The sequence below is a fragment of the Lissotriton helveticus genome, chromosome 2_2 (assembly GCF_964261635.1).
Source record: "Lissotriton helveticus chromosome 2_2, aLisHel1.1, whole genome shotgun sequence".
Taxonomy (NCBI): domain Eukaryota; kingdom Metazoa; phylum Chordata; class Amphibia; order Caudata; family Salamandridae; genus Lissotriton; species Lissotriton helveticus.
Window position 1 is genome coordinate 514,909,802 of NC_136060.1, and position 288,358 is coordinate 515,198,159.

Here is a 288,358-nt window from a genome sequence, read left to right on the forward strand (position 1 = left end):
TGTTTTGTTAGGCTATGCTATGTTGTGTTTTGTTATGCTATGCTATGTTGTATTTTGTTATGTATGCTATGTTTTGTTGTGTGTTGTTATGCTATGCTATGCTATGTTTTGTTGTATTTTGCTGTTTTGTTATGCTATGCTTTGTTTTAAGTTATGTTATGCTATGTAATGCTATGCTATGTTTTGTTGTGTTTTGTTATGCTATGCTATGTTGTGTTTTGCTATGCTATGTTTTGTTTTGTTATGCTATGTTTTGTTTTGCTATCCTATGCTTTGTTTTGCTGTGCTTTTGCTATCCTATGCTTTTGTTTGTTATGCTATGCTATGCTGTGTTTTGTTATGCTATGCTATGTTTTGTTATGCTATGCTGGTGAGGGTATGTGAGGGTGTGTGTGTGGGTGAGTGAGGGTGTGGGGGTGAGGGTGTGTGAGGGATTTTGAGGGTGATGGTGTGTGAGGGTGAGAGGGGGTGTGAGGGTGAGGGTGTGAGAGTGAGTGAGGGTGTGTGAGGGTGAGAGGGGGTGTGAGGGTGAGAGGGGGTGTGAGGGTGAGGGAGGTGAGGGTGTGTGAGAGTAAGGGGGTGTGAGGGTGAGGGGGGGTGAGGGTGAGTGAGGGTTAGAGGGTGAGGGGGTGTGAGGGTGAGTGAGGGGGTGTGAGGGTGAGTGAGGGTGTGTGAGGGTGAATGAGGGTGTGTGAGGGTATGTGAGGGTGAGAGTGGGTGAGGGGGTGTGTGGGTGAGGGGGTGTGAGGGTGAGGGGGTGTAAGGGTGAGAGGGTGTGAGGGTGAGAGGGTGTGAGGGTGAGGGGTTTGAGGGTGAGGGGTGTGAGGGTGAGGGGTGTGAGGGTGAGGGGTGTGAGGGTGAGGGGTGTGAGGGTGAGGGGTCTGAGGGGGTGTGAGGGTGAGGCGGTGTGAGGGTGAGGGGGTGTGAGGGTTAGAGGGTGAGTGATGGTGAGGGTGTGTGAAGGTGAGGGGGTGTGAGGGTGAGGGGGTGTGTGAGGGTGGGTGAGGGTGTGTGAGGGTGTGCGAGTGAGGGGGTGTGAGGGTGAGGAGGTGTGTGAGGGGTCGGGGGATGAGGGCGAGTGAGGGGGGTGAGGGCGTGAGTGTGAGTGAGGGTGAGTATCTCCAATGAATGTCCTGCTTCGCCTTCTTTGAAAATGTTCAGTGCTGCAAATAGAGCATGCCGCCCTAATTATCACAGCATGAGGCCCCAAAGAGATAATAATCACAGCATGCAGAGAGGCGCCCCACGCTGCTGGAGCACTCAACTGCACATTAAGTATAGTTAAGTGCTCCAGCAGCCTGGGGCGCCTGTTGACATGCTGTAAGTGGGGTCTCATGCTGTGATAATTGTTACTTGCGGTGCACAAGCTGTTCCACTGTGAAGCTCGTTCACAGACCTGAATCGGCTCGTGCCCATACTACAATCTGCTTGTGCACAGGTCTGTCTCCAGGTTTGTCTCCCTTGGAGGCAAACACGGTGACTATAGGTCTCGTTGGCGGCAGCGCTTCGCGCTGCAACGCCAGCGAGACCTAAAAAATGACTCAATATCTCCCTTCAAGTATCAAGAGTGGGGTAAAAAGGTGGCACTATATGCGGACGATCTAATGATCTTCACAGACAACTTCCAAAAGTCCGCCGCAGCAATAGACGAGACTATTGTAGAATTTGGGAAAGTATCTGGGTATGCAACCAACGAAGCTAAAACTGAATCCATGAGTTGGAACGTCTACCAAAATATCCCGTTTGCTAAAGACAAAATAAAATACCTGGGCGTAATACTGGTAAAGGAATTAGAAAAAGTTCCCCAGCTAAATCTCAATAGGGTTGTTGCTGAGACCAAAAAACTGCTCAAAGTATGGGACGGATTACCACTAAGCTTCCTGGGGAGATCAAACATGATTAAAATGTCCATACTCCCTAAATTTACGTATCTCTTCAATGTCATCCCACTGGAATTTAAAAGAGATTATCTAAAAAAGATCCAGGGAGAAATTGTGGGCTTTATATGGGCATCTAAAGGATCCAGGATTGCCTGGAATAAAATAAGGAGGAAAAAAGAACAAGGTGGAATAGCCAGCCCAGATCTTGTTGAATACTGCAGGGCTTTCCAATTTAAAAACGTGAGACCCTTATTAAAAAAATACGAGTTCTATCCTGATTTCCTTCAAACACTAACAAATAAAACTGACTGTTTTCTATTCAAATTCGGACACCCAAAATTCTTTAAAAAAGTAAAATTGAAGATCCTAATTGGCGCAGCAAAACTATGGTACCAAGTCAGAAGTTCTTTAAACATCCCTTACTACAGTTCTTTGGCTCCCATATGGGATTCCCCGGGCACACCAGAATGCCTAAAGGACTCTCTGGCACTGCCTCTAAAAACAGCCGGAATCAATGAATGGGGTCAGCTGATGACAGAGAACTCAATAAGACCATGGGAATACATAGTAGAAATCACCAATTCATCGGTGTCAAAATTCAAATATTACCAACTTACAAGCTGGGCAAGCTCATTAAAAGAAAAAAAAACGGGAAGAATAGATCTAGAAAAAGAAATGATGAAAACCACCCCAATAAAGAAGGAAATATCAAAATGGTACTGGGCTCAAATTACTGCAGGAGAAGAACATTTTGTACTCCCAGAATCACTTTGGAGAAAAGACGTAACAGAGCTGGACCTTCAAAACTTATGGCAGAAATCACTAGAAAAATGCTGGTCAACCATCAAACCAGCCCGCCTGAAGAGAAATCATCTATTCACAATACACAGGGCATACTGGACTCCTAAAAGACTATCAAAATTCAAAGGAACCAACGTAAAATCTTGCCCAAAATGTGGGCTAGAAAAAGCGGATGACCTGCATATGTTCCAAACTTGTTCTTCACTTGATTCCTTCTGGCAGGAAGTTGGTAAGACGGTAAGCCGGGTACTGGGAAAACATCTAGAAGTAAGTACAACTCTTATTATTTTTGGGATTGACACTAAGGTAGATATAAGTATAGAGAAGTTAACAAAAAAACTGGAAAATCTGTTGTTTGTCCTAATACTATTTGCAAGAAGGGAAATATGCTTAAATTGGGTTAAACCAGTACCACCCACACATAGTGATTGGCTAAATTTCATAACAAAAACACACAAAATGGATAGGAAAGGAAAGCCCACATAAAAAATATAACTTTTGGGAAATCTGGGAAACTCACCACACACTAGTTACACAAGGTAGTGTAGGAACTTGACCTATTTAAATAAATCCAATGATTAAAGCCGTGACAGTAAATTCAGACGGGAATCATTCTCGTCGAGTGGTCAGGATGACCAGCTCTCCCCTCGGATACAAAGAATTACTGATTGAAGGAAACAGGAGAGTTAAGAAATGACTCCACCCCAATAAAGGGAAACTCTCAGTTGTCAGGAACAGTAACGCTAAGAGAGTGCAGGTATAATATTGGATGTCATGTCTTCCCACTAGACTCCTTACACTCCTTATACATATCACGCGCAAAATGAGGATTAAAAAAAAAAAAGAGAGAAGTAACTATATTAACCCTAGAAACCGTTTCCAACTGCAATGCCTTTGTCGAAATCGTAGATTTTTCTATACTTAATGCTAAGTTCATCACTTCTGTAAGTGATGGGTTTTTACAACTCAGCAACCTTTCTTTGATCTTGAGCTAAGCACACTTAAATACAAATTGGTCCCTAATGTCACCTGCCAAAGGACCAAACCCACAAGTGGTTGCCAGCACTCTTAAAGCCGATATTTATTCCTTCACCTTTTCCTCCTCCATTTGCTTATGCTTGTAAAAGTTATGCCACTCCAGCATAATGTTAGGGTATCCGAATCCTCGCCATGAAATACAGTGAGTGAAAGAGACCACTCCGGGTTTACGTTTTAGAAATATCTTTATTCTTCTCCGGCTTCACCCATGACATGGAATGACTTTCAGGTCAGAAGGTCGAACCGCAACTGCCCTTCCAATAGAACCTTCCCACCAGTGCTTGCTCCACATGGGTGAATACCTTCAAAGCATTACAACAAAAGAACATTCAAAGACATACCCATACTACAGCCACCCCAATATACCACCTGATTCCGACCCAATCTCCCCACTCCAATCCAATCTACCCCACTTCAATCTAACCCACTTCAATCTACCCCGCTCCAATCTACCCCACTTCAATCTATCCCACTCCAATCTACCCCACTTCAATCTAACCCAGTGCTAACATAATATTCATTTCATAAAGGGTGAGTGCTTCCCTCTCCCTCTATTATTATTATTATTTTTAAATGGTGCGTACCAAAGGTTTGCTCGGTGCTTCACTTCTCCATCTAGCTCATTTTTTTCAAACACAAATTGTGCCTCAAAACCGAAATACTGGTTTATATTAATGCATTAAACTGTAGTTCTGAATATTTGTGAGGAGAAACAAAACACTGTACACGATTAGTTGTTCTGACCTAAAGAGAGGCCCAGTGCCACAGCAGGAAGATTTTCAGTTCAGGAACATTGTCTTTTCTTTACTTTTAGGTACTTGGAGCCATTCTGCATCGACAATACCTACTACCAATGGACAACAATATAAACACCAGATATGCCTTTCCTTTTCTGTATTTCGTCTGACAGCCTTAGTGTGGCATATGTCACCTTACAAATAACACAAAATTAATTAATTACTACACATCATTTCGAGACTGAAGTCCAACAGCCCCGATTCACCTAGTAGGGACTTTTTTCCAAACAGTTTAGTTTTTTCTCAAATTGTAGTTTCTTCAAACTCTCTCAGTTGCTAAATCTTAGTAACAATGTTTAACATCTTAATTACATTTCAGTAGGTATTCCTTAGGGATCGGGATGTATCTGGGGGTAAGGAAGCATTCCCTTATTTGTTTCGGTTCAGACATCTGACTGCGACAATATTGCAAGTGTGCTTGATACAGCTGCCCAAACCGTAATCCTATATTCGTCTCATATATGACTCTCAAGATCATCAGAAACTTAACTCCATCACTTCGGTCTGCCTGCGCCTACCGACGGGTGATTTACTTTGTTGCGTGTGGAGATGTTATGACTGGGCTGCTCTGATCAGGAAACTTTACTGACTTAAACTGTGCTTCACTTGGAGTTGAATATTTGTGCTACAGCAGGTGTTAATTCTCAAGAGACTAGTTAATAGACTGTGAATGCATGATGTTCAGTTGGACTTTTTTTTTTTTAATTTCTGCCATCTTTTGTATTTGGTAACTGCTGCACCCTCATTTCCAGCCCTTCATTCACAGCTGATCCAATACGGCTTGCCTTTAGCCTTGTGTTTAACAGATGACTCATGTAACCCTCATTTCCAGCCCTTCATTCACAGCTGATCCAATACGGCTTGCCTTTAGCCTTGTGTTTAACAGATGACTCATGTACCTTAACATGTCTGGCCAGGTTGACTGGGGTACACTAGCACATATTGTTTCACCCTTTGGGCCAATCTCTGGGAGTCAGATGTGTTCTCCCCCCCTGTTTTCATATGCTCTTTCAGGTGCTTTTGTAAGTGCATTTGATAGCAAAATCTCTTCCCACATTCAGTACATGTATACAGGCTTTTATAAGAAATCTCCTGATGGTTGTTTAGAGAACATAATCGGCTGTACGTCTTGCCACAGTTAGAACATGAGAAGCAGTTCTTCTTTGCATGCTTTTGCTGGTGTTTGCGTAATTGTGAAGCCCTAGTGAAGGATGCTTCACATTCACTGCACTGGTGTGGCTTGTTTCTGACATGTATCAGCTGGTGGATGGCGAGACAACTTGCTTTGGAGTAACTCTTCTTACATTCAGTGCATGTGTATGGTTTCTTCAAGGGGTGCATTTTATGATGCAGAATGAAGGAAGAGACATCACTGAAAGTCTCCCCACAATCCCTACACAGAAATACGTTCTCTCCTGCATGCGTTCCCTGATGGGCAGTCAGTTGTGAGTAGCCGCTGAACCCCTTCTTACAGATATTGCATGTATAAAGTGTCTCTAATACGTGCTTTCGAAGATGACTGTTCAAAAGCTTCTGCGTCCTAAATTCCTTCCCACATTCATGGCATTTATGCCACTTCTCACTTGAATGTATTTCACAGTGGGTCAAGAAGAACTTTTTATCTGTGTAACACTTTCCACATTCATCACAATGAAGTGTCTTATTTGGTTTGAATTTCTGCACAGATGACACAATATCAGAATTTATCCCAGGCTTAGAACTTGAAGATCTCCTAGTGTGAACTTCTTGGTGTTTGGTCAGCTCAAATTCCTTACTAAAACTATCCCCATGTTTAGCACATACATGTTCTTTCATATTTATGTGCCCGTTCCGCAGTTCACCAGATGACAACTGCCCAGTTAGGTACGGTTCAGCTTCAAGATCTGTGCCCTGTTTCTTTCCTGTGTGCATCGCCTTCTGTTGGTGATAAACTGACTCGTGCATGAAACTCATCTTGCACTGCACACATGCACAAAGACCCCCTTCCTCGCATGCTTTGGAATGTATTGCGTTGGTATAACATCCACTTAAACTATTCTCACAGTCCCTTGTGTTACACGGTGTCAACATGTCTATGGTCTCCTTCAGGACACTTACACAGTCTTTGTGTCCCTGAAGCGGCTTCATCTTCAAGCTTTTCTGCAGTCTGCTCAGGCTGGTTGCCCTCCACTCATAACACGGCTCATCAATCTTTGTGGCTTTCACTGACAACGGCTCACGTATATCCACTCCTACAGAACTATTTCTTCGATTACTGCCTGATCTGCCAACTGAGGTTTTGTTCTCTGCCAGATTTAAAGAAAAGGCAAACAAGTGATAAAGTGGGTGCAAAATAAGACTTTTTTGATTACAAATGGAATCACACAATATGTTATCTACAGAAGTTTGAAATACATCCTTCATTCTGATGTAATGTTGTTATTTACATATCTCCCAAGACACCAGTTGAGAAACTCTAAATAATTTCTATTGTAGCAGTTCTGTACATTGAACACTTCAATACCTGACAGGCAGGAAAGAAGTTAGACAAGAAACATACAACATGACAGCTGATAATGGAGCCAACCAACAAGCCTTATCTAGACTCCATCGTTATGCCTGCATTGTCAGTAGCCTGTGTCCTCTCTTTCAAAAACAGGTCTTATCCAATTTGGAAAGTGTTGTAGTCCAACATGAAAAAAAACACACAAAGATTTTGGATGGGAAAGCCTCAACCACATTATTATGGCCTGCTTCCTTATTAGCTAGTCCATCCCACCATGATAAGATATTACCATCATACTGGTATCCACATTAGGGTGAGTGAGATCAAAATAAATGATGTGGGATTCAAACTGAACCTAAAACTTCCTCTTCATTTACCCAAAGGAGTTCCTGTTATTTTAAGCATACTCAGGGCAGGGCTAAAATTCCGTATGATGTGAGGGCTGTTTTTTCTATTTTGCTTTGTATACATTAGAAACTAAGCTTATGCTAACATAAGCTGTGTTTACACTGTCCTACATTGTGAATTAATGTCATAATATATCATATGATAACTAGTGCTGATACTTCTTGTTCTAAATAATTGCAAGCTTTACACTGATTGATGGAGAGCATTCTCAGACGTTTTCGCATAATGTACCAACTACCATGCTTGAATAAACTGTGACGATGACTGAGCTCAATGTTATAGAACAATGAATCTTTGAATGTATTGTGTAGTAAAATATTGCTTCTTGCTTGTTCCTCATTGGTGCATATCCTGAGAAACATGTACTTGTATAGTAATATTTTGAAACCATGTTCCAAAGTTCTATGATAAGAACTGGCTTTCCTCTGTACCCCGGGAACCCTATTTCCTACTCTTTTATGGCAAATCTATGCCGGATTTCATACAGAACTTTACAAAGTTCTTTGTACTTATGAATTATATGCTTTGATACTAACATTATTGATGGCTGGTAACTGGTAATTTTTTTTTGTACATGATTAATTAAAACCTTTACTAAACAATTAAAACATTGCTAAAAACTACAAAAAATTCTCAGTTTTAATCATTATTGTAATTAAGAGTTCGAATGCTTCCGGGGGTCATCACAGGATCATTCAGTCTGACTTTTGTTGATCCGCATTCGGCGTGCTCTTATGTCTTTCTGCTACTAATTCAAAGAACTTTGTGACCCAACAGTTCAATTTTGGTTTTGTTGGGTTGAAACACAATTTGACCGCTTACCTGCATGTTCGAACGCCATGTAGTTTAAAAGATGGACGTAATGAATTGTAGCTCATAATTTAGGGCAGATGCAAATTACATGAATGACATCTTCGGGGGGCGTGGCTTGGCAGCCGATGGAGAAAGACGGGTGAGCGCTGAGCTCCGCGTCGGCCTCCCCTAGTAATCCTGGCGATACTACTCCTGGCGGCTTTGAAGCCCTAATTCTGCCCGCATCTCCTCCCGCTCACCTGGGGGCCTGATCGGAGGCGGTGGGCTCGGACCCGCGGCTACGTGGAACCCGCGCCGCACCGGTGACCTGTTGAGCGGCGCCGGCCATTTTGCGGCCTGGACGACCGGCCGCATCCCCGGCCTCGGGTGGACAGGAGGCCGGCCCGCGGTGGTGGCTGGCTGGCCGCCGGCGGCCACGAGGACCGGAGCTCCGAAGTGCCGGGCTCACCGCGGCGGCGGACCCCGGGCTGCCCTGCCGCAGCATATGTGAGGGAGCACGGCGGGGGCGCCTGGAGGCGAAGAGACCAGCCACTGCCATCGGCCCTGAAGGCCTGCTGAGCACCTACGGCGGAGCGCGAGACTGGGGTAAGGCCTGACCCTGCACGACCCACCAGAGTGGGGGCGGACCGACGCTGGCCCCTGACCGCTCGCCATAGAGGGACCCCGCTGAGAGCTAACAGCGGAACGCGGGACTGGGGTGGGGCCTGACCCTGCACAGATTGCCACAGCGGAAACAGACCGGCGCTAGCCCCTGGCCGCTTGCCATTGAGGGACCCTGCTGGCACCGGAGGGCCTGGCGACCCAACGCTGGGGACACTCGGGAAGGCCGGATCTCTTGGGGCCCTACCAGAGGCGGCAGCAGTGGGAGGCTGAGGCCCGGCTTGGGACCCTACGGACGTGACGGGCCCCGCTCTCCGGGACTGGCCCTTGTCCAGTGAGTTACTCCCCGACCCACCACGTGGTTGGGACCTTGGACGGCTGCCCCCGGCGCCATCTTGGGGCTGACTGCATTCGACATCGCTTCTGGACTCGGAGGAGCGGCGCACCAGGGGGGGTTCCTTGTGACCAGGGATCTGCAAGGCGGAGAGTGGTGACCTGGTGCCTCTAGGGAGGCGCTGGCTTTGGGGATCAGCGGTACCGGCGGGGGTGCGGTGTGAGGAGTGACCCTGGGACTTGTGGCCTAGAGAGTTGAAATTGGAGGTGGACGCCATCCCTGCCGTTACAGAGACTAGTCGGGACTACCATCATGGGGAAACGCCTACAGCCCCCCCCGGCTGCTGCCGGAGGAGCGACGAACGCCCAGGGCCCCTCACTGCCCGCTAATCCGGCGGCAGAACTGCCACAAAGCCAGCTGGAGCAGATCCTGAAGGCCATCGCCGACACCAGGGAGGCCCTGCATCACGACATTGGACAGGTGTCCACGAGCCTGGGCCTGTTGCGTGCGGACCATGGCAAGTTGGCCGACCGGGTCAAGCAGACCGAGATCCGGATAGACGCACTGGAGCCCGCGACGAAAGCGGCGGACACCCTGATGGGGGAGCTGCAGCAAAGGGTGCGACTACTAGAGCAAAGGGCGGAGGATGCTGAAGGGCGCAACCGCCGCAACAACATTCGCGTGGTGGGCCTGCCGGAGAAGATTGAGGGGACAGACATGCTAGGCTATCTGGAGGCCTGGCTGCGAGACAGGGTTGTACCGGAGGGTCTGTCGCCGTTCTACACTCTGGAGCGGGCTCATCTTGTGCCGGCTCGCCTCCCGGCCGAGGGTCGGCCGCCCCGCCCGGTGGTGGCGCGATTGCTGCACTACAGAGATTGGGACCTCATTCTACAAAAGGCACGAGCCCTGGGGCCTTATAAGGTGGGCAATGCCCAGGTCTCCATATATCCGGACTACTCCTTGGAAGTCCAGAGACAGAGGTCAACTTTCCTGGCGGTCAAGAAAGCTCTTCGGGAAGAGGGCATCCGCTACTCTCTTCTATTCCCAGCCCGCCTGCGGATCATGATGGATGGCAGATCTTCCTTCTACGACTCCCCCGACGACGTTTGGGACTGGCTAGAGTTATACAAAACCGGCGAGGAGGCGCATCACGCCCCTGGGGAACAACGGAGGGTGCCGCCTAGGCGGGGCAGGAGACCCAAGAAACGACCACCGAACATTCCAACACCTTCGATGTCACAAACTGTGCTGGAGCGCAGAGATGCCCTCCGGGCAGTCTCCACTATCTCGCAAACGAAGGATGCTGCATCGGCTGTGGAATCGGGATCCCGAGGAGACACTGACGGGGGGACCTCGGAGGAATCGGGGGCTGGAGGCCCCATACTGCCCCACGTCACGCCTGGGACTGCTGATGGTTTGCTGGACGAATGATGTTAATGCTCCCCTACAGTGGTATTGTATGACCTGAAGCGTTCCTGATCTAGGGTGGTATTGGGAGCTGTGCCACCCGGATGGGTCTGAAGCTGGTACTGGGCGGCTTATTCCTATAGTGGTTGATGCCTTACTCGGGGAGGAGATGCGGGGCACATGGGGCACATTGGGGAGAACTGACTGGGAGGAATGTGCTGTTCGCGGTATATTGGAAGAGGTGACAGGCCACCCCCTACTATCTCACACCTACTGTGGGACTCTGGTAGTTGCCAGAGACTGTTCTCTTTGGGAGTTAATCATTTGGATGGGTTTCTACTGTTTGGGACCTATTCTGGGGAGGGGTGGGACATGGGGCTGTTGGGGGATGTCGGGGTTTTGGTTGTTAGGGGTAGCCAGTGTGCATGCGATACTTGCTTTCATGGGGACTGTAATCTTTTTCCGAAATGGGGACCCTCCCTGAATTGAAGTGTGTGACCTGGAATGTGAGGGGTCTGAATTCCATGCTGAAACGTCATAAAGTTCATGCCTACCTTGTCCGCAGGGGAGTTCAGATTGCCTTTTTGCAAGAAACTCACATTGATCGTACTGAGGGGCGGGCTCTGCAGCGTAGATGGCGGGGACACATGTTTTACACTACCTACTCTGCCTTTGCAAGGGGGGCACTGATCTGGGTACGAGCGGGGATTCCCTTCCAGCCCTTGATAACGGTGGTTGACCCTGAGGGGAGGTTCGTAGCTGTACAGGGCCGCCTAGACGGGAGGGACGTGACGCTCTGCAGTGTCTACGCCCCGAATGTGGACCAGCCTGCCTTCTTTACACGGTTGTCTGGGAAACTGGCAACTGTCCTGGCTGGTACGGTCCTGCTTGGGGGGGATTTTAACACTGTACTGGACGTAGAACTAGATAGATCTCACCCACCACTGGCGCAGGCGTCAGCTCACAGACTAGCGAAGAGTAGGAGAGAGTGGCAAAGTGGCTGGGGCCTGGTTGATGCATGGCGGACCCAACACCCCACTGAAAGGGACTTCTCCTTTTACTCCCCCCCCCCCGCACGATCTGCATGTTCGCCTAGACAGCATTCTGTGTTCGTTGGACGCTCAGAGTCTGGTCCGCCACAGCGAATACTTGGCCAGGACGGTATCCGACCATAACCCTTGCTTGGTCACGGTTCAATGGATGAGGCGACGCCAAGCTATCCCGACGTGGCGATTGAACCCACTCACACTGGAAGATGGCTGATGTGCGCAATGGGGTGGAAGGTTACTTCGACGCTAATGCGGGTACGGCTTCCAGCAGGGCGCTCGAATGGGACGCCTTTAAGGCGGTGATTAGGGGCGTCTGTATCTCGGCCACCGCGCGAGTCCGCAAGACCCTCTTACAGGAGGTAGAACGCAGCGAGGACCGCTTGCGCGAAGAGGAGCGGCTCAGCCACACGAACCCTGAAGCGCACGGAGCGGTTTCGGCGGCGCGGGAGGTAGTGGCGACGACAATGGAAAAGCTGCGCTGCTTCGACTATAAGGAATTTATGGTCCGGGCTCATGCCGAGCGCGACAAGGTAGGCGCTCTACTGGCATGGTTGGCCAACCCTGAGACCCGTGGCTCCCCGATAGTGACGCTAGCTACCCCAGAGGGGAACATGGTTTATACGCAATCGGACATTAACGACCAGTTCCTCCAGTATTATACGCACCTTTATAGGAGCAGGATGCCGGATCTCCCGATGGAGCTGGAGGAGTTCCTGTTGGCGGCGCAGCTGCCCAAACTCGACCCGGAGCATGCGAACCACCTGGGCGGGGACATCTCCGAGGGAGAGATCAGAGTGGCCATCCAACACATGGCCCGCCGCAAGACTCCTGGTACAGATGGGCTGCCAATCGAATTTTATGCGGCCTACGCAGATGTACTGGTTCCACGCTTACAGGCGGTTTACCGAGAGGCCTGGGACTCGGGGTGCCTGCCGGCATCTACTCGCGAAGCGTTGGTGATACCCTTACTGAAACGGGGGGAGAAGCGAGCGGCCGTTCAGCGTACCGCCCGCTCTCCATGCTCACCACGGATTACAAGATCCTGAGCAAGGTCCTCGCGACGCGACTGTTGACCCACATGCGCACCCTGGTACATGGCGACCAGGCGGGTTTTATCCCGCAGCGCACCACTGCCACCTGTGTGCGCCGGTTGCTCCGAATCATGGGGGGAGAGGCCGCCACTCACCCGGGGGCAGCAGTCCTCTCGATTGACATCGAGAAGGCTTTCGATAGTGTTGAATGGCCGTACCTGCTCCGAGTACTGGAGGCCTTTGGATTGGGGAGCGCTTCGTGAAGTGGACTGCCTTGCTCTATGCCGCGGCCACGGCCCGGGTCAAAACAGGGGCCACCATTTCAGCCCCTTACGCGGTAGGTCGGGGGACCCGGCAGGGGTGCTCCCTGTCCCCCCTGTTATTTGCACTCGCTATAGAACCACTGGCTGCGCATGCCCGCCTGGGTCGGGCGTATGCAGGTCTTCCGCTGAGAGCCGACACCCACTACATATCCCTCTATGCGGACGACTGCCTACTGTTTCTGGCGGACGCGAGCGATTCCCTGCATGGAGCCAAGCGACTACTATCGGACTTTGGTCATCTTTCGGGACTGAGAGTCAACTGGGAGAAGTCGTGCCTCTTCCCGCTGACTCCGGGGGTTGATGACACCCAGCCTGAGGGAATATTGCGGTGGGAACACCATTGCCTCCCCTATTTGGGTACTCACATCTACCACTCACCATTGGCCCTCTTAGACGGCAACATCAACAGAGCAATTCGGAGTTTGCAGGGCTGCATGGGTTTCTGGCGGACACTACCGCTCTCGGTCGCGGGACGTGTCGCGTTATTGAAAATGGTGGCCCTTCCCCGACTGTTATATTTGTTTCGCACTCTGCCGATCTGGATTCCGGCGTCGGTTTTCAACAGACTCCGCTCCCTAACATCAGAGTTCATCTGGGGTTCGGGTAGAAGACGAGTAGCGCTGGCCACGATGATGCGCCCGAGAGCGGACAGGGGTCTCGCGGCACCGGATTTTGAGTGGTACTACTTGGCAGCACAGCTGCAGTGGCTCACCCAGGCGGTGGCTTTGGAGTTCCGAGGCCCAGAGGGAGTAGCGGGCAGACTATTCCCGAGACACATCATCTCCTTTATAATCATGGGCCAGAAACTGGACCTTGCCCAGCTCACACTTGAGGAACGCACGATTCGCAGCTGTTGGCTTTGGTGCCACAGGCGAGCTGGTGCCGCTCCCCCCTATGCACCTGAAATCCCGTTAGGGATGTGCACGGCCTTTCCGCACGGTGGCGACTGGTCGGCACTGGCGATCTGGGAGGAGCTTGGCTTGCAGATGATCGGCGACCTCTACAAGGATGGATCACTTGTGGAAAAGTAAATTTTGCCATGTTCTGTGTCCCTACGTGTCATCCATCATATGTTATGTGTGCATGATTAAATATGCATATGCATTCCCCATGTTCGATTAATGACGCAATTATAGTTGTGTCCACCTCTAGTATGCCAGTTTCCAGTTCTCGTGAATACTACGAATATCAGGCCTATGTAAAGCCACGTTGCCACGTTTCTCAGTGTGCACGTTATTCCATTATAAAGTCCCCGTTTCCAGGCCTCAAAAAGGGCCTGGACACCAGATTCAGCTCCTGTCTCCTAAAGCCTCGCTGAGGAGCGATACAGCCCCCACCTGTATCCTCGACCCTTCACTTACTTCCTGCCTTGCAGTGCCCGGTTCAGCCTGGCTCTGCCTCTGAGTCTGCCAAAAGTATGTTATGATTCCAGTTATCAGTTCAGTCCTCCTTCTCTGCATTCCTAAGCTACTGAACGGCATCAATAGTTTCCGTCATTGTCTAGCCTTCACGTCTCCACGTTAGAGAAATACTGCATTTAATGGTCATTTAATATTCTTCATCACGCACTACATGTAGAATAATGCATGGTCCAGTCTTAGAATCAAGTCAGCCTTTCCCCTCCTAACTTCTAGTTTATATCAACATGTTCTCTAAACATCAGATACTAGATACTGTTTAGGTACATGTCGCCCTGACTCTCCAGACTTCAGTCTCTGCTCCTAGCACAGAGTTCATAGCCCCCAGTTTCTCCTAGTGATACGTCATTGCTAGTTTGCGCGCACCATCAGGTTAGAGGTCCCGGCTCCTTAGGTAGCCCCCTCCATGGTTTCCGCCCCATTCATGACATATTCTGTTACGTTTGCATAACATGTCCCTGTATACGCCCTGTTACACCTCTTTTCACCCTTATCTTTCGCGACTGCTACGCGTCACACCCTTTGCTCCACCCACTGCTCCGCCTATCATATGTACTGTAATGCAACTGTTTTACTATATATGCTTGTGTATTGTTATTAAATGCTAACGCGCTCATCCCAGATCCAGCCCCAGCAGCTGCTGGGCCCTGCCATCCTATTCCTATGCAGGTTGTCCTGTTCCTGTCCTTTATGCTGTAATAAACCTGCAAACTCCTACTACCTCGAATCTTGACTCTTATTTATTGAGCTATCTGTTATTCATTTATACATTCAAAAATAGGGTATTATTTATTTATTTACCACATAATGGCGCCCGAACAGGGACTTGCCCTTTCCCCACGCGTCGGTGAAGCCACGCCGACCCCCTGACCCTCTGCAGTCGTGACGGAACTCTTCTGCGCACCGGCAGATATTTCTGCTTCAAGTATCCCTCAGGCCCACGGAGGAGACGGAGGAGGCGGTCCAGCATCCAAACGAGACGGTGGAGGAACGCGGCGAGTCCCGACCAGAGCCCAAGCCGAGAGTCCAAGGTCCGAGGTATCCGGAGGCCCACCCGTAACTGAAGTCCGAAGTTCGTCGTCCGTCGTCGTAGCAGTCCAGTCCAGTCCGAGGCCTTCCGTTCTTGCTGCCCGGTGAGTACCGTTACTGGGGTAGTATCTAGACAGGGTCAATCTAATTGACTCTGGTCTGTGGGTTGGTGGTACACAGACCCACAAAACGAAGTGTCCACTTCGGTGGATGCGGGTCCTGACGTGTCTCTTTATGAGACCGGTAAGTTTCGTACTGTTTCAGCAGTGCATCTAGTTCCTGTTCTAGTCAGTTCTGTTCTCGAGAAAATTCATGTATTCTGTGTTCCGTATTCCAGGTAGTATTCTGTCCGAACTGTTATTTTTAAATGTTCTTCATGTATTTTAATGTCGTGGTATGAATGGGGAATAAGTATCGTGTTTATTGTGTATTGTATTGTGTCTAGATTATAGTTCAGTCATGCCGCTCTTTTCGAAATTACGTCAGTTAAAAACCAGAAAGGGTCTGCTGGAAGCAGCAGTTCCAGTTCCGCCTAGGGACAGTCCAGGTCATTTCATGTATCAGAAGCATGGCATAAGCGCCATATTGTATCTAGATTTATGGGTAGAGTATACCAAACAGTTAGAAGAAAAGTATAGATGGCCCGTATCGGGTACATGGGATGCCGAATGCATCATGCGAGTAGAAGAAGCATTATGGAAAAAGAAAGCCAGACAGTCACAGAAAGATGCCATCGAGTTATGGCGCAAAGAAGCTCATAAAAGAACTGAAAAGGAAATCAGAAAGTCAGAATTAAGTAGAGAATCCTTAGAACGAGCACAAGAAAAAGAACTAATCGAGATAGGTGAACAAGTCAAAGCCGAACAGTCAGACAGACAGAGGCATGCCCTTATTAGGGGTATGTATCCTCTCTTTGCCGAGGGCTTGCCAAAAGCGACCCCAGAGGCATCCAGTAATTTCCCGCCACCATTAGTTCCGACCAAGCTACGTCACAAACAGACCGCAGCTGATATTTTTATTTCGTCCTATTTGGACGACACAGTCCCAGAATATGCAAATCCTGTTCGCGCTCCGCCAGTCCCTGTAAATCAGGCACTTCCCGCTCCTCCAGACACCGGAGTACCTGTTACGGTACCCCCGGTCCAGCCCGCCATACAAGTCCAGCCTACATTTCCATTTCCCACTCTGCCAGGACGAAGAGCCTCAGTAGACGACTCTAGTTTAGGGGCCGCAGGGGGAGGTACTACTCAAACCCCGCCGCCACACAAGCGTTTAACGACAGCCGAATTACATGCACAAGCGTCACAGCGTACGCCCAGACATCAGACTGTAGCAGAAATAAGAAAATCCCTTGCCGAATGCGGCTATGATCCAGTCCCAGGCGAGGATAATATGGTTTTATATTCATTCCGCGTAAGAAAGGTGACCGAGTATCTAGTCACCTTACCGAATATGAAAGAAGATCTAGACAGAATATATCGTTTCATCCGTACAGGGGATGATCCAGAAAGTATTAGCGAGGCCATGTCTCAAAGGAAAGCCGAGATCCAGCTCATGATATTAAAGTTTCTGATCAATTGTCTAATAAGAGAACAAGATTACCCGTCTAAAGATCCGGCCGAAATGAAAATCCTGACAAGGTGGAGTGATAATATAGCCGAGGGTAAGCACAAGACCGTCGGTGCTATGGAGAGTATGTACAAGAAAATCCGTAGAGAAATAATAAAATTACACGAACAGCGTAAAGCAGCACAAGTAAGCGAGAAAGAAAGTAACTCTGATACTGAAGAGGTAGAGGACGAGAATCCCGCCAGAATAGCGTATGTAGGAAAACCTAGATTTCCAGATCGCCATTTACGCCTAGAACACAAGTCTATTTTTCATTCTCCAGCACCAGAACAAGGTTCACTAGAACAAGTGTTTCAAGCTACCGATCACATTCTGAAATCACGAATCGGTTACAGTGAGTTAAGTACCATGCATGAACAAGAACTAGCCCGATCAGCAGTCCGATGGATTACTGATTCTATCACTTTTCCAGACGAAATAGTGGCACAGATGTTTCTGAAAATGCCCCCAGCCGAACAACGACTGGTGGGTATGTATATGATTCAGCACCTCTTTACATTGTATGAGGGTCAGCACTCTGATCCAGGCCCGTTACATGATATCCTGAACGAGTTACTCCAGTATAGATGGAGAGGTCTAGGTACCGATTTAATTAGTGTCGCTCTAGAACAGCGCCACAAATATAGAACGTTTCTGAACCCGCATTTTGTTCCTGCCTCACCCCCAGAAGGTAAACCATTTTACATGGAGAGACAGAATCCGTTACGAGAAGTCCACCCAGTCAGAGGAACGGGTGGCGAACTAGAACGAGTGTTTGTTTACACTCCGATTACAAAGATGGAACTCCTCGAGATGAAGAAATTAATTCCCTGTCATGACAAAGATCCAGCAGGGTTCCATAGAGAATTAAAAGACATGCTCCGTATGGGAGAATACACGTATCCAGATATAATTAAAATGTTAAAGGTTCTGCTGCCCGCAGGGGTGTATGAAAAGCTCAAGGAAAAAGAATGGGAGGTGGGGGAGAAAAAGATCGATTGGGAAGTTCTAGAAGCTGAAGATAAGGCACGAGTACCAGGTACCGGTCTTGGAGATAAATGTAAAGAATTACCGGAATTATTAATACAAGTTTTACCCAGATTATTGACAACTAGAAAAGAAGACTGGGATGCAATCTCAGCCTGTAAACAGAAACAAGACGAAGATATTAGTGATTTTTATTCTAGATTTGAAAAATGTTTTAGCATCAACAGTGGCCTCAAGACAAGTAGTGAGTCATACCCTCACCTTTTTGTTACTAAATTAGTCGAGAATTCAAGCCCACAAATTAAAAATCGAGTTTTGAAAGTCGAAAGTACTTGGCAAGCTAATACCCCGTCCCAGATGTTGCAGATGCTTCAATACCACCAGAATAGAATCAGAGAAGAACAAGAACACGAAAGAAAACGTATGAAAGACACGAAAATGAAAGTACTAGTTGCACAATCTGTTCCTCAAGACAGTCAGAAGAGGGGTCCGAATCAAGCCAGTCACCCTGCAGCTCCCGTTAAAGGGAACTGCAATTATTGTAAACAGCCAGGTCATTTTATAAATGAGTGTGCAGTTCTGAAACATAACATAGCTACTGGTAAGACTAAAGAAAGACCACGTCCGCCTAGACAAGAACAAGTTTCACAGATTCCTCAGCCACAGAATGCACAACAGACAGTTACCGCACCGCAGCCTATTGCTGCAACACAGCATGTTACACAGCAGATGTACCAGTATGCACAGTCTGAGTATCCAGAGTACCAACAGTATTCATGAAACAGCCTAGAGAGGGAGGTAGGCTTGCCTCTCATCGAGATACCTGTAGATCAAGAAGGTCCCTATGTTCACAGTCAAGTATTAGGGAAAGACAGAAAGTTTTTGATTGATACAGGGGCAAGTAGGACCACAATTAGTCACGCCGAAGTTCCAGGGGCTCCGCTCTCAGGCTCAAGAAATGTTTCCCTTGGATTTTCAGGAAAACCTATCGTAAATGAGATTTCAAAACCAGTTACTCTAGAAGTAGGTCCATTGTCCCGCACTACTGATCTGTTACTTACTAAGTCATGTCCAGAAAATCTATTAGGTTTTAAAACACTGAAAGAGTTAGGTGCAGTTATATGCTGTTCCCCAGAGGGAATACGATTGTTCCTACGTGACTTTAAGGGTCACTATGTATTACGAGATTTTGATTCAAGACTGTCTAATGTTCCGCAGCACTTATGGGCGCAAGGTCCAACTGATGTAGGTTACATGCAAATCACACCCTATCGTGTGACTCTCAAGCCAGGCGTAGTGTTACCACGAATCAGACAGTACAGATTGCCACCTGAGGCTGTAGCAGCCTTATCCAAAATTATTGACGAGCTTATTGCTCAAGGAGTGGTTGTAGAAACTGACTCCAATGTATGTAATTCTCCGATCATTCCAGTCATGAAACGTACTGATCCAAATGCACCCCCAGTATATCGATTAGTGATTGACCTACGAGAGCTTAATAAATGTATTATTCCGCAGTACCCAGTTGTCCCAGACATCTCTTCCCTATTGACAGCCATTGATTCCGAAGCCACGTTCTTTACTGTAATCGACCTCAAGAACGCATTTTTCAGTGTCCCTATTCATCCAGACAGCCAGTTCCTTTTCGGATTTTGTTTAAATGGAAGGAGCTATATGTTCACACGCGCTCCTCAAGGTTTCACAGAAAGTCCTAGTATTTATAGTCAAGCACTTAAAAGACAACTAGACAACATTCACATGCCAACTGACACTGCCCTGCTCCAGTATGTCGATGATCTACTGATCACAGCCCGTTCTGAACGTGCTTGCGAGCGAGCATCACTGACAGTTCTGTATTTCTTAGCCGAGATGGGGCACAAGGTGTCCCCTTCTAAGCTTCAATTCTGTGTCCAGCAAGTGGTCTACTTAGGACACTTACTGTCCAAGAGGGGTAGGCAGTTGACACCAGACCGTATCCAGTTAATAGCGAGTCTTCCTCAGCCCAAGACCCAGAAGGAGGTACGTGCTTTTATTGGCCTTACTTCTTATTGCAGACAATAGATTCCTCAGTATGCATTTCTAGCCAAGCCATTGATACAGTTAACGACACAGGAGGCAGCCGTATCGACTGTCCTCCCTTGGACATCTGAACATACACTTAGTTTCAATGAGTTAAAGAAAGCCCTATGCCAAGCTCCAGTTTTAGCTACACCGAACTACAGTAAGCCTTTTACACTTTTCGTCACTGAACGGGAAGGTACAGCATTATCTGTTCTCACACAAGATCAAGCAGGACAATACAAGCCCTGTGCTTATTTTTCGAGCACATTAGATCCTGTAGCCCAGGCTCTGCCTGCGTGCCTCAAGTCAGTTGCAGCCACAGCACTAGCTATCAGACAAAGTGATTCCATAGTCTTAGGACACTCCTTGACAGTACAAGTTCCACATTCCGTGGAAGTTCTTTTGAACCGAACACAAACTCAGCACTTGACAATTGCACGTTTAACAGGTTATGAATTGACATTGTTCCAGCCACACATAGAAATCAGACGCTGCAACATCCTGAACCCTGCTACACTGTTACCATCAGTTACTTCGAATTCTGCCACACATGACTGTGTGGAAGTAGTTAACATTACGACAAAGCCAAGACAAGATCTGACAGATATTCCGTTACCAGACCCCGACCTGACCCTTTATGTGGATGGTTCATGTATGAGAACAAGTACAGGAGAACTAGTCGCCGCGTATGCAGTGACTACCGACACTGAAGTTATTGAAACACACCGCATTGACACCCTGTCCGCTCAAGCAGCAGAGCTAGTTGCTCTGACACAAGCCTGCATACACGCCAAGAACTTGAAAGTTAATGTTTACACAGATTCACGTTACGCATTTGGAGTTGTACACGACTTCGGAGTGCTCTGGCAGGAGAGAGGTTTCATGACTTCTCATGGAACCAAGATTCAGCATGGTCTCCTTATTCAAGCTCTGTTAGATGCCATACACTTACCGACATCTATCGCTATCATGAAATGCAAAGCACATACGAAAGTTACTGACACCATTTCTCAAGGTAACGATCTAGCAGATCGCACAGCCAAGCTTACAGCACAGACTCCAGACATTCCAGTTAACATGACACACACTCCAGATCCGACTACATGCATGACAGTTAAGGACCCTACACAAGATGTCATAGATATCCAGTTACATGCTACTCCTGAAGAAATCAAGAAATGGTCCGAACAAGGAGGGGTCCAGACAGATCAAGGATGGTTAACGAAGGGTAGAGCCACATGGTTTCTCCCCGACTCTATGGTTCAAGTCATTATTAATACCGCACATAGTCCAGCACATTTAGGAGAAAAAGCTATGTTAGACAGTATCCAGAACATTTGGTTCAACAAGCATTTACGAGCTGCAGCCAAGCAGAAAGTCCGTACCTGTATGATATGTTGTCAGTTTAATCCAGGTAAAAGTGTCCCGGTGGAACAAGGTGGATTCCAGCCCCCTGACCACCCTTTTGAAGTCCTCCAGATGGATTATATTCAGATGGAGCGATGTCGAGGTTTCAAGTATGTCCTTGTAGTTGTATGCGCTTTGTCCAGGTGGACAGAAGCATATCCAGTCCCAGATTACACAGCCGCGACCACTGCCAAGCAGTTGGTTCGTGAGTTTTTCCCTCGTTATGGACTCCCTAGAGTCGTATATTCTGATAACGGTCAGCCATTCTCATCTGAACTCATGAAGCATGTTTCCCTGTTGCTAGGGTACCAGTGGAAGTTTCATTGTGTACGCCATCCTGAAGCAGCCGGTCTTGTAGAGAGACATAACCAGACTCTGAAAATCCGAATTGCAAAAGTGTGTAAAGAGAAAGGTGTGGACTGGCTAGTAGCTCTGCCAGTCGCTTTATTTTATATGCGCATGGTCGCACATTCCAGATCAGGTCTGTCCCCGTATGAGGTCGTATTCGGCCGCCCCCCTAACATGTGGGGTACTCCTAGACCCCGAAGTATTACCGATGTTTCAAGTAATATGCTGACAGATTACCTAGCTTCCTTGATGTCTGCCCTCAACTCATGTCGTTCACAGGTTGCCGCCGCATTTCCAGACAATACCGAGGTGGCACCGCATGAAATCGTTCCAGGATCCATGGTATTGGTGAGGAATTTCGACAGATCAAGTCCGCTGGAGCCTCGTTGGAAAGAGCCCCGACAGGTCCTCCTCACCACCCGTACAGCCGTGAAGTTGGAAGGTCGCAAAGGCTGGGTGCACCTTTCTCATGTAAAACAATTTAATGGACTGAAACCCGTCTTAAAGAACATTTCCCAGGATTTGAAGGATTGCCAAAATATTGTTCTCAAGGACTGTTCCGCAAAAGACATTGCTACAAACCCTCCCCTGTTAGAGAAAACTCCGCAACAGGAGTATAAACTCAAACTCCGGTCTAGTAAAATAAGTCAGTCAGTTTGATTGTCTAAGTCCTCCCCTAGGTGAAACGGTTAGACTGTTTCTGACATGTATAAAATAGACCCCCATAGTGAGAGAGTTAGTCAAAACTCAATCCGATGTATCATTTTTCTATGTTTCATATTGTTTCTCAGCATTATGATTTCCTGCACCAGTTATGCATTTTTCTTGTATTTCCCAGTTCTTCATGTAAATAAGTCTGCTAATGCTACAGTAGAGCACACGTTTAGTGATCTGCCTCCTCATGAACTCTCTTACCGCCTCGCTATGCGAAATAACTCATTCATCCGCATGTTACATTACTCACACCAGACCAGCAATGCCACTAATTGTTGGGTGTGTGGTCGACTCCCCCCTTTCCAGATGCCGAAGGGAGTTCTGCCACTTTTTCCTTATCCATTTTCACATAATGGTTCGTGTGGAGCATGGTCCACGTTAACGTCATCCTCAACAGATATGTCTTTTCTTAACAGTACATGTTTCCCAGACAAGCAAGGTCTCCCCCACAGAACAGGTTTAGATCTAGAAAATGAAGTGTATAATTTAGGTAATTATTCTTCGAATTTCATGGTCTTGAATGTTCAGTCTGATACTACTCCAGACTTACCTGCTATTTCAGTACTGCCAGTCAAAGGTGAATTATGTGTCCGAAATTATGGTTCCGTACATGTAGGACATAGTGATTGTACTACTATTGTCAAGTATAGTGACAGTGGGAAATCTATCTTCAAAGCTTCACGTCATTCTTATTTTATTTGTGGTCAAACTGCATATGTTCGTCTGCCCCTCGATTGGGAGGGAACCTGTTACATTGCCTTCCTACTGCCACCAGTTTTCCTAGCCCCACCTGATTATCATAGAAACACACATCTAGTACACATTAGACATAGAAGGGAGTCCCCAATTGTCGATTATACTGAAACTGCTCTAGAACAGTATACAGATTTCAATAGAGGTTTCTTCTTCTTTATAGGACCTATCCAGAATAGTAAGCTAATCCGTAGGTTAACCAGAACCCTCGAAGCTGTAGTAAATGAGACTGCCTCTGCTCTAGGTAACTTAACTGAAGAGCAATCTGCTATGAGATTTGTCGTTTTACAGAATCGTCTCGTCCTTGACGTCATACTGGCCGATAGGGGCGGGGCCTGTAGAGTCATCGGATCTAGTTGCTGCATTTTCATTCCAAATAACGCACCGTCTGTTTATTCAGCTATAACCAGACTCCATAAAATTGCCCATCTGATACACCAAGATCCAGGCACCTGGACATGGTCCGGTTGGTTCTAGAATATAATTTCCGCATGGGGATGGAAAATATTGTCCTTCCTAGGTATTGCAGTAGCGATCATATTCAGCTGCTGTCTCTGTATACAATGTGGCCCTGCGATTTGCGGTATTTGTGCTACCTCTTGTATTCCTAGTCCCAAGCCCCGTTCTAAATTCCGTTCCAGGATAATTCGAGACGAGCAAATGATACTGTATGAAATGATAGATGGTATCATGAATATTGATGTTTCCTGATGGAAACGTAGTGACAAGGAGGGAATGTGGAAAAGTAAATTTTGCCATGTTCTGTGTCCCTACGTGTCATCCATCATATGTTATGTGTGCATGATTAAATATGCATATGCATTCCCCATGTTCGATTAATGACGCAATTATAGTTGTGTCCACCTCTAGTATGCCAGTTTCCAGTTCTCGTGAATACTACGAATATCAGGCCTATTGTAACGGGGTGGGTGCGCCTACCATACATGACTGGTGGGACCCTCGCAATGCTGACCATCCACCGACTCCTTCCTTTCAGCCAGGTCAGCGGAACGAAGGACGGTGCTATCCGGAAGAAGATAACATCAGCGGCTCCTTTAACTGGGCGTATGCTGAGAGTAAGGAGGACCTGCCCCCGAGTGACGTAGGGGCAACGGGATTGGAGAAAAGCCGGGAAGTCTTGTACGTCGGGTGTGCAAGCACCCCGGAGGAGGAGGAGAGAAAGGCGGAAGTGAGCGGAACGGAGTACGGAGGCGGCGAGGAGAAGAGTGAGGAGAAGAGCGTGAAGAAGCCCAGCCCAGACGACCAACCCGGAAGGAACGAAGAGAAGCCAGGAGGCCAACGACCCTGCGGACCGCCGTGCCACGCTCCCGAGGGAGGAGTGTGGCTGTCACAGGTACGGCGGCGTTGGGCGGCTTGGTTGGGGAGGAGAAGAGAGAACGTGTAGATTGTGTACAGCCCCAGTTCGTACCTACCCTGTGTTGTGTTCCTTCCCCTTCCACGCATCCCTACCCCCCCTTCTTCTACCTACTTTTCCCTCCCCTTCACGAGCACCGAGAGCACTGGAGAGTGAAGCGGCACTGTACACTGGGTTTCCCTCACATCCCCCGGACCCCCCTGGTGAGACCTCATTGAGGACTGAACCCTAACGGCTCCCTTTTCTGTTGGTTCCCTTACATGCACCGGAGCCTGAAGCCACAGAGGGCCATCCATCTTCCAAAGCCACGGCAGAACCGCCTTAACCCCTTCCACGACCAAGGAAAGGAGAAAACAGACCTCCGCCACGGACCCCAGCGCGTTTGCCCGTGAAAGACTGACTCTGAGGAACAAAAAGACCTTAATGTCTAAACCTGTCAGGGTGTTAAAAATAAAGCCATCGTTAACCCCTCAACTTGGTGTCACGGTCGTCCCTAATCCCACGCCTACACTGGTGTCAGAAGTAGGATCTACCTCCACAGAACCGACCATGGCAATGGAGCAAGTAATCCAGACCCTCATAGACGGGCAACAAAAACTGGAGTGGGCAATAGGTCAGCAAATCAACACGGCGGATGCCGACAGAGAGTTGTTCAGAACGTCCATGACACAACAGATGGACAATCTCCATAAAGTAGTACAGACCCCAAGCGCAGCAGTACCCCGACTAGGAGGACATCACCCCTCGGGAGTGGCCCTGCAGAAATATATGACTGGGGAAGATCCGGACGCATTTCTGCTGAACTTTGAGCGGGCGGCGAGGGCATGTGGGTGGCCTGAGGAGAAATGGCCGTTCTTCCTGGCTCCCTTGTTGACAGGAGAAGCCCAGGCCGCCTATCAAGTGGCCAACCATTCCGGTACGACCTCATATGTCGACATCAAAGCAGTGATTTTGGACCATCTAGGCATGGATGCGGAGGCATACAGGCTCCGTTTCCGTAAAGAGAAAGGAATCACCGGTGAGAACCCCAAAACCATGTACCTGAGGGTGAAAATGGCAGCAGAGAAATGGCTGAGACCCGACATCCATACCAAGGAAGACATAATGACCAGTGTTATCCTTGAACAGTTCATGGAAGTACTGCCATATGGCACCCAAAGATGGCTCAGACAGCATCCGGGATTAACGGCCGCACAAGCCATTGAGATGGCCTCCAATTACAATAGGGCAGCTCCCAGGTCTTTTACATGGGATATGGACAAGAGCGGCAAGTCGAACCCGAGTACTGCCAAGCCGGAGAAAAAGAAACCAGTCCCCGAACCTCCTAAACCCCGACAATATCGACAGGAAGGACCTTCCCCCGTGAGAGGGCCCCAATGTTATGAGTGCGGAGAGTGGGGACACATAGCCCGAATGTGCTCCCATCGAAGAAGCACCGAGGAACCGATGGAGGTCGGCTACATACCTAAAGCCGTGATGTACTCGGCCGAAATGGGTCCTTCGTTCTACATACAGGTACGGATAAATCACAAACAAGTAAAGGCCCTCCTAGATTCAGGGTGCCGACAATCGGTAATACAGGGGAAACTGTTACGTCCTGACCAGATAGGCCGGAAGGACACCGTGCATATTAGATGCGTACACGGTGACGTAAAGTCGTACCCTCTAGCCCACATAACCATACACCCGATAGGTAGAGAGCCCTGTTTGGTGAAGGTGGGGGTGGTGGAGTCCTTGCCCGAAGAACTCATATTGGGGGTGGATAACCCTGATTTTTTGTCCCTTTTCAAACGGGAACTTGTAGATCACCCGACCGAAGCATACCTGTCGGTCGAACCATGGGTTTTAGATAGGGGTTTTAAGTTTGCGCAATCTAACGACCCTACCCTACTGAATGCGTGGGAAGCGGCTCATGTCGCGCAAAGCACCCCTACCCAGGGGTTCCCTAGGTTCAGGATAGTGAACGACTTACTGTACCGAGAAGGGAAAGCGGGCGATCCATCCCAGCTGGTCGTACCAAAAGAGTTCAGGGAACAGATCCTGTTTTACGCCCACGCTCACCTTACGGCCGGACACAGTGGGGCAGAAAAAACAACCCAGAACATAGTACGCTTATTCTTCTGGCCCGGGATATACAAAGAGGCGGAGACATACTGTAAGCAGTGTGAAGTCTGTCAGAAAAAGAACCTGACACGACCCCCAGCGGTACCCCTACAACCTCTGCCGATCATCGGCAACCCATGGGATAGAGTAGGGATGGATCTCATTGGTCCCTTACCCCGGACCACCAGAGGGCATACATACGCTCTAGTGGTGGTGGACTACAATACACGGTTCCCTGAGGCCTTTGCTCTCAGTGCACCGACCACAAAGAACGTAGCGGAAAAACTAGTAGAGCTGTTTTCCAGGGTGGGGTTTCCACGTGAGATCCTAACGGACCAAGGCACCCCGTTTGTTTCTAGGATGATGGGGGAGGTGTGCAAGTTGCTGGACCTCCACCACATCAGAACATCCGCCTACCATCCACAAACGGACGGCCTCGTGGAGAGGTACAACAGGACACTAAAAACCACTCTAAAAAAATTGTTGAGCGCTGAAAACAAGGATTGGGATAGGATGTTGCCCCTAGCCCTGTACGTAGTGAGAGCCCAAGTACAGAGCAGTCTAGGGTTTTCACCTTTTGAGCTCCTCTATGGACGGCAACCAAGATCCCTCCTTGAAATCACAAGGGAAGCCTGGGAGAGGGAGGAGGCGGCCGAACAAAGGAGTCTTCTGGAGTATACTCAACAACTGAGGTCCAGACTGGGAAAGCTCAGAGACTTAGCGTATTCAAACCTGGAAAAAAACCAACGAGGCCAGAAGCTGTATTATGACAAGGGCAAGAAGTGGAGAACCCTAGTAGTAGGGGACTGGGCCCTTGTACTCCTTCCTTCTTCGACACAAAAGTTTAAAAGTGAATGGAAGGGTCCATACAAAGTTCTAGACACCTATGGGAAAACAACCTACCAGTTACAAATGTCTCCCTCTCGAAGACAAACATTCCACATAAACCATCTCAAACGGTGGCTAGGACCACCTCCTAGAACCGCACATTTGGTGTTACCCTCCAACGTCCCAACCACCACTTTGGGAGATCTCCCGGTAAACACCGAGCTGAAGGAAGCAGAAAGAAAAGAACTGTTCCACACATTGAGCCCTTTTTCTGCTATATTCTCGGACACCCCGGGATGTACACATTTAGCAGAGCACCGGATTAAAACCAAGGAAGGACAGGTAGTGAAACAAAGGGCGTACCGCATACCGGCGGCAAAAAGGGCAGATGTGAGGAGGGAGGTACAGGACATGCTACGCCTGGGGGTAATACGACCTTCCAGGAGCAACTGGGCGTCTCCCATTGTCATGGTCCCGAAACCTGACGGGTCCACCCGTTTTTGTATGGACTTCCGTGCTTTGAATGCTATCTCGTCCTTCGATGCGTTCCCCATACCACGGGTGGACGAATTGATCGAACGGATAGGGGAGGCTCGTTTCATCACTACCCTTGACCTTACCAAGGGTTATTGGCAGGTCCCATTGAGGGAGGAGGACAGGCATAAAACCGCCTTCGCAACAGAGGATGGACTCTTTGAATTTAATGTACTCCCTTTTGGACTGCACGGTGCCCCTGCCACCTTTCAAAGGCTTATGAACAAGGTGTTAGCTCCCCATGTCCGATATAGTTCCGTATATCTGGATGATATAGTCATTTTTAGTACCACATGGGAGGAACACCTAGGACACCTGGCCAATGTGTTGAAGGCTCTACAGGAAGCGGGGTTGCACGTGAACGCACGAAAATCAAGAGCTGCTTTCCCCAAGGTGAAATACCTTGGTTTCATGCTTGGGGAAGGAGTGATAGCCCCACAAGAGGAGAAAATTAAAGCCATCACCCAGACCCCCTTTCCGTCTACAAAAAGGGAACTACGAGCGTTTCTAGGCCTAATTGGGTATTATCGACGCTTCGTTAAGGACTTTGCTGCCCTGTCCAGTCCCCTGACTGACCTACTCCAGAAAAACGTCAGGAACACCCTACCGATGCCTCCCACCGAAATAGCCCAAACCGCCTTTCAGGCGCTAAAGACAGCTATGACTACCAGTCCGGTCCTCATACCCCCGAATTTCGAAAAAACATTTTCCCTGGCTACTGATGCATCCGATTGCGGTATTGGTGCTGTGTTGTCCCAGGAAGGTGAGGATGGTGTGGAACACCCCATACTGTTTGTGAGTCGGAAACTACACCCAAGGGAACGTAAATATCCCACGGTGGAAAAAGAGTGCCTGGCCATCCGCTGGGCAGTCGACAAACTGCGTTACTACTTGGAAGGCAAGGCCTTCGTTCTCTTCTCAGACCATGCCCCACTGCAATGGATGCAGAAGAACAGGTCACAGAATGCAAGGATCCTAAGGTGGTTTCTGTTTCTACAACCATTCTCTTTCACAGTGATACACAGGAAAGGAAGGGACAATGGGAACGCAGACTTCCTTTCCAGGATGCCGATTCCCCCCAAACGGGAGAATCCAGGGGGGGAGGAGTGTAACGGGGTGGGTGCGCCTACCATACATGACTGGTGGGACCCTCGCAATGCTGACCATCCACCGACTCCTTCCTTTCAGCCAGGTCAGCGGAACGAAGGACGGTGCTATCCGGAAGAAGATAACATCAGCGGCTCCTTTAACTGGGCGTATGCTGAGAGTAAGGAGGACCTGCCCCCGAGTGACGTAGGGGCAACGGGATTGGAGAAAAGCCGGGAAGTCTTGTACGTCGGGTGTGCAAGCACCCCGGAGGAGGAGGAGAGAAAGGCGGAAGTGAGCGGAACGGAGTACGGAGGCGGCGAGGAGAAGAGTGAGGAGAAGAGCGTGAAGAAGCCCAGCCCAGACGACCAACCCGGAAGGAACGAAGAGAAGCCAGGAGGCCAACGACCCTGCGGACCGCCGTGCCACGCTCCCGAGGGAGGAGTGTGGCTGTCACAGGTACGGCGGCGTTGGGCGGCTTGGTTGGGGAGGAGAAGAGAGAACGTGTAGATTGTGTACAGCCCCAGTTCGTACCTACCCTGTGTTGTGTTCCTTCCCCTTCCACGCATCCCTACCCCCCCTTCTTCTACCTACTTTTCCCTCCCCTTCACGAGCACCGAGAGCACTGGAGAGTGAAGCGGCACTGTACACTGGGTTTCCCTCACATCCCCCGGACCCCCCTGGTGAGACCTCATTGAGGACTGAACCCTAACGGCTCCCTTTTCTGTTGGTTCCCTTACATGCACCGGAGCCTGAAGCCACAGAGGGCCATCCATCTTCCAAAGCCACGGCAGAACCGCCTTAACCCCTTCCACGACCAAGGAAAGGAGAAAACAGACCTCCGCCACGGACCCCAGCGCGTTTGCCCGTGAAAGACTGACTCTGAGGAACAAAAAGACCTTAATGTCTAAACCTGTCAGGGTGTTAAAAATAAAGCCATCGTTAACCCCTCAACTTGGTGTCACGGTCGTCCCTAATCCCACGCCTACACCTATGTAAAGCCACGTTGCCACGTTTCTCAGTGTGCACGTTATTCCATTATAAAGTCCCCGTTTCCAGGCCTCAAAAAGGGCCTGGACACCAGATTCAGCTCCTGTCTCCTAAAGCCTCGCTGAGGAGCGATACAGCCCCCACCTGTATCCTCGACCCTTCACTTACTTCCTGCCTTGCAGTGCCCGGTTCAGCCTGGCTCTGCCTCTGAGTCTGCCAAAAGTATGTTATGATTCCAGTTATCAGTTCAGTCCTCCTTCTCTGCATTCCTAAGCTACTGAACGGCATCAATAGTTTCCGTCATTGTCTAGCCTTCACGTCTCCACGTTAGAGAAATACTGCATTTAATGGTCATTTAATATTCTTCATCACGCACTACATGTAGAATAATGCATGGTCCAGTCTTAGAATCAAGTCAGCCTTTCCCCTCCTAACTTCTAGTTTATATCAACATGTTCTCTAAACATCAGATACTAGATACTGTTTAGGTACATGTCGCCCTGACTCTCCAGACTTCAGTCTCTGCTCCTAGCACAGAGTTCATAGCCCCCAGTTTCTCCTAGTGATACGTCATTGCTAGTTTGCGCGCACCATCAGGTTAGAGGTCCCGGCTCCTTAGGTAGCCCCCTCCATGGTTTCCGCCCCATTCATGACATATTCTGTTACGTTTGCATAACATGTCCCTGTATACGCCCTGTTACACCTCTTTTCACCCTTATCTTTCGCGACTGCTACGCGTCACACCCTTTGCTCCACCCACTGCTCCGCCTATCATATGTACTGTAATGCAACTGTTTTACTATATATGCTTGTGTATTGTTATTAAATGCTAACGCGCTCATCCCAGATCCAGCCCCAGCAGCTGCTGGGCCCTGCCATCCTATTCCTATGCAGGTTGTCCTGTTCCTGTCCTTTATGCTGTAATAAACCTGCAAACTCCTACTACCTCGAATCTTGACTCTTATTTATTGAGCTATCTGTTATTCATTTATACATTCAAAAATAGGGTATTATTTATTTATTTACCACACACTGCTCACGCTTCAAGAGCTGCGGGACGCTTATGACCTGCCGAGGGGGGGCTACCTACTGCACGCTTCGTTAGTGGCTGGTATTCGCCGCCACTGGAAGAGTGGGCTCACCGAACCGCCAACCTCGGAATGCTGCCAATATGTGGTGATGGCCGCTGGCACCTATAAGGTCGTCACATGCCTCTACTGACGGCTGTCGACTGCTGCCCTGAGACCCCTGGATGAGCTGCGAACCAAGTGGGAGGGGGACATTGGTCGACCTATTCCTGAGACGACATGGCCGCAGCTGCTGCGCCGAGCGTGGAAGGGCACTAGGAACGCCAGGTTTCAACTGGTCCAGTTTTTTACCCTGCACCGGGCGTACCTAACGCCAATTAAAATCTCGCAATATTTCGAGGGGGCATCCTCGCTATGTCCCAGGTGTAGGACAGCGGACGCGGACTTCGCTCACATGTTTTGGACCTGTAACACGCTGGCGGGATACTGGGAGGCGGTGATGTCCTGCCTGAATGCTGTCACGGACCGGCAGATCGATCCCGACATGGGCACCTGCCTATTGTTATGGTTCCCCCACACCCCACGCACTCGAGTCACCAGTAAATTCTACGACTTGGGTTTGATATTGGCCAAACGGGAAATCACCATGCACTGGAAATCTAACCAAGGTCCCAGCTACTTGCGGTGGAAGACTACTCTGGAGCGCTGGGCGAAGGCCGGGAGTACCTTGCGGCTGCGACAGGCCAGAAGCCTAGATAACGACAAGGCATTAGAGGTGGCTAGGGCGTGGGAAGCGCTAGTTGTGGCGCTCCAGCAGCCAGAGGGTGACATGAGCGAGGACGAGGGAGGGACGCCGGGATAAGGACACTGAGTTAAGGGATCCACCATGGTACTCACACTAGGTACACTAATGATAGCAGATCTGAGGGCGCGGGCACCACACCGACAGATGATACTCGCCCTTTACCGAGATTTCTACCAGGGAAGGGACCGTGTTAATATGCATGGAGGAGTATGACACACTGGCTAGGGGGGAGGGATACGGGGTGGGACAATCTGGTTGGGGGAATGTTCTATATAAATGGTGTCGTGTTGGAACTGTACTGATATATTGCCTTTTCGGCTACTGCCTTGATTATTTATCCTTGTATTGTACTTCCTGAACTCGACTGCCAATAAAAACTATTTTTACAAAAAAAAAATACATGAATGACATCTTCTTTGATAGCTTTGCACAAGCGACACTGTTGTGGGCAGTTTTTTCTTTCCCAAGGCGGCAAGTGAGGGGTAGCTGGAATTACCCCAAAGCGTAATTTTAAAAACTTTTTTTGTTTTAAAATTCATTCCAATGTTAAGGTACGCTTGAGGTTGCAGTGTTCCATAATCACCGAGTGTGATCCAGCCATGCGCTCTTTAGAGGAGATGATTTGTGATGATTTTTTCACGACTTTTTCGAAACGAAATGAGATCAGAAGGGGTGCCCCAGAGGTCGGACAGTCCCAAGGCTTGGAGTGAATCAAATAAGTAATCTCTGGCTGAGGATTTTCGGTGTCGGAGCAACTCTTCCCATAGATTTGAATTTAAAGGGCCGGCCTCAGCGCTACAAATCTTGTGGCAGCCAATAACATATGCGCTCCGTCTTTCCAGTGTTTGTTTTAAAAGGCAAAACTGTAGTCGAATTTGCGCTGGAAAAACATATCATGGCAGATTTGGCTATCACTATATCCAATAGTGTAGCGTCTTTACCTTTAAGAGGTTCACTTCCATATGTAAGGGTCGGCTGTAGCTTTGCTCGCAGAACCTGGAGCAAGAGGTTAAGCGTTAAATCGGGAAGTTTAACCTTTAAGGAAACATTATTGATGGCATATTTCCTCTATTTTGTTTGCTAATTCCTAAACCTTACACTCTCTAAATTGTGTCTGTCATGCTTTGAGAAAGCTACAGGCTTGACTAATGGAATTGAACTTAAATGTGTTAGAGATGGGTCCAGTTGGGGAGCACCAAAGTCCATATCGGGATTACACCGCTCCCAGTCCTATCCTTTGGCGGGGTTTGCCATAACTATTAAAGACTGGTTTGAGCACCGACAGATGAGAAATAATGTCTCATTCATCCTTTTCTAAAGCAAAAGCTGTGTTGCACACATGAATACAAACAACACACAACAGGAGTGCAGAAAAAAGTGAACATACTCTCATGATGTAGTCACCTACCCTACATTTACAGGGTTCCTAACCCAACTGTCTCATTGGAGGGGAATATCTTCTGTCGGCACACACTTTGAAATTGGGAAAAGGCTGCCTCCGTTTCGTTATCGATTGACCGTGATAATGTGGTTATAGAGTGGTGAGCGTCAATGAATGTGGGGCGCAGTGAGTGTGCATTGCAATGAGAGTGTCGTACTCAACGAGGTCAATGAACAGAAGGCCGATAGCCCCTGCATCACTTATTACAAAGACGCAGAATATGAACATGCTACATGACTGGCAGCATTTGGCTCAAGAGACATAAGATAAGACTACGGGACATTGCTAATCGATAGCTGGAACGATTTATGTGAGTAAATAAAGGTATTTGTGTACAGACCTTGTGCCTTGATGCCACAAGGCGGAACAAAAAGGGGTGGTGATGGACGGAGCATCTGAACCAATCAAACACTCACACCACAGTCAAAAGATCTGGGTCTGACCCTGTGCCTCATGGGAACAGTCCAGACCGAACTGCCACGCCATGCCTTCCCTGGACCGGAAACAAGCTTCCTAGGACCGGTTTCTGGCATTGCAGCCGTCTTCAGCCAGGCTTGCTTGAATCCTGTGGCAAAATGAGCACGGGACTCACGTCTGAGCATACCCTGCCACACTATGGCGGTCAAAAGCGGTACAAAAGGGGGTGGTGATGGACGGAGCATCTGAACCAATCAAACACCACAAGGGGCTTGAGCGGTTTGTTAAATGTGAGCTCCTATGTTTAAGTTGTGACTTTTAACTCACTCTGGGCCTGCTCATTTACCTTTGATCAGTGGAAAGGACTGAGGCAACAGTATGGTCTGGTGCAGAGTGGGTGTCGCAGGGATCAGGTTGTTGGGTCTGCGCATAGCTTCCTTTGGGCATGTGGACACCTGTCTTTTCTATGCTCCAGAGATTATGCTCTGACCATGCATGAAGCCACGCATTGCTACTGAGCTGGTTGGGCAAGTCTACGTACACCCGTCCGTGATCGAATAGGACAGCGTCCAGTGATTAATCTGGTTTTCTTAGGTACTCATGTGAAACCTTGCCTGCCTGCAATAACCCAGCACTGTCTCTAGATGACACAAGCTGATGACCACGTGCTTTAATATTGCTAACTCAGGTTTAGCCCTTCAAATCGGCCAAGCTGTGCCATTACGTTTACTCATTCAAACATGTACCATCCACACAAACACACACAGTTGATAAGAAACTTTATTGAATGGAACAGCAAGAATTAGGCATTTCTTTCTGTTATCAGAGGGTTGACCTAATGATGGTTCTAAGCCAGACCTGATCACTGCTACCCCGGAGTAATACAAAGACTTCTATCCAAACTGCCAGTCCAAAAAAGCTATCCGCCATGTGGCACCCATTTTTAAGAATCATTTATAGGTCACTCAATGGGAAGTCCCATATAGACCTGGCACACTACTGTTTTGTATAGGATTACGTGATTTTATTACATTAGTTATCCTCACTTATCAAACGCCTAATGATACGGGTAATTTGAATGACGAGATATTATATTTGATTAGCACCACTCTCTCCACCTGAGCTTGGCTTTTAGCAGTGGGAGATTTACATTTAAGGTTGACTGGCCTAATTATGGCCCACAGGGATTCAAACTTCACTGAGTTACTGACCTCCTTTAATCTTTTCAAACAAATTAAGGTTCCCACTAATGAGAAAGGTCACTCTCTGGATTACCTTTGGACCTTGGATTTTCCAATCCAGGATGTTAACATAACTCCCTGGCATTAGTATGACCAATCACTTATCAAGTGGTCAGTTCTTCGTAAGGTTACAACAGAAATTTTATTCAGACAAGATAACATCTTCTACCAACATTCATAAAACAGTTTTCCAGTTAGTAAAAGACCTCTCGGACACCAACCACCTTCAACTAAATATTACTCAAATTCATTTTATTGTAAATTAATTTAGGTCATTAAAATTTTACATAACATGATTGTGGCGAATAGCTACAATAGAAAATAAAAATAAAATAAATGGCACTATAAAATAGGATTTTTGCATAAGCGACATCTATCATGCTTCTTCGATGTCCCACTTCCCCATTTGCGTGATGGCTATATCTATACATTTTACCAACTGGAAAATGAGATATTAGTCAACGCCCATGAAGCATGCTGACATTGTTTTCCTGGTCCATCACATATTCATATGTTTAAGTGTAAGTCGCGGCCCAGATTTACAAATGTTAATTAGACTAGAGCGGCTACATATTAAGTGCATTAGGGATTCAGTTTTGTGCCCTCAAAGCCTTACAGAGTGTTCAGCATCACAGCACCAACTTTCCCTACGTTTGGCTGCTGAGAGCAACTGAAAGCAGAGTTGGAGAAGTTTTGTTTGTGTGCTTGTCTTCCAGTGAGTCCGAATCTGATATGGTGATCCCTAGAATTTGTACAGAGACCACAATAGGTTTTGATCACTTTACTTATGAATTAGTTCCGATTGTCCCAAAATGATTTTAATTTGTTTGCACTTTTAATTTTGTTTTAACATTTAGAAATACAGCATTACTTATCCCTTCTTCTTGTATGTTAAACTTTGTTAGAAATTTCTGTAGGTTTTGTATCAATTATATTTTCTTGCTTAAGTACAGGGTTATTCTCTGCCCAGAGAGTTGGTCTAACGGTGTCTTACTTCTTCAAAAAGAATTGTGTGATCAGCTTAATATTTACTTTTTCAACAAAATTACAATTTCAAGAGAGGGGATTGATACATTTAATTTTCCTTCCATAGACACAATGTTTTCATCTCAGGCCGTTTCTCTCAAGATTTCCCCTGCTTTTTTTCAATAAGGACTACATGAATTCTTTTGAAGCAACCATTTGCGGTCTTGAAACAACTCAGGCAAGCAATAGGAAGTCTGCTAATGCCCTGACTCAATGCATTTTTGGATAATGACATTGACCTGTTGGCGTTAAAAGATGCCAGAGCTACTACTCTCCTCAAGAAGCCAGGGGCGACACACTCCATTCTGGAAAACATTCAGACAATATCCCGGTTTCCTTTCGCTGCCAAGAAATTGGAAGGCTATGTTGCCAAACAATTGTACAACTACCTGTGAGACAAGCAGCACATAGTCGATGCTCTATTGGCTACCTCTGAGATAGCCCATATGGATCATTCAGAAATCTCAGAATAGGCATTCAAGGAGGCTTCAATTAAATCTTCCTACAAGAACTTTGAGATTTTCAATAATTATTTAGCTCTCCCTAGATTTCACATGACTAAGTTGGAAAGACGTTGCTACTCTAACCATGATAAACTTTTAATATTGCTCTCCTTACAAGCTTATGACTGAAAACACCTCTACTTAAATGTTGCATTTAGCTGAAAACTTGGTGCTTTAAAAGGTATTTATAGACCTTTAGGAAGGGATTGCCTGTACTGATTACCCTTGTAAAGCTCAGAGACCCCTGGTGGTAGGCAGCTCTAGAAATTCACAATATAACAAACACAACAGCGTTGCCTCAAGGCGCCACCGCCATGAGGAAGAAGATTCCTGAGCCCATGGCTCTCTCTTATGGGTCAAACAATAGTCCGCTGCCGACCACAACACGATGTAATCTAGATTGGGAAAGATCATGATTTAGATCCTCCTTGCATAAATTCCTCTTCACTTTATCAAATGTTTCTTTCTGACATAGAAGTTGAAGCAGGAAGGGAGTCGGGTAGCACTGGAGGCTACACCTGTCTGGGCAGCAACTGGTTTATGAAATCATCTCTGTGGCAGTTTTTTCATTCCCCCCCCCCATTCCCTGGTGATGTCCTTTGGCATCCACGTCTCTTGAGAAGTGCAGCTGATCACTCAAATGTTTGTAGGTGCCATATGGTAGGTGCCATCATTTTCCTCAATATTGTAAAGACAGGAGTAAAAATTAATCGAAAACACGGACTTCGTATGGATCACTCAAAGGTTGCCTTAGGATGGGCCGATGTGGCTGCTAACCTGCTAAATACTGCTTTCTGCTTGAAGGCAGGTTGGGGTGGAGTTTGAGACAGGTACGAATATGGACAAAACATTCCTCTTGTACAAAGGAAGGGTACTGGTGCCAACCTCCCCCAACCAGTGGCTGTTTGACCCTGCCGTAATATTCTTAAAATGATTGAGAGCAATAACAATGAACGTATTACAAATTGCACACTATTTACTGAATTTCACTTCAAGAAGTAAAAAAGGATTAGAGGCAGCCTACAGACGTACATACTTTGGGGGTGTGGGGCTGGATGAGATGGAGAAAGGCAGAGGGACGGAGGAGGGGAGGAGGCCCAGCCAAGGAGAGTGCCTTGAAGGGGAGCAGGATATACATTTTATATAAGGGGCAAGTTGTAAATTGAGGTTTTTTCTTTTCTTCTTTTTGTTAACTCATTCTAATATGCACCCGTTGTCATCCTTTAAACGAATTGCTGAATTCCAGGCAGAAAGTGTTGTTAACGAAGATGTTAAGTCCTTGCTATATGCTTTTCATAATATACAAACCAGCTTTTAAACTGATTGTTATAGCAAACCAAGGCAAGCACTTTAACTATCATTCATTTATAAATGAAGAACTCAGTGTGTTAAATATGGCTTCATAAAATTTTCTAATTATGTTTTTCAAATATGTATTGAAGGGCAGATTTTAAATTAAAAGCTGGACTCTCAGAAGGCTGTGCAACACTTAAAACAGAGCACTTGTAATAGCTTTGTACTCATGTACACAATAGTCTTTAGACTAAAAGGTCACATAAGAACATTTGTTGTTATAAGATATAAGATTTACATTAGCTGACAAAGTGAAGAGGTAGCTCTTCATTTGAATGCCACGCACTTGTATAAGGTTTGCGGTAATGTTCACAATATTTGGTTAATACAACAACGAGCAGAAATAAGGGCACTAGAGTAAAGAGATGTGTGTCTATGCAAATAGCCAAGTAATCCCTCCTGACATTAGCTAACTGTACCTAATACATTAAGCACAATAAATGAGACTTGGACAAAGTTATGTTGCATTAAATATACAAATGCATACTGTAGTGCTCACGGCACCGCTGGTGGAACATTTCCTGTCACTGGGACATTCTGAAAGGGACTACACTTGGCAGGTGATAGACACCTGGTACCCAGCACAAGGGGCGGCAACCAGCAATCCATACTCAATCGCTTACAATGCAAATGGATTTACAACTGCAAGACAACTGAAAAGGGACTAAGCACTCTTGATGAGTGGAACACCTACGTTTAATACCATTGTCATTTGTGCACTCCTGAACTTTTTCAAAATGCCCCATGCTCATGATCATTCTGTCGAGCCTCGCAATGGCTGCATTTACAATTGTTACAATTTATGGTAAATCCTGTACATGCCTGACAGTTGTTGCAATACGTGTTCTCCATGAAAAGACTGCACCTAGCCTGCAGGGGTTATCTAGGCTATGCATTCATGACCTATCCATATGATACAATGCATGTCACCTGTATAAGGACTACACATAGCCTGCAAGGGGTCTCTAGGCTATGCATTGACGACTTACCCACTAGTCCATGCGAGCTCTAACAGTATACCCCCACAGAATAGTTGTTGACTCCACTTTGAGCCCGTAGTGGAACTATGTAAAATAGCACTAAAGTATGCTATTTATTAGGAGCACCTACGTGTTAAAATGACTTCCTTTAATTATGTGCTCTACCATCAGCTCTACCATCAGCACTAATATTAAAAATTATTTGCCAGCACCGATGGTGTTAATAAATGTGCTCCACATAGCCAGCAGATAATGGCTTAACTCTGCCCATGAGAATTACTAGCAACATACAATATAATATAAATATTAGCACCTACACCACAGATATAGGCTCTCCACAAGGCACGCTCTGGCATCATTAACACCATTTGTATGCACACACAACTAGCACTGTTAGCAATACACCAGAGAGTTAGAGTCCCCTTAGCCCCCCAGCACCACCCCTTGACGTGCCTGGACCCAGGCGCGTGCGCGCATGGCAACACACTATCGAGGATAGTGACGCGGTTAGACCCATAGCACATGCGCGTAGACTGACCTGGCCCTGGAAGAAGATATCTTAGCGGCCAGCCAATCCACTTTTCCAACGCAGTGACAGCGTCTGGAGAGTACACCGCTAGGGCCAGGAAGGTCATTGCTGCAGCGGATTACGAGGATTAATTTAAATTAATTAATTAATTTAATTTAATTAATTTAAAACATTTATAGAGCGCGACTGTCACCTGGCAGGTATCCTGGCGCTGATAGCTACTCCTGGGGTTAATGACGGGAGGGGGGGGGAAGGGATTATGGCTGACTTGTTTAGAGGGGTGAAGGAAAGAGCCATGTTTTGATTCGTTTCCTGAAGGGGAGGAGATGAGGGATTTGACGAATGTCGACAGGCATACTGTTCCACAGCTTGGCTGCAGCTACTCTGAACGATCTTCCCCCCATCCTGGCCTTCTTATATCTGGGCACTCTCGCCAGGCAGGCAGTTGTGGACCTGAGTGTTCTGGTGGGGGTATACCAAGAGAACAGACGTTGAAGAGGTCTGGGTCCTGCACCATGTAATGCCTTAAAGACCAGGCAGAGGGCCTTGAAGGCAATGCGTTGCTTCAAGGGCAACCAGTGCAGCTCGGCCAGTGCAGCCGTGGCCGAGGATCTCCTGGTCCAGCCGAGAGCCAGTTTGGCTGCTGCTGACTGAACTCGTTGGAGTCTGTCCAGTAGAGTCGCAGGAGATTCAAGCAGCAGGCCATTACAGTAGTCAAGGCGACTAAGAATAGTACACCTGACTACTAATGCTCTGGCGGAAGAAGGTAGCAAAGGCAAGACCTTGCGCAGTGAGCGCATAAGGCCAGAGCAGGTAGCGACTGTTCTTGAGACCTGCGTTTCCATGCTCAGTTGGTGATTTAGCATGACGCCCAGGTTGCGGACACTGGTGACAGGTGGCGGGTTGTTAGAGTTTTCCGGGGGCCAGAACTCAGCGGGCAAAGGGCGGGGTATACGACTCGCAGGACAGAACAATACCTCGGTTTTCGAGGCATTGAACTGGAGGGAGTTCTGGTGCAACCAGCTCGCAGTGTCTCTTAGACAGTCATGGAAGGCTTGCAAGGGGATGGAATCTTCGCCTTCCCAAGAGAAGAGGAGCTGGGTGTCGTCCGCATAGTTTACTGTGGTCATGTTATGTGATTTAATTAACATGACCAATGGTTTCAAGTAGACATTAAAAAGAATCGGGCTGATAGAGGAGCCCTGGGGAACACCGTGCGGGACAGGGGAAAAGACCGATTGGAAAGGGGGAAGGGATACAGCCTGTTTTCTTTCGCTGAGGTAGGAGTGAAACCAAATCAGGGCTGAGCCATCGATCCCTGCCTCTCTCAACCGCTGGAGCAGAATCCCATGATTAACAGTATCGAATGCGGCAGACAGGTCTAATAAAATCAGGGCCACAGCTTGGCCCCTGTCTGCGCGCATTCGAAGCTCCTCCATGGCAGTGAGCACAGCAGTTTCAGTGCCGTGGGCTGGGCGAAAACCAAATTGGAATTCGTCCAGAATGTGGTGCTGCTCGAGGTGGGTTGAGAGGCATTTACTAACCCAACGTTCAAGCACCTTCACCGGGAAGGGCAGGAGTGATATGGGGCGGAAATTGGACAAACATTCTGGGTTTAGCGTGGGTTTCTTTAGTAGCGGGGTGATAAGCGCTTGCTTCCAAGGGCGGGGGACGAAGCCGCAGCTAAGGGATTGATTACAGATCATCCGGAGAGTGTGAAATAGTTCGTGCCCACATGCTTTCCAGATTTTCGGCGGTAGCGGATCAAGGGGGGATCCCGAGGTGATGCCCTGTGCAACACTTTCAAACTCTGTTTGAGAAATGAGAGGGAAAGCCAGTAGCCTATTCGCAGGAGGGCAGGCTGACCTCAGAGGGTCGAGATTGGTGGGGCTAACTTCGGGAAGGGAGAGATGAGTGTGTAATGAGGGCACTGCCAGATTGTTGATGATAGTCTCAATTTTGTCGGTAAAAAACTGAGCAAGGCTATCACAAAGGGACTGAGATGGAGGAATGGGGTTTTTGACGCAGTCAGGATGTAAGATATTGTCCAGGATCTGGAATATACTTTTTGGACTGTTGGCCGCATTGGCTATAGTGGCGCAGTAGTAATTCGCTTTACTCTCTGCGATGGCGGATTTGTAGTCACGGAGTGACTTTTTCCAGAGGATTTTATTGTTGTTGCAATAGCCATGTCTCCACTTTCTCTCAGCCTGTTTGCAGGCTGATTTGAGGGTTTTCAGAGAATCATTGTACCAGGGGGCAGGTGCTCTACCTTTAGGTTTACAGAGTTTAAGAGGGGCAACAGAGTCCGCGATGGAGGTAATTCTCAAGCTAAGGGATCTATAATTGTCTTCCACCGAGCTGGTGGGGGGAAAAACTGTCCTCCACCTTGAAGACTTTGGTGGAAATGCTGAGTTTTTCTAAAGCTTTCCAGTTCCGATAAGAGAATTGTGGTGGCGAGTGATTTTTAGGCTTACTTATTGTGGCATTATTGATATAAAGTTTGATGAGCGAGTGGTCTGTCCAGCTCATAGGTAGAATGTCACCTACTTGAGTTAGGCCCGGGCTTGAAAAAATAAGATCGAGCCGGTTACCTGCAGAGTGAGTGGGATCCTTTATCAGTTGGTGAAGTCCCACACTATCACAGGACCGCAGAAGGTTGTCTAAGCCTGTGTCTAGGCTGCCGTTTGGCCAGAGGTTAAAATCTCCTAGGAGTATAAGTTTATTATGAGAGGTAGCCATGTTAGTGGTAGTCGTGAGGAGTGCTTGCTGTTGCGAGAGAGAAAAAGCCCCAGGTGGGCGGTAGCAGATAATCACTGTAAAGGTGACTCCTTGGTGGCAGTTTATAGTTAGACCAAAGAGCTCGATTCCGGGTACAGGGTCAATTTCTAAGGTGTTCATTTGCCACGAGGCTCGAAAGATGACGCCAACTCCGCCACCGCGGCCTTTGGGTCTGGGGAGATGAAGAATATTAAAGTTTAGCGGACAAGCAGCTGCTAGGTCAGTTTCGCAGTTTGCATGTGTCCAAGTCTCAGTTAGAAAAAGTACATCCAGATGATGTGAATCTATGAGAAGATTGATTTCAGTGGCATGCTTCGGTAAGGAGCGGACATTCAAGAGGCCTCCTACGATTAGGTCCTTGTGGGTGAAGTCGGTTAATGGAGAAGCAGTCTCTTCAAAGGTGAGCTTACCTTCGTGCGCACACCTTTGAAGATTAAGCAGTGCATCCCGAGTATAGCAGGGAGAGTGTGGGCTGTATAGGGCAGGGTTTGTGGCGCTAGGCGCGTCCTCGTCGCGGACGAGCGCAGACGAGCTTGCCTTGGGCGCGACTTCGGCGCGCAATCGGCGTGCCCGCTGCGCTCGTCCGCTGCGCTTCCGGTATTGGCACATGATTTATGGTGGTCGCTAATGACGTAGGAGGGGGTGTGGCCAGCAAGAGATGGGCGTGGCTATCGTTCTCCCTCGGCGGTCAATGGCGCCAAGAACGAGTGGTTTTTGTTTTCCCAACAGCTAGTCTTCAGCTGCAGTGGGAATGAGGAGAATGTGCAAAACGGCAGGTATTCTTAAAATCAATACACAATTACAAGTTTTAAAAATAGCAATAAGAACCTCCCGGCTTTTCGTCTCAGGAGTTAGCAGTGCAATGGAGCGACGCGAGTGTCAGCGCGCCCTATTTATCACAACAGAGGGGGCGTGGCCAGCAAGAGATGGGCGTGGCTATCGTTCTCCCTCGGCGGTCAATGGCGCCAAGAACGAGTGGTTTTTGTTTTCCCAACAGCTAGTCTTCAGCTGCAGTGGGAATGAGGAGAATGTGCAAAACGGCAGGTATTCTTAAAATCAATACACAATTACAAGTTTTAAAAATAGCAATAAAAACCTCCCGGATCAAGTGCCCGCCCCTTAGAATCGGCCCCTTGCACTTAAATATGCATTATTGTAGATTGAGATCATCCGGGTCTTTTTCTAAAATACCGCCGGTTCTCTCCACAGATCACAACCCAAGGCATATTTCCACAATTGAAACAGTAATTCTTTTAGTGCCTCATATGTAATTTCATCACACGGTTTAGCTTCCGCATGGCAATACAACCCCCAGCTGCAACAATAGCGGTACCTTCAGCACGGTTTTAAACAATTGAAAATTCAGTAACCTTCCAAACAGTCGATAATGCTTTATGCTTGCCCGTAAGAATAGACTGGAAACGATTGACTACGGTCTAAATTAATGTATACTCGCTTCAGCTCATAAATAAGTAAGCATGGTGGTAATCTCCCAATATCCCCACAAGTATGGACACTTATGCCCTGTTTGCTTGCTTTTAGGACCTGATTTAGACGACTGACCCCGTCTGCAATCCCAATTTATCCCTTCAACTCTGACGAAGTAAGAATGTCCCAATTGTTTGTATAATCATATATTCTCCTAACCAGAACCAAGTGTGGGCCTTGATTTTTTACTCTTTCCTACAGCAAGCGCACACAAGCACCTGGAACGCATGAATTAAAATTGTGAAGCATCCCCTTTGTCAAGAAACTACAAATTAAGAGACTGAATTATACCCTTAATTACAATTGTAACCTTTTCAGCTATAGCTAAGCGGGCTTGATCATCACTTTCCCCTTGCACATCACAGATCCTTCCAACCTCGAGTGAAGCAATCACCACCCCTGAAACCAACGGAGAGAACTACGGACAATACCCCTGCTTTTCTAAAAATAGTAAGTGGAATTGCGCAACGCGGCGCTTAGTGGTACATTATAAATGATAGATGCCCCGCATACTGCAACTGCTTTTCACTTGGGACTAATTAGTATTTAGCATTTAAGAGTCCAAACACAGTATGCATGTCAACTGTTATTACCCTGACACTGGGAGCACAGAAGCACTGTTTTAACCAAGCATCCAGTAGGTCGCAGTGCTAATCTAAGCTTACCTTTACTCTAGTTTCAGACTGCTAATCCTGTCCTGATGATCTCGACTCAAAGATCGAAACGTCGTCGACCCCCCAATCAAAATCCCCTCATTGTATATATTTCGTGTGGATTTCTTTTTGTTGTCCATGTGATATTTTGTGTATTTGTACTCTCACTCAGTCACGTTACACACCTTGTCACTTATGTGAGCACCTGAATGTATCCTTATAATTTGATTCTGTTAATTGTAATTAAAACTACACAAGCTGCCCTACTTACTCTGTTCCCTATTGATTTAGTTTCTAGACAAAATAACACCTTGCTTCTCCTTGGACCTAATTAGGCCACTCCTGAAACATTGTCTTTCTTACATGTACTATAACCCCTGGTTCGCTTAATGGGGTACCCTTGTTTTCCATAACTACTGTATGTGATCAGCATGTTTGATTAGCCAATTAGTAATATGCATTAATTATTATTTAATATATGTTTATTTTGGATCATTGACATAACATCGACACTCAAAATAACAAACTACAAAATTAGCGAGACAAATATCGATAACAAATATCGATAATCTATACTTATTTAAAAAATACACAAATAGCGACAAAATTATCGACAAACATCAATATCACTAATAGCGATCAAAAAAATATCGGAACAACTAAAATCAAAAACATTAAACATTAAAAAGTACACAAATATCGATAAGAATATAGATCACACTAATACCGTCCCCCAAAAATATTGACACCTTAAAAATATTTTTCATAACACAATATATCACATAAATAATATAAACAATATCACAAACACAAACAAATATTAAATAAATAAATGTAACATTAAATACATTATAATTCAATACAATAACTAACATATTTAAACTCACCAAATGTATTATACTTACAAACACTATATATAAAATAAATATTTTTTAATATACATGCAATGCAAAATAAAAAACGAATAATTTACTATTACACTTTTAAATAAAGTAAGAAGAAAAAAAAGTTCAAATGAACGTTAATTAGCATTTCCTATATAAGGGAAAAACTGCCAAATTAATTGAAAATCTTAGTAACAAGCAATGAAAAATAAATAAAACTAAAATAACCCAATAACATTGAAAGCACAATTAAACAAACACTAAATAAACGAAAGAAAATGTAACATTTTATGCTCCAAAAACAAAACCAAGAATAAGGGAAATCTCTGCCTGATTGCTTCTGCAACACTGGACTTCATCATTGAAAGCTCTGAATACAACTTCAAAAAATAAGTAAAATATCTATTAATGGGGCCTATTCCAATCTGGGTAGAAAGGGCACCGAACGCAATCCGGCCGGAAAAAGTTCGAGCCGTATGCATTTTTTCCACCCGACTCGTACACCTGTACGCGCGAGCAATGCGATATTCACCAACCGAATAGTTTCCGGTTCCGAACCGCTCCGTACGACTCGTCCGTAAGCTGACCGTGCCGTGCAATGGATGCGAACTACGACCGAGCCAGTACAAAGCACGCGTCGGACAGCCGGTGCGAGCAGAAGTTTCTGGCTCGCAAAATGTCTGGGACGTTGCCTTTGGGGGTCCGCGTCGGACCCCCTGTCACCTGCAACCTTATGACTCGGACACCCAACACAGCCATGTATGGTGCGGATGGTACAGACGTGTACCCACTGTTGGGGGCACCCTTGTGCGAGACGTACCCATTCAATCAATGGGAGTCCATGTACGCGTCGTACGACCGGCTCCCATCGACTTCTATGGGAGTCCGACCGAACAGAGTCCAGCAGCATGCGGCCGCATTGTACTCGCTCGATCGGACTGCAGGACTCCGGCTCGGTCGGAAAACACTCCGGATCCGGCTCGGTTGGAGAGCTTTCCGACCAAGATTGGAATCGGCCCCTTAATATTACAACTGCATAAAAGAATTGTAAAGTACTTTTTATAATAACTAAATAATTAATGTATATTTATTTTTAATTATATCTCCTCTACCGAAACTTCAACACATACTCAACTACCTTCAAACATCATCCAAAAACCACCTTGCCAAAATAAATAAGTATAAATCTCACTTAAACTATTAAAACAAGTAAAATTCCCAACCCAAATCTCCAAATAACTATACAAACCCCAAAATGAAATAAACACATTTATTAAAATGTATATTTTTCTACTACAGGAAATCAAAAGAAACACTAAAGGCAAGCACCAACAGAAACACCTCTGTGTCAAAATAAGTTCAACATATTTAAACATGTAAGTATAATGTTGTATATAAAAACCTGTATCAAAATTTAAAATTACAATAAATGTAATATTTTTATATACATTTCTCATAGCATTTGAAACATCAGAATCACCGAAGATGCCAAATTTGTAACTTCCCAGAAAGGAAAAATGTTATATGGGATATGTCTACACCCAGGAGAAGCAGACAGGCAACAAAATTAATTGGAAATGCAACAAATATTATTCAAATGCATGTTACGGGAGAGTTACACCAAAAGAAACTACTGCGTTACATGTTAAGGAACATAACCACCCCATAACATAGCTGAAATAGAAGTGAAAGACACTTTAGACACTCTGAAAGAAGCTAGCATTAGCTCTCAAAATCCTACTACAGAAATATTAAAAGATGTACTCCCCAGAGTTCCCGAACATGTAACTGGCCAATTACCCTCTGTCTCAACATTGAAAAGGCTAATAGCTACAACAAAAAAGCAACTGCTACCACCCCACCTACCCCCAAAACTTTCAGTGAAATACAAATACCACCTGAACCCACTTTAAGTCATAATAAAGAGAAATTTCTACTTCATGACAATAAATCTAACGACAAAAGAATTAATTTATATGCAACTCCCACAAACTTAGTTAAACTTCAGAATTGTGAGAAATGGATGATGGACGGAACATTTAAAATACGCCCCAAACCATTTTACCAATTATATACAATCCATGGACTGTATCACAATACCAACATCCCCATTATAAATGCCTTGTTATCAAACACACTGGCCACTACTTATGTAGAACTTTCAACAAAAGTAAAGCAAGAAATTAATAATTACTATCCTCAAAAAAATATCATAGACTTTGAATAATCAATGATACAAGCCATCCTGAAGAACTACCATCACACAGCAATACAAAGTTGCTATTACCACTTTAATCAATGCAGTTGGCGACACCTTCAAAAATCTACGCTCCGTGTAGAATATGCAACAAAGAGCAATTTTGCATATGAAATTAAAAAACGAATTGCACTAGCATACGTCCCAATAACTGATGAAGCAGCACACCATAATCTCTTAATAGAAATCCCCTACTATCAATCAAATTAATTCGACTATTTCAAGGACACCTGGGTGAGAAGGCTTTACATATCTGGGGACAGGAGACAGCCCAAATTTCAAATTCCATGGTAGAATGTATATAAGAGAAGCAAAAACTAATAACACTGTGGAAGGATGGCATAACGCTTTTCAAGCCACAACAGGAAGAACCCCACCAACCCTACATAAGTCACTACAATCATTCCAAAAAGAACAAACCTACCAAGAACTAAAACTTGAACAGTCTAACACAGCTAGGTCCAAAACTAACAAAACAGGCTAAATCAATTTTCGAGCACCTACAACACAAAGTAAGACCCTATCCAAACACTAAAAGGCTAGAATATCTCAAAACAAAAGCTAAATCCCTACTTTAGAACATTACTAAAAAAACATAGGAAAATCGTAATTGTGAACTAAATTCTTAAATAAATATTCATTTGCAAAAATGTAAAATATAAATATTATGTCAATTCATTTTAACTTATTTTTAAAAATTGACATAATAAATATTTTATATATTTACAAACGTCAATACAAATGACTTTCCCCTCCCACTGTAAATAATTTAAAATTACTTTCGGGGTGATTACGATGGCGAAAGGCCCGCCCCCGCCAGCTGTGCAGTGGCGGGCCCTCCACCATCGCACAGCAATTTCCCCCCGCCAAATTAGGATGGCAGGGGGTAAATCGGACTGTGACTGTGGCGGGCGCTAAGACCGCCCGCCACAGGCAATCGTTCCGATTGCCTGGCGGAGAGGTCTGCATTTGTAAAATAGTTGCGTCCCCCAAATTACAATGCTGGTTGCAGCCAGCCTTTCTGTGGTGGTTAAACCATCATTGAAAGGCTGGTGGGGATTGGTTTCAGGGGCCCGTTGCGGGCACCCCTTGTGTAGGGGGAGGTGGTAGTACACTGGGGTACACATGGTACCCCCTACATTTGCCTGCACTACTTGGCAGGCACTGCGTGGTGCCTGCCACATAGTGCAGGCAAATGCACCACATGCATTTTTCCCATTATGGCGGGTGCTACAGCCAGCAGCACCCGTGCAATGGTAAAGATGCAAGATGCAACCGCCGCGGTGGCAGTCGCATCGTGATTTTACGTGCGGACCGCCATCATACATGCTGGCGGTCCCAGGCATCACCACAATGGCGGGCGGACTTCTGCCATCGTAATGACCCCCTTACTTTTTTGTTGCTGAAGAATTGAATCAAACTGCCATAATAAATCAAAATATGTAAAAATCCTAAAACTTACTTAAAATCCCCCCCAAAAATGGAAAATACAACTGTAAAAAATATAATGCGGCGACAACATATCCGTGAACTCCAATCCATTAAAATTGCGAAAAATGTAATTAAAAAAAGAAACGCTCCAGGAATACCCGAAAAAAAGGAAATGTTAAATAATTATTAGTTTACTTGAAACTAATACAGTTCCTTAAAAAAAAAAAATGCTACTCCCAACAGCAACTTTCAAAAAACAAAAACCTGTAATAAAATCAAACAGCACAATCCCACCCTCACGAATACTCAATAAAATCATTAACACACACACACTAATAACACCATACTCTAAACATATTTATACATATAATACATACCCTAACTATCAAAAACGTACCGCATTTCGCAAATGCAAAACTACTAACTAAACCGCACCAAAAACAAAATACAAACTATACATGCACTATACACTACCTAACTACCTTCACCCTACACCTAAATTAAGCCTAAAAGTAATGAAACTTATCTTAAGCGATGCAACGCAGCTTCAAACTGCGAGCCACTCCCCTTAGAAATGACCTAAAACAACACAGATAGCCATTTTTTAAACTAAGTTGTATTTTGTAGGCTAACTAAATGAAATAATAAAAATACTGTTTTACATTAAAGTCAATGTACATTAGAAATGCAATACAAAAAATGTTTAAAAAATAATTATTACTACTGTTTAAAAATGTTAGAGGATAATACTAAATATTAGAAAATAAATATGTATTATTATACATTAAAATAAAATATGTTAACTTCCCAATGTGATTTAAAAAAGCATAATGCTTGCTAAAAATGTGAAAAAATGTGTAAATGTTAAAAAATATTTTTCTTATTCAAAATGTTCTTACCTTAATTGTATTTACAACTTAATTATACAAACTATATTTATTAAATATGCAAAAAATATTTTAATGATACAATGAGAAAATTGAAACAAATGTATGTTATTAAAAATGTACACTGTATGTAGTTATGTAATGCATATTTACAATGTAAATAAATATTCTATAACTATTACCAATTAACTATGTCATAAACATGTATAAAAACCAGTGGACAATTACATCTTTCATTTTTAAAAAATGTGAATTTTTACCAAGTTCTACATTATAATAAAATTAACATTGTTTCACGCTGACTATACTTGAAAATGATATGTTCATGTTTGAATATGTACTAAATATGCAATGTAAGCAAAAATAATAATATTTCTCTTGATGACTATATATGAAAAAATGTTTACTAAAACAAAATACATATTTATTTGTCTGACTCTTCAAATGAAAATAAAAACTTTAATAAAATATAAATGTTTTGTTGTATTTAATTCCTATAATGTGTTCTGTATTTACAATAAAATAATTATCTTAAATTATACATCACACATATATGTTTTTAATACATATACATAACATACTATTACCACTTAAACATAGATTTGTATCATTAACCTTACTACAAAATAAAAAACTAATATTTCTACTATTCCCACTCTACACTTTATCAACTATGGGAAACTGCAGGACACTAAACATATATAATTTACTATTCCCACTCCAAATTGTATTAACTCAGGGAAGGCGCTGGGCACTAAACATATATAATTTACTATTCCCAATCCAAACTTGAAAAAAGTCAAGGAAGGCGTTGGTTAGTAAACATATATAATGTACTATTCCCAATCCAAACTAGAAAAAGTGAAGGCAGGTGCTCGACACTAAACATATATAATTTACTATTCCCACTTCAAACTGTATTAACTCAGGGAAGGCGCTGGACACCAAACATGTATAATTTCCAATTCCCACTCTAAACTAGAAAGTCAGGGAAGGTGCTGGACACTAAGCATGCATATTTTACTATTCCCACTCCAAACTACATTAACTCAGGGAAGGTGATGGACACTAAACATTTATAATGTACTATTCACACTCCAAACTTGAAAAAGTGAGGGAAGGTGCTGGACACTAAACATATATAATTTACTATTCCTACCCCAAACTATATTAACTCGGGAAAGGTTCTGGATACTAAACTTATTTTATTTACTATTCCCACTCCAAACTAGAAGAAGTCAGGGAATATGCTGGATAATGAATATATATAATTTACTATTCCCACTCCATACTGTATTAACTCAGGAAAGGTGCAGGACACTAAACAAATATAATTTACTATTCCCACTCCAAACTACATTAACTCAGGGAAGGTGCTAGACAGTAAACATATAATTTTCTATTCCCACCCTAAACTATATTAACTCAAGAAAAGTATACAAAAATATAATTTTTAAATGTAATATTGCCAAACAAATTATATAAAAACATATAAAATAATACACATTATACACATTTACATATTCCCATTTATTTTGTTTTGTAAATGTATTTTCAAAATTTTAAAATGTCCGTTTTTTATTTAAACTAATTTTTTTACACGTTCCACAAAATCACAATTTTCTTTTTTTTCCCAAAAATATTTTTTCAAATATATTAATTGATTTTAAAACTTTAAACTTATTTTAAAAATACCCCCATCAGCTACAACACCAACATCCCACTCCTAAAATCCCAAATTTATATTTTGTATTCAAATTTTTTCAGAGCAACACTCCCCACCCTTATCCCCTATCACCACAACATCCAACTCCTAAAAAAAATATATATTTTTAATATATTTGAATGAATTAAAAAAAAAAAATGTATATACTCCCCACCCTTATTCCCTATAAACCCAACATCCCGCTTCTAAAATACAATTTTAAATTTCATGAATATGAATTATAAATATTTTAGATTTAAAAATATTTTTTTAAAAACACTCTCAACCCTTTTCCCATATAAACCTAACATCCCGCTCCTAAAACCCAATTTTAAATTTCATTTATATCAATAAAAAGATTTAAAATGTAAAAAAAAATGTTCAAACACATCCCACCCTTATCCCCTAATAACCCAACATCCTGCTTCTAAAACATTTTTTATATAAAACATTTACAATTAAAAATGATTAATACATTTAAAATGATATACTATATTAAACAATTCAACATTTACAAAATGGATATTTAATAAGAATATTTGTAAAGATCGATATTTAACAATATTTTATATAACACAACAAATCGATATTCTTGAGGATATTTAAAACTCGATATTATGTCTACTTACCGTTTATTTCTAGATGCATGGCCTGACGTTTCGCGTAGAGCCGTCCAACACTGAGAAGTATAACAAGATCAGCCAAACCTCGTTGTAGGATAGGATAGGATATGTGCTTGTAAAGCGCTCAAAAACCGTGGCGTCTTGGCGCTGGTGTATATGGAAGTGGTACAGCGTACGTTACAAGAGCTAGATTAAGCCAAACAGCCAGGTTTTCAGATCTTTCCTAAAAGATTGACGATTTGACTGAAATCTCATGGCTGTTGGCATTTTATTCCACAACTTTGCTGCACAGTTTGAGAAAGTTCTTCCACCCCATCTCACTCTGGTGTGGTGTGGCTCACTGGTTAGAGGCGGCAGACCCGTAAGCAGAGAACGGCCCAGGCCCAGGGTTCAATTCCCGACGCGGCAGGGTCGTGGACCAGGGTCAAAACGGACTCAATAATTCTCGCCTCGGTGCCTACTCTAACCAGGGAACACACGCGGCAAATCTGGGCATTAAGCTTGCCTCATCTCTACAACGGCCCCCCACAGACGCCGGGGATGCTTGGTTTCACCTTGGAGATACCCAGAAAGGGACCATCTCACAGGGAAAACCAGGACGGGTTCCCCCAGCGGTCTTCAGCGCCAGGATACTCCTTGGAGTCGCAGTGCGCTTTACAAGTACACCCACATTTACATTTACACATTTACTCTCCTAATCCTGTCAATCTTGAGAAGGCCCAAAATACTGGATTTTACGGCGCAAGCGGGGGTATAGGGCATGAACTTTTTTGGATGTCCTTGGCTCCTCCCCCTTAGAATGCTTTATGAACCAGGCATAGAGCCTTTAATTCCACAAGTTGCTGTAATTCCAGCGGAGGTTGATTGACCTCTAGGTATTCAGAAGCAGCCTCACAGCCGCATTCTGCAATGACTGCAGCTTGCTCATCTGGGTTTTGTCAATCCCCAACAGCAAAGCATTGCAATAATCAAGTTTAGATAGTAAGAGAGCCACCACTACTGTCTTTTGTAATTCCTGCGCAATAAAAGGGAAAATCTTTTGCAGAGTTTTTATTAGAAAGAAGCAGGAAGAGGTAAGACTATTTACTTGAGCGGAGAAGTTTAGCTGGCTATCAAAGATGACCCGAGGTTTCTAACATTGGGCACAGGTGTGGGGCATTCTCCGGCTCTCACTGGCCACCAGGAGTCATTCCACAGGGATCGCCCCCGACCAAACTCAATAACCTCCGTCTTGTCTGTATTGATTTTCAGGAAGCTATGGTTCATCCAGGTCATGATCTCAGGAAGGCACGCATGAAACCTGACAGCTGTGTCTTCAGGCTGTTTGGCTATCGAAATAATAAGCTGAGAATCATCCGCATAGAATACCAGGGCAAAACCATGCTTCCTGATAAGCCTGGCCAAGGGAGTGACATAGATGTTAAACATCGTTGGTGATAAGGCTGATCCCTGTGGAACCCCACAGGGAAGATGGAAGCTGTCTGACTGCATGCCCTCCCAGTACAAGCTCTGCTCCCTCCCCTCCAAAAACTATGAGAGGAGGGTCAAAGCTGAGCCCTCAATCCCTACTTCCTGCAGCCGCTTCAGTGTCAAAAGCTGCTGACAGATCTAATAGTACGAGGACTGCTCTGCCTCCTCTATCCACTATTCTGCGGATCTCCTCGGTTGCTACAATCAGAGCAGATTCTGTAGAGTGGTATGATCGAAAGCTATGCGGAGTAGAGTACAGGAGGTTGTTGTGGTCCAGGTACTGTCAGTACCTGATTCACCGACTTCTCCAATATTTTAGCTGCTATGGGTATCCCAGCTATCAGGCGATCGTTTTTGGGCTCTGAGGGATCTAGGGTGGGGGGTTTTCAGGATTGGCCTAATCATAGCTTTCTTCCAACAGACTGAGTAGCTGCCTGATTCCAGCACTTGATTAATTAAAGGAGTCAGTTCATCTCCAATTCTCCTTGCGGCCAAATGCATAATTGCAGGGGGACAACGGTCTTTGGGTGAGCCAGATTTTATAGAAACAAGAAGTTTACATATCTCCTCGCGTGTGATTGCTGGGAAGCTTACTAATCTGCAAAGCACCCGCAGACCGCAAGAAGAGGCGGTAGGGCTCTCTCTCTGGTGCGGCAGCAGCGGGTCTCCGTTGACCCGAGATCGAGAGCGAGGCCGCTAGACTGCTAGGCAGAGGCAGCAGCGGGTGACCAGAGAGCACGGCGGCAAGACTGCCGGGACGCGGCAGCAGCAGACCCCGGGTGGCCCCTCCGCGACGATACAAGTAAGCCTCCATTCTACTATGAAGTGAAACGCTACGTGTCCCCACCCCTCAGGAGCTGCACACATCAGAGCATAATAACGCCGATAGCGCACAGCATCATGGCAACGCAGCCCTCATGCAACAAAGGGGGTCCTGATGAAACCAGCAGCAGAACAATCTGATTATGCCTGAAACTACCTCAGTGGCAACTTTGGGGTAAGGTAATGATACCTTTCTGTCACTTGACTTTATTTTGATCTGCATTCACACGTAGATCTACTCTCTTTTTAAGATGGCAGTGGCTCTGTGTTGTTTCGCTTTTAAAATGGCCGAGGCCATAAATAACAAAGACAAGGGCCTCCCCCATCCACTGGTCACTCCTAACCTTGTTTAATAGCCTCGCCTCTATATACAACTCGCTACAACTAAAATAGGACTATTTTACCACAACAATCCCTTCGGACAGTGAAACAAGACTACTTTGGATAGCCCACTGTTCCCCTTTAGCTTTATGGACAGCGAAATAGGACTACATGGACTCTACCACACCTAATGGACAAAGGACTACATAGCTAGTTAGCAAGACCTCACCCAATGAGTCGGCCATCTTAGACTGTCTCTTCCATAGAGGCATAACCCACACTCTCCGCGGATACAGACCTCTCCCACATATCACCTTAGGTCAGAACTTCTTTACATTCGTCCCTCTATATATTCCACTCTATTCTATCTCATAGCCCCGTGTATTTTCCTTCTTCTCTTTCCCCCACATCCTACGCTGAACCCGGCACCCCGGTGCAACCACCAGGAATACTGAGACCCAACCCCCCCCCGTTAGCCCTTCAGTCCATGATTACTTAGCCACCTCCTCATTTGCCGTCCTCACCCTTCCTTACCCTCCCACCCCCAAGCACTCCTCGCCACATTAGAACCCCCACGATTCTCATACACTCCTTGCGCCCCATGCCTTTTCACCTACTTTGCAACCACGAGGATACTTGAGATCCTACCCCCTGTCTCCACCTAAGTCCATGATTACTTAGCCACCTCCTTACTTGCTGTCGTCACCCTTCCATACCCTCCCTCCCCCTAGCACTCCTCGCCACATACCACTTACCTTTATGAGGCTCATACCCACCTTGCGCCCCATCCCAGTTCTCCCACTGGGCTGAACATAACATGGAGCTTACAGGCACACACACCTACAACATCATTTACAACCCCCCCCAACGTCTCAAAAAAAAAAAAATCAGCCAACCGATTCAAGCACATTTTTATAAAATATCACCCTGAAACTCTCTTCGCTGACCCCTATTTCTCACCAAACAGGATGACAACCACTGGTATCATTTTCCACACGAGACGTAGTGCTCAATGGAGGAAAGCATTCCTAGATGCACTATTGATCTCTTCCACGAGGAAAACCGCGCATGTTCTTGTTATTTGTATTTCCCCCTCTCATCTCTTCCAAGCGACTGCAGCCATCACCATCTACAATAACGGAACTATCCTCATTCAAGCCACTGACCGTAATTTAAATCTCTTGGTCAACATCTTCCCCATCATTAAACAAGCATTTACAATGCAATGGTCTCGTCTTTGTTAAAGTTAGAGCTATTGGCATTGCAAATGGCATTTTTTTCATTTTTTGTTTTTTTAAAACAAATAAATGGTAAATGTAAATTGACCATTGTCATTTACAATGGCAATAGGTGAGCATTAGAGAGTAGTAGAGAGTATTAGCAGACACAGAGCTCCACGCACACACAGAGAGCCCAACACACACACACAGAGCCCAACACACACACACAGAGCCCAACACACACACACAGAGCCCAACACACACACAGAGCCCAACACACAAAGCCCAACACACACACACAGAGCCCAACACATACACAGACAGAGCCCCACACACACACAGAGCCACACACACACACAGAGCCACACACACACACACAGAGAGCCACACACAGACACACACAGAGAGCCACACACACACACAGAGCCCCCCCACACACACAGAGCCCCCCCCACACACACACAGAGCCCCATACACACAGAGCCCCCCCACACACACACAGAGCTCCCCCCACACACACAGACCCACACACACACACAGAGCCAAACACACACACAGAGCCAAACACACACACAGAGCCCCACACACACGCAGAGCCCCCCAACACACACACACGCAGAGCCCCCCAACACACACACACACAGAGCCCCACACACAGAGCCCCACATACACACACACACACACATCCACACACACACACACACACACAGAGCCCCACATACACACACACACAGAGCCCCCACACACACACACAGAGCCACATCCATACACACAGAGCCCCCCCACGCACAGAGCCATAAGTTGGCAGGGTATGCTCAGATGCGAGTCCCTTGCTCACTTTGCCACTGGATTCAAGCAAGCCTGGCTGAAGACGGCTGTAATGCCAGAAACCGGTCCTAGGAAGCTTGTTTCCGGTCCAGGGAAGGCATGGCTTGGTAGTTCAGGCTGGACTGTTCCCATGAGGCACAGGGTCAGACTGATTTGCATATGACCATGTCTGAACTGGGGTGGCAGAGTGGGCTAAAGAACGGTGATGGATTAAACCCAGATCTGTTGACTCGGTGTGAGTGTTTGATTGGTTCAGTTGCTCCGTCCATCACCCCCCCCCTTTTTGTACCGCTTTGTTCGCCATAAGTTGGCAGGGTATGCTCAGACGTGAGTCCCTTGCTCACTTTGCCACTGGATTCAAGGAAGCCTGGCTGAAGACGGCTGTAATGCCAGAAACCGGTCCTAGGAAGCTAGTTTCCGGTCCAGGGAAGGCATGGCTTGGCAGTTCGGGCTGGACTGTTCCCATGAGGCACAGGGTCAGACTGATTTGCATATGGCCATGTCTGAACTGGGGTGGCAGAGTGAGCTAAAGAATGGTGATGGATTAAACCCAGATCTGTTGACTGGGTGTAAGTGTTTGATTGGTTCAGATGCTCCGTCTATCACCACCCCCTTTTGTACCGCAAAGAAGGGGTTGAGGCATAACAAAAACAGACAAGGGCAATCTTGTGGCCTAACGGCTAGAGCGGTCGACTGGGATGCTCAACATCCTGGGATAATGGGCACATCACTTAACATCCTGAGACTATGGGCAAATCACTTAATCTCCCCGTGCTAATAGAAAAAATGAATGTGACCGTCTGTAATGCAAGTGGTGCTCATGTAAAGCGCTCAGATCCCTTCCCGTCAAATTTGCGCAACTGAAAACAACATTCACCCCTTTAAGCATAATTTAACAATGTTTCTGTATTAGGGCAGCAATCTCACCTTTCACACCAGTAATGGAAGAGACGAATTCAAAGCAAAAAATAACAAGCATTTACAATGCAATAGGTCTCCCAGCTTTAAAGTTTGAGCTATTGGCATTGTATATTACAATGTGTTACATTAACTTGTTATCAAACTCTGAATTGTTGTATAAAGATGATTTGCAAACTGTCAAATGTTGCTGAATAGTAAGCAACGTTGTGAATAATATTGTTTTCTAGTCATCCTTGGGTACCAGAGTACTTCACTTGAGGCAGCTCACTACTCTGCACTCACTACTCTGCACTCACTACTCTGCACTCACTACTCTGCACTCACTACTCTGCACTCACTGCTCACTACTCTGCACTCACTACTCACTACTCTGCACTCACTACTCTGCACTCACTACTCACTACTCTGCACTCACTACTCACTACTCTGCACTCACTACTCTGCACTCACTGCTCACTACTCTGCACTCACTACTCACTACTCTGCACTCACTACTCTGCACTCACTACTCACTACTCTGCACTCACTGCTCACTACTCTGCACTCACTACTCACTACTCTGCACTCACTACTTTGCACTCACTACTCACTACTCACTACTCTGCACTCACTACTCACTACTCTGCACTCACTACTCGGCACTCACTACTCACTACTCTCCATTCACTACTCTGCATTCACTACTCTGCGCTCTCTGTAAGCTCACTGAAAAGTTTAGTTGTGCTATTGAATGGTCAAAGATCCTCTGTTCAATGGTACTCATTTTATCGACCTTAGAAGGATGAAAAGCCATGTAAACTCATGTGGAATCAAACAAGTGAACATGTGAGTATAGGAGAGCAAACACAGATCCTTGGAGTAGGCACATTAGCTCCTTTGGCCACCAGTGTAATACATAACTGTTACTATACCACATGACCCAGTAAGATAACGGTGTTCGGACAGTGTAGTGACACACACAGTAGTGTGTTTTACTGCTACTGCCTGTCTTCAGAGCAGCCTGTGACCGAAAAGGGGGCTCTCTGTAAGCTCACTGAAAGTTTAGTTGTGCTATGTGCTATTGAATGGTCAAAGATCCTCTGTTCAATGGTACTCATTTTATCGACCTTAGAAGGATGAAAAGCCATGTAAACTCATGTGGAATCAAACAAGTGAACATGTGAGTATAGGAGAGCAAACACAGATCCTTGGAGTAGGCACATTAGCTCCTTTGGCCACCAGTGTAATACATAACTGTTACCATACCACATGTCCCAGTAAGATAACGGTGTTCGGACAGTGTAGTGACACACACAGTGGTGTGTTTTACTGCTACTGCCTGTCTTCAGAGCAGCCTGTGACTGAAAAGGGGGCTCTCTGTAAGCTCACTGAAAAGTTTAGTTGTGCTATTGAATGGTCAAAGATCCTTTGTTCAATGGTACTCATTTTATCGACCTTAGAAGGATGAAAAGCCATGTAAACTCATGTGGAATCAAACAAGTGAACATGTGAGTATAGGAGAGCAAACACAGATCCTTGGAGTAGGCACATTAGCTCCTTTGGCCACCAGTGTAATACATAACTGTTACCATACCACATGACCCAGTAAGATAACGGTGTTCGGACAGTGTACTGACACACACAGTAGTGTGTTTTACTGCTACTGCCTGTCTTCAGAGCAGCCTGTGACCGAAAAGGGGGCTCTCTGTAAGCTCACTGAAAGTTTAGTTGTGCTATTGAATGGTCAAAGATCCTCTGTTCAATGGTACTCATTTTATCGACCTTAGAAGGATGAAAAGCCATGTAAACTCATGTGGAATCAAACAAGTGAACATGTGAGTATAGGAGAGCAAACACAGATCCTTGGAGTAGGCACATTAGCTCCTTTGGCCACCAGTGTAATACATAACTGTTACCATACCACATGTCCCAGTAAGATAACGGTGTTCAAACAGTGTAGTGACACACACAGTGGTGTGTTTTACTGCTACTGCCTGTCTTCAGAGCAGCCTGTGACCGAAAAGGGGGCTCTCTGTAAGCTCACTGACTCCTAGCAGTCACTGCAAACCATCCTGAGTGCTCGGTGGCAGCTATATAAGGTATATAAATATTCCATTGCCACCAGTTGACCCCGTGATACTCCGGTCCTAATGGAAGCAGCCCCTTTGAAAGTCAGCAGTATAGTATTATATTGATATAGCTCTCCCTGCCAGTGTACCTCCCTGAACCCGCGGCGCGCGCCGGTATATAGGAGTGCAGCTGACCTGCTGTGGCTGCTATTAATAAATACAATTGATGCTTCATCGTTCTGAGCTGCCTGTGCCCTCTGCCTTTAGTGAGCTGTGCAGCCGCTGCCTGGCTGCTTCTGCTCTGTTTTCAGCCTTGGCTGGCAGCGATGGGGTTAACGCTGCTCAAGCAGGAGTAGTGTTCGCCGCTGGATCTGGAAAGCGCATGCGTGCAATCACACGCATGCGCGCTAAACGGCCAGAAGTGGGATCACAGACCGGCAGAGACGGGCAGCGGGCAACGAGAGGAGAAACCGGCGGAATCCAAGGACTGCACGGAAGAGAACAGGACCGGACAACTTAGTTGTAGGAGGTAGGAGGGGGTATCGGTGCACGTGTGTGTGTGTATGCTCGTGTGTGTATGTATGTGTGCGACGGCGGGGGGGCCTCGGCGCACTCGTGTGTGTGTATGCATGGGAGAGTGTGTGTCTCTGTATGTATGTATGTATGTATGTGCGTGCGTGCGTGCATGGGTGCTCGTGTGTGTGTCTGTGTCTGTGTGAATGCGCATGCGTGTAGGAGCTTCCCAGGAGACAGCAGCTGGCCACAGCGCTCGTTCGCGTGCGCGTGGCCAGCTCTAATCGCCTCCTCGGAGAGAAAATGCGCGCGCCAGGTGCTGTCTCCTGGGAAGCAGAGTCAGCGACAAAAGATCTCCTGGCGGACACAGCGCTGACGCGCTGTTAAACGCCAGGAGACCTAAAAAGTATGACTGTGCAAAAAAGTAGGATAAATTGCAAGTGTACGTGTCAGAGTAAAAACAGCCGTACTGAGGAAGCATTGCTTAATGAACGAGCTGCCTGGCTAATATGGATTGCCTAAGGCAAGACAGAATTTTGAATGGTGATGCATTACGCGCAGCAACCAATTTCCTGAGGAAAAAGGTAAGTAAAGAAAATGATGGATTATGTCGTAGAACAATGAGGATGCCAAGGGGATTTATTTACCTACAAAGGAAAGCTGAATATGCTGGCTAAAAACAAACCCATTGTGTCGATAAAATGGAGGAAGAATCTCGAACATGTATTTGTTGCAGAAAACTTATACGGCCAACCAACGCTCTCTTTGTCTAGTCACCTGTGGCATATCTAGAAGGCTCCTCTAGCCCAGAACAGATAGTGCTCCACTTAACTTAGAAAGCACAATAAATCAGTACCCTAGCCAGTGATGGACTGAAACCGCGTTGAACACTGTGTGTGTTCTACATGTACAATCAGTGAGGCCGAACGAGAGGTGCTGCCGGGAGTACTACATGTACAGTCAGGCAGAACGAGAAGTGCTGCCGGGAGTACTACATATACAGTTACTGAGGCCGAACGAGAGGTGCTGCTGGGAGTACTACATGTACAGTCAGGCAGAACGAGAAGTGCTGCTGGGAGTACTACATATACAGTTACTGAGGCCGAACGAGACGTGCTGCCGGGAGAACCACATGTACAGTCAGTGAGGCCGAATGAGAGGTGCTGCCGGGAGTACTACATGTACAGTCAGGCAGAACGAGAAGTGCTGCCGGGAGTACTAATAAGTATGCATAACAGCAGTAAAGCTGTTTTAATAGTAAAAACAAACATTTCCTCTACTAAAATAATGAAAAGAAGTTAAAATAAATGAAACATATGCTTAAAAATCCACTGAATAAAAAAAAAAAATGATTCCTGAATCATTAGTTGCTCTGAACGAGTTCGAGACCCGCCCTGAAGCCCACGATGGCACATGGACTACACAAACATCAAAGAACCGCAGTCTGTAGTAAAGTACTTGCACAGACATGCACATTCATTCATCTCGCGCACACGCAGTAATTTCGGAAATCAACAAAATACACCGAAAGATGTCAATTACTACTTTTAGCGAGTCGACCAGAGCTGCGTCATCGTTTTCCATTCCGATCAAACGCGAATTATTGCTCCACGGCGGCCTAAAACAAATATACTGGAAAAAGCCTCCAGCTGCTTTTGTCATCATTGTGTGGCTTCTGCGCCTTTGGAGTAACAAGAAAAAACAAGCAGAGAACAAATGCAAGAAAAAACAAGCAGAGAACAAAGGCAAGAAAAAACAAGCAGAGAACAGAGGCAAGAAAAAACACGATCACAAGCAGGGAACAGAGGCAAGAAAAAACTATCACAAGCAGAGAACAGAGGCAAGAAAAAACACGCAGAGAACAGAGGCAAGAAAAAACACGCAGAGAACAGAGGCAAGAAAAACACGCAGAGAACAGAGGCAAGAAAAAACACGCAGAGAACAGAGGCAAGAAAAAACACGGTCACAAGCAGGGAAAAGAGGCAAGAAAAAACGATCACAAGCAGAGAACAGAGGCAAGATTATAGACCATTTTTGATAGAGGCAAACACGTACCAATGTAGGGACCCGCCTACTGGACCCAACTACACACACACACACACGTGCACCGAGCACGCACCTTGGAGATCTGCTCCAGGGCAAACGCCGCGTCGCAGTAGCTCGGCCGCTGCAGGTACTCAAGGGGCGGCCGGACGGCAGTGGCTCCTCTCCGGCGGCTGCCCCGGTTCCTCAGGCGGCTGCTCAGCCCCAGAGGCGGCCCCGCTGCTCTCCCGCTCGAGAAGCACCACCATAGTAGGAACGCGGGACTGCTCTTCAGAGCATTGGCGGCGTGCAGGCGGCTCGGGCTGGGCTGGCGGTGGCTGGCACTGCTGGTCCTCATGCTGCTCTCGGCAGAGGAAGGGGGGGAGGGGCCGACGGAAGGCGGGCGCATGCAGCGGGGGAGCCTTCTCTACTCTCGGCCAAGGAAGGGGAGAGGAGGAGCCGGCGGAAGGCGGGCGCATGCAGCTCACAGAGGAACCCGCGCAAATTAAATTTTTAAATAAAACATAAATAATTAAAGGAGCGGGGTGGCGCCCGTAGAGTGTGGAGAGGGGACTGGCGGCGGGATTAAAGGGCGCGTGCTCACTGGAACGGAGGTGTCTGAGGGGGCTGTTGAGGGAGCAGCCTTACCTCCCTACGCCGCTTCTTTTAATACTCTAAACAAGCATCGGGAAGATGGGCAGCAGGAGTCTTCGATCTTCTGCCCGTTCACCTCTGCACAGACCTCGGCATGGGAGACAGGAAGTGCGGGAGCGCTCGGTCCGCTGCTCCTCTAAGCATTGGGTGAAAATCATATCCTGGCGGGCTTCCAGGCCATGTACAATAAATAAATAAAGCGTCAATAAGAGCCCCTTAACGAGACACCTCAGGCGGCAGTTTTGCCAAATTCAGAAAAACAACAGACAAACAAGCAAAATGGTGGCAGCAGCTGCGGATAAGCCCCGTCCTTTTCAGACTGGGGGGCGTGTTTTTTGTTGAGTGACTCAAGACGTCACGGAAAGGACAGCAAAAAACACGCCCCTCAATCAGCAATGGACGGGGCTTAAAGTTACAGACAAAGCTCTTCTCCAATGGCTGGCCGCCGTTTAGGAAGCCAGCCAATGGAGAAGAGCTAGCTCATTTACCTCCCTACTAGAAAACATAAAATCTCTGCAGCAAGACTGCGCAAGCGCAGCCTACGCTAGCAGAGACCTAAAAACTAGTGTCTAAACCCCAAGCCACTACCCAATCTACTCCCATCGCCAGTACACAAGATGTCACATCTCCCATACCGTCCGACAACCTCGCTCCTCTACCACCCCATTCACGACTTACACCTGACTCATACCATACATCCACCCAGACTACCCCTCCCACCAACACACCTCACATCACCTAACCTAACCCACACATTCTACCTCCCAGCACGCGTGAGACCGCATACGCTCCCCCATTAGACACTGAACCCCATCAGTATAAGAGCATAGCTCCCCTTCCACCTAACATCCTCCCCCCTATAACCATCTCTCCCATTACTTCATCCTTGCCTCATAATGCTACGTATTACATTTACTCCCCCATCACAGCCACCCCCTCCCAGGTCAGTTGTTTGCACACAATAGGACACCCCACTACCATTCTGAAGACCCGCTGCCCACAGAACACACCCCGCTTCCAATTACCCTTCCACATCAACACTACAGACAGCCACCCCCACATCTCCGCTATCGACATCCACAACCCATCCATCCACACCCGCAACATTACCTCCAACACTACTTACTTCTGCACCTGATCACATCCCCAACCAGACCACCCCGCAAACATCCACATGCATAACACAACCATCTTCACCTACACCTCATTCATCCACTTTCACAACATTGCCGCCAACACTACACACACCTGCACCTGATCACACACCCAACACTAACACTTTGCAGTCATTCACTTGCATGACACAGTCCCCAACCTCACGCATAACCGCACCAGACCCAAGACTGGAGGAGTTTATGACCACACTTCACCAAATCATAAAGGAACTCCAATCTGTTAAGGAGGTGATGTCGAGACAATCATGGCGCTCTACTCCCTCAAGAACATCTACATCTAGCGAGCGCCCTAATCAACCCACTCTCATCTCGAAACTTACTCTTCCCAGATGGGAAACAGTCCCCTCCTGTAATATCTTAACACGCCCATTGCAAAGAATCAATCCGTTCTCTGAGAGCGATCTTACCTCTCTACTACACTCTTATGAAACCACTCTTACCAACCCCTTAACTCCCATTCAGATGTCCATACCTACTATCCCCCTAACCCATTCAGGTCCTCTACACACAACAATAGAGGAATTATCGACAACAACCTAAGAAGAGTCCCTCTCATTCAGGATCCTACTTCTTCCCTCATCACACTCCATCTTAAATGCACACTCCTAAACTGTAGATCTGCTCTAGACATGCAGCGGATATAGCTGAACTCATCATCTCACAGGAGCTGGATCTGATCATTTTAACCGAAACCTGGCTAACGGAGTCCTCCACTCCATTCATCGACATTCTAGTGCCCCGTCACTACGACATCATTAGATTAGATAGAATCGATAAGATAGGGGGCGGTATCGCCTGTATACATCATAGCAACATCACTGTAAACAGAGCCATATCCCCCGTTTTCCCCTCTTGCGAATATATTTGCCTTGACATTAGCAGCAACGGCAAACCAGTATGCTCGCTACACATCATCTATCATCCTCCTGGAGACAACCTCATCTTCACCGAACACCTCATGGATATGGTTTCAAAATGGATATGGTTTCAACGAACTCCGGGCGGCAAAATACCCAAACATTCCTGGGCGACTTCAATCTCCACTGGAACGACCACAACAACGCAGTGGTCAATAGTCTCAAACTCTTCCTTGATGATTTAGCCCTCACCCAAATCTGCAACAGCCCTACACAAAAAAAGGCTCAATCCTGGATTTAATAATCTCCAAAATTGACGTCATTCAGTTGGAGTCGATCCAACCCTATGACTGGTCAGACCATTATATTATCACCTTTTTTTAGCAACGAAACATTGAAGTTTAAATCAGTTCAATCCACAAAACCAAACATTTGGAAAAGAGACTTGAAAAAACTCAACCCCAACACATTACCCTCTTCCAGCTACAGCCTTCTTCTGCCCCCTGTAGAATCTTCCGACGTCCATGATCTCACCAACCACTACCTCAATTCTATGACTTTGATCATTAACGAGATAGCCCCCCTTCAACTAAAGAGAGTTTCCACTAAAGACTCTAAGCCCTGGTACAACGGTCTACTTTATGAGGACAGATGGTCTCTCAGATCTCATGAACGCATTTGGAGAGCAGCCCCATCTTCTAACCACCTCAAGTTACTGAGGAAAAAGAGAAATGCTTATTATAGAAAGATCAAGCGCAAGTAAGCTGACTTTTTCAGCCACCAACTAGACCAAGCAAGACATTTTCAAAAACATTTTGAAATAATCAGAACCCAATCTAAGGACGCTCCTCAACGGCTACAAGACATAGCCCGCCCACAACCAAACTGTGAAGATTTCTCTGCCTTCTTTACTCAGAAGACTGACAACATCAAGAAGGATCTCCTAAATGACCTATTACTACACTCTGGTCCTCTCACAAACCCCTCCCCTCCACTCCCAACTGCACCACACCAAATCCCCTCAAAGTTTGACTTAAAAAACAACGCAGCCTGGTCATCCTTTGCTACTTACACTGAGGAAGCCTTAGGCAAGATTCTTAATGCCCTGAAGCCGGCCAATCACCTCAACGACCCTCTCCCGGCAAATGAGGTTAAAGACTTAACCCCATGGCTGCTGCCTCTCTGGACCAAAATCATTAACAGTTCCCTCCAACAAGGCTGCATCCCGGACTCCCTCAAAGTTGGACAGGTATCGCCCATCCTAAAGAAACCCACAGCCGACCCTACTGACTTAAGCAACTATTGTCCTATCTCCAATATTCCTACCTTTGCCAAACTACTCGAAAAATGTGTTCACCAACAATTGACTAAACATATTGATCACTTTGACCTTCTTAACAAACACCAATCAGGCTTCAGAGCAGGTCACAGCACTGAATCAGCCATGACACACATTATTGACGATGCGCTGCAAATCCTCGATCAGAACGGATCATGCCTTCTCATCCTGCTAGACCTATCCTCAGCCTTTGATACGGTCAAACACGACAATCTGATAGATCTTCTGAAACAGTACCAGTTACACTGGGGGTACCGCAAGAGTCCTCACTATCTCTGACATTGTTTAACCTGTTCCTGAAACCTCTCACCGAATTGCTACATGCGTCTAACGGGCAATATCACATGTACGCCGAAGACACACAACTCTACCTTAAGATTCACACCCTAGAATACATTAACGTGCTTAACACAATGCTCAGGAACACCCAGACTTGGCTGACAGACAACCATCTCAAATTGAACGCTCTAAAGTCCAAATTTCTCCTTATAGTTCCACCCGCCAAAATCCCCATTACGCAAGACTTGATCAAACAGATTACTGCACTCAACGTTCAACCAAACATTGTAGACTCAGCTAAATCCTTAGGAATAAGTCTTGACAGCAACCTCACTATGCAGAAACACATTAGCAATGCAACAAAGGGAGCAAACTTCCAGATAAACACACTGAGGAAGCTGAAACCCTTTCTACCAGTCAAGCTGGCAGTACAAGAGCTAGTTATCCCTCGAGTGGAATACGGAAGTGTCGCTCTGTGTTGCCTTCCAAAAGCTACAACAGCTCCCCTAAGAGCCTCAATAAATGCTGCAGCGAGACTCATCACTGGTTTGAAAAGAAGTTCCCATATTTCCACAGACTTAAAAGCTCTAAATTGGCTACCTCTTGAAGCCAGAATTCACCTAAAAATAGCGTGCATGACGCATAGGACTATACATCACAAGACACCCAGCTACCTCGCACAGAAGTTGACAATCTCTGGTGGGACAAGATCCTCAAGAAGTGCAGAAATCCTGCTTTTAAAACCTCAAAGATTCAACAGGAAGAAAACATATAAATGAACCTTTTCTGGGATGGCTCCCAGGATATAGAATACACTTCCCCCAGAAACCAGACTGAATGCTTCTACCGCATCTTTCAAAAAGGAAGTAAAAGCGATTCTCATGGCAAAATTCATCTGATCATAAACTATAGAAACTCCGAGATCAATCGCACCCTTACTAGAAATCCTTATTACGACATGGGTCCATCCAGACACTCTAGTCACTTTATCTGACTGCGACCTGATACAATTGCCATGTTTTTGTTTTTGTACCCTAATGCTTCCCTTTGCACGAGTTTTTATGTATATGTGACTTACCTACATTTATCCGTTTGTATAATTATCCAGATTTAATGTAAAGCGCTCTGATATCCGCAAGGATCTTTTTCGCGCTCTACAAGACCTTCAAAAATAAAAAAATAAAAAATAGTGTATTTTGTTCCAGCGTCATCCAGTGGTTGATCTGGCTTATCTGGGCCCGTTCGGGTATTCAAGAGGTTGTCATAAATTACTTGGACCTTGTTCTGAAAATATGTGGCCAATTTATTGCACATACCTTGGTATGGTTGCAACATATTTGCTTGCTGAGATTTAGACAGCAGTGTGACCGTTTTAAAATGTTCCTTAGTGGAATTACCAGCTTCCTCGATCTTGGTTGTATAGCATAGTCTTTTTGCAGGAATGATTGCGTCCTTATACTGTTGGAGGGCAAGATTGTAGATTGTTTTCTTGTCTTTACTATATTCTTGTCTCTAAAGACGCGCCGCTCGCCTGCAATTAACTTTTAAACCCTTCAGCTCAGAGCTGAACCAAGATGACGTAGGCTTTAGTCTCTTAACCGTCACCAATAGTTTGTATAAGACTCCAGATGCGTCATTAGTGCCTGTTAGAAAGCGGCCCTAGGTCCAGGTGGGCGATAAATCACAAGTCCCTAAAAATTAAAGAGGTTCTTTCATTTTATGGTAAAATACAGCGCCTCCGCCGGTAGGTCCGAGATCGCTTCCACTGGCAACTTTAAATGGTCCCGGTATATTATCGCTATCCTCTTACCTTCCTCCCTGTCTTGTGAGGTGACTGCATAGCCCTTCGGTAACACTATATTCCAGTCTGGACCCGAGGCATTACCTGTCCAGGTCTCTGTCAGGAAGCCTCTATCAGGTGTTGTATTTTGGATCAAGTCTTCAATCTGATATTTATGTTTCCCTACGGACCGCACATTCAACAGAACGCATTGTATATGCTGTTCCTGAGCTAGTTTAGGGACCCTATGTAGGTCTTGCCCAGGGAGTTATTAAAGGTGTCTCCCGCATCCGGCATTCAGGCGTCCCCCCCCTCCTCCCAGCTTGGTCAAGACTGTTAACAGTACCTTGACTCGGCCAATAGGAGCATTTTGGGCAAGCAAGCTCACCTGTGTTCTTGTCTTGCAGAAACATGTTATGCAGTCTGCATGAGCCTGAGTCTAGATCCAACAACTGCTGTCTGCTATATGATTCAGATTTAAAACGGCCAGGGGTTCTGGCGCTGGTCGCGCTCCGGGCGCAGACGGGCATGACTTTGGCGAGGCACGCCTGCTTCGCGGGCACACGCGTGTCCCCTAAATAGTGTCTGAAGAGCAACAACTAGCGCATCAACCCTGGTGCAGTGCGGACCCGTCTAACATCCGGGTACCGCCAGAGGCGAGCGGGAAGAATAGAAAATACAAAACGCAGAGTGGGAGTAGCAAGGTAATTGTTTAAAACCAATTTATCCCAAAGATTTCAAAATGGTCCTAAAAGTTAGACGAAGTATTTAACAAAGCAACTGTGTGTGCAAAAATGTCTAGCAGCAAATACAAGCAATAAAAGGAAACTCAGCAACCACAAACACTTACACTGTGCGCGGTCGCCCCAGTGTGCCTTAAATAGTGTCTGAAGAGCAACAACTAGCACGTCAACCCTGGTGCAGTGCGGACCAGTCTAACATCCGGGTACCGCCAGGGTCGAGCGGGAAGTGCAGCAAATAAAAAACACGGAGTGGGAGTAGCAAGGCAATTCTTTAAAACTTATTTATCCCAAAGATTTAAAAATTGTGATAAAGTTAGACGAAGTATTTAACAAAGCAACTGTGTGTGCAAAAACGCAAAAATGTCTAGCAGCAAATTCAAGCAATAAAAGGAAACTCAGCAACCACAAACACTTACACCGTGTGCAGTGTAGGGAGTCTACCAGTCTTGGTTAACCGGACGTATCATGGAGGTATCCACCACTGAGGTATGGACAGGCTCCACCTTGTTGTAGAGTCTACCATTCTTGGCTGGCTGGCGTATCACGTAGAAGCAACCAACATGGAGGTGTAGGCAGCATCCATCTTGTTGTAGAGTTTCTCCCAGTCTTGGCTGGCCTGACATATCACGGAGGCAACCAATACGGAGGAGTGGGCAGGCTCCACCTTGTTGTAGAGACTACTAGTCTTGGCTGGCCTGACGTATTGTGTAGAGGCATCCAACACTGAGGAGTACACAACATGCACCTTGTTGAACGAGTGTACCAGTCTTGGCTGTTGTGATGTATCATGTAGAGACATCCAACACTGAGGTGCGGACAGGATACATCTTGTTGTAGAGTCTCCCAGCCATGGCAGACCCAATGTATTGTGTAGAGGCGTCAAACACTGAGGTGTGGATAGGATTCACCTTGTTATAGAGTCTACCAGTCTTGGCTGGCCTGATGTTAGTCTTAGGCGCTGGTGGTATTCCTTCAGGGCGTCCCGGTAGCTGTTTAGGTCTTCTGTGATGTTATGGTTTCCCCAGGTTTTCTCGAGTCATCTGCAGGAGTGGCTGGCTACTTTGAGTTCAGTGGTGAACCATGAGGCTTTCAGAGGTCGTTGTTTGCCGGGGTGGCGGAGGGGTGCGAGCTTGTCGGCACAGCTGGAGATCCAGCGGTAAAATTCCTTGGCTGCGGAGTTGGCGTCGGTAATGGCGCAGGGTGGGTCTAGGAGGAGGGTGGTGTTCAGGTGCTCCTCTGATCTTGCTCCCGTTCCTACGAGGCGGGTGGGGGGGGTCTGGATCCGGTGGAAGTGTTGAAGGTGAAGTGTATGTAGTGGTGGTCCATCCAGGGGGGCTGTGAGGTGTGGCTGAACTGGATGTTTGTCCCTCCTGCGCGGATGGTTTCGAGGGTGTGTCCTACTCTGTGCGTGGGGGTGGTGACGAGCTGCTTCAGTCCGAGATTGAAGAGAGTGATTGAGTCGGGTCACTGCGGTTTTCAAGGTGCCTGCGGATGCAGGGGAGTGACTCCTTCACCCCAAGGGAGATAACTTCAGTTGTCCTCAATGCTCGACAGGTCCTGCACGGAGCCTGTATGGTGCAATTTGCAAGTGGTATGGCAAGCAGATATGATTATCTCCCATGTATGTGCCAAATAGCCGGGGTCTGCACACGACTCCTACATACTGTGCAACAGCATCATCCCACAACTGATGGAAAATCTGCATCTGGAGTATGTGTGGCTTGTTGGTGAGTGAGCTGTATCACATAGTGTGCTGTATGAGTGACATGCTGTTCTCCTCAACTTTTTGTATTACAAACTTGGTCTGAGTTGCTCACAACTAGGTGACTCTGCGCATCCCAACCGGCCTTGGTTGCTGAGCCCACTGATGAATCCAACGACCCCAGGGGAAGTCCGCTTCAATGATACCCAAGGGAGGACACGTCGTGTAGTGGAGCATGCTTTTCGAATTCTGAAGGCTAGATTTTGATGTCTGGACAAGAGTGGTGGTGCACTACTCTACTCTCCCCAAAAGGTGTCAGATCATAGTTGCATGCTGCATGCTCCACAACCTGGCCTTGTACAAAGAGATCCCCCTGCTCCTGGACGATGATGAGCAGCAGATGCCCCCCGCTGCAAATCCACACATAACCAGTGATGAGGATAGTGGAGAAGAGGAAGGTGTTGACATGCATCAACAGCTCATCGGCAACTACTTCCCTCGAATGTAAGCTACCGTTGAACAACTATGACATTGTATGTTGGCTTTGATGTTATTGGCGAAGCATAGATGAGGTGTTTGGATGCTGGCTGTTGTTGGCTCACTGCTAATGGCTGATGTGTGTGGCACAGTGTATTGGTTTCCACTTACCATATGTGTATGGTGTTGGTATTGTTATGTGTGATGAATCATGTACGGTGTTGACTAGTGTTGTGTTGTTGCTGTAATGGCATCACCTGACAACTCAAGGTCATCCTCTTGTGTCTTTCTAGGTTCCTTCGCTCTATCAATGTTTTGTCACAATCAGAGCTTGTGGTACATTGCAATCAGAGTTGACTGTGTACATACTGTGATAAACATGCAACTGACACAAAGGAATAGGTGTGTAAATAGTGTTTATTTTCGATTCGATTGTCAACAGATTATCCTGAGCACCAGCAAGAGTACGTAAAACTTCTAAGTCCGAATCTTCTGGTATTTGGTTAGGTTTATTTCCTACGAAACTTCTTGAGAAGACACAGCCTCTCATCTCAGAAGGCACAGAATATGCTTCATATAGCCACAGCCAACAAGTGTTTCGTCAGAGTTGATGGGTATACATCACTGACTTCATCAGGGGTATAAGTCACATAAACATGAGTCTACACTCTTCCTCAAATACTTCAAGTACTCCGTCACCTCAACACCCTAGTGGGTACATTCCTCAGACAGATACCCACTGTGGGGTTCATCTGCCACACCTCATACAGTGAAAGAGAAAAATGAAATGTGGTGTAGTATAGAACAGAAAAACAACAAAAACATCTAAACTGGAGGGTTTTAGAAAAAATGGCCACTCGTATGTATAGCAAGAAGACAACATGCATAATAGCACAGTTGTGAAGTATATGTTTAACACGAGTACAAGTAAAACCCAGTGTGGAGTATAACTATCCAGTGCCATAATTGATATCTGGGCTCACCTCTTATGAAATTTCAAAAGGTCCGAGCATCTGTAAATTACGCTCAACATAATAAAGACAAAATGCATGTATATAATGACATCATGTCCCGTGGTCCCATGCTCCCATTATTCACACTAACATAACCTGACCGTTTGCATAAATAGAATTGGTCTCACCTCATTTAATATCAGTCTTCATGTCCTAATAAAGAATATCCATATGAATGTCCATTCGCCTGTGGTGGATAACATATATATATATATACACACGTTACAGAAGTGTGACAAATCTGGCATCACCAGACCGTTCCTCTCTCGCTATTGTCCATTCATAAATTAAAAGTACCACACAAAAGCAGACAACCTTATCAATTTCCTCTAATATTCTTAAAAATCTCCTGTAAGTTAATCCATTAAACATGGGACCATAAAAAACAAATGGTAATAAATATGAGACCATTCGCTACGTGTTGCGTCATTACCATCAACTGACAGTCGACATCTCTTCTTACAGACCTGCCTATACGCTGCTTCTCACCCAGTTTACCGAAACAATATAGATTTGTACACCCAAACATCGGAGGGACATATGGACACCCCCAACAACACTACTACAACACATTTCATTTCCCCCTCTTTCACGGTTTGAGGCGTGGCAGATGAACCCCACAGTGGGTATCTGTCTGAGGAATTTACACACCAGGGTGTTGAGGCGATGGAGTACTTAAGGTATTTGAGGAAGAGCGTAGACTCATGATGTTTATTTGACTTATAGCCCTGATTAAGTCTCTGATATATACCCATCAACTCTGACGAAACACGTGTTGGCTGTGGCTATATGAAGAATATTCGGTGGCTTCTGAAGACGAGAGGCTGTGGCTTCTGAGGAAATACAAGAAGATGCAGACTTATAATTTTTACGTACTCTTGCTTGAGCTCAGGATAATCTGTTGAATATATAGGATAGCATTTTTCCAGCTCTTTCTGGTGGGCAATAGTGGCAGCCCTCTTCCTTGGAGCACAAAAGTAATGATGTGGTGTATTTGATGGTGGGAGAATATTAGAAAGTTTGCGCAAGAGGCCCTGCCATGTTCTTGTTTAATTCTATTAGATTGTGTTACAAGTAAAGTGGATATAAGGTAATTTGTGCATAGTGAGTGTGTGAGCTGTCAGTGATGGTAAAGGAGACAGAGTAGTCCCCACATTAATGGAATTACACAGTCCAACAAACTCCTGCCATCAACATGGCAATGTGGGATTGGATAAATAACAAAGTCAATGTTCAATGCAGAGCCCAAAATACTAGCAAAACTACTAGCAAACAGACTGGTACAAGTAATAAGCGGGTTGGTACATCCTGACCAGTCGGGCTTTATGCCAAACCGAAACACTGTACTAAACTTACGTAGAGTGCACGGAGTGATGGGGAGAATAGCCACAATCCAGGAGGCAGCAATAATAGTTTCATTGGATGTCGTCATGGCATTTTACACCATCGAATGGCTGTAACTCTTCGCAGTTCTAACAAAAATGGGGTTTGGCCCTGGTTTTTTCCAATGGGTCAGACTCCTCTACTCGGAACCCCTGGCTCAAGTAGTAGTTAATAACAAAAAATCTGTAACGTTTGCGCTCAGCTGTGGGACCCGCCAGGGCTGCCCACTGCCCCCCTCCTCTTTGCCCTCGCCCTGGAACCGCTGGGGGCATGGATTCGAAGGGATACGAGGACTGAGATGGTCGGCAACATGGGAGGTTCGTCTCTCCTTGTATGCAGATAACATTCTCCTGTTCTTGGCCTCCCCAAAAGCATCACTTGGAAGGGTGCTAGATATCTTTGCAACCTTTGGCAGATATTCTGGGTACTCAATAAATTGGAGTAAGTCCCTCTTATATGTCATCAGCGGAGTTCCGCCGCCCCCACCCAGGGACTGCCCTATACAAATAACTGCAGTGGGCTTTAAATATCTAGTTATTTTTATCACATCAAACCACAAACTCCAATTTGAACGCAACCTACTCCCACCCTTACCAAGACTGAAGCGAGATATAATAAGCTGGAGAGCGCGTCCACTCTCACTGTTGGGCAGAGCAGCGCTTTTCAAAATGATGTCACTATCCTATTTCCTCTACGCGCTGCAAAACTCCCCAGATCTAGTTCCTGCACGATATTTCAACGAGATAGAGGGCCTGCAGAGAGACCTACTCTGGAATGAGAGACCCCATATAGCATTGACTAAACTTGCCCTAAATTGGTATGATGGAGGGATTAGTCTTCCAGATCTAAAAAAAATAGTATTGCACTGCCCACCTAGCCGCCATCACCCATGGCACTTACCGTTGCGCTGATAACCCAGGATATGCTATGGATAGGTGGCTATTGCAGAGAGAGAACACAGGGCATTATACTCCAGAGCCCAGTGGCTCCCCCTGACAGGGCAGACTAAGCACTCAGTTCAAATACGGCACGCAGCGAACAGAAGCCCAGGGTGGCAGCAGAAACTTACATTGGCGATTCCCCTGTGGGATTCCGAAATACTGGGCAACCTGAGGATCTCGAAAGGGTTAGACAAATGAGATCTAATTGAAATCTCAAAAATAGGGGACCTATGGGTGAAAGGCGATATGATAACGTTCGCCTCACTGCAACAAGAATAGGAGGTATTCAACTCAGAGTACTTTAGCTACCTGCAAGTTCGTCACAAACTACAGACACGCCTGCAAAGAGGTTCCTCCCCCACCAGAATCCTCGCCCCCCCCCCCCCCCCCACCCCCCCCGAGGACAGGCTGCTGGACGGCTACCTACCAAAGAAAGCTATATCCCTGACCTATAAAAAATTATCCAATAATACCCTTGCCCCCGTCCAGCAAACAAGAGAAAAATGGGAGCGAGACGGCCTAGAACTAGATGACGAGGAGTGGCAGGAGGCAGTAGCCTCCCCAAGGGAAGCAGCAATCTTTGCCAGATTGCGACTCGTCCAACTCAAAATACTGCACAGATTATACATCACGGGGCCTGGTCTGGTCCAAATGGGTACGACGGAGACGGGAGAGTCTAGAAGGCAATGAGGCCTAGAGGGCACATTCATGCATATTTTATGGGAATGTGAATGCGTTCAGCACTACTGGCGCAAATTACATGATATTCTGAGTGAAGTGCTTACACTTGCTATTCACCCTGAAGCTAAAAGGTGCCTTCTGCCTACGGATCTGAACAGCAAAGACAAGATATGGGTCACCCTAGGCCTAATGGTAGCAAAGAGAAACATTGCGCAATTGTGGAGGGCTGCACAATCACCCAGAACAGGCATGGACTGGTGTATGTTCAGGGAAAAAACTGTATGAAAAAGAGGTCTTCCATTTGGAATTATGGAATGCTTACGAGGAAATATCTGTAACCCCTCAAACATCCTCCTAATTTATGATCCACCCTCACCATAAATGTTGTATCCAAACATGAACTACTATTCTGCAAATATTAAAACTGTGATTATTAAGGTGATTTTGACTTAATTCCTCTCAAATGAAGACTGAATGGTCAATTCGTTATGTTTAATAAAAAGAACTGTTAAAAAACACAAAGTCAATGTTCAGTGCAACACCGGTGACATCAATGCTGGCTCAGCGACTTGGCTTTGATTGGTGGTTTGCCACGTGATCCTCCCATGTTTCTCGGACGGCCCCTCCTGCGTTTGGCAGGGGGGGCCTCTGCTGCAGGCTCAGAGGTGTCTGAGGAGTCATTGTCTTGCAACTCACCCCTCTCTGTGGCCACAGCTGAAGTGGTGGGTGTTTCAGAAGGCTGGCCACTGGAGTGGGGTTGAGCAGTCATTTGGGCAGCATGTACTTCCCTCAGAACACCCACAAGCTGGCCCATGAGACACACAAGTTGGCCCATTTGTGTGCCCATGGACCGCTGCAGCAGGCGGAGCTCACGCAGTTCTTCTACAACCTGGCCCATCTGTCCCTGGTTCTGTTGACATGCAGCAAGGACTCTTTCGATGGTGGCCTGGGCTTCTGTCTCAGTATCCTCATGTAATTGTCCCCCCGTTGCCCTCCCACCTGCCCTGCTGACATGGACCTGTGGCATTGGCTGTTGACACACCCACACACTATCTCCGGCATCATCAGCTTGTGTGGTGGTGTTGGTAACCACCGAGCCAGGGACAGTGTTGCAGGCAGCAGTGTTGATGGTGGCGGTGGCTACAGCACAGGTCGTTGTAGCAGGGGTTAGCGTAGTGGTTGTCGCTGGTGTGTTGATAGTTGTGGTGGTGGTGGCGGCGGTGGTGGGGACAATGAGGGCCGGAGACGAGGTGCGCCCTGACAGTCCTAAGGGGCCAGGTTGTTGCTCCTCATCCAAGAAACATAGAGAATCAGCATTAGAGAGTTCACGTTCCGGGGGCGGAGACTGGCTCTGTTGGTTGGTGTTGTTTTCAACAGCTGTTGCTTGGGGATCTTCTGTTGAACAGAGGTTACAATGTCAGTTAAGTGCACTCCACAACCTTGGTGTCACACTTTTGGATGTTACATTTGATACGTCAAACATTTTACATTGCAATCACTTGGTATTGGTAAAAGATAATCAGCATCATGACATGTTGAGGTACATACATTATTGTTATTAGTGTGACATGTAAATAACAACCACGTGACATGTACAGATAGTGTGTTTACAAAGACGTCATCATCTAACAACTTGGTGCACATCAACTATTGTTTATGCGTGGATTTAGTTGACTTTTCAGAGAATCTGTTTCAGCTACGCCAAAACTTAATTTGATTATTTATATGTTATTTCAAATCATGTGGTTTTGTTTGTTTGACAGATTGACCGTGCATATGTGGTGTTCATATGAGCAAACATTGCATTCTGTGCTGTGCATGCTTGGGCCCTGAATTTATTTCACATGTGACTTGCTGGGTCAAAGTGTAATTTCTGTGACAGTTACATGTGCTTAGCTGTCTGCACACTGGATAAAACATTTGGATCTATACAGAGTTGGCTGACATGTGAGGGATGTGATAGTCATATGGCTCCATGCATTTTGAGAAGGATGACAGGGTGCATGCACTGTCTGTCTATCTGTCAGGAAGCACGGCAGAGGGAAATGGCTGCCACCTGGTTCTGGGTGAGGGGAGTGTTCCATCCTGCTCAGTTGTGGGACAAGGGTGCCTGATGGGAGTTGCAGTGCTGGCTGCCTGTACACACACACACACAGCCCTCCACGTTGAGATGGCTACCTACCTGTAAGGTTGAGGAGAGCGATGAAATGGCTGCCACATGGTTCTGAGAGGGGGAGTGTTCCATCCTGCTCAGCTGTGGGACAAGGGTGCCTGGTGGGAGTTGTAGTGCTGGCTGCCTGTACACACACACAGCCCTCCATGCTGAAAAGGCTACCTCCCTGTGAAGTTGAGCAGAGGAAGGGGATAGGTTACACATGGCTCTGTGGTGGTGGGGGGCGGGGTGTTCCATCCTGCTCAGCTGTGGGACAAGTGTGCCTGGTGGGGGTTGTAGTGCTGGCTACCTGTACACACACACACACACGCACACCCCTCCCTGTTGAGACAGCTACCTCTCCCTGTGAAGTTGAGCAGAGAAAGGGAATAGGTTACACATGGCTCTTGGGTGGGGGGGGGGGGAGGGAGTGTTCCTTCCTGCTCAGGGGTGATGCAAGAGAGCATGAGAAGGCTACCTACCTGTAAGGTTGAGGAGAGCAATGAAATGGCTGCCGCATGGTGCTGGGTGGGGGGGGGGGGGAAAGAGTGTCCATCCTGCTCAGCTGTGGGACAAAGGTGCCTGGTGGGAGTTGCAGTGTTGGCTAGCTATCCACAAACGCCCCTCCCTGTTGAGATGGCTACCTACCTGTAAGTTTGCGGAGAGCAATGAAATGGCTGCCACATGGTTCTGAGAGGGGGAGTGTTCCATCCTTGTCAGGAGTGATGCAAGAAAGCACGAGAAGGCTACCTACCTGTAAGGTTGAAGAGAGCAATGAAATGGCTGCCACATGGTTCGGGGAGGTGGGGGTGGGTGGGGGGAGAGTTCCATCCTGCTTAGCTGTGGGACAAGGGTGCCTGGCGGGAGTTGTAGTGCTGACTGCCTGTACACACACACCCCTCCATGCTGAGAAGGCTACCTCCCTGCGAAGTTGAGCAGAGGAAGGGAATAGGTTACACATGGCTCTTGGGAGGGGGGGGGGGCGGGGTGGTGTTCCATCCTGCTCGGCTGTGGGACAAGGGTGCCTGGTGGGGGTTGTAGTGCTGGCTACCTGTACACATACCCCCCTGGAAATATTGCTAGCTACCTTTGAGGTGAATCAGAGGAAGGAAATGTTAGATATGTGAGACATGTTTTGGGAAGAGTGTGGTGTACGTAAGTGCATTAAGGTCTCGGAAAGTTAGCTTTATAGTTATGCATGACAATACATGGCAGTGTGATGGGATACATTTGTTACTACTTACCAGCCTCCACTCCCCCGGGTATTCCTGTGAGACTCTTGATGCAGAATGGCAAGCACCTTCTCCTCCCATTCAGTGAATGTTAGTGGTGGAATGGGAGGGCCACCGCCAGTCCTCTGAGCCACCTCATGGTTCCTGTTGGCATGGTATTTCACCCTGGTCTTGAGGTCATGCCACCTCTTCTTGATGTCACGCAGTGTGCGCAGGGTGGTCCCTACTGCATTGACTTTGTTGACTATCCTTTCCCACATTTGATTTTTTCTGACTAGTGTTGTCTGTTGGACCATGCTTCCAAACAAATGTAGTTCTACTCTGATTATTTCGTCTACCATCACTGACAACTCACTGTCTGTGAATTTGGGCATTTTTATCTGTGACAAGGTATGCGATGTGCAAATGGGTGACAAGTGCAGGTGAGAAGTTGGTGGTGGAGATGTGCGAGGTGGTTGTTGGAAGTGTTTGTGTGGGTAGTTGTGATGTGTGATGATTTGCCTCTCCTTTCTGCTGTGTTGTTTTGCCCTTCACTGATGGAGTTGTGCAAAGGATGCGGGTCAGGGAAGGGGTTGGGTTTATACTCAGCTATGTGGGTGTGACCAAATGGGTGATTCATGTCCGGTGTGTTCTCTATGTTGACCTGGGATTTGTATCTTTTTAAATGCAATGGGGGTGTGTCAAATGTTTTTGAAGGCAGCAGGAAAAAAATCAGCCACACTTGGAGGCATTTTGGTGTGGTTGCATTCGACTGCCATTCTTCTTTCCGCACGACAGCAGCGGTCTGAACGCAATAATCGTTTCGCCAGCTCAGCCATTCATCTTTTGGGTGCCCGCAGCGGTCAGAAGACGTATCGTTCCGCTTGCTCTGCCATCTTATCATAATTTCACTTGCGGCCATTCTGCTTGTGGTTCGGCGTTTTTGGTGTTTTCCGCAGCAATTTTTTCTGTCGAGGTCGGCTTTTGTGATTTTCAGGATGGTGCAGTCGGATTTTTGTGGAATATGACCGCCGCGGTTGGATTTTTCAATCATTGCATCGTAATGTGACCGCTGTTTTTGCAGTGGAACATGCAGGCATTTTTTTTCTGCAACCACGGCGGTCGGAGGGCTTTTCCGTCCGCCATCATAATGACCCCCATAGTTTATCAACTATACCAACCTATTTGTTCATCAAACATGGTCTACGAACAGCATCCTCTATCCGGCCCCCATTATCTCCAGGTGTACTTAACATTAGACTGGTCTAATAAGAATCTATTAATAATTCAGTTTAGCAGCGCTGACCATTACTAACAGCAATTTCTGGAAACTTGCTACATTACTATATATTACATTATATGTATATCTTTTTCAAGATGGAGGCAAACGACAATTCATCACATACATAGTCCTTTGAGTATGCCAACCGATTCGGTCATCATCTGTTGCCTATGAAAAGCATCCTCTACCTGCCTGCGCTACCCGGGTACGGAGGACGGAGTCAGCACAAGACGCAGACAGGACCACACAAAGGTATTTCTCCATTATAGTGGCAGTGGCACGCTTTGCACCCCACGCTTAAACTGCCTACTACTCTCTTCTTTGCTCCCCACAAACAGAGAGAGTCCAGCCACCCGTCCCCCGATGGAGCACGATCATTTCCTAACTGAGGTACTGGTTTCTATCGTGATTCTATATACGTCTGCTTACATCATTAGGCTTAACGCGCGCAAGATTACAGTTGTAACTTTTACCAGCACTAAGCGCAAACATTTTACCATAATAGATAATGAGCAATTACTGCATTGCCAGCAGAAACCATACGTTTATTCAGTTTCCCTTCTCTTAGTAGTACTTAGAGACCTTATAGTCCAACACTTGTCCTCACATGCGCAACATAACTGCTGTAACTTCTACCAGCACTTTGCACATTAGATGCATATTTTGCTTTATAAGATGAGCATAACTATCAGGTTGCCCACAGTCACAGTACATTTGTCCGGTTAAACTTCTTAGTAGCACTTGGCGACCTTATAGCTGAAAAGAATTGCAATTTAAAAAAGCACACCGATTTGCCCCATTTAGATCATAGCGACTAAGTGCCTGTTTAGTTACATGGTATTTTTCCTTTTCCTAGTTACAGATACCAATGACTTCTATAACTCACAAGTGAGCGAACAAGCTCATCCATGCAGAAGGGTAAGTGTACTACTCACTCCTACACGACACTGCACAGTGGCGTGTCTACTTGGTCCTGAAGAAGGTCCGCCGACCCGATTGGGCACGAAGGGGCTGAAACATGTCAACCAGCTACAACCTTCACCAGGTGCTATAGATTAGTAACACTTCTACTTTGCACCGCTCTTTGCTTTTAGTCTTACCCCATCCTTAAGAAAATAAAATCCATATTGACAGATGGGGGTAATTTTAACTGCACTCTAATCACACCCTCACTTTCTCAAATCACAACTGTTGTAAGAAACCAGTTGGTCATCCAGCATAAAAGACCCAATGATGATGATTTTCACATAACCTACCAGGCGGAGAACCAAGATATACCGCACCGATGGTTAATTCGTGAATGAGGGTTTTAAGACCACGAGACCCCAGACCCTGGTAACACACAGGACATGTGATTTATTCCTCACTGATTTCGAATATACTGGATGGAAGCCAAATGAATCCCAGCTTCTCTCTCCCCCCCTCTTGATCCAAAGAAGTGTATTAATACTGTGGTATTGATTTTAATACCTGGGTATAAATGGCAGTATCATATTCAAATTTAGTTATGCAATGAAACGTAAAACTTTTGTTTTTTTTTTAACAAAGTAACACCCTCCAGTGGGGACGGGAGAGCGAGTGTAATAGTACACAGGTATTAATTTTAATACCCGAGAATTAAAGTTTTTTTAAACGAATACAATTAAAATAAGGGTTAAAAGAAAAATGTAAAGAGTTTAAAAAATAATCTTTTTTTACATTAGAACATAGTGTAACACTAAAAAATAATTTTTAGAATAAGAATTTTGACTAAAAAAACATGTTAGCAAATCAAACATTTTTATTAAAAATAAAAACAGATATTTTAAAAAAAAACAAAGTACAAAATTTATTAAACATACATTTAGATTTCTTTACATAACAGATCATATTTTTTTAAACCTTTCCCATTTATTTCAAATGGAAGAAATTGTCCTTTTTCTATTTTTACAAGTTTGTGCATCTGTTTAGACAGTTGGTGGATCATCGCGGTCAAGATCGGAAGCAAGGAAGATCTTCGTCCAGGTAAGCACAATTTAAGTTATTAATCCAAGTATATAGGTGTCCATCTCTAATGTAAAGAAGGGGGGTAGGAGGTAGTTAGAGGATGTGTTGTAATTTTGTAAATGAATATGTTTTTTAGCTACAAATTCATTCCAGGTTGGGTTCATGTGCCCTCGTCGCGATAGTTGCCTTTTTTCAAAAACAGGTTTAAAATTGTAGACAATAAAAATGTAATTCTATAATTTTAAACCACTTTCAAATGAAAGTGATTTTCAACTTATTTTGCAACGCGTTTTAAAAAGGATTAGCTTCCTTTCTTTTAAAAATTGGCAACGCTTGATAAAGACCATGTGGCTGTTCTGGAGTAAGGCCAATTTAGTTGCCTCTTTTTTTAAGGGCTTTTTTTGACAAGACTGCTTCACTTTGAATTTCAGGATTTATTTTTGGGGATTTAAGACAATGGTGTCACTTTTTTGGGGGAATACTCCAGTTTGCCAACGAAGGAGGAACCAAATTTGAAACATGAGAAGATGACTGGCAAAGAAATAAACTGCAGGATCTCCTGTTTGGATTTCTTTTTTAGATTGTGAATAATGTTTTAGGATGGAGGAATTTTTTTAAAGTGCTTTTTTGGGGGGGAGGTGTTCATATGGAACTAATGTGGATTTTTTTTTACTGACATGGGAATTTGCTCAGATGGATACTCATGGTAACAAATGGATTTAAAAATTCACCACGAGTTGAAAAAAAAAAAAAAGGACTACTTTAGGTAGGAACCCCAACATTCCTTTAATTTAGAAGAAAAAGAAATTGCAAAAATTCCAAACCATTTGGTTTGTTGTTTAAAAACCGGCAAGTAATGTGGTTAGTTAGTATTAGAAATGTAATATGTAAGCAATACTGTCAAGGTAGTCTGAAGCCCCCATCAATGAAAATTCTTGAATTTTATCCAATAGTCTTTCAGACATTTCGTTACTTTTTTTAGACACACGTGGATTTAGGCTACCCGACAGTGATTGCGCAAGCCTCAATTCCTGGCAACCTTGTTCCTTCTTCAAAATTTCCAGAACATTATAGAAATTTGGGTGAGGTTTACCTATTAATTTGTTGAAGGAATTGTGCCATCCCTCAATGGAATTGTTAGTTTTCACACCACCTTCCAAGCAAGTCGCGTAGCAGTTCCACCATTCAATGGGAAACCTTGGCTTCCTCCTGCAACCAGACCTGCATAGTCGGCCAATCCACGTATCTTCAAAGTAATTTAGTAATTGAGCCAATTTCGCTTCATTTTGGGTAAAAAAATCTGATTCTGTAATTGAAGTGTAGAAATCATCTACACTGCCAGGTGGTACGAAACATAATGCAGTTAATTTTCTTAACTCAAATTGTAGTTTGCTGCTTGATAAATACTCCTCAACCAAGGACGATTTTTGTACTTTTTGCCAAAATGCATGAGAAAAGTGAAAAAAACATCCTTGAATTTGGGCATCAGGGTATAAATTAGTGACTGTGTTAATCATTGTCAATTCAAAATCTATAATTACTTTTGCAGGACTTTTATTCAAAATTTTGGTTTTGATCACTGTTAAAAATTCCGTGTATGTTGAGGAATTTTTGTCAGGAAGTAAAGCATACACCAGAGGAATAGTTGTGTTATTCTTGATGGCATGAATAGTATAAATTTGGGTGAATGGATGGGGTGTTGATTTAAAAGTTCCATCCATCATCCAAATTGGACTATTCTCCAGGGTTGCTAGGTTATGGGTAGTGCTAAAAATTAAAATTCTTTTTTGAGGGTTTTTATTGTCATGTAGGAGAAAAGGTTCATTGGAGAAAGTTACAGTTAGGTGAGGGGGGATGTTAATGTCTTCATAGGTTTGGGGGGTTACAGAGTGGGGATTGTTTGCCAGTTTTTGCCTCTGAACCATCCTCCTGAGGTTGAGGACAGAGGGCATGCTGCCAGCAACATGTATGGGAATATTTTGTGTAACCTCTCTTAATATTGCACCACAGGGTTCATCGGAGGTGTGTGCAAGACGCTTAATTTGTTGAACATTTTCTCTTACTTCTATTTCCATTGCTGAGGCAGAGTGGTTATGCTCTGTTGTCCTAATAACGGTATCTTCCAGTGTAACCGCTCTGCCAGTGCAATGGGAAGAAAAATATTGCACACACCTCCAATGACGCCTGGGTTCAGTCATTCTATCCTTACAGTAGAGATAGCCATCATATTTGAGAAGCTGGTTCCCTTTACGGGATGGAACATAATTTGCTTGTCGTGGCGACGCCATTGTAGGTAAATCTGTGGGAAAAAGAAAAATTGTTTAGGTATATGCGTTTTAAAATTTTGCAAAATGCTAATTTGTGTTTTTACTGCAAAGAAAAAGATGTATTTGTTATTTGATGTATGCTATGGAGAAAGGAAACCATTAAAAACCTGTTGGAGGAAAATATTTTGAGTTCTTTATTATAATAATTCTTATTTGTAAAGCACAAACATATCATCTCCTTTATGGTTTCGAGGTGCTGGGGGCCGTCGGGGAGATTAAGTGAGCGATTGCCCAAAGTCACATGATGCTGAGCTGCCGCCAGCAAAGGGGATCGAACCGCGAGTCTCATCCTCCGGAGTCAGCCACCCTGGCTGCTGTGACACAATTTTCGCCCCTGTAGTTTGGTTTTGTTATTTTTACAGTATGGGTTAAGGTTTTGAATAATAATGTTTTAGTTACCTGAGGTTGATGTGGTATTTGCTTATTGGGCGAATGTAGAAAAGGATTGTTGTCCTAGAATATTCTGCCGCAGGTGAAGAATTTGACACTTCTGGATTTGTTATATTTCTGCGTTGTAGAAAGCTGGCTCTGTATATACTATACCAAAGTAAGGTACAGTGTGCACAGTGTCCAGGGGATCCCCAGCGGCTTTACAGAGGTTACAGCAGATAATGCCTTTCGTGGTACTGTGGATCAGCAGTCAGGCTTATTAGACGGCTGTGTTAAGCATTTGTTGTACACTCAGGCAAGAAATGATTAAACACACTCAAAGACTAAATCCAACACCAATTGTTTTGCATAAAAAGTTATTACTTAGTTATTTTATTCTAGAACCAAGAGGAACTCAGTTGCATGGAGGTAACAGTTTTTAATAATAGCAGTACATTTCAAATATGTAGGAAGGTGGCTACCTGACTATGGTTACCCCAGATTTTTTTGCCTGTGTTTAGCTGGTTTTTTGACTTAGTTGACCTGGTTCCCTGCTAATCAGGGCCCCAGGCCATCTGCTCTCTCTGTAAAATGGACTCCATGTACCCTAGGTACATACCAATTGGAAATGGACTCCTTGTCAGCCCCTGTAGAATGCACTATAGGTGCACAGGGCATAGGAGCCACTAAGGCCTACCAGGGGCTGCAGCATATCTTTTGCCACCCCTGGCTGGTTCTTAAATTGACACAACTGGCTGATCACTCAGCTGGGGTAAGGTGGTGTACACACCCCTTGCTTAGATATAGTATACCTATGTCTAAACCTATATCTGGACACATGTAAACCTGTGAGCCACTCCTATAGTCAGGCCTCATCAATCCTGGAGGCTGAGTGCGTGGTTTTATGTGAGATGGAGCTCTAGCATGAGCTGAGCCTGTCTGCAGCCGTCGGGAACAAATCCCTAAGCTGTTTCAGGATAAGGCCATACCATATACTATTAAGTGCCTTATAATCCTCGCGGTTATTTAGCAACTTTGGTTTGGCTTTATCAAAACATGTCGTGTAAGGTGTCATACGCTTTGGAATACCATCCCCTCGCCAGTTCTGGCGACGGGGATGGCATTCCACCCCTCTAGAGGGGTAAGACATGTTACTTTGCTTTAATGCGGTTAATTTCTCCAAAGACCTTAAGATCCACAAAATGGATGCCTCTGCCACAGACAAATGTCTGGACCCCTGGAGCTGACCGAAACTCAGTCAAGGGGGTCCTGGACAAAGGGTTTCCTGTCACAGGAGGGTGTCACCGCCCTCCAGACAGGAGATAGTGTATTGTAGCAGGGAGGTTTGAAAGAAACCAGACACTGCCTGGGGCGCACAAGGCTGCCCCTTGCATAATCCGGCCAAACCGGTTCTGGGGCACTCCAGCCCTCGTGCCAGGGCGGCCTGGATCAAAGGAAGGGGGTGTATCCACCCACTTCCTGGGTCCCACCCATAGGAGGGGACCTAGCAGGCAATCACGCCCACCAGATTCGAATAAGAGTGGGAGCAGTGCCAATGCACATCAGATTTCCTGGAAGAAACATTTGAAACGATATTCTGGACCCTTCGCCCTCCATCTCAACGTGGAAGCCCGAAGAATCTCCCTTGTGGTCAAGGAGTGACCACCCTGCAGCAGCAGGCACCATCCAGCCCTCGACGTCTACTTAGTTGCAGTTCCCGCCGGAACTCGAGCGACTGAGATCGACGAGATCAAGCCTGCCCAGCTTCTAACAGCCCGATCCACAGTCCCTGCAAAGCTGAGACCCGTGGAGGCGACCGGAAGCGTGGGGCACGCCATCTTGAAGTGACCACGAGACGCTGACCGTGCAGCCCACGAGTGACCCTCGAAGCTGTACACCGGGGTTTGAGAAGCCCCCACCCTGAGCTACTCCTGAGCCGAAGTTCAGCCCTCCACACTCGACGAGTGCTGCGTGGGGCCCTTTGGCACGATTTGGCTCAACGCGTTGGCCCGGTCACTTGCCCGCTGGCTTGTGGTCCCTGTGCCGACGAACTACCTAAGAAGACTTGTGATTCTGGTTGCTCCAGATCCACACCAGCTCCCCTGAAAAGGAGCCCCGACTCTGACCTTCCTGGTCCGAGTGAGAAGCAATCTTCCGATCCTGCGTGGATTGCTCTTACCAAGGCTTGTTTGCTCCAAACTTGAAGCCGACTGCACCGACGGTGAGAGCCTGCGTGGGACAGATCGTGACCTGCTCCTGGACGTCGCAGATGCCCCAGAGCCCACGTGACAGCGGAGAGAAGCTCCTCGACGACCACCTGATTGCGCCCGACATTGCCTGGTTCCGTCCTGGTTCCACCCTGGTCACTGCTGAGTGACCCAGACTCTGTCCCCTCTGCTTTCAGGTACTCTACAACTTGAGTCCACCCTTGGACTCCACCGGACACTTCATCTTTAACCCGCCTGCAGCCCTTTCAGCTCCAAGCACCAAGAGCCTGCGTGTCAAAACCCGACGCCACTTCGACCCTGTGCACCCACTTCCTGTGGGTGAGGTAACTTTGCTCCGCCGGTGTTCCCACACTGGTGCACACCTCTAGGGTCTGTGAGTTAAGTTTTGTTCCTCTAGGTTCAGCGGAAGTGTCCTTAAACTTTAACTCTTTGACTTTTACGCACCATTGGCTAACATTGGTGCATGCGTGCGCTTTCCGCACATCTCCCGAATCCCGAGGGCCATTCCCGACTTCAGCATTGCTTGTCCTGACTGCTCCCAGCGATTCCCTAGGCCCTAGGCCTAACCACTGCTCGAGTGGCATCTCTTATACCACTTGTTTAGTATATGGTTTGAGTGGCCACCCGCCCTCATCCATAATTGTGCAACTTGTATGTTTAAACAGTGCTTTTTGATTTAACGCTTGTGCCCCTTTATTCATAAAGAATACTGGGGATTGTTTTTAGTAATAAATACATATATTTTTATAATATATACTTGTGTGGTGTCCTTTCATTTGATATTACAGGATTGTATGTGGTAAAACAGCTCGCTTAACACGACCTCTTAAGTTAAGCCTTTAGGCTGCTTAGTCCATGCTACCCCTAGGATAGCTTGTCTAATAAGGTTGACTTACAACCAGACACCATAAGGGATTGTTTGGTCAGGTAGTAGGTGGTTCCAGAATTGGAAACATCCCCTACCAGGCCAACTTCTCACAAAATACAGTAGGTATTGTGTTGTACAAGGCACAGAAATACTTTACAGGAGTATTAAAAAAATAAACTGGTAATGTCAATCAAACAGTAGCAACCTTAGCAAATGTAATAGACATTCAGTTCAATAGGCAGAAATGCAATCCTATTTAAGGAACACAGTGAGTGCTTGACTTACACATTCAGTCTTCATGGGTTTAGACCAATACTGAGCAAGGGTCAGATCAAGGTAAGTACTGCACCAAGAGCAGCGCTGGGGCAGCCATGCTCAGAGGTCACTGGGCCTAATGTTAGTCAATGGAGACCGGAGACACCCACCAGAGGTTCTGTTTGCAGGTAATTTCCCACGTTTCAAGGAACAGACTCTGGGGGTTAAAATAAGTACCAAACATACATCACCAGCGGCACAGGGTTGGCTGGGTGCAGGGTACTAATCAGCGTTGCAAGTGAATAGGGAATCTAGGTTGCGCAAAGAGGCTGCAGGCTCAGACCAGGAGGCTGGAAGAAGGTGGCCAACAGCTGGGCAGGTAAGTTGAGGTGTCAATGGCTGCCCGAGCACTGTCGGCAGGATGCACGGGTGCCTTTTGGTGTCGAATTCTCTTTACAGGAGCTGGCCGCGGTCAGGGGGACCCTTCGTGAAGAGGCTGCAGGAATCTTCGAAGAGTCCAGGAGAGGTCACCCTCCAATAGAGTCGAGGTCGGGATTGCTTGGGGGACTTCCTTGAACAGGTGAGCAACTCAGACTCGGATTGTGGGCATCGAGGGCGGAGTGGGGAGTAGACGTGGATCTGGAGTCCTCGCAGTTGGTTTCTTCTGGACAGGGCAGCTGTCCTCTGGAGATCTGTCTTTGTTGAAGAGTGGCAGTCTCCCTCGAGTTTCTGGAAGTCGCTGGCCACAGGACAGACGTCATCTTCGCAGGTTCTTTAAGCTGGAGACAGGCCGGTAGGGCTGGGGAAAAGTCAGTAGTGGTCTTCAGGCTTTTCTCCATGGCATCTTCTTTGTCCTTCGTATGTTTTAGGAATCTGAGAATCAAGGTTCAGCAGTGGCCCTAAATATTGAATTTAGGGGTGCTACAAGTACTGGCAGGTAGTAGCCAATGGGCTACTTGCCTTTAGGGTGACCGCATCCTTTGTATGCCCCCTCCTTTTGGGGAGCGGGCATACCCCTAATCCGATGGCTAGAATCCTCACACCCAATATGGAGGATTATCAAAGGAGGGGTGTCACTTCCGCTCAGGGCACCTTAGTGGTGTCCCTGGCAAAAAGGGGACACACCGCTCCTGCTAATTTTCCCGCCTACCCTGCAGCCACAGGTGGGGCTTTGTCTGGGCAGCGGGCATCCCCACTACCTGGAGAGGCCCTGGCTAACATAACAAAGGGCAGGAAGCCTTTGAGCCTCGCTGCTCTTGAATGCTGTTAATGCTTGGGGGTAGGTATGAAGTACCTACACCCACAGCAGGCTTTGTTTCTGACCGACGAAAGCACCAGGCTCCCACCTCAGGGGATCATAAACATGTCTGCGCATGACCGGTTGGTGCAGACTAGTCAGCTACACACAAGGGAGTTGGGTGTTTTTCAGGGGGCATCTCTAAGATGCCCTCTAAGTGCATGTTGTAATAAATCCCACACTGGCATCAGCGTAGGTTTATTGTGCTGAGAAGTCAGATACCAAACTTCTTAGCATTCAGTTATGCCATCATGGAGCTGTGGAGTTCGTAATGACAAACTCCCATCCCATTTACTCAATATGGCTTCACTACACCTACAATGTCTGAGAATGGACACAGACAGTAGGGGCGTATTGCTCATGCAACTATACTCTCACCTGTGGTACAGTGCACCTCGATTTAAGGCTGAAAGGCCTACAAGAGGGGTGGCTTACCTATGCCATAGACAGGGTTTTCTAGGCATTGCATAAAGGGATGTGTGCCATGTCTACTCTTCAGTTTTAGCTTCACCAAACCACGCTGTCTGCAATGGCAGGGTATATGTATTAGGTGAGGGGTCTTTGAGGGTGGCACAACACATACTGCAGCCCTAAGAGACCCTCTCTGGTCACAAGGCCCTTGGTACCACGGGTACCTTCTACAAAGGACTTGTATGTGGTCAGAGGTGTGCCAATTGTGGAAACAATGGTACACTTAAGGGAAAAGAACACAGGTACTGGGGCCTGGTTAGCAGGGACTCAGAACACAGTCAAAGTTGCATCAGATACCAGGCAAAAAGTGGTGGGGTACTGCAACAGAACCCCATTTTCCTACATGCGCGACGAGAGAAATGGAATGATACGCTGGTGTCTAGAGATACGATTTAGAAAGACGGCATTACCTGAAAAGTATGAACTTTGTGTGAAAAGCTGAACTACCAATATGTGGTAATGGCCCTGTTGCATTCAAGCAGTGCGTTTCTACCCACTTTTGGCGAAACTGTAGAGTACCACGTCAGTGTCGGGTGGTGGTGGGGGTGGGTGGGAGACTCTGAATGGGCTAGCAGGACTGCCACTAGGCTGTGAGCTGTAGTAGAGGCTACTTTGGTCGGGGGAAGGCCTGGGGGCTCGAAGGTGTGCTGCCGGGCAGCCTGACTGGGATTGTGACGCTGTGGGCTGAGTGCCGTTGTGCCAGATTACGGGCCTTGGCAGGACCTAAGCGGGGCAGAACCGGGCTGACAGGCAAGCAGATCTCTCATCCGTAGATTGGGGACCACAAATCAGCGGGGAACATCGATCCCAGTATATTTAGCCCCAAGCACGGCAACTTATCAGTACTAAAGGACCCAGCGGTCACAGAAACAACGTAGGTGGTTTGAACTCCACTGCCACTCAAGCCGAAGGCCATCAATGTAACCCTCCTGAACACTGACAATGCAGCAAAATGGGGAAAAATGACCCCAAGCAAGCTGCCATTTGAAAACAATAGGGTCACTTGCCTGATGGAGACAGGAACTGACCCAGAACCTGACTGGCTCCAGGGAGAGTGGGGGATGTCAGGAGAACGATCTCCGCGCGATACTGCTGGAGGTCAGCCTTAAAAACCTTGACTCCAAACTAGACACCCTGACCTCCAGATTGGATCAGGAGAAAAAAACAGGTGGACACTCATGAAACTAGACTAGATCAACCCGAACACTGTGCATCTGATGCACACAACTATCAGGTGGAATCCAAGGAACAGCTCCAAATGGAAAAGATTCTAAACTTAATCGTAGCCAAAAATGAGGATTTGGAAGCTCGCACAAGATGGAATAACCTCAGGTTACAGTCATCCCAGAAACCACAGCTATCTCCAAAATGGAACTGTGTGGAGACTGCTGCATGACTTGTTTGGTCCATAACATTCACCTGTTATTTAATGTGGAGTAAGCACACCGCTCTCTGGGCCCCAGACCGCCAGTTGGTACCACACCGAGGCGCATCATAGCACGCTTGCTAAACTATTGTGACCAAGACACACTCTTGTAACTTGCAAGGGAGCGCGGAGTCATAAGTCATCAAGGCAACACCATATCGTTCTATCCGGACTTTACACCTCTGTTACAAGCAGCCCACCAAGATTTCATACCGGTAAAGCGCATTCTCTACCAGGCGAAGATCCCCTACACCTTGTTTGAAAATATCTTTTGATGGACAATCTCATTTCTTTACAGATGCAAAATAGGCTCTTAAATTTGCAAAACATGTCGAAGGGTAAAAACAACCCCATAAGTCACCAACGCACACCTGAGCTGAACCTGGACTGAGTGATAATGACTGAAGATATCCCCCGCATTTAATCAATATCCCACAGGTTCATCTGCTGAAACCTTGGTACCCTCGTTGTATTACACTGTTACTATCATAATAGGATATTAGCACAAGACCTATAACGAATGATATGCAACTCCCTACGCTCAGTATTGTCTCTACTCATTCATTGATCGACCACCCCGCCTCCCAGGCATGGTAGAATGCTGGTGTTACAAGACCCGCCAGGGAAAACTCCCAAGTGCACTAGAGATTAAAGTTAAATGTTGATTGGCGGGGTGGCAGGAGGGGAAGGAATACAAATATAGTTGGGTGGGTCGGTGTGGGGGAAGGGACAATTATTATTGTTTGTTGGGGGGGCACACACAGGCATCAAAGACAGATTGCAGATGTCGACACACACACACACACACACACGGTTGCACATCCAGGAATGTTCACACAGCACGGAACCCCAAACTTGACCCAATCCATGACCCGTTCGCACTACAAAAACCCAAATACCATTGATCACCCTCCTAACTTGGAACATCAAAGGGTTTAACGATTAAAGGAAACTACGACACACACAGTCATACCTACTCTGACATAAAATTGATATCTGTTTCATACAAGAAACACACCTCAAAAATACATATAGTCCTAAACAACATAACAGTCGTTAGAGGGGTGGGGGGGGTGGAGGGAGGAGATGTGTCCTCATCCATGTACTCCAATCATGCCAGAGGCGTGGCCATATTAATGTGCTGTGAGCTTGTCCGAATGAGGTCGCACACTGCTCGTACCATCAGCGTGTGACCCCGAAGCATGATGGTCGATGTAGTCGGTATCAGCGGGTGCGCTTCTACCCGAGTGTTGAGTCTTGAGGGTGTTCACTGGTGTGCTTGCCATCCCTGAACACGTGTTGAGCGTTCATTAACGCTCATCAGCAGGGATTAGGCGTGTGCACGGGGTTGCTGCTTGGGCTGCCGAAAATATTCATAGGTCCAGATACCTCTTAAGGCGCGCAGGTGCGTTATCTCGAGGTCGTCACCTCCACCGGCTCAAGGGAGCCTGTATAAATAGTATGTCCGAATGAGGTCGCACACTGCTCGTCCCATCAGCGTGTGACCCCGAAGCATGACGGTCGATGTAGTCGGTATCAGCGGGTGCGCTTCTACTCGAGTGTTGAGTCACCTCCACCGGCTCAAGGGAGCCTGTATAAATAGTATGTGGCAAGCACACCAGTGAACTCTCAAGACTCAACACTCGGGTAGAAGCGCACCCGCTGATACCGACTACATCGACCATCATGCTCCGGGGTCACACGCTGATGGGACGAGCAGTGTGCGACCTCATTCGGACATACTATTTATACAGGCTCCCTTGAGCCGGTGGAGGTGACTACCTCGAGATAACGCACCTGCGCGCCTTAAGAGGTATCTGGACCTACGAATATTTTCGGCAGCCCACGCAGCAACCCCGTGCACACGCCTAATCCCTGCTGATGAGCGTTAATGAACGCGAAACACGTGTCCAGGGATGGCAAGCACACCAGTGAACACCCTCAAGATTCAACACTCGGGTAGAAGCGCACCCGCTGATACGGACTACATCGACCATCATGCTCGGGGGCACACGCTGATGGGACGAGCAGTGTGCGACCTCATTCGGACATGCTGTGAGCTTAGCTGGACCACATCTCAATCTATCATTGACCCTGAAGACAGAAATGTCATTGCAGGTAGAACACTGGGAATGACTCGCATTGTCCTGGTGACAACAGATCTCGCCACCGACGGGACCGGACGCCATCTGAACACGGATCGTGGCTCAACCGCTCACTAAACCACCCCCACCTCTGACACGGACCTTCGGTGCAGAGACAGATTTACTTGACCACGGATTCTGCTATGCATTTTTATCCTTAAGGGTACCTATTTCATTCTACATCCTGACACAGACCAGAACCTTGCGGATCTCATTGCCTTGGCAAGATTGTGCATCCTAACACGGACCTGAATTTTTGCGGATACCATTATTTTACCTTGGCGAGATTACAATACCTTTCAATCACCCTGAAGAAGCCCATGTTTGGGAAAAACGCATTGGCTGTGAACTTATGAAAACCCAGTATTTCTGCAATAAAGACACACCAAGGCTACAAACAGCGACATGGACTCATTCTTTCGAAACAGAGACCTTGTAACTTACTGTCTATACATGTTGCCTCTCATACACTCTGTATGAATGGCAACAGATGGACCCAACATCAATGACCCGGATTTCCTTCACACTGTCTGGTCGAAAATTACACTCCTAGGTTATTACACGATAATCTGGGAAGGAGACTTCAATGCTATTTTAGATGATAAACTTTACCGCTCGGGATCCGCAGGTAGCTTACACCACAAAACAAATAAGAAATTGATAATCCATCACTCAGGAACAGGGACTGGTAGATATTTGGTTAACTTGGCACCCAGGGATAAAAGAGGGCAACTGCATATCGATGCACCACAACGCCTGGTCCAGACTGGAATTCTGGTTGGTGTCCAGAGATGCAGCGGCCTGATCAATGAGATAAGACATTTGCCACAGATACTAGCAGACCATGCCCTAGTCATCCTTAAATAATCCATACCCCAGACTGCCCCCACGTCTTTAGCTGGCGACTACCACAAAACAAGATGCTAGATAGGGTTTTTAGGGAAGAGGTCCATAACGAGACAGTGCAGCATTTCTTGCTTAACGAGGGTCCAGTTATCTTCCCTCGCTGTACTCTGGGATGCCTTTAAGGTTGTGATCAGAGGGGCAAGCATAGCAAAAAAAGCCAGGGTGCTGAGGTCGATTAGGCAGACCCTGACAACTGGAACATCATATCCAGAACACTGAAGAGGCTTATTACCACACTGGCAGTACCCTGGCCACTCTCTGGAGGAAAATCACTAAATACGGGAGAAGGCACAAAGGGAGACCCTTTTTTTAAGGTAAATTTGCCAGAGCCAGATGCTATGGTAAATGAGATCGACCTGGCAGAACTTTGGCCACAATACTTAGACACCCACCCTCTTCTTCACACATCACTGAACTCCTGGACACAGACTCCCGTCCGGTAAAAGAGCCACACGCTATTCTAGATCTCCTTGCAGACTTTTATGCTACATTATACACCTCCACAACTGACAACTCGTCTCCTGGCCATCACCAATTCCTGGACTCAATGAAGCTATTCTGGCTGATTAAGGCCCACCGCACTTACCTGGATAACCGTTTAACCACTGAAGACATCATTCAGGTAATACACAGCTTACCAGCGTAGAAAGCCCCAGGACTGGGCGGTCGGTCAGCCTCCTTTTACAAAACATATGCAGCTCTGCTGGCTCCTCACCTTCTCGTAACCTACCAAGAATCACTGGACACCAGGCTTTACCACCATTCAATAATAAGAACACTACTAAAACTGGGCAAACCAGCAAACATCAGACTCCTATCGCCCGCTATCTCTCAATAACTTGATAATAAAATCTTGGCAAGTTACTTGCTAATAGATTACAGCCCCTTCTCCCACTCATTGCCAGACCTGATCAATCTGGGTTCATTCCAGGCTGCTCCACAGCACACAATATACGCACCTTCTATGAATCACTATATCACTTAGACCCTCAAGAGCAGGCCCTTGCCGCCTTCCTTGACGCCACAAAGGAGTCAGACTCCCTAGAGTGGCCCTACTTACTCACTTCCCCAGCCAGAATGGGCTTAAACACTACATACATCTAATTAGTACAGTTACTTTGCACGAATCCCACTGCAAGACTGAAAACAAACTGCTTACTTCCTGAGCCATTCCAAGTATCCGGGGCACGTGTCAGCAATGTCCCCTGTTCCCCCACCTCCTTTTTGTGGTAGCAATGGAGCCCCTGGCGGCTAGACTACGCCAACATCACACAACTAGAGTTCTAGGATTCACTACCAGAGGATGAATTGTCTCACTATACGTGGACGATATCACCGTTCACATAGACAGGCCCGAGGAGAATCTGAACCATGTGTTGAGAGATCACCCAGTTTAGGGGACTGTCTGGCATAAACATTAACTGGTCCATATCGGTTATACTTCCCCTTACGGACGCCACCCCCCCTCTTTACACTGGAGGCCATTCCCTACCCTGGGCAACAGACCCAATCAAATACCTGGGAACCCGATGAAATACGTGGGAGTCTGGCGAAGTCGCGACACACTCTGGAGCATGAACTACAGCCGCGCAGTGGACTGGCTGGAGGGGAAGATATTGGTTTGGTCCAGGCTGCTCCAGTCACTAGCGGGCAGGATCGCCATGGCAAAAACGGCAGTCCTGCCTAAATTCTTAGATTTGTAAACCTACCCTTGTTGCTCACTTTCACATTCTTCAAACTGCTTCGCTCCCTGATGGTTTCATTGGCATGGGTGGGCAAACCACGTATATTGTGGGAACTACTGACACTACCACTCAAACAAGGCGGTTTGGGTGCACCGGACCTTGCATTGTATGCCTACTGTGCACAAGCCCAGTTTCTACATCATAGGTTACACCAGACTCCATTTCACCCTCACATCGCGGTGGAAAAAGAAAGAGCTGCACCCACCCCACTAGAGGTCGCTGTTTACCACACTTACAAATGTCCCAGAGGAGAAGTAAACACAGTGAAAGTCTGAAATGGGCATGGGCGGGACTGAGCAGATGAGCCAGTCTCTCGATACTCTATGCCCACTCAGTTCCACTTGCATATATATTCCTCAGCTTCCTCCCTTGCACGATAGCGGGGCCATTGAAAGGGCAAGACGACTTGGCTTTAACACTATTGGATCTCTCTACCCAGACAGCTCTTTTATCAACCCACATGGGGAACCCCGCCCCGTTATAGCAAACCTGCTCTTAAACTATCAAATCCGTGCAACTTGTCATAAGTTGCATGCTACCTTACCGACTGCTCCCCCTGTTCTGTCAAACCTTGAACACTTGCTAACAGAACCCTCTCCCAAAACAATTATCACGCAACTATATAACGTAACTCACCGAACATCTCTGGTGACAATGGCCAGGGCTCAAGCCATCTGGTGTGCCGTCCTAGACCCCGCCCCTTGCAGATGAGCAATGGACCTTTTGCTGCACCCAGCTTGAGCACCTATCTCCAAACTACAAAGATTAATTAATTTTAAATTCCTCCACCGCATCTGTCGAACCCCACTACAAATGTTCAAAATTGGCCAAAGACCAACAACCACAGACCACATTCCTACTCTTAGCATAGCTATGTTTCAACTTTGCCAAATACTGGGTCAGGGTGTACGAGATACTCCACGAGATCACGGCGACTGACTTGGAACGCACCCCACTAGTGGCTTTACTGGGCTATGTTAAAAATGTACCATCTACATCACGTTGCATACTTGCCATGATGCTCATAATGGCCAAATGCAGAATTGCCATGCATTGGGCCCAAAAAATAGCTCCCTCAATAGACACTTGGATTCAAGATATCACGCACTGCCAGGAACAGTCTTCTGGGAATTAATGCCCCTAGCACCCAGACCCATAGATATCTGGGCTCCCTTCATTTACTGGGTGACAGTAAGAAACAGACACCTGTCCAGCCCGACGTACCCCTAAACTAGTCGACATTTGCACAGGAATCGCTCCCACTTTATTAAAGGAACAGGCAATGGCCTCAATATAGATAGCCCAAATTAGAAACACATCAGGTAATGGGTAGAGCAAAGTATAACTCGTATGTGTATGTAAAATTGACCTTAATTGTCTGCCATACAGAATGCTGTGTCTTCGACAACATGGAAAACGCTGCTGATTTTTCTGTGATGATGCCCTGTAACTATTCAACATCACAACTGTTTTGAAACACTGTATGGGTATAAATGAATTAAAAAAAAAACATTTTTTTAAAAGTTTGTTGTAATGTACTATATCGTTTTAGATTTGTTTTCTTGTGTTTAACTATTTGGATGACAAAAGTGAATCACAGAATCCTAACGTCGGAAACCTGCACCTAAGTGGCGTTCAAGAAAGCCCCTTCGTTTGAGGAAGTGTGTTTATCTAAAACGATACTCATATACATTTTTTTTTATTGTGGTAGAGTGAAAGGATTATAATGGTACAACTAATTGCAAATCACTTTATTTGATAAAATGAAGGAACTGTAGATTTTACTTGTTAAAATGGAGATTCGTATCACTGTACCTGTCCAATAACTTTCCGAGCTCTTGAATGTTGGCCTATCAGATGTTCATTTTGCATTAAGTGATTATACACTATCTTGGGGTTAACTGATGCCATCAGAAGAAATATTAGTGACAGTAAAAGATGCCCACAAATAAATAGAATTCTTTATTGCAATTACTACCTCTTACTTTAAGTTAGTTATTTATCTAAAATATAGCTTCAGAATGTACTTGAAGGTTGTAGTGTATACTTTCATTGGTTGCCTTGCAGCTGGAGAAAAATACCACTAGTCCACCGTATAAATAATTATCACTTAAAGAAAACAAAAGAGAAAGCCCGGGTATAGTTAACCCTCTCATCAGCAACCCGTACCACCCATCAGATCCCCAGTCGGGCTCTACAGTGTGGGAGCGTAATGCAGGTCTAGAGTGCTTTAATTTGTTATAACCTTTTTGAGTGTCTTATTTCTGCATTTGGGAAGGGATGACATTTTGGTCCTGGCATCCGCTTTCTGAAGCCCAAGATTAAACTGTAATTCAGGGGCTTCAAAGAATGTGTGGAAGAGGTGTGGCGCAGCGGCCAGGGTGCTTGACTCCGGACCACGGGGTCCACGGTTCGATCCCCGGTGCCGGCGGCAGGTCAGCCCAGCACCATGTGACTCTGGGCAATAGCTCACTTAATCTTCCCGAGGGCCCCCAGCGCCGGGAAACCACTTCGGAGGTAGCTGTGTGCTATGCAAATTCAAGGTTATCATTATTAATATTATTACAATGTATTATGTTACTCAGAGATTGGCACTCCGAGATAACTATCTCGTGGATATGACAAGCCCCTTTCCCGGTCCCATCAAGAACTGCTTGTTAAAGTACTCTTCTTGGACAGTCATTAGAAGGAACCAGGATGTTTCTTCACCCAGCAGCATAGTCCTTGTTGGATTTCAACCACTAGGTCTTGCCTTGTGGAACAGGGCAGTCGGTCATGTATTGAATCTTGGTCAATAACACTGTAGGATAGGAATTGCACTAAAACTTACTCTATGCTGGCACTTCTGTTTCCAACAGGCTACCTGCTTCTATTAGTGGGCGTTTTGCTGTCCCGGGAATCTTCCTTCTGCCAGTACAGCCATTGTGGTGGCATGCCTATACTATTTGGGTTCGCAAAACCAACTAGCACTGTGGAAAGACATAACTCTGTAGTCCATGCCACTCCAAGCAAGAATGCTTTCTGAGTGACTTGTAGAAGAAACCGAGGTCTTGCATTGCACGTGATAACACCTTTGAGAGGCATTGTCAGAAACCATCCCTTGATAATAGGCTCATCAGGATTTGCAAATCCCTGTGGAGTATTAGAGTTGGAGCACGTGCAGTTAATTAAAGACGCCTCAAAGGTCAAGTCGGTTTGGCATAACATTCAAATAGTGGACCCCACCAGTTTCTAGGAAGCTGAGAGTGAGACAAGATTGTTGTACTTATTGAATCGCTGTGAAAGTTGTGCTACAAGGTGTTCTGTAAGCAGTTTGTTGTCAAGTTACAATGGACTGCGCTGCTGATTTTAGGTGCTTATTTGGTTGCAGCCTAATAATATATCGTATCCTTATATAGGCATAGAAATCAGAACCATATTAAGACATAGCTCAAGTAGTCCTAATACGGCTTGGTTACTTTCACTGGTTCCGAAAATCTACAACGATTTCTTGGAATAACTCGCCTTCAGCAGTCAGGGACTTCCCCCTGCATGAATATTAATTTATCCAAGAAATCATGGAGTTTTTTTAGAGAATTAAGTCTCCAATGACGTTATGTCCACCCTTACGTCAAACTCAGCACCTTCAAGATATAAATATGTCCGCACTTGTCCAAACGAACACACAGTGGTTTGGAGCAGTTCGACTATCTACTTGCCCGACGCACCCTGCTGCTGCAAGTGCCGAAGGAAGCCGACCCTCCAACTGACGCACTGAGAGAGGCTGTACTTTCTCCTGCCGAGAAATCCAGCTCCAGTGTTTCCAGGCTACCCTTGCAGGTTGCTGGGAAATCGAGTCCTGAGAGAGAGATACCAGACCTCCTACATTCTAAAACCAAGGTACGGAGCTGATTAGAGCCTAAGAGAATTCTTGGATTAGATTCTTGGCAAACAAATACTAAAACTAAGCTACAACTTACTTACTCCCTCCCTTGTACTAAGCCTAGGTTAGGTACACTGGGGCAGGCGTATTTTAGAAGCACCAGTTGAGTACTTTTAGTCATTATTTATCACTGTATGTATTTTATGCATTTTAGGTATCTTATGGCTTAGAAACCATATCATGCTTTTGTAATATTATTTTATAATACTCTTTGTACTGTACGCTTTGTACTTTACCGCAAGTATTACAATTGCAGCAGTTCATTTCTTATGCTTGAGAAAGAAGACTGTTCAATAAATTATTTTATTGAAAACGGCCGTCTCTCTATTTTCTCTCCACCTCTGGTGAAACGTAGAATGCTCGATTGACTGAGTGAAATAACTATCCATTGTTTCCGCGACTCTAGAGATATATTTCTTATTCTTGGGAAACAAAGTTGTCATGTTTTGAGCGGTTGTCAGAAACTAAATCCTTTCTTGTTTATTCGAGAAAGTTTCTAGTGACCTCTGAGCTAGCTCGCACACACACAATTAAGTTTAGTATATTCTGTAGAGACCTAGTTGACCTCAGTCCTACGTCTAAACTGCAGGATACACTATTCCAATGCGCAGAGCCTATTGGGAATATAGGAACTACACTACATTTTCAGGGCACATTATGTGAGCTCTGCTCTGGTGGGTGTCGCCTCTGAATCGCTATGTAGGAGGTTCACTTTGTGGCGTAGGTTCTCAGGTTGCAACCGCATCTGAATTTTTTGTGTATTAATAGATAATAATAATAATAATAATAGGGAAGCTTATAAAGCGCCTGGTTACGCGCACCGGCGTGTCCCCGCGCTATGGTGTGATGGCTGCAACAGGATCCAAACAGGGGTGGCGCACCAACTGCTGAACATATAAGTAGGTTTTAAGTTTAGACCGGAACCTGGTCTCAGAGGGCTCAAGATGCAGTTCAAGCAGTAATTTATTCCAATTAAGCGCTGCCAGATACCTAAACGATCTTCCCCCCCCTGCGCGCTTTTGCTACCATGGGAATTTTCACCAATCCCGAGCCCGCAGATCTTAGGGCACTGGACGGTTCATAGCGCGCTATCAGGCTCTGCAGCGGCTGTGGCGCCCTGCCATTCAGAATGCGGTGGCAGGTACAGAGTGCTTTGTACTCCACTCTGCTCCTCACCGGGAGCCAGTGAAGAGTCTGAAGTGCCATATTTGAAGGTGCTCTCTTGCGTAGCCTCAGGATCAGGCGTGCCGCGGCATTCTGCAATACCTGAAGGCGACCGATGCTCTTCCCTGGTGCCCCCAGATACAGCAGATTCCCATAGTCCTATCTCGCGGTCACCAGTGCATGCACCAGTGTCTTGCGCGCTTCAGTTGGTAGAAGCTCTAGAACTTTCCTCAGACTTTTCAAGACACCGAAGCAAACACCGACCACACGATTGATTTGGGATCCAAAGGTGAGGCCTGCATCGAACCATACTCCCAGATTCCTGGCTTCTTGGCAAGGCGTCGGTGCCGGCCCTAGGCGGGGTGGCCACCACCCACGCCGACTGTCCTCCCCCCACTATGAGCACCTCCGTCTTGCCGCCGTTAAGTTTCAGACAATTAGTGGACATCCAGACAGCAAGATCTTGCATGCATGTTCTGAAATTGTCCGCGGCAAGACAGGGTGCGCCCGATAGGGAGATGACCAGCTGCGTGTCATCGGCGTAGGACACTATTCGTAAGCCGTGGCTCTCAACAATAGTTGCAACAGGGGCAACATATAGGTTGAATAAAGTTGGGCTCAGGGACGATATTCCCCCTTTATTCAGACACTGTAGCAAGGTGGAATGTGCTACAGTGTCGAAGGCAGCGCTGAGATCCAACAGGATCAGGGCCATAGTTTGTCCCTCATCTGCACCCTGCCTCAAGGTCTCAGTTGCCATGAGTAGGGCCGACTCGGTTGAGTGGCGGGGCCTAAAACCAAACTGAGTGGCATGGAGTAAATTCGCCTCCTCCACATATTGCATCAGCTGGAGATTCACAACCTTCTCAGCCACTTTGGACATATAGGGCAAAAGAGCTATAGGACGAAGATTTTCTAATGTCTCAAAACTGATGTTTGATTTTTTTCGGAGGGGGAGCACGACTGCTTGTTTCCAGCCACTAGGCAGCATACTGGTCCTAAAGGAGACATCCAAAATATGCCTTATATAGGGTTCAAGAGCCCCTAGACTATCCCCAAGCCGCCCGGGTGACACAGGGTCATGAGGAGAACCCGACTTCACCGATCTGCATATCCCAATTAGCTCTTCAGGAGAGGGGGTGAGGAAGCGGGTTAAGGCGCACCGGTCCTCTGCTCCCCCCGGTGCTTCAGCGGTCTCTGCCCCCGTGGCGGGTTGACCCGGGAAAGATGAGTAAATCTTTGCAACCGTATCCGAGAAATAATCTGCTATACGGGTGCATGTTTCAACTGATCAAATCTCCGGTCCTACCGATGATTTTATGGTCGCGAGGGACTTATAGATGCAGAAAAGCTCTTTAGCAGAGTTCTCTGCCTCCAAGATCCTCTCAGCGTAGAAGGCCGTTTTCGCCTTCTTAATCATCCTATGGTATATTCGCCTATTTGCCAGATAGGTCTCTCTAGCCTAACTGTCGAAGGATGCCCTCCACTGCCTTTCCGCCCGTTTGCATTTTACTTTTGTCAGCCGCAATTCTTCATCGAACCACGGCGCCGTTCTCTTAGTGCGGCTACCGGCCGTGGTCTGATAGAGCGGAGTAGTGTCTAACGCCTCTGAGATGCGTTTATTGAAATTGTTATTAGCCGTCTCAACATCCTCCCCACCTGGCTGACCACCTGCTAACAGTGCCTTGTTGAACCTTTCCCGGGAGAATTTAGCCCATTTCCTGCTTTGATGGTTCATGGGTGCCTGGTTAGGCCCTTTCGTGTCTGAGATATATATCGCAAACGGCACAAGGAAATGGTCCGTCCAGGGAATCGGCACTGCCGGAAATACCTCAACCTCCCCCCAATTCGCAAATATAGGGTCCAATAAATGGCCCTGTTGATGGGTGGGGGTCAATACTTTCAATTCCAGCTGCAAGGCCTGGATATCCCTGCGGAACTCCTCGACCCCTTTGTCTGCCGGGCAGTTCAGATGAATGTTGAGATCCCCCAACACCATGAACTTATCCCTACGCAAAGCAGCCTCAGTAACGCCCTCCAACAGGCTCTCCGTAAACTTGGTATAGGGCCCAGGTGGTCTGTAAATAAGGTAACCTTTAACCGTGGTGCCCCCATCGATTTTTATGGTGAAAGTGCCTGCCTCGCTGTCCTGGACTGACACTGGCTCCATTTGACATCCCAGGTTCTGTTTAAAAATAATTGCAATCCCCCCTCCTCTCCCAAGAGGCCTATCTTGCTTCACCATCGAATAATTTTCAGGCATTGCCTCAATAATGTCCGAATCAGAGTATTTGTCCAACCACGTTTCTGTAAGGAACAGCAGGTCAAATTGCTTGTCCGTGAGCAGATCAAATACATCAAGCCTATGCTTACGCAATGACCTCACGTTCAGCAAACCACATGACAGATTGGCTCGCTTGCAATTGCCCTCTGAACCTGTTGTAAATCGAAACTGACAGCATCTACACCCAACATTTTCGCCCACATCTATACTATGTAGGCATGAGTTGGGGATATCTGTGCGGAGGCTAAGAAGTCGATCTCTGTTCCAGTAAGTTTTGCCTCCTGGGCCAGGGGTTATCGCCCTAGCCCGCGCCCGGCCGATATGGGGATAAGGAGGATGATCGAGGCTGCTCGACGTTAATGCCAGGTTCTTTATCAGCAAATAAGGCAGGAACATGCTGGTCACATCTTCATGAACTTCGTGATGTATAGATTGAGCAGCACCACTTTGTCCTTCTCGAGAGATTGCCACAAGCTTGGTTGTAATTAAGACACCCTGAATTTGCATTATGTCATGTCCTTGCTAGGCAAAGTGTACCTTACAACTGGCAATTAATTCCCCCCCTCCCCTTTTCCCCACATCTATTACATGAGTGCTGCTCTGACAAATGTTTTACTGATCAATGTGCAAAACAAACAAAAAAAGTTAATAAAAACGATTCAAACAAAAACAAAAAACAAAATTTTAAATTGCCATTTCCGAGAAAAATTATTTGGTACTTTAGTATTCCTTTTTTTACAAACGATAATTTATAAGGTTATCATTGTAAAAATATTAACTTATTTACCTTCTGATATGAGGAACAATGAAAGGCAGAAGTTGTTCACCACAAAAGTAATTTTACTCAAAGAAAAAAAAATTCTAATAACGCATATTAAATATATATTTTTAACTTATTTGAAAGTATCTTTTAAACGAATATTCCTATCGATTTACCTTTTTATCTTGCAAGACGGCAGTATTTACCACAGGATGTGGGTGTCAATTCACAGCTCCCAACGATGCGTGTGGTCACGAAGGGATTCAGAGTACCACTGAGTACAAATTGGTGGGTGGCAGTTTATATATGTATTTTGTGTGGTGTTAAAGCGGCATTTAATTCTGAGAGAATGTGCATTTATTTTTAAAGGTTTAAAAAAAAAGGCTTTATATTGCGTTCGAGCCGTAGAATGATGGCCATTTTAGAGAGCTAGAACATGTTTACATCGGTTGAAGGACTGCATTTGTAATGATCCCTCACAATCTGTTTTAGTTGGAAATAACGCTGTTGAACAAGAGTAATTTTTAATGGTTTTTGTAAGTTTGGTGTACTCGACTTTTTGACCATGAAACTGCATTAAAAATGATTATTTTGTAAGGGGAAAGTTTTTTATATGTGTATAAAATTCTATGAGTATAATGCAATAGCAGTGTGAGCCCAAAGAGGTCGCACTACTGTACAATTGTGTTATAGTAGATCTATTTTATGCTCAACGTTTCGGGACCCCTCAGCCCTGCAGTCACCAAACAATGCAAAACAAACAAATGAAAAGGGGCATTTTAACAGAAACCATACAGTTCTATATCAACATACTCTCATTTTTAGGGTCCAATCAAAATCCTCCGGAGAAACCAACAGCAGGCCGTTTTGCTCGTTATTTTGTTCGCGTACTCCGACGAAGGAGATATGAACTGGGGGTAATACACCATCCATCGTATTAGCTTGATACTGGACTGGATTTCTGCTTTTTTACTTCACTGAATGCAACCGTTGCAGTCCTTTCTACTACCCAACCGTTGCATTCCTTTCTACTACCCAACCCGGATGAAGTCTGCATGGATGAAACGCGTTGGCTGGGCTGATGTGCAATTGTGAATATAATATAATTAAACTTGAATTAAAATTGACATACAAGACTCCTACGGATTTTAATTGGACACTAAAATAGAGAATATGTGGATAAAGAACTGTATGGATTCTGTTAAAATGCTATGAGTTAAGCCAAACTGATTATATAATCTTCTGCTCCTTTTGATTTAGGTTTGTACAAAATTCTATGTTTAATTAAGTAGAATGTATGCGTATGCATTGTAACAAAATGCATGATTAAGGTACACATTGTAATAAGCGTGGTTGAGACATGTTTAATGTATTTAATAAAATTGTGTGGTTCAGATGTGTGGTAGAAACTGGCGTTGTAGAGGTGAGGTAGTTGATGCGCTTGCGTTGTAAAGGCATGCGTGGTTTAGGACTTCGTGGTTCCATCATACAACCTTAGTCAAGAGTCTGCACCACACCATCTCCATCTACTAACTCAATCGTTAAAGGTTCAAGTGGCAATGACGGACACAGGTCGTCAAGTAGACCAATCTATTGCCGATCTTGTGTCCTCCTATTTTCATAAAGGTCACCAGCGGCCCAGAATATCATCATTGGCCTAACCATTACCCAGGAATACTATAATCTCAGCGAGAAATCCGGGAAATAAGACCACCGTAGCTGCTCTGGTGAAACCCGAAGCCAAAGTTAGTTTTACATTCTTCACCAAGAAGATGGAATTTATTCCAAATTTTGTTCCAAAAGGCAAGCATGAAATTTTAAATAGGAGCACAATCTTAAAACGACTTGGATCATTGGAGGCCTCGAGTTACATTAACACATCAGACTTGGAAGAAATAGAATTTAAGACCAACCCAAACCTGAGAGGAAAAGAAAATACAATAACCACCTGTTCTTCCCCAGAAATAGCCAACCATATTTGGCAGCTCAAAGATCCATTTCTTGGGGCATTGAGATGTTGTAAGTGCTTCCACCTGGCTAGCCAAGCCCATTGTTAACAAGTGCGCAAAATCCCATTGGGTCATGCTTAGGGATTTTGAGAGGCGCTTTCAGCTCAGAGTTTCAAAGGTATCGATATGACCTCTCTAACGTTATTAAGTGTTCAAACAGAGGGTCACTACCTTGAAGTGAGCGCTCAATCACAGCAGATCTACAGAGAGGGATCACGGCCTGCATCCACCCAGCCAATCACTTGTGAGTGACATTCCAGTGGAGATCAAAAAGCAAACAATCCAGCGTTTAGAAACAGCCTCAATCATAACTCTGGAGGAGGGTTAAATGCGGCACCTGGAACTATTATAACCCAGTGCGATGACCTCGACCCGTTACGAGGATCTGAGGGCCATATGCCCGTACGGTCTCCCTTCCAGCAAGTGAAGCATATTTACCCAACTCAGAGTAAACAGAAAGCAGATACAAGGGCGGCTCATATAAAATGGGGTATTGTTGTCGACCAACCTGTCCACCCTGTTGACTTACCTACTGTCTCCTATGGCCGCACCATTAACACTTGTGCTATCTATAAACGTTCACTCCTTTCATGGAATGTGGCAGCTAGAAGTGGAAAAATTGAGAACCGGGAACTTTAGCTGTAAACTCTATTCAGGAGACCTAGGCTGTGCTATCAATGAGTTTAAAACATTTAATGTGGCATCTACCCCATCACCCTCTGTTTGTCCCGGGGGGGAAGGGGAGGGGATTCGGGCTTGACAACATACATTTCCACCATGATCAATGCCTAATACATCCTTTACAAGGCCGACACACCATTCTACCAGATACTCTGCCTCAAACTTGTGGATGGCTCACGGTTGGTTATTGTGACCTTATATCATAACATTTCTAAAGCTGACAGAGGATGAGTTTTCCTTTAACTGGAATTTGATCAGGATTTTGTCAAACCGAAAGGAGGCAATGAGTTGGGTTTGTTGCGTGGGGGTGATTATGAAGTCTGTCTTTACCTAATAATTTAGCAGGATGCTTGTGGCCTCACAGATGTAAATGGGAACCCTACGATTCACTTCCCTCATGATATGCTTGGCAACAACTTAAATCATCTGATGATGAAGTTCGCTATAGGCTTTGCAGAGGAGAATAGAGACGTAAATGGTACCTTACCCACCACATTGGTGGATAAGGGTGAGGGTTCAAGCATAGATGTTATGTTACTATCTGTCAATTTAGTTAACATGGTAGGGGACTATTAAACACATAATTTTGAAATGAGTGACCATCTTCCTTAAAGTATAACCATAGGCATCCCTAATTGGCAGGTGGTGTATTGCCCAGTCAGACGAGTTACTGACTTCTCCACCCAAAGAAAGAAGGGCGCTCAAATCAAATGGGAGTTTGTAAATGACGAGACATTTGTGTCCTAGCTTGTTTAAGACAATTGTACCACATTTGATGTATGTCTAGACACAGAGGTTGACTCGGCTAGTATAACATCACCATATCCGAGACCACTAAAGCAGCACTATGTAGGCCATTCAACAGGAATTTAGCTCAGGGGGGTGGGGTGTTCCCAATGTGTTCTAGAACCCACAAAGGACTAATTGCCTCCCTCGGGGACCCTCGGTCAGCTCCCAAGGTTGCCCAATGTAGGAAGGCCTATACGAAGGCTATTGTGGATAGGCAAAATGCATTAAAATCAAAGGCGTGGGAAGACCTAAAGGAAGCCATCTTTAGGGGGGAGGATGTAGCCTAACAGCTAGAGCAGTCAACCTAGAAGCTGGGGCATCAGTTTTGAGTCTCGGCAAGGACACTTAACATCCTGCGAATCTGGGCAAATCAGGTATCTTTCCATGCCTACCAAAAATGAATGTGTCCTTCTGTAACGTAACTGGTGCTCATGTAAAACGCTCTCATACCTTCGGGTCGCGTTCGCGCTATATAAAACACTTTTTAAAAAAATTACATGATCAGAAAGACTTCTGGGCTGTTCTAAACCAACCATTCCATTAAGACCGTGCAGAACTTTTAATTGAAATAGCCATATAAGGGCATGAATGGGCCACTTTTTGGGGGCAGTCTACACTTCTAGAGGAGAGTGAGGGGTAGGGGAAAGGGAGCTATCCCATCCAGTAAAGGAAGACTTCTTCCCCAATGACAGTCCTTCCATGGAAGGAGTGATGGAGGCTATGAGGTCTAGCCCCAGTGGTAAAGCCACAGGTCCCGACGGGGTCCTTTTAGATCTATTCAAGAGACATCCCGAATTATGGGCCCCATTGTTAACCAATGTCTTTCGGGCAGTAAGCTCCTCTACCAAAATCTCATCATAGCCGACTCGTTAATCATCCCAATCTTTAGGAAAGGGAATCGAGAGGACCCTAGTTGTTACCGCCTGATCTCTAACCTGGACTCAACGTTGAAGGTCCTGGGCTGTGTTACTCTCCTGCCTTGAGGCGTGGGCCGAGAAGACCTGTACCATGTCAGACATTCAGTGTGGGTGCGGGAGAGGGCTTGGGACAGAGGACCAATTTCTTAACGTATCCCTCCTGTAGGAAAAGTATACAATCGCCAAGACAGGTTCTCAATTTTTAGGTTTTATGGATATGTCAAGTGCCTTTGATTGTGTTTCCCACAGTAAACTGAGGGACATTATAGAAATGTTGAACATGACCATATCCATTATTAACCTGATTAGGGAAATTTACAGTAACTCCAAAGCCTGAGTACGGTTTGGGCTGATTGGAAATGCTCTGAGGAGTTTGGAGTGAGCAGGGGTGTGCCCTTGTACCATTTCTCTTCGATCTTTATATTAACCATCTGGAGAGGAAGTTGGGGTCAACGTGCAGGGACAGGCCCCAGGTTGTCCAGCGTCCCGTACTTGCAGAGATGTATGCGGATAACACGGTCCTTTGGGCCGCACCCCTTAGGCACTGCAGCGTCTATTGGATGCGTTCTGCACCTTTATGCCGGGGTTGAATTTGAAGATCAATATAACCAAGACCTTTGTTACGTCTTGCGGACAAAAAAATCACTGTGAAACCCAGATGCATGCCAACCCACTAAAACAAACGGGCAATTTGAATTATATGGGGGTAACCTTTAACCTTAGAGGCTTGTGGCTTCGCTAGCTAGAAGTTAAAAAATAACCAACAAGCGAGGAGCATTAATACCCTCCTCTCCTATGCAGCCAAACTAGGCAAAAGATCAAATGCACATACGTTGAAAATCTATCTGGCAGAATGCATCAGTGTGACACCCGATGGGACAGGGGTATGGGGTATCCAGTCAGCTCCATTAAATATTAGTCAATTAGAACAATGCCGTAAGCCTAGTGCTTGGGTAAAGCAGCGAAAGGTCCAATTATGTCCAAACCTACCTTCCACCATGGAGCAAATGGCAGTTCAATAGGTTGATGTTCAATACAAATGGCTTTGGTAGACTTATCACTGAAAGCACAATTACCACACAAACTCACCTGGCGCTCAACAGATATCCTGTGAGCCAAGGTATGGCAGAGGCATACACAGTATACTGTGTATGCCTGCCATACCTTGGCTCGCAGGAAACCTCTTAGAGGTGGATCTTGTGGTTTATATATACCATTGACTGGAGGAGGGTGCATCCACCAGAGTGCCTTCTAGCACTACCTCTTCACTCCCTAATTTGATTTTTTGTTTGCTCAACAGATATCAACACCAGGCCACCAAACACTTTCACTGACTCGCCTTTTGGTGTACGATAAAGCCATATGTTCTTCATGGGCTATGTCCACAATTACCTTTCTTGAATGGCAGTATAACCACGTACAATGATGCCATGTTCCACCGCCAATTCCTCTTATACTTTGAAGTACACCATAATGTCACCAATGACATTCCTCTCTTCTGGCCAGCCATGTAAAATCCTTTCCATAACTTTTGTTTGAGCACTTTATCATTTTCCATCTCCTTTGCCCATTTTGACTCTAAAATGGTGGGAAAGTTGACATCCTGCAAGGTGAACGCTACTTCACAATCTTCCTTATCTATCAATCACTCTAGCAACGTCTGTTGCATAATCAACAGGCAAACGAGATATGCAATCAGCATGTACGTGGTTTTTCCCATGAACATATTCCAATTGATACTGGAAATTTAGTACTCTGAATGTCAATCTCACTAATCTTGCAGACAGAACACCCACCCCCAGGTGCCTACATGTAAATTAATGGCTTATGGTAAGTCTTGATGACAAACTTCGTGCCCCACAAAAATGTTCTGCTCCCCACACGCACGCTACAAGCCCCCTTTCGATTACAGAGTAATTTTTATTGCTTCTCTGAACACTCTGGAAGCATAGGCAACTATCCACACCTCGCCACGATCTCTCTGCACAGAAATCCACAATTGCTGGAATCAACCATCACAACACATTGTTTCCCGGCAACAAAAGGTTTCAGGCAGGGTGCATTAACAATGAACTCGTTCAATTTCTGAAAAGCACACGACCATCTCACTCCAATTAAACATCACAGTTTTTTTAGTAAGCATCTAAATGGTTCAACGTTATCAGCATAATTGGGAATAAACTTTGAGCAAAATTCTGTTAGTCCCAAAAAGGCCACTCATTGCTCCTTTGAGGTGGGAATGGGAGCTTGTACAACATTCTCAACATGGTTCATCTTGTGCTTTATGCCTGAACTGCTGATGGAGTGACCTAGATACTAAACTTCAGTTTGCCTAAATTTGCATTCATCGGGTCGTAAGTTGAGACCCCCGTCAGTTAATGCCATCAAGACTTTCTTTAAATTATGATCATGTTCAATGACACCTTTGCCAAAGACCAGTGTATCATCCTGGAAAGCAACTGCTCCATTAAGCCCGTTTAAGGTTCCTCTCATTAACCTCTGGAAAACAGCTTTAGCACTGGCAATCCCAAACGGCATACAACAGAATTTAAACAAACTCTCCGGGGTTATAAAAGCAGTTAAATATCTTGATTCCTCCTCTAAGACCACTTGGTGGTACGCACTAGCCCAATCGGGAGGGGAAAAAATATTTTGGCACCTGATAGAGTGGGGACCATCTCATGAGGGTTAGGTAAAGGGTGGCAATGCACACATATGGCATTGTTGAGGCTGCACAAGTCAACACAGAGTCTCAGCTCACCAGAAGATTTGACCAACAAAACAATCAGAGAAACCAATGGTGAGAATTCCATAGGTTTGATGATTTTTTTTTCACAGAGATCATGGAATATGTCTTAAGGTTTACTTCTATATGGCAAACGGAACGTTACGCACACTATGGCGAACAGGAACAGCATTCTCACACAAATGTATGCGATGTTTAAAACCACAGTACTCTCCCGACGTAGCACTGAAAACTTCAGGAATCGGATTTTAGTTCTGGTACTGCAGTATCTTTGTTTGCAGAAGTATCAGCTACAGTATACACAGGAGGAAAAGCAGTAGGATCTAATTTGATTACCATTTCTACGTGGTGAGGCCAATCTAAAAGAGATTGCCCTCGTTTGGCTACATATATTTTCCCATAAGTTTGACGCCCAGGCAATTCTATTCAGGCCCAAAAAAAACCTAAAAGGTCAATTTTGAGGTCAGTGTAACCTCCCGGAGGAATAAGTGGTTTACTAGGCCAGTTCTTTTCTTGGACAGCATAGGAAATTATGGTACACAAAGCGCAAGAGTCTACAAGTACGCGTAATGTAACTCCAAAGATGTTGATTTCACATGAAGGAAACTTAGTGGAGTGCAATTCTTCCCGAACACTCAGTACAGTATGGATGTCAGCTTCAATACCATTATTGGAGCGGTCATACCCTTCATGACTTTGTATAAAGTTAATCTTTTTAGGGGCAGATCTGCACACCCTGCTAAAATGTCCTTTCTAGCTACATTTTGAACATATTTTGTCCACAGCAGGACACATTTTTGCATTACCCGAGTGTGTATTGCCACCATACCTATAACACAGAAGTACATTATTTCTTCTATCCTGTTTCTGCCACTTGTGTCTTACATCATTAAAATGCAAGGCATCCTTTTTTTGAATAAGAGTGTTTCTCATTTTAGAGTTATCTTTGCGTACAACTCGAATATAATTTTTTTCAACGCTTATTTCCTGCCCAAATTTCTCAGAACGCTCAATAGCAGCGCTGAGCGACATATCTGTTCTTGTCAACAACCGCTCTTGTATTTTCTTATTGTTGGTCCTCATCAGGATTTGGTCCCCAAGTACTTGTTCATACGAGATATGCTCAAAATCACATGTGACAGCTAATGATCTGAGTGAGTACTAAAAACAGTTTTCATTAGACTCATCAGAACATTGTTCCCTCTAGTAAAATATACATCTTTCTATTAAAAGGTTAGTTTTCTTCCCATATAATTAAGTTGTTTGGAAGCATACTGATAGACATTCACATTGCCGGGACTGAATGAAACAGGTAAATGATTGAATTCCTTCAACTCTATACCACCTAGACAATGTTTAAGTTACGCCATTTTCCTCTCATGTCCCCTTTCATCTCCTTCAAGTACATCTACATATGCCAGAAGAACAAGTTACTTACCTTCGGTAACGATGTATCTTTAAGAGACATATATTAGTTATAGATTCCTTACCTTAGAATTACCCCCAGGTGTTAGGCTTGATCCAGAGAATTTTTCTTCAGCAGTACCCCAGCGCTTCTGTAGGTGGCTTTGGTCATGATCGCCAACATGACGTCGCGGTGCCTACTTAGACACCGGCCCTGCATGCCAACGTCCATTCTGACACTACTTTCCACGGCAGAAGCGTAGAGCCATGAAAGACACAGACCACTGGTTCCCCATACAAGGGCCCTACAAAGGAGTCCCTACCCCTAGAAGTTAGTCCGCAGAGCGGGGAGGATGGGTGGGTCGGTAAGAAATCTATAACTAATCTATGTCTCTTACAGATACATCGTTACCGAAGTTAAGTAACTGGTTCATATAAAAGACGATTAGTTATAGATTCCTTACCATAGATGTAGTCAGAAAGACACCCCTGATGCTGCACCCACTGGAACTTCACAGCCCGCATATGCTATCTGGTATGATCCACCAGCAGAATACAGGAGGCCATGAGACCCAACAGACTTATTCTCACCAAAATCCGGGATAGAGGCTGAAACATCAGGATCATAGGCCAAATATCCCGGACTCGCTGCTCGGGAGGATAGGCCCGAAACTGCATTGCGTGCAGAACTGCTCCGATGAAAGGAAGCGTCTGAGAGGGAGTCATGTGTGACTTCGGAATGTTTAAAGTGAACTCCAGCGAGTGCAGGAGACCCGCCATAGTCAGGAGGTGGGAGATGACCGCCTGAGGCAAGCCCGCCTTCAACAGCCAGTCGTCAAGATAGGGGAAGACTGGAACCCCTGATCTGCGCAGATGATCTGCGACCACCGCCATCACCTTCATGAAAACCCAAGTGGCACTGGTAAGGCTGAAGGGGAACACAGTGAACTGAAAATGTTCGTGACCTACCGTGAACCGCAGGTAACGTCTGTGGGCTGACAGGACGGGGTTGTGGAAATAGGTATCCTGAAAGTCCAACGACACCATCCAGTCCCTGCCAAGGTTAGAATTTTGAACTTCCTTTCGGAGGAAGCGGTTGACGTCCCTGCGGTCTAAGATAGGTCGCAGGCCTTTGTCCTTCTTGGGCACCAGAAAGTAGCAGGAATAGCAACCACAAACTACTTCTGGAGCCGGGACCCTCTCGATAGCTCCCTTGGCCAAGAGAGCTCAAACTTCCTGGTGGAGAAGCGCCAAGTGATCCTCCGACATGCGATCAAAAGACGGAGGCATGGAGGGAGGGGTAGTCTCAAAGGGGAGGGAGTAGCATCTTCGACTATCTGCAAACCCAACCTGTCTTACGTGATGGATTGCTAGTAGGGGAGGTGATGGTGAATTCTGACACCCACTGGCAGCTGAAGAGCCTGAAAGGACAGACTAGGAGGGTTTGGCAGCTGTTGCAGGGTGTGGGGGTGGACTGGCCAGCCCGCTGGTTCCCAGCCCCGTGTCGCTGGGTCCCACGTCCGTGGCCACGCAGAGGCTGGGCAGCTTGCATGGGCTAGTGGCTGGACTGGGTCGGATGTGGTGGGGTGCCCCTTCCGAAGCCACGAAAGGCAGACTGTGGTGGACGGGAGGCCGCAGCAAGGTCCAAGGATCTGGCAGTAGCCCGAGAATCCTTAAAGTGCTACAGCGCAGAGTCAGCATTGTCACCAAAAAGGCGAAGGCCATTGAAGGGCATGTCCAGCAAGGTTGACTGAACATCCCTCAAAAAACCAGACGTCCTCAACCAGGCGTAGCGCAGAAGGGCTACCAACGTGGCAATTTTTCTGCCCAAAGAGTCAGTGGTATCCAGTCCACAGCGGATTGTGAATTTTGCTGCATCTCTCCCATCCGCCACTGCCTGGGAGAGAGTGGCCCGGGCCTCCTTCGGGCACTGAGGCAGCACATGTGCAACCGTACCCTAGCCTGTATGGGTATAGCAGCCCAAGAGGCATACAGTATTCACAGACCGCAGCGCCAAGCAGGAGGAAGAGAACATGCGCTTCCCAAGATGATCCAGCTTCTTCGTTTCCCTCTCCGGGGGTGCAGAAGGGATTGAGCCCTTGGAAGAAGAGGCTTGGCCCACCAAGTCAGGGGAAGGGGGTTGAGTGAGGAAAATGGGATCGCCCGGAGCCAGCAGGCAATTGGCTGGGCTTGGACCAAGTGCCCAAAACAACGTCCATGAGGGTTTCATTGAAGGGCAAGAGTGTTCAGAAGAAGTTGCTGCCTGCTGATTCACCTCTGTCAGGACGATAGTCTTGACTGCCACTGTAGAGAGCACCAGGCCCAAAGCCTCTGCTGCCCTACGCACCACCACTGGACGCTCCCTCCCCCTTAGCCACGGTAATGGGAGAAAGCATGCCAAGGTCTGGGGAGGTATCCAGACCACTGGCGTCACCCGATTCCTCTCTCCAGCCCAGTTCTTCCAGCTGGTCTGTTAAGGGGTTCAGCGACCCCTCCCAGTCCTCACCACCACCCTCAGGTCGATAGGGAACACCTGGGATGAACAAGGGAACAAAAGTATGCTCTGGGTCCATCTTGGGGATAAGAAGGGAGACTGCTTCGGCCGGGGGCACGGCCGGCGCAGTAATCGCTGGGGCAGGCGTCGATCTGGGTCCAGGCCTGGATCCATAGGGACCCTCTGGAGCCACCAGCATCGAAGGCCCAGGGCCCCCAAACGGCTCCGCGGGGCCCGAAGGCACACCAGCAGAGACAGACTGCCCAAACACGACTAGATGGGGGCCCTGGCTCAATTCTATTAAGGATCCGGAGGCAAGGATGATCCCACCCATTATGTTGTATCTATCTGTATCTGTGATTATGCATTAGTTGATATCTAATGCTTTACTATTCCTTGTTCCCTTCCCCCTATAATAGGTCTTTGGTGAGATCAGTTTTACGGTTTACAATTTTGATTCCCTGCTAGGAACTGGTCACAAGCAAATGTCGCATCAACAGTGTCCCAAGGAAATCGAGATTCCCTGGTTGGTGAGGATATTATTTCTGGTGGAGACGCTCCTAATGTTCATCGGAAGATTATCGGCTCCCGTTGGACCGAGTTCCGGTTCCTGCCCCTTTTGCGACTGATGGTGCTGTTGGCTGATGGTTGATGCCCTGTCATTGCAGGGTCGTATCCCGGCATTGCTGGGTTTTTCAGACTTTTTATAGCAGCAGTGTGAGGCGTGCAGCAGTGTGAGGCGTGCAGCAGTGTGAGGCGTGCAGCAGTGTGAGGCGTGCAGCAGTGTGAGGCATGCAGCAGTGTGTGGCATGCAGCAGTGTGGGGCATGCAGCAGTGTGGGGCGTGCAGCAGTGTGAGTAATGCAGCAGTGTGCAGGAGTGTGAGGCGTGCAGCAGTGTGCAGCATGCAGCAGAGTGAGGCGTGCAGCAGTGTGCAGCATGCAGCAGAGTGAGGCGTGCGGCAGTGTGAGGCGTGCGGCAGTGCGAGGCGTGCGGCAGTGCGAGGCGTGCGGCAGTGCGAGGCGTGCGGCAGTGCGAGGCGTGCGGCAGTGCGAGGCGTGCGGCAGTGCGAGGCGTGCGGCAGTGCGAGGCGTGCGGCAGTGCGAGGCGTGCGGCAGTGCGAGGCGTGCGGCAGTGTGCGGCGTGCGGCAGTGTGCGGCAGTGTGCGGCGTGCGGCAGTGTGCGGCAGCGTGCGGCGTGCAGCAGTGTGAGGCGTGCAGCAGTGTGAGGCGTGCAGCAGTGTGAGGCGTGCAGCAGTGTGAGGCGTGCAGCAGTGTGAGGCGTGCAGCAGTGGGAGTAATGCAGCAGTGGGAGTAATGCAGCAGTGTGCAGGAGTGTGAGGCGTGCAGCAGTGTGCAGCATGCAACAGTGTGAGTAATGCGGCAGTGTGCAGCAGTGTGAGGCGTGCAGCAGTGTGCAGCATGCAGCAGAGTGAGGCATGTGGCAGTGTGCAGCATGCAGCAGTGTGAGTAATGCAGCAGTGTGAGGCGTGCAGCAGTGTGCAGCAGTGTGCAGCATGCGGCAGTGTGAGGCATGCGGCAGTGTGCAGCAGTATGAGGCGTGCGGCAGTGTGCGGCGTGCAGCAGTGTGCGGCGTGCAGCAGTGTGCGGCGTGCAGCAGTGTGAGGCGTGCAGCAGTGTGAGGCGTGCAGCAGTGTGAGTAATGCAGCAGTGGCAGTAATGCAGCAGTGGGAGTAATGCAGCAGTGTGCAGGAGTGTGAGGCGTGCAGCAGTGTGCAGCATGCAGCAGTGAGAGGCGTGCAGCAGTATGAGTAGTGCAGCAGTGTGCAGCGTGAGGCGTGCAGCAGTGTGAGGCGTGCAGCAGTGTGCAGGTAGGAATGACATAGGTGAGAAGAGAAAAGAAGAAAATACAAAAAGATTAAACAGGGTGTAGTGGGGTGAGTGAGACAAGGAGTGAGACAAAGCTAAGCCCATAGAGAAGAGAGAGGAGGTTGGAAAGATAGAGGCTGAAGAAGAGATTTAGAGAAGCACAGAGACAGAGAAAGGAAGGAAAGAAAGAAAAACGTGAAAATGGGGAAAAGAGTGGAATTAAAAGATTGTGTTGAGTGGTAACGTGGCATGAGAGTGGAGGGGGAGAGGGAAAAGTAGAAAGATTAAACAAGCGCTCGCGGGCAGCAGGGGTGCGATGTCGGGCACCAGTTGAAGCTGAGCAGAGGAAAGGCAGGCTGGGCACAGGCACGAGCAGAAGGTCCTGTTTATGACCTGCGGAGCGCGTGAAGTGGATGCTGGCAATGGCTTTGATGTTCTGATGCGAGGCTCAGACAAATGGTGGTTTGTGCACGCGCATAGATCACATGAACTGTGGCTAATCCGCCCTTGGCAGACTTTTCGAACTGCTTACTAGAAATCTCGACAACAAACATTGCTAAAAGCAATGCTTTAGGTCGAGACCTAAAAAATTACTCACCTGTGACCAGGAGAGATCCCAGTGCTGGATCTTTGTGCCCAGCACTGACCCTACAAAGCAAGTACAACTGTGATTTTCCGATAACCTGATTTCCTCCCATAGGAAAACATTGCTTGGTTTTTGCCAGAATTTCTTCTAAGTGTCGATTTTCCAAACTTAAAAATACTCTATGAAAATCGCCTGTGTAACAAAAAAGCTTTCTTTTCACTGTTTACAGGAAGTGCACCAGGGCTGAATCCAGGATCCAGCCCTGAGTAAGAAAAACGTGTAAAGCGATTTTATTGCATTTACTTAAAACTTCCCATTGAGCTCAATGTTATAATTGTGTTTAACTTGTGTTGCATATTGAAACAACTGTATCGATTGCATTTAAAAGTCTACTGCTATTTGAAAGTATTCAATTGCAACATCTCATTCTGAGGAAGTATTTTCATACCGAATTGTCGTTCTAAAATCAAACAATATATTTGTATATACAAAACCATTGGCCTTGAGTTCAGTTCTTGAGTGTGTGAGACCATTTGCTGAGTACAACAAATGCTTTACACTGTCCTCCGATACTGCCTTACTGCTCCACCAAGCTACCACTTTAGAGAGTACGGTTATAGCTAACTTCAGCCTCTGCCAAACCTCTGGGGACTGTTGACTCTGTGCACACTGTACCTTACTTTGGTCCAGTGTATACAGAGCCACTTTTACAGATATCATGTTAGCCACACCCGTTATTTCCAAAGTATTTGTCACTTAATTTGATCGGAGAGTTGTGGCAAATTCCAAGATTATTCCCATTCCTTGATACTACTACTGTCTACTGGTCACCTAAACAACTATCATTTTGGTGCTTATGAGGTACTGTACTATTATTTTCTCCAATTTCAAATTCAGCTTTTTAAGACTACGGTGACTACTTTTATTATTTTACAGTCGTCGTACTCTACTTCTCCCTTCTTTCACCAGTTCCTTCCCTGTTTTACATAGACGACCGTGACTACTTTTATTATTTTCCTATATATTTTTCTTTCGTTGTGCGTTTATTGTTCTTATTATGTCTGGCATTGTACCTCCTCCCGCCTTTCTTAATTCCCCTGGGGAACCACCCATGGATTGGAAAACATGGGAAGCTATGTATCTGAAAGAGACTATTAGTTATAGATTACTTACCTTAGAATTACCCCAGGCAACTGGCTCCGGCGAGCATTTCTTCAGCAGTACCCCTGCGCGTCGGTCGACTTCACGTCCGTTGTCGGCGCCTTGGTCAGCGGGATGACGTCGCAGTGCCTACATAGACGCCGACCCTGCATGCTGACATCAGTTCTTTCTTTTTCCGTGCCAGCCTAGTGCAGATCCGAAGAGAGAGTGACCCTTAGTCATTCTTTGACAAAACTTTTTAGGTCTCGCCTGTCGATGCGCATGCGCATCGAGCTTGCGAGCCTATTGCGGCTTAAACAACCTTTAACTAGCAAGCAAGGAATCGTGGCGATTCCTTGCAGTGCCCGTGACTTTTAAGCTCAATGCGCATGTGCATTGAGCTTAAAAGCGCGTGCACAGCCGCCCGCATTCCTCCGACACCTTTGAAGTGAAGCTTAGCTTCACTTCAAAGGCCCGGCTTCTTCACACCCACATGCCGCTCTCCCCGCTCCGCCCCCTCCCCTGCCCGCCGTGTGACCTCGGCCACAATAGCCGTCTTAGCTTGAGATTGCTCTTCCACAGAATTCACTCGCACTTTCACCTGTGCAGATTTCTAAAAAGTCGGCGTAGATTGCAATGAGTGTGCCTGCCATGGTGTTCTTCCTATTACAGAACTAGCGTTGACTGCCTAGGTACACGGAGGCTGCATTCTCAAAAAAAGCCAAGGAAATATCACTGCGACTCTTTGGTACAGCGGGAGAGAAGCTACAATAAAATTCACTGCTTGCTGCAAACTCTCCCCATAATGCTTTGCAGGGCCTCGCCTTTAAAATATATTTTCAACCATATCCCTGCCGAGGCTGTTCTTACAGCGTACCTGTTCTTCTCAGTTAAACATTGCCACAATAGCCGTCTTAGCTTGAGATTGCTCTTCCACAGAATTCACTCGCACTTTCACCTGTGCAGAGAATTCCTGTGCTTGTGAAGGGTGGCATGATGGGACAGAACCTGCCTCCTCCTTCAAAGACAGTTTGAAAGGATGCAGCAGTCTGCCAAGTCTTTTCACTCTGTAACTTAGTAGTGCAAATGGTGCTGTGTTTCGGCCCTTCCGTTAGTTTTTGCCCTGCCCCTGCCCCCGCCTCAACCCCCCCCCCCCCACTGGGAGCCCATCACTTCATCTGCATCAGGGTGCGCTTCCTGATGTAAGTACTGTTTACCGAGCATGGAGCTTGTAAACCTTTAATTCACGTGCTTTTCCTGGATTGCTCTTTAAGCCTGAAAACAATATGTTTCCCGTGAAGGGCGGAACTAGCTGTGTTTATGAGCGGAGCTGCATTCAGAAAAGGGAGTGTTATTTTATTTTATTTTTTTTACGGAGTGCGTAATTGGGCTTATTCCACGCATTTGTGTGATTTACCGCTTTAAAGACTGAAAGACTCTTTTCCTTTGATAATTGATTTTTGCCAACTTCATTCTTGTGTGCTGGAATCTTCTGGCTCTTGCAGCTTGATGCGTCATCAGCCGGCGTTAGTTTTTGCCCTGCCCCTGCCCCCGCCTCAACCCCCCCCTCCCCCCCCCCCACTGGGAGCCCCTCACTTCATCTGCATCAGGGTGCGCTTCCTGATGTAAGTACTGTTTACCGAGCATGGAGCTTGTAAACCTTTCATTCACGTGCTTTTCCTGGATTGATCTTTAAGCCTGAAAACAATATGTTTCCCGTGAAGGGCGGAACTAGCTGTGTTTATGAGCGGAGCTGCATTCTGAAAAGGGAGTGTTATTTTATTTTATTTCATTTTTTTTACGGAGTGCGTAATTGGGCTTATTCCACGCATTTGTGTGATTTACCGCTTTAAAGACTGAAAGACTCTTTTCCTTTGATAATTGATTTTTGCCAACTTCATTCTTGTGTGCTGGAATCTTCTGGCTCTTGCAGCTTGATGTGTCATCAGCCGGGTTGGGTCCTTCCCCACCCAAAACAGAGCCAGCAAATCTGTGCCTCGCCAAGTATGCAACGTCAGCACGAGTGCTGGGATATGGCCCTTTGCTGCCAAACAGCTCTCCGATGAGGCCTGGCCGCAACTTATCCTGCTCTGAAGGCATGGATCTTTTCAGAGCCCAGCACATCAAAGGGCTTCTCCTCCCCTAATTATTCATGGCCGGCCACAGGCCGGCCGTACTTTCAGTTTCCCGAAACGGCTTCTCCTCACCTAATTAGGGGAGGAGAAGCCCTTTGATGTGCTTCACACCAATGCGCCTCACAGTCATTCCTAAGTCAGTACTCTGCCTCTGCCCAAGACCTGCCTTCTAACACTTTGAGCCTCGCAGGCAGGCCTGGCCAATTGCTGCTTGTTTGTATTTGCTTCGGCTGCCATTCTCAGACTCCACGATCTGCTCATGTGACATGGTTGCTCCACAAGACGCTTTACACATTACACTCATCTGCCTGAAGTGGGAGAGCATATGTCATAAGTACATATGTCCTCTTCTTTTGCCTCTGAGTTTTAAACAAGCAAAGCTGGTCCTTCTGTACTTGCAGTTTCACTTCTAATGTGTGTTGTTATTTATCATGATGTTTAGCTGAGGTGTATCACGCTCGTTCATGAGTTTGATCTTTTCATACTGTGAAATGTTTTCTAAGTTGTTTTTGATTGTCTTACCGCTGGAGGTCTCCCTGTGCTACATTTAGCCACTCACACATGCAACGCCACTCACACATGCAACGCCACTCACACATGCAACGCCACTCACACACGCAACGCCACTCACACACGCTACGCCACTCACACACGCTACGCCACTCACACACGCTACGCCACTCACACACGCTACGCCACTCACACACGCTACGCCACTCACACACGCAACGCCACTCACACACGCCACTCATCCACGCAACGCCACTCATCCACGCAACGCCACTCATCCACGCAACGCCACTCATCCACGCAACGCCACTCATCCACGCAACGCCACTCATCCACGCAACGCCATTCATCCATTTGCAAAAAGAAAAAAGTCTAACTATTCTATTGCGAGACCTATTGCATTTCCAATGCTTGTTTATACTTTTGTCTGCGCTTTTTTCGAGTCTTCGACTCCTGGTACTCGAGGGATGTCCCATCGTCAACCTTGATTCAAGCCTTGTGACTGTCACAAGCTGATGTCCATGACAGATTCGCACCTCGTGTGCCTCTGGTGCCTGGAGTGTGACCACAACCCGAAGTCATGCTCTGACTGTCGGCCATGAACCCAAAGTCTTTGCACGATCGGTCCCGAAAGCTTTTGGAGGCCCGGCAGTCGGCTCTGTGTCGCTCCCGGACTTGCTCAAGATGAAGGACTCGAGACCGGTTGCGAAGTCATCACACCTCATCCAAGTCTTCACACTACTCTGGTAAGTCGAAGCACAAGAAGAAAGCGAAGAAGCACCGTCGCTCTTCGCCTTCCCCCCCGTCGGTTGAATGACACGACGAGGGACCCGGAGCATCGTCGCTCTACGACCGTGTCTCCGGCACACAACTCAGGGATGACTGTGCTTCCCCCAGTTTCTGGTAGCTGGGGCATCCCCTACCCGGCTTCATACATTCTACGAAGCCCTCCACAGTGTGTTTGAGCACCTTGCAAGCACGGCAGAGGCTACTGGGTGAAAGGGTTTCTGCAAAGCAATTAATAACTGTCCCCTCATATCATCACGAAATTCAGCAGAACTTAGCTCATAAGCTTCCAAACACTGCAGCTCGCAAAGTTTGGGATTATCCAGGAAAGCAGGATAGGAAATGGTTGAGAAATTACATTTGGTGCGTCGAGATATCGAAAAAGTATCTCCCTCAGGAGAAAGAATCCACCCTGCGAGATCCAAAGCTCGGATGTCTGACACCCTCTTACAAGATATGAGGCAAAATAGCATAGTAAATTTGCCCAATAGTTGTTTTCACAATAGATTTGTATTGCCTGGTCAAGACTCCAAATACGTAGGACCACAGTTATATCCCACAGAATACTTAGGAAGTGGAGGACGGACCTTACGGATGCCTCTCAACAACTTACAGGCGAAGGGGTGTTCGCTCACAGGTTTAGCAACAGGCAAATGACCTGTCGAAATGGCGGACTTAAAATTGTGAACAGCTCTATACACCGTACCTGTGGAAGTCAGAGATGACAAGAAATTTATGAACAAACAGGATCTGCACCCTGTTCACGGCACCAGCCGCACCAGCATTTCCAAGCGGAACAGTATTGCTTATGTGTGCTGGAAAACCAGGCCTGACTGATCAGTCATTACTCTCCTTCGAACGTCCAGGGATGCTCCATCTATCCCTGAAACCCTCCAAGATACTAGAAAGAGGTGTTGCGACAAAATCAACGGATGAGGAGATCCACCTAAATCCAGAAGGAGATTCCAGCGAACGGAATCAGAATCGGACAGGAATAGGCTAGCTTCAGTCAAACTGGAAACCATGCCTGCGCTTTCCAAAAAGGTGTCACCAGCACCAGTCGGCTCGTTGGCAACGCAACTGCGTTAACACTCTGGGGATCATCAGGAATTGGGGTGTCGTGTATTTCTATAGGTTCTGAATCGATCCCCCTATTCCTGACCCTATTCTGGTTAAACTACCTAGCTAGTTAACTAACAGTCAGCCCATGAGGCAAGAAAACCCCCATGATGCAGATACCGTTATCTGACGCAGTCACACTACGGCACAGGAACGTGTTATCTGATTAGGTCATAACGCTTGAGATCTAATTAGACAAGCGACATTCCTCCAGCCCCTGATAAGGCATACGACGTTCTCATAACAAATCAAACCTATGACAACCTGGATAATCCGTGCGGCCATTGTTTTGATTTCACAGAGAACTTTAGTAAAGAATGTGCTAACGAGCAAGTCGTATGACATCTTTATTGACGTACCTATGTCCATCCTTACGTCAATCCCGGCACCTTTAAGGTATAAATATTGCCGACCTTGCCCTATGCAAACACACGCGTGGTGACAAGACAGAGCAGCCATACTTGCCGAAGCCGAGAGCAGAAGCAGACCCCGCAGGCAACAGCCCCGCCTTCCTGACGCGCTGAGAGACGCGCTGCTATCTCAAGCCGAGAGACCCAGCACCGGCGCTTCCGGGTAGCCCTCGCAGGCAGCCTGGAATATCGAGAGCAGAGAAAGAGATACCATTCCTCATTCATCCTAAATTCCAGGTACAGAACTGAATAACCCCTCACAGAGAATTCTTTAGTTATTCACTTGGCAAAAACAAACTTAACTTAAACTGTAACTTTCTATTCCCGCCCACGCATTAGACTTAGGTCAGGTACACGGGGTAGGCGTATTTAGAAACACCAGTTGAGTACGTTTAGTCAAAATGTATATGTGTATGTAAATATATTTTAATCATTTTAAACATCATATGGCTCAGAAACCATATCAATGTTTTTACAGTATTATTTTATACTATTGCTTCTAATGTATGCACTTTACTTAACAATAAGTATTGCAATAATATCGATCCATTTCTCTTGTACGAGAAAAGAGACTGATCAATAAATAACATCTTTTATTGAACACGCCCGTCTCTTCCTTTTCTCTACATTCTGATGAGACTAAGAATGCACGTACTGACTGAGTAAAATAATTGCCTTGTGCTCACACGACTCTTGAGATTGACTCTTGATTAGGGGAGAGCAAAGTTGTCATGTTCTATGGTTGTCAGAAACTAAATCCCTTCTTGTCTAATCAGGGGAGTTAATCCTTCCTTGAACATTCGAGAAAGTTTCTAGCGAACTCTGAGCTTAGCTGGCAAACCCAAAAATTAAGTCTAGTATCGACAGTAGTAGACCTAGTTAACGTCTGGCCTAGGCCTTTACTGCTGTAGGTACTATTCCAATGCGCAGAGCCTATTGGGAAAATAGGAACTACACTACATGGCGCCCAACGCGTTTGGAAAGGGCGATAAAACTAACGTAAGACATTTAGAGTAACTCAGTCGTGCTTTCTCACTCAGACCCCTTTTCCCAAATACTCCAAAGACGTCTGGAGTTATGTTATGTTAATTGTTTATTTCTATAGCGCGCGGCTACTCAAAGAGAGTGTCCCGGCGCTTTATTGGAGAAAGAGACAAAACTGCAACATACTAACATAACAACAGATAAAAAAAAACTAACAGAAGAGTGGGCCAAAGATTCACGGAAGACCGGCTACTGAGTGAACAGCCAAGTTTTAAGGCCTTTCCTAAAAGCCAGTAGACTGGTGGCTCCCCGCAGGGCCAGTGGTAAAGAGTTCCACAACTGAGATGCCAACAGTCCAAAAGAGCGGCCTCCGAGGCGCGCTTTCTTTACCCGGGGGACAACAGCAAGGTACAGGGCTTCCGACCTCAGAGACCTAGTCGGATGATAAAAGACCAGCCTCTTTTGGAGGTACTTGGCTCCCTCCTTGTGAAGAGCTTTGTAGGCCAAGGTCAACGCCTTAAAGGCGATCCTCTTGCGGATAGGAAGCCAATGTAAAGTTGCCAGCAAGCCCGAGGCCCTGGAGCGCCTACCAAGGCCAAAGATTGCCCTGGCAGCGGCGTTCTGTACCACTTGAAGCCGCTGCAGCAAGTACTCTGGAAGGCCCAGGTAAAGAACGTTGGAATAATCCAACCTGGACCCAATCAGAGCCTGGACTGTCAGCGTCCTATGTTCCACGGATAACAGAGGAAGGAACCTCCGCAGCATCCTGAGGATGCCAAAGCAAATGCCCGACACCCCCAGGATCTGGGATTTCAAGGTAAGCCTGTTATCCATCTTCACCCCCAGATTCTTAGCAACCTGAGAGGAGCAGGACGGAGGGAACATATCCAGTGGCCACCAGGTCTGCCAATCTGGCTCTGTGTCGCACCCAAAGAAAAGTACTTCGGACTTGTCGGAATTGCACTTAAGGCTGTTTAGATGGAACCAATGAAAAACAGCCCCAAGGCAATCCCGAATACTCTCCCCATCAAAGTCGCCTCCTCTCTTACAAGAGAAGAGGAGCTGGGTGTCGTCCGCGTAGGATACGATCTGGGCACCATGCGACTCCACCAACGCCGCCAAAGGGGTCATAATGATGTTAAAGAGGGTCGGGCTCAAAATAGAGCCCTGAGGGACCCCGACTCCCAGAGGCGGCATCACGGCGGAATCAGGCGGGGCCCAGATCGATTGCCGGCGGCCGGCTAGGAAAGAGGAAAACCAGTCGAACACCGTCCCCCGTAAGCCTATCTCGAAAAGTCTAGCGAGAAGACCATCATGTGGAACGGTGTCGAACGCCGCCGACAGGTCTAACATCACCAGCATGACTTTGCCCCCAGAGTCCAGAACCCCTTTAATGGTTTCCGAGACTTCCAGGAGCGCTGTCTCAGTACTGAGATGGGGACGAAAGGTGAAAGGTTATTATATCCTCCAAAACCTCGCAGGAGGGAACTCCTATGTATGGTTCTTGGTCTAGTCAACGTTGAAGGATAAAACAGTTCCAGAATATTTTGCATCTAATCTTTGTTCCATAAAGAAACCTGATCTGCAAATAAACATAATACCATCCTGTCTGTAAAATGGCAGAGAGTGATGATGAAAGAGAGGCAGTTAGATTAGCAACTGAAATCGCAGATGCTGATGCTACCATGCAAACAGCAGACCCGGATATAATACTCATCCAGGTCGCCAAAAGGAGATCTATAACTTTAAAACTTATAGAAAATGGACTGACACCTAGAGGTGGCACAGTCATATTCGTAATTGAGGCACACGAATATCGGCAGACAGAGGTATACTATACATGGATACATTTTCCAGCAGCAAATGCTGTAACAAAGTACTTCCACTATTACAAAATAGAGGTTCCACCCGACATTTACACTCCTTTCGAGGAGGTGGAAGTACCACTCAAATTCCAAGAGCATTTGCTCTTATTTGATGGCGCCCTAATACATAACAATCACATTACAAGGCTCGGTCCTTTAGGAAGACCAGGAGCAACGTGGCCGGTCTTAGCCGGATACACACCACATCCAGACATCGAAAGAATGCCTGCAGCAGAGCTGTTAATACAGCTAAAACAACTACTAAAAATTCACAGACAATTAGTTCAGTATGTAATGCGGACTTCAACAATTCAGCCAGCGATTAAACTTCCACAGCTGACCCCTCACCAGGGGAACACAAATAAAATTACACCACAGAACATCCAATCCTGCCTAGGTAAAGTTCCAGCTAAACGGGAACAGATACCATTCTGGTTGGCACAGAAAATTACCCAAATAGAGGCGGTGTTTCCTGACACCACCCCGCTGGAAAAACACAGGATTCTGACTATATGTCTCCCAATGGGAATCGCACCACACATTGAGGACTGTGACACTTGGGGTACAGTCTTTGCTTCCATCTATACAAAAACGCACGGTGTTCCATCCATTTCGGTAATACCAGATGTGCTAAAACAAATTCAAGATGAATACGGTCCAGAACCTGCTTTAACTCTTGGTATGAAATTACTGAAAGACTTCAAGCAGGTCTCGGCTATATTATTAGCCAACATAAAAGGTGAAGCAGCAAACGTGGCGATCCGCCAGAGGTTAAAAGAGACAGATATAGCAGACCAACCAGCTGAAATTGCCAGAATCATAGAAAAATCCTATGAAGAACTAGGCAGAGATAGTCTAGGTGGAATACCAGTAAAACCGCAACTGACTAAAAGTCCAGAAAAAATATTTTTTAATAATAATAACTCACCAAAAAAGAACTGGGATGGGAACAAACAATCCAATCCTAAAGAAAAGAAATTCCAGTCCAGAGGAAGGTCTCCTAGGCGAAGAGAGAAATCTCCAAACCCAAGACAAAGGTCACCCCAGAGTGACCCCTCTGGGAATAGATATAACCTTAGAAATAGGGATAATATTAAAAAACCTGATAGATATGAAGACATTGATACACGTCCCTCTCAATCTTTTCAGAATTCCTCGCAGAAATCGGAAAGAAGAGGACGATCAGAAGAGCACGCCAAGTCCAAAGACAAGGAACCTGCTCAACTGAAAAAGAAATCACAATTTCCAAAAAAGAAGGTAGCCAGTATCAAGGTAGTTAACAATGCCGAGAATACTGAGGACACAACTGAAAAACGGAGAGTGGGCTCAGACAATGCTAGACAGCGCAGCAGAGGTGAGCATAGCTCGCAAAGTCCTTATGAATCATCTGGAGACAGTGGACACGAATGAATACCTTCAAGTGGAAACTGCAGATCCCAGAGTTAGCAAGCCCCACAAAATATACGAGATAACATTACGTATAGAGGGAGATAAGACTAGGAAAATTAGGGGACTAATTTGGGATAACCTCTCCAAAGGCTATGACATCCTTCTAGCTGAAAAAGACTGGCCACCAGAGTTTGTCAGGGAGTGCCCTCATGGCGAAGAAGTAATTATGCCTGCCTTCTCGAATCAAATACCGATTCATAAAAAATATACACTTGCTAGAAAGTGGGCAGTGGCCTTAGCACCTGCTTTATATAAAAATCATGTAGGATGGGATGAGGATTCTCCTCCTCACAAAGTCCAGTTAAAATCACAACCAACTGCACAAAGGCAGTACCCAATCAAGCAAGAAGCTAAAAAACAAGTAAATGAAATACTAGATCAGCTAGAATACCAGGGGGTGATTGAAACTTGCACCTCACAAATGAACAATCCTTTGTTTCCGGTCTCCAAACCAGACAATTCATATCGCCTAGTTTTGGATTACCGACACCTTAACACATGTTGCAAAACTTTTGCAGTGCAAAACTCACACAGTGCTGCACTAATGAATAACATAGTGCGCAAAAAATACAAAACAACCTTGGACATCTCCAATGGATTCTTTTGTCAAAACATAGCACCAGAGAGCAGATATTTAACAGCTTTCTCAGTAAATGGCACTCAAAAACAATTCTGTCGGTTAGCCCAGGGGTACAAGAACAGCCCGGGGGTATTCTCAGCGAGAGTAACAGAATTACTACAACAATATGATGATGAAGCATTATCTTATGTCGATGACATTTACTTAACAGATGATGACTTGGAGACTCACTTGAAAAGAGTGAACACCATAATACTTGGTTTCGCTGCAGAGGGTTACAAATTCAACTTTAAAAAGTCCAGAATTGCCCATCTGACGGTCCTATTCTTAGGATATGAGTTATCAAGTGAAGGTAAAAGCCTGGCAGACAATTTCCTAGAGAAATGTGCCGTAATCCAAGCTCCTAAAACACTAAAAAACCTACAGTCAATTCTAGGCTTCCTAAATTTCGGAAGAACATATATTGCAAATTACGCAGAAAGGGTCAAACCCCTTTATGATCTAATTAAACCAGACTTTAAAAGATCCAGTTGGACTCAAGCACACACAGAAATTTTGAGATCCTTACAAACAGACATGCTAATTAAAACAAAATTAGAAACCCGTGATAATACACGCAACCTTGTGATCCGAGTCATCCCAGGGAAATGCGGATTCACATACCTGACCTCTAATGAGGGAGAAAAGGTACCAATTGCATTCAAATCACATTTGTACACAAAAGCTGAACAGAGATTCAGCAACAAAGGAAAAATGGTTCAAGCAGTTCAAACCGCAATAGCTAGAGAAAAAGACATAGCTGACGGTAGACATATCACAGTCAGAACAGCTGAATCAGCCTTCGAGGCACTAACACCGTGTAATTTACCAACAACAACATTGAATCCGGAATGGATACAATGGGTGAATTCAATCACAACGGACAAAGTATACTACTACTTTGATCCAGAATTAGAAGAATTGAAAAATCTAAAATATGAAAAGACGTATCCTCTGCCAATCGACATTCTGCCTCTACGACATTACGCCTGTGTAATCTATACAGACGGACATGCTCAACCCTCCGTTTGGGGAGAACATGCATACAATCCCACATGTGAGATTACAAAAGAAGTGTGGCGCGGAGGTAAACTAAAACCTCTATTAACAAAGACACACTCAGTAGAAACCAATTCAGAACAACAAACTGAAATATTAGCTTTGAAAATGGCGCTAGATAATGCGGATCGCGAATTCCCGACACTTATAGTGTCAGATTCATATTACTGCGTCAAAGCATATAACAAGGATTTGCAGACATGGATTCAGAACGGTTACAAAGATGACACAGATGCACCAATAAAGCAGAGACTGCTCTGGGAACAAGTAGCTCTTTTGAAAAAAGAACTACCAAAGACTCACGTGACACACTCACTGAGTCACCAGCGTGATGGCGTTCACGTTGTAGGGAATTCATTGGCTGAAACAGCCGCAGCGGCAGCCAGTAAACCGGCTCCCGTAGATCGAAAAAAGCGTACATTAAAATACATTGACGGCGAAACATTGCTGGCGGTGAAAACGTCATCAAAAGGCGACTGCTCAGCGTTACCGATCAATTATCCACTCAATTATACATACATAATCGATGCAAACTCCGTCCCTTTTGCTCGAATCCCTGGAGTGGGGGATAGAGTGATTCCAAACATGGACAGGAGAAACTTGTTAATCGCAGACGCACACATGGGCGAGGGTCACAGACACCTTAAATTAAAAGATTCTCTGGAAGAATTACAATCACGGTACTGGTGGCCAGGCATGAGCCTGCACTACACCATGTTTGTAAAAAACTGCCCAAACTGCAACAGAGATCGCAGTGGGGAGAGAAGCAGTTTAATACCTCGTCGTATCAAGGCAGATAATATTACCAGCAAAAAGAATGGCTTGCGATTAACATATACAGGCTAGTTTCCACTTATAATGTAGATCACCAGCACTTGGCTGACGTCCGGACTATTATACAAGATTTGCGAGTCTAAATGGCATATACGCTAAGAGCATGCTACGTTCGACCATTTCTTTCACTCAAGCAAACCAGCCTGGGGGGGAAACATGGCCAAATGAGCACAGCCCAGCGGGAATCTTCTCACTTCCTTCCTGAGGGTATGGGACGGTGTAAAGAAAAAACCAAGGCAGAAAGCAATCTATAATAGAAAGGATATTAGGTTCGGGAGCTGGGTGGGTCAAACATCTAATAAGTGTCCAACGTAGTCTAAATAACTTGCCAAGAAATTCTCTGAAGGGATTCAGTCCGTACGAATTATTATTCGGAACTAGGATGTTGATCTCTGACCTTGATAGTCAGACTTCAGTGGTAATAGAAAAAACCTTTGATGTCAAAGACCGTTTGGCTATTTTGCAGGACTTAAACAAAACAAGAAAAGACCTGAGCAACATACAGTTGAAACAACAGCCAACGACCACTGAAGATTCACCACCTGTCCCAGCAAGACCTGTCTGGATTCCAAAAGTCGGGGATCTAGTCAGGGAGAAGATCGCGGTAAAGAAGGAATTTGGGCCTTCTTACAGAAAAGCAGTTCCTGTCTTGTCTGTCAACGGGACAAGATCAGTTGTACTACCGCCACTTGCTGGAAAAAAGGAGAACCGAGTTGTATCCATCGACCTGGTAAAACCACAACATGTGGCCGATAACAAACAGTAGGCCAAGTGGACTCCCAATAAGTAGCAGAACACCAAGGTTTGCTACCAGTACAGAGGTCCTATCAAAGAGGCTCATCACATTCGAAACGCCTACAGAAGAACAACAAGGACTATGCAACAATGCAATAGAACTAAGACCTCTGAAAACCCAAATAAAGACATTTAGCAGAGAGACACCAATCTATACTGAAGTACCAAGTGAAAATGCAAAAAACAAAAATCCTGAACCAATTGGAACAATTGACAGAACTGCATCTGGTTACTTCATCAACTTCGATGATTCCTCTGACGGCTTCAGTGAACAAAAGACACAGCCATCATCAAAATCCTTTAAAGACAAAGCTAAGGAACTTTTGAAACAACTGAAAGAAACATATCTGGTTTCTCCATGGATTGAATTTTGGGTGGGTTTTGGTGCATTTATCCTCATACTTTGGCTCATCATGGTATTTACTTTGGGACGCTTCATTGAGGGAAAATATGCTAAAATGGACACAGCAAGTCAGAACATCAACTTGGTCCTCAAACCACACACATCTTCACACGTCAAGAAACGAGAACTTTCTTCAGAACTTTCTTCAGCCAACTTCACAGCAATTCCAATACCTGGTGGGGTAGCCTGGGACAACACTGACTATGAAATTTATGGTCCGGTCGAGATCCTGAAATATCCACACCAAATCAAGATCTCCTTGAGTGATTTTGCAAAACCAAACTCATTTGCTGATGATTGGGACTTTGAAAGTATAAATAATATGATGTCTGACTTAGTAATGTCTGCTAAATTTACAAAACATGATTATTTGCAGGGTTCTACAAATTATGATAGTATGTATTGCTATAACCATTATGGTAACCATTTCTTGCATAAATCTGCACAACCTAGAAATGTTTTAAATTATAATCAATGGGAACATTGTGCTACACCTCCAAAAGGGAGCTCTAGAACCGTTTATGACAAATATTCATATTTTTCAGGTTTTAACATAACTAATGCTGAAACATTTTATTACAAATTGTCAAACAAGACAGGGATGAAAACCATGATAACCAACACAAAATTGATATATTCAGATTCATTCTTTGAAAAAATGAATACTTTTGGATTTGATTATTGGGACAAAAATGTTGATTTAAAAAGTGTTTGGGGTACAAAAGAATGGCAAATACAGGGTTTAGAAGCTTTGTTTAGAGCCTGCATGATCCCAGAACAAATGATATTTTTAAATGACACTGTTCAACAAACCACCTGTCTTGGCTTAGCCAAAATCAAAGATTTAAATAACCTGTCTATTCCAAAGCCGACAATGTTTAGCAATAGCTCTGAAACAGATGAAGAAATAGACATAAACCATATACTTAACCAAAACAGAACACATCCTGATTGGAAACAATGGTTGATCTGGCCCACAGATACAAATCACTGTCAAGATAGATTCCTGAATAAAACACAGGGTTTCAAAATGACCAGGCCAGACCCTAGATATCCCCAAAGACATCACCCAGGGATAATAACAACCTACAGTGTGGGCAAATTATGCCTTCAATGGCTACAAACTTCCACACTGCCTGAAATTAAGCAACACCTAACTTTACTTACTGATGGTGCTGACTTGCGTGATTTCATACTGGGACCACGCAAACAGCGTCAAAAGCGTTTCATAGCAGCCTCTGTATATGCAGCATACAATGAGGCCTGGAAGGTTACTCAAATTGAAACAGCAGAGAGAATACGTGAAATTGATCGTATTAATTTGGAAAAATCACTTTCTGTAGTGGACAATGGGTTAATGACTCTGTCCTCCAGAATTTTTTCATTGGACAGCATTGTGTCTTCAGCAATCGATATATTATCGCAAGACTTACTGTTATTACAACATGGACAGTCACAATTGCGTTCTATTGTACAGCTTGGCTGGACGTTACAAAATCTGCGTTCAGGCTACGTGCCTTGGCGTTTAATCAACACAACGTCACTATTCCAAATCTTTAACCTTACTGATAGACAAATCGGTATGGCGCAGAAGGGTGCTGATTATACAATCTTGAGCATTGAAAAACTAGAAAGATTACCAATGACAATGTCAGAACGACCTGTCAGTGAATGGATAATCCACGGAATCATAAATATTCCAATCTCAACCTTCAGGTTTCAATACTGCCAAAAATATATACAGGCTGGCATGTACGAGAAACTGGGAAAGGGGTACCTTAAAACAACTTGGAACCTGCCCTATTCACATGCATGTGTCAGTAACAAAGGACAGAAAGTGTTCCTTAGTGGCAACAATTGTGCTATGTCACTAAGCGGCACGCTTCTGTGTAACGGTATTAGTTTGCACGGAGCCTGTGAAGGGAATTCATACAACCTTTCATGTCACCAGCAAGGCGCACCTGCAACTGAAATAGAACCATTCTTTCAAAGACTCTATAATGGGAGTTACATTCTTATTGTAGACCGCAGATGCTGTAGTCTTATGCCCGGGACTCCTTATCTCGTCACTACGACGGCGAAGGTCAAGTGCTGTGGACGTTCTTTATTCCCCAGCTCCTTTCCAGACAGGGAGGCAAGGGCATGGCCCGGTTTGAAAATTACTTCTATTCGAATAGATACTTTAAGCAGAATGAAAACAGTGCTTCTTCAGACGCCTACAAGGCTCACGTCATCTAAAGAAACGTATGATCTACAAGTCGCAAGGACGACTGCAGAGATACATACATTATTATCAACTAATTCCCCCGTACATTTCGCGGAAATCCTGAGCGAAATCTTAAATATTTCTGATACCACTGGGGTCTCAAAGGTATTTAAGACAGTATTTTCGATGGCATTAACACCATTCAAAGCCATACTGGGTATTTTTCCAGATTTCGTCCATTCGATTTTTGGCGGACTTCCCCTGATCCTGGGACTAATTGCAGGAATCCTATTCCTAGTCCTTATTTTTCGTTATGGCAACCCATGTCACAGATCAAACTCTCGCGACAATGGAAGATACGATCCTAGCCATTGGATACCGGGACCGGATATCAAAAATCCTGGGACTCTCCCGGCTTAGAGACCTAAACATGACTTGGTTTCTATCATTTCGACCAATGTGGCAAAGGTGTGTTTTACCTGTACTAAGGTGTCTGCTATGCGGAGAAGAATGCGTGTTAGACACCTGTCTGACGCTACAATCGGATGCGCCGGTGGATGCAGATACACTGTTGGTTCCTACCAAGGTTCACGCACTGTGCTGCCCTCAAAGGCTGCCAATTCTGATGACGGCATTCCTGGAATCTTCACCACTACGATTGAAGAGTAGTGAAGTTCAAGATGAAAGCAGCATCGAACAGGTACGACCTTCTGTCAGCAATGCAAATCAGAATGTCAATGGAGACAATCATGCGCACGAATGCATGGTTACCCCTATTTCCGACTTAGAGGAACTTTCCCATGAAGCTGTTGACAGTTTTTTCGAAAGCCTGAATGATATGATGTTCTCTCCGGAACAGAAATAGAGACTTTTGAGTAAACTCGCACACGGCGTTCCCTGAATTCGGCCTTCAACTTTAAAAATAAAGTCACATGAACAATTACAATCCAGTTCACGGACAGCAACTTTTTTCAGCAAGCCCTTAAAATATTTTTCTATATATTTTTTCCCCGGGACACTGATCTTCTGCTTAAAGTAAGAAAACTATTCCTAGAGAACTAAGATTTCTATTTTTAGATACTTTATAGACTTTATATAGACTTTAGCTGCCCGCTGGTATGTTCACAAAATATATTATGTGATGAAATGGTTTCGACTTTTCTTTCTGTATAGCCATATTAAGAGCCATTTCATGTGTATTTCTCATATACCAACAAGCAATAATGCATAAAATGCGTGCTTACTTTTGCATTTAATTCATAGCTTAAGTGCATACAATATATATGACTGCAATTTTTCAGTATATTTGAAAATTTCAAAATGCATTTATGTATTTTGGGGTGGTAAGGTATACACTATACTCTATAGTATGTTGTACTATGTTATACTATGCATAGATTAGTAGATATGACCATAGTTAGCGTGGAGTGGGTGTCGTGTATTTCTATAGGTTCTGAATCGATCCCCCTATTCCTGACCCTATTCTGGTTAAACTACCTAGCTAGTTAACTAACAGTCAGCCCATGAGGCAAGAAAACCCCCATGATGCAGATACCGTTATCTGACGCAGTCACACTACGGCACAGGAACGTGTTATCTGATTAGGTCATAACGCTTGAGATCTAATTAGACAAGCGACATTCCTCCAGCCCCTGATAAGGCATACGACGTTCTCATAACAAATCAAACCTATGACAACCTGGATAATCCGTGCGGCCATTGTTTTGATTTCACAGAGAACTTTAGTAAAGAATGTGCTAACGAGCAAGTCGTATGACATCTTTATTGACGTACCTATGTCCATCCTTACGTCAATCCCGGCACCTTTAAGGTATAAATATTGCCGACCTTGCCCTATGCAAACACACGCGTGATGACAAGACGGAGCAGCCATACTTGCCGAAGCCGAGAGCAGAAGCAGACCCCGCAGGCAACAGCCCCGCCTTCCTGACGCGCTGAGAGACGCGCTGCAATCTCAAGCCGAGAGACCCAGCACCGGCGCTTCCGGGTAGCCCTCGCAGGCAGCCTGGAATATCGAGAGCAGAGAAAGAGATACCATTCCTCATTCATCCTAAATTCCAGGTACAGAACTGAATAACCCCTCACAGAGAATTCTTTAGTTATTCACTTGGCAAAAACAAACTTAACTTAAACTGTAACTTTCTATTCCCGCCCACGCATTAGACTTAGGTCAGGTACACGGGGTAGGCGTATTTAGAAACACCAGTTGAGTACGTTTAGTCAAAATGTATATGTGTATGTAAATATATTTTAATCATTTTAAACATCATATGGCTCAGAAACCATATCAATGTTTTTACAGTATTATTTTATACTATTGCTTCTAATGTATGCACTTTACTTAACAATAAGTATTGCAATAATATCGATCCATTTCTCTTGTACGAGAAAAGAGACTGATCAATAAATAACATCTTTTATTGAACACGCCCGTCTCTTCCTTTTCTCTACATTCTGATGAGACTAAGAATGCACGTACTGACTGAGTAAAATAATTGCCTTGTGCTCACACGACTCTTGAGATTGACTCTTGATTAGGGAAGAGCAAAGTTGTCATGTTCTATGGTTGTCAGAAACTAAATCCCTTCTTGTCTAATCAGGGGAGTTAATCCTTCCTTGAACATTCGAGAAAGTTTCTAGCGAACTCTGAGCTTAGCTGGCAAACCCAAAAATTAAGTCTAGTATCGACAGTAGTAGACCTAGTTAACGTCTGGCCTAGGCCTTTACTGCTGTAGGTACTATTCCAATGCGCAGAGCCTATTGGGAAAATAGGAACTACACTACAGGGGAAAAGGCATAGCACAGGTTGGGGGCCTAGTCCTGAAGAAAAGCATCCATGACTTGGGTTTCAGAATCTGGATGCCAGCTGAAGAACGTCAGAAGTCAGAGGTTGGAAAGAGACGCAAAAAGATCTATCAGACAAGGGCTCCAGTGGCAATTCTGCACATGGAACACAAGAGGATAGTGCCTCCAGTCACTGATATCCTGAAGGTGTCGGGACTGTCAATCCACAACAGTATTTCTCCGGCCTGGAAGATATTCCACTACCACAGAGATCCGATGCTGCAAGCACAAATGCCAAAAGTCCTTGGCAATCTCTGCCAGAATGTGGGATCTCGTCCTGCCCAATTTGTTCACATACCGAACTGCAGATATTGTCCATACAAAGCAGTATGTAACAACCAGACCTCTCCAGAGAAAGGCTGCAAATTGCAAGGGAGCCTGCTAGGCGTTCAAGCACTTGATGTGGAGGGATAGTTCCTCCTGAGACCAACGACCCCCGGTTGAAACAGGGCTGCAATGAGCTCCCCAACCCCAGCATTGGACTCTATCACAATCTAGGGAGTTGAGCCAAATATTGCCATAACATTTGATCTAATCACCACAACACCTCCGACCTCACCTCCTCTGCGAGGAGAATCGGTTCTATGTAGCGGAGACCTTTCTGAAGATGCTGAATCTTGAGTCTCTGAAGGGCACAATAATGCAGAGGACTAGGAAAAATGGCCTGGATCGATGAGGCCATCAAGCCCACCACTCGAGCTAGCGACCTCAAGGATACAGTCCACTTGCTCAGAGTCTATCTCAATTCTTTCTTGATGCTCTAGACTTTTTTGGGGAGAGAGAGTCAATCGGCAAAGGAGGGAATCTACCTGAAATCTCTGGAACTGTATCCACTGCGAAGGAGTCAGAACTGATTATTCACTATGAAGCCCAGATCTTGGAGAAGGAGGATTAACCATTCCAAGTGATTGATAGCCCACCGAGGGCACTAGGCCATGAAAATGATGTTGTCCAAGTAGGTTAACCCAACGCAAACAGAGAGCTCTGAAGGATTCCAACACCAGCCTCAAGAGCTTCCTAAAGCACCAAGGGGTGGAGGAGAGCCCAGAGTGGAGGACCCTATACTCGTAACACAGATCTTGGCAAAGGAACAGGAGAAAGCATCTGTGGGTTGGAAAAAAAGGGTAATGGAAAGGTATGCGTCCTTTAAATCTAGCCGAACTATCCAAACACCTTCTTGAAGAATATCTCTCAGGAGATGGATGCCCTCCATCTTGAAAAGGTTGTAAACAAGCATTGAAGTACCTGGAATTCAACACCAGACGAGAACCACCACCCTTCTTCTCCACCAGGAAGATGCAACTGAGAAAGCAGTGGGAGTGAGGGGCTGCTACCTCTATTGCTCCCATTTGTAGGAGTGTGTGAATTTCGAAGGAGATTAAATCTTGCTCTCGTTGAAATAAGACATCATGGCGGGAGGAAGGGCTTGTATCGGGGAAACTATAGAACTCCAATCTGTAACCCTGAATGATATCTAGAACCCCAAGCATCCTGTGTAAGAATCTACCAAATGTGTAGGAAAGACTGAATACTACCTCCCCAGTATCACATCAAAAATCTGAATTAATCTCACCTGTGGCACCAGATTCCTGGGAGGAACTCCAAGATCCTTCATAGCGACCTCTCCGGAAACTATTCTTGATGGGTCAGGGCAAGAGGGGTAGAAGGTAGGTTTGTTGGGATCCTGATTACCACCTCTATTCTGTTGGTAGAAATCGCTCTATTGGCCTTGTTGGTATCCGCGGCCGAACATGCACACTCTAAAACTTCCAGCCCTGCCAAAAAGTTGTCAAAAGACCTTATGGAGAGACCCTTGCACCTAGCGAAATTACTAAAGGTTGCCACAAATTCATAGCGCTCTTTTAGAAAAGGTCCCGTGCTACTGGACCTGATTCAGAAAATGCAAGTTCAGTGAGCTTGGGTTGAGCTTAAGGAGGATAGACCGACGCCTCTTGTTGGAAATGGCACAATTCACGTTTCAGAACTGACAAATAGCCCGTAGGCCCAGATTACCAACTTATAAGGATCAATGTACATCGCAGACTCCTTAGCTCGATAGCCCAATTCCAGGATTTTGGTTAAAGGACCGGAAATGTCCAGCAGTTTATCATGGGAGGAGCACCAGGCTATGTCGATCCTTTTCTTTGGAATACCTCTTGAGCTAAGTGACAAGGGTATGATGAACCGCAGGTGTATCAGTGACCTTGCCCAGAAGGTCAGGCATTTGGAATGCAATTGAGCCTGCACATCCTTGTCAAAGGCATGCCGGATATGTGACTGAACATAACCCGCCAAATCCTGCAGAGGAAGCCGAACAGTGGAATTTGGGTGGATCATCTCAAATGGCTCAAAGGCAAGCACTTTAGCTGGGGGTGGGGGGGTGGGGTCATGGGGTCAACGTGAAGCGCCTTGCTGGTTTTCTTTCTAGGGCCAGGTTCATCCTTCTTTTCCAAATCTGGGCCGAGGAAGAGATGAAGTCCTCACCTTGTAGAGGATCAGGGGCTGAAATATTGGACGGCGCCAGTCTCTCAAAATCAGCAGCAAGTGGTCCTCTAGGGCTCTCTCACTGGTTTTAGTCTGGAAGGACGCCTGACCACTCTGTGCACGCAGAGGAGGGGTAGGGAGCCAACCCTGCTGCTCAGCATACCCACATAGGTGTCTCTTTAGGGGCACAATGGCTTTCACCAGAGCTTTATTTGCTCATTGTTGCACCCTAACGTCCAGAGCGTCCACCAGGTCTTGCTCCAGAGAACCAGCCAGGTCCTCATAATATCCCTCTTTGTAGTACTCCCCTATATTCAGAATGTCTGCGCAGCCGACTAAAAGGTGTTTCAGGAGGGCATAAGACCAAAATTCAAAGGATAAGAGGAGGAAATCAATCCTCAATCTGGGGAGAACAGAGGGAGACTCTAGAGGCTTGAGAGCATCAAGAATAACGGAGCAGGATTCTGAAGATGGCCCCAGACCAGGGATGGATGCGAGTTCACAACCAAGGGGGTGGAGGAGAGAGCTGGCACTTCATAAATGACAAGAATAAGCAGTGAGGTAAATAGACACCTGAGTTTTGTGAATTGAGAGGAAATGGGGGGCATGGATGACAGACATCCCTGGGAGCCTCTCTGCAGGACACAGTGTTCGGAATTTGTAAGGTTGTCATTTGCAGATTGGACCACTCCCCTGATCCCCGTCTAACTAGTGTTATACACACCTAGATTTTTTTTTCAGACCCTGGAAGATAACACGCCACCCTGCATATGTTTGTTAATTGTTACGTTTTAAAAATGCCCCATTAGGGAACTCTCCCCGTAGGAGCTCCTACTGGAGATGGATCGCACCATCAGACAGATATAGGTGCATGAAGGCGGGAGAATATGTTGTAACGCTAGAACTTTATCAGCACACAGTACTCAGGACAATTTATTATCACTGTTCATGATATGCAAGTTATTCTTCTTAAGTGGTGTGTAGTTGATGCTAAGACAGAATTTGATGGGATGGAACTGGTACACGCCTTATGTTATTTTTTGTAACAAAATGGAAAACTGTAACATGGTCCTGATGGTATCAGCTCACGTTAAGTTGTGATAAATGCCAATTTACAAAAAACAAAACAGAAAAAGTAGGTCAGAAAAAACCATTAAGGTATAACAATGAAAGAATAGAGGGGGGGACGTGTAAAAACAACTCTCAGCAGAGATTAAGGATATTTTTTAACCCTGTGCCTGAACCAAAGGCCACAGGGCGTAATCGGGAGCCACACACATGAAGGGCAGAGACAGGAGAGGTTATACGTGTCTTGCGCGTTCAGATCCACGCCTCTGATCCCGGAGGCAATAAAAATGGCCACAGCGCAAGCATGTTAGCCACTCAACAATGAATATAGAAAGAGGATCACTCGACAAGCAGTCGCGTCCTCACTCCCGCTTCACATACACAGACAAGGGCTTTAGTGCCAGGTCGGGAGGACGAATGCTTCCAATGCAAAATAATGATACCCACGAGTGCGCGGGACACAGAATAACAGGCCGAAGCCCCGTCAGCAAAAGTAACGCAACAAGCAATTGAATGAGTGTGTAACATAGAAACACACTGCTGAAAAATATAAAATCTGTGAAGATGAATTAAAAGTACAAAAGATATAGGAATGCAATTAACTGGCTGTGAAGCAGCAAAGAAAGAGGAAGCTCATGTAATACTGATGGGTTATATAGGGAAGGGTCTCTATGGTTGGTCAGGTGACCAGGTGGTGTCATGGGAAATGTAGTGTTTGAAAAAATACTGTGATTGCCTGCTTTTTTGAAGTAGTAAAAGTAAGCGACGCATAATCGGGGCCTCCGGTCCGGATATAGAATTTCTACTGAAGTCCAGTTAAATGTGGTTACAAAAAGTGTAGATGCCCATTGGTCAGGTAGAGGAAGCGGAAGGACTCTTTGGAGGAGGGAGAGTGGACGTTCGGTGCCATGGCCCTGTATTGAACGGTTACTCTTCATTTTAGTAAGGAACACATACTGAGCGGCCCTCCAGCGTGCTTAAGCTTCAACTTTTGGGAATATAACAATTCTAGTTTCTTTTTGTCCAGTGAAGAGCAGTGTTTCCACAACTCTGTCCACTGCGTGTAGATTTTGTGCTTTCATCTACAGTTATTTGCTACTCACACCTACACAGATATCTGATATCAACTGTGATCGATTTTAAATCCATCTCAGTTGTTGCACGTGTTTTGTCCAATGACAAAGCTTTGTTTATTTAGGAGAACAGGTGTTGGACAATGCACAGTTTGGTTGTTTCTTGAAATGACAGCAACGTTTAGGGCCGAGACCTCCAGCTCAGCCTTATACTACAGAAATTGAAATAAGGTGATGGAACCTGCGATTCTGGGCTTTGAAGGGCATTTACTCTGTTTGTGAATTTTTATCAAATTAATACGGATATTTAGGGACTGGAAATATAAATTATTCTTGCACTCTTTATGGGTGGTGGAGATATGAGCAAAAAACTTCCTACAGTCTCCAACCGGTCCCTCTGAACAAGGCAGGCTGAAGGTAAAGACGCACACTCACAGTATTTTAAAAATAATCTTTTTGGAAAACATTTACTTACACGAATTTCATATTTTTAGCAGCCATCGATGTGATTATTTAAAAACAAAAAATAAAAATGCACCTGCTTCAAAATACAATCATTGGCCAGAAATTGGGCCAGCCAGCTCTGCCACACCTGTGTTGGTTGGGGGCCCAAGGAAGAAGGCAATGAAAATGAATAAATACCCACTGCCCTTAGCAACATTCTTCTGCAGTTAGTTACAACAGTACAGAACCAAAGCATAACATCATGCATATGCAACTGTTGTGGCAATGTCTTGTGTCTATGTGTATTAAGAATGTACAACCTACAGTGGTTGGCTAGAAAACTTTGTATGACACATGTCACTTTTTCTGTAGCAAGAACACAAGAGCAAGAACACAAGCGTACATTACAAACCATCCAATACAGAAGTTTAGAAATTAAAAAAACCTCACCTTTAGGATCATTCGACACAAAGTTTCTCCAGTCATGATACTCCCAATCAGACAGGTCCTCATCATCTTGGAATTCTAAGTCGCACTCATTTGAGCTGGACTGTTCGTCATCTTTGTGGCTCGAGGAATTGTGGTCGTCTGACAAGGCCAGCTGACATTCCTGGACTGTGGAGCTGTTGTAGGGTGAGGCAGACGGCATATGACCTTCCTGGACTAAGGGGTCACGGGAAACCAACTGCTCTTTTCCTTCTTCAACATCCATATAGACTGTGTACTCGTCAAGATGCCACGGCGTGTGCTGCTCCGCAACCGCCACTTCTTGGTTCATGGGGCGGTGGAAATCCATGCAGGGAGGACCCTCCTTTTTTTTAATCTTGCAGGGGCCTGGGGGATCTGCCTTGGTATCAATGTTCGAGTGCCCCACAAGGTTTTTCAATTCCCCAACAAAAGACTTTTCCCTTTGCATTTCCACTTGTGTGAGTAAATTCTGTTGTTCACGAGCAGAGGTTGTATTCCCTCCTGCAATAGCCAATTTGACAAGCACGTAGCGGCCATTTTCGCCTATCATCTCTCCCTCTTTGCTAGATATCAATTGGACAATGGCATTCTGATAACAGACGGAAGAAGGGCCCTCTTCTACTTCCATCCCCACGCACTCTTCCAAACCCATAAGATCTTGGGCAGGTGTCTGACGAATGGAACATTCCATCCCTCCTTCAGTCTTCACCTGGCTCACAGAAGCCTGCTGATCAGCAGCGTGCATCTGTTCTTCCATTTTTAAATGGCTTGCACAAGTCTGCTCATCATTGGCATATGCCTCATCTTTTCCAAACATTGGCGGCTTTATACAAGCCTGTTGACCAATAGCATACGCCTCTTCTTCAACCTTTATGTGCCGCATGCAAGCCTGTTCATCAATGGAAACATCCTCTTCTTCAATCTTTATCTGTGAAATACATGCCGGTTGATCAATACCACACGCATCGTCGTCTTCAACTTTTATATGCCACAAGCAAGTTGGCTGATCCATAGAAGACAGCTCATCCCCTTCTTCAGCCGTTACTTGACTCACCAAATCCTGGCTGCCAGTGGCGGATACTTCCTCAGTCGTGACCAGACCTCGGCAGACCTGTCGATCACTGGCAGATGCTTTCTCACCTTCCTCAATCCCTACTAGTTTCATGTGGTACTGGAAACCGTTGAAAGAAGCCTCCTCTGCTTCTAACTTTATGTGGCTCACAGAAGCGTGGTGTTCATTCGGAGAAGCCTCTTCAACTCTTTCAGTCTCCATATCGTGTTGCCCGTCATGAGAAAAAGCCTCCTTGCCTTCCTTAATCTTCACTGGGTTCAGATAAGACGGGGGATCACTGGCAGCCACCTCCTCGGATTCTTCAATCACATGTTGATTGTAACCCCAATGATTGGAAGACGTCTGCATCCTATTTTCAAACTTCGTGTGGCTCTCATATGCCTGGCAATCGCTGCCAGATGCCTCACCAATCACCACTTGTTGAATGTCGTCCCGCCAATCACTTGATGTGGTCATGTCACCTTTAACTTCCACTCGCGCCATAAAAATCTGTTCATCACTGGTAGAGGCCTCCTCAATTTCTTTAATCTTCACCTGGCTTGCACATGTCTGGATCCCACCGGAAGAGGCCTCACTCATCCTTCTTCTCTTGCTACATGGAGTTGTGGGGTTCTGAAGAAAGGTCACCTTGTCGATCTTCTTTACCTGATATTTAGACTTCCTGTGATCGCTTCAGTCCACCAACCCTGTATCTTCAATACATGATGTTTAGCAATCACGCCTCCTGAGAAGAAAGAAAATAATTTAAAATATGGTATAGAGAGCAGAGAAAAGGCACATCTACTCATGCAGCAACAGAACTGAGGAATTAAAGAGGGGCTGTGATATTTGAATTTCTCCTGCTAATGAAAACAACCCTTCACGGAGATCAACCTTCATGTTTTCACTTCATAAACCTTTAATGATTTCCATTGAGTTACTCTTCTTACCATGATAAGGAAGATGGTTGCTTGTCACATTGTCTAAATGATTTCTTTAAATTTATAAATAAAAATTCTATTTCCCCAACAAGCTCTTTACCCACTGATCAGTAAAATAAATTTTCATGAGTTCACTCTTTCTTTAGTATGAAGTGAAGCAAAGAGAATGATTTGGATCATCCATTTTCTAATAGTCTCTTGTGAGATTATGTAATGGTCTCTAGCTATATTCATGTCAAGGTGGGTTTGGAATACCACCTGGTAAACACATCTTGAATAGACAAGAAACTCTCTTAACAGACAAGCGGAGAAAGTGTGCACTCAAGCCTCATAATGTTTTCTTGAGATGCTGATAAACGGCAAACCCCATTTATGGTTTCAAGGTGTGATCAAGATGCTACAGTGGTGTGAAGTCTTCACTCCTGGTAATTCTGGAAATAGGAAAGAATACCAGGAGCGCGAGAATCAACAAGAAGGTAACTGTGACCGGCTGAATGGAATCAGAGGTTACAGCTCATTAAGCTGGGACAGCCAGGCCTCATTTGAAGAGGTTGTGGAAATCCAGCTGGCCTAAAAGCAGGGATGGTGCAGGCTCATCATTTCTGCTGTCTGAAGGCAATGGAGACAGAAGTCTTAATGCTCTGCACTACCACTTTGAGAGCTGATGGGGCGACCACCTTTATCTTGATCTAGCGCTAACTTTTACAGATGGGATGTAAGAGCACTTTTCATTTGACAGCCAAACAAAGCTAAAGCAAAACCACTGATGCTTCAGAGATGCATATAACAAGTTGCAAATAAAACAGAGCTCATGTTCCTGCTGCACGGTGATGAAAGTCCAGGGCAGTGGAAGAATGCAGCAGAGGAAGAAGGCCTTAACTAAAAGGTAGGTTAGTTTCATCTGTTTAACATGAAAAGCAAAGCCAGGAAAAGAGGCGGGCACAGGAATAGTGTCACTTAAGGCAAAAATTAATATGTACACCAATATGAACAACAGGAGCAAGAACAGAAATGATACATATAGCTATGTACGATTTACTTAAAGGAAAATAATTACATCAGTCCATACAGTCAGACCAGAGGTCGTGTATACTTTGTCTCGAGGCAGTTAACTTTCTCACCCCCCCCAAACAAATGAAGCCAGCCTGGACAGATAGAGTCTTTACCCTGACCATTCCTCAGGCCATCACATTCAGGCAATGGTGGGAGGGTGATGGAGGGAGTATGCAAGAGCCTCGCTGAGGGGCAGGGTGATTTTGTGCCCATGGGACATCTGCATCGCTGACCACACAGAAGCAGCAGTAGCCGTGTTCTTTTTCTTGACCACTGCCTGCCAGGCCCTCACCCTGTGGCTATAGGAGGCTGGGGAAGGGTGTGGTAAGAAAGGCGGCCTCGCTGGGTGCCAGGTGTTTTTTCCTCTGCCCCAATATCTTTTATGCCTTCCTGAAGGTTGTGTATTTGCATAGGCCTCGCTGGGAAGCAGCTTGTAAGCCTTTATTAAACTACAGAGGATATGGGTAACATTGCAAGTTCAATTAATTTAATGATGAGGAAGCTATACGCCTCAGAGTTATTGATGGATGTTGGTCAGATTCATCCAGACAAAGAATGCCAAGAGAAACTCTTAGTGTGGTGGAAGTTCTCATGGATGCCAGAGCTGAAGAGCGTGCTGATCGACAAGCTGCTAACATGGAGGCCGGAGGTCTCCAGAGTGAGTCAGTCATTAAAGTAAAAAGCAAGCCGAAGCACATGACAGAGACACACATCGATGTATCCACAGAAGAAGAAGCTGCGCTTCAGATGTGGGCTTTTGTTTCCACAAGAAGATACATCCTTTGGACAAGTGTGCAAAGGATGTGGGAAGGAGAACCATTTTGTAACAGTTTGCAAGGCAGAGAAAGAAAGAAGTGAGTCATGACGCAAAGACAAAGAGGCGACATTTGAAATGCCCACAAGGCCAAGTGACCACACCAATTGATCTACATCAAGTGAAAGTGAAGACGATGGTTGTGCAAGTTAGATGTTTATCTCAGAAAAATGTGCGTATGTTGGACTGGCCAATTGTGAAGAAAAATACAGGTCCAAGAGAAGTCGAAATGAAAAAACACCAAAGTCATTCAAAGATTACACTAAAGGTAAACGGTTGCTCGAAATCTTTTAATATCGACAGTGGTGCGTCGATAAACATAATGTCAGAGGAGAAATACAATGAACTCTGTCCATGGCCACAACTTACACCATTGAAAACTAAAATTGGATACCAGGGCTGCAAAAAGTCAAGGTTCATTTGAAGCAATGATGAAACACAAGAAAACAAGAGTGCAATCACCCATTCATGTCATTCAAAGTACGGCGTCAAGTGCCTGTTTGCTCACTTTCCGCACAGCTGCTGATATGGGAACTGATATCAGTAAAGTATAACGTGAATGCTCATCATGATTAGGCAAGTCAATTTCCTTCCTTGTTTAATGGGTTAAGAAAACTCAAAACTATGAAAGTACAATTACACATTAATGAGGACGTATGCCCTATTGCTCAAAGATATTAACCCAGTAGGAGGTAGCTGTTCCTAAGAAGGGGAAAAGACTCTACAACCTAATGTGGTTGGAAAGTGGTGTCTCCAAGAAGATGTATCTGTGGGATCAAATTCAGGATAGGGGAATTCCTCCTTTTGAATTCGGTGCACTCACACACCCTTGCGGGTGTCATGTTTCCTCGGGCCTTGTTCCTCGTGGGGGTGGTGCTGCAGTCCCCTACGGGCCCAGCAAGAGGGCTCTTTATCTGAGATCTTTTTAGGAGGTGCCACAGTTGTGCATGCGGGTGTGGGGGCCTTAGTGAAGGTAAGGGAGTGTGATGTTAAAATGGTCTATCCAGAACCCAAATACATTTATTCAAGCGTCCAGAAGGCAAATTAAAAATTGAATACAGGACTGGAGCTAAACCTATGCAACAAATATCTAGGGGGGATAAGTATGCTCCCACTGCTCTCAGTCTGTGAAAGACATGTGTTAATAAAAGTGAGGTCAACATGTTTTGCACGTTTTATGAGTCCCTAGTGGATCCTCTTCGCCAGGACCGTGAAAAGTGAGAATCAAAATGAAAATAGAAAGTGTAAGTAAACCTGTGGTATTCAAGAGAAGACACCCTGTACTACCACCATACCTCTATTCAGGCCAACAAGGGTCTAAGCGCTCAGGAATACGTATTATTCGTATTCTGGAGATCACCAGCGATCCTGACTGGGCGGGCAGGTACATGGGGGCACTTTAACAGGGGACACACCTTGGTCTTCGGTTCCCGCAGCATTCGCTGGTGAGACCCACCTTTACTGATAGAGGGATTGCAACTAACTCAGGAGGTCAAGAATGTACACAGTGAGGACCAGCCTGGTCCAGGAGACTCACTACAAGCAAGGGGGTTGGAGCAAGCCCCGAGCAAGCAGGGGAGTCTAAAAAAAACCTCAAAAGTGACCCACAGCCCGTAGACACTGGAGCCGTGAGAGGATCTCAAGCAGCTCACCAAAAGTTGCAACCCACTATGGGGTGTGGCTGATGATTCTGGTCACTGGAGATGTTTGAGGTTGGGGCTACTTGGAGCCCGAAGATCTTCTTGCAAAGATGACAACAAGCCTTTGCAACTGCAAAGGGGACACGGTACCAGGGGTTCAGTTATTTCAACCCCCACAAGGAGTAATAGCCTCAAACTTGGTGCCAGGGTAGAGCAGGCCTCGGGAGCTGTGGAAAACCACCACCTGGACTGCAGAGCCCATGGAGTCCGGAAGAGCTCAGGATCTGCAGACCGGTCGACTTTGCTGCAGTGCCTGGGAATGGAGGGGAGGGACTCCTTCACTCCAAGGGAGATTACCTTGGTTGTCCTTGACGCTTCACAGGCCTTGGATGGTCCCTGTATGATACACCGGCTCAGACGCTGCAGCAGACTGGAAGGGAGACGAAACCAGGCCCAAACGAGGTCTAGCGGAGTCCAGAGGGCCCGGGCGGTAGAAGTGCAGCGGTGTCCGATCGGAATCTTATCCCACCACGAATCTAGGGACCGACAGCCAGGAAAGCCCTTAACCCCTCGCGTGCTTCTGTCGGGCAGCGGTCGTCGCTCGCACTACCGTCGTAGAGCTGCGCGCGCCCGTTGGCCGCTGCGCTAAACCGCCGCACCGAGGAGGAATTGCTGCAACGGTTAAGTACCCCAGGGAAGGTTCGGGGGACGCTCCCAGTGGGGGTCTGGACAGGGGGGGGTCACTGCCATGCCCTTTGTCCAGTTTTGCACCAGAGGGGGACCCATTCCCTGCCCCCCCATTACCTGCCCCCACCCCTTCACACTCCCCCACCCCCCTTACCTGCCCCCCTGCGGCCGCTCCTCTCTGCCCCCGGGGCCTCCCCTCGCGCACACCAGGCCGCGCCTAGCCGTGAATGGGGAATAACCGGGGCTCAGGGCCTGCCCTCCCCCTTCCCTGACGAGAGGAGGACAGCCTCTCCCCGGCCCCTCCCGCCGCCCCTCAGAGCGCCGCCGTCGCCCCCCCAGCCCCGGTTCTCGCCGTGCGCGCGCCGCCACCCCCGCCTCACCGGTCCCCGCGGCGCCTCCGGCTCGCGCTCCTCTCTCGCGACGGCGCGGCCGTTCTTCCCCATTCTCCAAATTTCTCCGCCGCGTTATTCCACATTTCCGACTCCGCCCACTTTGCTATCGTGACTCCTTTTCTCACCGGCCTCGCTTCCGCCTCGGTATTCCCCATTCTCCGGACCCCGTCACGTGCGCGCATGCGCGACCGGATGTTGTTGTTTCTCCCAGTCAGGTGCTCTCTGGATCTGCGCATGCGTTGCCGGCGGTATTCGCCGAGGTTATTCCTCATTCTGCGTGCTGGTGTCTCTGCGCATGCGCTCGGGCCCTGCGTGCTCTGGCGACGACGGGCAGGCTGTGGTTATTCCTCATTCGGGCCCCCGGCTGCCTCCAGGAGGGGGCGCTGCGCCGGCTCAGCCCCCGCGAGGGTAAGCTGGGGGAGGGGGAGGGGGAGGGGTCTGCTGTGGGGGAGGGGGGGGGCACTGACTGCGGGGGGAGGGGGGACACTGACTGCGGGGGGAGGGGTGGGGCCAGGGGGCTCTGCCGCCCCCCCCACCCCCCACCTGCATCCCTGCTCTCCCCACAGGACCCTCGTGGCTGCGTCACCAGAGGCTCTCACTAGTGTCCCCCACTAGTGTCCCCATGGTCTGTCTTCATGGCTAGATGACCAGTGACACCAGAGGGTCTTCACATGCTGATAACTAGTCTCACTAGAGTGTGTCCAGGCTCAGGTCACTAGTGTCACCAGAGCGTCTTCATAGCCAGGTCACTAGTGTCACCAGAGCGTCTTCATAGCCAGGTCACTAGTGTCACCAGAGCGTCTTCATAGCCAGGTCACTAGTGTCACCAGAGCGTCTTCATAGCCAGGTCACTAGTGTCACCAGAGCGTCTTCATAGCCAGGTCACTAGTGTCACCAGAGCGTCTTCATAGCCAGGTCACTAGTGTCACCAGAGCGTCTTCATAGCCAGGTCACTAGTGTCACCAGAGCGTCTTCATAGCCAGGTCACTAGTGTCACCAGAGCGTCTTCATAGCCAGGTCACTAGTGTCACCAGAGCGTCTTCATAGCCAGGTCACTAGTGTCACCAGAGCGTCTTCATAGCCAGGTCACTAGTGTCACCAGAGCGTCTTCATAGCCAGGTCACTAGTGTCACCAGAGCGTCTTCATAGCCAGGTCACTAGTGTCACCAGAGCGTCTTCATAGCCAGGTCACTAGTGTCACCAGAGCGTCTTCATAGCCAGGTCACTAGTGTCACCAGAGCGTCTTCATAGCCAGGTCACTAGTGTCACCAGAGCGTCTTCATAGCCAGGTCACTAGTGTCACCAGAGCGTCTTCATAGCCAGGTCACTAGTGTCACCAGAGCGTCTTCATAGCCAGGTCACTAGTGTCACCAGAGCGTCTTCATAGCCAGGTCACTAGTGTCACCAGAGCGTCTTCATAGCCAGGTCACTAGTGTCACCAGAGCGTCTTCATAGCCAGGTCACTAGTGTCACCAGAGCGTCTTCATAGCCAGGTCACTAGTGTCACCAGAGCGTCTTCATAGCCAGGTCACTAGTGTCACCAGAGCGTCTTGCCTTCATAGCCAGGTCACTAGTGTCACCAGAGCGTCTTGCCTTCATGGTCAGAGGACTAGTGTCACCAGAGTGTCTTCATGGCCAGATTAGTCCTATCACCAGAGCATCTTCTTACTCAGATCACTAATATCACCAGTGTTTCTTCATTGCAGCTCACTAGTGTCACCAGTGATTCTTAATGGCCAGATTACAACTTTCACCAGAGAGTCTTCATGGCCAGATTACTAATGTCACCAAAGTACCTTCATGGCCAGATAACGAGTCTCATTAGAGTGTTTTCTTGACACGATCACTAGTGTCACCAGAGCGCCTTTATAGCCAGATGATTAATGTCACCGCAGAGTCTTCATCGACAGATCACTAGTGTCACCAAAGTGTTCTCATGAGCAGATCACTAGTGTCACCTGAGTGTCTTCATGGTCAGATCACTAGTATCTCCAGAGTGTCTTCATGGGTAAATCACTACTGTCACCAGAGGTCTTCAGGGACAGAACACTAATATCTCCACAGCGTCTTCTAACCAGACGACTACTATCACCACAGAGTCTTCATAGGCAGATCACTTGTGTCACCAGAGTGTCTTCATGGCTAGATCACTTTTGTCAGCAGAGCATCTTCATGGCCAGATCACTAGTGTCAACAGAGTGTCTTCATGACCTTATCACTAATGTCACCACAGAGTCTTCATGTCCATATCACCAGTGTCTCTTCATGGCTAGATCACTATTGTCATCTTAGCATCTCCATGGCCAGATCTCTAGTGTCAACAGTGTGTCTTCAAGCCCAGATGACTAACATCAACAGAGCGTCTGTATAGTCAGAACATTAGTTTCACCAGAATGTCTTCATAGGCAGATAACTATTGTCACCATAGCGCCTTCATGGCCAGATGACTTGTATCACGAGAGTGTCTGAATTACAATATCACAAATAGACCCCATTAGGGTCACTATCGGTCTCAGTGAAGGTGGTAGGTTAACAGGTAAAATATTAGGATTATGACTCCATTTATATGTAGAGAATGGAGCCTGAAGAGGATATGTGGGCTGTCTCTAGAGATTGGGATGGATAGGAATCATGTAAGAGGTGCGGGGGGTATGAGGGATTATCCCACCTCCCTTGGTACCAATGTCCTATGACGCCAAATATAGCAAGTTGGAATGGTTAAGATGTTCCATGACAGTGGGACACGGGGTAATGTGGTCAAGTTGTTACGTTGTTTGGATAAAGAAGATGTATATAGCTTAGATCACTGATTGCAAATATTTGTTTTATCTACGGACGAAAGAAAAACAAGCATTTGCAATGCAATAGGCCACGCATTAGGAAAGTGTGAGCTATTGGTAATTTAAATGACACATTTTTAGGTCTCGTGACCTATCAATGCGCGCAAGCGCATTGAGCGGAGCGAGAATTCAAGTGCTCAAAAAGCTCGTCAAACCAAGGGCTTTTTGCTGCGGTTTTCTTTGAGTTCACGTGAATCACGTGAACAAACAAGCACGCGCATCAGCCTCCCTCCCTCTCCCCGCACACAGCCTTACTTGGATTTCTCCTCCCCCTACAGGCTTCCCCTGCCAGCAGCATTTGCCATCACGGCCGCAGGCCGTGACTTCAAAGGGTTCCATTTGGTCCTGCCCACTGGTTCACACTTCACTGGTCTCACATCAAAGGCATCAGCCTCCCACAGGCTTCCCTCCCCCCTACCCCCCCAACGTCCTCTTTGGCTCCTTAACTTCTGCCCTCTCCCCCCACCCCCCTCCCTGTTCCTTTTCGTGTTCTTCCATGGTTTATCTTCTTTTCTTGCTTCCTGCTCACTTTGAAATTTTCATTTCCCCCTGTGATTATTGCCCTTTGTGCCTGGACACAGAATATGCAATTTGACATATTGTTATACGTTTGCTTCTCTGTAAATGCATTCTTAATTCCACAAAGATGTGGCTCCTGCAATGTAAACCTCAAATAAACCAGGAAAGCTTATTGTTAAGGCCAGCTTATTTTTGTGATTATTGCCCTCTGTGCCTGGACACAGAATATGCAATTTGACATATTGTTATACGTTTGCTTCTCTGTATACTCATTCTTAATTCCACAAGGATGTGGCTCCTGCAATGTAAACCTCATTTAAACAAGCATTGGCATAGCCAATAGGTCTCGTATTTGGGACCTTACAAGTGTTTAGCCATGCAACAGTTGGTGTTGTTGCACCAAGGATATTCTGCTGCATAACTAAATACTTATAGGGTCCAGAAAGCGAGACCTATTGGCTATGCCAATGCTTGTTTAATATGTGTTGGCTTTGAAAATATATAAATTAATAGTATTGTTATTCACAAAGCCAATAGCTTACACTTTCCTAATGTGACTCCTATTGGCTAAGGCAATGCTTGTTGATAGCAAGCAAGGCAGTGCTGTTGTGGTGCTGAGTGATGCTGTTGTGGTTGGGCTGAGTGATGTGGTGGTGCCCCTGAGTGATGTGGTGGTGCCCCTGAGTGATGTGGTGGTGTTCCCGAGTGATGTGGGGTGGAGTTGGGGGGTGGAATTGGAGGGTTGAGTTGGAGGGTTGAGTTGGAGGTTGGAGGGTGGAGTTGGAGGGTGGAGTTGGAGGGTGGAGTTGGAAGCTGGAGGGTGGAGTTGGAGGGTGGAGTTGGAAGCTGGAGGGTGGAGTTGGTGGGTGGAGTTGGAGGGTGGAGTTGGAAGCTGGAGGGTGGAGTTGGTGGGTGGAGTTGGAGGGTGGAGTTGGAGGGTGGAGTTGGAAGCTGGAGGGTGGAGTTGGAGGGTGGAGTTGGAAGCTGGAGGGTGGAGTTGGTGGGTGGAGTTGGTGGGTGGAGTTGGAAGGTGACTTTGGAGTTGGAGGGTGGAGGTGGAGTTGGAGGGTGGAGTTGGAGGGTGGAGTTGGAGGGTGGAGTTGGAGGGTGGAGTTGGAGGGTGGAGTTGGAGTTGGAGGTTGGAGTTGGAGGTTGGAGTTGGAGGTTGGAGTTGGAAGTACTGGTGGTGGTGGTGGTAGTGGTAGTGGTACTGGTGGTGGTAGTACTGGTAGCGGTAGTACTGGTGGTGGTGGTACTGGTAGCGGTAGTACTGGTGGTGGTGGTACTGGTAGCGGTAGTACTGGTGGTGGTGGTACTGGTAGCAGTAGCATTGGTGTTGGTGGTACTGCTGGCCGTAGTACTGGTAGTGGTAGTACTAGTAGTGGTAGTACTGGTGGTGGTGGTACTGGTGGTGGTAGTACTGGTGGTGGTAGTGGTACTGGTAGTACTGGTAGTGATAGTACTGGTGGTCGTGGTACTGGTAGTACTGGTGGTGGTGGTAGTGGTAGTACTGGTGGCTGTAGTACTGGTAGTACTGGTGGTGGTGGTGGTGGTACTGGTAGTGGTAGTACTGGTGGTGGTGGTGGTACTGGTAGTACTGGTGGTGGTAGTACTGGTGGTGGTGGTACTGGTGGTGGTAGTACTGGTACTGCTAGTACTGGTAGTGGTAGTACTGGTGGTGGTGGTACTGGTAGTACTGGTGGTGGTGGTGGTAGTACTGGTGGTGGTGGTAGTGGTAGTACTGGTGGCTGTAGTAGTGGTAGTAATGGTGGTGGTAGTACTGGTAGTACTGATGGTGGTAGTACTGGTGGTGGTGGTGGTACTGGTAGTGGTGGTAGTGGTAGTACTGGTGGTGGTAGTACTGGTGGTGGTAGTACTGGTAGTGGTGGTACTGGTGTTGGTGGTACTGGTAGCGGTAGTGCTGGTGGTGGTGGTACTGGTAGCAGTAGCATTGGTGGTGGTGGTGGTACTGCTGGCCGTAGTACGCGCGCCCACCAAACGCACTGCTCTTCCTGCCTATCTTTATTTGGAGGAGATAGCTGGCTCTTATCTGCACATACCGCGCCGTTGTGAACAACAAGCTGTTTGAACTGCGATGCAGACGAACACGCGCCAACCAAACACACTTCAGAATGGTGAACGCGCCCACAGCATCTGGATTACATTACAGCGCCTCCATGACCGCTCCTAATTGATATTTATGGACGGCCGTGCGCATAACCGCACACAATATGCCAACAATGGCGACCGGAAATAACATGTAGCCTATCGCGTCAAGGCTACTAAAAAGACAGCACAGCGAAGACGAATCACTGCGCAGATGCCAAACAAAATGACTGAAAAAGTTCGCGCACTGAGGAATTTATCCGGCACAAAACAGAATACCCTTTACAATACGGCTCGCCGCTCCGCCCCACTTCTGACGAAGTGGTGACGTCGCCGAGCCCGTAAAAATAAAGTAAACTGTAATAGATAAAATTAGACCAAATGACAAAAATCCAATCAGTAGATCCGGAGATATAAAAAATAGCACCAAGGAGCAGAAAGCATACACTGTGGGTGTCTGATCAAGTTAGATGAGAACAAAGTCTCAAGTTCAGGCTGATTGTGATGGAGCACAGACTGTATACAGGGACCAGGCTAGTCCCATTGAAAAAGTTACCTTCTGAAAGTCTGGCGCAGTATATTCAAACCTTCTGGATTTCACAGGATGCCAGCCAGGGGTCCAGGACATGGGGAGGCAACTCTTGGTTATCAGAAACACACACCAGCAGGGCTCAGACAGTTCCAGTTGCAGTAGGTCAGCTGGGCCCTTTCAAGGAGGCGTCTGGAGCTTATTGTGTCCCTGTAGCTCATAAGAGGAGGTCAGCCAACTGACTCTTGGAGTCACTCTGGTAGTCCTGGTTTTAAAGGGATGGTCCGCTTTCCCTCAATCAGCAAGGCAGGCTTCAAGCAGGTGGACAGTTCTCAGAAGAATAAGACGGGCCTCAAGCAATAGGACCGTCCTCTGAAGAACAGGGCAAGCCTCAAGCAGCAGGGCAGTCCTCCAAAAAACGAGGCAGGCCTCAATCCGCATTTCGTTCACTGTCTGGGGCCAATAGGCAGTTCTGATAGGGGAGCAATTAACAGGCCCAAGCAGCTGGTAGCTTCTAGATAGCCTCAGAAAGTTTAGGGTGGAATAATACCAACTTTCTAAAAATGGCATTCTCAAAATTGTAATCCTAAACCTGGCTTTACCATGAGAGGATTTTAACTTACAATTCATTTGAGTCCAAACATGATATTTCTCATTGATCCCAATTAAAAGTTAGCACTTAATAAATGTAATAAGGTAACTCAATCTTACCCTATGGGAGACGTCAGCTTCACAGTTGTGAAAAAATAAATGTAGGAGTTTTTCATTTTCAGTACAAGGACATGTAAGACTTAAAAGTATGTGTCCAACTTTTTAATTTCAATGCACCCTGCCCTAGTGGCTGTTTAGGGCCCACCCTTGGGGTACCTTATATGTATTAAAAAGGGAGATTCAGGCTTGTCAGAATGATTATTGTGCCAGTTTGAATTGGCTGTTTAAACTGGCACACAGGCTGCAATGGCAGGTCTAAGACATGTTTTAAAAGGCTGCTAAAGTGAGTAGCACAACAAGGACTGCTGGTCCAGGTTGTACCACTTTACTAGGGACTTATATTAAAAAAACCTTGCTACAATTGGTGTGTTGGTTAGTATACAGTATCCATCATCATTTTCCTCTACTTGAACATTGAACAACGTTTGGCGCATCAGGGTAGGGCACCATGATAAAGGTGGATAGAGTAGATTGTTACTCTTCACCAGGAGGTGAGAGTATTACACCGCACCAGGATAAAGCTGGGTATTATTGCTCACCAGGAGACAAGTGTGAAAGAGAAGAGTGGAACTCCTCACCAGGACAGAAGTAGGATAGAATAGGGTATTACACCTCAACAGGGTACAACTGGGTACTACTCCTCACCAGGAGAGACGTATGATAGAGTACGATTTTACTCCTCAGGATAGAGCTGGATTGTGCTTCTCACCGGGAGAGAAGTATGATAGAGGAGGGTATTACACCTCACTAGGATAGAGCTGGGTATTACACACTTCTCTCCTCACCCGGAGAGAAGTGTCGTAGAGTAGGGTGGTACTCCTCACCAGGATAGAAGTAGGATAGAGTAAGGTATTACACCTCACTAGGATAGATCTGGGTATTACTCCTCACCCGGAGAGAAGTGGGCTAGAGTAGGGTGGTACTCCTCACTAGGATAGAGTAGAGTATTACACCTCACCAGGGTAGAACTGGGTACTACTCCTCACCAGGAGAGACATATGATAGAGTAAGGGTTTACTCCTTACCATGATAGAGCTGGATATTACTTCTCACCAGGAGACAAGTACGATAAAGGAGGGTATTGCACCTCTCTAGGCTAGAGCTGGGTATTACTCCTCACCAGCAGAGAAGTGTGATATAGGAGGGTTTAACACCTCACTAGGCTAGAGCTGGGTATTACACACTTCTCTCCTCACACAGAGAGAAGTGTCGTAGAGTAGGGTGGTACTCCTCACCAGGATAGAAGTATTATAGAGGAGGGTGTTACACCTCACCGGATTAAGATGGGTATTACTCCTCACCAGGAGAGAAGTATGATAGAGTAGGATGTTACACCTCACTAGGATAGAGCTGGGTATTACTCCTGGTCTGGAAAGAAGTATGATAGAGGAGGGTATTACTCCTCACTAGGATAGAGCTGGGTATTACTCCTGGTCTGGAGAGAAGTTGTTTGCATTCTCCCTAAGGCGGAAGCCGGGGACCTTGGCGCTCTCTTGCGCTGCTCATTTTTAACAAATACCTATATTATTGATTACGAATAATATTGCCAAAAAAGAAAAAATCACTCTGGGATCCAGAACTCGCTATCTCCGGTATTGCAGGAGCAAGGTACATTTTAAAGCTGTAAATATTTTAATTCGCAGTTTTTACCCCTGCTCCTTACCTGGGGCGAGACTACTTCGCTCCAGGCAGCGTCACGAACGGCCCACTCAGCGCCGCTCGCGAAAGGCGCTGGTCACTTCCCCCACCCACCGGAGCCGCCATCTTGGCTAGGGAAGGGAGACGGGTCAGACTATCGGCCCTCCCACCCTACTCACTCCAATTAATGGATAAAAGCAACAGAACTGCCCGTCCGCGCAGCGGGCGGGCGCAGCGGGTGCGCCGGCGGCGCGCCAAAGGCAAGCCCGTCTGCGCCCGGCCGGGACCAGGGGCCATTCCCCCTGGTCATTTTAGAACGGATGACGCCTCTCCTATACGGTATGACTGTCCCTCCCTGAAAAACCTAATGCCACCCATACAAGATCTCTGTCACCATTCAATCCATCCAAACTCAACCACTGGCACCTGCTCCCACTGTAAGTACACACTTACTAGCTATAGCGGTACTTCTCACACCGCCAAACAATACAAAATGTTTCTTCTAAACTGTCGCTCTCTTACAAAACATGCAGTGCAAATGGCACTGCTTTTAGAAGAAATCAGTCCTGATGCGATATTCTTGACAGAGACTTGGCTAAAAGACGCATCTGACCCGGACATTACCGCCCTTATGCAACTTGGATATGTTCTTCATAGGATGGACAGACCACAGGGTAGAGGAGGGGGTTTAGGTATTCTTTTTAAAAACCACTACCATTGTAGGATCAGCCCGATTACAATATCCAATTGCGAAAGCATGCACTTCTCCTTGGATTTTGCTCCCACCACCACTTTCTCCGGCATCCTTATCTATCACCCTCCCAACCAAATGGGAGAGTTTCTCGAATCACTCCACTCCAAAGTAGCAGAACTAGTGGTCTCACGACCTCACCTCTCCTTACTAGGAGATATCAACATCCATCTGGATGACCCAAGCAACTTGGTGGCCAGATCTTTGGTAGACGACCTGGCGGCCCTTCAAATTTACTCAGGAGGGTTTTCAACCCACCCATCAAAAAGGCCACCTCTTAGACTGGGTATTCAGCAATGACCAAAGACTAGAGGTAGGGACGCCTTTGCCACTCGCCTGGACAGACCACTATCTAATCCCTATACAGTGGACACCAGTTATCTTAGCCCCAATCCTCCCTCGCACTATTCTGCAAGGGAGAGAATGGTCAAAACTTTCCACTGATCGGTGGACGATATCCCTATCCCCTGCTCCCCCCCTAATTGAAGCAGACCCTACGTCTCTTTATGACAACTACACCAACTGGTTGGGTACAGCATTGGATTCTGTAGCACCCCTGAGAGACCTCAAGGAAAAGACCAAATCAAGAGACGCACCATGGTACTCCCCCCAACTCAAAGAGTTGAAAAGAGTCTGCAGGAAATTGGAAAGAACTTGGAGGGTCTCCCGCAATAAGCTAGATAAATCCAACCATCAGGAGGCAATTAAGAAATACAAAGCGGAAATTAGAAATACAAAAGCATCCTACTTCGAAGATAAAATTACCTCTGCCACCAACTCTCCCAGTGAAATTTTTAAAATTGCAAAATTTCTTATTGACACCCCGACTATCCCCCTTGATCCTAGCAAAGCCCAGACACGGAGTGACAATCAGGCGGAATATTTTTATAAGAAAATTCAAAACATTATTTCTACGTTCGAATCCCCTACGGTAGTCCATGATAACGGAATCATTCCACCGTACTCTACGCCTCATATATTGGATGAGTTTCCTTTGCTAAATGAAAACTCACTTGATATCCTAATGCGGAGGGTCAAATCGGGTTCACCTGCTGATCCTGCCCCCCCCTGTCATCTAATTAAGATCATAGACACTATCAGGCCTGTCATCCTTAATATTTTAAACTCCTCTATCACTACAGGGACAGTCCCTATGGCGTGGAAATGCGCCCAAGTTAGAGCACTACTAAAAAAGCCTACCTTGGACCCTGACAATATGGCTAACTACCGTCCGATCTCACTTCTCCCTTGGGTTAGCAAATTGCTGGAGAAACACATTAATGCCTCCATCACACAATATTTAGAAAACAACCTTCTGCTTCATGATTCCCAAGCAGGATTCCGCCCCAAGTTAGGAACTGAAGCTGCCCTTCTGACGGTGACTGAGATGGCAAGAAAACAGATGGACCAAGGCGGCACGGTAGCAATTATGTTGCTTGATCTTAGTGCCGCCTTCGACACTGTTAACACCAGCAGTCTTCTGCACCGCCTACGCCAAATAGGAATCTCAGGAAAAGCCATACACTGGCTCCAGTCCTTTCTGGAGGATCGCTCCTTTGAGGTAGTGGAGAGTAACATCCACTCAAAAACTTGGCCTCTTGATCGAGGTGTACCCCAGGGCTCCTCCCTGAGCCCTACACTTTTTAATGTTTATTTACAACCACTTGCCGACATTGTGCACTCGTTTGGTCTAGACATAGTAACCTATGCCGACGATACGCAATTGGTTGTCTCAATGAACCAGCCCAATACCTCCCCCCCCAACCTCACCAAATGTTTGGTTGCAATTAATCAGTGGATGACTTCCTCACACCTGAAGCTCAATGGGGAGAAAACGGAGCTTATGATCCTGGGCAATCCAGCTATTGTCAGCCCTCTGCTGGACTGGCCCCCTTGCATGGGAAACCCGCCCCAACCAAAAACCCAAATAAAGAGCCTGGGCATGTGGCTGGACACAAATTTAAACTTTAAACAACAAGCAACCGTCCTGTCTGCCACCTGCTTCGGCCTGATGCGGATGCTTAGGAAGGTCTTACCACTCCTTCCCTTCCAAGCCCGCAGAATAATGGTGCAAGCCATCATTCTATCTCGGCTAGACTACGGAAATTCCCTATACCTGGGGGCTCCGGTATCTACGACAAGGAAACTCCAGATTACTCAAAATGCGGCTGCTCGCCTCCTCCTAGGCCTTAACCGGCGAGAATCTGGCACAGCAGCCTTGAGGAAACTACACTGGCTTCCAATTAAGGCCAGGGTGCTGTTTAAATCTATGTGCATTATGCACAAGGCCATGTGGAAAACCGCCCCATCCATGATCTGTTCTTTGGCGACCCCTTATCTTCCTCATAGGCTTTTGAGATCTAGTACAGCTTTCTTAGCTACAATAAACAAAACCAAGCGCGCCAGATGGGGTGGCCGTTCCTTCTCCTGGAACGCAGCCAAGGCCTGGAACTCCCTGCCCAATACCCTTCGCAGCGAATCTAATCTGCTGAAATTCCGGAAGGATTTGAAAACCCTTCTTTTCATTTAACTTGGCTCTCTTGCCCTCTCTTTAAGACAATGCAGCGCTACGAGGCCTTCGGGTTGTTTGCGCTCAATAAAACTCAATTAATAATAATAATAATAAGTATGATAGAGGAGGGTATTACTCCTCACCAGGATAGAGCTGGGTATTACTCCTCACCATGATATGGTAGGGTGTTACTTCTCACATATGTTCTGTTAAGTTTTTTCTGGTGAACAGACTGAATTCAGGCAACTTTGCGCTGCAAAATAAAACTATGGCTTGAATGAAACAAAAATGAGCATTGTTTCCATGCAGATGAGGTATTGGGTATACACTTAAAAGAACATACAACTTGTCTATAGATCCTTATAGAGGTTGATGCTAGAAGTGGATGAGTCTGTTTCTTGATTGCATGATTGCTGATTTTGGTGAGAATGGCTGGAGAGAGCACATTCCATAGCTGGGACCTTGGAGTGAGAGATGTTAACTTTTGAAGTGAAGTGTATCTAGAGAATGTATTGCTTATAGTAGTTGCTGGAGTATTTTTTGGAACATCACAAATATGGTTTTGTGAATGAGAGAGGGGCTAGGTGCTCGGGAAGTCAGTGGCGAGAGTGAGTAATTGTTCAAGACAAGATACTGCTAGCTTCAGCATCACTGTTGAAAAACGATTCCTCTTCCTTCTGTGCACTGAAGTAAATTTGTGCTTCTGTCTTTTGCCTTAGCAGATATGATAGCAGAATCATAGATGGTGTCTCCCAGTCAAGCAGTGAATTCCAAGAATGACAGAACGATCGTAGGAGGCGTCTGCCGGGGATCACTAGGAATCTATGGACCAGGTTAAAATTCAAAACGTGGCGCGCACGTGTGATGTGCAGAACACCAGAAACCCTTTAATGGTTGAAGAGGGAGAAGAGGCAGCTGCCAGTGCTCTCCAGGAATGCATGGACCAAGCAGAGGCTTATGTCAGCGAGCAGATGTTTGGCAGCGATCTGCAAACCTCCGTGAACCAAGTGATGGCTCAAAATGGAGGCCAGGAACTTTGTAATGATGTCCAGGAGTACATGGACCAAGCAAAGGCTGATGAGAGTGACCTGGTGTTTACCATAAATAGGCAACTCACCAGGAACCAAATGGAATTTGAAGAAGAGGAGGAGCCAACCACAGTTCAGTTGAAGGTCAAGGCAGAGGAAATCCTTGCTTGGGATCGCCAAGACTCCACAACTGTTGGACCGTTGGAAGAAATTGAGGGGCAGGGTGTTGGTGATTTCAACCACCTGCCCTTACAACTAACTGTTCCAGGGAAGGTCGAGGAGGAGGAAACCTCTGACTGGTATCACCAAGACCCAACAGTGCCTACAAAGATGGAAGAAGGAGAAGAGCGGTGTGTCGATGATTACAACCACCCGCCATTACAACTACTAACTGTTCAAGTGAAGGTCAAGCAGGAGGAAACCCCTGCCTGGCACCACAAACACTCCACAGCCCCTATAAAGGTGAAAGAAGGGGAGGAGCAGTGTATCGGTGATTACAGGCATCAGTCATCGCAACCACAAAGTATTCAAGTGAAGGTCAAAGAGGAGGAAATATCTGACTGGCGCTTGCAAGACTCCACACCCACTGCACACTTAAAGGAAAGGGAGGAGCAGTATGTCAGCAATTCCAAGCACTGTTCACCAGATCTGCTGAGTGTTGAAACGACGGTCAAGGATGAAACCTCTGACTGGCATTTCCAAGACACTGTAGCTTCTACAAAGGTAGAAGAAAGTGAAGACCAGTGTGTCTCCTATTACAAGCAGTGGCCATTTCAACCACTGAGTGCTGAAGTGAACCTCAAGGAGGAGGAAACCTCTCACTGGCAACTCCAAGACCCCGTAGCTCCTACAAAAGTGGAAGAAGGAGTAGAGCAGTGTGTCAGCGATTCCAACAAATCTGTGATCCATCTCAAGACTGAAGAGACAGAGGAGCTCATAAGCAATCAACATTCCTTTATCAAAGTGAAGAGTGAAGATGGGGAGGAGTTGGCTGCCTGGGTCCAGAAGACGCCCAAGTGGGAAGAGAATGAGGCCAACCCTGGTAAGTTCTAATTAACAGGCCAGTGCCTCTGAAAAGCTAATCGCTGTGGGGTAATCGGTCACATGTCATGCATACCATGCAATCTAGCACTCAAGATCAACCATTGCATCAGTATTGTTCCAGACCTGCCTGCAAGAATGTCAGAAAACTGTCATCTTCCATTTTGCTCAGTTCACCTATATTTTTATGTTTATAAACAACATATTAGTCATTTAGTTAAAAATGCAATATTTTCCTCTGCTAGTAATCCAGAAAATACTTTTAATTCTCTTAACCACTATATTTAAGGCCATTATATGGTCCTCCTTACAAGAAGGGCTGAATAGCGTGAGGGATTTACCTTTGGTAAATCTCACTACCACAGGGTGCAGTATTTACCACGTGTGGTAATACCTATCATTCATAGTTTTCAACTTGAAATAAGGCATGACATGCAGAATCAGTTTTCAAGACACCAAATTACATGTTTTGGCTTCTTCGAACGCTTTTTTCCTGAAGACATGTCAGATTTGACTTGACACAATCTATCAGGGGAGAACTGCACAAGTGTGATAATGGTTTATACAGGGATTGGAATTTAGCCCTTTGATGTCCTATGAGTTATATTTTCCTTTTTCAAATTTGAAAAGTTTCCTAAAATCATAGTTTTCCAGACCAAGAGTCTTCTCTGGATTCACAAACACTGAATATCTGTACACATATGTGCAGGAATCTAAAAAACCTTAGCAAGAACCTCTTGTTTCTCTGTTTTCATTCTTTGGTAGTTGTGGTATCAATCTTTGGTGGTTTCGTTCTTTTGTAGGTATGTTTTCATTCTTTGGTAGGTGTGGTGTTATTCTTAGGTATGTGTGGTTTCATTCTTTGGTTCTTATGGTTTCATTCTTTGGTGCGTGTGGTTTCATTCTTAGGTACTTGTGGTTTGATTCTTCGGTGGTTTCATTCTTCGGTGGTTTCATTCTTCGGTACTTGTGGTTTCATTCTTCGGTGGTTTCAATCTTTGGTACTTATGGTTTCATTCGTCGGTGCCTGTGGTTTCATTCTTAGGTACTTGTGGTTACATTCTTCGGTGGTTTCATTCTTCGGTACTTGTGGTTTCATTCTTCGGTGGTTTCATCCTTTGGTACGTGTGGTTTCATTTTTTGGTATGTGTGGTTTCATTCTTTAATATGTGTGGTTTCATTCTTTGGTACATGTTGTCTAATTCTTTGGTACTTATAGTTTAATTCTTTGGTACTTATAGTTTAATTCTTTGGTACATGTGGTTTTATTCTTTGGTACATGTGGTTTTATTCTTTGGTACATGTGATTTTATTCTTTGGTACGTGTGATTTGATTCTTTGGTACTTGTGATTTCATTCCTTGGTAAGTTTGATTTCATTCTTTGATACTTGTGGTGTCATTCTTTGGTATATGTGTGGGTTCGCAATTGGTACTTGTAGTTTCATTCTTTAGTACGTGTCGTTTCATTCTTTGGTACTTGTGGTTTCATTCTTTGGTATATCTGTGGGTTCATCCTTTAGTACGTGTTGTTTCATTCTTTGGTACATGTGGGATCATTCTTTGTTACGTGTGGTGTCATTCTTTGGTAAGTGTGGTTTTATTCCTTGGTACTTGTGGTTTCATTCTTTGGTATATGTGTGGGTTCATTCTTTGGTACTTGTGGTTTCATTCTTTAGTATGTGTCGTTTCATTCTTTGGTACTTGTGGTTTCATTCTTTGGTATATGTGTGGGTTCATCCTTTAGTACGTGTTGTTTCATTCTTTGGTAAGTTTGATTTCATTCTTTGATACTTGTGGTGTCATTCTTTGGTACGTGTGGTTTTATTCCTTGGTACTTGTGGTTTCATTCTTTGGTATATGTCTTGTTTCATTCTTTGGTACTTGTGGTTTCATTCTTTGGTATACGTGTGGGTTCATTCTTTGGTACTTGTGGTTTCATTCTTTAGTATGTGTCGTTTCATTCTTTGGTACTTGTGGTTTCATTCTTTGGTATATGTGTGGTACGTGTTGTTTCATTCTTTGGTACTTGTGGTTTCATTCTTTGGTATATGTGTGGGTTCATCCTTTAGTACGTGTTGTTTCATTCTTTGGTAAGTTTGATTTCATTCTTTGATACTTGTGGTGTCATTCTTTGGTACGTGTGGTTTTATTCCTTGGTACTTGTGGTTTCATTCTTTGGTATATGTCTCGTTTCATTCTATGGTACTTGTGGTTTCATTCTTTAGTATATGTGTGGGTTCATCCTTTAGTTCGTGTTTTATTCTTTGGTACATGTGGTATCATTCTTTGGTATATGTGTGGGTTCATTCTTTGGTACTTGTGGTTTCATTCTTTAGTATGTGTCGTTTCATTCTTTGGTACTTGTGGTTTCATTCTTTGGTATATGTGTGGGTTCATCCTTTAGTACGTGTTGTTTCATTCTTTGGTACTTGTGGTTTCATTCTTTGGTATATGTGTGGGTTCATCCTTTAGTACGTGTTGTTTCATTCTTTGCTACATGTGGTGTCATTCTTTGGTACGTGTGGTTTTATTCCTTGGTACTTGTGGTTTCATTCTTTGGTATATGTGTGGGTTAATTCTTTGGTACTTGTGGTTTCATTCATTAGTACGTGTCGTTTCATTCTTCGGTACTTGTGGTTTCATTCTTTGGTATATGTGTGGGTTCATCCTTTAGTTCGTGTTGTTTCAGTCTTTGGTACATGTGGTATCATTCTTTGGTATATGTGTGGGTTCATTCTTTGGTACTTGTGGTTTCATTCATTAGTACGTTGGTTTCATTCTTTGGTACTTGTGGTTTCATTCTTTGGTATATGTGTGGGTTCATCCTTTAGTTCGTGTTGTTTCATTCTTTGGTGCATGTGGTATCATTCTTTGTTACGTGTGGTGTCATTCTTTGGTAAGTGTGGTATGCAAGTATATAAGTGTGCTTCTGGAATGTAAATGTTTTGAAAAAAACCCTCTCCATTTACCTTTAAAACAAAAGAGAAACTGGGCCAATATTCATCAGTGTCTTTTAAGGAGGAAAAAACTGTGTTGTTACTTTATGGCAGACAGGCATTTCTGTCGCTCCAGAACACAGGTGAGCGTAAACAGTTAATTTTAGCCACTGCAGTTGAAATTCAGCATCAATCCCGGTTTCTTCATTTCATTAAATAAAAATGTGTTTTGGTTTTGAATTTAAAGAAGATGCCCATCTTGGAGATCTAGGAGCCAATTGATTGCTCCTTACGATAATAAAGAGTTGTGGTAAGACACTTAGCTCTGTAATTGAAGCATGCACTAGTTATGGTGGGAACAGGAGTGTGCTTCAGCACATCACAGTAGAATATCGCATACCGTTCCAAGGTATGAGATCTTGTTGTAGAGTCGTGGGGCTGTCATTGTTTGACTTTTGATATTATGTATATTCCATCTCTGTGAGAACTTTATCTCAGTGTATGGTCAGTGGTACTTAGAATAAGTGCCAGCTCCTTGAGCACAACCTATCGATATCAAAAATGTACACTTTAAACCAAAGTTGCATCAACTGTTGTTCATGTTTAATTCACATGATTTGAATGTCATTCGTTGTAGGAATTCATTCCAATGTTTGATATGTTAAATCCATCGTCGTATGTACATAATTTCACAATTTCCCGATGCATTTCGGACCAATGGTCCTTCGTCAGGGGAATCCTAGAAAAACAATAATTCAATCTAAGTATTGTGCCCCGAGGTTCAATCCAGATAATTAAATGCATAATGGTGCAAAAATGAATAGATTAAATATACAATGCTGAAACGTTGCGGTAATAGCGTTAAACAAAATCGCGTTATTAAATTATCCAACGTTCTTATTCCCGTTAATCCGTGAAAACCCTAGTGCTCGGCAGTTTGTCAAGCGACTCTAACGAGCCCCGTGTCATTATGAATAACGTTCTAACTATTCACCAAAGATTCAACCACGTTCATGCCCTGTGCCCGGTGTTTGTAAAAACAATATCCAAGAGTGATATAAACGTGCAAATCAAGAAAGTACAAAAACTTACAAGAAAAGTGCAGTGAGAGCCCGCGTCCCACTCATGCGCCCTTCGCCGGTGCATGCAAACCAAGTTTTACGTGAAAACGGAAATGTATGAAGTAGAACCAGAGACATGCAAAGCGGACTATGCATGTGGCGGCCATCTTGTAATGGTGTTGGAAGATGAACGTGATAACCCACGAAAGTTAGTCAATCGCATGGAGCGCTAAACATGCAATATGTTTATAGGATGGAAAAATAAGTTCTAAGACGTGCAAAGATAATTGTAATAAAAACCTGTGTTGAAAAGCATAAAAAGAATAAAACATAAAAACAGTACATTAGAATGCAGTGAAATGAATAAAATAAACATGTCAGCAAGTATCATTGTCCATAGAGGTGCTCTACAAGTAGCATGTAAATTCCATCCAATCATTAAGACCGGACGGCTTCATGGATTGGAGAAATTTTATCCAATGATTTTCACGCTGTAGTAAAAAGTCATTATTGTCTCTGCCATCCCGTTTACTGACCACTTCCACGGCAGTGAATCGCAGTTGGCTAATGTTGTGTCTGCTGTCTTTAAAGTGTGCAGCGAGGTTGGATTTCAGGTTCACTGTTCTTATATTGCTCTTATGTTCATTCACTCTCAGTTTCAATTTTCTGGAGGTCTTTCCTGTATATATCAATCCACAAGGACATTTGATGATGTATATCACATTCTCCGTGTCACATGTTGCATTTAATCTAAGTTTGATGTCAGTACCCTTCAGTGGATGTTTAAGCACAGAACCTTTGATCATGTTGTTACAGTTTTTACAGTTTAGACAAGGTTGGTTACCTCTGTATGTAGTTTCTGGAGAGTATCTAGGATTTGTGATGATTTCTTTAAGATTCTTACCTCTTTTGTAGGCAAATAAAGGTTGTTCATCAAAGATGCCATTGAAATCTTGTTCCCTGCTGATGATCGGCCAATGTTTCAGTATTGAAGCCTTGTATGTACTTGATGCTTCTGAGTATTTGGATACGACCACTGGTCTTTTGGTATCACTTTTCTGTTTAATAACAAGTGTGTCCTGTCGTGTTAGACTGTCGCATCGTTCTTTAGCTTTGGTCAAGATGTTTCTAGGATACCCTCTTTTTTCGAAACGTTTTATCATGTTTTCTGCTTGTGTTTCGTATTCAAATTTGTCGGATATGATCCGTTTGACTCGAAGGAGCTGTGAGAAAGGAAGGTGATTCTTCAATGGTCTCTGGTGATAGGAATTGTAGTGAAGGATGTTGTTCTTAGGTGTGGCGCCGCGGCCAGGGCGACTGACGCTGGAATCTGGGGACCACGGTTCGATCCCCGGCTCCGGCGGCAGGTCAGCCCAGCACCATGTGACTCTGGGCAATAGCTCGCTTAATCTTCCCGACGGCCCCCCAGCGCTTAGAGACCCTTACGGGTGATTGTGCGCTTTACAAATGTGGACTTTACTTTACTTTACTTCTGTACAGGTTGGTTTCCAAATGATCAACAGCTCTCGTTAGTCTGACATCCAGGAATGTGATAGTTTGTTGGTCCACTTCATGAGTAAACTGAATACGGTCATTAATGTTGTTCAAGTTTGTTAGTGCCGATGATAGAGACTCATGGTCTCCTTGCCATATGACGAAAATGTCGTCTATATATCTCAGAAACATTTTGGCATGCATAATCCATGGAGTCTGGTTCAAAATATTGTTGTTCTCAAAGTATTGCATGAATGCATTAGCGTACACATGGCACTTCATTTATCCCTACCAGTCATACCAACGAGTTAGAACTTGAAGTCAGTTTATTTAAGTTTATGCGCAACTTGCGTTTGAGACACTTTTTTGAGAACGTTTTACCATCACAAGACAGTGATCACACTGACCAACTCAAAGGATTAAGAGCAAGGAGCACATTTTAATGGCACCTGTCAGTCATAAGTCCTTTGACACTTTTGAGAATTTGGTTAAAAATGACATCAGTGGTATCAATTACACTAGGAAAAATAAACATCTGAATTTAACTAACAAAGAATATTCTATACTGAATAATTTGGCAAAGAAAGAAGAAATAACTTATCAAACTGCTGACAAGGGGGGCGCGCTAGTCCTCATGGATACCACATTTTACAATGAACGAGTTCAAGAACACCTTTCGGACACTAACACTTACAGTCTCATGCATTTCAATCCTACCAACCAGTACAATGAAGTATTAATGAACATACTGTCAATGGCTGAAGAAAATGGAACTATAAATCAAAAAACTAAGAAATTTCTAACCACTAACAACCCACGTATTCCAAGCATGTATATGCTTCCGAAAGTCCACAAAAGTCTAACTTCACCTCCATTCAGACCAATTGTTTCTACTCGTGGGAGTATACATGAAAATACTGGCAAACTCATTGACAGATATTTACAGCCTTTAATACAACAGTCCTGTACATATGTAAGAGACACCACGGATTATCTGCAGAAGATCAAGGAAATCAAATTTGAGGAAGGCGACAACATCTGGCTCTGTTCCATAGACGTTAAATCCCTCTATACCAGCATTCCCCATGATTTGGGAATGGAAGCAGTAGAAGACATCTTACTACACTCTGATCTTGCCAATGATTTTCAAATCTTCATCATGCAGCTGATGCATTTCACCTTATACCAGAGTTACTTTTCGTGGAATGACCAACTGTACGCACAGCTGTCCGGAACATCCATGGGCAACTGTGCGGCACCTGTGTACGCTAATGCATTCATGCAATACTTTGAGAACAACAATATTTTGAACCAGACTCCATGGATTATGCATGCCAAAATGTTTCTGAGATATATAGACGACATTTTCGTCATATGGCAAGGAGACCATGAGTCTCTATCATTGGCGCTAACAAACTTGAACAACATTAATGACCGTATTCAGTTTACTCATGAAGTGGACCAACAAACTATCACATTCCTGGATGTCAGACTAACGAGAGCTGGTGATCATTTGGAAACCAACCTGTACAGAAAAGGAACAGATAATAACAACATCCTTCACTACAATTCCTATCACCAGAGACCATTGAAGAATCACCTTCCTTTCTCACAGCTCCTTCGAGTCAAACGGATCGTATCCGACAAATTTGAATACGAAACACAAGCAGAAAACATGATAAAACGTTTCGAAAAAAGAGGGTATCCTAGAAACATCTTGACCAAAGCTAAAGAACGATGCGACAGTCTAACACGACAGGACACACTTGTTATTAAACAGAAAAGTGATACCACAAGACCAGTGGTCGTATCCAAATACTCAGAAGCATCAAGTACATACAAGGCTTCAATACTGAAACATTGGCCGATCATCAGCAGGGAACAAGATTTCAATGGCATCTTTGATGAACAACCTTTATTTGCCTACAAAAGAGGTAAGAATCTTAAAGAAATCATCAAAAATCCTAGATACTCTCCAGAAACTACATACAGAGGTAACCAACCTTGTCTAAACTGTAAAAACTGTAACAACATGATCAAAGGTTCTGTGCTTAAACATCCACTGAAGGGTACTGACATCAAACTTAGATTAAATGCAACATGTGACACGGAGAATGTGATATACATCATCAAATGTCCTTGTGGATTGATATATACAGGAAAGACCTCCAGAAAATTGAAACTGAGAGTGAATGAACATAAGAGCAATATAAGAACAGTGAACCTGAAATCCAACCTCGCTGCACACTTTAAAGACAGCAGACACAACATTAGCCAACTGCGATTCGCTGCTGTGGAAGTGGTCAGTAAACGGGATGGCAGAGACAATAATGACTTTTTACTACAGCGTGAAAATCATTGGATAAAATTTCTCCAATCCATGAAGCCGTCCGGTCTTAATGATCGGATGGAATTTACATGCTACTTGTAGAGCACCTCTATGGACAATGATACTTGCTGACATGTTTATTTTATTCATTTCACTGCATTCTAATGTACTGTTTTTATGTTTTAGTCTTTTTATGCTTTTCAACACAGGTTTTTATTACAATTATCTTTGCACGTCTTAGAACTTATTTTTCCATCCTATAAACATATTGCATGTTTAGCGCTCCATGCGATTGACTAACTTTCGTGGGTTATCACGTTCATCTTCCAACACCATTACAAGATGGCCGCCACATGCATAGACCGCTTTGCATGTCTCTGGTTCTACTTCATACATTTCCGTTTTCACGTAAAACTTGGTTTGCATGCACCGGCAAAGGGCGCATGAGTGGGACGCGGGCTCTCACTGCACTTTTCTTGTAAGTTTTTGTACTTTCTTGATTTGCACGTTTATATCACTCTTGGATATTGTTTTTACAAACACCGGGCACAGGGCATGAACGTGGTTGAATCTTTGGTGAATAGTTAGAACGTTATTCATAATGACACGGGGCTCGTTAGAGTCGCTTGACAAACTGCCGAGCACTAGGGTTTTCACGGATTAACGGGAATAAGAACGTTGGATAATTTAATATCGCGATTTTGTTTAACGCTATTACCGCAACGTTTCAGCATTGTATATTTAATCTATTCATTTTTGCACCATTATGCATTTAATTATCTGGATTGAACCTCGGGGCACAATACTTAGATTGAATTATTGTTTTTCTAGGATTCCCCTGACGAAGGACCATTGGTCCGAAATGCATCGGTAAATTGTGAAATTATGTACATATGACGATGGATTTAACATATCAAACATTGGAATGAATTCCTACAACGAATGACATTCAAATCATGTGAATTAAACATGAACAACAGTTGATGCAACTTTGGTTTAAAGTGTACATTTTTGATATCGATAGGTTGTGCTCAAGGAGCTGGCACTTATTCTAAGTACCACTGACCATACATTGATTACCACACCTTCTTGTCAGGGGGTGATATCTTTGAGGCACACCACAGCTACTCAACGTGTATACAAGGAGGAGTGCGTGACCCACACCACGACTGCAACTTTATCTCAGTGGCATGTTTATTTTTCCAGAGATAAGAAAGTGAACTCACTCTCCTCAAAATTGAAATGCTTCAGTTCTCAGCGCTGTGTTTTCAAATCATTGATAGTGGAAAGTTAAAACAAATAGGGTTGTACCACTGCTCCTACTTCCAGCGACCACTACGAATACTTTATTATACAAGTCAAAACAAAACAGAGAAAACCATGTAATGCGTGAGCTTTGTACAGTGTGCAATTACAGAGACTATGCTTTTATGAGAAAGAGACGGAAAAGTTTGGGTCTCATAACAGATTGCATAACAAACAAATGTGGTTTCCATCCAGATTTGAATGAACACCGTCAGGAAATGAGTCGCTCCTTTTGTGTCATTCACATGGCAGGCAAGTTTCAAAAGGTTAAACTGGGGGAATATGGTGTAGAAAGCAACTTTAACTGGGTAGACAGATTTTCCAAAAACGGGACATACATGCGTGTGGTCGGTCATTTATTAGCCATACGAATTACACCCGAGGCGATGCGATACCTCAACACCACTGTTATCTACACAAAGCTGAGCGGGTATGAGTGAGAGGTAAAAAAGAACGAATACAATAGAATTATTCATTTAGCTATGCAAGACGCCGCGCTGACCGCTACTGTGCGCTTTAACACTACAGAAATTAACACATACAAAGAAGCAGAGCAATTAATACCAGAGCTCTTTCCAAATCAACTGGTAAAAGACTCGAGAGGCTGCCAGCCGATTAGCTCTTTTCACAGTTGATACTTAGGCACTTGGTACCCCTCTCCGTGTTGGAGCGTCACACACTGAAGCACTTAGACCTAGAGGTGGGCGGGCCACTTATAGCTCGAGCCGGGCTCTGGGTCAGTGCCAGGTTCTCGTGGAACCTCGAGCCCAAACAAGCCAAGTTTTCACATGGTTCTGTCTGCCACCTACACTCTACTGTAGCTCACAAAGTTTAAAATAAATCACTAACAGTTTTGTTAAAAAAAAGACAGATATCCCTTTAGTGGTTGACTTGTAGAGTGGAGAAGCGTGGCTCAGTGGTTAGAGGCGGCAGACCATGAAGCTGAGATCGGCCGTGGACCAGGGTTCGATTCCCCGCCTTGGCGGGTCTTGGGCTAAAAAATTCCAGGGACTCGACAATTCTCGCTCTGGTGCCTACTCGACTCACTGGGTCACACTCTGCGACTCTGGGCAATAGCTTGCTTAATCTCCACTACGGCCCCTCGCGGCGGGATGCCTGGCTTTCACCTTGTGGATACCCGGCCGGGGTATCTCACAGGGGAATACCAGGACGGGTTCCCTAAGCAAGCGCCTTGAGACCCCTGGGTGATTAGTGCGCTATATAAATCGAACTACATTTACATTTACACATTTACATTTGTACAAAGTGAAACCAGAAAGACCAGGATGAATCTCAGCTTCCCCACTTAACCACACTGTATTCTCAGGCAAATATTTTGCATCACCCTCCTTTCTTCATTACCTCTCAATATAAACCTATAATGTAACTTAGTAATGTCAAACCTGTCGCATGTCAAAGAAATGCACTATTTTAATTTTGAAGAGAATGTACTATATTTTGAATGACGGTAACATTTCCAGAGCTTGGCTCGTGCAAGGGCTCTAAGAGCCAACCCAGACCCTTGGACTCTTCCCTCTTAATTTGTTGCCGTGCCACTGCCCACCTCTACTTAGACTCTGGAACGCAGAAGACGGACCCACTGGCTCTAACACACATCACCCACAGGCACAGAAAACATTTTAAGGTCTGGAAACCCCCTCCCATCCTGTGAGTCCGTTAACTGCACATGAAACCATCTGGTGGGGCCTTAGTCAGGATACCCCGGCCTCACAAGAGCTCGGCAGTTCTCACAAAAGCTAAGACACCTCGTAGCAGCAGCATGTGTCAGTTCACTGCTGACCGAGAGGATAAGGGCAGAGCGTGTTTCTGTCACTCACCAAAAGAACAGCCTTGGAGCAGCAGTACACTGTCTGTAGGGGGTCGGGTTTCCCATCCTTGGCCATGGCTTCCATGCTTCATGCTCATTTAGCAAGAACAGGCAGCCCGATCTGCTGCAGTGTACCAAGCAGCGAAGGAACAGGGAAGTGTTCACTTTATACACAACGAGTCCGGAAGAAGCAGCCATTACAGCCGCCGGTTCCTGTCTCTGAGATATTAACGTCCCTTCTCAGAGGTTGTGCCCCGTGATGAAAGCTCTCCCTGGGGCCCTCACCCCATCCTTTCTCCTGTGAGCGCTGATCTTTGCTGTGTCCTGCTGTCCCTGAGGCCCCCACCCCCATCCTCGTTCCGGCCGGCTCTGACTGAAGAGAAACAATGTAGGTTGATGCTTTGTTTCTTTTCAGTCCTGGGTCATTGCGAGGAGCGGGGAGCGGGCTGCAGCTGCATCTGCTTCAAAGGTCAGAGCAAGAGACATACAGCTCTCTGCAGATGAGCTGAGGGGGCCCCCCGCTCTGCGGGGGCTGCGGGGTGTTTGTTAAGCCCCTGCTAGGGCGCTGCGTTTCAGAGAGGTGCTCTGAGGCCACACCCCTTTTTACACCTCTCTGCAACGCAGCTCTGTGTGGCGAATTGTAAGTTGGGGAATTAATTGTCTTTCAATACTGAGGGTCCCTGTGGGACAACTAGACCAACAGGTATCTCCAGTATGCGCCAGGGAGCTGCATGGCAGACAGGTGTTCAGAGGCCATGCCGCTTTTAACACTTCTCTGCAACGCAGCGGTGTTGCGCCTACTGGAGGTACCTAGTGGGCTAGTTTGACCCTAGGGGCCCTTAGGATTCAAGGGGACTTAATCTCTCAATGTAGAATGGCCACAGGGTGCGTTTACACAGTGGTGAAGGGAGGGGACGGGGCCTGAGGTGACGTGTGCAAACACGCCCTGTGGCGCGTTTTAAGCTGGGGAAATAATTCCCCTTCAATCCTGAGGGTCCCTGGGGGCCAACTAGCGCACCAGGTGCTTCCAGTAAGCGTCACTGCGCTGCAGAGAGGTGGTGCAGGCAGGTGCCCCTTTTTACACCTCTCTGCAATGGCGCTTACTGGAGGTACCTAGTGGGCTTATTTGACCCGAGGCACCCTCAGGATTCAAGGGGACTTAATCTCCCAACTTAAAACGGCCACAGGGCGTGTTTACACAGTGGGGAAGGGAGGGGGTGGGGCCTGAGGTGACGTGTGCAAACTCCCCCTGTGGCGCGTTTTAAGTTGGGGGAAATAATTCCCATTCAATCCTGAGGGCCCCTGGGGGCCACCTAGCCCACCAGGTGCTTCCAGTAATCGCCACTGCGCTGCGTTGCAGAGAGGTGGTCCAGGCCATGCACCTTTTTACACCTCTGCGCAACGCAGCTCTGTGGCACTTACTGGATATACCTGGTGGGTAAGTTGGCCCCCAGGGACCCTCAGGATTCAAGGGGACTTAATCCCCCAACTTAAAACGAGCCACAGGGCGTGTTTTCAGACATGTCACCTCAGGCCCCCCCTCCCTTCACCAGTGTGCAAATGTGCCCCGTGGTGCGTTTTAAGAGGTAGTTTTAATCCCCCTGCCCTATTATGTACTAGGGCCTTACAGAGGAGGTCATGCTAATCACAGGTGTACCGCAATGCATAGTGTTCCCTAGTGTATGTAGGTGTTTTCACTGTATTCTAAGTGTCGTTTAGCATAGCACTGGCTCTAGGCTTGGTTAGTCAGAGTCAGTTACCACCAGTACCCATCTGAAAAAGCTGTGGGCACAGGATGATTTTTGCAACAAGGCCTCTTTCTGCTCCTCTGTTGCTTCTTCCTGCACTTTTCTTCGTCTTTATGGACTTCTGTTGCTTCTTTCTGCATTTCTTTTGCTTCTTTCTGTGGTTTTTTTCTTGTTTCTTCACATGTCCTACCTCAGTAGGCATAGTTAGAAAGTAGCATTTGAAAAACCTTTAACATTCACTCACAAAACCATAGGTTTCAGGTACGTTATAGTTAGAAATTAGCATTTAAAAAACCTTACAAATTCACTGAAAAAACCCATAGTTTTAGTGATAGTTATAGTTAGTTGGACATTTCACTCGTACAAAACAAGAGAAATTCCGCCGTTATAATTAGTTCAGCTAACTATAACTCGCGCCCCCGCAATGCACTGCTGATGATGTCACATATTACATCACTCATGACCTGGTCAGTGACATTACTGATGGCATCTCAAATGACATCACCGATGACATCATCCATGTGATAATTTGATGCATCTTCTTACACCCTAATATAACCTTTGATACACCCACCCGAAATTACAGACTGCCATTCTCAAAACCATAGACACTCCAACACCTACATACCCACTCACTGATTCTTAAGTTTACACACATATCCACTCACTCACCCGTACAGTCACTCATACTTATGGTCACTCAGTACAGGGCTATCATATGCACTCATACACCTATATAGACACTCACACACCGCCACTCATCCATAGAGGTACTCACACACCTAGTCAGTCATGCAAATAATTAATCACACTGCCATTTACTCACCTATACAGATATACACACACCAGCTTGCTTACTCATACAAATACTAGCACAGTCTTACGCTCCTATACAATCACTGATACAAGCACGCACTCATCCATACAGCCACTCTCACAATCACACACTCTCACTTATAGCCATTTATATACTCCAACACACATATATACTGCCTTTCACATATATAGTTACTCACATATGTGCCATTGAGATATACATTCACTCACTAACACACCCATACACACATTCACCCACCCATAGAGTCCATTACAGATGCACTCTTGAATCCATGCACCCAGTGAATCACCCACTCACACATCCATGCACAGTCACACACACCCCACCCTCACAAACACTCAGGCACCCATACAGAAACTCAGACAACCAATCAATTCCCCATATAGACACTCATGTAGCCATTTGCAAACCAATGGAGCCGCTTACACACCAACAGACAGACTGATGCACACATTCACACAGTTTAGTCACTAACCATGCATTCAGTAAGATACTTTTAATCACTCACTTAAACTTTACAGAAACACACAGTCACTGTATGATGTCATCAGTGATGTCATTTGAGATGTCATCAGTGATGTCACTGACCATGTCTTGAGTGATGTAATATGTGACGTCATCAGCAGTGCATTGCAGGTGCTCGAGTTATAGTTAGCTGAACTAATTATAACGGGATTTTCACTGGTTTTGTACGAGTGAAATGTCCAACTAACTATAACTTTCCCTAAAACCTATGTTTTTTTCAGTGAATTTCTAAGATTTTTTAAATGCTAATTTCTAACTATAACGTGCCTGAAACCTATGTTTTTTCAGTGAATATATATATATATATATATATATATATATATATATATATATATATATTACCTACTGGCGGTAGCCAGTAGGTATATATAGTTAGGATTTTTTTGAATAGGGATTTCTGAACATTCTATGTTGAATAACTTTGGCGTTGATGGACGGAATTGGCTGAAATTTTCAGGAAAATGGCACATTTTGTTTCTGAGCGTCCCCTGAAAGTTTGGGGGGGTTTCGTCAAGCAGGGGCCGAGAAAAAAGGGGGTCCCAAAACGTGTTTTTAACATTGAGTTTTCCATAGGGCGGTTGGACTCACTTTTAGCTCGAACGGCTGAATGGATTTCCACAAAACTTGGCAAAATTGTAGGGACTGGTAGCCCGATGTGCCTTTGCTATGTCTCAAGATATATGCTCCAGTGGTTTTTACGAAAATTAACTTTGAAAAATATATATTGGGCTACATTGGGCTATATATATGTTAGAGCCCAAATGTAGCCCAATGTAGCCCAATGTAGCCCAATGTAGCCCAAAGATGGCCACCAGAGACAAAAAAAAACAAATGTAGCCCAAATATCAGCCAGATGTAGCCCAACTATAGCCCAATGGCAAAATGTCCCAGAGTGTTCTAAAGAACAACTAGAACGCTAACAGTCTTACTTATGACAAAAGTATGGCACACCTGAAGTCATCTTGATTGGAATAAAGTGGTAACACTTAATACATTTAATTTGAAAAGGAACAAAATGAGGGGTTTCATTTTGCCATAGAAATGTTATATATATATATAACATTTCTATGCCAAAATGAAACCCCTCATTTTGTTCCTTTTCAAATTAAATGTATTAAGTGTTACCACTTTATTCCAATCAAGATGACTTCAGGTGTGCCATACTTTTGTATGTCGCCAGTAGGTATATATAGTTAGGATTTTTTTGAATAGGGATTTCTGAAAATTCCATGTTGAATAACTTTGGCGTTGATGGACGGAATTGGCTGAAATTTTCAGGAAAATGGCACATTTTGTTTCTGAGCATCCACTGAAAGTTTGGGGGGGGTTCGTCAAGCGGGGGCCGAGAAAAAACGGGGGTCCCAAAACGTGTTTTTAACATTGTTTTCCATAGGGCGGTTGGACTCACTTTTAGCTCGAACGGCTGAATGGATTTCTATGAAACTTGGCAAAATTGTAGAGACTGTTTGCCCAATGTGCCTTTGCTAGGTCTCAAGATATGTGCTCCAGTGGATTTTGAGAAATTAACGTTCAAAAAAATATATATATCTGTGACAGCGTCCCGGTTAGTGCCCCGGTTCGCGTAACGGAACTTCGCGAGGAGAAGCGGATTGGCTCTCCGGTGACTGTCAACATTCTAAACAGTCCGGAGCGGCCGCCATATTGTCTCTCGGTAGGATCAAGAGACAAGAGGTGGAAATAAACAAAGGGGGAAATGAATGAAAGGGGGCAAGGTAGACCCCTCCTGACCCCCTAGGATTGATGTGGGGGCTATTAAAGGGCCCCGCGGGGCAAAAAAATAAAATAATATTTTTTTCGATTTTTCGCGGTGGAAGCGCTGCCCGGTACGCGAACCGGGTAGCTCACCGGTAGCGTAACGGGAGTCCGCCATCTTGTGTTTCGGACGAATTTAGTCACAAGATGGAGGATAAACAATGTTGGGAATGGGTATAAGGGGGCACGGGAGACATATCCTGACCCCCTAGGTTTTCTGAGGGTGGCTGAGGAGGCCCATATATGTAAAAAAAAAAAACAAGGGAAATATTAAATTAATATTTTAGAGTGCTTTGAGGTAGGGTAGCTCTGAATAGAGCTGTTGTGTTGTGTGGGTGATGTAAGTACCAACATGTAGGTACCAATGAAGAGTCTAAAATTCAATGTACACCGTCTCCTCTGTAGATATTTTGTATGTTCTAATATGGGTTATTTAAATGTAAATGTGTGGAAAAGCACTTCATGCTTTAAGGCAATTGTATTTTTGAACTGATTGTTCTTTCCTCTTAGTCCTCCTCTTTGGTTTTTTTCCCACACTCTTCTTCAGCATGATAGTTGATAAATTTGTTCCCTCAAAAAATTTATATACATAAAAAAAATTATATTAAATACATATAAAATATATTTTTCCTTTAAAAGAAGAATACATTTTACAGCTTTTGATATTTGCTATTAAAAAACCATTGAAATTCACTGAAAAAACCATAGTTTATAGACCATATATAGTTAGGAATTAGCATTTACAAAACCTCGAAAATTCACGGAAAAAACCATAGGTTATAGACCATATACAGTTAGGAATTAGCATTTACAAAACCTTATTTTACTCACACAAAACCATTGAAATTCGCATATATAGTTAGTTGCACTAACTATATATCGCGCACCCGCAATCCACTGCTGATCATGTCACATATTACATCATTCATGACATGGTCAGTGACATCACTGATGACATCACTGATGACATCTCAAATGACATCACTGATGACAACATCCAGTGACTGTATGTTTCTGTAAAGTTAAAATATGTCTTACATATTGAAGAATGAGTGGATGTATAAGTGTCTGGATGAAGGATTTAGTAGGTGCATGACTGACTGTATGTATGAGTGAGTGATTAAATGTGTCTCACTGAGTGCATGGGTTAGTGACTAAACTGTCTTAATTTGTGCATCATTATGTCTGTTGTTCTGTAAACTGCTGCATGTGTTGATCAGTAGCTATATGAGTAACTATATGGGTTATTGATTGGTTGCCCAAGTATTTGTATGGGAGACTGAGTGTGTGTGTGGGTGGCTGGGAGGTGTATGACTCTGTGCATAGATGTGTGAGCAGTTGATTCACTAGATGTATGGGTTCAAAAGTGCATGTGGAAAAAGCTGTATGGGCGGTTGACTGTGTGCATGAGTGTATTGGTGAGTGAATGGATATCTCAGTGCTACATGTCAAAGTAAGTACATATGTAAAACACAGTACATGTGAGAGTTGACATATATAAATAACTGCATAAGAGCCAGTGAATGTGTGAGTGGCTGTATGGATCATTGTGAACTTGTATGAGGGATTGTATAAGAGAGCAAATATGTGTTAGTATATGTTTGAATAAGTAAGGTGTGTATAACTGTATAGTTGAGGAAATGGAGGTGTGATTGATTCTTTGCATGACTGACTAGGTGTGTGAGTAACTCCATGGATGAGTGACAGTCTGTGAGTGTCTGTTTACACTGAGTGTATCTAAGGTTATATTAGAGTCTGAAGCGGTTCATCGTATTATCACATGAATGATGTCATCAGTGATGTGATCAGTAATGTCAAATGAGATGTCATCAGTGATGTCATCAGTGATGTCATTTGAGATGTCATCAGTGATGTCATCAGTGATGTCATTTGAGATGTCATCAGTGATGTCATCAGTGATGTCATTTGAGATGTCATCAGTGATGTCATCAGTGATGTCACTGACCATGTCATGAATGATGTAATATGTGACATGATCAGCAGTGGATTGCGGGTGCGCGATATATAGTTAGTGCAACTAACTATATAAGCGAATTTCAATGGTTTTGTGTGAGTAAAATAAGGTTTTGTAAATGCTAATTCCTAACTATATATGGTCTATAACCTATGGTTTTTTCAGTGAATTTTCAAGGTTTTGTAAATGCTAATTCCTAACTATATATTGTCTATAACCTATGTTTTTTTCAGTGAATATATATATATATATATATATATATATATATATATATATATATATATATATATATATATATATATATATATATATATATATATATATATATATATATATATATATATATTCAAAACCCAACAAAATCGCTTTAGATTCCTGCCGCTTTCCGTGGCGGGCCTCGGACGGGATAGCGAGTCCCTGTATTTTAAGCCAAACACTCTCCTCCATGCAAGAAAGAAGTCCGGGCCACTTTTAGATTTGCACAGCGTCTTTAATATAGAAGGCTTTCTCTCGACGCGTTTCGCAGGTAAACCTGCTTTATCACGAGAACGAGTGAACTGCATTTCAATACATATATACAAAGTCACCTGGTATTGACGTCATGCCCATAACAATAGAAAACAGACTTGAAGATGAGATACTGGGCTGAGTTCATAATAAAATGTTTCGATGTGTTTTAAAGAGTCCCTTATTATTGCACTGGAATACATTTTAAGTGGTTTGCTGACACGTGGAACATATCAAGAAAACATTTACATTTCAATATGATTATATCATTGCACCATCGCATTGAGTAAATGAGGACCATGCGACCATAGACTCGATAATTACAGTCACTGAGCGAGGATGCAAATTAAATTAAATAATCTGTGACAGAATTGTCCCGCTCCTGTGAGCCAATTTGCAAGAAATAATAAACATAAGCATAGGGCGTCCTGCTTATGTAAGCTGAACTTCCATATCAGTTTTCAATGAAGCCCCAGTGGGCAAAAAAGACAAAGTGAGTCACTTGGTAAATCCTGCCCAAGTGGGCTCGGATGAAAGGACGGCACGTGTCAGTGCCAAAACATAACCGCTAAGGCTAAGGCTAAGGTTCAGCACGGGTTCCACAGTCATCACCAATGCAGTTTCTCACATCGTAGAACAGATTCCCATATTTTAAATCACCACACAGGTCTGTAAACATAAAAAGAAAAATTATTTCAATTAAACGGTGACTCAGATACTAATAAAAGTTAAAAACAGTTTCATTAGCACAGAATTAAAAACCGCAACATGATGGCGGCAGCGTAGTAATAAATCACAAACAAGGTATTATGCCAGGTGTGCGGTCAATTCTTCATGTAAGTTGTGACCCCCTGGCTGTGTGGTTCGATATTTTATGATGAGTCTTGATTCAAGTCTCCTCATCTCCTTGATTCTATCTCCTCCTCTTTCTCTGTTCGGGACAGTGTCCAAAACACAGAAAGACAGTAGATTTGCGTTACTTTTGTGGAGCAGCTCGAAATGCCTTGCTATTGGGTATTGTTTGTCACCATGGGTTATGGCTCGCATGTGCTCAAGGACCCTCTTTTTAGCAGGGTGCTTTGTACTCCCTATATAATAAAGCTGGCATGGACATTTGAGCGCATAAATGGCATGATCAGTGAGACGTGACATGTTTAAAGATTTTAAATTTGTCAGTATCTTTTGATAATTGGATTTCTTTTTGATTCCTACTGTTGCGGCAGGCCTTACACCTCCCACACACGTAGAATCCTTGTACTGGGCTTCTGCGCATATCTTTCTCCGGTATCAAAGTGGTACATAGGTGGTCTTTCAGAGATCTGGGTCTCCTATATGTGATCTTAGGATATTCAGAGATTCCTGGGGCTAAGTCTTTATCAATTTTTAATACGTTCCAATATTTACCCAATGCTCTTCTCATTTCTCTCGATTGGGAATGGAAATCAGTGACAAACCTGTTGACCACATTGGATTCCAGTTCACAGTCTTTCCCTTTCTTTTCAAGCAAAGTGGATCTATCTCTAGTTTTCACTATATTCAAAGCATTAGATATGCATTTGTTGGAGTAGCCTCTCTGTCTGAAGCGTTCAGACATAATCAATGTTTCCTGGTTGAAGTCCTCTTCTCTAGAACAATTACGTTTAGCCCTCAAGAACTCACCCGTAGGGATTGAGTTGATGAGGTTATGCGGATGGCAACTGCGAGCATGTAGCAGGCTGTTGCCGGCTGTATCCTTTCTAAATAGGGTAGGGCTAAGAGACTTACCCTCATTGCTAATCCTTAAGTCAAGAAACTCAATTGACACGGGGCTAATGTGACTTGTGAAGGGCAGATTGAAAGTATTACAATTTAGACTTTCAGCAAATTCACTTGCTTCGTCATGGCTCCCGCTCCAGATGACGAAAATGTCGTCTATGTAGCGAAGCCATTTAACGACTTTACTCTGATATATGGGGGATTGATAGACCACCTGTTCCTCCCACAACCCCAAATAGAGACCCGCGAAGCTCGGCGCAAAACAAGTCCCCATCGCGGTCCCCAACAATTGGTGAAAAATGTTGCCATTGAAGAGAAAAAAGTTTTTTGTAAGACACAAAAAGGCCATATCCAGAAGCATTTCTGTGTGTAGTAAGTACGAGATGGAGCGTGCTCTCAAAAAATGTCTACATGCCTCGATGCCCTGCTGATGAGGGATGCACGTATACAGACTATTGACATCTAGAGTCATAAGAAGCCAAGAGGGGTCCCATGGGGCATCGTTGATTTTCTGTAAAAAATCTCCCGAATCCCTCAAGTAGGATGGCAGTTGTTGAACCAGGGGCTGCAGGAAGAAATCAACATACCGAGAGGTATTCTCCCAACAGCTACCTCTGGAAGACACGATAGGTCTTCCCGGGGGTTTGGTTATACTTTTATGCACCTTGGGCAGTAGGTAAAGTGCTGGTATTTTGGGATGTCTATTGTACAAAAAAATTAATTCCTCTCGACTAATGAGCTCTCTTTCCCTCCAGTCATTCAACAATTCAAGATATTGTGTTGTGCTGGTGTTGTAGCTGCTTCTACTGCTTTTTTCATATTTTGAGCTGTCACTCAATTGTGAAAGACCTTCATCTATGTACATATGACGTGGCATCACCACTATGTTCCCCCCTTTGTCGGCTTTCTTAATGACTATCTCCTTGCGGCTCAATTGTGAAAGACCTTCATCTATGTACATATGCCGTGGCATCACCACTATGTTCCCCCCTTTGTCGGCTTTCTTTATGACTATCTCCTTGTGACTCAATTGTGAAAGACCTTCATCTATGTACATATGCCGTGGCATCACCACTATGTTCCCCCCTTTGTCGGCTTTCTTTATGACTCTCCTTTGTTGTCAGGCGGTATTTAGTAGATCAGGAAACTCGGCGATAACACACTACAAGGGCAAGCGGCTGGACACACGGAACACAGATTGAGTGTGAGTGGTCCAAGAAAGCACAGCGGGCGGTGGCACATATACCGCTTTAGACCTTGAGATAATAATTAGACTGGCTACGAGCAGAAACCAACGGCGCAATGAGGCGGCCAGCAAAATGTTCGTGGGTGTTGGATCATCTTCAACCATGAATGTTTCTGATAACGCAAATCAGACCAATAACACTTCAAACAAACAAGGACTATAGAACACCTTGTGGAAGCTCCTGATTACGGAACAAAACAAATGGTGGGAAGCCACCACCCTCCAGAAATACATTGAGGTGAATAGGGTGCCGAGAGGACTGCGCAATTACATTACGCCGACATTCGCCGATCCCGACCCGGACATGGTTGAAGAATGGGCGGAAAACAGCCTTGCAGGTTCAATAAGGATGTTAAAGATCTTGGTCAAATATGCAACCAAGCATTGTGAGAAACTGGCGGAGGAAATTGAAGACATTACAGGTAAACTCAAGGCCTTGTATGAAGATGAAAAGGACTTTGATAGTGAAATGGCTAAATATGATGCCAAATTAGAACAAGCATTAGAAATGCAATCGGGCTCGGATTTATTTGAGTTTGAGCTAATGGCATTGTAAATGCCAATGTATTGTTGCTATGTGTTATGGAGTGTGTTCATGTGGTGTGTACTGCTAGGGATCTCCTTGTGAATGTGCGAATATTGCACCACTTGCCTGTGATGTCCTTCTTATGTGTGAGAAGCTTGCACCTCTGCTGCCTGTGGTCTCCTTGTGAGTGTAAGAAGCTTGCACTGCTGCTGCCTGTGATGTCGTTCTTGTGAGTGGGTGAAGATTGCACCTCAGCTGGCTGTGGTCTCCTTGTGAGTGTATGCACTGTCATTGCTAGCCTGTAGATATGCACTATCATCGCTAGCCTGTAGATATGCATTGGCTTCACTAGCCTGTAGGTATGCACCGTCATCGCTAGCCTGTAGATATGCACTGTCATCTGCACTCTGCACCGCCACTCTGCACCGCCACTCTGCACTGCCACTCTGCCCTGCCACTCTGCCCTCTGCACCGCCACTCTGCACTCTGCACCGCCACTCTGCACTCTGCACCGCCACTCTGCACCGCCACTCTGCACCGCCACTCTGCACCGCCACTCTGCACCGCCACTCTGCACCGCCACTCTGCACCGCCACTCTGCACTCTGCACCGCCACTCTGCACCGCCACTCTGCACTCTGCACCGCCACCCTGCACCGCCACTCTGCACTGTCACTCTGCACCACCGCCACTCTGCACTCTGCACCACCGCCACTCTGCACTCTGCACCGCCACTCTGCACCGCCACTCTGCACCGCCACTCTGCACTCTGCACCGCCACCCTGCACCGCCACTCTGCACCGCCTCACTGCCACTCTGCACCGCCTCACTGCCACTCTGCACCGCCACTCTGCACCGCCACTCTGCACTCTGCACCGCAACTATGCACCGCCACTCTGCACCGCAACTATGCACCGCCACTTTGCACCGCCACTCTGCACCGCCACTCTGCACCGCCACTCTGCACCGCCACTCTGCACCGCCACTCTGCACCACTGCACCGCCACTCTGCACCACTGCACCGCCACTCTGCACCACTGCACCGCCACTCTGCACCGCCACTCTGCACTCGTACAAAACAAGAGAAATTCCGCCGTTATAATTAGTTCAGCTAACTATAACTCGCGCCCCCGCAATGCACTGCTGATGATGTCACATATTACATCACTCATGACCTGGTCAGTGACATTACTGATGGCATCTCAAATGACATCACCGATGACATCATCCATGTGATAATTTGATGCATCTTCTTACACCCTAATATAACCTTTGATACACCCACCCTAAATTACAGACTGCCATTCTCAAAACCATAGACACTCCAACACCTACATACCCACTCACTGATTCTTAAGTTTACACACATATCCACTCACTCACCCGTACAGTCACTCATACTTATGGTCACTCAGTACAGGGCTATCATATGCACTCATACACCTATATAGACACTCACACACCGCCACTCATCCATAGAGGTACTCACACACCTAGTCAGTCATGCAAATAATTAATCACACTGCCATTTACTCACCTATACAGATATACACACACCAGCTTGCTTACTCATACAAATACTAGCACAGTCTTACGCTCCTATACAATCACTGATACAAGCACGCACTCATCCATACAGCCACTCTCACAATCACACACTCTCACTTATAGCCATTTATATACTCCAACACACATATATACTGCCTTTCACATATATAGTTACTCACATATGTGCCATTGAGATATACATTCACTCACTAACACACCCATACACACATTCACCCACCCATAGAGTCCATTACAGATGCACTCTTGAATCCATGCACCCAGTGAATCACCCACTCACACATCTATGCACAGTCACACACACCCCACCCACAAAAACACTCAGACACCCATACAGATACTCAGACAACCAATCAATACCCCCATATAGACACTCATGTAGCCATTTGCAAACCAATGGAGCCGCTTACACACCAACAGACAGACTGATGCACACATTCACACAGTTTAGTCACTAACCATGCATTCAGTAAGATACTTTTAATCACTCACTTAAACTTTACAGAAACACACAGTCACTGGATGATGTCATCAGTGATGTCATTTGAGATGTCATCAGTGATGTCACTGACCATGTCTTGAGTGATGTAATATGTGACGTCATCAGCAGTGCATTGCAGGTGCTCGAGTTATAGTTAGCTGAACTAATTATAACGGGATTTTCACTGGTTTTGTACGAGTGAAATGTCCAACTAACTATAACTTTCCCTAAAACCTATGTTTTTTCCAGTGAATTTCTAAGATTTTTTAAATGCTAATTTCTAACTATAACGTGCCTGAAACCTATGTTTTTTCAGTGAATATATATATATATATATATATATATATATATATATATATATATATATATATATATTACCTACTGGCGGTAGCCAGTAGGTATATATAGTTAGGATTTTTTTGAATAGGGATTTCTGAACATTCTATGTTGAATAACTTTGGCGTTGATGGACGGAATTGGCTGAAATTTTCAGGAAAATGGCACATTTTGTTTCTGAGCGTCCCCTGAAAGTTTGGGGGGGTTTCGTCAAGCAGGGGCCGAGAAAAAAGGGGGGTCCCAAAACGTGTTTTTAACATTGAGTTTTCCATAGGGCGGTTGGACTCACTTTTAGCTCGAACGGCTGAATGGATTTCCACAAAACTTGGCAAAATTGTAGGGACTGGTAGCCCGATGTGCCTTTGCTATGTCTCAAGATATATGCTCCAGTGGTTTTTACGAAAATTAACTTTGAAAAATATATATTGGGCTACATTGGGCTATATATATGTTAGAGCCCAAATGTAGCCCAATGTAGCCCAATGTAGCCCAAAGATGGCCACCAGAGACAAAAAAAAACAAATGTAGCCCAAATATCAGCCAGATGTAGCCCAACTATAGCCCAATGGCAAAATGTCCCAGAGTGTTCTAAAGAACAACTAGAACGCTAACAGTCTTACTTATGACAAAAGTATGGCACACCTGAAGTCATCTTGATTGGAATAAAGTGGTAACACTTAATACATTTAATTTGAAAAGGAACAAAATGAGGGGTTTCATTTTGCCATAGAAATGTTATATATATATATAACATTTCTATGCCAAAATGAAACCCCTCATTTTGTTCCTTTTCAAATTAAATGTATTAAGTGTTACCACTTTATTCCAATCAAGATGACTTCAGGTGTGCCATACTTTTGTATGTCGCCAGTAGGTATATATAGTTAGGATTTTTTTGAATAGGGATTTCTGAAAATTCCATGTTGAATAACTTTGGCGTTGATGGACGGAATTGGCTGAAATTTTCAGGAAAATGGCACATTTTGTTTCTGAGCATCCACTGAAAGTTTGGGGGGGTTTCGTCAAGCGGGGGCCGAGAAAAAACGGGGGTCCCAAAACATGTTTTTAACATTGTTTTCCATAGGGCGGTTGGACTCACTTTTAGCTCGAACGGCTGAATGGATTTCTATGAAACTTGGCAAAATTGTAGAGACTGTTTGCCCAATGTGCCTTTGCTAGGTCTCAAGATATGTGCTCCAGTGGATTTTGAGAAATTAACGTTCAAAAAAATATATATATCTGTGACAGCGTCCCGGTTAGTGCCCCGGTTCGCGTAACGGAACTTCGCGAGGAGAAGCGGATTGGCTCTCCGGTGACTGTCAACATTCTAAACAGTCCGGAGCGGCCGCCATATTGTCTCTCGGTAGGATCAAGAGACAAGAGGTGGAATTAAACAAAGGGGGAAATGAATGAAAGGGGGCAAGGTAGACCCCTCCTGACCCCCTAGGATTGATGTGGGGGCTATTAAAGGGCCCCGCGGGGCAAAAAAAGAAAATAAATTTTTTTTCGATTTTTCGCGGTGGAAGCGCTGCCCGGTACGCGAACCGGGTAGCTCACCGGTAGCGTAACGGGAGTCCGCCATCTTGTGTTTCGGACGAATTTAGTCACAAGATGGAGGATAAACAATGTTGGGAATGGGTATAAGGGGGCACGGGAGACATATCCTGACCACCTAGGTTTTCTGAGGGTGGCTGAGGAGGCCCATATATGTAAAAAAAAAAACCAAGGGAAATATTAAATTAATATTTTAGAGTGCTTTGAGGTAGGGTAGCTCTGAATAGAGCTGTTGTGTTGTGTGGGTGATGTAAGTACCAACATGTAGGTACCAATGAAGAGTCTAAAATTCAATGTACACCGTCTCCTCTGTAGATATTTTGTATGTTCTAATATGGGTTATTTAAATGTAAATGTGTGGAAAAGCACTTCATGCTTTAAAGCAATTCTATTTTTGAACTGATTGTTCTTTCCTCTTAGTCCTCCTCTTTGGTTTTTTTTCCCCACACTCTTCTTCAGCATGATAGTTGATAAATTTGTTCCCTCAAAAAATTTATATACATAAAAAAAATTATATGAAATACATATAAAATATATTTTTCCTTTAAAAGAAGAATACATTTTACAGCTTTTGATATTTGCTATTAAAAAACCATTGAAATTCACTGAAAAAACCATAGTTTATAGACCATATATAGTTAGGAATTAGCATTTACAAAACCTTGAAAATTCACGGAAAAAACCATAGGTTATAGACCATATACAGTTAGGAATTAGCATTTACAAAACCTTATTTTACTCACACAAAACCATTGAAATTCGCATATATAGTTAGTTGCACTAACTATATATCGCGCACCCGCAATCCACTGCTGATCATGTCACATATTACATCATTCATGACATGGTCAGTGACATCACTGATGACATCACTGATGACATCTCAAATGACATCACTGATGACAACATCCAGTGACTGTATGTTTCTGTAAAGTTAAAATATGTCTTACATATTGAAGAATGAGTGGATGTATAAGTGTCTGGATGAAGGATTTAGTAGGTGCATGACTGACTGTATGTATGAGTGAGTGATTAAATGTGTCTCACTGAGTGCATGGGTTAGTGACTAAACTGTCTTAATTTGTGCATCATTATGTCTGTTGTTCTGTAAACTGCTGCATGTGTTGATCAGTAGCTATATGAGTAACTATATGGGTTATTGATTGGTTGCCCAAGTATTTGTATGGGAGACTGAGTGTGTGTGTGGGTGGCTGGGAGGTGTATGACTCTGTGCATAGATGTGTGAGCAGTTGATTCACTAGATGTATGGGTTCAAAAGTGCATGTGGAAACAGCTGTATGGGCGGTTGACTGTGTGCATGAGTGTATTGGTGAGTGAATGGATATCTCAGTGCTACATGTCAAAGTAAGTACATATGTAAAACACAGTACATGTGAGAGTTGACATATATAAATAACTGCATAAGAGCCAGTGAATGTGTGAGTGGCTGTATGGATCATTGTGAACTTGTATGAGGGATTGTATAAGAGAGCAAATATGTGTTAGTATATGTTTGAATAAGTAAGGTGTGTATAACTGTATAGTTGAGGAAATGGATGTGTGTTTGATTCTTTGCATGACTGACTAGGTGTGTGAGTAACTCCATGGATGAGTGACAGTCTGTGAGTGTCTGTTTACACTGAGTGTATCTAAGGTTATATTAGAGTCTGAAGCGGTTCATCGTATTATCACATGAATGATGTCATCAGTGATGTGATCAGTAATGTCAAATGAGATGTCATCAGTGATGTCATCAGTGATGTCATTTGAGATGTCATCAGTGATGTCATCAGTGATGTCATTTGAGATGTCATCAGTGATGTCATCAGTGATGTCATTTGAGATGTCATCAGTGATGTCATCAGTGATGTCACTGACCATGTCATGAATGATGTAATATGTGACATGATCAGCAGTGGATTGCGGGTGCGCGATATATAGTTAGTGCAACTAACTATATAAGCGAATTTCAATGGTTTTGTGTGAGTAAAATAAGGTTTGTAAATGCTAATTCCTAACTATATATGGTCTATAACCTATGGTTTTTTCAGTGAATTTTCAAGGTTTTGTAAATGCTAATTCCTAACTATATATTGTCTATAACCTATGTTTTTTTCAGTGAATATATATATATATATATATATATATATATATATATATATATTCAAAACCCAACAAAATCGCTTTAGATTCCTGCCGCTTTCCGTGGCGGGCCTCGGACGGGATAGCGAGTCCCTGTATTTTAAGCCAAAATTTTAAGCCAAACACTCTCCTCCATGCAAGAAAGAAGTCCGGGCCACTTTTAGATTTGCACAGCGTCTTTAATATAGAAGGCTTTCTCTCGACGCGTTTCGCAGGTAAACCTGCTTTATCACGAGAACGAGTGAACTGCATTTCAATACATATATACAAAGTCACCTGGTATTGACGTCATGCCCATAACAATAGAAAACAGACTTGAAGATGAGATACTGGGCTGAGTTCATAATAAAATGTTTCGATGTGTTTTAAAGAGTCCCTTATTATTGCACTGGAATACATTTTAAGTGGTTTGCTGACACGTGGAACATATCAAGAAAACATTTACATTTCAATATGATTATATCATTGCACCATCGCATTGAGTAAATGAGGACCATGCGACCATAGACTCGATAATTACAGTCACTGAGCGAGGATGCAAATTAAATTAAATAATCTGTGACAGAATTGTCCCGCTCCTGTGAGCCAATTTGCAAGAAATAATAAACATAAGCATAGGGCGTCCTGCTCTTCCATATCAGTTTTCAATGAAGCCCCAGTGGGCAAAAAAGACAAAGTGAGTCACTTGGTAAATCCTGCCCAAGTGGGCTCGGATGAAAGGACGGCACGTGTCAGTGCCAAAACATAACCGCTAAGGCTAAGGCTAAGGTTCAGCACGGGTTCCACAGTCATCACCAATGCAGTTTCTCACATCGTAGAACAGATTCCCATATTTTAAATCACCACACAGGTCTGTAAACATAAAAAGAAAAATTATTTCAATTAAACGGTGACTCAGATACTAATAAAAGTTAAAAACAGTTTCATTAGCACAGAATTAAAAACCGCAACATGATGGCGGCAGCGTAGTAATAAATCACAAACAAGGTATTATGCCAGGTGTGCGGTCAATTCTTCATGTAAGTTGTGACCCCCTGGCTGTGTGGTTCGATATTTTATGATGAGTCTTGATTCAAGTCTCCTCATCTCCTTGATTCTATCTCCTCCTCTTTCTCTGTTCGGGACAGTGTCCAAAACACAGAAAGACAGTAGATTTGCGTTACTTTTGTGGAGCAGCTCGAAATGCCTTGCTATTGGGTATTGTTTGTCACCATGGGTTATGGCTCGCATGTGCTCAAGGACCCTCTTTTTAGCAGGGTGCTTTGTACTCCCTATATAATAAAGTTGGCATGGACATTTGAGCGCATAAATGGCATGATCAGTGAGACGTGACATGTTTAAAGATTTTAAATTTGTCAGTATCTTTTGATAATTGGATTTCTTTTTGATTCCTACTGTTGCGGCAGGCCTTACACCTCCCACACACGTAGAATCCTTGTACTGGGCTTCTGCGCATATCTTTCTCCGGTATCAAAGTGGTACATAGGTGGTCTTTCAGAGATCTGGGTCTCCTATATGTGATCTTAGGATATTCAGAGATTCCTGGGGCTAAGTCTTTATCAATTTTTAATACGTTCCAATATTTACCCAATGCTCTTCTCATTTCTCTCGATTGGGAATGGAAATCAGTGACAAACCTGTTGACCACATTGGATTCCAGTTCACAGTCTTTCCCTTTCTTTTCAAGCAAAGTGGATCTATCTCTAGTTTTCACTATATTCAAAGCATTAGATATGCATTTGTTGGAGTAGCCTCTCTGTCTGAAGCGTTCAGACATAATCAATGTTTCCTGGTTGAAGTCCTCTTCTCTAGAACAATTACGTTTAGCCCTCAAGAACTCACCCATAGGGATTGAGTTGATGAGGTTATGCGGATGGCAACTGCGAGCATGTAGCAGGCTGTTGCCGGCTGTATCCTTTCTAAATAGGGTAGGGCTAAGAGACTTACCCTCATTGCTAATCCTTAAGTCAAGAAACTCAATTGACACGGGGCTAATGTGACTTGTGAAGGGCAGATTGAAAGTATTACAATTTAGACTTTCAGCAAATTCACTTGCTTCGTCATGGCTCCCGCTCCAGATGACGAAAATGTCGTCTATGTAGCGAAGCCATTTAACGACTTTACTCTGATATATGGGGGATTGATAGACCACCTGTTCCTCCCACAACCCCAAATAGAGACCCGCGAAGCTCGGCGCAAAACAAGTCCCCATCGCGGTCCCCAACAATTGGTGAAAAATGTTGCCATTGAAGAGAAAAAAGTTTTTTGTAAGACACAAAAAGGCCATATCCAGAAGCATTTCTGTGTGTAGTAAGTACGAGATGGAGCGTGCTCTCAAAAAATGTCTACATGCCTCGATGCCCTGCTGATGAGGGATGCACGTATACAGACTATTGACATCTAGAGTCATAAGAAGCCAAGAGGGGTCCCATGGGGCATCGTTGATTTTCTGTAAAAAATCTCCCGAATCCCTCAAGTAGGATGGCAGTTGTTGAACCAGGGGCTGCAGGAAGAAATCAACATACCGAGAGGTATTCTCCCAACAGCTACCTCTGGAAGACACGATAGGTCTTCCCGGGGGTTTGGTTATACTTTTATGCACCTTGGGCAGTAGGTAAAGTGCTGGTATTTTGGGATGTCTATTGTACAAAAAAATTAATTCCTCTCGACTAATGAGCTCTCTTTCCCTCCAGTCATTCAACAATTCAAGATATTGTGTTGTGCTGGTGTTGTAGCTGCTTCTACTGCTTTTTTCATATTTTGAGCTGTCACTCAATTGTGAAAGACCTTCATCTATGTACATATGACGTGGCATCACCACTATGTTCCCCCCTTTGTCGGCTTTCTTAATGACTATCTCCTTGCGGCTCAATTGTGAAAGACCTTCATCTATGTACATATGCCGTGGCATCACCACTATGTTCCCCCCTTTGTCGGCTTTCTTTATGACTATCTCCTTGTGACTCAATTGTGAAAGACCTTCATCTATGTACATATGCCGTGGCATCACCACTATGTTCCCCCCTTTGTCGGCTTTCTTTATGACTATTTAAACAAAGTTTTGAGAAATAATTATCAGCACTCCTATGAACAAATAATCATAACATTTAGGGCATAAGTTAAAGGCCCTGCCAATCTCAAAAATTATATCAGACTCTATTAGTTCTAGAGTTGTTTAAAGATATCAACATGTATTTTTATCAAGACAGGGGGTCCAAAAATATATAGTCCACTTCTTTGTTTTTTCTTCAATCTTTATTCTTTCAATTCTCAAAAAACAAGTATTTCCAGCAACAAGTAGAGATCACCAACACGTGTTTCGTCCTACACAAGGACTTTTTCAAGGCCAAAATCAGAAATTGTAAGCAGGGCTGGAGATGCGGGACGTGGAGTATGGAGCAAAAGGATCACCCGTTGTAGTGGCTGACCTTTAAAAGGCAAGTTAGCGTATCAGCAAAGTAGGCTAATTACAAGTAGAAAAGTTGGCAATTACGCATATAGAGTGTGCTACCGGATTCCAAATACGGACAAACGGTGCAAGGTAGTAGTTCAAACAACCAACCATAATAAGTTGTAGCGCATAGTACCTGCCGTCACGAATATAAGATATGCTACCGGATTCCAAATACGGACACTCGGTGCAGACTAGTAATTCAAACAACCAACCATAGTAAGTTGTGGAGCATTATAACTGCCGTCACATCTCTGTACCCCAAGCCGTCTCGGTAACGCGAGCTCGCTGATACGCTAACTTGCCTTTTAAAGGTCAGCCACTACAACGGGTGATCCTTTTGCTCCATACTCCACGTCCCGCATCTCCAGCCCTGCTTACAATTTCTGATTTTGGCCTTGAAAAAGTCCTTGTGTAGGACGAAACACGTGTTGGTGATCTCTACTTGTTGCTGGAAATACTTGTTTTTTGAGAATTGAAAGAATAAAGATTGAAGAAAAAACAAAGAAGTGGACTATATATTTTTGGACCCCCTGTCTTGATAAAAATACATGTTGATATCTTTAAACAACTCTAGAACTAATAGAGTCTGATATAATTTTTGAGATTGGCAGGGCCTTTAACTTATGCCCTAAATGTTATGATTATTTGTTCATAGGAGTGCTGATAATTATTTCTCAAAACTTTGTTTAAATTTTGTGTGTATCACTTTGTGTACACTAACGGCACCTCAAGGTGGTAGGTGCTTTGAGATTTTCTGGCACCCTATCTGGGTTACTTGTTCGATAACATATACATTGTGTACGTATTTTTGGAGATATTACAAGTGTGTGTTGAGTGTGTGCGGACGTTTCCCTTCAGGGAACACTACCACCAGTCCTTTTCTCTTTGCTTTGTGTATTTCTTTATGACTATCTCCTTTGTTGTCAGGCGGTATTTAGTAGATCAGGAAACTCGGCGATAACACACTACAAGGGCAAGCGGCTGGACACACGGAACACAGATTGAGTGTGAGTGGTCCAAGAAAGCACAGCGGGCGGTGGCACATATACCGCTTTAGACCTTGAGATAATAATTAGACTGGCTACGAGCAGAAACCAACGGCGCAATGAGGCGGCCAGCAAAATGTTCGTGGGTGTTGGATCATCTTCAACCATGAATGTTTCTGATAACGCAAATCAGACCAATAACACTTCAAACAAACAAGGACTATAGAACACCTTGTGGAAGCTCCTGATTACGGAACAAAACAAATGGTGGGAAGCCACCACCCTCCAGAAATACATTGAGGTGAATAGGGTGCCGAGAGGACTGCGCAATTACATTACGCCGACATTCGCCGATCCCGACCCGGACATGGTTGAAGAATGGGCGGAAAACAGCCTTGCAGGTTCAATAAGGATGTTAAAGATCTTGGTCAAATATGCAACCAAGCATTGTAAGAAACTGGCGGAGGAAATTGAAGACATTACAGGTAAACTCAAGGCCTTGTATGAAGATGAAAAGGACTTTGATAGTGAAATGGCTAAATATGATGCCAAATTAGAACAAGCATTAGAAATGCAATCGGGCTCGGATTTATTTGAGTTTGAGCTAATGGCATTGTAAATGCCAATGTATTGTTGCTATGTGTTATGGAGTGTGTTCATGTGGTGTGTACTGCTAGGGATCTCCTTGTGAATGTGCGAATATTGCACCACTTGCCTGTGATGTCCTTCTTATGTGTGAGAAGCTTGCACCTCTGCTGCCTGTGGTCTCCTTGTGAGTGTAAGAAGCTTGCACTGCTGCTGCCTGTGATGTCGTTCTTGTGAGTGGGTGAAGATTGCACCTCAGCTGGCTGTGGTCTCCTTGTGAGTGTATGCACTGTCATTGCTAGCCTGTAGATATGCACTATCATCGCTAGCCTGTAGATATGCATTGGCTTCACTAGCCTGTAGGTATGCACCGTCATCGCTAGCCTGTAGATATGCACTGTCATCTGCACTCTGCACCGCCACTCTGCACCGCCACTCTGCACCGCCACTCTGCCCTCTGCACCGCCACTCTGCACTCTGCACCGCCACTCTGCACTCTGCACCGCCACTCTGCACTCTGCACCGCCACTCTGCACTCTGCACTGCCACTCTGCACTGCCACTCTGCACCGCCACTCTGCACCGCCACTCTGCACCGCCACTCTGCACCGCCACTCTGCACCGCCACTCTGCACCGCCACTCTGCACCGCCACTCTGCACCACCACTCTGCACTCTGCACCGCCACCCTGCACCGCCACTCTGCACTCTGCACCGCCACTCTGCACCGCCACTCTGCACTCTGCACCGCCACCCTGCACCGCCACTCTGCACCACCGCACTGCCACTCTGCACTGCCACTCTGCACCACCGCACTGCCACTCTGCACTGCCACTCTGCACTCTGCACCGCCACTCTGCACCGCCACTCTGCACCGCCACCATGCACCGCCACTCTGCACCACCGCACTGCCACTCTGCACCGCCACTCTGCACCACCGCCACTCTGCACTCTGCACCGCCACTCTGCACCGCCACTATGCACCGCCACTCTGCACTCTGCACCGCCACTCTGCACCGCCACTCTGCACTCTGCACCGCCACCCTGCACCGCCACTCTGCACTGTCACTCTGCACCACCGCCACTCTGCACTCTGCACCACCGCCACTCTGCACCGCCACTCTGCACCGCCACTCTGCACTCTGCACCGCCACCCTGCACCGCCACTCTGCACCGCCTCACTGCCACTCTGCACCGCCACTCTGCACCGCCACTCTGCACTCTGCACCGCAACTATGCACCGCAACTATGCACCGCCACTTTGCACCGCCACTCTGCACCGCCACTCTGCACCGCCACTCTGCACCGCCACTCTGCACCGCCACTCTGCACCACTGCACCGCCACTCTGCACCACTGCACCGCCACTCTGCACTGCACCGCCACTCTGCACCGCCACTCTGCACTGCACCACCACTCTGCACTGCACCGCCACTCTGCACCGCCACTCTGCACCGCCACTCTGCACTCTGCACTGCCACTCTGCACTCTGCACTGCCACTCTGCACTCTGCACCGCCACTCTGCACCGCCACTCTGCACTCTGCACCGCCACTCTGCACTCTGCACCGCCACTCTGCACCGCCACTCTGCACCGCCACTCTGCACCGCCACTCTGCACTGCCACTCTGCACCGCCACACCGCACCGCCACACCGCCACTCTGCACCGCCATTCTGCACCTCTGCACCGCCACTCTGCACCGCCATTCTGCACCTCTGCACCGCCATTCTGCACCTCTGCACCGCCATTCTGCACCTCTGCACCGCCACTCTGCACCGCCATTCTGCACTCTGCACCGCCACTCTGCACCGCCACTCTGCACTCTGCACCGCCACTCTGCACCGCCACTCTGCACCGCCACTCTGCACCGCCACTCTGCGCCGCCACTCTGCGCCGCCACTCTGCGCCACCACTCTGCGCCACCACTCTGCGCCGCCACTCTGCGCCGCCACTCTGCGCCGCCACTCTGCGCCGCCACGCTGCGCCGCCACTCTGCACCACTGCACCGCCACTCTGCACCGCCACTCTGCACCACTGCACCGCCACTCTGCACCACCACTCTGCACCGCCACTCTGCACTCTGCACCGCCACTCTGCACTCTGCACCGCCACTCTGCACCGCCACTCTGCACTCTGCACCGCCACTCTGCACCGCCACTCTGCACTCTGCACCGCCACTCTGCACCACCACTCTGCACCACCACTCTGCACTCTGCACCGCCACTATGCACTAGATGGTATCGGATATTGCTTGTTTCACCTTTGGTCAGAAATCTATAATTTTTTTCCCTTCTGGCTCTTTTTTGTTGTTGTTTTTGTTTTGTTTCCAAACCAGTACTGTGGGAGTTTGAAATGCGCAAACTTTTCCCCATTGCCAGCTTACATGTGACAGTTTCCTGCAAGGTCCTACTATTCTCGTCTCACACATCGAATCCTTTTGTACCTGGTTTCCACTGTTGCATTCAAAACAAAATATTAGAGCGATTATCTTGGCTGTAAAATTGGTTTCTGTAATACTGCATATGATCATAAAGTTGTCCATGGAATCTCCAATTGACAGATGACCCAGTAGTTGAGGCACTTGGTGCCATCAAGTGTGATTTAAAGCGCGGGGCATGCCTTATGATCTATGTGCTCTCTTGAAGGCGTTTATATTGCTATTCAGGCTTGCAATGTAACTTAGAAAATCGATTTTAAAATGTGACTTTGAGAAAATGTAACACTGGTCTACGGCACCCGATTGATTAGTCTTTGCAGCATCTTAGGGTCTTCTATGCACTGCATGTATGTCATACTGAAAACATCACTCCATGCGAATAAATCTGACCTGAATTGTATGTTTACATCCGTTCTCTTCTATGTGCTGGATTGCTTAGTGTGTTCTGCTGTTGAAGGAACACTTGTGCTTTTTAGGTCGAGCGTAGCGAACGGACCTCGTGTATACTTTAGTATACTTATAGTATTTGTAAATGGGGGGGTGCACGCGCTGGGACTGGGAGGTGCACGCGATTTCCGTATCGGATCTCGGATTTCACCTCGTGAGCGCGCATGTGTGCGAGCGCGACTCTGCCATGCGCTTAGGAAAACGAAACCTAAGAGCCGCGCGACGTGAGCTGTCTACGGTAGAAGCTCACGCGCGCGGCTCTTAGGTTTCGTTTTGACTTGTTTATTTAACTGGGTAACTAGTACTGCTGTCGGGGGCCCGTAAGCGCTTTCTAATCGCCTCACTGTCTGGCTGGTTTACTTCGCCGACCGCTACGGGTGTCCACGTTGCTCGGAAAGAGGATGAGTCGACGAGCGCCCTTCAGTCTCGGAACCTGCCATCTGTAGAGATTGGCACTGCAGCTGGGACCGAGCCGCCTCTGGAGAGACCCCTGGGTGCTTGTTGGCGCTGACGCACAGAGGATGGCTTTTTGGCGCTCCTGAGATTGGCACATGGGTGCCGGGCTATTCCCGAGGTCGGCAACTGAAACTGGCACCGGCCTGCTTCTGAGGCTAGCATTCGAGACTGGCCCGCGCCATACACTGGGGCTGTGATACTCCTGAGGCTGGCACTTTGTACTGGCAGCTTATGGGGATGCCAGGTGCCTGCTCTTGAGGCTGACACTTGAGACACCCACTTGCTTCTGGTAATGCCACCTGTTTGCTCTCGAAGCTGGTAACTGAGGCTAGGCTGCTGAGACTGGATTTATTTTAAGGCTGGCACTGGGCGACACCTTAGATTGTCCTGCTCCTGAGGCTGGCACCTGAGATTGGCCTGCTCTTGAGGCTGGCACCGGACGGCTCTTGAGGCTGGCACCCTTGGCTCGTGGCTGGCAAGGGACTTTCTGACGAAGACCGGATTGGCAGGGTGGGCAGCTTCCAGTCATAGAGCTCCAGTGCCACTTCGGGTGTGCTCCGGCGCTGTGTTGGGGTGGCTACGGTGCCTGATGGCTGGATTCTAGCAGGCGGCGGCCACTGATCGCATCCGAGGTGCCCGAAAGCGGCCGCTTTGAAGTGATTTTTTGGGAGTGCGTGCCAGGACTCTGTGTGCGCTGCACGGAGGGGCACCTTCTACTTCTCACATGATGCGATGCTGCACCCCTGAACGACTCGCTGTATAGGATTAAAGGTCTGCCCCTGCCCACATTATTAAACCCAGCCATGGAGGACGAAGAGGAGGCCATTGGGCTCCTGGACAGAGTCCTGGAGGAGGAGGACGTGTTTCTGTTGGATGACTACGAGATCATCGTGATGCCCGCGAGCCCCCTGGAGCTGGACTTCCTCCTGCCGGGAAAGGTGGGAAGGCGTGGAGCCACTGCTTTTATTGTTCATGTTTACAATGTTCATGCCTTGCAGCTCTGTGCGCATTGGAAGGATAATGTGGTTATGTATGGACATTGCTCGGGGGTCGGAGGAGGGTTGGGGGTTGTCGAGTTAGTGACAGCTTGCACTCTTTAAGGTGATTGCTCAGCGCGCGCAGTAAAGCCTGTCTTCTTGTTTGTAGGCGGGGCTGTTGGTGCCAAGCGTAAGCCTGTTGCTGCCATGGCCGGCGGGCTCTGGAAAACTCGTCTCATGGTAGATTTGTTTTTACCGGTGCCAGGAGCAGAGGGTGCGCCTGCTGCTCGTTACCCAGGGGATTTGTTCCTTCGGAAGGGAGTTTGGGATGAACCAGAGGCCCATTTGTGCACCTCAGCTTGGCAGACACAGTCCTGGGCGAACAGAGCGCCGCCTCTGCCCCCTTGGTGTGGTGCCAACACGCCGGTCTCCTTGAACACAACGCGTGCCTCTTGCAGGATCAGGCTGCAGCTTGCGGCCCTGCTTCTGTATTCAGGTGTGACTCACACGGTACTCTGGGCATGGCTCGGATGGCGTCATACCCCTATGGGCATAGCTACCTCTCTGAATGTTGCTCAGTAAAATACAAAAATAATTATTGATGGACAGAATGTTGAACAATGGCATACATTCACCCCAGTACAGTACAGAGATCTGGCCCTAAATCCATTGTTACTGCACCACTGGAGTCCAGCTAGCCCGGCTGATGATGTTGATGTCCCGAAACCGGTGCCAGGATGCTTGTTTCTGGTCCAGGGAGGCCCTGGTTTGGCAGTCGGGCTGGACTGTTCCCACGAGGAACAGGATCAAGACTGATTTGCATATGGCTGGGTCCAAACTGGAGTGGCATGGTGAGCGACTAATTCGACCCAGATCTTTGTGACTGGGGTGAAAGTTTACATTTTCAGCATTCTGTGCATTATTTGTTCATTCTGTACTTTTGTAGTTCAGTAAAAGCCAAACCCAGCTATCCGGGTTCAACGTGATTTAGCCAGACACAAATAGCAAGAGGACGTGAATTACTTTTGGAGGTGTCTCTGGAGGAGGAGAACTTTGAGGTCCCTTTTGAAGGCCTGGGAAGAAGCGGTAGTCCGGAGCTTTTTTTGGTCCTCTCGCGGTTTGTAAATACAAAACATATTGCATTACAAATGCTATAGGTATCACATTTGCGAAAGTTATAACTATTGGCATTGTAAATGACGAAGCTATTAATTTAGCTATTAAAAAAAAAAGAAACATAAATAAAAACTTTGCCATTTACAATACCAATAGCTCAAACTTTCCTAATGCGAGACCTATTGCATTGCAAATGCTTGTTTATGCTAATGTAGTGAGGGCGCGCGCAGTCCAGTGTCTGTCAGGAGCGGCTCTGGGAAACGAACATACACGGGAACTTAAATGTTAAACGCGGCACCATCTGGATTGCATTACACGGCCACTCTGACAGCTCCTAATTAAGATTAATCACTCGGCCGTGCTCGTTCGCGCACACAATATGCCACATCGGCCACGCGTAAATTACTTATAGCCTATCAGGTCAACACTACAAAAAAAACAGAACAGCGAAGACGAATCACTAGGCAGATGCCATAAAAATCTAAGGAATGTGCCTGGCAAGAGCCCTTTCTGAATTCCTTCTTCTTTTGAACGCATAAGATCTCGGGAAGCTCCGCCTCCCCACTTCGTGGAGGCGGAGGCCCGAGCCCTAAAAACTAGAAAAGGAAATACGAGAAAAGAAGGAAAGTAAGTTTACTAGAGACCGCATTGACTATGAACGCGGTCCAATGTTGACATTTGCTAAACGATACGACCATTTACGTACTGTCACGCCAATGCCAGGATCTGTGCCATCACAGACTGCGAACAGCGTGCCAACAACGTCAATGATGTCAACGAATATACATGAAAAGACACTTCCAGCTGGGCCCAGCATTCAAACTACAGTCAATCCTGATTTATTGAGCCCAAAACACAAAATTGTAATGGAATTCGCGTTGGTGGCCCAGGGAAGACTAACAGGGCAAAACAAAACCAATGCAGGCGGGCCAAAAGGACGCGGTCAAGGCTGAAAGGCGCCGCAAAATCAAGCACACCAAACTTCAACAACATATCGAGCCCAGTGGGAACAAGAACGAGGGGCCAGAGACGAGGGAAATAATGGATACCAGAACCATCATCAACTTGTCTGCAAGGGATTTGAGCCAAGCTGAAAAAAAGAGGTACTGTCCCTTGGTTTATCTTTTTGCCCCACCACTTCCTTTAACTATACCCAAAGTCGTATTGACCTTTTCTATTTTACCAGAAAGTTACGCCTAAAAAAGTGGTATGCCACTAAAATTGACACTGAGACTCAAGTAACTGTACAAGAACCGACCAATCTCACGAGGGAAGATGTGGAAACCCTACATCTTTTACACGAGCTGAGAGGAGATCCCAATACTGTTGACAATCCCATGCTCAATTTAATTAATGATGACCTTAGAATTGATTTGAATTATCGTAGTGGTTTCAGACCGAAATCTGTCTTCCTTCCACAGATCATTAATGAACCGATTGATATCTTTGAAAAGGCCATGGTAAAAGAATTTGAAAAAATTTCGAAAATGAATGAATTTGTGAGATGTAATTTAACTAATGTACAATTCAATGCCATTAAGACACTAGCCAGTGACAAGGAGATAGTCATAAAGGAAACCGACAAAGTGGGGGGACATAGTGGTGATGCCACGGCATATCTACATAGATGAAGGTCTTTCACAATTGAGTGACAGCTCAAAATATGAAAAAAGTAGTAGCAGCAGCTACAACACCAGAACAACACAATATCTTGAATTGTTGAATGACTGTGGGGAAAGAGAGCTCATTAGTCGAGAGGAATTTAATGTTTTGTACAATAGACATCCCAAAATACCAGCACTTTACCTACTGCCCAAGGTGCATAAAAGTATAACCAAACCCCCGGGAAGACCTATCGTGTCTTCCAGAGGTAGCTGTTGGGAGAATACCTCTCGGTATGTTGATTTCTTCCTGCAGCCCCTGGTTCAACAACTGCCATCCTACTTGAGGGATTCGGGCGATTTTTTACAGAAAATCAACGATGCCCCATGGGACCCCTCTTGGCTTCTTATGACTCTAGATGTCAATAGTCTGTATACGTGCATCCCTCATCAGCAGGGCATCGAGGCATGTAGACATTTTTTGAGAGCACGCTCCATCTCGTACTTACTACACACAGAAATGCTTCTGGATATGGGCTTTTTGTGTCTTACAAAAAACTTTTTTCTCTTCAATGGCAACATTTTCCACCAATTGTTGGGGACCGCGATGGGGACTTGTTTTGCGCCGAGCTTCGCGGGTCTCTATTTGGGGTTGTGGGAGGAACAGGTGGTCTATCATTCCCCATTTATCAGAGTAAAGTCGTTAAATGGCTTCGCTACATAGACAACATTTTCGTCATCTGGAGCGGGAGCCATGACGAAGCAAGTGAATTTGCTGAAAGTCTAAATTGTAATAATTTCAATCTGCCCTTCACAAGTCACATTAGCCCCGTGTCAATTGAGTTTCTTGACTTAAGGATTAGCAATGAGGGTAAGTCTCTTAGCCCTACCCTATTTAGAAAGGATACAGCCGGCAACAGCCTGCTACATGCTCGCAGTTGCCATCCGCATAACCTCATCAACTCAATCCCTATGGGTGAGTTCTTGAGGGCTAAACGTAATTGTTCTAGAGAAGAGGACTTCAACCAGGAAACATTGATTATGTCTGAACGCTTCAGACAGAGAGGCTACTCCAACAAATGCATATCTAATGCTTTGAATATAGTGAAAACTAGAGATAGATCCACTTTGCTTGAAAAGAAAGGGAAAGACTGTGAACTGGAATCCAATGTGGTCAACAGGTTTGTCACTGATTTCCATTCCCAATCGAGAGAAATGAGAAGAGCATTGGGTAAATATTGGAACGTATTAAAAATTGATAAAGACTTAGCCCCAGGAATCTCTGAATATCCTAAGATCACATATAGGAGACCCAGATCTCTGAAAGACCACCTATGTACCACTTTGATACCGGAGAAAGATATGCGCAGAAGCCCAGTACAAGGATTCTACGTGTGTGGGAGGTGTAAGGCCTGCCGCAACAGTAGGAATCAAAAAGAAATCCAATTATCAAAAGATACTGACAAATTTAAAATCTTTAAACATGTCACGTCTCACTGATCATGCCATTTATGCGCTCAAATGTCCATGCCAACTTTATTATATAGGGAGTACAAAGCACCCTGCTAAAAAGAGGGTCCTTGAGCACATGCGAGCCATAACCCATGGTGACAAACAATACCCAATAGCAAGGCATTTCGAGCTGCTCCACAAAAGTAACGCAAATCTACTGTCTTTCTGTGTTTTGGACACTGTCCCGAACAGAGAAAGAGGAGGAGATAGAATCAAGGAGATGAGGAGACTTGAATCAAGACTCATCATAAAATATCGAACCACACAGCCAGGGGGTCACAACTTACATGAAGAATTGACCGCACACCTGGCATAATACCTTGTTTGTGATTTATTACTACGCTGCCGCCATCATGTTGCTGTTTTTAATTCTGTGCTAATGAAACTGTTTTTAACTTTTATTAGTATCTGAGTCACCGTTTAATTGAAATAATTTTTCTTTTTATGTTTACAGACCTGTGTGGTGATTTAAAATATGGGAATCTGTTCTACGATGTGAGAAACTGCATTGGTGATGACTGTGGAACCCGTGCTGAACCTTAGCCTTAGCCTTAGCGGTTATGTTTTGGCACTGACACGTGCCGTCCTTTCATCCGAGCCCACTTGGGCAGGATTTACCAAGTGACTCACTTTGTCTTTTTTGCCCACTGGGGCTTCATTGAAAACTGATATGGAAGTTCAGCTTACATAAGCAGGACGCCCTATGCTTATGTTTATTATTTCTTGCAAATTGGCTCACAGGAGCGGGACAATTCTGTTTTTGGCGTGTCACAGATTATTTAATTTAATTTGCATCCTCGCTCAGTGACTGTAATTATCGAGTCTATGGTCGCATGGTCCTCATTTACTCAATGCGATGGTGCGATGATATAATCATATTGAAATGTAAATATGTTTTCTTGATATGTTCCATGTGTCAGCAAACCACTTAAAATGTATTCCAGTGCAATAATAAGGGACTCTTTAAAACACATCGAAACATTTTATTATGAACTCAGCCCAGTATCTCACCTTCAAGTCTGTTTTCTATTGTTATGGGTATGACGTCAATACCAGGTGACTTTGTATATATGTAATGAAATGCAGTTCACTCGTTCTCGTGATAAAGCAGGTTTACCTGTGAAACGCGTCGAGAGAAAGCCTTCTATATTAAAGACGCTGTGCAAATCTAAAAGTGGCCCGGACTTCTTTCTTGCATGGAGGAGAGTGTTTGGCTTAAAATATATATATATATATATATATATATATATATATATATATATATATATTACCTACTGGCGGTCGCCAGTAGGTATGTATAGTTAGGATTTTTTCTCTATGGGATTTTTGAAAATTCTATGTCTAATAACTTTGGCGTTTGTGGACGGAATTGGCTGAAATTTTCAGGAAAATGGGACATTCTGTTTCTGAGCAGCCCCTGAAAATTTGGGGGGGTTTCGTCAAGGCGGGGGCGAGAAAAAAGGGGGTCCCAAAACGCGTTTTTCCCATGTTAATTTCCATAGGGCGGTTGGCCTCACTTTTAGCTCGAACGGCTGAATGGAATTGCATGAAACTTGGCAAAATTGTAGGGACTGGTAGCCCGATGTGCCTTTGCTAGGTCTCAATATATGTGCTCCAGTGGATTTTGATAAATTAACGTTCAAAAAAATATATATATCTGTAACAGCGCTCCGGGTAGCGCTCCGGTTCGCGTACTTGACTCGTAACGGAACTTCGCGAAGCGAAGCTGATTGGCTCTCCGGTGTCTGTCAACATTCTAAACAGTCCGGAGCGGCTGCCATCTTGTCTCTCGGTAGGATCGAGAGACAAGAGGAGGCCAAAACAAAGGGGGAAATTACCATAAGGGGGCATAGTAGATCCTCCCTGACCCCCATCAGTGATGTCATTTGAGATGTCATCAGTGATGTCATCAGTGATGTCACTGACCATGTCATGAATGATGTAATATGTGACATCATCAGCAGTGGATTGCGTGTGCGCAATATATAGTTAGTGCAACTAACTATATATGGAATTTCAATGGTTTTGTGTGAGTAAAATAAGGTTTTGTAAATGCTAATTCCTAACTATATATGGTCTATAACCCATGGTTTTTTCAGTGAATATATATATATATATATATATATATATATATATATACTGAAAAAACATGTGTGTGTGAGTATATATATGTATGTGTATATATATGTATATGTATATTCCACAAGTTGTTGCTCGAAGAAATCCTGTACAACAAAGAGCCGACCCAGAGAATGCTGGTGCAAATTCAAATTTAATTCCGTGAAGCCAGCGCTGCCGCCATGACGCGTTTCGCCTCCAGGGAGGCTTGATCACATGACAAACTACACATGGTGTGTAAGGCTATTTAAAGTGACAGTGCAATTGAGTTACATCATAGACATAGAAAATAAACTATGAGGTGAGCACGCCGCTAATGTGCAAACTGATCAAACCAATACCAATGGTACAACAAAAATGTATATAAGGCTGACAGGAGCACAATCCATAATTTCTAATAAAACAGAATTCATGGAAAAAGAGCATATTTGTCGGGCAAAAGTACATATAAAACAAATCAAGTATTTACATGACAAGCAGTGTTATCTATGTAGCAACAATGTATGTTTTCCACAATATTCATGTAAAAAACCCTTAGAAAAATAGCTCAAGGATAGACAATAGCAGCGTTTTTTTATCTAATGTCCTATGAAACTGTTTCGCAAAAATAAAGCCCAAGTGGGCAAGTCACTTCAAGAAAACTTTAGATAGCCAAAAAGGTGCAACGAGCAATAATGCAAATACCCATAAAGTGCATATAGTGAAAAAATGTATCAAATGTTGAAATTGTTAAAAACATGTGCCACAATATCCCAGTTTGTAATGGATTCAATTCATCAATATATACAATTATACAGTACAGAAGGGGAGCATAACAAGATCAATGGAAGATTGCTAAATCCGGACAGGTCTTAAATATTACAAACTCCAAAATTCTAAAGGCAAGTGTATAAATCCTCTCTATCATTGAGGCCATAAGGGTTCTTGGTGTTGAGCTCCAAGATGTATCTTGTCTCGAGGAGGCGGAGTTTGGCCTCACGATCACCTCCCCTCCTGGATGGCTCAACACAATCAATTAGGAAGAATTGGAGTTTGTCAGGGATACCAAGATGTTTCTCCTGAAAATGCCTGGCAACCGGATAGTTCTGATCGTGTCCCGTCACTGCCCTTATGTGTTGGAGTATGCGCCTGTGGGCGGGCAGCTTAGTGCTGCCCACATATTGGAGCCCACACGGACATTCCAACACATAAATAGCGAACTCAGTTTTGCAGTTCAACCATTTTGTGATGGCAGTCGGATGTTGTTGGAAGGGACTTTGGAAGTGGGTTTTGTTAATGCCATAGCGGCAGGCTTTGCATTGAGGGCATGTTTTAAAGCCCTTCTTCAATGCCCCCCAAGTAGAAGAAACCTTAGGCTCTAAGGTGTTACTCACCAAGGATTTGGACATGGATGGAGATTTCCTAAAAGTCAAGATTGGTTTGGTACCTATTGTGTGACCAATTGTAGGGTCACTACGGACCAAATTCCAATTCTTGTTTACGATCTTACGTAAGGCACCATGTTGACGGTTAAAGGCCAAAATGAGTCGTGGTGCACTCATTTCACCCTTGTCTGTTGTAAAACCCAGGTGGTTCACTCTTTTAGAATTGGGGATTAACGCTTCTTGCCTGCTTGTAGAATTTGAACGTCTAATGGCTTTCATGATGATTTCTAAGGAATAGCCTCTTTCAAGGAACCGTGCTTTACATGCCTCCTGTGCAATTGCACATTCGACATCAGTGCTGCAAATCCGCCGGATTCGAAGCATTTCCCCAAAGGGAATGCTTCGAATCAAATGGGCAGGATGTTGGCTGTTGGAATGCAATATAGTATTGCCAGCACTGGGCTTTCGATAAAGCCGGGTATTCAGGGCAGAATCATTCACGAATATCTCCACATCCAAAAAACAAATCATTTCAGAACTCAAATTAGCAGTAAAATTGAGATTGACATTGTTAACATTGATCAAGTTCACAAAGGCCCTGGCACTGTCCTGATTGCCTCTCCAAATAATAAAAACATCATCAATGTAGCGAAGATAGAGGGCGATATGATTACATACCAATTCCTGGTGCTCTGTGGCGAGGACCTGCTCCTCCCACAGCCCCACGTGTAAACACGCGTAGCTGGGTGAGAAGCAGGCCCCCATAGCCACACCCCTTATCTGCTGGTAAATCACGCCATTGAAAAGAAAGAAATTCTGCTCCAAGCACATTTTGGTCATTTCGATCAACATCTTGTTATGTGCTGTTGGATGAGGCAAATTGTTATTTAGGTAATGATCCAAGGCCTTGAGACCATCCACATGCCTGATAGAGGTATAGAGGGATGAGACATCCAGAGTCATGAGTACCATATCCTCATCCCATGCAAAATTAGCCAATTTATCAAGAAAATCAAAAGAATCTTGAACAAATGAAGTCAGGTTCCTAACATGGGGCTGAAGAAAAAAATCAATATACTTGGACACATGTTCCAAGGAACTGTCTATTGCCGAGATAATCGGGCGTCCAGGAGGTGTAATAATATCCTTTTGAACTTTGGGAAGTAGGTAGAAGGAGGGAATTACCGGGTGTTCTTTTTTGAGGTATCTGAACTCCTCATGCGTTAAGAGCCCTGCACTTCGCCAAATCTGGAGCTTGCTGGTTTGCTCAATCCAAGTATTTTTCACGATTTGTATGTTACTTCTGCGATAACATGATGAATCATTCAGTTGCAGTTCCTCTTGTTCAAGATACATTGCTCTCGGCCAAAGGACGACATTGCCGCCCTTATCGGCCTCTTTTACAATGACATTGTGATCTGATTTCAGTTTCTTGATCAGTTGGTAGTAACATTGGTTTTGTTTTGAGATACAAAATTTCCTTTTGTTAGTGGCAGTGTATAGTTGTTTAATATCACGCACTACAATCTCTTGGAAAGAATCCAAATTATCGTGGGCCATAATAGGCTGAAAAGTTGATTTGGGCTTGAAAGTTGTCATTTGTGTCCCAGGATGTACAAGAGGGACTTCCCGCAAGTTGCCCTCTGATGATTGTTGCTGTAGGTCCCAGATAGTATTGAAGGTGGCCTGGCTTTGTGTACTTGAGAAGGTGGGACTAGATACTGTTGTTGATGGATTAGGATCTTTAGGATGTAACGCAAAGAATTTCCTGAGTTTTAACTTCCTTGTAAATTTGTAAAGATCCATTCTAGTATCCGCATAGTTCATGTTGCAAGGTGGGCAATATGAAAGACCCAAGTTTAGTACAGATGTTTCTGCAGGTGTTAGCTTCAAGTTGGTGAGGTTGATTACTGATTTGATTTGGTTTTGCGGTTGCGTTTTGGATTGCGTTTCCAATAGTTTTGTTTGCCCTGATTGCTGTCGTTTGATGTTCCTGAACCCGCATTTCCTGCGTTGCCAGCGTTTGTGGTTTGCCCGCTGTTTTTTGGTGCGCGGGCTTTGTGTGATCGGAGTGTTTCCCGCCGGTCCTGACATAGGCAATCCACCTCCTGTGCCAGGGAAAGTTTGGTAAACCCCAACGCTGCGTCACGGTTGGGGTCCCCTTCCGGATCACTTTCCACCGCTGAACTTAGGCTCGAGAAAGATGTTGCAGGGAGCAGGGTATCTTCCCTTGCTTGTTGGTTGTTTAAATTGGAACGTGTTTTGGCTTTCACCGCATCATACTTTTTGGCAAAAGTGAAAACCTGTCCATTTGCATAATCAGCTCTATCTCTTTCGAACTTGAAGGCTTTCCTTCTCTTAATAATTTCTTCTTCTTTGGCCAGACGATTCATCATATCTGTTCGTATCTTGGCAATGACATCGTTGGTTTCATGTTTAGCGATCTCATCCTCTAATGCATCTATTTTTAGCTGGAGCTTGATGCGGTCGCTTTCGGCATATTTTACCAGAATGCGTAGATATACCTTGGAACAGTCTAGGTTTGCCTCTGCCCATTCCGCTAACATTTCTGGGTCCGGGTCGTCGTAGCTAGGGGCAATAGTACTTCGCAACCCCCTTGGTACACGCCCCACCTCCAGGTAGCGGGAGAGAGATCGATGTTCCCACCACTTCGACTGTTCTGCACGCATTAGCCGCTCCAGTTGTTTAAAAAGGTCTCTGACTGTGGGCACTCCTGTTTCCTGTATTGCTGGTGTGGCACTAATTGATCCCCCGGCCGGGGAATCAAGAAACATGGATGCTGCTGCCTGCGCACGATTGCGTAGTCTATCGGCGGCCATTGTGTAAAGCGCTATATGTTATGGCTATTTCGTGGAAAGGCACCAAAAAACGGCAAACGGGAAAAAGGAAATAAATGTCCTACCCGTTGCCGTGCAACTTCTCACTGCTCGCTCCTGAGTGTTCTCCAGGGTTGCCACGACTCGGCTCCGGTCCCGTAGCAAGTAGGGGCACAGATTCCGGTCGACCGCCCACCGAAACACATTAACGGCCAAGCAGGGGCACTGCGGCTTTCTCCTCGCCGGAGAACGTAATGAAGTCCCAGAAACCGGAACTACTGCTTCCTGCCGCTCGGCCCGCGTCGAGAAGGGGTCACGCTCGTACCTGGAAAGCCTCGGTACCGTAAATTCCACAAGTTGTTGCTCGAAGAAATCCTGTACAACAAAGAGCCGACCCAGAGAATGCTGGTGCAAATTCAAATTTAATTCCGTGAAGCCAGCGCTGCCGCCATGACGCGTTTCGCCTCCAGGGAGGCTTGATCACATGACAAACTACACATGGTGTGTAAGGCTATTTAAAGTGACAGTGCAATTGAGTTACATCATAGACATAGAAAATAAACTATGAGGTGAGCACGCCGCTAATGTGCAAACTGATCAAACCAATACCAATGGTACAACAAAAATGTATATAAGGCTGACAGGAGCACAATCCATAATTTCTAATAAAACAGAATTCATGGAAAAAGAGCATATTTGTCGGGCAAAAGTACATATAAAACAAATCAAGTATTTACATGACAAGCAGTGTTATCTATGTAGCAACAATGTATGTTTTCCACAATATTCATGTAAAAAACCCTTAGAAAAATAGCTCAAGGATAGACAATAGCAGCGTTTTTTTATCTAATGTCCTATGAAACTGTTTCGCAAAAATAAAGCCCAAGTGGGCAAGTCACTTCAAGAAAACTTTAGATAGCCAAAAAGGTGCAACGAGCAATAATGCAAATACCCATAAAGTGCATATAGTGAAAAAATGTATCAAATGTTGAAATTGTTAAAAACATGTGCCACAATATCCCAGTTTGTAATGGATTCAATTCATCAATATATACAATTATACAGTACAGAAGGGGAGCATAACAAGATCAATGGAAGATTGCTAAATCCGGACAGGTCTTAAATATTACAAACTCCAAAATTCTAAAGGCAAGTGTATAAATCCTCTCTATCATTGAGGCCATAAGGGTTCTTGGTGTTGAGCTCCAAGATGTATCTTGTCTCGAGGAGGCGGAGTTTGGCCTCACGATCACCTCCCCTCCTGGATGGCTCAACACAATCAATTAGGAAGAATTGGAGTTTGTCAGGGATACCAAGATGTTTCTCCTGAAAATGCCTGGCAACCGGATAGTTCTGATCGTGTCCCGTCACTGCCCTTATGTGTTGGAGTATGCGCCTGTGGGCGGGCAGCTTAGTGCTGCCCACATATTGGAGCCCACACGGACATTCCAACACATAAATAGCGAACTCAGTTTTGCAGTTCAACCATTTTGTGATGGCAGTCGGATGTTGTTGGAAGGGACTTTGGAAGTGGGTTTTGTTAATGCCATAGCGGCAGGCTTTGCATTGAGGGCATGTTTTAAAGCCCTTCTTCAATGCCCCCCAAGTAGAAGAAACCTTAGGCTCTAAGGTGTTACTCACCAAGGATTTGGACATGGATGGAGATTTCCTAAAAGTCAAGATTGGTTTGGTACCTATTGTGTGACCAATTGTAGGGTCACTACGGACCAAATTCCAATTCTTGTTTACGATCTTACGTAAGGCACCATGTTGACGGTTAAAGGCCAAAATGAGTCGTGTATATGTATATATATATATATATATATATATACATACATACATATACATATATATATATACACACACACACACACATGTGTTCGAGGCATGTGTGGCTGTAGATACCCATGCTGTGCATACTCCTGCCCTCTAATGTTGTGTCCAGATGTGTGCGACATGTTTTTCTTCGAAGACGTCTTTCAAGCCACGAGGTAGAGTGACTCCTCCTCTTGGTGATAATACTCATAGGCATCAACTCCATTTTTAGATTGTTTTCTTTCTGCCGTCTGGTTCGGATGTGTGCTCAGGTTCGATACTGTCTTAGTGCGATTGTTGCTCAAATGTGAATTTACCTGGAAAAAATGAAATGCGACGCATTTGGCAAAACAGGAAAAGTTGGATTAATTAAACGCAGCAGCCAGGGGAACAGTCAACAGAGTTGGTGTCTGAAGACTGTCTCAAAGCACTTTGGTTTTGGTTGTCATTTTATACATTACATGAAGCATCATAAAACAATTTGTACATTTCTTTTGAGGCAGAAATCTGGACCTAGTCAGGGGGCCATAAATCTGGTTGTTTGAGAAGAAGCGCATGTGGGTCTCTACCTTGCGTGAACACAATGCAGGGCTGTTGGGTACGTGTCCATATGTCTGGCATGGGGAGCACGTTATCACTGTGTGTAGTGTGAATGCTGTGTTCTGATTGGCTGTGTGTTTCTAACTTAGTGTGGCATATCAGTTCATGGTGTTTTTGGGAACGCACAGCCCTCCAGCCAAACCCTAAGACCATTGTGGTGTTGCTGCCTATCTGTGGGATCGATCTGGGTTTTCCTGTTTGCGCTCTTGCCTAAGGGCTACGTGTCTCCCCACCTGTGATCTGTTAATCAGTTGCTTCAGGCCTAGGTCGCAGAACCTGCCTGACCATGTATTTCTGACTCAGGGTTGAAGGGGAGGTCATATTGGGTGAATTCAACAATGGGAGATGCAAGTTTGTTATTATACATACATATATCATGCGTATCCTTCAGTTTCCCAAAAAGGTAGCTAGGAACCCCAAGTTCAAGTTTATACAATTGATGTTGCTACATAGAGCCTACCTGACCCCACACCGCATACACGTGATGTTCCCTGACGCGAATAGCAACTGCCCCCGATGTGACGCTGACGACGCATCGCTAATACACATGCTATGGCAATGCCCTAAGTTGGGGTATTACTGGACCACGGTCCATGACTCGCTTGAGAGGGCTGGTATTCTGTCCCGGTCACCTACACTAGAACATACACTGTTAGGGCTGGGACCACCAACACGCACTAGAACCGTGGCATCACGCTTTACAGACTTGGCCCTGTTAATAGCGAAGCGTGCCATCACGATGCGGTGGAAGTCACCCAAACCTCCCAACCCTGAATTATGGAAAGCAGAGGTAATACGGTGGGGTAAGGCAGAAGGCGAAGCACTGCAGCGAGAGGAACGCAGAGGTCTCCGGAAAACTCAGATCTCGCTGGATTGGTTTGCCATGATGGGAACGTTTGAAACTGGGGATGACAGTGACGATGGGGATACACATGACTCGCCACTCGCGAGATAGATGCGTCCTGATCTAGTCCTTCATGCACCGTCACTGACTGTGGTGCACTGTGATGGGGTACGGGGAATCCCGAACCATCTACCATACTACCTCAAACTACCTGTGTGTGTAGATAACGTTGCCTGTTGCAGTGTCATGGGTGACCCAGTTGCAAACACTAGGGATATGTGCATATTGAGAGAGTGTCGGGAGGGTTTCTCGTGGGTGGAGGGAGGGTTCGGGAACGACTTGGGTTTGTTCAGTTGATATGGTTACAGAAAACAACAGAACGTAAAATCAGTGCTAATATGTATTTATATGTTCTGGGCAAGCACATGCATGTACCGCCCTGATTACTACTGCGCTCGAATATATGTGTAACTGCGCTACTTACTATGCTAATAAACAGATTTAAAAAAAAAAAATACATACATATATCATGGTATACATTGACATCGTATTTATCAATATTAACATTCCCCCTCTAATTGAATTTTCAACTGCATTAATCGCCCCATGCTTCATGACAGCTACATTGTTTGAGGTTTGATGTGTTTCTCTTGTGTCTATTACTACCTCCCTAGTTGCTTGCATTCTACCTAATTTGAGGACTGCTTTTACAGAGCAGGAAACTACTTAAAAACAGCACAAAAATGAGACTGGCTTGACTGTGAGCTCTGAGAATGATATCAGTGAGAATGAGGAGAACGAGCTGGGATGTCGGTGAGAATGGGGAGGTCGAGCTGGGATGTCAGAGAGAATGGGGAGGTTGAGCTGGGATTTTGTGAGAATGGGAAGGTTGAGCGGGTATGTTTGTGAGAATGGGAAGGTTGAGCTGGGATGTTTGTGAGAATGGGAAGGTTAAGCTGGGATGTTTGTGAGAGTGGGAAGGTTGAGCTGGGATGTCGGTGAGAATAGGGAGGTTTAGCTGGAATGTCAGTGAGAATAGGGATGTCGAGTTGGGATGTTTGTAAGAATGGGGAGGTGGAGCTGGGATGTTTGTGAGAATCGGAAGATTGAGCTGGGATGTCGGTGAGAATAGGGAGGTTTAGCTGGGATGTCAGTGAGAATAGGGATGTCGAGTTGAGATGTTTGTGAGAATGGGGAGGTCGAGCTGGGATGTTTGTGAGAATGGGAAGGTTGAGCTGGGATGTCGTGAGAATATGGAGGTTTAGCTGGGATGTCAGTGAGAATAGGGAGGTCGAGTTGGGAGGTTTGTGAGAATGGGAAGGTTGAGCTGGGATGTTTGTGAGAATGGGAAGGTTGAGCTGGGATGTTTGTGAGTGGGAAGGTTGAGCTGGGATGTCGGTGAGAATAGGGAGGTTGAGCTGGGAGGTTTGTGTGAATGGGAAGGTTGAGCTGGGATGTTTGTGGGAATGGGGCGGTCGAGCTGGGATGACGGTGACAATGGGGAGGTCAAGCTGGGATGTTTGTGAGAATGGGAAGGTTTAGCTGGGATGTCAGTGAGAATAGGGATGTCGAGTTGGGATGTTTGTGAGAATGGGGAGGTCGAGCTGGGATGTTTGTGAGAATGGGAAGGTTGAGCTGGGATGTCGGTGAGAATAGGGAGGTTTAGCTGGGATGTCAGTGAGAATAGGGAGGTCGAGTTGGGAGGGTTGTGAGAATGGGAAGGTTGAGCTGGGATGTTTGTGAGAATAGGAAGGTTGAGCTGGGATGTTTGTGAGAATAGGAAGGTTGAGCTGGGATGTTTGTGAGAATGGGAAGGTTGAGCTGGGATGTTTGTGAGAATGGGAAGGTTGAGCTGGGATGTCGGTGAGAATAGGGAGGTTGAGCTGGGATGTCAGTGAGAATAGGGAGGTCGAGTTGGGAGGTTTGTGAGAATGGGAAGGTTGAGCTGGGATGTTTGAGAATGGGAAGGTTGAGCTGGGATGTTTGTGAGAATGGGAAGGTTGAGCTGGGATGTTTGTGAGAGTGGGAAGGTTGAGCTGGGATGTCGGTGAGAATAGGGAGGTTGAGCTGGGAGGTTTGTGTGAATGGGAAGGTTGAGCTGGGATGTTTGTGGGAATGGGGAGGTCGAGCTGGGATGACGTGACAATGGGGAGGTCGAGCTGGGATGTTTGTGAGAATGGGAAGGTTGAGCTGGGATGTCAGTGAGAATAGGGAGGTCGTGTTGGGAGGTTTGTGTGAATGGGGAGGTCGAGCTTGGATGTTGGTGAGAATGGGGAGGTCGAGCTGGGATGACGGTGACAATGGGGAGGTCGAGCTGGGATGTTTGTGAGAATGGGAAGGTTGAGCTGGGATGTCAGTGAGAATAGGGAGGTCGAGTTGGGAGGTTTGTGAGAATGGGGAGGTCGAGCTGGGATGTTTGTGAGAATGGGAAGGTTGAGCTGGGATGTCGGTGAGAATAGGGAGGTTTAGCTGGGATGTCAGTGAGAATAGGGAGGTCGAGTTGGGAGGTTTGTGAGAATGGGAAGGTGGAGCTGGGATGTTTGTGAGAGTGGGAAGGTTGAGCTGGGATGTCGGTGAGAATAGGGAGGTTGAGCTGGGAGGTTTGTGTGAATGGGAAGGTTGAGCTGGGATGTTTGTGGGAATGGGGAGGTCAAGCTGGGATAACGGTGACACTGGGGAGGTCGAGCTGGGATGTTTGTGAAAATGGGAAGGTTGAGCTGGGATGTCAGTGAGAATAGGGAGGTCGAGTTGGGAGGTTTGTGTGAATGGGGAAGTCAAGCTTGGATGGTGGTGAGAATGGGGAGGTCGAGCTGGGATGACGGTGACAATGGGGAGGTCGAGCTGGGATGTTTGTGAGAATGGGAAGGTTGAGCTGGGATGTTAGTGAGAATAGGGAGGTCGAGTTGGGAGGTTTGTGTGAATGGGAAGGTTGAGCTGGGATGTTTGTGAGAATGGGAAGGTTGAGCTGGTATGTCGGTGAGAATAGGGAGGTTGAGCTGTGATGTCGGTGAGAATGGGGAGGTTGAGCTGGGATGTCAGTGAGAATAGGGAGGTCGAGTTGGGAGGTTTGTGTGAATGGGAAGATTGAGCTGGGATCTTTGTGAGAATGGGAAGGTTGAGCTGGGATGTTTGTGAGAATGGGAAGGTTGAGCTGGGATGTTGGTGAGAATAGGGAGGTTGAGCTGGGATGTCGGTGAGAATAGGGAGGTTGAGCTGGGATGTCAGTGAGAATAGGGAGGTTGAGTTGGGATGTCGGTGAGAATGGGGAGGTCGAGCTGGGATGTTGGTGAGAATGGGGAGGTCGAGCTGGGATCTCGGTGAGAATAGGGAGGTCGAGTTGGGAGGTTTGTGTGAATGGGAAGGTTGAGCTGGGATGTCGGTGAGAATAGGGAGGTCGAGCTGGGATGTTTGTGAGAATGGGAAGGTTGAGCTGGGATGTTTGTGAGAATGGGAAGGTTGAGCTGGGATGTCGGTGAGAATAGGGAGGTTGAGATGGGATGTCGGTGAGAATAGGGAGGTTGAGCTGGGATGTCAGTGAGAATAGGGAGGTTGAGCTGGGATGTCGGTGAGAATGGGGAGGTCGAGCTGGGATGTCGGTGAGAATGGGGAGGTTGAGCTGGGATCTCGGTGAGAATAGGGAGGTCGAGTTGGGAGGTTTGTGTGAATGGGAAGGTTGAGCTGGGATGTCGGTGAGAATAGGGAGGTCGAGCTGGGATGTCGGAGAGAATGGGAAGGTTGAGCTGGGATGTCTGTGTCAATGGGGAGGTCGAGCTGGGATGTCGGTGAGAATGGGAAGGTCGAGCTGGGATGTTTTTGAGAATGGGAAGGACGAGCTGGGATGTCGGTGAGATGAGGGAGGTCGAGCTGGGATGTCGGTAAGAATAGGGCGGTCGAGCTGGGCTGTCCATGAGAATGGGGAGGTCGAGTTGGGATGTCTGTGAGAATGCGGAGGTTGAGCTGGGATGTCTGGGATGTTTGTGACAATGGGGAGGTCGAGCTGGGATGACAGTGACAATGGGGAGGTCGAGCTGGGATGTTGGTGAGAATGGGGAGGTCAAGCTGGCATTTCCAGGGGCAGTTGTTAGGGACTGGTCAGTGTCTACGCCTTTCCAAATACAGCGTTCCTAATAAGGTGCTCCAGGTAATGAGGACGTGGGGCTAATAATGTAAGAATCTTAATGAAGGTGACCCCCCTCCTCAGGTAGGCACCTCTCAAAATAAGCATTGTATGTTTTTGAAACATGTAAATGTGCCTCTGTACATGAGAAGCATTGAGATCCATTTCTGAGTCTTTCCCAGTAATCAATAAATTAATTGTTTGCATTTCATTTTAGAGCCAACGGGAAGCCAAGTCTCCGAGCGATCATCCTCAAAGAAGAGGCCAGGCAGTGCTGCAGAAGAACAACCCCACTCTCGCAGGAACCTGCGGATCTGCCCAACGTCCCCCATTGCAGCAGAGACTGACCTGCACCAGGCAGTATTTGAGGGCGGCAGCACACATCTGTGTAGTGAGTGTGGGATGAGGTTTCAAAGGAAGATAGACCTGCGTAAGCACCTTGAGATGCACATGGAAGAGAAGCCTTACTCTTGTGTCGAGTGTGGGCAGAGCTTCAGGTGGCAGTCGCATCTCGACAAGCACCTTTACAATCATGCGAAAGAGAAGTGGTACCCATGCAAGGAATGTAAGAAGAGTTTCAACCGGCGCTCGATGCTGGTCAAACATCAGCAAAGCCACACGAGATACAACCGGTACGTGAGGCAGGTAGAGGAGAGGGCGCACAGGGCAGAGGAGGCACAGAAGGCAGCAAAAGCACTGAAAGCGCTCCAAGTGCTTGAATGTGAGAAATGTGGAAAGACATTTAAAAACTTCAAGTCCTACAGCAACCACCGCCAAACACACGAGGAAGAGAAGTTGTACCAGTGCAATCTGTGTGGTAAGAGCTTCATGTTTCAGTCCTGGCTAGACAAGCACCTTCCCAACCACAATTATCCGTGCAAGGAATGTGATGAGGTTTTCAGCCGCAGTGCAGCACTTATCAGACATCAGCTTAGCCACAAGACCGAAACGTGTCAAGAAGGAAGTAAAGCACAGAAGTGTAAGAAGGGAGGAAGGAGCTTTATTAAAAAGAAAGACTTAGAGGAACACCTTGCAACACATGTAAATGAGAAGCAGAAGCAATACAGTTGTACTGAATGTGAGGAGACTTTCAGCCAACAGGAGCTCCTGAAGGAACATCACCAAAGACACATGACAGAGGAACCCTACACGTGTGATGTATGTGGAAAGAGGTTTAGCGAACATATGGAAATGGCTTTGCATGAGCTAACGCACAGAGCAGGAAACCGATGTCAGAGTGTTGACAGTGGAGACCGAGCCAGTGACCATTTGCACACCTCTCACACAAGTATGCACCAGGTTCAGAAAGTGCTGCTGGCAGAGAAACAACATGAGGCCAATCATTGCAGAGATAGTCTAAATATGGAAACTAAACTTAAGCAACAGCCTCAAGCTGACAAGAGTGAGAAGCCGTTTGAGTGTACAAAATGTGGACAAAGATTGAGATGTCACTCGTCCCTGACCAATCATCTTCAGCGGCACAGAGAAGTGATGGGCTATCCGAGCACTGTATGTGGGGAGAGCATCGGCCAGGTCCCTCTCCTGGACAAGCAACATCCAGGATGCATGAGCGATGGGTGGTGCATGGCAGACGAAGCACATCAGTGTGGCGAATGCGGACTGGTGTTTGTGAAGAAAAGATACCTCCAGGAGCACCTTCAAGGACACATGCAAGAAACGCCATATAAATGCGCTGAATGTGGGCAAGGCTTCAGGTGGCAGTCCCACCTGGACAAGCATCTCCAAAACCATGTGAAAGAGAAGTGGTACCCATGCAAAGCGTGTGATCGTACTTTCAACCGCTGCTCGGCACTCGTCAAACATCAGCAAAGGCATGCGAATGACGAGTGGCACCCTTGCCAGAAGTGCGGCAAGACATTCACACAGCGCTCATACCTTATCAAGCATCAGCAAAGCCACACGAGTAATGTCCCTGTGTCGGAGACCAAAAGGCCGACTCCAGTGACTGCTGATGAACAGGTTTGGATCTGTGGTGAATGTGGAGAAACCTTTGATGACTCCTCGTCCTTCACAACACACCAAAAGTCACACAGTTTGCTGAAAACGTGATGATGACCAGTGGTCAGCCAGACATCCAAGGAGACAATCGACGTGCGAATGTTTGAAGGCTTTAGTTAAACCTCTAGTAAAAGAGAGGGACCTAACAACCAAAAGGAGTAGGGTACCAAAAGCCACTTGTCAGTAAATAAAATCCCCTTTGGACAGTTTTAACCTTAGGCAATCACTCAATACACACACAAAAATATCTCATACTGGCAGCCCGTCCCGACCTTGTCCGGGAGCAACAGGCAGCTTCCCCAACCCCCGCCCGCCCCTACATTGTCCCCCGCCGTCCCGTCCCCCGCCTGGCCTGTCCCGTCCCCCGCCTGCCCCGACCCCCGCCTGTCCCGACCCCCGCCTGCCCCTACATGAGTGCCCTTACCTCCGCCGGCGCTGCTCCCGCCTGTCCGCTCGCACCACCGCTCCTCCCCTGCGCCATGTCCGCCGCTCCTCCTCCGCCGCCGGTCCTCTGCTCCTGACGTCACCGCTCCTCCCCCACGCCATGTCCGCCGCTCCTCGGACGCTGCTCCTCCCCGTTCTCCTAACGTGACCACGCACTTCTCAGCCGGCGCTACTTTTGAGGGACTACTTTTTTTTAATGTAAAATTTGAAATAACGTTTATTTTTTAAATTTATGTAGCCTATAACCATCTACACACCCTGCCGATTTCAACGGTGTATAGGGTGTGTAGATTGGCGCAGTGGTTCCCGAGTTTACCCGCCTCAAAGCCTGAAAGTTTCTGCTTTATTATTGTAGTATAGATCACATAACATGTGATAAAGCAATGAGGAAATGTAAAAGTAATATATATAAAAATCAAATACATTTTATTACACATAATATGAATATTAATTCTCTCCATATTAATATGAATTATTTCTTCCTTATTTTCTGACCCTGTACTGTTTAGGTTTATATATATTGTTTGTGTATATTTTTTAAATATTATGTATTCGTGCTGAATTTATTTGCCACAAATCCCAAATGTTTTTAACTTTTTATGTGTAATAAAATGTATTTGATTTTTATATATATTACTTTTACATTTTCTCATTGCTTTATCACATGTTAGGTGATATGAGGTATTTGTGTGTGTTTATTGAGTGATTGACTAAGGTTAAAACTGCCCATAGGGGATTTTATTTACTGACAAGTGGCTTTTGTTAAACCTTCAGCCTCATGGTGGCTCCTAGGCACAGAGGAATCTGCTGTTTAATAGCAGCAAGGTAAAAAGTACAGCTCCAGGAGCCACAAGGCGCGGGTCATATTATGCATGAGGTGATAATAAAAGGTGACTATTCTGCTTCAGAGCAAAACATTATCACAAGCGCTCCAGGCCCCACCATGAAGTCACTTCCATTCACCACATAGAGCCAAAAATGTTGCACACCACGCGCTTGCTCCCTTCTTCACTTGTGACTTGCGAGGTATGTCATACCTCCGGCAGACCCCCACTCTTAACTCTGCAGCACCTCATTCCCTGAGTCCTAGGGGTTCCTGGGCTTTTTCCTATACTAGACATATAGGGGCATATGTATGAAGCCCAATTCCCGTTCGCAAACGGGCCGATTCTCAGAATCAGCCCGTTTGCGAATGGGAAAGGGCCTTTTGGAATGTATCATCCCAAAAGGTCATCGCAAAATAGGGAATCGCAAAATTTGCGATTCCCTATTTTGCAATTGCATTTAAGGAATCACAAATTGCGATTCCTTAAATGCGATGTAGAAAGCACCTAAGTTGTGCGAATTTGGCATAAGAAAACGCAAATTGCCACCAAACCTTTTTTCTGCTTTTTACTAAGTGCCATGTGCATACATACGTGCCCTTAGGGCATGCATGTGCGCCACATGTGCACACACACCCATTTCAGGTGTGCAACAGGGTGTCCTTTTGGAACCCTTGCACCCTTGAAATTGCACAAGCAATTCTCATTCATTCCTAAGGGCCTTTTGGCCCATGGGAATGAATGGGAAGGGATCCCTTAATTGCAACTTAAAATTTGTGAGTCGTAATTAAGGGAATCGCTAAAAATGTGCAAATTTTTATCTACATATCGTTTTGCGATTCTCAAATAGCGATTCTCTAAAAATTGCTATTTGAGAATCGCAAATGTATTCTTTGATACATATGCCCCTAAATAGTTTGTTCGTCAAAAAGGCCAGTGACTGGGCTCCAGTGAAGATGGGTTTCTAAGAGTGGTCTGTGCTGTCTCACAGCATCCTTTGAGCCCTGCCAGTCATGTGGTGTCTCCCTGCAGTACTGCAAGCAGGCTAATGTTTGTATGGTTTGATTCTTTCCCTCAGAGCTTCCAGTAGGTGATGGAGAACTTGGTAAATAGTTTGTGAGGTCATCGGGCTTTCGCCCTCAATTTAGGATTCAGCGGGTGTCCAATCACCGCACTGTTTTGCCCTTCGGACTTCAATATTACTTTGTCACTGTTCTGGGGTGCATCGTCTCTTAATGTGGGGTGCTTCTCTTAGGATTTGTACCAGGCCTTACCTGCTGAAAATCAAGCAGGCAAACATGCCTGTGGGGTGCTATGGTCGCACCAGTTATAGCGGCAATTCGGACAAAAGAGAGTGCGTATTGAGTAGGGATCTGTGCAGCAACAGAAATTAAACGTAACTGTGGTTCGGTACTTAATTCCCTCCCATACCCCACTTTAATGTCCCCTTTCCGCACGTGGTGATCCTCGACTGGAACACGGCTGTACAAGACAAAAAGAGGACAAGTATTTGGCAAATGCTGCGCTGTACAGATCCCCAGTGAAATAACCCAACTTAAAGGTCAGCACCGGGAGGTCTGTAGTGAGGTAGATTCCATTCCAGCAGGTCCTACTTGCGAGATATGTCAAAACTCAGACCCTTGGTGCCAGGACAGTGTTTATTTACATTAGGGCCCTCTGGATTCTCTTCTAACAGTGCATGATGACCGGACTCTTACAGTTACGTGTCCTAGTCAACCATAAAGCCGAAAGGAGGGTGGACATAAGCAAGGGGAGGCACGGTTGAGACACTCATTGCAGGGAGGATTACAGTACTCAGGCAAGACATTACCACCTTGTGTCCCATCCTCGTTCCCGTCTGTCCTTGTGAGGATCTGCTCAAGATTTAGCGATCTGCTTAGCTCACCATCAGGACCAAGTCTCAACACTTTCAATGCTGCATCCATGTGATTAATCTGGTGGCTCAGTGGACTATTGCAGCCGCTTCAGGAACCTGCGTTTGACTGCTTGGTCAAAAGTTTAAATTCCAGTGGGTCCACTCAGCATTTCATGTCTTCAAGGTAAATAAAATGAGGTCCCTGGAGCTGGGTAAAGAACGCCCAAATCCTTTGGACACAGGACACAGAATCTAGCCAGCTGATCAAGTTGCCCCAGCCGAACCATTCCTGACCAAAAAAAGAATTTATATCCAGGTAGACGAAGGCAGCCACACAAGCGCCTTGAACTTTGAGATACCTGATACGAGATCCCGTCTCAGTGGAGGTGAAAACTGGCGCATGATCCTGTGAACGCCAAAGAATGGCGGGCTGGACCTTAGCAGAAATTCAGGAGCATCTGGAAAAGGAGGTTAGCTGACCAGCATCTCCCACAGGCTCCAGTATCTGCCACAGGGGTGTGGACCAGAGAGTGGAGAATCTGAGACCATGTTATCATAGCTCCCACAGGCTCCAATATCTCCCACAGGAGCTCGGACTACAGACTGGAGAATCAGAGACCGTGTTATCATATCTCCCACAGGCTCCAATATCTCCCACATGAGATAGGACTACAGACTGGAGAATATGAGACTGTGTTATCATATCTCCCACACGCTCCAGTATCTCCCTCAGGAGCTCGGACTACAGACTGGAGAATCTGAGACTGTGTTATCATATCTCCCACAGGAGCTCGGACTACAGACTGGAGAATCAGAGACCGTGTTTTCATATCTCCCACAGGCTGTAGTATCTCCCACAGGAGCTCGGACTACAGACTGGAGAATCAGAGACTGTGTTATCATATCTCCACACGCTCCAGTATCTCCCACAGGAGCTCGGACTACAGACTGGAGAATCAGAGACCGTGTTTTCATATCTCCCACAGGCTGTAGTATCTCCCACAGGAGCTCGTACTACAGACTGGAGAATCAGAGACGATGTTATCATATCTCCCACAGGCTCTAGTATCTCCCACAGGATCTAGTATCTCCCACAGGAGTTTGGACTACAGACTGGAGAATCAGAGACGATGTTATCATATCTCCCACAGGCTCTAGTATCTCCCACAGGATCTAGTATCTCCCACAGGAGTTTGGACTACAGACTGGAGAATCAGAGACTGTGTTATCATATCTCCCACACGCTCCAGTATCTCCCTCAGGAGCTCGGACTACAGACTGGAGAATCAGAGACCGTGTTTTCATATCTCCCACAGGCTGTAGTATCTCCCACAGGAGCTCGGACTACAGACGGAGAATCGGAGACCGTGTTCTCATATCTCCCACAGGCTCTAGTATCTTCCACAGGAGCTCGGACTACAGACTGGAGAATCGGAGACCGTGTTATCATGGCCAAGAATGGAGCTGCTGCCATGAATTCCCTTCTTCCTGAACCTGATCACCACTCCAAGAGATTATAGGAATAAGCATAAAAGTGAACAGTGGCCATGGAACCATCAGAGCACAAACTCCTTTTATGTTAGCATGCCTTAAGAAAACCCATCCAAGGCCGAACGGCTGGACCCCTTGTGCACATCCTGGAAGAGAACCTGGCGAGGGGAGGAAAAATGCCCAGTCGATCAGCCATGTGATTGTCAACTCCCCAAATGCACGTCTCTGCCAATGATGTTGGGTTGTTTTCCATATACCCAAATTTACCAGCTTCTGGCGTCTGGCGCCAAGTGGTGCCAAGCACAAACCTTTGTGTGGTCACAGACATGGACCTTTTCCCTGTGAAATCTCCCACCTTCTCCAGTTCCCCTGACTCCATCCGTCTGTTGCTTCTCTTACACTCTGCGACTTCTGCATTAGGCCCAGGACTGATTCTCTTCTCATTTGTGCTGAGTTTTTACTCTGCGCTCTTTGTCCCTTTGTTTAGCTTACACGTCAAAGCTCTAGATTTAAGTCTTGTATGTTGTGGCACCAGCTGTTCGCAGCTGCTGACCCTTGTACCTACTGATTGGCCTGCTTGAGGTACTAACTTGGCACTTGCCTGCACCTGTGTGCCACCACATCCCCCCTTCAAGAGACTGAGGCATAAGGAGAGCAAAGACATGTCTTGCCCCTGCCAGATGATGTAGCCTCCTTTCCCCCCTTTTCTTGTGTTGTCCAATTCATTACTCTGAGCTTATCTTTACCCTGCATGGATCTGCCCTCCTACTTCTTCCACTCCTTCGTGGACGCCTCTAAGACACCTTGTGGCCATTGCTGCCCGGTGGACGGGCCATGGTAGTCCTTTGCCACTATTATCAAGCAGTCACGGGGGTGTCAGACTCCTGGCTCCCCTTTCCGGCCCTTAGTAGTTAGAAGTATCAGTTGGTCCTGGTGAGATGAGGTGTCTTAAAAATTGTAGAGAAATCAAAAGGGGGGAGTGAAGAGGTGGTGCTGGGTGGCACCGAGGTGGGCACGTCCTCCTCTTTCAAAAGTACTATTAATCAACAAGGTCCACCTCACGTAGGGTCAGTGTGTATCCTGTTGTTGATGGAATACACAAAATGTGTTAAAATACCCCTCACACACCAAAAGGGCCCTTGGTGTCATGCTTCATCATCGGGGTCTTCCCGCCCGGCTGCCGGACGGGGCAGTGCTGCGACTACGCTGGAGCACCTTTTAAATGGAAGTGCTATGTGAGTGAAATGGAGTGAGTGTCAGTAGGGTCAGGGGTGACCCACACAGGAAAGAAAGCCCATTAATCCGCTTGATCTTTCCGAATCACATTTTTTAACAATACCAGCCAGTGTTTATTAGATAGTTTTTTCTATCACCAGGCCAGGTATTTTTTAACACCACTTATTTATATCACCCCTGGGCCCTTTTGGTGTGTGAGGGGTATTTTAACACATTTTGTGTATTCCATCAACAACAGGATACACACTGACCGTACGTGAGGTGGACCTTGTTGATTAATAGTCTTAAAAATTGTACCAGGGCTGGATCAACCTTCAAGTCCGTCAGAATGTGCCACAGTCTAGTATGAATAACACAGTTGTATGCGGCCGTAAGGTCTACAAAAGCTACATATAATTTGCCAGTCTTAGCTTGTTTATACTTCCCCATTATTAAGCTTAAATTTAAGCCCTGCTCATTAGTCCCAAGCCCCAGTCTAAAACCATATTGTACCGCGCTCAATATATTGTTATCCTCAGCCCATTTTTGTAGTATGTTCAGGAACATCCTGCCAGCTACCTTTACCAAGGTACGATATTGGACGGTAGCAAGCTGGGTCATTCCGATCCCCCTTTTTAAAGATTGGTATAATCACAAATACCGACCAAGTCCTGATAAACCCCCTTGCACAACAAGCTTCAAGAACCCGGGTTAACAACGGGGACCAAAAGGATGGAATGGATTTAAATCAATCCATCAACACCCCATCGGGGCCCGGTGACTTGCCTCCTTTACTAACATTGATAGCTGTCAGCACCTCCTCACGTGTTATGTGAAAATCAGTAGGCAAGAAATCATCAGAGCCCTCCCCATGGTGAGGTTCGGAGGCTGAACAGTTTTCCATGGCACTCCCTCCCTGGTTGACTCTTCACCGACCCCATGTGCATGCATAAGTAACAGTCTACATCGTGTGCTCATCTTACAAACTCATTCATGACACACTTACCACTACCTTAGTTACAATAAAATACACTCCTGAGGGACCTTATCTGCTCCTTCCAACCACAAGGTGTTTGCCATCTGCGGAACACATGCTCATTCGTAGTAAATTCTCCTATTTTAATCTGGTTTACTGTGGACTCTGGACATAACTCTTTTTTTGTGGCTGGACGTGAAAAGCTCGAGGGGAGAAACTTGAAATCGTTGAATGCATTGAATTGATAAGACGATTAAGACCACCTGATCGAACATTACACCATGGTTGTACACTTTATTTTCTGATATTATCAGCGAGTGTGTTGCAGGCAGAGCCGTCACAAATCCATGGAACTGATTCCTTACTTCTGTTGATCAGCACTGCACGTGTTAATAGTATGTATCAATGTTGCAATGTGTCAACTGAGAAATCTAAAAGAATAGAATTGAAACTTATCTGTGGCTTATTTGAACTCAAGCTCTTTAAAAGAGTTTGCACCAGTTGCACTTTAAGCACTTATTGTTTCCAAAAGGCCTGCACTGTCCTTTAAACTCATACTCGAACAAATACATTTTTAATATGAGATGAAGGTTTAGCTCTGTTGGCTTGAGACGCTACTCATTGTTCCTCATTAATTTACATTGAACACTAAAGCCCTTCCTTTGAGGTGTGATGGGAAACAAAGGAGAAACTCTGCCCAAGAGAGTTTAGTCGCTGTCGTTCTTTATGTGTCTCCATTATACGTTGCACTCAGACACCGCTCATACCGGTGTCTTACCTGAGCAGCGACCCCGAGTCCTTCCTGGTGTATTTTGTCTTTGGAAAGCTATGCCCTAATTCCGCATTCATAAAATTGTGCCAAAAACCTTTTGTACACATTATTCCTCATTGTTTTTAGCCACAAGTAATAAACAGATACAAAAAGACTCCAATCCCAGGGGGAAGGGTTGCTTGTACTGAGGGGCTTGTGCAATGTTCTTGCTATCACTCTTAGAATCACATTTGTAAATCTTGAGGCTGACAGAGTGGCTCTTTTGTCACTGCTCTTGCTCGAGGACATCACTCCCAGATGTATAACTTGACTCTAAAGAAATGCGGCAACAAAAGTGGGTAAACTGGAACAGCGTGGCTAGATTCTGTGGATGCAAGTCAAGAAGACACTGGGCTGGAGCATATGTTAGCTGTGGTAAACTGCAGATATCCTCAGTGAGTTTAGCATCACCTTCTCCACCTCCCCTAAGACAGCTTCAGGCCACCAGTATCCTAGAAGACCCCCTGTTCGGCACAAATGGCTTCATCGAGAGCCAAGGATTAAAGGCACGACTAAATGAAAGAAAGCTGAAGAGGGTTATTTGGATTGGCGGATGGGATAGCTTTGAAGTAGCCACGGTTTACCTTTGCAGGTTAACATTAAACAAATGGCATAAGATTGTCACTCCCCCTGCCTGAGGCCAAAGAGAGCTTGTCAAGTGTGTAGAGAATCAGCATGGAAGGGAGAAACAGGGTTGTGGTGAACAGTACCATCCCAGTTACATTGTGTGTCTCACAGTGAATCTTGACATGTCAGCAGACTATTACACAGTAAGCATTAGTTGTGAACTAATGCACAAATGAGGTGTGTTCTATTGTGCTACTGAGCTGTGTGTTTTAAACCATAACAGAAAGTAATTCATTAGAACAAAAATTAATTCTGAGGTTGTTAAGCTCCATTAATTCTTACTGCTTGCATAAGTAATGCTCAGAGCGCATGTGTTTCTCATCTCTCTCGTTGAGCCTTGAGGGGGTCTGGCTTCTATTCACATAGAAGCATCGATGCTGCCCAAGTCTTGAACCAGAATATGAGTAAAAAGCATCTTCAGACAAAATCATCCTGGGATGTGTTTCAAGTAACTGACAGTTGAAGTTAAACACTGCTGCTGAAAGACAGACCTGTCAGGATCATGCCTGCAATTTGAGCTACATGACGTCATGCTGATCAACAAATGTTCTTAGCAGTTTCTGGACTTGCATGTAATTGGAGGTATTGTGTGTCATCTGATGGCTTTGATCTATGGGTGAGATATTTGTAATTAGATCTGAAGCAGAGTTCCTAAAGCATGGTGGTCCACACTGAGAGGGAGTGGACAAATGCCCCTCATGTCCCCCTGTCTTAAGTGGTTCAGGAACAGAGGAGCTGGAGGGAATGCTGCTGGACTGCTGCCAGAGCAGCTCTGTGGATGCCCGCAGCTTGCCTGTGTGGTGATATAGAAGTATTGGCATGAAGAGCTCGCAGGACATACTAGCGTCTTTTCCTGCTGTAACTAACAGACATACAAGTGTGTGTCTCCGAGTATTAGCCCTTTGCTTTGTAGAGCTACCAACAATGACTAGCCCAATTGGAATAAGGTCTAGTTAGTTGGGGTTTAATATTCTAGGGCAATACGAGTCACTGAAAGATTTTGAATATATTGTTCGCAAAATAATGTCCTCATTCAAGTGGTTTATTTAAACTTCTTTTATACTTGCCAGGGTTCTATTAATGTTTATTATTTCGATTCATCAAATGATGCTACATAGAGTGCCTAATATTCCTGATAGAAGTTGATAATAAATATCTGTTATACCATTATTGCTGTGTGCACCTTATTCGAGAGTCCCCGTGTCTGAGGCTCCTCGCTTAATCAGTCTCCAAGAGGTAATAAATAGAATATCTCATCCAGTTATATTAGCTTTTTGTGCAAATGGGAGTGGGGCAAGATATACCTGTGAGTTTCCTTTACTTGTTACTAGAGCAGGTGTTGTAGGCCGTTACACCAGACTCCTGCTTTCATGGCCAAGGAATCTAGCTGTGATGCTCCTTTCACACTAATTGGGGGTATTAGGGTAAGGGCCATGACCTTTCTTGGCGCCCAACGTGGGACCCATTTCCTGAGGGAAATTTGGGACTTCATAAGTGTTAAGGTGCTCTGGAAATGCACGCCTGTTTACCTAACAGGAAGATGTCCACAGGTATTATCCTCCTGCACACACAACTTGAGGATTGTTAAACTTCATTGTCACAAAGAATTTCCTGCAAAGGTTTTTCTGATTCTCTGTACCATTGGTTGAAATAGAAATTAAAATACCTGAAAGTTTATCACCTGTTCTCACTGATTTTCTAGCAGGAAGAGACATCCCTTTTACTGAAGGGGAGGGTTGCATGTGTTATTAACGCTGACCCAATACCATTGAGGTTTGTACTCTTGAGTTGACATAAATGCGGCCAACACTAGGTGTTTCACAATGTACGAACAGGCAAGTCCACTTGCTGTACATATTGCACAGAGTTGATGCAGCGAAAGTGGGGGCACAATTTTTACCAGAATGACCAATTTCAATAACTACCTATCTTTCCCAAAATAAACTAAATGTAGCCCATACCTCTAATAACTAGGTCCTCCTATGAACCTTTTAGAGAATGGATAGGGACTGGCCATTGTCAAGATGGATAATTTCCCCTTTATGAGGACTTACAACAAAGGGAATACTGCAAACTAATACAATATACAAATCACATTCAACAGTAATTATCAATAATGACAGACTCTGATTACTTATCAATTTGTTTTATCTGTTTCTTAAGTATATGAATGGTCAATAAATAGATACAGCGTGTTGGAACTGGCCCTTTTTGCAGGGTCATCCTCAAACTTTTTGCTTCTTCCTCCCTTACTTTTCCTGACCCGTGGCTGTTGGCAATAGGACTCTGCGCACTTTACCACTGCGGATCAGTGCTAAAGTGCATATGCTCTCTATGTAAATTGTTATTCTGATTGAATATACATGTTTGGCATATTTGTATCACCATGAAGTCCCTAGTAAAGTGCACTGGGTGTGCCAGGGCTGGTGATGACAAATGCTACTAGTGGGCCTGCAGCACTGATTGTGCCACCCACAGGAGTAGCTCTAAAATGGTGTCTCAGGCCTGCCACTGCAGTGCCTATGGGCAGTTTAGAACTGCCATGTCCTCCTGGTCAGTGTCCCCACTGACCAGGCCTAACCCTTCCCTTTTTGTGCACATCAGTCACCCCTATGGAAGGCCCAAGGTACCCCCCTGGGCAGGGTGCAGTGTATGTAAAAGGTAGAGCATGTACTGGTGCAGGTAACATGTTCTGGTAGTGAATTACAGCCATTTTCGTTTTTCACTATTGTAAGGCTATCTTGCTCCATAGATTAACATGGGGGATGCTGGCTACAGTGGTTAACAGCATTTCTTCCCATAGGAACAAGATAGGACATAAGTATCTAGTATCCCTGAACTCAGAATTTAATAACACATCTTTTAGGAAAGGTTGTTTTTAAATCCTGTGTTTGAAAACAGCACTTTTAGAAAGTTGCTGTTCTCTTGTCTGAACCTTCTGTGTGCCTGGGCCTGTTTGTGTATTGACTGTCTGGTTTGTGAGTGACAGGGGCTGGGGAACTCCCCGGCAGGATGGATGAGTCAGCACTAGGCTGAATGACTTGAGTGGTGGGAGGAGTTAGCACCTGGGCTGAATAGGGCTGTGCCTGCCTTCCACAATGCTGGCTCCACCCCCCTGCTGGGCGGCTGAGGACCCTGCCCCTCACTCTGAAAGGAAAGATGCAGCCACCAAAACAGAGTGCTCAGGATCCGCCCAGAACTGGTTCAGACCGGGCACAGGGCCCACATGCACCAAGAGAACAAAGACTTTAGGGGTATAAGTACAGGACCCCTGACAACAGAAAATTAGATCATCCTGGAAATCAAGAAGGAACCTCTGCCAAGGAGAAAGCTGACTCTGAAGAAGGAAGATTGTCTTGCTGTTGCTCTGCTGGACTGACCTGCTGTTGCTTTGCTGCCAAGGAGAGGGGAAGGACTTTGCTGTGAGCTGTGTCCCCTGTCTTGAAAGGAATCTCCAAGGGCCTGAGAAGAGCTGGCTCCCTGTTTTGAAGTCCCAGGAACAAAAGGACTTCACCCCCAGCTTCCCTGAACTCTGCTGAGTGAGTTCTGTCCCTCCTAGAGTGCTTGATCCAGTTGTGGGGCCTCTGGAGGTTGGACCTGTGCTGGGAAGCTTGAGACAAAAGCTTGAGAGACTTTCGAAATTGAAAAGTGTCGCATCGCTCGCTTGCGGAGCGCATCCCCGACAGTGCGAGAAGTTTCCCGCCGCTACGGAGGTCGAGATCGTCGCAGCGCCTGACGCCGCTGCCAGAGACGTCGCATCCTCCGTTTGCGGGACGCACCAGACCGGTGCGGGAGAATCGAACATCGCTGCGAGTATCGTCGCAGAGCCTGTCGTCGCTGGGTGAGAACGCCGCACCGCTTGCTTGCGGACCGCATCACGTCGCTGCGAGTGTCGTCGCAGAATCATCGCATCGAGGAGCTGCGAGAGAAAGGATCACCGCTGGACCGCGCATCGTCGCCCCGGAGATCGTCGCAGCACCTACGAGATCGTCGCATCGTGCCTTTGCGAGAACAGACTTCCTACGGAACCTACGCACCGGAATCCATACAAGTGGCCTTCCTCCCCATACAGACCGGATTCGTCGCAACACGCCCGCTGCTGCAGCGGGGCTGTCGCATCGCCTCCCCAGGGTCTCAGGAGCGACGCATCGCTTGTTTTCCACCGCACCAGCTTCTGCTTTTGGAACTTTGTTGCAACTAAAGGTACTGTGAGTAAACGTGACGCAACTGTGAACTTTTCACGCAACTGTGGTTTATTTTTACCGCAACTTGAAGAACTTTAACGCAACCTTAAGATCTCTTTGAAACCATATTCTTGAACCGTGTATGTTGGATTTTTATCGTTTTGGTCTTGTGTAGTTTTAGAATAAATACCTTTATTTTTCTAAACTGTTGTGGAATCAGTTTGTGGTGTTTTCACTGTGTTACTGTGAGTGTTGGTACAAATACTTTACGCATTGCCTCTGATTAGCCTAGACTGCTCAGGCCAAGCTACCTAGAGGGCGAGCAGGGGTTATCTTAGAGAGTTATCTCCTTGTCCTGACTAGAAGCAAGGGTCCCTATTTGGACAGTGGTACCTACCTCTGCCAACTAGAGACCCCCAGATCTAACATTGGTGGTCAGGCGGTGGGATTTGAACTTGTATTTGTACTTGACCCACAGTAATTGGTGTACATCACTAGTGAGTGCAGACCACTACGCCACCGCATACTACATTTTTTATTTTTGATCATAACCCTGAAGGAATCCAAGCATCATGTCTCTGAATGGTAAACCAGCAAGTGATGTTGCAGAACTGGAGTTTGATATTGAAATGTTAAGTGATTACAAAGTAGGTCAACTCAGGCAGTTCTGCAGGAACTTTGGATGCCCCATGAAGCGCCGCTCCAAGAAGGAGGAGCTACAGGAGGCCTTATGGGCCTGGTGGGAGACCAAAGAGGCTGGGGAGACAGATGATGCAGAAGTGGATGAGGATGCACAAAGGGATGGTTTCAGGCCACAGGATCTGCCTGTGTCCAGAGCAGCCTCAAGGGCTGGCAGCAACCATTCAGCTGAAAGTTTTTCCCCAGAGGAGTTGGAGGAAAACCAAAGGGCTAGAGATCATAAGTTAGAAATGTTGAGGCTTGAAATGGAGCTGAAGCAATTGGAAATGGAGAAAGAGAGAGAAAGGGCGGCGGAGGAGAGCAAAAATGCCCGTGCCCTGGAAGAATTGAAATTGACCTTGGCCCATGAATTAAGAATGAGGAAGCTTGAGTTGGAGCTCAAGAGGCGCGAGGCCATGAGGGTCTCAGCTGAAGAAAAAACATGGGTAGCTCAAGAGGTGAGCTTTGCTGAGTTGGAGGTGGAGTCCAGCTCAGATGGTGGCAGCAAGATTATAGTTTCCAGTGCTGAGAGAAAGGTACAAACACCCAGAGATGTGGCACCTGACTTGAGAGAGGGGGTCGACATACACCAGGGGGTTCAGGTTTATGATGTAGTTCCATTGGAGTGCAGTGTCCCTGAATTAGATTGGGGGACTGGCACAGGGGACCATATTCCTAGTGGTGGGAGGGACCCTCTACTGACTCTAGATGAGAGGTACAGGGAGAGGGGTTCCCCCATGGTAGAAACCTTTGTGTGTGTATGTGAAGACAAGCCAGAAGAGTGTGGGTTGTGTGACAGAGACAGTCAGATACTGTCTTGCCAGTCTCAAGATAGTGGTGTGGGGTACTTGTGTGAGGCACTGGAGGGTGAGGCAAAGGGTAGCGTGGTTAACAACTGTGGGGGGCTGTGTGATTCATTTGTTGGAGAGCATATTTTAAGTCCCTGTTTTCCAGAGCTATGCCAACACCCGGGGGAGTGTGAGTTCTCTGATCCCAGAGAGCTTGCGTTGGAGGCAGACCTCTTGGTGGATTCCAGAGAGTCTGAGGAAGCATTGGGGAGTGATCCCAAAAGGAGTGGCTTAGATATCTTCCAGACCTGTGAGGGGGAAGAGGTTCAGTGTAACCCGGTTAGGTCCCAGTGTAGTGGGAGGGGTGTAGAGGCTCATGTCCGGTCTCAGTGGAGAAGGAGTGAGTGTGGGACGGTGTGTCTCACAGTGCCCGAAACCCAGTCTCAGGGCCTGGAGGGTTCCTTAAGGGAACACCAGGTTGGGGACCTAGACTGTACTAGTAGGCCATTTGAGGAGGATCTCCTAGTGTCTGTTGAACGGGGAGTGCCTGTAACCAGGCCTCCATCAGTTCTGGTGTCTGGCAGTGCAGCTCCATTTGGGAGGGTACCGAAGTCCAGACTGAGGAGTGAGAGGGGGAAGGAGTCCCCAGTGGGAGAACCAGTGGGTCAGGGACCAGTCGGAAGGGCTGAGTCCCCAGTGAGTGACCATGGTGACCTCACTTCTGTCCTGGGGGATCTTCCCGCGCTGTCAGGTGGACAGGGGTCGGGAGATCTGCGTCAGGCAGACTGTCACAGGACACATGAGTTGTGTGTCACCCTCATGGGGGTACTGTGTAAGTCCCCAGAAGTCCTGGCGTGCCAGGCAAGTGCACAACCGCAGGTATTGGTCCCTGGGTTGGGAGACCAGGTTCAGGATCTGCCTGACCTGGAAGGAAGGACATCTGTAACCAGTGTCCTGACCAATATGTTTCCCAGGGGTACCCCTCCAGTAGGGAGGGTGCAGCGCTCTGGAAGGGGGTGCAGAGGGAGGGAGTCCTCGCCTCTGACCCCGGTACAACCTGAGGGGTTAAACCCTAGGTTGGGAGACCAGTTGCTGGAGGGAGGTCCTGAACTGGTAGGAAAGTTGTGTTCATGGTTGTCTTGGTGGACAGGGTTGCCCCTGGAAGGAGGGCAGGAGTCTCACCCTGGGGGTGGACTGGGCCACACCGTTGTGTTGGCCAGGTGGGTACTGTCTACCAGTATAGGCATCTCAGTGAGTGAAGTCCTGGTGTGCCAGGCAAGTGTTCCACTGCAGGGGTTAGTCCCTGGGTGGGGAAGCCAGGTTCAGGTTTTGTCTGACCTGGAGGCTTGGGAGCCTAGGTTTGAGGGCCAGGTCTGGGGTGTCCCCCCTGGCCTGGAATACCAGTTGCAGGATAGCACCCCTGAACTGGTGGATGAATGGTGCGGGACACCTGCCACAGGTGCCCTGGCTATTCTAGAAGGGGGTACCGCTCCAGGTGGGAGGGTACAGAGCCCCAAGGAAGAGGAGGACCGGGTGTGGAGAAGCCCACCTCAGCCTCCTGTCCAGCCGCCGGATACAGGTCCGGGACTGGTGGGTCAGTGCCAGGATGTTAGACCTGACTTGACAAGAGAGGGAGTGGACAAAGGGTGCCAAGCACCTGGGGCTACTGCCCCCCACCCTCTGATGCCACAGGGGTTTGAGAGCCATGAGAGGCATGAGGCCTGGATCTCATCCCTGATCACTGTTGGTGGTCACTGTGGCTGGCTGTCTGTCTGTTGGGACACACCTGTGAGGAAATTAAGGTTAGGTGCTGCACAGGTGGTGTCCACAGGTGAGGAGAAGGGTTCCACATGGATTGGCATGGTGGACCCTGAGAGTATAAATAGAGTGATTGAACTGGGTTTAGGATGGCGTAGAACAGGACTGCCCTGCTGTGTGGGCCAGTTTCCATGTTCTATCGCCTCAAGCAGGGAATCCCATCGAGGTATCGTTTGGTCTACCCTGGCTTTAGGCTGGAAGGGGGTTGTGTTGGAACTGGCCCTTTTTGCAGGGTCATCCTCAAACTTTTTGCTTCTTCCTCCCTTACTTTTCCTGACCCGTGGCTGTTGGCAATAGGACTCTGCGCACTTTACCACTGCGGATCAGTGCTAAAGTGCATATGCTCTCTATGTAAATTGTTATTCTGATTGAATATACATGTTTGGCATATTTGTATCACCATGAAGTCCCTAGTAAAGTGCACTGGGTGTGCCAGGGCTGGTGATGACAAATGCTACTAGTGGGCCTGCAGCACTGATTGTGCCACCCACAGGAGTAGCTCTAAAATGGTGTCTCAGGCCTGCCACTGCAGTGCCTATGGGCAGTTTAGAACTGCCATGTCCTCCTGGTCAGTGTCCCCACTGACCAGGCCTAACCCTTCCCTTTTTGTGCACATCAGTCACCCCTATGGAAGGCCCAAGGTACCCCCCTGGGCAGGGTGCAGTGTATGTAAAAGGTAGAGCATGTACTGGTGCAGGTAACATGTTCTGGTAGTGAATTACAGCCATTTTCGTTTTTCACTATTGTAAGGCTATCTTGCTCCATAGATTAACATGGGGGATGCTGGCTACAGTGGTTAACAGCATTTCTTCCCATAGGAACAAGATAGGACATAAGTATCTAGTATCCCTGAACTCAGAATTTAATAACACATCTTTTAGGAAAGGTTGTTTTTAAATCCTGTGTTTGAAAACAGCACTTTTAGAAAGTTGCTGTTCTCTTGTCTGAACCTTCTGTGTGCCTGGGCCTGTTTGTGTATTGACTGTCTGGTTTGTGAGTGACAGGGGCTGGGGAACTCCCCGGCAGGATGGATGAGTCAGCACTAGGCTGAATGACTTGAGTGGTGGGAGGAGTTAGCACCTGGGCTGAATAGGGCTGTGCCTGCCTTCCACAATGCTGGCTCCACCCCCCTGCTGGGCGGCTGAGGACCCTGCCCCTCACTCTGAAAGGAAAGATGCAGCCACCAAAACAGAGTGCTCAGGATCCGCCCAGAACTGGTTCAGACCGGGCACAGGGCCCACATGCACCAAGAGAACAAAGACTTTAGGGGTATAAGTACAGGACCCCTGACAACAGAAAATTAGATCATCCTGGAAATCAAGAAGGAACCTCTGCCAAGGAGAAAGCTGACTCTGAAGAAGGAAGATTGTCTTGCTGTTGCTCTGCTGGACTGACCTGCTGTTGCTTTGCTGCCAAGGAGAGGGGAAGGACTTTGCTGTGAGCTGTGTCCCCTGTCTTGAAAGGAATCTCCAAGGGCCTGAGAAGAGCTGGCTCCCTGTTTTGAAGTCCCAGGAACAAAAGGACTTCACCCCCAGCTTCCCTGAACTCTGCTGAGTGAGTTCTGTCCCTCCTAGAGTGCTTGATCCAGTTGTGGGGCCTCTGGAGGTTGGACCTGTGCTGGGAAGCTTGAGACAAAAGCTTGAGAGACTTTCGAAATTGAAAAGTGTCGCATCGCTCGCTTGCGGAGCGCATCCCCGACAGTGCGAGAAGTTTCCCGCCGCTACGGAGGTCGAGATCGTCGCAGCGCCTGACGCCGCTGCCAGAGACGTCGCATCCTCCGTTTGCGGGACGCACCAGACCGGTGCGGGAGAATCGAACATCGCTGCGAGTATCGTCGCAGAGCCTGTCGTCGCTGGGTGAGAACGCCGCACCGCTTGCTTGCGGACCGCATCACGTCGCTGCGAGTGTCGTCGCAGAATCATCGCATCGAGGAGCTGCGAGAGAAAGGATCACCGCTGGACCGCGCATCGTCGCCCCGGAGATCGTCGCAGCACCTACGAGATCGTCGCATCGTGCCTTTGCGAGAACAGACTTCCTACGGAACCTACGCACCGGAATCCATACAAGTGGCCTTCCTCCCCATACAGACCGGATTCGTCGCAACACGCCCGCTGCTGCAGCGGGGCTGTCGCATCGCCTCCCCAGGGTCTCAGGAGCGACGCATCGCTTGTTTTCCACCGCACCAGCTTCTGCTTTTGGAACTTTGTTGCAACTAAAGGTACTGTGAGTAAACGTGACGCAACTGTGAACTTTTCACGCAACTGTGGTTTATTTTTACCGCAACTTGAAGAACTTTAACGCAACCTTAAGATCTCTTTGAAACCATATTCTTGAACCGTGTATGTTGGATTTTTATCGTTTTGGTCTTGTGTAGTTTTAGAATAAATACCTTTATTTTTCTAAACTGTTGTGGAATCAGTTTGTGGTGTTTTCACTGTGTTACTGTGAGTGTTGGTACAAATACTTTACGCATTGCCTCTGATTAGCCTAGACTGCTCAGGCCAAGCTACCTAGAGGGCGAGCAGGGGTTATCTTAGAGAGTTATCTCCTTGTCCTGACTAGAAGCAAGGGTCCCTATTTGGACAGTGGTACCTACCTCTGCCAACTAGAGACCCCCAGATCTAACACAGCGTGAATCATAGATCATCAGACAAGAGAGCGTAAGCAATTCACAATAACATCTCATTTAACGAGCATGAGTGAGGGGATAGGAGAAGAGACAAAAGAGCAGTGCAATGAGATCAATGCAATTACAGAGTAATTTATTTAAGAGGTTTTCTATAGCGCTAGCCAGACCCGAGGGTATCGGAGCACTTTACAACATGATGTAGAGAAGACAAGTACAGGATAATGGCATGGTAGATAAATACAGACGTGTGCAAACATTACAGTTCTGCTGAACGTCAGAGGTGCGTCGTTGAGGTAGAGAAGTCGAGGGATCCGAGGTGTAACATTGAGGTAGAGGGGTCAGGAGGTAATCTCAAAGCCTAGGGAGCAAGAGTCTTGTGCTGGAGTTTTCTCTTAGCGGTGCCGACCCACGGGCTGATTGTGCGTACAGTGTCTGATGGCTGTCCAGTGGGAGCGCGATGTCAGGTGACTCCCTGGTGGAGGCGTGCGAGTCACGTGATTGCGTTCGGGAAGGCGCGGTTGAGGTAAAGGGCTTTTAGGAGGCTTTTGAATTTTGGGAAGGAGGGGGTGGTTCTGATGTCGGCTGGGATGGAGTTCCAGATTTTTGGAGCGTTGCCAGCAAAAGAGCGGGCTGCAGTCTTTTGTTTACATGTTTTCGGGGGGATGAGGAGGAAGGCGTTGGAACTCCTGAGGCTTCTTGATAGACCGGCTTTCTTGAGTTTGGAGGCTAGGTATTCCGGTTTCCCTGTGTGCAGGGCTTTGTGTGTGAGGCAGGCAGTTCTGAAGTTGGCTCGCATTTCCACAGGAAGCCATTTTAGATCTTTGAGTGCGGGAGATATATGGTCAAATATTTTGATTCCGGTGACCATACTGGCTGCTACATTGAGGGTGGTTTTGAGAGGGGCTAGGTGGGAGCGAGCTGTACTGGAGAGGACTGCGTTCCCATAGTCCAGTCTGGACAGCACCAGAGATTGGGTGGCTTGTTTGAGGTCGAACGGAGGGATCTGGGGTTTGATTTTGTTGAGGAGCTTCAGATTGAGGAAGGCGCTCTTGGCTGAGTTCATCATGTGATTGGTCATGGATAGTTTGGGGTCAAGGGTGATTCCCAGTGATTTGACCGAGGTTTCCAGGGTGAAGGTTTCCGTTGAGGGCATAAATTGCTTTCAACCATTCCAAGATTTCCGGGTTTTCTTCCTTGTTGGTGATGAGGAGGATCTCGGGTTTTTCCCTGATTGAGTTTGAGGTGGTTCGTTGATAGCCATTCTTGGACTTCTCTGAGAGTGTTGTTGAGTCTAAGGATGTCGTTAAAAGAGGAGGTTTCAAGGTAGATTTGAGTGTCATCTGCATATAGATGAAAAGGGATGTTCGCTTTTTTCAGAATGGAGGTGATGTCTCCGCGACCTGAGGCCCCGGCTTCGGGCCTGGAGTGGGATCCCGCCCCGTTGCTGTGCAGCCGGGCAGAGGCTCCCACACCACGTCTCCTGAATGCCCACAGCCTACAGTCTGCCCCGGATCTTGAGCCCGTGTCTACGCGCCGGGGCTACCGCCGGCGCAGGGGTCTTGTTCTGAGCCCGGCGAGAGCCCGCCCGCTGCCAGCTCTTCCGGCGGGTCAGCGCCATACCTGAGGCCCCGGCTCCGGGCCTAGCTCTGAGGATGGAGGTGGGCCGCCTGCGACTGGGGGGCTCCCAGCGCACTCTGGGCACACAAGCGGGCCTGCCCGCGCAGCACCTGCACCCTGGATACAACGCTTCGGAGACTTGGACACAGAAAAGGCCGGGTGCTCCCTCACGGGCCCGCGTTACATCCCTAACTGCCTCTCGTTGATATGAACCTAGTGCTACTCTGCTCATGCATCTGATGCCACCCGGCTTCTGATAGCAAGGAGACGCCCACATGTGCCCTGACACCGCGCCTGGCCCTCGATTTCAGAGGCACTATAGCTCGCATCCTGCCTGGCTGCAACACACGGTGTGACAGTACCTGCGCCCCGGAGGCTTTGGAGGGCCTGACCACGAGATTCCCATTGGACTGACATCACCCCCCTTAAGGGAACCCCAAAAACAGAGGTACTGACAGAAAGCACCTGCCCTTTCACCAAATCTGGCTACCGCCGGGGACTACCACTAACCTACATCCTCTTCTCAGATTTGACCCCCCTGACATTTGAAAGCGATAGGGCAGCTACAGCATGGCTAACTCTGGGCGCAGGAACAATCGCAACATCGTCGACATGCTCCACAAAAGTGCCCCAAAGGGAGTGAAAACTCAAGCGCCATCCTCACCCGCACCGCCTGCCAATACCCCGCGCCGGGAGGCTGAAGGGGCCCCAATCACGAAGGCCTTCCTCGAATCGCTTTTTAACACCCTGAGAGATGACTTTCAGGCCCTGAAAGAGGCCCTGAAACAGGACTTGGCGGGGGAACAGCGCGAACTTCACCGAGATGTTTATGGCCTGGGGGAACGCGTAGCTACGATGGAAGAAGCGGACCAGGCGCGCAGCATGGAGGTAGAACAACTGCAACAAGAAATCCTCCGCCTCTGGGAGCAACAAGTGGACCTCCAGGCCCACTCAGAAGACCTCGAAAACCGCTCTCGGCGGAACAACATACGGGTACGGGGAGTACCATTGAAGGCGGAGGGGAACAATATCACTGGCTACCTACAGGAGCTGTTTCGGGAGATCCTTGGTGAGTCCGGTGAATTTGACATCCAAATTGACCGTGTGTACAGGGTCGGCCTGGCGCGGCGCGCACCGGCTCCCCCTCCGGACATACTCGCTTTCCTCCCCGATTTCCCCCCCGAAGGAACGCAGTTTGAAAGAGTCCCGGCAGAAACAACCTATCTGCTTTCGGGGGGATCCCGTGGCCCTCTTTCAGGATCTCTCCGCCATTACATTGCAGAAGAGGAAGGCCTTCAAAGTAGCCACGACTTTCCTAAAGGACAATGGGGGGCCCTACTCCTGGGGGCACCCATTTCGCTTAATTTTCAAATGGAAAGGGGCACTACACCAACTCAGATCACTCCAGGATACATGCGCCTTGCTGGGCATTGAAACACCAGGGGACGGAGGATCCAGAGACACCTCCCCGCGACGGTCACGGGACGAGCCTCCACTGAGATCACACGGCGACTGGCAACAAGTCCGACGGCGACGGTCCCCTAAAGTCAGCCTCAAGCCGGACCCTGCAACGGTAGCTCAAGAGCAGGCGGCGGCTGTCCAAGAGGTGGTCAAAAACACAACAGCCTTATCTTAAGAAGCTATAATCAAGGGGGTCACTGAAACCCTCCTGCAGCGGCTGGACGTCACCAAGCAGCTTCATAAATGTATCGTTGAATACTTAGCCATTAATGATACTTCGGAGACATCGGTGTCTGCTCTGTGGGGAGCCCTGAAATCAGTGGCCCGAGGTGAACCTATAGTGATAGCCGCGGCAGAGGCCAAGGTCCGTAAAGCGAAGAGAGACGACCTCACTGCTCAGATCTCTGAGCTTGAGAGGGTTCATAGCCACACCTGCGCTCCACGGGTCTGGAGACAATTGAAGGCAGCCAGGACCCAGTTAGCCAGCCTAGACACTGACAGGGCGGAATTTGCCGCTCTCCGTCTCCGCCATATGTATTACGTTGGGGTTAACAAAACTGGCCGCTTACTTGGTAGCGCCCTGAAAGCTAAAACCCAACGTTTGAAAATCTCCGGCCTTACAGATGACTCGTTGTAAAGGAAACAGGAGTGTGACCCATAAACCAAATGGGATTGGGGTTCAAGGTTATAAAGGAAAAACAATATCCCAAAAGGTATGAATGAAAAGGCAATTCATATTGCATGCACAAAGCATTACATAGATCAAAGAAAGGAGACACTTATTCAAATAAATTAGTTTTCAAAATTAATTTGTTATATTTTGATATTCAACAAGACAGCGAAAACATTTCATATGGAAATGATTATATACAGCACAGAATAGAATAATTCAAATGACAACCGACAAAACTTGGTGCTTAATAGGTACCTGATTATCTTAACTAAAACTCTAATAGTAAATGGTCTGAATACCCTCATGAACATTACTTTAAAGTCTGTTGTTACTACCATATGCAATATACTGAATGTTTGTTTTGGTACATGTATCCTCAGACACACATGGGAATATCACACTCCTGCCAAACTATCCGGCAATTTGATGTACCGTGTTTCTCATGCTCTGAAACTATGCGAATATCCAATTTTGTAAAAACATCTGTCTCTACTGTGAATTGTTTATCTTGTTTTATTACTACCTGAAGGCTTGTTCTACACAACCTCCCCTTCGCTGTGTTGTGCTGCCTGACCACGCCCATTCGCCCCTGACCACACCCCCCCGCCGTCACTATACCACACCCCTCAGTAATTTTCCCCTTGCTTTAGCGTTTGACCCTGTGAGTGATCCATACTCTAACCACAGGCTCCTGGACCCTTGGCTGGTTCGCCTCGACTGATTCACTGCGTTCGAGGGACCATGTAAATTCCAGGTAACCGAGACGCTGTTCCGTCTTCCGTTCTGCTGCCAACTTAGATACTACCCTGGGTCTAACGGGTCCTTTTCACTTGTAGGTCCCTGGCTGTCAAAAGATTATATCGCCGCGATTCTTCCACGACGCCTACCTTTACCCGCCATAAGATTCAGGTAAATTTCTTACACTGCCGTTGTGCACTTCGGACCCTACAGGGACTCAATATACTCAATATCCCTCTCTGTCTCATTTTAGCTCTTGGGCGGGTAGATGAACCTCGCCGGATCCTTCGGATCAGGGCTGAGAAACTACTTACTTACAGGTAAGACGGAATTCGGATTTCTCCCGAATTTTTCCGACTAACGTCCCCGCCTCCCCAACTCCTGATGTTGGTATTCTATCTTGGGGCTCACAGACGAGAGATAGTCTACCGCCCTCTCAAAATTATTTTTGATGGTTTCCTTTGTAACTAATTTTAATTTCAATATGGCTATATAATTCTCGCAACTAATAGGGCGACAGCTCCTTAGTCAATAGGGGCTCTACCACCTTATGAACTCTTCACTCAGGCTTACTATAATTTTACGGTGGTTACCCCTTTGTAGTCTCACTCCCCGCCACCTCCCCATATCCCCTCACCCCTACTCATCATTGCACCCCTACCCTGCCCTCTCCCCTGTGATCTCTATTTAAGTTCAGGGACCCTAACCCTGTCCCCTCTTACCCTACAGCACCCAAAAACGAGACAACCTCGTCCTGAAGATGGTCCACATTGACTAAGGACCGAAAGGTCGTCGACCCCACAGCGCAAACTATAGGCGCATCTCGTTGTGACTCCATTGAAATCACGAACTGTATTATAAAAAGTCTCTGATTCTATGTCACATTCTTGAGCTACTCACTGTAAATACTTCACCTTGCTCACCTTGCGCCGTCCATCGCTGTTCACCTTTTCACTTGCGTAGCCACATATCACTTGTATATATTGAGCACCAAGTTTTGTCGGTTGTCATTTGAATTATTCTATTCTGTGCTGTATATAATCATTTCCATATGAAATGTTTTCGCTCTCTTGTTGAATATCAAAATATAACAAATTAATTTTGAAAACTAATTTATTTGAATAAGTGTCTCCTTTCTTTGATCTATGTAATGCTTTGTGCATGCAATATGAATTGCCTTTTCATTCATACCTTTTGGGATATTGTTTTTCCTTTATATTACAGATGACTCGGGCGCAGTCCTCACTGAGGAGACTCAGGTTGCGGAGGCGTTTTGGACCTTCTACGCCTCTTTATACGGGGCCGACGAGGTGTCCCTCGAGGACGTCGATGCTTATTTGGATTCGGCGGCGATCAACGAACTGTCTCAGGCAAACGCAGACGCTCTGGACGCCCCCATCCGTCTGGATGAGGTGCTGGCCGCTATATCCCGCCTTCGCCCGCTCAAATCCCCAGGACCGGACGGCTTCTCGGCCGGTTTTTACAAAACCTTTAGTCAGCTACTAGCTCCTGTTCTCACCCGGCTTTTCAGCTCCTTTGAAGGCCCAAGCTCCATCCCCCCGGACATGCTGGTGGCCGAAATAGTTGTGCTACCTAAACCGGGTAAGAAACCTAGGCACTGCTCCGCGTTCCGCCCTATTTCTTTACTCAACCTGGACCTGAAACTCTTTACCGGAATTCTTGCTGCGTGTCTTGGTCCATGCCTGCCTGGGATCTTGGAGCCTGACGAGTCGGGCTTTGTTCCTAATCGCCAATGCAGCGATAACACCAAACGGGTACTCCATTTGGTTGACAAGGCCCATTTCCAGGACTCGGACTCTGAGCTGTTGGCCATCGACGCTGAAAAGGCGTTTGATCAAGTCGACTGGACCTACTTACAGCGAGTCTTGACGCGCTTTCGGCAAGGAGACCGCTTTCAGTCCTGGATCGCAAGTTGTTACCACCGCCCCCAAGCTCGTGTCCGCTTGGGTGGCCTCCGATCGAGCCTTTTTGAGATCCAGCGCGGCACGCGGCAGGGGTGCCCCCTCTCACCCCACCTGTTTGCCTTGTATTTAGAGCCCCTTGTGCAGAAGATCCGGGATAACCCTGCTATCCATGGCATCACCTTCGGCCGAGAACCTCACACGGTCGGCCTTTACGCCGATGACATAATAGCCGCTCTCGACCATCCATATCGCTCTGTACCCGCCTTTCTGGAGGAGCTGGAATCTTTTGGAGCGGTCTCAGGCTTCAAAATCGATAGGGGGAAATCCCTGATATTGCCCCTGGGCAAAAATGCCCACCCTTGCAGGAATACACCCGCATACGAGGTCGACTTACAGCTGACCACACAACTCCCGTACCTGGGTGTAACTCTCACTTCCTCGACGGAGTCGACGATAGCTCTCAACTACAAAACCCTCACCTCCCAGAACCGGACCGATCTTACACGCTGGTCCAAGCAACCCCTCTCCCTACTGGGGCGTGTCGCAGTGGTGAAGATGTCAGTTCTACCAAAGATCTTATACCTCTTTCAAACCCTCCCGGTCCTGCCCCCAGCTGGCGTCCTTGCGGACCTACAAGCCGCTCTCCACCATTTCATCTGGGAGGGGAAGCGGTCGCGCTTACATAAACGCATGGCATACCGGAGCATAGATGAGGTCTCGGAGTCCCCAACCTTTTGCAATATTTCCAGGCCTCCCAACTCTGCTATTTGGTGGAATGGCATAGGCCAGAATCCGAGAAACTGTGGTTATTTCAGGACAGGGTGATGGCCCAGACGCCACTTTGGAGGGTTCCCTTCCTCCTCCGGCAGCACCGGCCGCGATACCTCTTGAAATCACCTATCACTCGCACCATCATGCGGGTTTGGGACGTGGTCGCTGTTGAAAGAGGTTTGACAACCTTCCCCTCCCCATTTACCCCCATCCTGGACAACCCGGAGTTCCCGCCGGGCAATGACCCCCATGCCTTCTCGCAATGGCGCGGTACCAACTGCCGTTCTGCCGGCAACCTTTTCGATTTGCGGGGCTTTCTCCCCCTCTCGGACATCAAGCAGGGCTATGACATAACAAATCCTCACCTTTTCCAATACTTCCAACTCCGGCACTGGCTCACAAACCCGGTCTACGCCCCTCTAGTTGGTCGACCGATGACTGTCTTTGAGAAATGGCTGATGACAAAAGACTCGGATAGACATCTTATTTCGGACATCTACAAAATGCTCACTCCCCCAGCCACACCAGGCAAAACAGCGGGTCAGAAGCGTTGGGAAGCGGAACTTGGCAGGGCTCTGACACCCAGAGAATGGAGCTATATATACTACAGGGCCTCACACACCACACGCAACACTGCAGGCAGGGAAACAGCGGTGAAGCTGGCCATGTACTGGCATCTCACTCCGGCCCGGCTCCATAAGGGGAACCCGACCCGTAGCGCATTGTGCTGGAGGGGATGTGGGGAACGGGGCACCTTGACCCATCTCCTCTGGGACTGCTGTGAAGTTCGGGGCTATTGGGAGACGGTCCTAGACAACATTGACTCTACCTTCGACATGGAAATCCCAAGATTTCCCGCCTACACCATCCTAGGCCTACCTAACGCACTGACTTTTCCCCTGAAATCTGCCCGGGATCGCCATGCAAGCGGCTACGCAACATGTCCTATCGCTCTGGGGCTCGACCACCAGTCCTACACACACGGGATGGCTACACAAACTCTGGTTCACTTTGGGGATGGAACGCATCCAGGCTACACTTACACACACCACAGCTGCATTTCAGAAGGTCTGGCTACCGCTGCTATCCCTCTTGTCCAAAGAGTTTAATGAGATCACATGCCCCAGATACCTCCGCATTCTGTGACTTACCGAAGCTACGCATGACCCTCCGTGATCTCATGTATCATTGCAGTACTCACTACCTGATTGTTTCTGAGATTGTTTCCCATGAACGGCACACTGGTTGGGGTGGGGGGGGGGGTTGGTCTGGGGCGGGGGTGGGTTTCTGGATTCTGTTCTTACACTTTTGCTCTCTTACAACGCCTACCATTTGTTGCCTTGGCATTATACCTCTGCTCTGGCATATGTACCTCACCTATTGTTCGAATTTACAGAGAAGACGTGTCTGTCTGTCTCGCTAGCAATTTATGCCTACTGCCTTTCCATCGTACTGTGATGCCTGTTTTTGCTCTTAAAATCAATAAAACACATTTGAAATTAAGTTATTTGTTAGACCCAGGCTGTCGTCATCGTCCTTCAGCAGAGGAAATCACAATATTCTCCTTCCGAAGCTAGCGCACATTTTGTAGCCACTTGCAACATTTTACTAGAACAGTTATCCATAAAACTAAACATTTCCCAGGACAGTAAGGACGTTCCACTGATATCCAATCTACATATCTATCAACAAGAAAAATATAAAGCACTCATTATGAAGGTCAAAATACAATTCTCTTGCACCCTACGTTTAAAAAGCAAATTATTAACTTTAACTGGGTTTACCAGTAACTACATGTCTTCTCCCCCTAGAAGGGTGGCATGCTACCCCCGCCGCCAGGACTGGCGGGGGGAGGGGGTAGTATTCGAAAGTGTTTGACACCTTACACGACATATTTCGATAAAGCCAAACCAAAGTTACCATTAACCGCAATGATTATAATGCACTTAAGAGTATATGTTATGGCTATATCATAGAACAGCTATAAGGAGATGGTTCCGAAAGCTGCAGAGGGGCTCAGCTCATGCTAGGGCACCCTCTCACACAAAACCAAGCACTCTGCCTCCAGGATTGTCAAGGCCTGCCATAGGAGTGACTTATAGGTTAATATGTGTGTGTGTGTGTATATATATATAAATATATATATAAATATATATATAAATATATATATATATATATATATATAGATATTTATATATATATATATATATATAGATATAGATATAGATATAGGTATACTATATCTAAGTAAGGGGTGTTTACACCACCTTACCCAGGTTGCAATTGCAGACCTGTGGTGTCAGTTTGGATGGCCAGCCAGGGGTGGCATAATACATGCTGCAGCCCCTGGTATGCCTTGGGTGCACCTATGCCCTGGGTACCTATGGTACACTATACAGGGGCTCACAAGGGTGACACAGTAACTAATCTGGTATGTACCTAAAGTACATGGTATCAATTTAGAGAGAGAACAACTAGGCTGTGGGCCTGATTAGCAGGGCCACAGCCATACTAAAGTCGAAATACCAGTGAATCACAGCAAAAAGTGGGGGTAACCATAGGGGAACCATAGGAAGCAGACCCTACTCTCCTACAACCACATAAACACATACATACACATGCGCACACACACATGCATACATACACACATACATACACACATGCACGCATACATGGGTACATGCACATTTACACACATGCGTACATACAAACATACATATACATACATACCCATATTACCTACTGGCGGTTGCCAGTAGGTAGTTATAGTTAGGACCTATTTTTCATAGAAAATCCCCAACATTCTATTCCCAATAACTTTGGCGCCGATTGACGAATATTCGCGAAATGTTCAGACTTATGGCCCGCTCCGTCTGCTCCTATCCTGAAAGTTTCACGGTGATTCGTCAAGAGGAGGCCGAGAAAAAAGGGAGGTCCCAAAACGTGTTTTCCCCATGCAATTTTCCCTAAGAAACTTTAGACACGGCTACAGCCCGAACTGCTGAACGGAATTGCACCAAATTTGGCAAAAAGGTAGATCTTGGTTCAGAAAGAACCCTTTTTGTTAAATGGTGTAAATCCGTTCAGTAGTTGCTGAGAAAATCAAAAGTAAAATCATATATATATATATCTATGGCCCTGCAGGATCTGCGCACCCTCCCGATCACGAACTGTATGCTAATTGACTGTCAACACTCCAAACCAGGAAGTGTTGGCAGCCATCTTAAAAACAAGTGCGCAAAACGCAAAAAGGGGGCAGGGTAGAAACACCCTGAACCCCTAGGCCTGCTTAGGGGGTCCCACATGGACCCCCAGGGCCCAAATGTTTTGGTTTTTTTTAATCGGCAAAATGTACGCTGATCCTGCAGAGAAGAAAAAAACGAAGCCCGGGCTCCCGCGCTTCCTTAATATTCAGGCCAATTCCTGGGGGCAATATTAGTATTGGGTTGGGGGGGCATAAAGGGGCCTCCCTAGCCCCAGGGACCGCCACCCCAGGGGCTTATCTGACATTTGCGGCGGGGGCTCACAGCTCCCTCAGCAGTGCTCTCAAGCAGAGGGGCATCTACAGGACCTAGTGTTGGTGTGGCCAGCGTCACATCACTCTCAGCACTGGTCTCAAGCGGAGGGGCATATACATGATCTAGTGTTGGTGCAGCCACTGACCCATCGCTCTCAGCAGCGGTCTCAAGTGGAGGGGCATCTACAAGATCTAGTGTTGGTGGGGCCAGCAACCCATCGCTCTCAATGGGCTTAAGCGGAGCGGCATCTACAAGATCTAGTGTTGGTGCGGCCAGCGACCCATCGCTCTCAGCAGTGGTCTCAAGTGGAGGGGCAGCTACAAGATCTAGTGTCCATAGGGCCAGCGACCCATCGCTCCCAGTAGTCTCAAGCGGAGCGGAGTCTCCAAGATCTAGTGTTGGTGGGGCCAGCGACGCATCACTGTTAGCAGTGATCTCAAGTGGAGGGGTATCTACAAGATCTAGTGTTGGTGCAGCCAGAGACCCATCGCTCTCAGCAGTGGTCTCAAGCGGAGGGACATCTACAGGATCTAGTGTTGGTAGGGCCAGCGACCCATCGCTCTCAGCAGTGGTCTCTAGCGGAGGGGCATCTATAGGATCTAGTGTGAGTTGGGCCAGCGACAATCGCTCTCTGCAGTTGTCTCAAGTGGAGGGGCAGCTACAAGATCTAGTGTCCATAGGGCCAGCGACCCATCGCTCCCAGTAGTCTCAAGCGGAGCGGAATCTCCAAGATCTAGTGTTGGTGGGGCCAGCGACGCATCACTGTTAGCAGTGATCTCAAGTGGAGGGGTATCTACAAGATCTAGTGTTGGTGCAGCCAGCGACCCATCGCTCTCAGCAGTGGTCTCAAGCGGAGGGACATCTACAGGATCTAGTGTTGGTAGGGCTAGCGACCCATCGCTCTCAGCAGTGGTCTCTAGCGGAGGGGCATCTATAGGATCTAGTGTGAGTTGGGCCAGCGACAATCGCTCTCTGCAGTTGTCTCAAGCGGAGGGGCATCTACAAGATCTAGTGTTGGTGCAGCCAGCGACCCATCGCTCTCAGCACTGGTCTCAAGCGGAGGGGCATATAAAAAGATCTAGTGTTGGTTGGGCCAGCGACAATCGCTCTCTGCAGTGGTCTCAGCCAGAGGGGCATCTACAAGATCTAGTGTTGGTGCGGCCAGCGACCCATCGCTCTCAGCACTGGTCTCAAGCGGAGGGGCATATAAAAAGATCTAGTGTTGGTTGGGCCAGCGACAATCACTCTCTGCAGTGGTCTCAAGCAGAGGGGCTTCTACAGGATCTAGTGTTGGTAGGGCCAGCGACCCATCACTCTCTGCAGTGGTCTCAAGCGGAGGGGCATCTACAAGATCTAGTGTTCGTAGGGCCGGTGACCCATCGCTCTCAGGAGTGGTCTCAAGTGGAGGGGCATCTACAAGATCTAGTGTTCTTGCGGCCAGCGACCCATCGCTCCCAGCAGTGGTCTCAAGCAGAGGGGCTTCTACAGGATCTAATGGTGGTTGGGCCAGCGAGAATCGCTCTCAGCACTGGTCTCAAACGGAGGGGCATCTGCAAGATCTAGTGTTGGTGCGGCCGGTGACCCATCGCTCTCAATGGTCTCAAGTGGAGGGGCATCTACAAGATCTAGTGTTGGTGGGGCCGGTGACCCATCGCTCTCAGGAGTGGTCTCAAGTGGAGGGGCATCTACAGGATCTAGAGTTGGTAGGTGTTAGATTTGGGGGTCTCTAGTTGGCACAGGTAGGTACTGGTGACAAGTAGGGACCCTCTCCTCTAGTCAGGACAAGGGGATTACACACCTAAAATAACCCCTGCTCACCCTCTAGGTTGTGTGGCGCGAGCAGTCAAGGCTTATTTCAGAGGCGTTGTAAGTTAAGCAGTTGTGACCACATACAGTTACCCAGTGACAACACTACAAATGGACACCACACAGGTTTTATATAAAAAATAAGTAGACTTTATATAGAGTTACTACTAGACCATAAACGACAAAAATACAAACTATGATTACTTTAAGATGGTAGATTTAAGCTTAGTTTAGTTCAGTTCTTAGATGTGACACTCTGCATCAATGTACCTTAAGTTGCGTTGCGCTTCCACGACAAGCAATGTCGCAGCGGTGGGAAATGCGGGAAAGTCAGGTGCAAAGAAATAAAGACGTGAAGATCTTCCAGAGAAGTTCTGGGTTCGATGCGTGGACTGCAGCGGCGACACCCTTACGATGCGACGACAACAGCTCCAGCAGCGACGCTCTTCTCCCACGATGTGTGAAGCTTCCACTCGATGCGACAGCTACAGCGGCGACATCCTAGATGCGACGGCAGCAGCTCAGACGGCGGCGCGCTTCTCGGGGATGCGAGGTGCTCTTGGTCGATGCGGTGCAATGCGACAGTTCCAGCGGCGACACCCTCCGGCTTTGGAGTTGCGACGGCGACATGCTCCGACCTCGTTGCGAGATTCTTCTCCTGATGCGGTGCAGTGCGACAACCACAACGGCGACACCCTCCTTCTTCGGAGTTGCGACGGCAGCAGCAGCAGCGACGGCGACTTGCTTTCTCTTCGTTGCGGCACGCTTCTCTCCGATGCGGTGCAGTGCGACCGTTCCAGCGGAGACACTCTCCTTTCTCCAGAGTTGCGACGGCAGGCACAGCGACGGCGACACGCTTCTTCTCGTTGAGTCGCGCTTCCAGCTCCTTGCGACACGCAGTTCCTCAGAAGGCCCAAAACAGCAGCAGGCACTTCCACAACAACTCTGGAGAGCTGGGGGGTAAAGTCTGTTGTCCCTGAGACTTCAGCAGGAGGCAAGCTCTTTTCCAAGCCCTTGGAGATCCTTCACAAGTTGAAAGCAAAGTACACAAAGTTCCTTTCTCCTTCCTTTGGCAGTGAGGCAACCACTGCAGGCCAATCCTCCAAGCACCACTTTAGCTTGGAAATAGTCTCTCATCAGTTTCTTCAGGTTCCTCTCCTCAGTAAAGGTTTCTTCTTTTAGTCCAAAGTGATCTAATTTCATGGGATCAGGGTCCCAATATTTATTCCCAGAAATCCTTTGATCTCTGAGGGGAGAGGGGCCTTTGCCCAGTCCAAACCAGTTCTGAAGCACTCTGTTTACTAGACTTCTCCTTTCCTTTCACAGTGCAGGGCATGCACATCAGACGCCCCACAGGAGGTGGAGCCAGCATTGTGGAAGGCAAGTACAGTCCTGGAGCACTCTGTTTACAGGACTCCTTCTCTTCATTCAGTGTGCAGGGCAGAGATATCAGCCCCAGGGGGTGGAGCCAGCATTGTGGAAGGCAGGCACAGCCCTATTCAGAGTTCAGGTGCACTCCTCCCTCCCATCTGGATGCAGATCTCTCAATTCACCACTGGGTGACTCAGCCTGTCTCCTGGAATTCCCCAACCCTGTCACTCACAAAACCAGACATAGGAATACACGACCTAGCAGAGGCAGGTTTGAATGGTTAGACAAGCAAATACCTACTTTCTAAAAGTGGTATTTGCAAACACAGAATATTAAAATAAGCTGTACTAAAAGATGTATTTTATTATTCTGAATTCAGGCATACTAAACTCGAATTTCTACCATGTTCTCTGAGACAGTTAGGATTATAAAATGTAATAACTAACAGCCCATTCTGGCCTATGGAGAACAGGTAGCCTTGCAATAGTAAAAAACGAAAATGGCTGTAATTCACTATTAGGACATGCCACACACATCAGGGCTTGTCCTACCTTATACTTACAATGCACCCTGCCCTTGGGCTTACCATAGGGGTGACTGATATGAAGAAAAGGGAAGGTTTAGGGACTGGCAAGTGGGTGCACTTGCCCAGTCAGCATGGCAGTACCAGACTGCACGCAGGCTCTGCAATGGCAGACCTTAGACTCATTTTACAAGGCTGCTTCTGTGGGTGGCACAACCAGTGCTGCAGGCCCACCTGCAGCATTTGAATTACACGCCCTGGCACACTCAGTGCACTAGACTAGGGTCTGACAAGTAAACCAAATAGCTAAACATGGAACCACTGATTCATACATCAATTTACAGTAGGGAGCACTTGCACTGTGGCACTGAATAGCAGTGGCACAGTGCCCAAAGCATCTAATACCAGCATAAACACATGAGGCAACAGCAACAATGGAAGGTAGACCCACACCAATGGTGTCAGGTCTAACACGTGTCCCCTCCAGCTGAAAAGTAGGGAGAACTACCCTAACTCCTGGGAGTTCTCTTCACTAAGGCGGAAACATCTGGACCGACCATCAGCGTTGGCGTGTACTGTACCAGGGTGGTGTTCCACCGTAAAGTCCATACCCTGTAGGGAGATGGACCACCTCAACAGCTTTGGATTCTCACCCCTCATCTGCATCAACCATCTGAGTGGCCTGTGGTCTGTCTGAACCCGGAAGTGAGTCCCAAACAGGTATGGTCTCAGCTTCTTCAGTGCCTAGACCACAGCAAATGCCTCACGCTCAATAGCACTTCACCTCTGTTCCTGTGGAAGTAACCTTCTACTGAGAAAGGCTACAGGTTGATCTAGCAAAGACAGCCGACACGTGTTTCGTCGCAAAGGAATGTCAATTTCGCGACTCCTCAGGGCTGGGAAAGATACAAGGACACAGATCTGTTCTTGGGCCCCCTGGTGCGCAACCTTCCGTCATCGATTCAAGATACGAAGCACATACTCAGCACACTTTCTGACCTACAATGGCAAGCAGGGACCATTCTTGCCACATTGGATGTTGTAGCACTATTCACCAGCATCAATCCTGAACTAGGCATGCGTGTGATCACCAAAATTCTACACAATATACCAGCCACCTTCTGGCTTCACACGAATATGCTGCTAGCAATGATGGAAGTTATCCTGAACAATAACTATTTCATGTTTGACAACACATGGTATAGGCAGACAAAGGGAGTCGCCATGGGTTCAAAATTCTCACCATCATTCGTAAAATAGACTCCGCCCCACCGTTCCACACAGCGCCACGACCACCACCTGGCTCACACCACGCAACCTGGGTTTTTACAAATGTGGTTTCTGCTTTATGTGCAGATGGGCTAAACACAGCACCAAACAATTCTATAGTGCCAAGGGAGACCTATACATGATTAGAACCAACATTAACTGCACTACACGGTTCGTGGTCTACGTTATAGAATGCGTCTGCGGTAAGCTCTACGTGGGCAGCACAATCTGGCCACTCAAGGATAGGATAGCGGAACACATGAGGGCTATCCATAAACAAGACCCTAAATATCCTGTAAAAACCCAGGTTGCGTGGTGTGAGCCAGGTGGTGGTCGTGGCGCTGTGTGGAACGGTGGGGCGGAGTCTATTTTTCAAGGTTCTCCCCCTCCTGTATGTCATCTGTGGGTGTTCTGCAATGTATTCTTGAATGCTCTTGTCTGCTCGTAAGATGCCCCAATGTCTGGTGAAGCTCTTACGGATGTAATGATGTAGACTGTTGAAGTCAGTGATCATCCGTACTGTTTTGTCTTCTTGTTGGCTTTTAACATGTGATTTTTGTGTGTCTGACCTCCTGACCTTCTTAAGTCCACGGGTAGCCTTTTGTAGTGTGTTATTCGAGTAGCCTCTCCGTGAAAATCTGTCCCTCATCTCTTGCAAGCCTCTAGTAAATTCTAAATCTTCGCTACAATTTCTTTTTACCCTAAGAAACTCGCCATATGGTATGGCCTCTATCTGATGTGGAGGGTGTGAGCTGGAGGCATGTAAGACTGCATTGCAAGCTGTGTTTTTCCTGAAAAGTCTACTTTGTAAAGTCCCATCTTTTACGTAGATTTCTAAGTCTAGAAATTCTATCCTAGTGGTACTAGCCTCCATGGTGAATGTCATTTCCCATGTGTTAGTATTGAGGTGGTTGAAAAAATCCTGCAAAAGTTCTTGAGTGCCAGACCAGAGGAGAATGCAATCGTCAATATACCTACCCCAAAAAATTATAGAATCCACAAAGAGAGCGCCCTTGGGTCCCCAAATCAAGTCAGCTTCCAATGCACCCATAAAAAGATTTACGAATGATGGTGAGAATTTTGAACCCATGGCGACTCCCTTTGTCTGCCTATACCATGTGTTGTCAAACATGAAATAGTTATTGTTCAGGATAACTTCCATCATTGCTAGCAGCATATTCGTGTGAAGCCAGAAGGTGGCTGGTATATTGTGTAGAATTTTGGTGATCACACGCATGCCTAGTTCAGGATTGATGCTGGTGAATAGTGCTACAACATCCAATGTGGCAAGAATGGTCCCTGCTTGCCATTGTAGGTCAGAAAGTGTGCTGAGTATGTGCTTCGTATCTTGAATCGATGACGGAAGGTTGCGCACCAGGGGGCCCAAGAACAGATCTGTGTCCTTGTATCTTTCCCAGCCCTGAGGAGTCGCGGAATTGACATTCCTTTGCGACGAAACACGTGTCGGCTGTCTTTGCTAGATCAACCTGTAGCCTTTCTCCACAGCGTTATATTGGTACTGAAGGACCTACCAGGACCCCTGCGCTGATTCGTTCTACACGGATTAAGACTACCAGAAACTCTTACCCGGGTTTCTCCTTTTGGTGAGAGTTCCCTCACCTACTTTTCTACCATTGCCCTCCTCGCTATACCTTTTGTTTTTTTATTTCTCTTACTAATCCTCCCCTCATCATCTCCTGCCCCGTCCCCCCCCCCTCCTTTTTCTATTTTGGATTCTTTGAAACAGATAAGAGTGCTCATAATCACAGTCGGAAGTATCACCGGCTAAACGGTGAGTGCCCTTTTTCCCCCCTCTCTCCTCGTTCTGGCTCTAGAATTGTTTACCTGTTACCTTTTCTCTCTGATTCTCATATGTTCCTCCTGCTTTCCATTTTTCCATTTTCAGACCTCATTTTCTTGTTCTTTAAACCACACAGGTATGACGTGTACTTTTCTTTTTTCCACTGTGACAACGTCTTGGAATAAGCAGCACTAGCATGTTTTTTGAATTTTAGTTCACACCACACATTGCATGAAGTATGGACTATTACATGTTGTCTGCACGAGACCATGGTTACTATCATGTGTAATCTTTTCTACGAAACACTCTTTCTGGCGATTTCCTAGCCATCCGCACAGCATCCCTCTTCTTTATAGGTGGGATCATCACAAGTATCTCTGCACAGTGTTTTCCCTACCACTTTATGGTTTTATTCTCTTAAGTGATTAGGTCCACCTTTGTGTTTCCTCACCCCCTGGCCTTATTACACGTTCATGGTGTGCATGGTGTTGTTGGCACCATAGAAACGATGTCGCACTGCGAACATGTAACCTGTTGCAATTTTACATTTGTTGTATAACCCATTGCTGTGTCCTTGTATCTTTCCTAGCCCTGAAGAGTCGCGGAATTGACATTCCTTTGCGACGAAACACGTGTCGGCTGGCTTTCCAAGAGAATTAAATGAAGGCTTTACACTTCTAAGACATTGTGGTTCATGTCCAACATCTATCGTCTGAAAGCTGACGTGAACACCAGGACACAGATTTGTTTAATTTTGTGTTGTGTGCAGTGGGCATTTCGTTGTTCCAATTACTTGTGTGTTGTTTGTCAGCATACAAATTTTGAGGGGTTATAGGGCTTATCCCCTCGCCCAATTGCACCACTACTCAACAACTGTTCACCAATACTTTTGCGCTAAATATAGAGCAGAGCGCCCAGTTTCCCCTTCAATCCAAAAACCCTTATACTAGTGTTTCTACAGGTTGATCTAGGCCCTCCTCATTCATCTGTGACAGACCAGCCCCCACACCATGCTCTGAAGCATCTGTTTGGACGATAAATTCTCTTGAGAAGTTGGGTGCCAGGAGCACAGGCGCCGTGCACATGGCAGCTTTCAGGGCCTCAAAAGCTTTCTGACAGGTGTCAGTTCAGATCACCTTCTTGGGCTGCTTCTTGGAAGTCAGCTCTGTCAAGGGAGCAACAATGTTGCCATAGCCCTTGACAAACCTCCTGTAATACCCTGTAAGACCTAGGAAGGCTTTCACCTCTGTCTGGCTTTTGGGCGGCTCTCAAGCCAGCATGGTTTCAATCTTGGGTTGTAGGGGCGCCACCTGGCCGCTCCCAACTTGGTGACCCAAGTACACCACAGAACCTTGCCCGATCTGGCACTTACTCGCCTTGATCGTGAGGCCTGCTTTCCGCAGCGCCAACAACACTTCCCAGAGGTGGCGCAGATGTTCTTCCCAACTGGCACTGAACACTGCGATGTCCTCCAGATAGGCGGCACTGAAGTCATCCAGTCCAACCAACACCTGGTTGACCAACCTCTGAAAGGTGGCAGGGGCATTCTTCATCCCAAAAGGCATAACACGGAACTGGAGATGCCCATCTGGTATGGAGAATGCTGACCTCTCCTTTGTCCCATCAGTCAAGGCGATCTGCCAGTAACCAGACGTCAAGTCAAATGTGCTGAGGTACCGTGCAGCCCCCAGCCGATCAATAAGCTCATCAGCTCTGGGGATGGGGTGCACGTCAGTCTTCGTGACTGAATTGAGCCCTCTGTAGCCCACACAGAACCGGAGTTCGGGTGCGGCACCCGGCGCTGCAGCCTTCGGGACCAAGACCTCTGGGCTGGCCCAAGGACTACTAGATGACTCAATCACCTCAAGTGCAAGCATCTTTGAGACCTCCTCTTTAATGCAAGCCCTTACCCTGTCAGTTACCCTTTAAGACTTGTGCTTCACAGGTAAGCTGTCTCCTGTGTCCACATCATGAACGCACCAATCTGGGAGACTAGGAACCAGGGAGAACAGATCAGAAAACTGTCCGAGTAACTGGCGGCAGTAATTCTGTTGCTCAGGGGTCAGGGTGGAAGAGAGGTTAACACCATCCACGGGCCCATCTTGCTCTGAGGCGGTCAGGAAGAGGCTCAGTCTCCTCCTCCATCCCAGCATCTGTAGCCAAGAGCATGGCCACTACAAACCTCTCTAAGTGGGGCTTAAGGCGGTTGACATGTAGGACCCTCAAGGGGTTCCTAGGAGACCGCAAGTCCACCAAAAATGTAACTAAACTCTTGCGCTCCACAACCTCAAATGGTCCGGTCCACTTATCCTGGCGCACGCAGGGCTCCACTGTGGCCATGACCCACACTTACTGACCAGGTTGAAGCTCTACCAGAGTGGCATTCTGGTCATACCACCGCTTCATCTCTTCCTGGCTGGCTTCCAGATTCGCCTCCGCGAATTGCCTGAAACGCCTAGTCTGGTTTCTGAAGGCCAGCATGTAGCTATATACATCCTGGGGAGGTTTCCTGGGAGATTGCTCCCAGCCTTCCTTAACCAAACTCAGAGGTCCTCTGACTGGGTGTCCATAGAGAAACTCAAAGAGACTGAACCCTAGAGATTTCTGTGGCACCTCACGTTATGCAAAGAGTAGGCATGGTAAGAGGACGTCCCACTTACGCCTCATGGATTCCTCAAGACCCATAACCATGCCCTTCAGGGTCCTGTTGAACCTTTCAACAAACCCATTTCCTTGGGGGTGGTAAGGAGTGGTGAACTTATAGGTTACACCACACTCCTGCCACATGGACTTTATATACTTGGAAGTAAAGTTGGTACCCCGGTCAGACACTACCTCGCGAGGGAATCCCACTCGGGAGAAAATTCCCATCAGTGCTCGTCCCACTACGGAGGCCGTCACTGTCCTCAGAGGTATGGCTTCCGGGTACCGGGTGGCATGGTCCACCAAGACCAGGATGAACCTGTTGCCCATGGCTGTCTTGGGGTCCAGTGACCCACAATGTCAATCCCCACCCACTCAAAGGGGGTAATGACCACAGGATATGGCTGGAGAGGAGCCTTGTGTTTTCTCCCACTCATTCCACTTATATAATCGTAATCATACGCTCTTGTATAGCGCCTTATCACCCGTCCTAGTCTTTCCCTGCGAGATTACCCCTACTGGGCATCTCCAAGGTGAAGACCAGGCATCCCATCGCGGTGGGGCCATAGTGGAGATTAAGCAAGCTATTGCCCAGAGTTGCCGAGTGTGAACCCACGATTCAAGTAGGCACTAAGGCGAGAATTATCGAGTCCGTGGACATTATGAGCTCAAGACCCTGCCGCGTCAGGAATTTAACCCTGGTCCCGGGTCTGACCTCTGCATCAGGGTCTGCCTCCTCTAACCGGTGAGCCACACTTCTCCAAGCCTGGCAAGTCTGACAGGTCCTGCAATGAGTATCAGAACTCTTGCTCATTTGGGGCCAATAAAAGTGGGTGACAAGCCTTTCAAAGGTCCTGTCCTGCCCCAAATGTCCTGCTAATGGCACATCATGAGCCAGCCCCAGTAGGAAGGCTCTGAACTTCTGGGGTACCACCAGCACACGGGCTGACCCAGGTTCAGCAACCTTAGGCTCACTATAGAGGAGACCATTCTCCCAGTAAATCAAGTGTGACCCTGACTGATCACCTGCTGCCTGGCTTGCAGCCTGTTGCCGCACGCCCACAAGAGAAGGGCACTCTCTCTGTTCCTTACAACATTCCTCCCTGCATGGGCCTCCTTCTTGCTGCCAATGGATCAGCTCAGGCAGGTCCCCCAGTTCAGCTACTTGCTCCCCGGTAGGCTCCAGGGCATCCCCCTCAGGGTCTACCTCCTCCTGGGCCGTGGGAACTTCGGGGGCCGGTTTCCCACACCCCGCCACTTCTCTCTTCGGCATTGTCCTGGGCCTCCCTCTCAGGCTCCAGGTCCTCTTGAGAACCCCTACTGGCTGACATTGACCGGGTGGTCACGCAAACCCAGTCAGGCAGTCCAACCATCTTCAAGTCAGTTGTCTTCTCCACCTTTTCCCAAGGGGAGCTTTCCAAATCATTTCCTATCAAACAGTCAACAGCCATGGCGGGCCTCACAGCTGCCTGAAGAGTACCAGAGACCCCTCCCTCCACTCAAAGGGAACCTGAGCCAGTGGACAATGACTCTGTGTTGTCGGCGTTAACAACTCAGCAAAATGCATGAGGGACAATCTGCTCTTGAGGGACCAGGTGACACATGACAGGTGTCACATTGGCTCCTCTATCTCTAAGAGCCTCCACCTTTTGGCTATCGACGGTCACTCGCTGCCCATATTTCTTAGTGTTTCTGGGTAGCTGAGCCTCTGAGACCGTCTCACAGTCTCCTAAAGAGACAAGGGTCATCTGTGCAGGACCCCCCCACCTTGGACTTCAATCTCCTCCCACAAGGCTACACTAGCCATCTGCCGGGGCGGCGCACCAGGGGGTGCTTGTTTACCAAACAGGCGGCACCTGGTATCATTCGCCTTATGACCCAGGTCACCACACTTATAACATTCAGGGGCCCCTGGGGAACAGGACTACCTGTCGGGCCCCTTGCTTTCTCTCAGGCGGAGGCTGGGAACCTTTCACGGGTTCCCTTGGGGACTACTTTGGGGCCCTTTCCAGAACTCCTTCTGTTTTCCCTTGTCCCCCACTCTTCTGCTGGGGACCCTGCTCACCTTTGGCTGAGTCTCCCATGTGACCCTTGTGGATCTGGGTAGTCACCCAGCGGTCCGCCTCCTCAGCAAGCTTCCTAGGGTTAGTCAGCTTGCTATCTATCAGATGCTGGCGCAGCTCTGGAAAACAATTATCAGACCAGTGCTCCCATGCAATCAAATCAAAGAGACCTTGAAAATCATTAACCTTGCTGCCCTTTACCCAACCATCAAATGCTCTGCAAAAGAAAGTGACATATTCAACACAAGTACTGTTTTCTAACTTTTTGCATTTCCTGAACCTCTGCCTATAGAGGTCAGGTGTCAAGAAGGAAGACCTCCCATCACTGAAAACTCTATTCTCCATGACTATGGAAGTGCCTTCCCAGTGTGTCGTGCGGTTGGAGTGTATGCCATTTATTGCAGTTCTATCCTTGTACCTGTGTTGGTTCTCTTTTGTAACATGCACACGCCACTTTTCTCTTGTAACACACTGTTTGCTACCTCTCACATTTTGTTTGTTTTGATACTTGCACAAGTGCCACCATTGCCTACGTAACATTTGTTCTTGTGCCTCTGTGTCTAGCATATATTGCACTATATTACTTCTAATTGTACTTTGTTTTCTCTTGTAACTTGCACACTTGTCACTCTTTCCTCCTGTAATGCACTGTTTACTACCTCATGATTTGTGTTTTTGCTCACAATTGTCACTTTTACCATATGTAACTTATCGTCTGCTTTTGTAATTTGTTCACTTGTAATTTTCTGTTCATATTGTGAAGCGCTCTGACGCCTTCGGGTAAAGTCCGCGCTATATAAAAACGCATAAATAAATTTTAAAAAAAAACATATCTAGACATCAATGCATCTTTCATGTGGCTGTACGAATTGTGGACATCAGAAGGCAGGTCTAACAATATATCCCGCCCCTCACTAAGGAACCTTCCCCACAACCCCACTCCCCAATCTCTCTGAGGGACCCGGTGGAAAGACATGGCTACCTCATAGGCTCTGAACCACGGACCAATATAATTTTTGTAAAACTCTTTCACCACATCCTTGGGAATATACACTCTACTACACTCTACCCCATCACTTGTCTCCTTATGTACCGGCCCCCCCAGTCTTCTCCTTTATTCCTGCCGGCATTTCAAGACCTGTTGGCCAATTTGGTGGTCAACTACGCCTCGGTCTTGGTGCTAGGCGACTTCAATTATTGGCCTTCGGACCCCTTTGAGTGCACCGCTTCCAAAGAGTTCACCGAATCTCTCTCCTCTTTGAACTTTGTCCCGCACATAACGGTCCCCACCCATTCCCACGGCCACTTGTTGGACCAGGTTTGGTCCCTCAACCTTCAATTATCCCCGGTGATGGTATCCCCCTGCTGTTGGTCTGACCACGCTCTTATTTCTTTTTCTATCTCTCACCACTCTGTACCCAAAGTTCCACATGCCAGAAACACCTGGGCGCGGAACTGGAACAGAGTTGACCTTCCTTCTTTGTCCTCCCTGCTCCGTAATTCCACCCCGTCTCTCTCCGGTCTCTCCTCCCATTCTCAAGCCACTGCCATGAACACCTGGCTGACTACAGGCTGTAACACTGTGGCCCCCTTGCGTCGTATTTCCATCCGACGACAAAAGGACTCCAACAGATGGTTTAACGACCACCTAAAAGAGTTAAAACTATCGGCCCGACAGGCGGAGAGACAGTGGAGAAGAGACTATTCCTCCGCAGCAAAAACTCTCTATCTCAAATCACTTGCTACTTACAAAATTGCTATTCTCTCTGCTAAAACCACCTATTTTTCCTTAAAAATAGAGGCAGCGGAAAATAAATCCAGAGAAATATTCAGCATAGTTAACAACTTGGCTTACTCTGACAGAGCTTCTTCGCAAATCCTTCCATCTCAATCATTTTGCGATCAGCTCAATACCTACTTTGCAGACAAAATCATTACCATCAAGGCTAACATCCCCCCCCCCTTCACCTACTTTTGTGGACCCCTCTTCCCCCACCGTCCTCAATCGCCTCACCTCTATTCTTCCCCTCACTGAGGCCTCATTCCGCGAGATACTCCCCAAAGTCAAGTCGGGCTCTCCTGCAGACACTTGTCCAGCTCGTATCTTGCAACATATTTACTCCTCTTGCCCTGAATCCCCCATCACCTTTCTCAACAACTCACTTGCTCAGGGAGTAGTGACCCCGGCACTCAAAACAGCCTTCATAGTGCCCATTTTGAAAAAACCCGGCACTGACCCTACCATCTCAGCCAACTACCGCCCTATCTCCCTGCTGCCCTACCTGGGCAAGGTGCTGGAACGCCATGCCACCGCGGTCCTCAGCGCCCACGTAGAGGCCAACGGTGGGTTGGCTTCCCGCCAGGCCGGCTTCCGCCCCAGACACTCGACCGAATCAGTCGTGGTGTCGGTCCTGGACACCCTCAGGACGGGCATGGACAATAATAAACACCAGGCGCTGGTGCTTCTCGATCTCTCCGCCGCCTTTGACACGGTTGACCATACCATCTTATTGTCCCGTGTCGGGGCGGCGGGAATCGAGGGCTCAGCCCTGATCTGGCTGTCCTCATTCCTGAGGGACCGCACCCAGGCGGTTCGGTTGGGTGACTTCACGTCCACTCCTATCCCTGTCACTTGTGGTGTCCCCCAGGGATCTTCTCTTTCCCCCTTGTTGTTTAACCTTTACATTTCCCCTCTTATCTTTGCTCTTCAGCAGCTGGAGGTCACCGTGTACAACTACGCGGATGACCTCCAGCTCATCTTCGATCTGTCTACTTCCCCTTCTTCTGTCTCTAATTTTCAGTCAACTATGACCTTCATCAGGGACTGGATGAACCACAACCAGCTGAAATTGAACCCGGACAAAACCGAGCTGGTTCTCACCGGTGGTTCGTCCAGTCCCTGGAATTCTCATTTCTGGCCCCTCTCTCTAGGTCCCCCCCCCTCTCCGTCACCCACAGTTATAACATTGGGGGTTAAAATCAACAACCAGCTCACCCTCCACTCACAAATCAGCACCGTTGTATCTTCCTGCTTTCTCACCCTTCGCACTATCCGCTCTGTTTCCCGTTTTTTCCCCCCACAGGCACTTAAGGTGATCATGGCTGCACTGGTCATCTCGAGGCTAGATTACGCTAATGCCATCTACAACGGCATCCCATTATATAGCCTGCGGAGACTCCAGTTGGTTCAGAACCAGGCGGCCCGTCTGGTCTATGGTCTCCCACGGTACCACCATTCCACACCCCTCCTCAAAGAGCTTCACTGGCTCCCGGTTAAAGAACGTTCCCTGTTTAAGACCGGGTGTATGGTCTTTCAGGCCCGACAAGGCACTGCCCCTGCCTTCATTGCCTCATTACTAAAGGAATACGTCCCCTCTAGAGAGCTTCGTTCTTCCTCCAAATCCCTCCTCCTAACCCCACGTTTTAAACGTAAAAAATGGGGCGGAACCAACTTTGCCACTCTTGCCCCCACTTTTTGGAATTCCCTCCCTGATCATCTCCGCTATTCTACCCATTATCTTTCGTTCCGCAAGGATTTAAAAACCTTTCTCTTCAAACAAGCCTTCCCTGTATAATGCCCCTCCCTACCCAAGACTGGTCTTATTTTCTTCAGGTGTCAAACGAACTACTAGCGCCAAGAAACCGTACGGTATACGTTGCGCTCTACAAATGTTTTTAAATTAGAAATAAATTAAAATTAAATTAAATTACTTTCTGTATGTACTGATGGCACGCTGCCTCCAGGGGGAGTATTTTCTAAACTTTTGGGTTTTAACTCCAACTCCTTCAAAACTTTTTCGTGCTATTTTCTTTTTCTCAAGATATAACCTTCTATGAGGGGGTGTGGCCAGCAGCATGGAGGAGTAGGACGTGCCTCGGCTCGGCTCCCGGTATGCTGCACTAATCCGACGCCCATATTCTTCCAAATCTTCCTAAAACTACCCACAACTGTAGCCTGGGCGAGCCCCGTTACCTTTGCTGACGCCACTCCGAGTATTCCTGGCTGACTGAGACCGGTAGCCGGCCGAAAAGAGAAAAGCACCGGAGCAGAGCTGCTCCAATAAGATGGCGGCCGGGCGGACTCGGAGGGCCCGGCTCTGACTTCACCCCGGCATCAGAGAGGGGAGGCGAGCCCGATTAGGGGAGAGGCGGACGCCCGCACCACAACACTGCCGCCGGTGAGTGCCTACTTGGAGCGCGACGGGGGTCGGCGATCGCTGAGGCTGGAGGGGATGCCCGGCGGGCCAGACACCGGGCGAGGACCTGGAGGCGGCCGTGTATGGGCGGCGGGAGGAGCCGCTGCGGCAAAGAGTGCAACACTCCCCGACCTCGGGGAAAACTGTAAGTGGACCGGCCCGGGAAACTGCAGAGAGAGATCTCTCACGGAGCCGAGTCCCTGACCTGACAGCGCGGCCACTCCCTACCTCCGGGAGGCGCGAAACGGCCTGCGGCGGAGACCGGCTGCACTGGGGGATACGGCTGAGAGGTGACGCCTGGTGAGTGGGCGCCCCCTGCTCCGTCGCTCCCTCTTCCTCCCCTCTCCCCTCCACAAGCAACAAAAGCGAGCTGAGGGAACCGTCGGACAAGGCCATCAGGTGGAACATACGACCGGACAGGGAGGCTGTGAACTGCAGGGGGGGGGCCCGTACTCTGTGGAGCTCCGGATACTTGCCCTGCCCGGCTCAGGCCTGCACCACAGCCCACTCTGGGGAGGTCCCGGGAGGAGACGCACCGCGCCACGGAGAAGGGGCCCAGAGTGGGGTGCTACACACTAATGTGAACGCAATGCCCCTCCCCGGCTCTCCTGGACACACACCACAATTGATTAGGGTCGTGATCCCCCGAACCCACTCCGCTCAATCCACCTGGGGCACCCCATCGCCATTAACAAGAGAGGAGGCGGCCCATCCCACAAGAGAACCACAAACTGAGGGTGCAGCCGTGCCACGGGGGAGACGGAGACCAGAGACTGACCGCGGAGGCGGTGCCTGTCCCCGCTACGTGGCCCACTTGTCGGCTGTGGGGCTAGGTGTTGATGGGAAGGCTCCTTGCCCTCCCTCCCCCCAGCGTGTCGATCGTCTCCAGGAGACTCTGGTCATACTCGAGAAACAAAATGGGGCGGAGGGACCCGGCTGCGAAGCCAGCTAGACAAGAAACTATCGAGAGCTACACCACGCCGAGGGCCCAAAGAGAGGTGACACAGGGACTGCCGGGAACACACACGGACACCGCCATGCTTCTGGAGGCGATCCAGGCTTCCAGAACGGATATAAAGGACTCTAGAGCGGCACTCGAAACCAAAATAGGCGAGGTGGGTTCTGAAGTCCTTCTATTACGCCAAGACTTTCCGGAATCTCACTGAGAGGGTGACGACGGCGGAGTCCAGAATTGGTGAGACGGAAATGGCGGAGCTGCAGGCATCCCACAAACAATTGCTGTGGAGGGTGGACGATGCCGAAAACAGGGCGAGGCGAAACAACCTCCGCTTCGTGGGCTTTAGGGAGGGCATTGAAAAGACGGATGTGGCGGCCTTCCGGCAGGACTGGTTACGAACAACATTTCCGTAGGCCCAGTTTTCAAATTGCTTCATTATTGAGAGAGCGCATAGGGCGCTGCTGGTGAAACCGCCGGAGGGCGCACGACCACGGCCGATAATTGCACGCTTCTTGAACTATGCTGACAGAGATCTTATCCTCCGGGAGGCTAGAAGGAAAGGAGAACTTAAAATGGAGAACACGACCATCATGATTTTCCCTGACTATAGCCAGGACGTCCAAAAACAGAGACGATCATATGACTCGGTCAAAGCGAAACTCCGAGACCTGCATATCTCGTATATGCTGCTCTTCCCGGCGAAACTGAAAGTGATGTTCAAAGGCAAGTCTCACTTCTTTAATCGACCAGAGGAGGCCTGGCAGTGGCTGGAAGAGAGACCCCTACTCCGAGAGGCTGAGGAGGAAGGCCGCAGAATCCGAACAGAACTGGCGGCGGCAAACTTCCGGAGGAATTCAGCTACGACCCCAAGGTCCCAATTCCCTAGAATGAGACGAGGCTCACACCCATCGCCCTATCCGGACCTTCATGCGGCGGGCCGGGGGAGAGGAGGCCGGGATGCGCCTACAACTGATCTCTCGGACCGGGGATGCAGATTCGGCTCACTAGCCCACCTACAGGACACCGAGGTGGGAGGCTTGGAAAACGAACAGATGTCAGATGTGGAGGACTCTACGGATCGCTCCACACACCCCCTGGTCGAGGTAATCCGTAAGATGGAGCAGGGAGCTACCGGCGGAACAGACGAATGCGACACTGAAACACAAGACTCCCACTCGTGAGGAAGATTGGAACTGCCATCCGTAACAGCAGCACGCCGCTGCTGGAGACGCGCAAGTTACAAACACTTTTCTTTTGGTATTGACTCAAAACACTGTTGATGGGGTTATTGAGGGTGGACCTGCTGTCTTGCTTGACTCCGGCAAGACGAGACTTAAAATACAGGGCACTCACAAAAGACTTAACCCTACTGAGGCTCACGTTTGAACCCTGGGAATAGTTTGAATTTGGGATCCAGTGGGCGGGCGACAGACCTCTACCACCTGAAAGTCCTATTGGTCAATGGCTGCACAGATGGGATGGACGGGGGGGGAGTGGTGGGGAGGGGGTGGGGGGAGAAGGGAATATTGAACCAGTTTTGTTGGGGGGTTCCTGGTTGGGAGGGAGGGGGGGAAAGGTGGTTAAATGCAGTCTTGTATTTCAGTACCTCATGCCACACCTTCACACTGGGCAACATTCTCACACCACACGGTCTGAGAGCGGATATAAAAGTGTATATCGCCGAGAACGAGGACTCGGTAACCTCGAAAGTGATTTTCTGGGAGGCGCTAAAGACAGTTAGGAGAGACAGGGCTAAAACTAGACTGGCTGAGGAACGAAGAAAGCTTCACTCAGACGCTGAGCAGATAGAACAGGACATACTAGCCTTGGAAAGGGAATACCAGACCTCGAGAGACCCAGTGGCACTTAGGAGACTTACGGATAGACAATCACAATATAAGGAACTGGTGGCCGGAGAGGCGAAAACCCAAGCCCTAGCCACTCTACATCGCCTTTATGATGTAGGGGATAAATCGGGGAAACTCTTGGCATGGCTAAGCAAAAAAAGAGCGTGCGGAGAGGTGGGTGGAGCAGATTAAAGATCCCCAGGGAGCGGTCCACCGATTGGATACGCACATAGCAGAGGCGTTCGCAGACCATTATGAAAGTTTCTACGAGGCCAGGAATTTAGGGACACATGAAGAGGCCATGCATTATATGGACCAAGCCGAACTCCCGACTTTGTCGGCTGAGGACGCCAAAGCCATGGACTCTGATATTACCCTCGACAACATTTCTGAGGCCCTGCCAAACTGAGACCGGGGAAAACACCGGGACCCAATGGCTTCCCAGCGGAATTTTTTTAACGTACGGCTGACCTCCTGGCGAAACACCTGAAGGGCCTGTATGAAGGTGCCCTGCAGGAAGGGAGACTCCCCCCCAGACCTAGCCCTGGCGACCATTATCCCAATTCATAAGGAGGGCAAACCAAAAGAGGACTGTGCGTCCTATCGCCCCATTTCGTTGTTGAATACGGAAACGAAACTGCTAGCCACTATCCTGGCAATCTGAAAGAGACACGTTAGTGATAGATTCCTTACCTTAGAATATCCCCAGGCGTCAGACTGGATCCGGACATTTTTGCGTAGCAATACCCCTGCGCGTCGGTAGGCGTCGTCCGCGGCTCCGCGTCCGTCGTCGGCGTCATTAGAGCCGGAATGACGTCGTCGGAGTACTTAGACGCTGCCCATGCCGCTGACGTCAGTTCTTTTTTTTTTCGCGCCAGCTAGCGCAGATCCGGAGAAGCTCTACCCCTAGTCATTTTTTGACTAAACTTTTTGATCTTTTTGATCATTTCTCTACTCGATTCTTCGACTCCAACGGTGCCGGTAGGGATGCCCGGGTTCAAGCCCTGTTCGAAGTGCGACCGACTGATGTCGGTCACGGACCCCCATCGCCGGTGCCTGAAGTGCTTAGGCCTCGACCACGACGACCGCACCTGCTCCGACTGCCGGGCCCTGACGTCGAAGGCTAGGCGGGAGCGGTCCCGCAAGCGGCTCGAGCACCGGCAGTCGGCCCCGCGCCATTCCAGGTCCCGGTCCCACGGGAAGTCGAGGGACCGGTCGCGGGGTCGGAGTCCCCGCAGCTCCGGGAGTGGACATCGGTCGTCGGGATCCAAGTCCTCAGGTAAGAGGCATGAGAGGTCGGAGCGGCATCATCGCTCCTCCGACCCACCCCGACGCTCGCACGATGCGGCCGGGGGTTCGGGCGACACCGCCCACGCGGCTCCAAGAGAGTCGCAAGCGTCGCCGCCTGCCCCACACCTTCGGGTCCATGGGCACGGCGCGACGCCGGAGGAGGTCGAGCGGTACCTCATGGCCATGAGGTCCCTCCCTCCTCAGCCGGGTCCCGCGGCGCCTTCGGGCCCAGCGGTCCCGGCTGGAGGCCCTAGCGGGTCGGGCGCTTCGGCCCCGACGCCGCCGGGTGCTTTGGCCCCGGCGCCGCCGGTGACTTCGGTCCCGGCGCCGCAGGACCTCACCGGACCCGCTTCCGGATCCGGGTCGTCGCCGGTCGACCTCACGACCTCACCGGCGCCGGCCCCGAGGGTGTCGCCCCCGGCGCCCATTGTGGACGCCGTCCCCAATCTTCCCTTCGGTCCGACTCTGGCGCCGGAACGGCGCCGTTGGGCGCCACTTCAGACGGCCTTTGGAGATTTTTATTTCCATGAGGAGGCCCAGTCTGTTGACCCTGGGTTACAGGAGACTGGTGACGGAGGTGATTGGGAGGGGTCTGAGGACCCTCTGGCACAGGAGTGCCAGTCTCAAGAGGACTGGACATATGAGCTTGGGGAGGCCAGTGGTATTGACACCTCACCAGACACTGGATTTGTCTCCCCTCCCACCGTGGCTACGGAGGAGGGGACTGCTTATAGCGTAGTGTTAACGAGGGCAGCCAAGGCCTTGGGCCTTGAGCTCCCCGTTGCGGCCGTGAGGACTAACCTCCTCACTGAGGTTCTTAAACCGCAGGCAAGCTCCAGTGAGCCTCTGCTGCCGTTTAATGAAGCCTTATGTGACGTTCTTGTGGGCACGTGGTCCAAGTCCGCCACAGGTCCGCCTATGGATAGGAACGTGGCCAGACGCTACCGCCCGGCTCCGGGCGACCCTTGCTTTTTGTCCACCCATCCCACCCCCGAGAGCCTGGTTATCCAGGCCTCCACTTCCCAAACCGCATTCCCGACGGCCCCGCCCGATCGGGAATCCAAGAGATATGAACAGTTCGGAAAGAAGGTGTTCTCGTCCCTGAGTTTGGGACTGCGGTCTGTCAATAACGCGTGTCTCTTGGGCCGCTACACCCACACCCTGTGGGACACGGTTGCGGACGTGCTGCCACAATGCCCGGAGGAGGTCCGGGCTAAACTCGCCCAAGCCATTGTGGAGGGTCGAGATGCGGCACGGTACTCTATCCGGTGTGGGCTGGATACCACGGATTCACTAGGCAGGGCGATGGCAACGACGGTGGCAGTTAGACGCCACGCCTGGTTGAGGTCCGCCAACTTTTCGGCCGATGTCCAGGCCACTCTTCTGGACATGCCGTTCGATGGCCGTCGCCTTTTTGGCGACAAGGTAGACCATGCGCTGGAGCGCTTTAAGGACTCCAGGGCTACGGCCAAGCCCTTAGGCCTTTCAGCCACGCGCCAGCAATCGGGTGCCTTTCGCTCCTTTCGTGGCCATGGAAGGGGCGTCCCCACACGTGCTGCCAGCCACGCACTGCAGAATACCCAGCAGCGCGGTGGCGGCCGTGGAAACCGCCGTGGCGGCGGTCGGGGTCAGCGACGAGGCCAGTCCACACCTCCCTCTGCAGCACCTGCCTCAAAACCTTCCAAGTTTCCAGGCCCATGTGACGCCTGTGGGAGGCAGGGTTCGCCATCACCACTCCCACTGGCGCACTGTCACGTCGGACAGGTGGGTGCTGCAAATCGTCCGAAGGGGCTACTCCCTCCCCTTCGAGGCGACCCCTCCAGCCATGCCACCGCAGTACCACCGCGTGTCGGGGGATCACTTGCAACTTCTGCAAGAGGAAGTTACGGCCCTCTTGGCCAAGGGGGCCATCAAGCGTGTTCCTGGGCCAGAAGTAGGGTGTGGATGTAACTCCCACTACTTTCTGGTGCCCAAGAAGGGCAAGGGGGGCCTGTGCCCTATCTTGGATCTACGGAACGTCAACGGCTTCCTCCGGCAAGAGAAGTTCAAGATGCTGACTTTGGCTCAGGTCTTAGCTGCCCTGGACCCCGGAGACTGGATGGTAGCGTTGGACTTGCAGGACGCTTATTTTCACATCCCCGTCCTGCCGGCCCACCGGCGTTACCTGCGTTTCACGGTAGGCCACGAGCATTTTCAGTTTACCGTGCTCCCCTTCGGCCTTACCAGCGCCCCACGGGTGTTCACGAAGGTGATGGCGGTGGTCGCAGCTCATCTGCGCAGGTTAGGGGTGTCAGTCTTCCCCTACCTCGATGACTGGTTGTTGAAAGCGGGCTCGCCCCAGACAGTCGTCAGCCACCTCCAGACTACAGCCGACCTCCTGCACTTGCTGGGGTTCTCCATCAATGTGCCGAAGTCGCACCTGTGTCCCTCTCAGAAGCTCCTCTTCATCGGAGTGGTTCTGGATTCGGCGCAGTTTCGGGTTTCCCCTCCCAAACAGCGGGTTCGGGATATTCAGGCTCTGATTCCAATCTTCCAGCCTTTATCCCGAGTCTCGGTCAGGTTGACGCTGCGGCTTCTGGGACTGATGGCCTCCTGCATCCTTCTGGTGCGTCACGCCCGGTGGCGGATGCGGGCTCTGCAGTGGGACCTGAAGTTTCAGTGGGCCCAGCATCAGGGCAACTTGTCCGACCATGTCTTGATCTCGGAGGGCACTGCAAGACAGTTGCAGTGGTGGCTCACGGACCGCGATTGGGTCAGTGGCAGATCCCTTTCCCTACCCCACCCGGAGCACGTAGTTGTGACGGACGCGTCCCTCCAGGGCTGGGGTGGTCACATGGGAGAGGCGGAGATCAGAGGACTCTGGTCTCCGGCGGAGGCCCGGCTCCACATCAACCTGTTGGAGTTACGGGCGATTCGTCTAGCACTGAAGGCATTCCTCCCCTCTGTCCGGGCGAGTGCAGTGCAGGTGTTCACGGACACCACCACCGCCATGTGGTACTGCAACAAACAGGGCGGGGTGGGGTCGTGGACCCTATGCCAGGAGCCTCCGCGCCTCTGGCAGTGGCTGGAACATCAGGGCGTGACCCTGGTGGTTCAACACCTGGCAGGTTCTCTGAATGCCAGGGCGGACGAACTCAGCCGTCGGTGCATGATGGATCACGAATGGCGTCTGAGCTCGGACCTGGCGCAGGGCCTCTTTCAGCAGTGGGGAGAGCCTTGGTTAGATCTATTCGCCACCGAAGAGAACGCGCAATGTCATCAGTTCTGCGCGTTGGAATTTCCAAGGCAGCGCTCGCTCGGAGACGCTTTTCGTCGCGAGTGGAGTTGGTTGCGGTCTATTGTACGCCATTCCGCCTATACCACTTCTGCCCAGAGTGCTGAAGAAGATCAGGCGCGACCGGGCCCAGGTTATCCTTGTGGCTCCGGACTGGGCACGAAGATACTGGTATCCCGAGCTACTCAGCATGTCAGTCGGTCCCCCGATTAGTCTGCCTCTTCGGGAGGACCTTCTGTCGCAGTAGCAGGGGACGGTCCTCCACCCGAACCTGTCCAGTCTCCACCTACTAGCTTGGAGATTGAGCGGCGACAGTTGAGGCCATTTGACTTGCCTCCCGAAGTCTGTAATGTCATTCTGGCAGCCAGGCGTCCCTCCACAAAGTCGGTATACGCCTGCAGGTGGAACAGATTTGTGGCATGGTGCACAGCAAAGGCTGTGGACCCACTCTCTGCCCCCCTTTCTGAGGTTCTCCTCTTTCTTCTGTCTCTTGCCCAGCAGGGCTCTGCTCTGGGCACTGTCAAGGGCTACCTTTCTGCCCTTTCTGCCTTCTTGAGGCTGCCTGATCAGCCTTCTCTGTTCAAGTCCCCTATTGTAAATAGATTTCTTAAGGGCATCACACACGTTCCCTCCTGTTCCCTTCGTGATGCCCCAGTGAGACTTGAACCTTGTTCTTACTTTCCTGATGTGCGCTCCCTTTGAGCCACTTCACAACTGTCCTCTTCGCCTTCTGACTCTGAAGACTGCTTTCCTGGTTGCCATCACCTCTGCCAGGAGAGTGAGTGAGCTCCAGGCCCTTTCTTGTACTCCACCTTTCCTTTCTGTCCATCCGGACAAGGTTGTGTTGCGTACCAAGCCATCTTTCCTGCCCAAGGTTGTCTCAGCCTTCCACATCGGGCAGTCCATCACCTTGCCAACCTTCTTTCCGCCTCCGCATCCCTCTAAAGAGGAAGAGCGGCTCCACCGTCTGGACCCAAAACGTGCGCTCTCACTTTACTTGGATCGTACTCGCCAGTTCCGGGTGGATGACCAACTCTTTGTTGGTTACGTGGGCGCTAAGAAGGGGAAGGCGGTACACAAGCGGACCATCTCCCGGTGGATCATCTTGTGTATCCAGGCATGTTACTCCATGGCTAAGAAGGAGCCCCCTGTTGGATTGAGGGCTCATTCCACTCGGGCCACGGCGACTACAACTTCCCTGGGCCAGGGAGTGCCCTTGCAGGACATTTGACAGGCAGCTATGTGGGCCTCGTTGCACACGTTCGCACGACACTACTGTAGGAGAGTAGGGTCTGCAGTCCTATGATCACCCAGATTTTTGCTTTTTGCTTCACTGGTTTACGACTTTCCCTGGCTGTGGGCCTGCTAATCAGACCCACAGCCTAGCTGTTCTCTCTAATCCAAATTGTACCCAGGTACTAAATTGGCACTGGGCCCTCTCAAGTCCCTGTACCCAGGGCTGAGGTGCACCCAGAAGTCTCCCAGGGGCTGCAGCATGTATTATGCCACCCCTGGGCTGACTAACTAAATCAGACACAACTGGCTGCACGACAGCTGGGGCAAGGTGGTGTAATCACCCTTTGCTTTAGATATAGTATACCTATATCTAACCCTAAAATGGACACACAGATCTCCTATCAGTCACTCCTATGGCAGGCCTTAACAATCCTAAAGGCAGAGTGCTTGGAATCGTGTGAGATGGTGCTCTGGCATGAGCTGAGCCTGTCTGCAGCTTTCGGGATCCATCCCTTAGCCGTTTCCATGATATCGCATACCATATACTCTTAAGTGCATTATAATCCTCGCGGTTATATGCCAACTCTGGTATCGCTTTATCAAAACATGTCGAGTAAGGTGTCATACGAATTGGAATACTAACCCCTCGCCAATTCTGGCGACGGGGTTAGCATTCCACCCTTCTAGAGGGACACGACATGTATGTAACCTGTAACCCCGGTTAAAGTCAGACAGAGCCTTAGCTCCACAAAATGGATGCTGCCACCGAGACACAAGTCTGCCCTCCTGCTGCTGGGAGTCCTCCCAGCCCAGGAGGCAAGGACAAAGGGTTTCCTGCCAGGGGCGGTGCCAGCACCGTCCCAGACAGGATTTTGTGTATCCTAGGTAGGCAGGGCTTTAGAGGAAGGTGACTGCAAGTGGCACCCCGGTGCTCACTGTGTATAGGCCGGCTGAAACCAGTTCCAGGGGCACTCGAGCCCCTGGCCTGGGGAAAGCCCGCCAAAGGAGAGGGGTGTAACCACCCCCCTCCTAGTCCCACCCATAGGGCAGGACTTAGCCGCGTGCCAGCCCCTTTTTGCAGGATAAAGGTAGGAACTGGCCCCCTTCCAAATCAGATCATCTTTGAATCCTGAAACTACTTTCTTCAAGAAGGAACTCAAGACTCTTCTCAAGATTTCTCCCTTGTGACTAAGGAGTAGTCACCCTGCAGCAGCAGGCACCAACCAAGCATCGCGGTTTGTTGCCAGTCTCTCCTTCGGATCAAGACTGCTCCAGCACGACGAGAACCGGCTTCCCTGGCACCTCTGACCTCAACCTGCATCATCAGCCCAGCTGTGATCCGTGGGTGTGACGAGACCTCGAGGGACCGGCCATCTTCAGAACTGCACGACGCTTGTCCAGCACGACTCCCGAGTGAGCCTCGACTGAGTGCTTTGGGGTAAGAGAAGCCCCGACCCTGAGCAGCTCCAGCACCGAAGTTCAGCCCCCCTGCATCCACGAGATCTGCGTGGGGCCCTTCTGCTTTTTGCTGCTCACCGCGTTGTCCAGGTCGCTTGCCCGTTGGCTAGTGGCCCCTTCACGACGCTCCACGACGACAAACACTGCTGGTCTGGTTGCTCCAGACTGGCCCTTGCTTCCCTCCATCAGAGAAGCACCCTGGACCCTCCTGGTCCACTCAAGACGCCATTTTAGGTCCACCGCGTGGGCCTTGCCTTTGCCGAGACTTGTTGCCCAATCCTGGGTCCAGCGACGTCGACAGCAAGAACCTTCGTGGGACAGCTCGCACCTCCATCCTGGTCGCCGACAACGCCTCCTGGTCCGAGAGACTGCAGAGCCCAGCAGCGCCCACTCCCCTGACTGCGGTGACTTCGCCCGGTGCCATCCTAGTGCCCACTTAATCACTGGCTAGTGATTCAGAACTTGGTCCCCTCTGCTTTCAGGTCTTCTTCTTCCCTGATCCAGGCTTGGATCACTCCGAACTTTCTTCACTGGCCCCCTGCCAGCAACTCTTTCTTCAGGCTCCTGGTTCATCAACGAAGAAACCCGACGACACGAACCCTATGCAGCCGCAGCCCCTGGGCTAGGTAAACCGAGTACTCCGGTGCTCCAGCGTAGGCCCACTCTCTAAGTGTCTAGATCCACTTTCGTTTTTGACCTACCTAGTCGGGTTCGCCCGAAAACACTAACTTTGCATTTACTAGGATCCATAGACTTTGTTCCGCATTACACGTGAGAGTTCCCACTCTGCACACGACGTCCCTAGGTCTCCTGCTAGTAATCTAAAGGTTCAGTAGTCCAGTCCTAGCGATCCCAAAGCCTATGAGAGTAGTACTTACCTGCTAGTAATTTCGCATTCCACTTTTGTAGTATATGGTTTTTCGTGCCCCTCGGGCATTTGTGTAAATTGTGCGACTTAAAGTATTTTCTTAAGAGTTTTGTATTGTGCTTAGCTCCCTGACTCATAAAGAGTTCAGGGTAGACTTGTTAGAAATAAATATACATTTATTTTCATAACAACTTGTGTGGTGTCCTTTCACTTGGTGTTCAAGGGGTAATGTGATGGTAAAACAGCTGGCTTAACACGCCCTCTAGAGTCTTAGCCTTAGACTGCTCGTATCCATGCTACTAGGATACCTGGTCTATCAGGTTGACTTACAACCAATCATCAATAAGGGTTGTTTGGACTGATACATAGTGATCACTAGAATAGTGAGCACTGCATATCGGGCCAACTTCTCACATTGGTGAGCAGCGGTTGGGATTTGAGCTTGCTGTTTGTTTTACCACACATATCCTAAGAATATCTTGTGAAAGATCACATAAGTACTGAAGGTACATATAACTTAGCTTAGAATACTCTGAGTTCTACTGAACCAGCTGTTGTAGCTCCTAGGGCCTAGCACACCCTGAACTACAACTCTAGCAAGGGATCAGTAGGCAAACATATAGTGTAGGTAAGTGCACCACTTACACCTCACTAGAAAAGCATGTCTACCCAGGGAGAGTCTACTGAGACTCCCCTTGTGGCAGTTGACCCCCCACAGGTCACTTCAAGATATGCAGCTCTCAGTTTCCAGGAGATGAGACAGGTGTGTACCTCCAGGAAACTAAAACAGGGGTCTAACCCCACCATTCCCTTTCTGATAGGTCTCTTGGAGACATATGATGCGAGAAAAATTTCTCAGCTAGATGGGAATATGCCAGCCTTAGAAGGTACCACTGGGGATCCAGACCTCCACAACACTGTAAATGCAGTTGGGGAGGAGGATCCTGAGGAACTCTCTGGGGATGAGGTAGACAAAGGTCTTGAGGTAGTCAGAAGGCTAACTAGGGCCAACATAGACTTACGTGGGCTAGGATCTGGGGGACCCCCAGTACTGACCCAGAGTAGGCCTAACCTTGGAGTTAGGAGAGATAGAGCTCTTTCTAGGGACTCCAATAGATCTCTGCACTCTAATGCCTCTTCTCAGAGGAGAAGGAACTCTCCCCAGAGGAGATGGACTTCCCCTCAGAGAATAGAGCATGAAGCCAGAATGAGACAAGCTGCTCTGAGGATTGAAAGGGAAGAACTTGCCCTGGCCAAAGAAAAGCTTGCATTTGCTAGAGAGCAGCAGATGAGTGGGTTAGCTCCCACTGGTGGCAGCAATCTCCCAAGAGATAGAGAGAAGGGTTTAGATACTAAACACCTGACAAAAATAGTGCCCCCCTTTAAGCAAGGGGATGACATCCAGAAATGGATGGCTGCTCTGGAGAGGGCCTGCACTGTGCAGGGCATTCCCCAGAGTCAGTAGGCAGCTATACTGTGGCTCTCCTTTGATGGTAAAGGTAGAGATAAGCTCCTCACTACAAGAGTGGAGGATGCTAATGATTACCAGGTCCTGAAAAATACACTGGTTGATGGGTTTGGTTTAACCACTGAGCAGTACAGGTTGCTGTTCAGAGACACCCAGAAAACTCAGTCTCAGGACTGGTCTGACTTTGTGGATTGTGCCACTAAGGCTTTGGAGGGCTGGTTGCTGGGTAGCAAGGTTACTGATTACACAGGATTGTATAATCTGATGATGAGAGAACAAATTTTAAATAATTGTCAGAACCAGTTGTTGCACCAGCACCTTGTTGATTCATATCTGACCTCTCCCCAAGAATTGGGAAAGAAGGCAGACAAATGGGTCAGAACAAGGATCAAGCAGAACCAGAACCAGAACCAGGGTGGTCAGAAGAAAGCAGACCAGAAGGGTAATGCTAAGAGTGAACAAAATGACCAGAAGTCTTCAACAGGTCCCCAACAAACCAAAGAGGGTGGGGGTCAGGCTTCACAGCAGAAAAAGAAGACTCAAGAAGGCCAGTCAAAAAGGTGGTGCCAGTACTGTAAAAGTAAATCTCACTGGTTTAGTGAGTGCACCAAAAGAGGAGGACAAACTCCTGCCACTACAGCTCCTAAAGCAACTGCACCCCCTAGTACAGTCAGTAGTGGTAGTGCACCTCCCAAGGGATTAGTTGGGTTAACCTTGGGAACTGAGGAGTCTGACAACTTAGTTGGCACACTCACTCAGGCTGTCCTTGTCTGTACAGGGGATATGGATATGTCCCCTGATGTAAGTCCCAATACTTTGGGCAAATACAGGCAGACACCTTGGATTAATGGCAAAATGGCTCAGGCCTATAGGGACACTTGTGCCAGTGTCACCATGGTGACACCTAACTTTGTGGACCCTGGACAGATCATGCCAGGTACAGATTTCCTGGTGACCAATGCCAGCAACGTCACTACCAGTCATAGTATGGCGATTGTTGCTTTCTCCTGGGGAGGGGTAAGTGGCCAAAAGAAAGTTGTGGTTAGTTCAGACCTCCCAGTGGATTGTTTGTTGGGCAATGATTTGGAGTCATCCCTATGGTCAGAAGTGGAGCAGAGGACTCACATGGAAATGTTAGGCTTGCCAGCACATGTGCTTGCTGTGACTAGGTCACAGGCCAGGAGATGCCCCACTGAACAGGTGCTGGATCCTGGAAGAGAGGACCAGACACCTTCCAAGAAGAAGAGCAGTGAGGGTAAGGCTTTGCCTTCCCCCTTGCCCCAGGTTGAGGATCAAGTCTCTGAGGAGGCTGATCTGAGAGAGCTGAGGGAAACTGAGCCTAAAGAGCTTGAACTTGATCAAGTTGAGTTTCTGGGCTCAGGGGGACCCTCCAGAGAAGACCTGGGGAAGGCACAGTTAGACTGCCCTTCCCTTGAACCCCTCAGACAGCAGGCTGCTGCTGAGGCTGCAGGGAATGCCACAGGTGCCCACAGGGTATACTGGGAAGATGGACTCCTGTACTCTGAGTCAAGAGACCCCAAGCCTGGTGCAACCAGGAGGCTGGTCATCCCCTTGTCTCTGAGAGGTTTCCTTCTCACCTTGGCCCATGAGATTCCCCTTGCAGGTCATTTAGGTCAGACAAAGACTTGGGACAGGTTGTCTCACACTTTCACTGGCCCCACATGAATGAGAATACCAAGGAGTTTTGTCGCTCCTGTGTCACTTGCCAAGCCAGTGGTAAGTCAGGTGGCACAACAAAGGCCCCCCTCATACCACTACCTGTGGTGGGGGTTCCCTTTGAAAGAGTGGGGATTGACATTGTTGGTCCAATGGAACCCCAGACAGCATCAGGGCACAAGTTTATACTGGTGGTGGTGGACCATGCCACCAGGTATCCTGAAGCTATTCCACTTAGGACCACTACAGCACCTGTAGTGGCAAGGGCCCTAGTTGGAGTGTTCTCCAGAGTGGGCTTCCCTAAGGAGGTTGTTTCTGACAGAGGTGCAAACTTCATGTCAGGATATCTGACTGCAATGTGGAAGGAATGTGGTGTTAACTACAAGTTCACCACACCCTATCATCCACAGTGCAATGGGCTTGTTGAAAGATTCAACAGGACCCTCAAAGGGATGATTCATGGACTACCTGAAAAGCTCAGGCGTAGATGGGATGTCCTGATACCCTGCCTCCTGTTTGCTTACAGAGAGGTCCCACAGAAGGGGGTTGGCTACAGCCCTTTTGAACTTCTGTATGGGCATCCTGTAAGAGGACCCCTGTGTTTGGTGAAGGAAGGATGGGAGAGACCTCTCAAAAAGCCTGCAACCAACATAGTGGACTATGTACTTGGTCTCCGCTCCAGGATGGCTGAATACATGGAGAAGGCATCCAAAAACCTAGAGGCCAGCCAAGAACTCCAAAAAGCTTGGCATGACCAAAAGGCTGCCCTGACTGTATACCAGCCTGGGCAGAAGGTGTGGGTACTGGAGCCAGTGGCTCCAGCAGCCCTCAAAGACAAATGGTCTGGGCCCCACACCATCATTGAGCAAAAGGGAGAGGTCACCTACCTGGTGGACCTTGGAACCCCCAGGAGCCCCCTTAGGGTGCTCCATGTGAACAGGCTCAAGGCATATGTCGACAGGAAGGACATGAGCTTGCTCATGGCCACAGATGAGGGACAGGAGGAAGAGAGTGACCCTCTCCCAGACCTGCTCACTCAGAATCCTGATGATGGATCAGTAGATGGTGTTGTCTTTTGTGGCAGCCTCTCTGAACATCAGCAACAGGATTGCAGGCAAGTTCTGCAATCCTTCAGACATATGTTCTCTCTGACACCCAGTCAAACTGATTGGTGTACCCATGAAGTGGACACTGGGGACAGTCTGCCTGTCAAGAGTAAAATCTACAGACAGCCTGATCATGTCAGAGACTGCATCAAAACAGAAGTGCAGAAAATGTTGGAGTTGGGAGTCATTGAGCCCTCAGATAGCCATTGGGCTAGCCCAGTAGTTCTAGTGCCAAAGCCTCACACCCAGGGTGGTAAGAAAGAGATGAGATTTTGCGTAGACTACAGAGGCCTCAATGCAGTCACTAAGACTGATGCCCACCCAATACCAAGGGCAGATGAACTTATAGATAGATTGGCTTCTGCCAACTACTTAAGCACATTTGACCTGACAGCTGGGTACTGGCAAATCAGGTTAGCTGAGGAAGCCAGGCCCAAGACAGCATTTTCTACCCCTGGTGGTCATTATCAGTTTGTGGTAATGCCCTTTGGGTTGAAGAATGCACCTGCCACCTTCCAAAGGCTGGTGAATCAAGTTCTCACTGGGATTGATGACTTCTGTGCAGCATATCTGGACGATATTGCTGTCTTTAGCTCCACCTGTGGGGATCACCTGGTCCACCTGAGGAAAGTGTTAGAGGCCCTGCAAAAGGCAGGCCTCACTATCAAGGCCACTAAGTGCCAGATAGGGCAGACACAGGTTGTATACCTGGGCCACCTTGTAGGTGGAGGCCAGGTTCAGCCATTGGAGAGTAAGATACAGGCCATCAAGGACTGGGCTCCTCCAATCATCCAGACTCAGGTTCGAGCTTTCTTGGGCCTGACTGGGTACTATAGGAAATTTGTCAGAAATTATGGGTCCATAGTGACCCCCCTTAATGACCTGACAAGCAAGAAGATGCCAAAGAAAGTTCAGTGGACAGAAAGCTGTCAGAAAGCATTCGATGACCTAAAGCAGGCCATGTGCACAACACCTATCCTAAAGAGTCCAGACTTCTCCAAACCATTCATTGTCCAAACAGATGCTTCTGAGTTGGGTGTGGGAGCTGTTCTATCTCAGCTGAATTTTGATGGCAACGACCAGCCAATTGCTTTCATTAGCAGAAGGCTGACCCCCAGAGAGAAAAATTGGTCAGCTATTGAGAGGGAGGCCTTTGCTGTGGTATGGGCCCTGAAGAAGTTGAGGTCCTACTTGTTTGGAACTCACTTCACAGTTCAGACCGACCATAAGCCCCTCTTATGGCTAAGTCAGATGAAGGGTGAAAACCCCAAACTACTTAGGTGGTCCATTTCCCTACAGGGGATGGATTTTACAGTGGAGCACAGACCTGGTACTGATCATGGCAATGCTGATGGGCTCTCCAGGTATTTCCACTTAGAGCAAGAAGACTCACCTGGTCAAGGTTAGTTTATTGTCCCAAAGTTTGGGGGGTGGTCATGTAGGAGAGTAGGGTCTGCAATCCTATGATCACCCAGATTTTTGCTTTTTGCTTCACTGGTTTACGACTTTCCCTGGCTGTGGGCCTGCTAATCAGACCCACAGCCTAGCTGTTCTCTCTAATCCAAATTGTACCCAGGTACTAAATTGGCACTGGGCCCTCTCAAGTCCCTGTACCCAGGGCTGAGGTGCACCCAGAAGTCTCCCAGGGGCTGCAGCATGTATTATGCCACCCCTGGGCTGACTAACTAAATCAGACACAACTGGCTGCTTGACAGCTGGGGCAGAGTGGTGTACTCGCCCTCTGCTGTAGATATAGTATTCCTATATCTAAACCTAAATGGACACACAGATCTCCTATCAGTCACTCCTATGGCAGGCCTTAACAATCCTGAAGGCAGAGTGCTTGGAATCGTGTGAGATGGTGCTCTGGCATGAGCTGAGCCGTCTGCAGCTTTCGGGATCCATCCCTTAGCCGTTTCCATGATATCGCATACCATATACTCTTAAGTGCATTATAATCCTCGCGGTTATATGCCAACTCTGGTATCGCTTTATCAAAACATGTCGAGTAAGGTGTCATACGAATTGGAATACTAACCCCTCGCCAATTCTGGCGACGGGGTTAGCATTCCACCCTTCTAGAGGGACACGACATGTATGTAACCTGTAACCCCGGTTAAAGTCAGACAGAGCCTTAGCTCCACAAAATGGATGCTGCCACCGAGACACAAGTCTGCCCTCCTGCTGCTGGGAGTCCTCCCAGCCAGGAGGCAAGGACAAAGGGTTTCCTGCCAGGGGCGGTGCCAGCACCGTCCCAGACAGGATTTTGTGTATCCTAGGTAGGCAGGGCTTTAGAGGAAGGTGACTGCAAGTGGCACCCCGGTGCTCACTGTGCATAGGCCGGCTGAAACCAGTTCCAGGGACACTCCAGCCCCTGGCCTGGGGAAAGCCCGCCAAAGGAGAGGGGTGTAACCACCCCCCTCCTAGTCCCACCCATAGGGCAGGACTTAGCCACGTGCCAGCCCCTTTTTGCAGGATAAAGGTAGGAACTGGCCCCCTTCCAAATCAGATCATCTTTGAATCCTGAAACTACTTTCTTCAAGAAGGAACTCAAGACTCTTCTCAAGATTTCTCCCTTGTGACTAAGGAGTAGTCACCCTGCAGCAGCAGGCACCAACCAAGCATTGCGGTTTGTTGCCAGTCTCTCCTTCGGATCAAGACTGCTCCAGCACGACGAGAACCGGCTTCCCTGGCACCTCTGACCTCAACCTGCATCATCAGCCCAGCTGTGATCCGTGGGTGTGACGAGACCTCGAGGGACCGGCCATCTTCAGAACTGCACGACGCTTGTCCAGCACGACTCCCGAGTGACCCTCGACTGAGTGCTTTGGGGTAAGAGAAGCCCCGACCCTGAGCAGCTCCAGCACCGAAGTTCAGCCCCCCTGCATCCACGAGATCTGCGTGGGGCCCTTCTGCTTTTTGCTGCTCACCGCGTTGTCCAGGTCGCTTGCCCGTTGGCTAGTGGCCCCTTCACGACGCTCCACGAGGACAAACACTGCTGGTCTGGTTGCTCCAGACTGGCCCTTGCTTCCCTCCATCAGAGAAGCACCCTGGACCCTCCAGGTCCACTCAAGACGCCATTTTAGGTCCACCGCGTGGGCCTTGCCTTTGCCGAGACTTGTTGCCCAATCCTGGGTCCAGCGACGTCGACAGCAAGAACCTTCGTGGGACAGCTCGCACCTCCATCCTGGTCGCCAACAACGCCTCCTGGTCCGAGAGACTGCAGAGCCCAGCAGCGCCCACTCCCCTGACTGCGGTGACTTCGCCCGGTGCCATCCTGGTGTCCACTTAATCACTGGCTAGTGATTCAGAGCTTGGTCCCCTCTGCTTTCAGGTCTTCTTCTTCCCTGATCCAGGCTTGGATCACTCCGAACTTTCTTGACTGGCCGCCTGCCAGCAACTCTTTCTTCAGGCTCCTGGTTCATCAACGAAGAAACTCGACGACACTTGAACCCTATGCAGCCGCAGCCCCTGGGCTAGGTAAACCGAGTACTCCGGTGCTCCAGCGTAGGCCCACTCTCTAAGTGTCTAGATCCACTTTAGTTTTTGACCTAACTAGTCGGGTTCGCCCGAAAACACTAACTTTGCATTTACTAGGATCCATAGACTTTGTTCCGCATTACGCGTGAGAGTTCCCACTCTGCACACGACGTCCCTAGGTCTCCTGCTAGTAATCTAAAGGTTCAGTAGTCCAGTCCTAGCGATCCCAAAGCCTATGAGAGTAGTACTTACCTGCTAGTAATTTCGCATTCCACTTTTGTAGTATATGGTTTTTCGTGCCCCTCGGGCATTTGTGTAAATTGTGCGACTTAAAGTATTTTCTTAAGAGTTTTGTATTGTGCTTAGCTCCCTGACTCATAAAGAGTTCAGGGTAGACTTGTTAGAAATAAATATACATTTATTTTCATAACAACTTGTGTGGTGTCCTTTCACTTGGTGTTCAAGGGGTAATGTGATGGTAAAACAGCTGGCTTAACACGCCCTCTAGAGTCTTAGCCTTAGACTGCTCGTATCCATGCTACTAGGATACCTGGTCTATCAGGTTGACTTACAACCAATCATCAATAAGGGTTGTTTGGACTGATACATAGTGATCACTAGAATAGTGAGCACTGCATATCAGGCCAACTTCTCACAACTACTTCCTGGACAGTCAAGTCGGGAGGGATGGCTTCTTTGGCCGTTCCGTCCTCCAGGACTTTCTGGTGTGATTATTGGTTCGCAGACCCACCACCGGGGTTGGTATTGCTGGGGTATCTATTCTAAGGTAAGGAATCTATCACTAACGTGTCTCTTTCAGATGCACAAGTTACTACTTGTGTAACGATATATCTGTAAGAGACATTAGTTAGTGATAGATTCCTTACCGACCCACCCATCCTCCCCGTTCTGCGAACCGATATCTAGGGTTAAAGTCATCCCCTTTCAGGGCCCTAGTTTCTTGGCACCAGTGTTGGTTCTATCATGGCTCTGCGTATCTGGCGCGGAAAAGCTGTGTATCAGAACTGACGTCAGCGCGCATGGGCGGCGTCTAAGTACTCCGACGACGTCATTCCGGCGCTAACGATGCCGACGACGGACGCGGAGCCGCGGACGACGCCTACCGACGCGCAGGGGTATTGCTACGCACAAATTTCCGGATCCAGTCTGACGCCTGGGGATATTCTAAGGTAAGGAATCTATCACTAACTAATGTCTCTTACAGATATATCGTTACACAAGTAGTAACTTGTGCATGCGGCTGCGCCTGGTGATACCGCAGGCATTAGGGGATTTAGATTGAGTGAAGATGACACGAGTGAGGAAAAGATTTCGCTTTATGCGGATGACATACTCCTGTATGTCACATCCCCGGAGACTACGATCCCAGAGCTTTTCCATGAATTGGAGCGATATGGTGGTTATGCCGGATACCGAATAAATTGGCACAAGTCGGTTCTATATGATCCCGCAGGGCGGGAAACATGGTCGGACCTCCCGAGGACGCTCTTGACAACAACGGAGGGCTTTCAATACCTCGGGTATATCTCACCCTTGATAGAAACATGGCGTATAAGCGAAACATAGAACGCATCATGATGAATTCCATTACAGATATGGACCGTTGGAGACAACTCCCACTCACACTTCTAGGCCGCGCGACGATGTACAAGATGATTATTCTCCCCAAGTACTTGAACGCCCTACAAAATGAGTATTATCCACTCCCCCCAAAAGTCTTCTCCAAGATACATGCAGACCTACGGGCCTTCATATGGCTGGGCAAACACCCTAGAGTGGCATTGACCACGCTACAAAGGCACCAATACAGTGGAGGGATCTCGCTCCCGAATTTGGAGGCATATTACTGGGCGGAACACTTGGCGCCGATCAACGATTGGTTGCATGCACAGGCCGACCATCCCTCCTATGCATTAGAACGCCACAAGCTAGCATCTAGACACATACTTTCTTACTTGTATGGGGGGGCTTGCCGGAGACGTCTCCTACCGGCAACCGAAATTACTTTACTTGCCTGGAACGCAGCAACGAAACGCACGGGATGGGATAGGAAACCCTCTAGACAGACGCCAATCTGGCACTGCACGTGGCTGACGGAACTCCACAAACTGACGGGTTATGGACGGTGGGATGACATAGGAATCTCCACCCTGGGAGACGTAATCGCCAAAGGGCAACTGAAGTCGTTTGCGGCACTGACCTCGGAATTCGGATTACACCTCACACAGAGATACAAATACACCCGACTGAAGCATGCCTGGGGGGCCCAAAATATCAATACCGCCGAGCTGGCAGATTTTGCCCCACTAGAGGGCAGGCTCCTCCAGGAGCACATTCAGCAGAAGGCGGTCTCTCTGACGTATAAAACCCTCACGAACAACATGTTAGGGGACCTGGCCAAGCTCCGGTGGCAGTGGGAAACGGACGACGGTGGCATGGAAGACATTGACTGGGTACTAGTGTTAACACATCCTAGAGAAGTGGCAGTTAAATCCCGACTCCATCTCATCCAATTCAATATATTACATAGAACTTACTTTGATAGGGTGCGGCTCCAGAAAATGGGGAGGATAGACAATGCAAGGTGCTTAAGGTGCCAGGACCCCAGGGGGGATTTTTATCACGTTTTGTGGTCATGCACTAAAATACAGGGATACTGGTCGGACATTTTTACGGAATTATCCGTGGTCCCGGTGAGCCAAATACAAGTCGACCCCAAGCTGGCCCTACTGGGCATGACAAATGAAGTAGACTTGACAAGTCCCCTGCTTGCCTTTCTGGTGCTGGCCTTGGTAGTGGCAAGAGGGACATAGCGAAACACTGGGGGACATCAGAGGTACCATTGTTGTAAGAATGGAGGAGAGGCCTGGACTTATATATGGCGGCTGAGAGAGTCACTTATAAAGCGAGGGGATGTCCTAGGAAGTTCCGCAAAGTTTGGGGGAAATGGAGAAACTATCATGGCTTGGACGGTGGGCTGTGACTGGACAATGCGGGAAGCGCATAGTAGAACACGGAGGGATTGTATGACCATTAGATTGTTGAAGGTACATTGGAGGGTTAGCCTAGTGGTCTTTTTCATATTGGAACTATCTGCATTAAAGTGGGTAATGACATGGGGGAGGCGGGTGTGGGGGGGGGGGAATGTGGACTTTGCTACTGAAATGACTGTAATCTTAAGTTATGGAAAAAATGCAAATAAAAATGTTTTTAAAAAAACAACAACAAAAAGATATAACCTTCTATTTTCTATGTCTAGCTGCCTATTCACCTTGCACTTCCATTTCATGCCTCCTTGATCTCTCTCTGTCCTCCAACTCCTCTGGAGACAGACTTTTGTTAGAGCCAATGCTACCTGCACGGGAAGGTACCTTCCTTACTCCTGAGCTCAATGGCTCTTCCTGTTGCACTTCTGCATCATCATCCTCCTCAGTCATAGGAGTTTTCCTTGCTTCTACCCAGGCCCTCAGTGCCTTGTAGAATTCTTCATTCACTTTAAATCCAGAAGTGAAAACATTGAATTTCTTGCAAAAGTACTTCTTCTGCTTTACTGTGTAGCATTCCAGCCTCTCTTCTTGCCATTCGCAGTTAAGGGAGGCTACTGATTCTGCTCTCTCTACTGAACCAGGCATCTGTCAAAAAATAGGCAATCCAAAAATCAAAAAGGAGTCTACCAAAAAGTATGCGGTATCGTTATGGTCTGCACTCACTAAGTAGTGTTCACCAGTCACTGCACGAGTCACAAATGCAAATCCAGAATCCCTTCCGCTGCCTACCAATGTTAGATTGGGGGGGTCTCTAGTTGGCACAGGTAGGTACTTGTGGCATGTAGGGACCCTCTCCTCTAGTCAGGACAAGGGGATTACACACCTAAAATAACCCCTGCTCACCCTCTAGGTTGCGTGGCGCGAGCAGTCAAGGCTTATTTCAGAGGCGTTGTAAGTGAAGCAGTTGTGACCACATACAGTAACCCAGTGACAACACTACAAATGGACACCACACAGGTTTTATATAAAAAATAAGTAGACTTTATATAGAGTTACCTCAAGACCATAAACAACAAAAATACACACTATGATTACTTTAAGATGGTAGATTGAAGCTTAGTTCAGTTCAGTTCTTAGATGCGACACTCTGCGTCAATGTACCTTAAGTTGTGTTGCGCTTCCACGACAAGCAATGTCGTTGCGGTGAGAAATGCAGCAAAGTCAGGTGCAAAGAAATAAAGACGTAAGGATCTTTTAGATGCGGCACGCTTCTCGGGATGCAAGAAGTTCTCGGTTCGATGCATGGACTGCAGCGGCGACATCCTTACTATGCGATGACAACAGCTCCAGCGGCGACGCTCTTCTCCCACGGAGCGTGATGTGACAGCTCGATGTGACAGCTACAGCGGCGACATCCAAGATGCAACAGCAGCAGTTCAGACGGCGGCGTGCTTCTCGTGGATGCTTCTCAGGGGTGCTCTTGGTCGATGCGGTGCAATGTGACAGTTCCAGCGGCGACACCCTCCGGCTTCGGAGTTGCGACAGCAGGCACAGCGACTGCAACACGCTCCGACCTTGTTGCGAGATTCTTCTCCTGATGTGGTGCAGTGCGACAACCACAGCGGCAACACCCTCCTTCGGAGTTGCGACGGCAGCAGCAGCGAAGGCGACATGCTTCCTCTTCGTTGCAGCACGCTTCTCTCCGATGCGGTGCAGTGCGACCGTTCCAGCAGAGACACCCTCCTTTCGCAAGAGTTGGGACGGCAGGCACAGCGACGGCGACACGCTTCTTCTCGTTGAGTCGTGCTTCCAGCTCCTTGCGACACGCAGTTCCTCAGAAGGCCCAAAACAGCCCTTGGAGATCCTTCACAAGTTGAAAGCAAAGTACACAAAGTTCCTTTCTCCTTCCTTTGGCAGTAAGGCAACCACTGCAGGCCAATCCCCCAAGCAGCACTTCAGCTTGGCAATAGTTTCTCCTCAGTTTCTTCAGGTTCCTCTCCTCAGTAAAGGTTTCTTCTTATAGTCCAAAGTGATCTAATTTCATGGGATCAGGGTCCCAATATTTATACCCAGAAATCCTTTGTTCTCTGAGGGAA

At 46.9% G+C, this 288,358-nt stretch overlaps 2 protein-coding genes across 9 annotated transcripts; one reads left to right on the forward strand and one right to left on the reverse strand.

The window, feature by feature from the left end:
• Window positions 1–3,885: 3,885 nt before the first annotated feature.
• Window positions 3,886–149,089, reverse strand: LOC144821591 (uncharacterized). 8 transcript variants are annotated; one of them, XM_078678807.1, is made up of 4 exons: window positions 148,962–149,077; window positions 142,378–144,191; window positions 5,382–6,801; window positions 3,886–5,301 (listed from the first exon to the last, which is right to left on the reverse strand). In XM_078678807.1, exons 2-3 carry the CDS (start codon window positions 144,044–144,046, stop codon window positions 5,417–5,419), a joined length of 3,054 nt encoding a protein of 1,017 aa, XP_078534933.1. In that variant the 5' UTR covers window positions 144,047–144,191; window positions 148,962–149,077; the 3' UTR covers window positions 3,886–5,301; window positions 5,382–5,416. The 8 variants fall into 8 exon arrangements, with proteins under 8 accessions (XP_078534933.1, XP_078534932.1, XP_078534935.1 ...); XM_078678806.1 differs by having other exon boundaries at window positions 3,886–6,801; XM_078678809.1 differs by lacking the exons at window positions 3,886–5,301; window positions 5,382–6,801 and adding an exon at window positions 75,906–76,823 and having other exon boundaries at window positions 148,962–149,089.
• Window positions 149,090–149,297: 208 nt separating this feature from the next.
• Window positions 149,298–220,712, forward strand: LOC144821593 (uncharacterized). Its single transcript, XM_078678812.1, has 3 exons — window positions 149,298–149,381; window positions 161,302–162,649; window positions 218,055–220,712. The coding sequence occupies exons 2-3, from the start codon at window positions 161,404–161,406 to the stop codon at window positions 219,905–219,907; spliced, it is 3,099 nt and encodes a 1,032-aa protein (XP_078534938.1). The 5' UTR covers window positions 149,298–149,381; window positions 161,302–161,403; the 3' UTR covers window positions 219,908–220,712.
• Window positions 220,713–288,358: the final 67,646 nt, after the last annotated feature.

Excerpts from the sequence above, each read along its gene's own strand:
- LOC144821591 (XM_078678803.1), bottom strand. The coding sequence starts at position 144,046 with ATGAGTGAGGCCTCTTCCGGTGGGATCCAGACATGTGCAAGCCAGGTG. Across the intron at positions 84,359-142,377 it reads TGTGTCGAATGATCCTAAAG|ATTTACCTACAATGGCGTCG; the intron begins GTGAGGTTTTTT and ends TTTTTCCCACAG.
- LOC144821593 (XM_078678812.1), top strand. The coding sequence starts at position 161,404 with ATGGACCAGGTTAAAATTCAAAACGTGGCGCGCACGTGTGATGTGCAG. Across the intron at positions 162,650-218,054 it reads AGAGAATGAGGCCAACCCTG|AGCCAACGGGAAGCCAAGTC; the intron begins GTAAGTTCTAAT and ends ATTTCATTTTAG.